Source organism: Delphinus delphis, chromosome 10 (genome assembly GCF_949987515.2).
Source record: "Delphinus delphis chromosome 10, mDelDel1.2, whole genome shotgun sequence".
Classification (NCBI taxonomy): Eukaryota; Metazoa; Chordata; class Mammalia; order Artiodactyla; family Delphinidae; genus Delphinus; species Delphinus delphis.
The window spans coordinates 63,902,957-64,150,184 of record NC_082692.2 but is presented as its reverse complement, the minus strand read 5'-3'; the positions used below and the strand labels follow the sequence as shown (position 1 = coordinate 64,150,184).

Below are 247,228 nucleotides of genomic sequence, written 5' to 3'. Positions count from 1 at the left end.
TAGAGCACAGGCTCAGTAGTTGTGGCACACGGGCTTAGTTGTTCCGCGTCATGTGGGATCTTCCTGGGCCAGGGATGGAACCTGTGTCCCCTGCATTGGCAGGCGGATTCTTTTTTTTTTTTTTTTTTTTTGTGGTACGCGGGCCTCTCACCATCGCGGCCTCTCCCGTTGTGGAGCACAGGCTCCGGACGCACAGGCCCAGCGGCCATGGCCCATGGGCCTAGCCGCTCCGCGGCACGTGAGGTCCCCGGACCGGGGCACGAACCCGCGTCCCCTGCATCGGCAGGCGGACCCTCAACCACTGCGCCACCAGGGAAGCCCTGGCAGGCGGATTCTTAACCACTGTGCCACCAGGGAAGCCCCCTCCATAGATTTTAGATATTCTTCTGCTATTAATTTATTACAGGAGAAGAAAGTCCGACCTACTATGGCTAATCCATAAAGCAGACAGTTGAAGCTACAGTTGAGAGTGATGAGCAGCTTTGAACTCAGCATCTTCAACACTTGTCATCAGTGCACGTTATTTCCTCTTCGTCCATCTATGTTGAGCAGAGCACTTTTCAAAAAGCCATGTAGGGGGAAGTCCCTGGAGGTCCAGTGGTTAGGACTCCATGTGTCTATTGCATGTCACGTGGGTTTGATCCCTGGTTAGGGAACTAAGATCCTGCAAGCTGTACAGTGTGGCCAGAAAAAAAAAAAAAAAGCCATGTAGGAATGGCAACCTCAGGACACTTGTAAGGGTCACTTCCTGCACTTATTGGAGGAATGAACTTCATAAGTGTGCAGTAGGATATATCATGAATGTCATGCCTCTTTAGTGCATTGCCAAAAGTCCTGGTTGTTGGCAGGAAGGTTGGAGGGTGATCATTTCCATGTGGATTACAGTTCCTAAACATTTTGTGTATAGAAGATAATGTCATGGAATCACCTCAGAAGAAATGGAGTGACCTATGGTTTCACTATGATGTATTTAGGTATGGCTTTTTTTTTCCTTGTTGGGGTACTTGGTCTCCTTGATTCTGAGGATTATTGTTGGAAATAAAGCAAAAATTATCAGGCATTATTTCTTCATATATTACTTCTGCTACATTCTCTTTCTTCTCTCCTTCTGGAAATCTAATTAAATACATGCTGGACCTTTACAGGCTTTATGTGCCTTACCCTGTACTCTTTATCTTTTCTTTTCTTCTTATTTCTCCATGCTTCTTTCTAGATATTTCTTTTGATTTTCCAGTTTACCTAGCTGTGTCTAATTTGCTATTAAAACTACCCATCAACTTATCAATTTCAATTACCCGTAATGTGTTTTTCTTTTTTCTTTGTATTTTATTTACTTATTTTTTAAACATCTTTATTGGAGTATAATTGCTTTACAAGGGTGTGTTAGTTTCTGCTTTATAACAAAGTGAATCAGTTATACATATACATATGTCCCCATATCTCTTCCCTCTTGCATCTCCCTCCCACCGTCCCTATCCCACCCCTCTAGGTGGACACAAAGCACCAAACTGATCTCCCTGTGCTATGCAGCTGCTTGCCACTAGCTACCTATTTTATGTTTGGTAGTGTATATATGGCCATGCCACTCTCTCACTTTGTCCCAGCTTACCCTTCCCCCTCCCTGTGTCTTCAAGTGCATTCTCTATGTCTGTGTCTTTATTCCTGTCCTGCTCCTAGGTTCTTCAGAACCATTTTTTCTTTTTCTTAGATTCTGTATATATGTGTTAGCATACGGTATTTGTTTTTCGCTTTCTGACTTACTTCACTCTGTAAGACAGTCTCTAGGTCCATCCACCTCACTACAAATAACTCCATTTCATTTCTTTTTATGGCTGAGTAATATTCCATTGTATATATGTGCCACATCTTCTTTGTCCACTCATCTGTCGATGGACACTTAGGTTGCTTCCATGTCCTGGCTATTGTAAATAGAGCTGTGATGAACATTGTGGTACATGTGTTTTTCAATTTTAGAATTTCTATGTGCTTCTTTTCAAATCTGTTATGCTCTTTTTTGCTTAATAATTTCTAGTTCTTTCCTGAAATTTTATTTTATTTTTATTTATTTTTTTTGCCATGCCACATGGCATGCAGGATCTTAGTTCCCCAACGAGGGATGTAACCTGTGCCCCCTGCAGTGGAAGCATGGAGTCTTAACCACTGGACCGCCAGGGAAGTCCCTCTTTCCTGAAATTTTTTTTTTTTTTTTTTTTTTTGCGGTACGCGGGCCTCTCACTGCCGTGGCCTCTCCCGTCGTGGAGCACAGGCTCCAGACGCGCAAGCTCAGGGGCCATGGCTCACGGGCCCAGCTGCTCCGCGGCATGCGGGGTCCTCCCAGACCAGGGCACGAACCCGCGTCCCCCGCATCGGCAGGCGGACTCTCAACCACTGCGCCACCAGGGAAGCCCATTTCCTGAAATTTTAAATCTTGTCTCTCATGTCTTTAAATGAGTTAGATAGTTAATTTTAGGCTATATTTGATATCACATTATCTACAGCCCCTGAAGGTCTGTTAAAAAACACCTCATGGGCTTCCCTGATGGCGCAGTGGTTAAGAATACTCCTGCCAATGCAGGGGACACAGGTTCAAGCCCTGGTCTGGGAAGATCCCACATGCCGTGGCGCAACTAAGCCCGTGCGCCACAACTACTGAGCCTGTGCTCTAGAGCCCATGAGCCACAACTACCGAGCCCGTGTGCCACAACTACTGAAGCCAGCACACCTAGAGCCCGTGCTCCGCAACAAGAGAAGCCACCTCAATGAGAAGCGCACGCACCGCAATGAAGAGTAGCCCCTGCTCGCCGCAACCAGAGAAAAGCCTGCACGCAGCAATGAAGACCCAACGCAGCCAAAAATAAAAAAATGAATGACATAAAATAAATAAATTTATTTAAAAAAAGAAAAGAAAAAAATCCCTCAGGCTCTGACACCTCATGCCAGGCTGCTCTCTCCGTGGAGAGGCTTTCCTCACCTGTCTCAGGCTCTGATCAAACATGCCAGGCAGCTCTCCCATGTGAAATCCCTTCTCACTCCACCTAGGCTCTGATACCTCATGCCACGTTGCTCCTTTGTGTCCTGAGCACTCTCCTTACCACATTTGGGACCTGACATCCTGTGATGGGTTGCTGCCACATGGATGCCCTCCTAACTATTCTTGGATTGCGACATCTCAGAAGGGACAGCCCCTCAATCACCATGTGGATGCCCTTCTCACCAGGCTCAGACTGTGACACCCCAATCTGGGCTGCCATAGCCTCCTTCCCTGTGCAAACAGATGCTCACCTAATAGCTTTTGGAATAAATTGTTCAGGATAGGAAGGGAAGAGGAGGGAGAGAAAGAGAAATATTTAGTTTTTAAAAATCCAATCTGAAATTTTTGCATTTTAAGTGAAGCCTTTTTTTTTTTTTTAAGTGAAGCCTTTTTGGTTCTAAGAATTTTAATGCAATTACTGATAAATTTTGGGCGGGAGCTACCATTCCGTTTTCTATTTTTCATTTGTCCCTATACTCTTCCACTATTTTATTGCCTATTATTTTCTAACTCTACTATTATGGATGACATACAAGTCTCTACTCTTCTACTGGTTCAGTAGAAATTAAACGTGCATCATTAATTTTCAAATATTAATGTTAATCAGTATCTTTACCTTCCTTCTTAGAATACTACCATTTCTCCACTCACAACTTATGTACTATTTTTGTTAAATATTTAAATTCTACATTTTAAAACCCCACAAGACACACTTTGTTTTATGCAGTAAATATTGAGTTACCCACTGTTTACCACTTCCTTTGCCCTTCATTCCTTTTTGCAAATCAGGAATCATTTTTCTTCTGATGTACATCTTTTAGAATTTCTGCGGTTTTACTAAAATAAATCTAATAGAGAATCTCTTTTTATTTATCATGCTTGGGATTTGTTAGGCTTCTTGAATCTATGAATATCTGTAGTCATTTTTAGGTAACTCTCAATCATTATTTGGTTATTGCCTCTACTCTCTCTCTCTCATCCTCTGTGACTCCAGTTCCCTGTATATTAGAACTTCTCACTGTATCTTCTTTCTTACCCTGTCCCCCTTGCCCCCTGCCTCCCATTTTTTGGTCTTTCTGAACTTCAAGACTTATTTTATCTGACTTATCTCCTTAGTTCGCTGATTCTTTTGCTATGTCCAATCTACTGCTCAATATGTCCAGTGAGCTTATAATTTCATTTATTATATTTTCTCATTGGCTCTTTTTCAAACCTATCACTTCTAACAATTTTCAAATTTTTGGATGAAGGTTTCAAACTTATATTTTATTTCTTAAAAATAAGCATAGTGGGCTTCCCTGGTGGCGCAGTGGTTGAGAGTCCGCCTGCCGATGCAGGGGACACGGGTTCGTGCCCCGGTCCGGGAAGATCCCACATGCCGCGGAGCGGCTGGGCCCGTGAGCCATGGCTGCTGAGCCTGCGCGTCCGGAGCCTGTGCTCCGCAACGGGAGAGGCCACAGCAGTGAGAGGCCCGCGTACTGCAAAAAAAAAAAAAAAAGCATAGTACACCTTAAATTAATATATTTTATACGTCAATTATATCTCAATAAAGCTGAGAGAAAAAAGAGAAAAAAAGCATAGTGGTTTTATGGATTATATCTAATAAATTCAATATTTGAAGTCCCTGTTGGTCTCTTATCTCTTTTTTTCTAAATTTTTAATTGTGGTAAAATACACATAAAATTTACCATGTTAACCATTTTTAAAATTTTTAATTGAGATATAATTGACATATAACATATTAATTTCAGGTGTACAACTTGATTCAATATTTGTATAACTGCAAAATGATCACCACAATAAGTCCAATTAATATTCATCAACTTACATAGTTACAAAAATTTTTTTCTTATTATGAGAAATTTTAAGGTCTACTCTCTTAGCAACTTTCAAATATGCAATACAGTATTATTAACTATAGTCACCATGCTGTACAGTACATCCCCATGACTTATTTATTTTATAACTCAAAGTTTGTGCCTTTTGACCCTCTCCACCCATTTCTCCAACCCCTCACCCTCCACCTCTAGCAACCACCAATCTCTGTCCTCTGTATCTGTGAGCTTGTATTTGTTTTTGTTTTTAGACTCTGCATGTAAGGGCGATCCTGCGGTATTTGTCTTTCTCTGACTTATTTCACTTCACTATCTTAATCATTTTTTTTTAATTTTTAAAATATTTAATATATTTATTTTTGGCTGTGTTGGGTCTTCGTTGCTGTGCATGGGCTTTCTCTAGTTGCAGCAAGTGGGGGCTACTCTTCGTTGCAGTGCATAGGCTTCTCACTGCAGTGGCTTCTCTTGTTGTGGAGCATAGGCTCCAGGAGCGCAGACTTCAGTTGTTGTGGTGCGTGGGCCCAGTAGTTGTGGCTCGTGGGCTCTAGACTGCAGGCTCAGTAGTTGTGGCACACGGGCTTAGTTGCTCCGTGGCATGTGGGATCTTCCCAGACGAGGGCCCGAACCCGTGTCCCGTGCATTGACAGGCAGATTCTTTTTTTTGTTTGTTTTGCGGTACGTGGGCCTCTCACTGTTGCGGCCTCTCCCGTTGCGGAGCACAGGCTCCGGACGCGCAGGCTCAGCAGCCATGGCTCACGGGCCCAGCCGCTCCGCGGCATGTGGGATCTTCCCGGACCAGGGCACGAACCCATGTCCCCTGCATCGGCGGACTCTCAACCACTGCGCCACCAGGGAAGCCCCAGGCAGATTCTTAATCACTGCACCGCCAGGGAAGTCCCATCTTAATCACTTTTAAGTGTACAGTTCAGTGATATTAAATACATTCATCATGTTGTACAACCATTACCCCATCCATCTTCATATCTCTTTTCATCTTGTAAAATTGAAACTCTATACTCACTAAGCAATAACTCCTCATTTTCTCCTCTCCCTAGTCACTGGCAATCACCATTCTACTGTCTGTGTTTAAGATTTGACTACTCGGGCTTCCCTGGTGGCGCAGTGGTTGACAGTCTGCCTGCCGATGCAGGCAACGCAGGTTCGTGCCCGGGTCCGGGAAGATCCCACATGCCGCGGAGCGGCTGGGCCCGTGAGCCGTGGCCGCTGAGCCTGCGCGTCCGGAGCCTGTGTTCCGCAATGGGAGAGGCCACAACAGTGAGAGGCCCGCGTACAAAAAAAGAAAGATTTGCCTACTCTAAGTGCCTCGCATAAGTGGAATCGTACACTATTTGTCTTTTTGTTACTGTCATTTTATTTAGTATAATATCTTCAAAGTTTATCCATGTTGTAGCATATGTCAGAATCACCTTCCTTTTTAAAGCTGAATAATATTACATTGTATGTATCATATTTTGCTTATTCATCCATCTGTGGATGGATATTTGGCTTTTGGCTACTGTGAATAATGCTATTATGAACGTGGTTGTACAAATATTTCTTCAAGACCCTGCTTTTATTTTATTTTATTTTTAATTTTTTAAGACCGTGCTTTTAATTTTTTGGGTATATATCGAGAAGTAAAATTGCTGGATCACATGGTAATTCTATTCTTAATTTTCTGAAGAATCATCCACAGTGAGTGTAATATTTTACATTCTCACCAACAGTGCACAAGCATTCCAATTTCTCCACATCCTTGTCCATACTTATGATTTTCTGGGGTTTTTTAATAGTGGCCATCTTAATGAATGTTAAGGTGGTACATCATTATTCTTTTGTTTTGCATTTCTCTGATCACTAAAGATGTTGAGCGCCTTTTCTTGTGCTTATTGTCCATTTGCATATCTCCCTTGGAGAACTGTCTAATCAAATCCTTTGCCAATTTTTGAATTTTTTTGTTCTTGCTGAGTTTTAGGAGTTCACGATGTATTCTGGATATAAATCCTTCATTATATGATTTGCAAATATTTCTCCCTCTCTCTGGGTTGCCTTTTTACTCTGTTGATATTCTTTTCTTAAAAAATATTTATTTATTTACTTATTTATTTATTTGGGTGCACTGTGTCTTTAGTTGTGGCACGTGGGATCTTTGGTTGGGGCATGAGGGATCTATTAGTTGTAGCACGCGGGCTCTTAGATGCAGCATGCGAGATCTAGTTCCCCGACCAGGGATTGAACCCAGGCCTCCTGCACTGGGAGCCCAGAATCTTAACCTCTGGACCACCAGGGAAGTCCCTGTTGATATTCTTTTGATGCAAAATTTTTTTTTTTTTTTTTTTTTTTTGCGGTACGCGGGCCTCTCACTGTTGTGACCTCTCCCGTTGCGGAGCACAGGCTCCGGATGCGCAGGCTCAGCAGCCATGGCTCACGGGCCCAGCCGCTCCGCGGCATGTGGGATCTTCCCAGACCGGGGCACAAACCCGTGTCCCCTGCATCGGCAGGCGGACTCTCAACCACTGCGCCACCAGGGATGCCCCTGATGCAAAATTTTTAAAATTTTCATTAAGTCCAATTTGTCTACTTTTTCTTTTGTTGCCTGCACCTCTGATATCACATCCAATAAATCATTGTCTTTGGTGTCATATCCGAGAAATAATTGTCAAATCCAATGTCATGAAGCTTTTGCCCTATGTTTTCTCCTAAGAATTTTATAGTTTCATCTCTTATATTGAGGTTTTTGATCCATTGTGAATTAATTTTTGTATACAGTGTGAGGTAAGGGTCCAACTTCATTCTTTTGCATGTAGTTATCTAGTTTAACCAGCATCAGTTGTTGAAAAGATTGTCCTTTCCCCATTGCACGGTCTTGGCATCCTTGTCAAAAAAATCGTTTGACCATACACACAAAAGTTTGTTCCTGGGCTCTCTATCCTTTCCATTGATCTTTATGTCTGTCTTTATGCCAGTACCACACTGTTTTGATGAGTTTTGAAGTCAGGAAGTTGAGTTCACCAAAATTATTCTTTTTTTTAAACTTTTGTTTTGTTTTGTTTGTTTATTTTAGATTCTACATGAAGTTTAGGATGGGTTTTTCTATTTCTGCAAAAGACATCCCTGGGATTTTGATAGAGTTTGCATTGAATCTGTAGATTTCTTTTCATATTGTAGACATTTTAAAGTTATTAGGTTTTCCATCCATGAACAGGGATATGTTTCCATTCATTTATGTCTTGTTTAACTTCTTTCATTGATGTTCTATAGTTTTCATTGTACAATTATTTTACCTCCTTGGTTACTTCCTAAGTGTTTTATTGTTTTTGATGCTATTGTAAATGAAATTGTTGTAATTTCCTTTTCAGATTGCTCATTATTAATATGTAGAAATGCAACTGATTTTTGTGTGTTGGCTTTACATCCTGCTACTTTGCTGAAATCATGTATTAGTCATACAAGTTTTGTTGTAGAATTTTTAGGGCTTTCTATGTATAAGATCATATCATCTGCAAACAGATATCTTACTTCTTCCTTCAATTTGGATGCTTTTTATTTTTTGTCCTTGCCTAATTGTTCTGGCTAGAACTTCCAGTACTATGTTGAACAGAAGTGGTGAAAGCACGCATCTCTGCCTTGCTCTTGATCTTAGAGGAAAACTTTGTCATTCACCATTGAGTATGATGTTCGTTGTGGGTTTTTCTGTTATTATAGTGAGATAGTTTCCTTCTATTCCTAGTTTTGAGGTTTTTTTTAGATCATGGAAATGTGTTCAATTATGTCAAATTATTCTTCTGCATCAATTGAGATATCATGTGTTTTTTCCCTTTATTTTCTTAATGTCTTGTACTACACTGATTTCTGTATGCTGAACCACCTTGCATTCCAGGAATAAATCTCTTTTGGTGTAAAATCCTTGTAATATACTGCTGAATTTGGTTTGCTAGTATTTTGTTGAGGATTTTTTATCAGTATTCATAAGTGATATTTCTTGTAGTGACTTTGTCTGGTTTCGGGATCAGGGTAATGCTGGATTCATGGAAAGAGTCTAGAGGTGTTCCCTCCCTTCAGTTTTTTGGGAAAAGTTTGAGAACTGTTGATGTTAGTTCTTCTTTAAATATTTGGTAGAATTCACCATTGAAGCCGTCAAGTCTAGGCTTTTCTTTGTTGGGAAGTTTGTTTTTTTTTGAATTTTATTTTATTTATTTTTTTATACAGTGGGTTCTTATTAGTTATCTATTTTATACATATTAGTGTATATATATCAATCCCAATCTCTGTTGGGAGGTTTTTGATAACTGATTTAATAAGTGTATTACCTTGTTTTTTATAATTTATAAAAATGGATACATTGTTTTAGATCTAAATCATTTCAGTCTTGACCAGACTGCTCTTAATAATCATCTAATAAAATGTTATGGAATCTATTCCTCAGCAGCTTTGATATTATTCCTTGACTTAAATATTAACACTTTTATATGAATTGAAAAATGAAGTAAGACTTTTTCTGACAAAAACAATTTTTTTGCTGATTTGACAATAATGACTGGCTTTGTCAATTAGGTTATATGACAGACATTTTCCATAAATTGAATAAGCTAAATGTTTGGCTCTAAGGTCTAGCTGAAAATAAACCTAATCCTTGTGATAAAAGTATTTTACCAAAAATATTGTAAAAGTTCAATGAAATAAGCAATATTGTGATTTTCTCAAGCAGATCTGAGTAAATTGATTTAAACAAGATGCTTCTAAGTTAAAGGTAATAGGTATAATAGTCTTTGTCAGGAGTCAACAAACTATGGCACAGGCCCAATCTGGCCTGCCACATATGCTTTTTTTTGTGTGGTAAAAAATATATAATAATATTTACCATTTTAACCACTTTTAAGTGCACAATTCAGTGACATTAAGTACAGTCACAATCTTGTGCAATCATTACTACTATCCATCTGTTAAACATTTTCATCATCCCAAACAGAAACTGCCTCCTGTTTTTTTTTTTTTTTTTTTGGCTGTGTTGGATCTTCATTGCTGAGCGGGGGCTACTCTTCGTTGCAGTGCGCAGGATTCTCATTGCACTGACTTCTCTTGTTGTGGAGCATGGGCTCTAGGTGTGTGCGCTTCAGTAGTTGTGGCGCATGGGCTCAGTTGTGGCTCGTGGGCTCTAGACTGCAGGCTCAGTAGTTGTGGCACACGGGCTTAGTTGCTCCGCGGCATGTGGGATCTTCCCCGACCAGGGCTCGAACCCGTGTCCCCTGCATTGGCAGGCGGATTCTTAAGCACTGTGCTACCGGGAAGCCCCTGCTACCTGTTTTTGTAAATAAAATTTTACTGGGAACACAGCCATGCTCACTCATTTATGTATTGTCTAGAGCTGCTTTTGCGCTACAATGGTAGGGCTGAGTAGTTGTGACATAGAACATATGGCCTGAAAGCCTAAAACATTTGCTATCTGACACTTTATAGAAAATATTTGCTAAACCCTAGTCTTTGATACATTTTAGAGAAGCCTTTTGGTATCCTTCCCAGAAACCAAGAAAGCTAATGACTGTAACAACTGGCATCAATCATACAGTTTCCAATTCTTTTCTTTGCCTCAAAATTGAAGAAACCTAATCAACTCTTCACCTGTTGAGCAATAAAAATACTTTTTGATAGATTGCTATGTGAATTTAGCTTGTAGTTTGGAGAACTGTGTGAAAGGTACAGTTCACCGCTAACCACTTTAGCATGCATATTTTGAATAAGTGTTCAGTATTTGTTTACTGTTCTTTTCTTTTGAGGGGAAATTTATAGTAAAATGCATAAATTTTCTTTACTATTCCATAATTGGTATACATCTGTGTAATGCAAATCTATTTCAAAGTACAACTTATTATCACCCCAGGAAACACCCTCATGTCCCTCCTTCCCCTCCACTCCCCAGAGGGAACCATACTTCGGAGTTTAGCCTGTTCTATAACTTCATATATATTGAATCGTACTATGTATATCCCTTTGGGTAAGATTTATTTCACTCAGTATAATATCTGTGAGATTCATCCATAATTTTGCTGTATCAAGTTTATTCCATTTGGTTATTAGTTAATTTGTGAAATGGGTTCTTGCTCTTTTCATTATTGAGTTGTAGGAGTTCTTTCTATATTCTGGATATGTCTCTTATCAGGTATATAATTTGCAAATATTTTCTCTCATTCAGTGGGTTTTTTCATTTTCTTGTCGGTATACTTTGAAGCACAAAAGATTTTAATTTTGATGAAGTCCAATTTATTTTTTCTTTCGTTGTCCATGCATTTTTCTCCAGCCTTTCTTCCTCTACTCCATCATCCACACTGCTGCAGTAGCTACTTCCTAATCGATAATTCTGGTCATGTCATTCTCTCTGTTCAAGCTGGTTTTCTAATGCTTACAGGATATTCCAAATTCACTGCCACCCCAAATAACATCTCTGCTTCAACTCCATGGGCTTAAGGAATTTCACCAAGTATGCTTTCACACTTTAAAGACTTTGTTCCAGTTTTTTCACGCGTTTGAAATCTCCTATCCTCCCTGATCACAGTGTCTTCGTTCTTAAAAACTCACAAGCAAGTAGTCACTTGCTGTTCAGGGGTTAGATAGCATTAAGTTCAAAACCCCATAATGGCCAATCATATTTCGTTAATAATTTAAAATTATTTGCCTTCTGCCTCCCTGTAGGTCATTCACTCATTCATCAAATATTTATTGAACATCTGTTAGACAACAGGTACTGTTCTCAGCACTGAGGGTACACCTGCGAACAAGTCAAGACTAGGCTCTCATGCAATTTATGTGGAAAGTATTCAATAAGAAAAATACCAGGTCATGGTGAGTGTTACGCCAACAATGTCGAGTGAGTATGATTGTTCAAGATTGCATGGTCAGGGATCACTTTTCTGAAGTACATTTAAGTTATGATTTGAAAGCGCCTGAGTGACAGAGGGGATCAGCTGTTGCAAGGGGTGGTGGTCCCAAATGGTTGTTTACAAAGTACGACAGGGTCACTAGGTCTGAGGGCAAGCGAGGCAGGCGCAGATTCCCACCCGGCGTGTGGGTTCCTCCGCCAGCAGGCGACACCCTAAACGGGTTCTCCTCTCGGAACATCTCACGCCAGCCCTTTTCTCCCCGGCGGTGGCCGACGATAACACAGAACCTCCGTGCAGTAGAAGATTGCATAACGATTCGACGCAGGTATCCGGGAAACAGCCACACACTAACAAGCCGAAGCTGGGGGGCGGAGACTGTGAACTGTCCTACAGCCTGGCGGAAGAGGCGGGGGGATGAGCTCGTCCTAGGCCCGCCCAGAGAGAGTGTTGCGCATGCGTATGGGCGTGCTCTCGTCACTTAGGCGCCGGTCCCGAGAAGGGGCGGGGCCGGCTCTCCGCGCCGGAAGGGGGCTGACTGGGCGGTGCCGGGAGGCGGAGGTGGCGGCTGCGCGCGCGCGTGCGAACGAGGAACGCCGCGAGGGCCGGGGCGGGGCGGGCGGGCAGGGCTGTGGGGACGACGTACGGCGACGATGGCCGCGGCGGCGGGCAGCGGCGGGCTGGGGGCGACGGCGGGCGCTGCGGGTCTGGGAGGCGCGGCGGCGGCCGCGGGCCTGGCAGTTTATCGACGGAAGGACGGGGGCCCGACCAGCAAGTTTTGGGAGAGCCCGGAGACGGTGTCCCAGCTGGATTCCGTGCGGGTCTGGCTGGGCAAGCACTACAAGAAGGTGTGTTCGCGCGCTCGTAGGGGCCGGAAGGCCACGAGACGGGGGCCGGGGGCGGCGACTGGCCTCGCGGGCTTCTGGCCGCCCCTCCCCCCGCGCGCCACGAGGGACAACAAAGGCAGGCGCAGGGCCCGCCACGCCCCCGCGGTGCGCTCTCGGCGTCCGCGCGCACGGTACTCCACTGGTCCTCCGAGCTCCGCTCTTGGGAGCCCACGCACCCCGGGCAAAAGCCCCCGCTTGCTCCTGCAGGAGCAGGTCGAGCTCAGCGACCCGGAGGGTGTGAATCTTCCTCTTTTGTTGGCTGCTTGAGGTGTGTGAGCTATGATTGTTAAAACTGTCGGAGCCAGAGGGGTAAAAGCGGCAAGTTTTGTTTAGAGACTAGTCTTCAAAGTCAAGTGAGGTGACGAAGGTTTTACTATCTGCTGTTGATATGCTAAAGACGGACTATGGACGATTGTACTCGGACGTTGGTTACAGCAGGTTAAATATAATGAATTACAGTATTCATGAGAACTAATATTAAAAAATGACGGCTTTGGGCTTCCCTGGTGGCGCAGTGGTTGAGAGTCCGCCTGCCGATGCAGGGGACACGGGTTCGTGTCCCGGTCCGGGAAGATCCCACGTGCCGCGGAGCGGCTAGGCCCGTGAGCCATGGCCGCTGAGCCTGCGCGTCCGGAGCCTGTGCTCCGCAACGGGAGAGGCCACGGCAGTGAGAGGCCCGCGTACCGCAAAAAAAAAAAAAAAAAATGACGGCTTTTACTTCACTACTTCTGGTTATGTATAGTGGGAGTGCAAGAGTTAATGTTCACTTGTGGCTAATGTGAGGCCTTCCCTGAGAACCCCATTCATGTTAGATCACCCCGCTTCATATCACCTTTGTTTTCATACCACTTTTTTTTTTTTTTTGCGGTACGCGGGCCTCTCACTGCTGTGGCCTCTCCCGTTGCGGAGCACAGGCTCCGGACGCGCAGGCTCAGCGGCCATGGCTCACGGGCCTAGCCGCTCCGCGGCATATGGTATCTTCCCGGACCGGGACACGAACCCGTGTCCCCTGCATCGGCAGGCGGACTCTCAACCACTGCGCCACCAGGGAAGCCCCATACCACTTTTTGAGATTATTTTTATTTACCTGTTTGCTCTACCTTTGGAATGTAAGTTCCGCTGAGTCAGTGGTATTAAAAGTTGTAAGTTAGCCTCTTGTTTATAACAAATGTTTTTTTAGCGTCCCCTTTATGTAACTATTTAGGAATGACTCCCTTAGAAGGTGTAAGGACGCAGACTGCCAAAAATACTCTGCCCCCAAATTTCCGGAACACCCTTTTCAGTTCTCTACTTCCCCCGTTGTGGACCATAACCCTGGGGCAAGGACCTTGTTAGGCCTGTTCACTACAACGTGTCCCGGAACGTGTTTGATCCTCATTGCCTTGCTCTTAGTAGTTGCTTAGTAAATATTTGTTGGAATGAATGAAAAGATAGTCTAGGAACCTACTCATTTGGGGTGTACAGCGCAGTGGAGCCTATCAGCTTTTGGAAGTTGTTAGGCATGGACAGGGATCTTGGGTGCTTTTGCGTTCCATTGTGGTACTCTCAGAAATGACCATTCCTTATCTGAGGTTTTAGGAAGTGAGAAGCGATTAATATTTTTATTTACAATATATTTTTTGATTCTTTGACTTTTCCCCCCCCTGAAATTTTGCAGTCACATTTGGGATTGTAGCTTTTTCTCATTTACATGTAGGTAAACAAGAATATTGTTTTCCCTTGTACAATGGGAAATTGGTCACTTTTTTGGTGTTGGCAGTAGAGCTTCTGGTAGTAGCTAAGGGAGTTGAATATATTTATATTATTAAAGTATTGTTTATCATGTGCTCTTCAGCCAGTACTTTGGGTCTTAAATTAATATACCTTAATGTATTTTTCCCCCCAGTCTGGATTTTATACCCCAGTTTTATTGAGATATAATTGACATATAATATTGTATGACTTTATCAGTGTAGCTTTAACAAAGAGAAATAGGAGGAATATTCCTTTGGATAGCAAGGAAGGGAAAAGAAAAAGGGAAATACAGTAGTAGTAATTTCTACCTCTCCAAACTCTGTGCATCTATTTGTGCCCAATTTTAAGAGGGCAGCTTTAGGCTTGGATAATCTTTAAGAGGTTTGTTTGGGTGGGTGAGGAACTGGCTGTGAGGCTGATTGCAGGATTTGTCCCAAAGTGTTGAAGACAGTAGGCTAATGTTGGCTCAGTGTGCCTGAGGCCTTAAAGACAAAATTAAAGTTAGGTTTGACCTCTCAGAGTTTCATAAAGCTAGAGTGTGTTTCTTGGGCCTACTCAGATTAAGAATTGTATATCCCTTGGGCCTGACAGTCAGAATCCTATCAGCCTCTGCGAGTGGTGTTGGTGTGGTGAAAATATTTACCAGAAGGTTCTTTGCTTCCTCTGTACAGGATATATCTCTACCTGGTATACACATTGATAAGATTTAACTAAACTTTTCTGTTGCATTTAATAGTGTGTTTTCAAATTCATAAATCTCAGCAAATAAATGAAATAAACATGACATTGATAGTAGCATTTTTATTGATGGGTTTATGTATGCACTCAGTGAACAACTGAACATCCACCTTACCCAGGCATTTAAAACATAAGTCACTTAAATCCTCACAGCAGTCCTGAATGATAGATATTATTTACTTCATTTTCCACATGAGAGACACCTGAGGGTGGAGATTTAAGTAACTTCTCTAAGAATTACAGTTAGGAGTGGCAAATTTGGAATTCAAAGGTCTGCCTGTCTCCACCCCCCCCTGCCTTTTTTTTTTTTTGGCTGCACATAATCCCTCTCTTGAAGGAACTCACAGTGTTGTGGAAAAGATAGACATAGGCACCTACTTATAAAACCCAGGTGATTTCAAATTAAAAATGAACTTCTTTGTATTGTTTTTGTCTTCAGAATGCCTATAGGAGGTGCTCAGTAAATATTTGTTCCATGAATGAATAGATTAACTAGTATAGAAACCTGTTTTTTTAGGCTTTGTTGATCCATTTGGCTTAGCAGTACAGAAAGGAGAGTGAATACTTTTTGACTGGGATGAGCTTCAACTAGCCAAAGGAGTCCAGAGGAGGTGACCACTTTAGGTACGTGGAAGCTGAAGCACAGAGAGATTAACTGTTTGCCTGAGGTTGCGTTTTCAGTCCACTAGCAGTGTGGAAGCTTGTTTATCTACCTAAGCTGCCTGCTTTGTATTACTGGGTGCATATCTTTCATCCTAACTTTGAAAGATATATTGCTATCCATAGTTCAGAGTGATTTTCAGATGATAAAACCTTGTGAAGGTGAAGTATATCTATAAGCCATTGAGTTCCCAGGTAAGTTTCTTCCCGAAGTTTGGCTTACCCCTGAAATAAGATTTAAGATTTTAGGATGATTTAAATAAAGATGCTTTGGATTTAACAAAGATTACTAAAATAGAGTAGATTGCCCAAGGAAGGCATTTCAGTGCCCTTTATATAAAGTATTTAACAGTTTAAGACTTTTCTTTTTTCCAGATGGGACATCTGCTACAATAGAATTGTTTACGGATAAGTTAAACTTTTGATACTATATTAATGTCACAGGGAATATAAAGCAGATTTATTGATAACAACTTTCCAAACATATCCTCCTAACTTTCTTAATCAAAATACTTTGAGACTAAAAAAATTTTTGTTGTCTTAAGTAAAACATTCCGTTGAACTTTTTTTTGATCAAAAGATAAAATTTTTATGACTGAAGTAGTCTATATAATTATTAAATTTTTTTCCCTTTAATCAGGATTCATTATTTTGAAAGCTATTAAGAACTTTTTATGTTTAGGTGAGATTTTTGGAAGCAGTTGAAATGAATTTATGTCTGTATGGGATAGTGGAATGAGCATTACGTTAGTTTGGAAGACGTTAGTTCAGTACTCTTGGCTGCTAATTGGTGTCATTGAGCAGATGACTTGATTTCCATGTTTTAATTTTTCATTTGTAAGTTGGGAGTAAGACTGTGACTCCCACAGACAGTTGTTCGAATCAAATGAGATAGTCCTTGAAGGTAGGATTATATAAATTTGAGGTGGTAGTGATACTTTTGCCATGTATCATTTGGTCCCCCTGCTTCATTCTTACTGGTTAAACAGAATGTTACTCTTAGAAATTTTTAAAAGTCGATTTAAAATTTTATAGTCGTACATTGACTGCCTTTTGAGACGGTATGAATCTGACATTAATTAATGTCAGATTCAATTTATTAGTTAAAAATGTCATCTCTTGCATACATTTTAATGTTTGATCATTTTTGTGGGTGATTTGGAGAAAGTAAATGGAGTTAAAAATGTTCTGTAGTTTAAAAATTGGATCTTAAAATACCTAAGATAATCATTTTGATTGGGCTTTGAACCTGGCCATCTTTATTCTGAAACTGTAGGGCTGTCCACATGAAATCTTTCTCATTCTTAATGACAATAAATGAAGCGTGTAGATAGTAGTGAAGTTTAGAATATATACAAAGCTATGTATATAAGTCATTAAAAATTACTTTTTGCTTGGAAGGTTGGTTTGTTTTTTGCTGAACAACCTTCCTCCAAATGGTGTCTTTCAGGTTTAGGATTTGGCGCTGTTCAGTTGTCTGCAGGTATATGAAAAATAAAAAGTTACGGTTATTAATTTTTCACGTTGCTTTACCATGTGTGGAAAAACTTGCAGTACTTTATGTGATTCCTTTGAGAAGCTTGTACTTATTAAAGATTATAAAGTTATCTTGTGGGTATGTACAACGTACTGTGCCAGTTCTGTGGGTTAGACTTGAAGAGTTTATTCTTTATTAAAGGTTATACTATGTTGAGTATTACTGATTACTTTCAAAATTGAGTATTACTTATTAAAGATTTACTATGTTGAGTAAATTGGAAAAAAAATCTGATGTTAAATTTTCACTTGAAAGTTCATAGTCCTCAGAGAAGTAAACTTGGTTTTTATGGGAATTGGCATTGTAGGAAAGGGGAATTGTGAGAAGTTTTTAACATTTAAAAATTGCTTACCTGGGGGCTTCCCTGGTGGCGCAGTGGTTGAGAGTCCGCCTGCCAATGCAGGGGACGTGGGTTTGTGCCCCGGTCCGGGAAGATCCCACATGCCGCGGAGCGGCTGGGCCCGGGAGCCATGGCCACTGAGCCTGCACGTCTGGAGCCTGTGCTCCGCAACGGGAGAGGCTACAACAATGAGAGGCCTGCATACCGCAAAAAAAAAAAAGAAAAGAAAAAATTGCTTACCTGGTTTTTAACTTCTAAATTATAATAAAATGTGTTCTTTAACTGAGGTATATGATAATATTTGAAGTGGATTTTTTTTTTTTAAAGTCCAGTGGTTCTTAAAGTGTAGTTCCCAGTCACATAGTGTCACGTGGGAACTTGTTAGAAATGCAGATTCTTGGGCCTGACTTATTGAATTAAGAGAACCATTATTTTAGACTAACAGAATTGACATCTTATGTGCTTAATTGTATGAAACTTGTTTCCAGTTTTTGGCTCATGTCTGACATATTTGTTTCACTTTGTGGCCTTAAGGAAATGTGTTTTTACAGGACACCTTTAAATTAAATAAAAGGAAACTATCTGTAAGGATAAAAAGGAGTAGTGTACAACAGGGATAGACAGACTTTTTCTATAAAGATCAAGAGTAAATATTGAGGCTTTGCGGGCCATGCAGTCTCAGCTGCACTGCTCAACTCTGCTCTTGCAGGAAAGCAGCCATAGACAATGTGCAAATGAATGAGTGTGCTGTGTTGATAAAACTTTATTTATGGACACGGACATTTGAATTTTATGTTATATTCATGTGTCATGAAATATTATTTTTCTTTTAATTTTTTCCAAACCATTTAAAAAATGTAAAAACCATTCTTAGCTTGTGGGCCACACAGAAACAGGCAGTAGACTGGATTTTACCAACCTTTGGTCTCGGGGATTTCATGTAAAATAAAGCATTCCGGACTCCCTGGTGGTGCAGTGGTTAAGAATCCGCCTGCCAGTGCAGGGGACACGGGTTTGTGCCCTGGTCCGGGAAGATTCCACATGCCGCAGAGCAACTAAGTCTGTGTGCCACAACTACTGAGCCTGTGCTCTAGAGCCCTCCAGCCACAACTGCTGAGCCCGCGTGCTGCAACTGCTGAGCCCGCATGCAGCAACTACTGAAGCCCGTGTGCCTAGAGCCTATGCTCCGCAACAAGAGAAACCTCGACAATGAGAAACCCCACTCACCCCAACTAGAGAAAGCCTGGACACAGCAACGAAGACCCAGTGCAGCCAAAAATAAATAAAATTAAAAAAAATAAAAATAAAGCATTCCAACAAAATACTATTCTTCAGCAAAGTAACTGCATGCTGGCTGCTCTGTTTAGAGTGGAAAGCTAACATACCTGAACAAATAAAAATTTGCGAGGATACTAAGCTTTAAGAATTGTCCTTTTATATTATGCTCTGTCTTTGATTGACAGTAGCACATCTTGAGAGCCAGTCAACTTAAGGCATAGTAATTAATGGTGGACTCTGTAGCTGATATTTTGCTGTATATGTATCACTGAGACATTATTTATTGCAAGAGAAACATTATCTTGAAATGTTGGGTGGTACTGGGAAAGAGGTTCTTTCCAGGAAGAAAACTTTAGTTTTTTTATGGAAGGAAGTATAGATGTTTTTTCCTGATCAAAATTGGAGGTTAAAAAAAAAAATTAATGATGGCTTTTCAAAGTGATAGTGAATGCTTAATACTAAGTTAAGTTTTTACATTTAATTGAACTCAGTAATTTATGCTTTCCCTGTCATGTACCCTTTATCTTTCCTTGCTGTAATGCTCGCTTGCTGTCTGTCTACCACGAATTTGGCCTTCTTGACATTATTCACATTAGCATGGATAACTATTCGTGTACATTTGTTTTAAAAAAGATTTTATTGTGGTAAAAATCTTATAAAATTTACCATCCTAACCATTTTTAAGTGCCCACACATGTATTTTTTTTAATGCATAAAAACAGTCATGTTATTATGCTTAGAGTTCCTGTGTGTCTGGAATTTGGATGGGCACAGTAGGGCCAATTATTTCTGCTCAGTGGTGTCTGGGGCCTTGACTGGGGATGTTTGATGATTGGCGGTGACCTGACAGCTGGGGGCCACAATCACCTGGAATCATCTTTACTCATGTGTCTGGTGGTTGTGCTGTCAGTCTTCTGAACAGCAGCTGGGGACTCTCCATGTGGCCTCTCAGTGTAGCCTGGGCTTCCTCAGTATGGTGATGTCAGGGTGGTTGGACTTCATTGTTCAGGGCTCCAGAGGTGGGTGTCCCAAAAGAACTATATGGAAGCTGCATGATCTTTTTTGATTTATCTTCAGAAGTCACACAGCATCACTTCTGTTGCATTCTAATGGTTTTAAGCGAGTCACTGAGGATGGTCCTGATTCAACATAGGAGGGCCATAGATCCCCACCTCTTGTTGAGAGGAGTATCAAAGAATTTGTGGACTTGTTTGAAAAACTGTACACAGTTGGCTCTCTGGCCACATGCGAAATATAGTGGCCAGTATGTCTCATTCCATTATATTAGGTTGGCCAGAAAGTTCGTTCGGGTTTTTCTGTTACATCTTATGGAAAAACCCGAACAAACTTTTAGGCCAATTCAGTAGCATCAGGCTCAAGTTTGAGGTCCAGGATCTCACCATCTAATTTAGGTCCGGGTGCAGATGAGAATGACACTTGGGCTTGGTTTCTTGGGCATAGTATTTCTCATTCTTAAGATCTGTTAACTGAAAGGACATGTTATCTATCCCTCCCCACGGCTCCCAGTATTTGTTTATGTAAGTGTCTCAGACACTTAAAAATCTGCCACCAGGCCAGTACTTAGGTACTGGGAAGTAAGCTAACATTGTCTTCCATTGTCTTCTGAACAGTTGCCCCAGTTTTTGAGTCTCTGTCTTTATCTTGCAGTATGTTCATGCGGATGCTCCTACCAATAAAACACTGGCTGGGCTGGTGGTACAGCTTCTCCAGTTCCAGGAAGATGCCTTTGGGAAACATGTCACCAACCCGGCCTTCACCAAACTCCCTGTAAGTACATCAGCTTATCACACTGGGACATCTTCAGTTTCTGTACTCTTGGGTGCAGCCTACAGCTCTTTATTTTGCTGCTGCTATCCTATAGAATAGGAAAAAGGAGGAATCGCTACAGAATTTTAGCTATAGAACACTTGCTTTTGAACTGTAGGAAGCATCTCTTACAGGAGTCATTTAAAATTTGCATTAAACATCACAACAATTATTACCTAGACTTAACTGTTAACATTTTACTGTTGTAGTTTCCTTATTGTCTTTACTGTACTAAGTCTTTTCCGTTTTTTTCTCCTGTTTCAGTTCTTGTGGTTAGAATGTTGTTTCTTGGAATCTTATTATATTTTGTAGGTGGGATTCTTCTGAGCTTATGTGAGAATATGATTCTGTTCTCCTTGCAGTTGGTATTTTGACTGAAAGTTTGGCTTGGTATAGAAATATTGGGTTATGCCTTATTTCCACATTTGATTTTGTACAGAAAAATCTGATGTTACTTGTTGATATCCCCCTTTTTTTTAATTTTTGAAATTTATTTAGTTATTTATTTATGGCTGTGTTGGGTCTTCGTTGCTATGCGTGGGCTTTCTCTAGTTGCGGCGAGTGGGGGCCACTCTTCATCGTGATGCGCAGGCTTCTCGTTGCAGTGGCTTCTCGTTGCGGAGCATGGGCTCTAGGTGTGTGGACCTCAGTAGTCGTGGCATGCAGGCTCAGTAGTTATGGCTCGCCAGCTCTAGAACGCAGGCTCAGTAGTTGTGGCGCATGGGCTTAGGTGCTCCGCGGCATGTGGAATCTTCCCGGACTGGGGCTCGAACCCATGTCCCCTGCACTGGCAGGCGGATTCTTAACCACTGCGCCACCAGGGAAGTCCCTGATTTCCCCCTTTTTAATACTGATCTTTAAAATTCATAAATAAGTCTAGTTATCGTAAATCACGATCTGAAGACTCAATTATGTTTCTTTAGCTCAGGGAACATTCAGTCTGTTAGTCTTCTCTGCCATCCTGTATTTCTTTATATTTTTGAACTCTGATTGTACAAATACTAGATTTCCGGGAACTATCTGTCCTATATTTTCCCATAATTTTTGTCTTCCATTTCTCTGATTCGGGTTTTTGTAGTTTCCAGTCTGCTGGTTGTTGCCTCTACTGAATTTGTTATTGGTAGACCTTTTTATAAATCTCAAAAGCTTCCGATTTGTGTGTTCTTATTTCATCACTAAACTTTTAGTTTTAATAACTCACTGATTTCTCAGATATAATTGAGAATAAAAAATATTGTTTTACTGATATTGCAGTAAATCTGTTCGTTTCACTTACGGTATTTTTGCTATCCAGACATTTATTTTCATTAAGTCAAATATATGGATTTTTTTTTTTAATCACGTTGGGAAGCTTTCTCCACTTGTAGGTGATAAAGGATTTCAGCCATGTGTTCTTCTAGTATTTGTAGAAGAACAAATTTCTACACTATTTGTAGGTGTCATTTTTTACATGTAACTCTGTTATCCATTTAGAATTTATCTTGGTATTCATTGTGAGCAGTGGATCCAGTGCTCACAAAAAAAAAAAAGCAGTTTTTCCATATGATCATCTGGTTAACCCAACAACATTTATTAAAGGATGCTGCTTTTCTGCACGATTTTTTTTTTAAGATTTTTTTTTGATGTGGATCTTTTTTTGTTAAATTTATTTTATTTTTGGCTGTGTTGGGTCTTCATTGCTGTGTGTGAGCTTTTCTCTAGTTGGGGTGAGCAGGGGCTACTCTTCGTTGCAGAGCATGGGCTCTAGGCGTGTGGGCTTCAGTAGTTGTGGCACGGGCTCAGTATTTGTGGTGTGTAGGCTTAGTTGCTCCGCGGCATGTGGGAACTTCCCAGACCAGGGCTTGAACCTGTGTCCCCTGCATTGGCAGGCAGATTCTTAACCACTTTGCCACCAGGGAAGCCCTGATGTGGACCATTTTTAAAGTCTTTGTTGAATTTGTTACAGTATTACTTCTGTTTTATATTTTGTTTTTTTTGGCCATGAGGCATGTGGGATCTTAGCTCCCTGACCAGGGATTGAACTCACACCCTCTGCATTGGAACGTGAAGGTTTTTTTTTTTTTTTTTTTTTAAATAATGTTTGTTTTTATACTGCTTTTATTTTATTTTATTTTTAAAAATATTTATTTATTTATTTATTTTTGACTTAGTTGCGTCTTAGTTGCAGCACGCGGGCTCTTCCTTGCGGTGCGGGGGCTTCTCTCTAGTTGTGGCATGTGGGCTCAGTAGTTGCAGCACACGGGCTTGGTTGCCCTGTGGCATGTGGGATCTTAGTTCCCCAACCAGGGGTCGAACCCACGTCCCCTGCATTGGAAGGTGGATTCTTAACCACTGGACTGCCAGGGAAGTCCCTTCCTCACTGATTTGAGTTCAGCAAATATTTAGCATTTGATTATGTGCCAAGTTCTGAGAATTCAAGGAGTAATGCAGTGTATTGTTTGTCTTCAGGGAGCTTACTTACCCTCTAATGACCTATATGAATAGAGCCTTTGACTTTCCTCATCTCAGGAAATGTTTTCCAAGGGAAAGGACATTTGAACTGAGTCCTGAAAGTAGAGTATGGGTTCTTTAGGGACATGCTGGAAGATTGAATTTTCAGGCAGTGATAGCAACATATAAAAGCCTAAAGGCTTTTAATGTAGTTGCAAATAGTTCAACAGGGCTAGAACTGAGGGACAGTAGGCAGAAATATGGGCCAGAATCAGTCATAAAATGACAGGTTTACTGTGTTAGAAGTGTGGCTTTTATCTTGAAAGTGATTAGGAAGCACAGCAAGGGGGTAGAACTCTGTGATTTTTTTTTTGTGTGTGTGGGAAGGGTGGGTTGTGGGGCTGAAATAAGAAAGAATTGACTGGGATGACTCCACTGAGCAGATTGCTTTCTCACTAAGGTGGAAGCTAGAGTATAAAAGCAGGTTTCTGGAGAAAGGTACTCAGTTTAGTCTGTGTTGAGGTTGGCTCTCCTGTAGGTACCTCAGGTTTAGAAATCCCTATAGGTAGTTGGAAATGAGATCTGGAGTTCAAGAGAACAGATTGAATTAGAGGAAGAGATTTGGGAATTACTGGGTACTGGTTGAATTCACATTTGCAGAGCAAGATCATTCCTTTTATTTTAATTATTTTTTAGCTAATGCTTTCAAAATACCTATTTCTTAATATGTGATTTAAGTTATATATATTTGTAGTATATTGGTATTATAGTAAGTACATACATATAATTTATAAATACATTGTTAGATATTGGAGGTACTTGCTCATTTTTTAATAAATGGGAACTACTCTACTGGATAATCGGCATATTTCATTTTCTGAACTATGTGACCAATTGAGGTTTTTGGGTAACTTAAAATTAATTGAAAGTAAAAATTTGCAAGAATAGTATAAAGAACTTTCACTTTCATTTAGAATCTCCAATTTTTAGCATTTAACCACTTTTGCTTTATCATTGTCTTTTTCTCTACATGTTTGGGCATATTATTCTGAATCATTTGAAAGCTCCATGTTCCTTTACCTCCAAATACTTGAGTGTTTATTTCCTGTTCTCTTATATTATCAACTGGATTAGAGTTATCAAATCAGGAACTGGTTGAAGTTTTCATCATTTAAAACACTGTAATATAATACAGATTATATTTTATCAAGTATAAAATCATTTAGAATAAAATTTACATGTAGCTTTATATGAAGTATTATATGTAAGGTGATTCACATTGTGTTTTTGGTATTTCTAATTAGGATTGTATGAGTGTCTTAAAAAATAGTATTTACCAGGGACTTTATTTGTGGAATATTTAACTCCAGGGAAGTAAACCATTATTGTTTTTCCAGATTTTAAAGATTAGAGAAGAATATTTTTAGGAATAAACCAGAATTAAAAATAATTCATGACTTAGTGCCAGTGGTACCAGATGTACTTCTTTTTCTCAGAATAGTGTTTAGCTTTTTTCAAAATGAAAGGGATTGATATAACGTGTAATGGTGTAAAACAAAAACGGAGGAGAGAGACAATAAAGCAGAGAATGTTTTAGTGAAACATGTAAGCTATTTACCTTAAAAAGCTTTTTTTCCTGAATAAACTGGACTGGTGTAGGAGTTCACTGTTTGGGCTGTTTGTTTTTTGATTTTTTAAAAATCAAAATGGAACTTTATGTACTAACTTACTAAGTCATATTGGATATTAAACAGCTGGCTCAACATAGAGTAGGTTCTATCTAGTGCTAATTGAGAAGTTAGAAAGATTTAGGGGAAAAAAGTACTTTGTAAGGCTAAAAATATATTGCATAGGCAAACATAATATGAATTGAAATATTTTTTACCTCCACAAGTAAAAATTGTTGTTATTCCATAATCCCTTGAAGACTTAGTACATTTGCATGCATAACACAAACATAATTGTAACTACAGGCATATAGACTATAGACAATTTTGTATTCTACTTTTTAATTTATATTTTATTTATTTATTAAAAAAATTTTATTACGGTATAGTTGATTTACAATGTTGTGTTAGTTTCAGTTGTACAGCATAGTGATTCAGTTATATATATGTGTGTGTGTGTGTATATATATATATATATATATATATACATATATATATTCATTCTTTTTCAGATTCTTTTCCCATGTAGGTTATTATAGAAAATTGAGTGGAGTTCCCACTGCTATACAGTAGGTCCTTGCTGGTTATCTATTTTAAGTTCATTTATATCATTTTTAAATTTTATTTTATTTTATTTATTTATTTATTCATTTTGGTTGCCCCAGGTCTTAGCTGCGGCACGCAGGATCTTCATTGTGGCATGTGGGATCTTTAGTTGTGGCATGCGGACTTCTTAGTTGCAGCATGAGAACTCTTAGTTGTGGCATGCATGTGGGATCTTTTTCCCCAGCCAGGTATCGAACCTGGGCCCCATGCACTGGGAGCGCAGGGTCTTAGTCACTGGACCACCAGGGAAGTCCCTATATCATTTTTTTTTTTGCGGTTCGCGGGCCTCTCACTGTTGTGGCCTCTCCCGTTGCGGAGCACAGGCTCAGCAGCCATGGCTCACGGGCCCAGCCGCTCCGCGGCATGTGGGATCTTCTCGGACCGGGGCACGAACCCGTGTCCCCTGCATCGGCAGGTGGACTCTCAACCACTGCACCACCAGGGAAGCCCCCTATATCATTTTTTTAAATTAGATTGCACATATGAGTGATATCATATGATATTTGTCTTTCTCTGACTTCACTCAGTATGAAAATCTCTAGGTCCATCCACATTGCTGCAAATGGCATGATTTCGTTCTTTTTTTATAGGTAAGTAATATTCCGTTGTATATATATACTATATTTTATTTATCCATCCACCTGTCCATGGATATTAAGTTGCTTCCATGTCTTGGTTATTGTAAATAGTGCTGCAGTGAACATTGGAGTTCATATATCTTTTTTTTTTTTAATAAATTTATTTATTTATTTTTGGCTGTGTTGGGTCTTCGTTTCTGTGCGAGGGCTTTCTCCAGTTGCGGCGAGCGGGGGCCACTCTTCATCGCGGTGCGCGGGCCTCTCACTTTTGCGGCCTTTCCCGTTGCGGAGCACAGGCTCCAGATGTGCAGGCTCAGTAGTTGTGGTTCACGGGCTTAGTTGCTCCGCGGCATGTGGGATCTTCCCAGACCAGGGCTCGAACCTGTGTCCTCTGCATTGGCAGGCAGATTCCCAACCACTGTGCCACCAGGGAAGCCCCATATATCTTTTTGAATTATGGTTTTCTTTGGATATATACACAGGAGTGGGATTGCTGTATCATGTGGTAGTTCTAATTTTAGTTTTTTAAGGAACCTCCACGCTGTTCTCTGTAGTGGCTGTACCAATTTACATTCCCACCAACAGTGTAGGAGGGCTCTGTTTTCTCCACATCCTCTCCGGTATTTATTGTTTGTAGACTTTTTTTTTTCTTTTGCCTATGCAGGCCTCTCACTGTTGTGGCCTCTCCCGTTGCGGAGCACAGGCTCCGGACGCACAGGCCCAGCAGCCGTGGCTCACGGGCCTAGCCACTCCACGGCATGTGGGATCCTCCCGGACCAGGGCACGAACCCATGTCCCCTGCATCGGCAGGCGGACTCTCAACCACTGCGCCACCAGGGAAGCCCTGTTTGTAGATTTTTTGATGATGGCCGTTCTGACTGGGGTTAGGTAATACGTCATTGCAGTTTTGATCTGCATATCTCTGATAATTAGTGTGTATCCTTGCCTCTTTCGTCATGTCTTAATTGACCATAGGTGCATGGGTTGTATTCTGCCTTTTAAAATAGATCATAAGGGGACTTCACTGGTGGCGCAGTGGTTAAGTGTCCGCCTGCCAATGCAGGGGACACGGGTTTGAGCCCTGGTCCGGGAGGATCCCAAATGCCGTGGAGCAACTAAGCCCGTGCGCCACAAGTACTGAGCCCGCGTGCTACAACTACTGAAGCCTGCGTGCCTAGAGCCTGTGCTCCACAACAAGAGAAGCCACTGCAATGAGAAGCCTGCGCATCGCAACAAAGAGTAGCCCCCGCTCACCGCAACTAGAGAAAGCCTGTGCGCAGCAACAAAGACCCAGCACAGCCAAAATAAATACTTTAAAAAAAAGAATAAAATTTCATTTTACTTTATTTTTTTTATTGAGGTATAGTTGATTTACAATTTGTTAATTACTGTTGTACAACAAAGTGATTCAGTTATGCACACATATATTTTTTTTTTATATTTTCTGTTATGACTTATCCTGGGATATTGAATATAGTTCTCTGTGCTACTAAATATAGTTCTCTGATCTTGTTGTTTATCCATTCTATATATAAAAGCTTACATCTGCTAACCCCCCCAAAATATGGAACACTTCACAAATTGCGAGTCATCCTTGTGCAGGGGCCATGCTAATCTTCTCTGTATTGTTGCGATTTTAGTATGTGCTGCCGCAGCAAGCACTCCTGTAACTTTATTTTTAAGCATTATTATGGGTTTTGGAGATCAGCACTAAAATATGGTTGTCTTTAATACGACTTCAGTCAGAAGTCTTGATAGACTTTAAAACCAGTTGATTTTGCCTAAAATAAAGCTCATTCATTTCTTTTTTTTAAAAATTAACTTTATTTTTTGGGCTGTGCCGGGTTTTAGTTGCGGCACGTGGGATGTCTCCTTGAGGCATGGGCTCAATAGTTGTGGCGCACGGGCTTAGTTGCCCTGTGGCATGTGGGATCTTAGTTCCCCCAGCAGGGATTGAACCTGCGTCCTCTGCATTGGAAGGTGGATTTTTAACTACTGGACCACCAGGGAGGTCCCTCATTCATTTTTTTTTTAATTTAATTTAATTTATTTAGTTTTGGTTGCATTGGGTCTTTGTTGCTGCATGTGGGCTTTCTCTAGTTGTGGCGAGTGGGGGCTACTCTTCATTGCGGTGCGCGGGCTTCTCATTGCGGTGGCTTCTTTTTGTTGCAGAGCATGGGCTCTAGGTGCGTGGGCTTCAGTAGTTGTGGCGTGTGGGCTCAGTAGTTGTGGCTTGTGGGCTCTAGAGTGCACACTTAATAGTTGTGGCGCATGGGCTGAGTTACTCCGCGGCATGTGGGATCTTCCCGGACCAGGACTCGAACCTGCGTCCCCTGCATAGGCAGGTGGATTCTTAACCACTGTGCCACCACGGAAGCCCTCTTATTCATTTCTTTTCTTTTTTCTTTTTAATACATTTATTTATTTTATTTGTCTTTAGCTATGTTGGGTCTTCATTGCTGCGCATGGGCTTTCTCTAGTTGTGGCAAGCAGGGGCTACTCTTCGTTGAGGCGCTCAAGCTTCTCATTGCGGTGGCTTCTCTTGTTGCGGAGCACAGGCTCTAGGATTGTGGACTTAAGTATTTGTGGCACATGGACTCAGTAGTTGTGGCTTGCAGGCTCAGTAGTTGTGGCACGTGGGCTTAGTTGCTCCATGGCATGTGGGATCTTCCCAGACCATGGATTGAACCTGTGTCCCCTGCATTGGCAGGCAGATTCTTAACCACTGCACCACCAGGGAAGCCCTCATTCATTTCTTAAATTGAAATAATGTAAGATACCGAATCTCTACCAAATAGTTTCTTGAGCCAGGTGTTATGGGAAGAGCCCTGAGCTTAGGAATTAAATAGCCATATCCTACCACTCTGCAACCTTGTGTGAAGGCACTTCGACCTGTAGTACCATTTCTGGGAACGTGTTCCTTGCCCTACTGATCCCATGGCATAGTTGTTAGAATCACATGATGTGTGATAATGAAAGCTCTTTGAGAAATTAGAAGTAGTATGTAGTACTTTAAGACATAAAAAGTAGTTTGCTGACTTGTGTAGCAAAAGTGGTTTTGGTAAAAGTAAAAATGTACATGTAAGGCATACATATTATTTAAACATTTATTATACTTCTTTGCGGTGCGCGGGCCTGTCACTGCTGTGGCCTCTCCCGTTGCGGAGCACAGGCTCCAGACGCACAGGCTCAGCAGCCGTGGCTCACGGACCCACCCGCTCCACGGCATGTGGGATTCTCCTGGACCGGGGCACGAGCCCGTGTCCCCTGCATCGGCAGGCGGACTCTCAACCACTGCGCCACCAGGGAAGCACTCAAATCCAGTTCTTAAGGAAGGTCCCAAAGAGCGATGTCTTCTTGTTTCTCTTCAACTTATGTTCCAGACATAGTGTATTTTGTGTAAATGAGCTGTGAACCTGAGAACTAACAGAATGCTGTAGTGCCCTTTGAATTAAAGCCAGAGTTTTCAGTTGAACATTGATAAGACTTGCTTTACCTTCTTACTCACTGCAAGTGTTTAGTATATATTTATTGGTTGATGTACCTTTGCTGTGATGTTAGTAACTGTCTCAAAGACAGGGAGAGTGGAAGGCTCTTTAAAAAAAATAAGCTAGAGAACCGAACCGTATTTACTTTCTGAAATTAAGCTTTTCTTAAAATATCTACAAAAATGTAAAGCGCAGTACTGACTGATTTTAAAGCAACTATCAGAACTCAGTGAAATGATTATTACTCTTCAAAAGGAAATATGTTGTGGAGATTGATACACATAGTTTCAAGGGACTATCATTAAAATTTTTGGAATTGATTTTCAAATTGTCATAGGAACGTATATAGGGTTTTTATATCTATCTTTGGTGGAATGTAATGAATACTTCAGGGTAAAATTTGTTGTCAAAGCCAGTTCTAATAATAAGGTCATGTGATTGAACTGGGTAGTACAATTTTGGGACATTTTAAACAAGTCACAGTCTGTAGGCTCTCTCTCACTGATACTTTGGAATTGCTACCCATTAAGCGTGACTGACTTCATGGCAGGAATTCTCATGAACTTGGTCAGTCTGGTGTAGAGGAAAGGATGGGAGTTTGAGGACTGTCACTTCAATGATCTGTTTCCTTTATTTGAGTCAATAAACCATGCTTTGTGCTAAATAAATTTTAGGGAAAAGAAAGTTAATAAGAAAGGGCTTAGAGTTGTTAGAAAAAGGAGTTGGATCTGATCCTTGGTTTTATAATTGTTCCCTTCAGAGTACCTGAGTGGCAGGAATAAATGGGCAGGTCTAAGAGGAATCTGTTGTCTTCAAATTTTTCACTTTGAACAGTTTTTCCTGATAGACTTCTTTTTGAGCTTTCTACTCCTGAAAGTGTTCTGTGGCAAAGAAGCATTAGAAAACTAGGAATCAGTGAACATTATGGTCCCTACAGGTTTAAGTATTTTATTATCTGTATCTGAGAATGGTATTGTTTTGCCAAGATCATGCTAAATTCTAGGACTTTCTGGAAAGGGGGAGGAAAAGACCAAGATTAGCATGTAAGTCTGAGAAGCAAGAACAAAAGTACTTCTGGAGACAAATCACTCATCTTAGTCACCACAGGAGTGATACTACACTCTTGGAGTGACTGGAGAAGTTCCTGATGTCCATGGGGTCCAATCTAGCAGGGAGGGCAAAACTGTAGAGACTTCAGACTGCAGCCTGGATCTCCTTAGAACAAGGATATTGTCTTACAAATACAGTTATCAAATTTAGGAAGTTTAACATTGACACAATACCATTATCTACTATATAATCTGTCTTCACATTTCACTAATTATCTCAGAAATGTATCTTATAAGATCTAAACCAAGATCCCACATTTTAGTTATATCTCTTTAGTCTTGATTAATTTAAAATAGTTCAGCCTGTCTTTGTCATTCATGACTTAAATTTTTAACCACTGGACCGCCTGTTCTTCATGACTTAAATTTTTGAAGCATATAGAATATGTTAGATTTGGAAAATTCTTCCATGTTATTACTTGTAGTTGCAGTTTGTTCATTCTGGTTACTGTTTAAGGGTTTGGCAAATTTTTTCTTAAAGGGACAGATGGTAAATATTTTAGGCTTGCAGGTATATGGACTCTGTCACAGCTACCCAACTCTGTTGTAGCATAAAAAGCAGCCAAAGACAATTACCTACATGAGTAGGTGTGACTGTGTTCAAATGAAAATTTAAAAACTGGGCAGCTTGGTCATAATTTAGTATCCCTTGCTGCATAGTATTTCACTATGGGCATACTGTACAATTTATTTATCCATTCTACCATTGATGGGTTTTTGGGGTTATTTCCAGTTTAGGGCTATTGCAAATAGTGCTGCTGTGAATATTTTTGCATATATCTTCTGGTAAACATAGGTATTTATGTCAGTTACACTCCCACATGTGGAATTGCTGGGTCACAGGGGGTGCATGTTCAGCTTTAGCAGATATGGCCAGTTTTCCTGAACCCTTGTGCCAATTTATACTCCCACATGCAGTGTACAGTGTACAAGGGTTCTAATACTCTACTTTCTCACCAATGTTTGTAAGTTGTCTGTCTTTTTAATTTTAGTTTTTTGGTGGATTTGTGGTGATACACATTGTTTTGTAGTTGCTGATAACTAATGAAGTTGAGCACCCTTTTATATTTTGCACCATTGGGCTGTTCTTTTCTGTGTTTTACCAGTTTTTTTAAAAAATTAATTATTTTTGGCTGCATTGGGTGTTCATTGCTGTGCGCGGGCTTTCTCTAGTTGCGGCGAGCAGGGCCTACTCTTCGTTGTAGTGTGCGGGCTTCTCATTGCAGCGGCTTCTCTTGTTGCGGAGCACGGGCTCTAGGTGCATGGGCTCCAGTAGTTGTGGCACGCAGGCTCGGTAGTTGTGGCTCGTGGGCTCTAGAGTGCAGGCTCAGTAGTTGTGGTGCACAGGCTTAGTTGCTTCGCGGCATGTGGGATCTTCTCGGATCAGGGCTTGAACCTGTGTCCCCTGCATTGACAAGCAGATTCTTAACTACTGCACCACCAGGGAAGCCCCTGATGTGTTTCTCGAAGCTGAGGATTTATATACTTTAAAATTTCTAAGAAACTTTAGCTTTTATTCTCCTGTGTCTAGTTGTCTAATTTTCTGTCAGCTGTGCTTTTACTTTCATTGGATGTTATTTGTTCTACGGGTTACATATATATATTTCTCAAGTCTTTCTCTCTTTTTAGTGTCCTTAATCGCTTTATGTATTCTAATTTTACAAGCCCTGTCATGTTGTTTCTATTATCTGAAAATGTTAGGATTCTAATCTTGCTGTTAGCTTTGTCTGTTGACTTAAAAACACTTAAATTATGTTTGAATTGTGGCCTTTCAGTTCTCTTTCAGTGGAAGTTTATTTGGGAATCCTGTTGACCTGGGTTGAGAATTTGCTCAGTAAGGCACTTCAGAAGACCCGCCAATTTTAGGACCAATTCTTTTTTTTTTTTTTTTTTTTTTTTTTAGCTGCACCGTTCAGTATGCGGGATCTTAGTTACCTGATCAGGGATGCAACCTGTGCCCCCTGCATTGGAAGTGTGCAGGCTTAACCACTGGACGACCAGAGAAGTCCCTAGGACCAATTCTTATGTTAATTTGGCATGGGGTTCCTAGACTAAGTATTGATAGTGTACGTCTCCAACTCAAATTATCTTGAGGCGGAAGCTTGTTTTCCTCCTTAGTTTTTAGCTGGCAGATATTTTTTCTAGCTTATCCTTTCCCTAATGGTGTAACCTGTTTATACCCCTGGTGTTATGTGTGTATGTGTGTGGTAGGTGATTGTCTTAGTTCTAATGTCCTCACTTCCATAGGTCTGTAGTCTTACTTCCTGACCCTGTAGAGAAACTCAAACTCTAGCATTTAGGTTATCAAGGTTGATATTACTTACCTATTTAATCCCATTATCCCCAGCCTCCTGTCACCCTAGAATTTTAGTTTTTAACTCAATAAAATTGCCACTTTGACTTTTTTTTTTTTTTTTGCGGTATGCGGGCCTCTCACTGTTGTGGCCTCTCCCGTTGCGGAGCACAGGCTCCGGACGTGCAGGCTCAGCGGCCACGGCTCATGGGCCCAGCTGCTCCGCGGCATGTAGTATCTTCCCGGACCGGGGCACGAACCCGTGTCCGCTGCATCGGCAGGCGGACTCTCAACCACTGCGCCACCAGGGAAGCCCCACTTTGACTTTGAATTTTTTTTTTTTCTTATTTTTGTCCCTGGGGATTTGTTCTCCTTCTAATTCAGCTACACATTTAAAATAATGTCTGTATTTTTTATCCAGCATATATTTTTAGTGGTAGGGTTTTCTGGTTATTTAGTCTGCCATATTGCTAGAGCCATTAACACCTTTTCATCTGTAAAATGGGGTGAAGACAGTGAACTTGTGAGGAGTAAATGAGGTAATATATATAAAGTGCCTCTTGGTAAATTCTCAGTAACTGGTAGTAATTATAATACTTTTCTCCTCAAGAATAAGAATACTACACCAGTGATTACCTATGATTAGAGGTGATAATTATAACACTATTATCATTTCTTTTATTAATAAGCTTGGGAAATGTTTCTAGAAAGCATTATTTTAACTCAAAGCCGTTAAAATACATAAAGAAACTTATGGAATGTTTAGTGTCATTGTACTTTGTGAGGTAAAATGATTCTGGACTCTTAAGTGATAGGTTTTTTCCCCCGTAACTGTTTTCAATTTATGAAGATGACTGTGATTTTCTGTGAACATTCTTGGTTTCTGGCTCATGTTCAGTTTCTGCTCCTTTATTCACTTCCTCACATCCGCTTTCTGGCACAGTCATTCATTGATTAATAGACCCAAACATGGCATATAAATGTGTATATTCTCCTCACACAAATGTATACCATTGTTGTCCTTTTTACTGCACGTTGGCACTACCTTGTCTTTAATGAAAAAGTCAAAAAATAAAGAAATAAGGACACTACGGCACAAGTTTAAAGCACTTTTAAGTATTGCAGTTAGGTTTATCTTTTTTAAGGTTTACTCAGCTCAGCAGAATTTTAAGTGGGCTGTATAAATAGGTAGGATGAGACCACTTTATATACATCCAGAATAAGATTAGATTAAATTTCCAATTTAGTCAGAGATGTAGCAGCTTATCAAAAGCAGTGTGGTCACACAACTGGGAATAGAAGCAGCCTGTTAGAGCTGTCCCTGACCCCCACAGTCTCTAATTGGGGTAAGCAGCTGCTTAGATAACTCACCAAAGGCAGGCTGCCTTTGCTGGCTCTGGAAGGCTCAAGTTTCGGTACCCTATTATTCTTTAGGTTTTTCAGTACTAATGAAGAGGAATTTACTCTTAACAATCTGGCTTCTTTAGAGAATGTTTAAGAACTTGAGCTCTAATATTTGAACCACATCCAGCGGCAGCTTGAGCAGGCCCTCTTCAGGGTGAGTGTAGTTGGGATGAGGATTGAATGAGGAAGTACACTCAGGGGCCAGTGGGTGTCCCTGAGAGGTCTCTCGTCTCTGCCTCCAGCTTTCCATCCCCTGACTCTGGTCTACTACACTTTTATGTGGGTGATACTGATACTGAGCTTGTCAGGAGGACCGGAATCCCAAATCCATTTCCATGAAAGCTCTAAGAATCCTTGATGTATGACGAAGTCCCTATTTGTTCTTTTGTTTCTTTTGCCACATTTTTAAGAATGTTTTTCTTATTGCACTTTATTACTGGAACTAGTACTCTTGACAGGTTTGTGAGTCTCCTCCCTCTTCCTGTTTATTCAGATCTTACCATTAGAAAATTGAAGGTCTGTTTTCTACCTCTTCATTCATCACTTGTCCCTATAGTTTTTTTTTTTTTTAACATCTTTATTGGGGTATAACTGCTTTACATCCCTATAGTTTTTGATAGAAGTTATTTTGTCTGTCTTGAGCATATATCTGATAATATTTTAATTTCTCAAATTAATCTGTCTAGAAATTGACTATAACCTTAAATTACATGTAGAGATGTTTTATTGTGATCTGCTCAACATATATTTTTCAGTAGCTTGGATCTGAATTTTTAAATGATTTTAGTACAGTAGAACTGTTGAGAAAATTTTTATGGATTACCTACATTGTCGGGTACTCCGCTGAATATTGATGTTAAAATTTGAATAAGACACTATTCCTGTCCTCAAGGAGTTTGAATAACAGATAAATCTATAAACCAGTTATTTCTGTATTACGCTGCGAGTGCTGTGAATGTGTGCAATAGTGATATGCCCATGTGGTTGGCGAGAACATTTTATCTCAATCTCTGGGCAGTTCAGAGAAGGATTAGTAGGAGAACTAAGTCTCATTCTACTTTAGTAGGTACCTTAGCACATTATTCTAGTTCAAGTGCCAACATTACAAAATTGTAATGTCTTACACATTTTCTCAGATAAATAAGTTGTCAGTGATAAGACTTGCACCCAGATGCTTCTGTTTAGAATATGTAATGCAGCTTTTGAGATGTACCAGGAATAGTGTAGGGCAAAAAATTAGGAACTCAGAAACCCATGTAATGTTTAAAAAGCAACGAGATAACCAGACTGATCTGTGAGGCTTACTTGTCTGTTTAATTTGGAAGAGCTCATCTTAGTGATTCTTAATATTTCTTATTTTAAAACATGCTATTTATTTATTTTTAACTGTAGTAAAATAAACATAACAAAATTTACCATTTTAGTCATTTTTAAATGTATAGTTCAGTGGCATTAAGTACATTTACGTTGTTGTGTAACTGTTACTACTATCCATCACCAGAACTTTGTCATTTTTGTAAATTGAAAACTCTGTACCCGTGAAACAATAACTTCCATTCCTGTCTCTCCAGACCCTACCAACCACCATTTCTGTTTTTTGTCTCTCTTAATATTTGATATCATATGTTTTTTACATTATATTATTTTGTAATAATAGTTTTCAAAGGAAAAAATGAATGGTATATATATATATATTTTTTTTTTTTTTTTTTTTTTTTTTTTTTTTTTTTGCCGTACGCGGGCCTCTCACTGTTGTGGCCTCTCCCGTTGCGGAGCACAGGCTCAGCGGCCATGGCTCACGGGCCTAGCCACTCCGCGGCATGTGGGATCTTCTGGACCGGGGCACGAACCCGTGTCCCCTGCATCGGCAGGCGTACTCTCAACCACTGCGCCACCAGGAAAGCCCTGAATGGTATATTTTTAACACTTCACCTTTTTTTTTTTTTTTTTACTGTTTTATATTTATTTTATTTATTTTCTTTATCTTTTTGGCTGTCGGGTCTTAGTTGCGGCATGCGGGGTCTTCGTTGCAGCATGCAGGATCTTTCATTGCGGTGTGGGCTCTTTGTGGCGTGTGGGCTTCTCTCTAGTTGTGGTGCGTGGTTTTTAGAGTGCGTGGGCTCTGTAGTTTGTGGCACGTGGGCTCTCTCGTTGAGGCACATGCGCTCAGTAGTTGTGCCATGTGGGCTTAGTTGCCCCATGGCACGTGGGATCTTAGTTCCCCGACGAGGGACTGAACCCACGTCCCCTGCATTGGAAAGTGGATTCTTAACCACTGGACCACCAGGGAAGTCCCTAACACTTTATCTTATTAGCCTATTTGATGATCACATTTATATTAAATTTTTAGTTCCAAAATATGGAAGTCATTCAGCATTTGATTTATTTGAGCTCTGCTTTTATAATCCATAAAGTGCAAATCTTTTTCAAATTGTTGCACAGATTTTAGCTATAACTTAAATGCATAGTTAAATATAGTTATACCATGTTTCAGTGGTCATTAAAATATAAGAGTTCAGTTATAATTTTTCTAAAATTTAATGTCAAGAACCTAAATTGGAAAAAAAAACTAATGTATACTAATATTTCTTATTCAGCAGGAGAACCATATTGTAAATTGTGTGTTACTGGAATTTTCCACATGTTAAAAATCAAATTTTAAATTTACCAGTAGAGTTTTGTAGTATATCAATATTTTGTCCATTAGAGTTTTTTCTTTTTTTCTTTTATTCAAGTATAGTTGATTACAGTGTTTCAGGTGTACAGTGAAGTGATTCAGTTATACATACATACATATATATTTTTTTTTCAGATTCTTTTCCATTATAGGTTATTACAAGGTATTGAATATGATTCCCTGTGCTATACAGTAGGTCCTTGTTGTTTACCTATTTTACACATCATACTGTGTAGCTGTTAATCCTAAATTTTCAATTCATCCTTCCCCCCTCCCCCTTTGGTAACCATATGTTTATTTTCTATGTCTGTGAGTCTGTTTCTGTTTTGTGAATAAGTTCATTTGTATCGTTTTTAAAAATGCTTTTTATTTTTAAAATATTTTTCTTTAATTTTTTGGCTGCACCACGTGGCACGCAGGATTTTAATTCCCCGACCAGGGATTGAACCCATGCCCCCTGCAGTGGAAGCGCAGAGTCCTAACCACTGGACCACTAGGGAATTCCCCATTTGTATCATTTTTAAGATTCCACCTATGTGATATCATACGACATTTGTCTTTCTCAGTGTGACTTACTTCACTTAGTATGATAATCTCTAAGTCCATCCATGTAGCTCCAAAAGGCATTATTTGGTTCTTCTTTCTGGCTGAGTATTATCCAGTTTTGTGTGTGTTTGTGTGTGTATACACCACATCTTTATCCATTCAACTGTTGATGGACATTTAGGTTGCTTCCATGTCTTGGCTATTGTAAATAGTGCCGCTGTGAACATTGGGATGCATGTATCTTTTCAAATTAGAGTTTTCTCTGGCTATATGCCCAGTAGTGGGATTGTTAGATCATATGGTAGTTCTATTTTTAATTTTTTAACGAACCTCCTTACTATTCTCAATAGTGGCTGCCCCGATTTATATTCCCACGAACAGAATAGGAAGGTTCCCTTTTCTCCACACCCTCTCCAGCATTTATTGTTTGTAGACTTGTTTTTTCTTTTCTTGTTAAAATAAATTTATTTATTTATTATTTATTTTTGGCTGCATTGGGTGTTTGTTGCTGCGCATGGGCTTTCTCTAGTTGTGGCGAACCAGGAGCTACTCTTCGTTGTGGTGTGTGGGCTTCTCATTGCAGTGACTTCTCTTCACAGGCTCTAGGTACACGGGCTTCAGTATTTGCAGCAGGCGGGCTCAGTACTTGCGGCTCGCGGGCTCTAGAGCACAGACAGGCTCAGTAATTGTGGCACATGGGCTTAGTTGCTCCGCGGCATGTAGGATCTTCCCGGACCAGGGATTGAACCCGTGTCCCCTGCATTGGCAGGCTGATTCTTAACCACCACGCCACCGGGGAATTCCCTCTTTGTAGACTTTTTGATGATGGCCATTCAGACTGGTGTGAGGTGATAGCCCATTTTAGTTTTGATTTGCATTTCTCGAATAATTTGTGATGTTGAGCATCTTTTCATATGCCTGTTGGCCATGTGTATGTCTTCAAAGAAATATCTATTGAGATTCTCTACCCATTTTTTGATTGGGTTGTTTGAGCTGCATAAGCTGTTTTATATTCTGGAAATTAATCCCTTGGTTGAGTCACATTGTTTGCAAATATTTTCTCCCATTCCATAGGTTGTGTTTTCATTTTGTTTATGGTTTCCTTTGCTGTGCAGAAGCTTTTAAGTTTAATTAGGTCCCATTTGTTTATTTTTGCTTTTGTTTCCATTACTGTAGGAGATGGATCCAAAAAAATATTGTTGTGATTTAAGTCAAAGAGTGTTCTGCCTATGTTTTCCTTTAGGCATTGTATAGCATCCGGTGTTACATTTAGGTCTTTAATCCATTTTGAGTTTATTTTTGCATGTGGTGTTATAGAATGTTCTAATTTCATTCTTTTACATGTAGCTATCCAGTTTTCCCAGCACCACTTATTGAAGAGACTGTCTTTTCTCTATTGTATATTCCTGCCTCCTTTGTCATAGATTAATTGACCATAAGTGCATGAGTTTGTTTCTGGGCTTTCTGTCCTGTTCCATTGATCTGTGTGTCTGTTTTTGTGTCAGTACCATACTGTTTTGATTATTGTAGCATTGTAGTATAATCTGAAGTCAGGAAGCGTGATTCTTCCAGCTCCATTCTTCTTTCTCAAGATTGTTTTGGCTATTTAGGGTCTTTTGTGTTTCCATGCAAATAAAAAAGTTTTTTTTTCAGTTCTGTGAAAAATGTCATTGGTAATTTGATAGGGATTGCATTGAAACTGTAGATTGCCTTGTATGGTCATTTTGACAATATTGATTTTTCCAATCTAGGAACATTGTATATCTTTCCATCTGCTTGTGTCATCTTCAGTTTCTTTCATTACCATCTTACAATTTTCAGAGTACGGATCTTTTGCCTCTTTAGGTAGGTTTATTCTTAGGTATTTTACTCTTTTTGATGCGATACTAAATACGGTTGTTCCCTTAATTTCTCTTTCTGATCTTTTGTTGTTAATGTATAGAAATGCAACAGATTTCTGTATATTAATTTTGTGTTCTGCAACTTTACCGAAGTCATTGATTAGCTCTAATAGTTTTCTGGTAGTGTCTTTAGGATTTCTTATGTATAGTATTATGTCATCGGCAAACAGTGACAGTTTTACTTCTCCTTTCCAGTTTGGATTCCTTTTATTTCTTTTACTTCTCTGATTGCTGTGTCTAGGACTTCCAAAACTATGTTGCAGAAAAGTGGTGAGAGTGGGCATCCTTGTCTCGTTCCTGATCTTAGAGGGAATGCTTTCAGCTTTTCACCATTGAGTATGATGTTAGCTATGGGTCTGTCATATATGGCCTTTGTTATGTTGAGATATATTACCTCTGTGCCCACTTTCTGGAGGGTTTTTATCAGAAATGGATGTTGAATTTAATCAAAAGCTTTTTCTTCATCTGTTGTGATCATATGGTCTTTATCCTTCAGTTTGTTATTGTGTATCACGTTGATTGATTTGCAGATATTGAAAAATCCTTGTGTTTCTGGGATAAATCCACTTGATCATGGCGTATGATCCTTTTAATGTACTGTTGGATTTGGTTTGCTAGTATTTTGTTGAGGATTTTTACATCTATGTTCATCAGTTACGTTGGCCTAATTTTTTTTTTTATTTATTTTATTTTTGGCTGTGTTGGGTCCCCGTTACTGTGCGCAGGCTTTCTCTAGTTGCGGCAAACGGGGAGCTACTCTTCGTTGCAGTGTGCAGGCTTCTCATTGCAGTGGCTTCTCTTGTTGCAGAGCATGGGCTCTAGGCTCGTGGGCTTGGTGGTTGTGGCTTGCGGGCTTAGTTGCTCCGTGGCATGTGGGATCTTCCCAGACCAGGGCTCAAACCCATGTCCCCTTCATTGGCAGGCAGATTCTTAACCACTGCGCCACCAGGGAAGCCCGGACTAATATTTCTTATTGTACATTTTAAAAGTCAGATCTTAAATTTACCAGTGGAGTTGGTGGTATATCACTATTTTGTCCATTTAATGTTTTCTGCTGAAACAGTTTGGTGTATATTTTGTAAATCTTGTTTTTCATTTCATTCATGTAAATCTGTTTACTTAAAGAAAATTTTCTAAAGAAAATTAGAAAAACTTCTTTGTACCTCAGTTTGTTTCAGAAGTATTTAAGGAGGTTATCAAATTAGAAGTTGTGGGCTTCCCTGGTGGCGCAGTGGTTGAGAGTCCGCCTGCCGATGCAGGGGACACGGGTTCGTGCCCCGGTCCGGGAAGATCCCACATGCCGCGGAGCGGCTGGTCCTGTGAGCCATGGCCGCTGAGCCTGCGCGTCCGGAGGCTGTGCTCCACAATGGGAGAGGCCACAACAGTGAGAGGTCCGCATACCGCAAAAAAAAAAAAAAAAAAATTAGAAGTTGTTTATAACTTTGAGTTTATTAAGCTTAGAATTCAGACATGAGTAATTTTGTCAGAACTTTGATTTTTCTCATGTGTAACTTGTATCATTTTTTAGGCAAAATGTTTCATGGATTTCAAAGCTGGAGGCACCTTGTGTCACATTCTTGGGGCTGCTTACAAATATAAAAATGAACAGGGATGGTAAGTTTTTGTATTTATTTGCATGTTTTGCTGTGATATTGAAGTTTTTCAATGTTAAACCTGTTCCTCCTTTGTATGGTGTTAGAGAATTCTATAAGCACGTTATGATTAATATCCAAAGTATGTTGTCTTTTATCCAAAGTATGTTGTCTCTTATCCAAAGTATGTTGTCTTTTATCTAGAGCCCTAATTTACTTTTTGCCTACATCCAAGAAAAATATCAAACAAATGTTGCAGTTATTATGCAAGTTATTTTTCATATATGGTTGTATGTAGATAATAGATGGATGTGCATTATTAGCAAATTGGAAGGTAGGCTCACTGTGAAATACATAAATGTGTATTATAATGTGCTGAAAGACACATTATATATTGTTTTATTGATTAAACGAGCATGAGAGTTTGTTGTTATCAGAGGGTAGCCTTCTGTTTTTCAGTTCTGTTTTCAACTCTGCTGTTGCAGCTCTTGCCAGAGTATTCTCTGATCTAGGATTGACAGCATGTCTGGGTACTCATATATGGTTTGTACCCTCGCTCTTGTTTCCCACTTGGAACTCTTTACTGGTTTTCTTGTTCAGCTTGTATCTCTTCCAAGTCCGACCTGGACTCTTGAGGACAGAGTGTCAAAGTGAAATGTCTTTTCCTAAGTCATTGTGTAACTCGCTTTGTGTGCCAGTACAGTGAAATATTTTTATCTGAAAAGATTTAAGATGGTTTAGAAGAATATGTAAAATAAATCGTCTTTAAATTAAAAATGGGGCCAAAAAAGAAGTAAAGGATAGAGTTAAAGACTTTAAGAGGAATGAGGAGTAAAAGTTTTCTTCTCAGATTGTACCAGAATTATCCTCTTTCCAGTATAATTATAAACCAATTGCAGTACACACCTTCCCCCATCTCCTATGACTTACACACTTGCAGTGAGTGGATCACTTATGTTCCAACAGTGCATGTTTTAGTAACTGCCCACCCATTTGGACATCTGAACAGTGGGCTATCATCTTGATACTGCTTCTGACTTGCCCCACGCCCAACATACTGTTCTGAACCTTTGTTCTCCAGTCGAACCTCACAGTGTAGCTCCAAAGTTTGTTGGTTTCCTCATTATGGCCATTCTCTTTTCCTGTTGTTTCTTTTTGTTTCTGCTTTCTTTCTTACTTCCTGCTTCCTTTTAGGTTCCAGTGATGTCAGGATGGAGTGTCATGTATATGAGGTTGAGTGGGAACACCTGGTAATTATTGGTATATTTGTGAATAGACTGTACAGATTAAGAGTCCAGAATTAGAGGGACTCCCCTGGTGGCACAGTGCCAGTGCAGGGGACACAGGTTCAAGCCCTGGCCTGGGAAGGTCCCACATGCCGTGGAGCAACCAAACCCATGTGCTGCAACTACTGAGCCTGCGCTCTAGAGCCCGCGAGCCACAAGTACTGAGCCCACATGCCACAGCTACTGAAGCCTGCACGCCTAGAGCCCGTACGCTGCAACAAGAGAAGCCACTGTAGTGAGAAGTCCGTGTACTGCAACGAAGAGTTAGCCCCCTCTCGCCGTGATGAGAGAAAGCCCTGGTGCAGGAACAAAGACCCAATGCAGCCAAAAGTAAATAAAATAAATAAATTTATTAAAAAAAAAGATTCCAGAATTAGTGTGTTTGATCTTTCTGGATGTTTCTAAATAGTGTTAAAAAAAAAAAAAAAAGGCTTCCCTGGTGGCACAGTGGTTGAGAGTCCGCCTGCTAATGCAGGGGACATGGGTTCGTGCCGCGGTCCGGGGCCCGTGAGCCGTGGCCGCTGAGCCTGCGCGTCCGGAGCCTGTGCTCTGCAACGGGAGAGGCCACAACAGTGAGAGGCCCGTGTACCGCAAAAAAACAAAAACAAACAAACAAACAAAAAAAGGAACGACTTATTTGTAGTGTTTTTTCTTTTCTTTTTTAATAAATTTATTTTATTTATTTATTTATTTTTGGCTGTGTCAGGTCTTCGTTGTTGCCCGCACGCTTTTCTCTAGTTGAGGTGAGTGGGGGCTACTCTTCGTTGCGGTGTGCAGGCTTCTCATTTGGGTGGCTTCTCTTGTTGCAGAGCATGGGCTTCAGGCGCGCAGGCTTCAGTAGTTGTGGCTCACAGGCTCTAGAGTGCAGGCTCAGTAGTCGTGGCGCACCGGCTTAGTTGCTCTGTGGCATGTGGGATCTTCCCAAATCAGGGCTCGAGCCCGTGTCCACTGCATTGGCAGGTGGATTCTTAACCACTGCGCCACCAGGGAAGCTCTTATTTGTAGTTTTTCAAGTGTAGTTATATATAACTGAGGGACACCAAGAAGGATGGTTTTGACATACTGTGGAAATCCAAAAACATTTCCTGAAGGAGAGATTAAATGCAACCAGGTTCAACCCAGTAACAGAAAAGTAAATGTCAGTGCCCTCTTGTAGAGTGATTAGGACCTTGTTTATTTTCTTACAGTTCTAAACAGGTTGCTATATGCTGTAATCATAGTTAATGCCTTTCAAAGAGATTATTGAATGAAAATATTTTGTATTTTATTAGTTTTGCTTGGCAGTGGTAAACTAGGTTCAATGAACATAAAGTTTAGGATTAGTCTTTTTAAAAAAAAATATTTATTTATTTATTTTGGCTGCGCTGGGTCTTAGTTGTGGCATGTGGGATCTTCGTTGTGGTATGTGGGATCTTTAGTTGTGACCTGCGGACTTCTTAGTTGCAGCACGTGGCCTTCATAGTTGCGGCATGCGTGTGGGATCTAGTTACCTGACCAGGGATCGAACCCAAGCCCCCTGCATTGGGAGCATGAAGTCTTACCCACTGGACCACCAGGGAAGTCCCTAGGATTTGTCTTAATATGAGAAGTAACCTTTTATTTTTCCCTGCGACATTATTTGCTACTGACATTTATTCCTTACAGACAAGGTCAGACCTTTTTGTTTAAGTTAGAATGATAATACTTTACTTTCTACCTTAAGACTTGATTGTTCAACTTTTATTTCCTTCTTCAAAGTCTCCTTCAGATTAAAATTTTTTTTTTTTTTTTTTTTTTTTTTTTTTTGCGGTACGCGGGCCTCTCACTGTTGTGGCCTCTCCCGTTGCGGAGCACAGGCTCCGGACGCGCAGGCCCAGCGGCCATGGCTCACGGGCTTAGCCGCTCCGCGGCATGTGGGATCTTCCTGGACCGGGGCACGAACCCGTGTCCCCTGCATTGACAGGCAGACTCTCAACCACTGTGCCACCAGGGAAGCCCTTTGTTTCAGTTTTTACCACAGAAAGTCTGTGGCAGTGGCTTTCAACTTTTAGGCATCACTTGGAGTCCTTGTTAAAAATATAAATTACTGGGCTTTATGAACATAGAGTGTCATCTACTGAGCTTGGCATGAAAACAGAATCTGCATTTTCAACAAGCACTGTAGATGATCCTAAGACCACACGTTGAGAAATGCTGGTTAGTTAGGTTGTCATTTAAATGAAAATGTGGTTTAGATCTTTTAACTTGTGAAGAATTATCCATTTTGATAGCATAGTTTAAAACACTGTTTTCTGTTAGTCATCTAGCTTTTTAATTAAAAATATATATATATATTTACACACACACACATATATATATAGAGAGAGAGAGAGAGGGAGGGAGAGAGAACGCGTGTGTGCACTCCGCGCAAGGGTTCAAACCAATTTCCTTATCCTCAAAGTCACATAACTAGTGGGATATAATTTTTTAGTCTACTTTTGTATAGTAGACCTCCCTCTTCTTCCCATATGGGACTACTTATTTCCAGTGTCTTATATCTAGGCTGTGTGCCATTCTTTTGGGATACTGCATACTGGACCTCTTGCTGGTGATGGTCTTCAGACTTTTATAGCTTAACCTCATTAAACAAAGCCCCTTACATTCGAGGCTAACTTTGGTCACCTCCCATACAACTGTTTGCTGTACTGTTGCTATTTGCCTTGCCCCCAGCTCAGTGCATTTTTGTTTTGCCTTTTAGAAGTTTGCTTCTGAGGCCCTTTACACCGCTTTCCCAGGTGTTAAACTCATTCGCTAGGATTCATTATTGATTAGTTTTTTTTTTTTTTTTTTGCGGTACGTGGGCCTCTCACTGCTGTGGCCTCTCCCGCTGTGGAGCACACGCTCCGGACGTGCAGGCTCAGCGGCCATGGGTCACGGGCCCAGCTGCTCCGCGGCATGTGGGATCCTCCCATACCGGGGCACGAACCCGTGTACCCTGCATCGGCAGGCGGACTATTGATTAGTTTTATTCAGACTTTTTTATGCATGTCTGAGGATGAGGAGAGAACATCTCTAACTCTATTAGCAAGAGGTATCGAATTTAGAGCAATACAGCTAATAAGGCCTTTTTGACAGACAGTAGGTATTGTCTTAGATTGAAAGGCTGCTGCAAGACATTGCCCAGCAGATTACCAGAGGAAAATAAAGCAAAAGACTTATTAATTAATTAATAAACCCTCAATGGAGAGCTTATATTTACAGCCTAGATGGCCCAAAGTTTTAAGTCAGAAAGAAAGAAAATGTGTTCATATGTAGTCTCTCTATATAGGTCTTAGAGTAATAATATCTCTTTCAATTTTTTCCCCCCTTTTCTAGAGCCCTCCTATGAGGCCTGCCCAGTGCTAGCTTCATTCTGAAATTGTCAGGTGGAATCATAATTGTATTATTTCTTGTTATTTCAACTCAAGTTGAAATAACAAGAAACATAATACGATTGCCAAATCATCTTCAAACAGAATTGTACTAATTTATTGTCCTACCAAAATGTATTGAGAGTGTACTTCTTCCCTGGCCAATAGTTGTATTTATTTGTATTACCTCACCTTTTGATCTTGGCAGTCTGTGATAGAGTCAAAAAAAAGGTTTTACAGTTTTAGTTTAATTTGCATTTCCCTTTTGGGCAGGTTTGAGCATCTTTCTGTATTATAAAAAGTAAACTTTATTTGAATACCCTTGGTAATTTCAGAATAAGGCAAATAAAATCTTTCAACTAAAGGTTATACTGTATTTACCTGATTTCTTTATTTCAAGTTTTCTTAATATTCATATATGTACTTTTGCTTACCTAGCATACTGCAGATTGAGGAAAACTTCAATGTGTCATGTTATCAAATCATTGTTTGGGAAACCATTTCAGTTTATTATTATGGAAAATATAAACTATACATAAAAGAAGAGAGAATAATATAATGAGCTGCCATGTCTAATCATGCATCTTCAGCTTTATAGAATTTCATCCTTCTCTGTGTATTTATTTCTAAAATTAGATTTTATAAAAGCATAATAACAGTACCATTATCATAACCAAGAAAATTATCAGTAAGTTTTCAATGTTATTAAATATCTACTGTGTTCGTTTCCCTGATTATCTCATGAACATTTTTTATATTTTGTTTGAATCAGTATCCAAACAAGATTCATACGTTGCAGTTGGTTCATATGACTCTTAAATCTCTGTTTAAAAATTTCTGATTTTCCTTCTCACTCTTTGTTTTCCTCAAAAATAATTATTATTTTTTACAAAAACAGGTTGTCTTGTAGAATTGTATTATGTCCTAGATTTTGCTGATACATCCCCAAGAAGATCATTTACCATAGTCTTCTTAATTTCTAGTAAAATGATAATTAGATCTGGAGGTGTGGTCTGATTCAGTTTCATTTTTTTTTAGCAACAATACTTCATAGGCAGTGTTGTGTTTCTCCATCTGGAGGCATATAATGTCTGGTTGTTTCTCTTTTTGTAATGGACAGTTGATGTTCAATGCCTAGAGTCATCTTATCTTTAAAGTTGTAAAACTTACCAGGTGGCAGTATTCTAATTTTGAAAAAGATTAGAATGTAGATATTCTAATGTGAAGGTATAGATCCTTACTGTTATTCAGATTATTCCTTGTTAGAGACTGTTTTTCTCTCATTCCTTCTTTATTTATTAGCTGGAATACTTTTCTAAAGAGAAACTTTACTCTTCAGCAATTGGAAAGGCAGAATGAATTCTTGATTCTTTCTCTGTTAACAGATTCATTTAGTTTTTAATCTCCTTTTGCAGACAAATCCACGCAGCCCTATTTTAATTTGTTTAATGGTTGCTTTCAAACTATTTCTCAGATTTCTAATAGAGATCATTCTCTTCAGCTCCAGTATCTGAATCATTTGTTAAGGAAGCAGTTTCTCTGTGAATAATAAGTAAACTCTTTAAGTAAGCAGTTCTGTAAGTGATGCATTCTTGGATCTAGTCCTGTATTATCAGAAGCCCATGAAAGAGCGACCCCTTCTTTAGAAAGGGGAGACACTTAAATGTCTCTACTTTTATTGTGCTGAAAGAACCAATGGAAGGCTGTCAGCTGTAATAGCATTGTCCTGGTCAGTTGATTGCTAATCTTTTGTCTTGCCAGTTAATGCAGATTGTTTGGAATTTCTGACCTACCCCTTCCTCAAAAGAGGTTAGGGAAGAAGGATACTCAAAAACATAAAAAAAAAAAGGGGGGGGGAGGTGAGATTTAAGGAAAAGTTCTGTGTATCAAGGATAAATCAAGATACAGTTATTGGGCTTCCCTGGTGGCACAGTGGTTGAGAGTCCGCCTGCTGATGCAGGGGACACGGGTTCGTGCCCCGGTCCGGGAAGATCCCACATGCCGTGGAGCGGCTGGGCCCGTGAGCCATGGCTGCTGAGCCTGTGCATCCGGAGCCTGTGCTCCGCAACTGGAGAGGCCACAACAGTGAGAGGCCCGTGTATCACAAAAAAAAAAAAGAAGATAGTTATCTGGGATGGAGGTCGCTCTTATCTATAAATGTTATTTTAAAATCTAACTAGTTCTATTCTGAATTACCTGTATCTGTGCTTTAGTGGACACTTTGCTTAATTTCTTAATTGGCATTACTTTAGGAAATGTTTCAGTCTTAGCACAGTAATGAAAAAGTCATAATAAATAAATATTAGACCTTGGTCAGAATAAAGCCACACATTCCATTATCCACAGGGCTGTATAGGTCAGAAAATCTGGTCCTTGTCCTCAAGGCATCTAATGCAATGTCTTACCAGCAAAATGACTGGGGCTGTAACAGCAGGCGCACATGATGTATTAGTAACATGAAGGAAGACAGCAATAGCTTCATAGAGGAAGAGACTGGAGGATTGATTCTGGAAGTGATAGTATCAAGCCCTTGAGTGGGTGGTGACATTCTAGAAAGGCTGCAGAGTTAGAAATGTTGGAGGTGTGGGGAGCATCTGCAGGATAAAACAGGATGACCTGAGGATTAAGAGCATGAGCTCTGGACTCAAACTGCTTAATCCTAGTTAGTGCATGCTAGTAATGATTTAAAAAAAAATTATAACCATGATGAACATTTATTGATCACTTGCTAATAGATTAAGCATAAGCACTCTGCTAAGTTCTTAACATGTATACTTCATGTAACCTTCACAAAAGCCCTTAGGGCCCATTGTATTCATGAAGAAATTGATCCTTGTATCAGTAAATCACTCAAGACTACATAAAGATGGGATCAGGATTAGAACCCATAGCAGTTTGACTTCACAGCCAACACTCATTCACTAAGCTATACTCCTCTCCCTGGAATTAAAATGGAACAAAAGCAAAGTAAATGTTGAATAAAAAATAATGAGGAAAGGAGCATTCAGATTTGTAAAGATTTAACCCTATGGAAATGACTAAGAATAGGCAAAAACAACACCCCCATGTTATGCTTGGGTACTTAGATAAAGAGACATTGGGGAAGGGTTTCAAATAAAGGTAAATAGACGAATTTTACCACATTTGGGACAATAGTAGGCTCTAAGAGAATTACAGGCATTGTTGAATTTGAACAGATGACTTTTAAGCATATGTAAAGTAGATAGACTTTCCATATACTTGAAGAGTGGTATAGTAGTTCACTGTCTTTGGATCTGTGGATTACTGTATGATGTAAAATATCTTAGGTTTAAGGAAAACAGGGGATACTTCTTGGAATTGGTAGATCATTTTGACTGGAGTAGATCTTAATGTCATAAAATTTAATGTTTTATGAAGGTGTTGACACTGTGATTTCTTATACTGCTGAGAATATCATACTTTTTTTTTTTTTTTTTTTAACGGTATGCGGGCCTCTCACCGCTGCGGCATCTCCCGCCGCGGGGCACAGACTCCGGACGCGCAGGCTCAGTGGCCATGGCTCACGGGCCCAGCCGCTCCGCGGCACGCAGGATCCTCCCGGAACGGGGCACAAACCCGTGTCCCCTGCATTGGCAGGTGGACTCTCAACCACTGCGCCACCAGAGAAGCCCTATCATACATTTTGTAGAGTGCTATTTTAATTTCCAGATCTTTCCAACTCATTTGCATTGGATACTAAAACCAAGTTTTCACTTTTGTTTAAGGTGGGAGACAAATTACCTGATGATTTTCTTCTCTTACAGGCGGAGGTTTGATCTACAGAATCCATCCCGAATGGATCGTAATGTTGAAATGTTTATGAACATTGAAAAAACATTGGTGCAGGTAACTCAAAGTTAGATTATTAAAATTTTTTTCCTTTAGTATACTTTCATTTCTAAGATTGGCTTTATTAGATTGCCAAAAGATCAAAGGAAGAAAAGTTTTCTGAAATCTATTATTTTTACGGGTTTTTGGGGATTAGAGCTACAAAGAATGACTAAAGCTTGTCATTTATAGAATATTTTTTCTTAAACTTTTGGTAAAATAATCTATGATATTTTTCTTTATTAATTTCATCTAATCCATTATTTGAATCTTTCATATTTAATATAAGTATTCTCTCATTCTACTAGTCCCTTGTGTATACAGTCATTTTCTTTGTTTTGTTTTGGATTTGTTTCATGGTTGTACCATAAATATAAATCTTATTTCCCCAACTAGATTATAACGTGGAGAAGAGAACACTTAATTTTCTTCTTTTCTTTCTTAGTGTTTTTATTGATAGGTAATTTTTAGTGATCACTGAATAACCTTCCTGGGGAGAGGCAGCTGGCAATTCTGCTAGGTATTATCATTAACTTAATGCCTGAAACTTGTCTCACAGACTATTAACTTGGAGAAATAACTGAGTGGTTTTTGTTTTTTGGTTGATTTTTGGTGATAGTTTGGGGAGTTAATATGCATGTTTTAATCATTGCTATTTATAAGATTAGAAATGGGGGAAAAGAGCTATAATCCACAGTTTTGATATTTTAAGTAACTTAGATGATGAGCCAAAATGGGCATCCCTCCCCACGTATTCTCCCCCAACCTCCACCTCCTAGGTTAGGTGAAAATGCTACATTAGACTTAGACTGTTAAGGTAAGTTCTTACTTACCTTAGACTGTTAAGTAAGACTACGAGGATTAATTTATCAGGATGGTACCTTAATGAAAAAGATAATGGATTTCTCTAGGTCACGAGTCTCAGCAGTGTTTTGTGCAGGTGTACCTAGCTGCAGAGAAGGGATCTGGGAATGGCATTAAGTGGCCTGCTGAACACCTAGGTTTTATATTGAAATAAGACTTGTACATTCTCTACCAAAGTACGTCTTCCTATTTTAAGCAGTATGGCTTTGAGTGCCAACTTTTGCCATTAGGGTAAATGCATAAATAATGTGACATTATTTCAAAACCAAAAGAATTTCAAAATCTGTTCTTTTATCCTCAGAGCAATTGTCTGACCAGACCCAACATCTACCTCATTCCAGACATTGATCTGAAGTTGGCTAATAAATTGAAAGATATAATCAAACGACATCAGGTAATATACACGATCACTTCAGAAGCATTGTGTAGTATAAAATTCTTGTGAATCTCAGCTATAATACCTTTTGATATCTGTACATATATGCATTAAGTGAAAGTTTTCTCTCTTTTTGTTCTTATAGTACCAAGTTTTCTTCTCTCTCCACTCACCTCCAGTTCTTAGCCTAGAATAGCATTTTCCCGCTACCATTATTGAGATATAATTGACATATAACACTGTGTAAATTTAAGGTGTAGAGTGTGATGATTTGATACATGTATGTATCCTAGAGTAGCATTTAATAAAGTCATTGGTATGGATTCATCATAGTCTTACTATGAAATATGTTTATGTAGAGTTAAAGAGACCAGCATACTGTGCATCACCATAAAGTCAAACAGAGTGAGAGCTGGTGACACAGTTGTTGGTAGGAGGAGATCAAATATTACCTCAAGTAAACCTGCCTCCCCCCATTATATGTATTGTATTTATATTTGTAGCTTTGAAAAACTGACTGGAAAATTCTGTTTTCCCCATAAGCTTACCTTGTCTTGGTTTACATGTACCAGTGCTATATCCTGTCATCTTCACCTCCTTTCTCTAACTTCATTTTAGGCGAAGACCTTGCATATTTATGCATGTGTAGGTCTGTGACTACGTATGTGGTTAAACTGTAAGCAAACTTTTGTCATGGTAAAGTAGCTGAGGATACTCAGAAGATAATTCTTTGAAATATCATTTTGAATGACAGTTTTACCAATTCTTAGAATTAGTTGAGAAGCCTCATGAAATATCTGTCTTTTTTCTGCTGCAAGAGAAATTGCTGGTTGAATTATGTTTTAGCATTTAGTAAAATATCTTCCAAGTTCTCAAAGCAAATATTTCTAATATTGGGTTGGCCAATAAGTTCATTCGGGTTTTTGGTAAGATGGTATGGAAAAACCCGAACGAACTTTTTGGCCAACCCAGTACTTCTTAAAATTGGAGCTTGAGTACAGTCTTTTTCCTACGTATAACATCTGTACCAAAGAGAAGGGTAATAGGATTGTGCCTTCAGTTCAAGCAGTCTGAAGTCTACTTCTTTTTTTTTTTTTTTACTAGCATATGACTTTGAACAAATCACTTAACCTTTTCTCTTTTAGACTATCTCTTTATTGGAGTGACTGTCAAGTATAGCTTAATTACAGGTGGAATGTTAGAGGGCATACGTGGAACAGGTTAACCAGCTGATTGTTGATTTCAAGCTGAAATTATATACTGTTATTGCTACCAAATCATCCTGGGAAAAGTTTATGTATTTTCCTACAATTTATACTGAACATTTATTGCTGTCATATTTCTTAAGAAATCTGACTTAGTGATTACTTTCTAGGGATAACCTCCAGTGAGATATAAAGATCTTCCCAGTTTCATAGAATGTTAGGGAAGAGATCCTAAAAGCTAATAATAATACCATTATTGAATACTGATGATCAGGTGTTTGCTCAAGCATTTAAAATGCATTAATAACTCCATTGATTGAGCACTTACAGTGTGCCTGTCACTGTTGTTAGCTCATTGTGTCTATTAACTTAGTCCTAACAAAATTCTTGTGAAATAGGTTTTATTGTTACCAGTCTATTTTACAGAAGACACTGAAGCACAAAAAAACTAGATACTTGCCCATGTCATGTTAAGTAGTATATGGTGGAGCTAAGGTGCAAACCCAGGCCTCTCTGATGGACTCCAGAGGCCAAAGTCCTCAACAGTGTGCTCTTCTGACTGTTGCCTCGCACATTAGATGTTGACATTCCCTTTTCAGCCTCTCCTCTGACTGTTAAAAGTGTGCTCAAACACTTCTAGTGATTAAAAATTCCTTTCCTTATTCGGTAGCTACTTCATCTTTATTTATTTATTTATTTTCTTAATCTTTAGATAGCCCTAAATATAAGAAGCTTAGAGTTTTCCTGCAGCTGAAAATAACATTATTATGTTTTTCTAATTGTCGTATTTAGTAAATATTCATTGTCAAAAACAAAAATTAGGTAATATGTTAATGTGCTACTTACACCTGATTTTAAGACTTCTCATCATTCTTCTGGTCTCTAGAATGAGCACTTTTGTGTCTGAATGACTTCCAAGTCATGTTCTAGACTGTATGTAGTATTATAGCTGTGGCCTAGCTAGAACTTGACTTTAGCATTCTAACATTGACTTAAAACAATGGACACATACATGCTAGAGTGAAGTCAAATGTCCATCCTGTATGTATGTAGCCCTAGGTTATGTCTCATGGCTATAAACTTGCATTGATTTACTTCAAGTAATATTGATAATTTGTGATGACTTTGGAGGAACTTTCAGAATTAGTTGGAGGTATTCAAATTACTGATAAGGTTAGCCAGAGAAAGAGAGAGAGATACAAAGAGAATTAGCTGGGGACTTCCCTGGCGGTCCAGTGGTTGAGACCTTGCCTTCTGTGCAGGGGGTATGGGTTCCATGACTGGTTCCAGGAGCTAAGATCCCACATGCCTCGCGGCCAAAAAACCAAAACAAAAAACAGAAGCAATATTGTAAAAAATTCAATAAAGATTTAAAAAAAAGGTCCACATCAAAAAAAGTCTTTAAAAAAAAAGCAACAAAGAAAATTAGCAAAGAGGTATTTATATTATTTTCCTATTCAACGATGTAAACTGTGTCTATGGATAATTTATTTTTGTTTTTTCTTGTTAATCACCATCTCTTTCCTTGACTAAAATAATGAAAATATTATAGTTTTAAAATACTGCTCTCAAAAAAATATAAAAAGTAGAATAATGCCTTTATAATTCTTAGGCAGTTTGCATCTGGCAAGACGTCTCATAGTTTGTTTGCCATATGTTTTATTTTTACATTACTTCTTCATTTGCTTTCCAGGGGACATTTACTGATGAGAAGTCAAAAGCTTCCCACCACATTTATCCATATCCTTCCTCACAAGAGGATGGTAAGTTAGTTTTTGGTTATGAACTGATAAACTGATACTTTACTAGATTTTAAATTATATTAGCAGAGGTTTAAATAATATAACCAGCTTTAAAAAAATAAGAGACTTTCAAATATTAAATAAATATCATAGATGATTTAAATTTGTAGTTTTTTATTTTTTTGCTGAGTTAGGCTTAGCAAACTAATTCTGTGATGTCCAGTTTTCTGATCATTAGACTTATTTCTTTGTTGGTAATCATTATCTGGGTGTTAAGTCTAGGCAAGCCTTATACATTATATGTTAACTATGTTTATGTTTGCCATATCTCTTGTGTTCTGAAAATTAAGAGAAATTGCAAGACAGAAGAACATCTCTTGGGAAGATTGGCTTACTGACTGTCTAAACAGGGCCCCTCAGCAATATTTTTTTAATTAATTAATTAATTAATATTTATTTTTTATTGGTCTCAGGCAACCAGCTCTTGGTTTCATTGAATTTCTCTAATGCTTTGCTCTTTTCTATTTGATCGATTGCCACTCTGATCTTTTATTTCCTTTCTGCTGCCTACTTTGGATTGAATTGTTGTTCGTTTTTTTTTTTTAATTAATTTATTTTTGGCTGTGTTGGGTCTTCGTTGCTGTACGTGGGCTTTCTCTAGTTGCGGGGAGGGAGAGCTACTCTTCGTTGAGGTGTGTGGGCTTCTCATTGCGGTGGCTACTCTTGTTGTGGAGCACAGGCTCTAGATGCGTGGGCTTCAGTAGTTGTGGCTCGTGGGCTCTAGAGCACAGGCTTAGCAGTTGTGATGCATGGGCTTAGTTGCTCCGTGGCATGTGGGATCTTCCCGGACCAGGGTTTGAGCCCATGTCCACTGCATTGGCAGGCAGATTCCTTATTTATTTATTTATTTTTTTCTGTATGCGGGCCTCTCACTTTTGTGGCCTCTCCCGTTGCGGAGCACAGGCTCCGGACGCGCAGGCCTAGCGGCCATGGCTCACAGGCCCAGCTGCTCCGCGGCATGTGGGATCTTCCCGGACCAGGACACGAACCCGCGTCCCCTGCATCGGCAGGCAGACTCTCAACCACTGCGCCACCAGGGAAAGCCGGGCAGGCGGATTCTTAACCACTGCGCCACTAGGGAAGCCCTCAGCAATATTTTAGTTTGGTGAATTTATAATGGTTCAGATCAGAATCTCCAACTGTGCTATCATAAAAGTTGATTTTGTCATTGGCCAGAGTTCATTAGATCTATGGAAACTGATTTGTGCTAACGGTTCTTTCAAGGGTTTGAAAGTTGGGAAACAAACTATGAATTAACTAACAAGGTTAATTAATTTAGATGGAGAAATAGATCTCTTATAGGGATCAAGTCTTCTTGTAAACACAGCATATCCGTGTAGGACATCTATATAAGAAGCCAAATAACATCAGATTTGAATGGCTAATTACCTGATGCTGAGTGTTTTTTCCTGACCAGTGCAGTTTTGCTAGAAGTCAGTAACAAAAAGATTACGAGATAATCCCTGATGCTTGAAAATTAAGAAATATATTGCCATATAATCCTTAGGTCAAAGAAGAAATTACAATAGAAATAGAATATCTTTGGAGCTGAATAATTATGAAGTGAATAATAAAGTGCGAGAACATTAAATTTTGTAGGATGCAGCTGAAGCTGTGCCCAGAGGGAAATTTATATCTTTAAACGCATATAGTAGGAAAAAAGAAAGACTGAAAAATCAATGGTCCATAAGAAATTTATCTCAATAAATTAGAAAACAACAGCAAGTTAAACCTAAAGGAAGAAGGAAATAAATAGTAAAGATAAGTGCAAAAGTTTATGGAGTAGAAAATATACAATAGCAAGGTGATCAGCAATCTCAGAAATGGTTCTTAGAAAAAACTAATAAGGCTGTTAAAGTCGTGCTGCAAATAAACGAGAAAAAGAGAAAGAATAATGTCAGGAATGGAAGGGGGACATCACTACAGATCCAACAGATATTACAAACAGTTGTAAGAGGTTAGGTTGGTTGGTTGCTTGCTTGCTTGCTTGTGTGTTTGGTGTCAAACCTAAGAAACTATTGGCTAATCCAGTGTCATAAAGTTTTATAACTGTCTTTTCTTCTAAGAGTTGTATAGTTTTATCTGTGACATTTAAGTCATTTCATCATCAGTTTTGATGCTGAAAGCTTGATTTTATTTGTAACAGTCATAATTTTAGCTCTATGATTATGATGCTTTTACAAAGTGTGAAACTTCACTCTGCCTTCAGTGTTTAATTGATGGTTTCTCAGATTTTATCCTGTTAGGTAATAGCAATCGGTTTCCACTAGATGGAGGTGGTGAATAGCTGTTTATGATAGCCTTCTGTTGCTGGCTGACTCTTTTTCACTAATAAGGCTGGTATAAAACATGTAGGTTGTGAACTTTTTGGAAAAAAAAATTGCCTTTTAACAAAAGATGTGAACTGTAATTGTTACATCTAGATACTTAATGATTCCTTATTCATGCTGGTTTTGTTTTTCTCCTTTGTTTAGTACAGCCTCGATTACTATATACTAATGCTTGCTTGGTATTGCTATCAGTAGTAGAGTTATTAGGAGATAGAATTTAAATTTTAATTTTAATACATTGGAAGTTATTTTTTAATGCAAAATGTGATTCTTCACACTATAGGATTTACCTTAGAATAACTGGCTGTCAGGTAAATGTTGACTCTCGATGAAGCTCTCTGTTGGGCTCCGTACAGGTACTGTTTTAGATAAGTGTGCGGATGATAACAATACCAGCCACAACACATTACAAACCATGTTGTAAAACCCTTGCAAATGCAGTATACCTTTTATGAAGATTAGTTAAGTTTAAAATAAAAGGTGACATTTAAAATATTAGTAATATTTTGAGTATGGCATGCTAGAAGGGGGTATAAATTAAGCAAAAGCATAGAGGCAATAAATTATGAAATTTGAGGAAAAGCAAATGGCAAAGTTTGGCTGTGTGTCTTAGATAGTGGGAAATAAGTGGGTAGGTGAGAGGACCTGTGTCTGGTTTAAAGAGGCTTGTTTTTATTTGGTGAATGAGGGAGAGGGTAGACAAATTTTGATGATTTTGGTGAAGAGAAGCTTGCAACTATGGCTGTAGTAGGAAAATTTTCCTGGGAGCTGATTTCTGGGATATCAGATACTTGGAGACTGGTTAGAGAACAGGACCCATTGGGAAGCTCTGAATTAAATTGCTGAGTGAGGGGGTACGTTAATCATTGGATGGGATAAATTCATATATCAGGAGAGTAAAGGAGATAGGTGGCAAACCAGGATGGTCCATATCTTAACAGTCAAGGGAAAATAAGGAAAGGAAAGCATTTCCGAACAAATGAGGTGGGCAGTGGAATTTTTCTACAAAGAAATCAAAGTGAAGCCTAAGACAGGGCATTTGGTCAGTCAGGAAATAATTTGGGAATGAAATTTCAGTAACTTGGAAATGAGAGCAAGTTGTAGAGTTGGTGGAATATCTCTGGTTTCCCAGGATTTATGGCAGAGAAAAGAAAGTGGAGGATGGCACCCACCAGACGGTTTGGGTTTTGTCTTTCAGTGGTGGCTTTACAGTGTATTTCTGGGCAGAGCAAAAGTAAATTGAAGCACATAGTTGAGTTGAGACCTGGTAGGGATAAAGGGCTTGGTTTAAGAACATAGGTTGAATTACTGGTTTTAGCAGAAGGAATATGTAGTTCCTCAGAGAAGAAAATAAATGAAGAGAATTCTTAAAAATTGACATACTGTTTAGAAGAGGAAAACAGACTAAATTTTGTTCAAAATAAATTATTTAGATGGACAGATAAGTCCCTTCGGTTTTCTTATCTGTTTGCAATTCTTTTTTCTTGTTCATCTGACTTGATAGTTTTAAATGGCCAGGTTTTAAAAATTTTTCCTTTATATTGGAGTATAGGTGATTAACAATGTTGTGTTAGTTTCAGGTATACAGAAAAGTGATTAAGTTATACATATACTTGTATCTTCAAATGGCCAGTGTTTGAGTTTGCTGTTTATTTCTTCTGATTGGCCAGGTCTGATGTTGAACCCCTCTAGAGAATTTTTCAGTTTTGTTATTATATTCTTCAACTCCAGAATTTCTGTTTGGTTCTTTTTTATAGTTTCAGTCTCTTTGTTGATGTTCTTAATATTGTTCATATATTGTTTTCCTAATTTTGTTTAGTTGTTTAACTGTGTTCTCTTGTAGTACCTTGAGCCTCTTTAAAACGGTTATTTTGAATTTGTCAGGTAATCCATAGATCTTTGTTTTTTTAGGGTTGGCTTTTGAGATTCATTTTATTCCTTGGATTGGGCCATTTTCCCTTTCTCTTTCTGTGTCTTGTTATTTTCTGCTGTGTTTATTTATATATTTGTTTGTTGGCTGCATTGGGTCTTCGTTGCAGTGCATGGGCTTCTCGTTGTGGTGGCTTCTCTTGTTGCGGAGCACGGCTGTAGGTGCACGAGCTTCAGTGTTTGTGGCACGCGGGCTCAGTAGTTGTGGCTCGAGGGCTCTAGAGCGCAGCCTCAATAGTTGTAGCACACGGGCTTAGCTACTCCATGGCATGTGGGATCTTCCCGGACCAGGGCTCGAACCCATGTTCCCTGCATTGGCAGGTGGATTCTTAACCACTGCACCACCATGGAAGTCCCTTCTGCTTTGTTTGTTTTGTGCGTTTGAAAAAACAGCCACATCTCCCAGTTTTTATGGTCTGGCTTTGTACAGGGGAAGACCTTAACCAGTCAGCTCAACTTGAGATCCTGGCATCCCTCAAACAGTTTCTGGGCTTGAGTATGTAATTTCTCAGTTAGAGAGGTTTGCTGGCTCCTCTTTCAGGATCTTATAATCTCTTGCTCTCTCTAGCGTCTGTCTGCTGTACCACAAGTTTGCTGTTGCTGCAGCAAGCCACTGAGTGAACCCTCTTTGATCTCTGGGGTGCCCAGGCTTCCAGAGTATGCTGGTTCCCCATCAGCACTCTGAGTTAGTTAAGACAGAAACCTGTCCCTTGGGCAGCCCACCTAAAAGCCAGAACACTGGATGTTTATTCCCTCTAATTTTTCCCTGCCAAGGAAGAAGTTGGGTTCCGTGTGCTTTCTCCTCATCACAGCAAGCTGAGCCAGCCATCTGTGGCACTGTGTTTCTCTGGTGCTACAGTAAACCTCTGAGCTCTTTTTTCTTCTCTGTGACCACCGCACATCCAAAATATGCCAATTCCATTAGTGTTCCAAGTCAGGTGAGACAAATTAGTCCCTTGGCAGCCCCCTGAAAAGTAGGAACGTTGAACACACATCCGTTCTTCTCTTCAGCCCAAGGGAGAAGCTGAGAGCTGAGCTTTTCCTCGTGATCCTTCTGAGCTCTGCTGGCTTGGGGGAATTGTAATTGTGGTTGATATGAAATGACTTTTCTTACTGTTTCAATGCAGCTGTTCTCGACTTTGAGCTTCCCTGGGGTAGTGCGACTTCTTAATTGGTTTCCGGGCTTTCTGGATAGCATATTGTTAAGTCGTCTCTGGTGGAACAAAGTCTGAGCCTTCCTGTTTGCCACTTTGGTGACATCACTTCCTGTGTGTTATTTCCTTTTATGGTCAAATAACATTCCATTGTATGAATATACTACCTTTTGTTTAGCCAATGGAAAGTTGATGGACATTTATTTATAATAATAATGACATTATGTTTATGTACAAGTTATTGTGTGGACTTATGTTTCCAATTCTCTTATGTTTATACCTAGACAATGAATTGCTGAGTCATACTGGCAACTCTATGTTAAACATTTTGAGATACTGCCAGCCTGTTTCCCAAAGTGGTTGTACCATTTTACAGTCCCATCAGCATTGTATGAAGATACCAATTTTGCTACATCCTCATCAACACTTTTTATTTCCTGGTTTTTAATATTAGCCTTTCTAGTGAGTGTCAGTATCTCTTTGTGATTTTGATTTGCATTTCTCTAATTGTTAATGAATTCCAAGTATCTTTGCATGTGCTTTTTGGACATTTGTATATCTTCTTTGGAGAAATGTCTATTCAGGTCCTTTGCCTATTTTTTGTTGGATTATTTGTCTTTTTATTGTTAGTTGCAAGAGCTGTTTATATATTCTGAGTTTGGACTAAATTTTACTTGTAAAATTGAGTTTTTTTATACTGATTCTGTGTAACTTATTGTCATTTCCGGGAATAGTGTGAATTCACATCTCTAACTTTTAGTTATTTCTGCTACTGGGAAAATTTTCAAAGACAGTCAATGTCACAATCTTTATAAAAGTCAGCTGTAGAAAGGATAGATATTCTTTTTTCTTTACCTCCTAAAGCTGCACAACCTTTGAGATAGATTTTGTATTCTATGTAAAAGACAGCTCTTACTAGAGAGTCTCAGTATATTTTATTTATACAGAGCGAGTTCTGAAAGGCCCACTGGCCTTTTCACTTTTTCCTTGGCCATCTTGGGATATCAGGTTAAGGAACAGGGCCTGATTTCTTTCAAGATAGTAAGGTGAGCAGTTGGATACTTAAAAAAGGGCATAGGCATGTGGCCTTCATGGCTTTAGCCAGTGAAGGTGGGGCTATTTCATGTTGAAATTGGCAATGAGAAGCCAATTTTACTTGGCTGATTTCACTTAGTTTTTCTATTTTGCTATTATGTGAGGTTCAAGGGGCTTACCTCATCATTTCCCTTTTAGTACTAGAAACAAGTTTTCTAAGCTAAATTTAGACTACCAAAGGAATCATCCCAAGTACTGAAATGGAGATGTGATTCAACTGTGATTAAATCAACAAGAATCATGTGATTATATAAATTTGCACCTATCTTTGGTAAGGAAACTTGAAATCAAAATATCTACATTATGTGATCATATTGTTTACACTCTTGTTGGGAGGACTATATTAACAGATAGGAAGTCATTAAAGAATAATAAAAATAGTATTACTGTTAAAACCTTTGATGTAGCACTATAAAGTGCTATAGGACACCAGAAAAAGTGGATCTGGAGGAAAAAGAATAGTTGGTAAAACTTTCATCAAGGAGATGAAGCATGACTTACACCTTGAACGATGTGTAGTAATTGCAGAGCTTCACAGAAAAAGGGAGGAGAGGTTCTGTATGGGAAATGAGGCAGTAAAGAATATAGTGATACTGATTTGGATGGATCTGGAGACAAATAGGCAGGTGGATGGGAGGGGAGAATATTTTAAATACTGAAGTAGACAGTTGGCTTTGTCAAGAGCGGTGGATAATAGGCCTAGAATCTAGTAAGTCTGAATACACAGCTGAAAAACTTCCCCTTAGTATGGCAGATAACATTCAATTAGGAGGAAGGATTTTGGGGAGGAGCTTACTAGCAAACCAAAAACTCTAGGTAAAAGTTAAGTCTAAGTAATAGTTTATGCATTTGTTTTGTTAGATTGACTAAAGTTTTTTCTTTTTCCCTTTCAGAAGAGTGGTTGAGACCTGTGATGAGAAAAGACAAGCAGGTGTTAGTGCATTGGGGGTTTTACCCAGACAGGTAATGTTGATATGTCCTTACATCTGGTATAAAGAGTTTTGTCAGTGCAAGCCAGAGTTATTTATATATAGTTTCGCTTTCTGAATAGCGACAATTGTGTTGATTTGTTTCAGTCATTGAACTCACTTCTTTTGAGTATTCTCTTACTGACTTCCTTATTTATTAAGTTATGGAGTTCAGTGAAGTCACAGGCTTTATTTATCTTAAACTGATATGTTTGCTGTGTTTGCCAAAACAGTCCTTCAGTATGGTATTAGACTGCTAATTTAGATTTGTTTCCTTTAAGAAATGAATTTTTCTTCTGGGTATTTTATGACTGGTTAGTTTTATTTTATTTATTTATTTTAAAATACCTATGCCATTCTATTATGGATGAAGTTATGTTATGTCTAAAATGAAGTATATATCATAACTCATACAGTGTTTCAGTATCTAAATATGCATAAAGAATATTATAAACAAGAACAAACGTCAGTGAGAATGGTGGTTATTGTTTAATGAAAATTATGCCTGCATAGGGGGCATTTAGGAATAAGGATAACCTTTCATGTACTTCATCTTCTTAAACCTATGGTAGAGCTGTTTAAGTGTTCATTTCACTATTTTCAAGTGGAGAGACTCTCGGTTGTGGGTTTTTCATGTCAGACCAGTCTTCTTTCATCTGTATCCACATCCACTTCTAGCCCTACCATATTTTTGGAAGCAAATCCCAAACATATCATTTCAATATTTCAATAATAAATATTTCAGTATGTATTTCTGAAAGATAAGGACTCATTAAAAAAAAATAAGCACAATACCACTGTCAAACCTAAAAAAATTAACAGAATTCCTTAATGTCAAATATCAAGTCATTGTTGTCATATGATATATTTGATTGATTGATAAGATTGGTATTTGTTGGAATTAGAATTTAAACACATCTTGTGATTAATTGATATGTTTCTTAAGTATTTTTCAGTTTATAGGTTCTCCCTGTGGGGAAGCCCACCCCGCCTTACAGTGTATTACTTAAGAAACCAGGTTGTTTGTCCTGCAGAGTTTACCACAGTGTGGAATTTTTTATGGCATCACTGTGGTGTATTTGAACATGTTTCTCCATTCTCTGGAGTTGATCAGAATCTATTTCAGTTTAGGGAAGGAACAAGACTTGCATAGGTGTGTGTTCTTCATCAGGAGACATATAATGTCTGGTTATGTGTTGTTTTGAAGTTAATCTATTTGACTTTATTTTACTTATAAATATATTTTTTGAGGAAGAAATATGTCTTTAGATATCTTCAAATTTTTAAGAATATATTCACAGTTTTCATACAAGTTGAGTTAATTAGAACCAAATCAAGTCAGCTTGCTTATCAACCTTTTTTGAACCATAATTGACCACTTTACATGAACTAACATTTTTTTTTAATTAGTAATATTTAAGTAAATACTTTCTAGAGAACATTTCTTATTTCGAGGCTTTAGGTATTCATGGCACTATTAAAACAAACTTTTCAGTATCATAGGAACTATTACAGGAACTCAGCTTGCCTTTGAAACACTTCGGTGGAAACTCAAATTTATGACAAACTACATAAAGTATAGGATTGAGATGAATTTTATAGTAACACGTTATAAGACATGTTAGCTTGTTTGCTAGCCTTTTGTTTATGTATCAAATAAACTATAATGGCTGGCTCATGTGCTGCCTTCTCAAGGGGCCTTGTTAGTTCACTTTCTTAACTATAGTTTGTGCCCTTACTTCTTATTGTAACATTTTCTTGTCAAGACTTAAAGAATATAAGGTTTTTAATTTTTTTTACTCACCATTGCAGTCTTTACCTGGAATAGTTAATTAATTGGCAAAGGAACTTTTTTTCTCCAACTCATGTTTAAATGTTCCTAGAAAACTTACCAGAGTGCTGTTAATAGGTCTGTTGAGCTGTACTTGTTCCAAATGCTTTTCAGCTGACTTCTGAGAAGTGGCTAAAGGAAGCCAATGCTTGTTACTATACTTATATTTCATTTAGATATCACTTAGCTTTATAATAATTTATTGGCCAGTATAGGAGCATTGATAAAATTTTAATTTGGTAGGTAATTTTATGCTTATTTCAAAATTGTGGAGTAGGGGGAGTGATTTATATCAGTGAGCTGGATTTCACTGATAAGAGAACCATTGAGCAAAGACATGTGAAGATAGGAGGGAGTGAGCTAGATGGATATCTGGGTAATGAGGAGCAAATGTAAAGGGCATGATGTGGCCACCATCTGATAGTCAAAGCGTACCACTAAAGCCCAGGTGGGTCGAATAAAACATGAGTGAGGGGAGAGTACTAGGAGATGAGGTCATAGGACCAGATCATGAAGCCTTGGCAAACCACTGTACGGATTTTGACTTTTAACTCTGAGTTCGGTGGGAGCTGGAAGGTTTTGAACAGTTGGACTTAGTTTTTTAAAGGATTGCTCTGGTTGCTATGTGAAAAATGGACTCCCAGGGCCTTTGGGTCAACATGGAAGTTATATAGATCCTAAACATATTTTGAAGGTGGAAGTGGTAGAAGTTGTTGATAGTTTGATTATAGGATGTAATTCAGAGTGAAGTCAAGGATATCTTGCAAGTATTTTGGCCAGAACAACTGGAAAAGTGGAATTGGCATTTCCTGAGAGGAGGATGATTGGCTAGATCATATTGTTTGAGTTGGGATGGCATTATATGTTGAATTTTGAGTGTATCAATATTGGGTTTGAAAGCTTTATTAGACATGTAATGAGAGATGTGGAATTGGCAGTTGAATTTATGAGTGCAGAATTCAGAGAATAGGGCAGGTATGAGATTTCAAGTCATCAGTATATGTTTGAAGGCATAGAACTGCATGAGATGATCATCAAGAGGATGAATAGGTCAGAGGATTGTTCCAAAAACTGAAACTTGGGGCCTTCCAGTGTTGAAGAGGTTTGGTAGGAGAGGAGAAACTGGCAGTGGAGACTGAAGAGAGAGGCTTGTGACTAGAAGGAATGCCAGATGATAGTACTGTCTTAGAGGACAAATAAGGGAAATGCTTTGAGGAGTGATCAACATGTTGAAATTCTGTGGACTGAGGCTTTTAAACTTTGGGTTTTACGACGTGAAGGTTACTGTAGACCTCTGCAGAAGAGATTTCTTGTCAGAGTGTTAGAGACAAAAGTATGTGATAATTTGTTATTACTGGATCCTAATAGCATTTTTAAAATGTATTTTTACCTCTTGATCAAAGTTTTTTCCGTGAATGAATTTGGGTTCTAATTTGTTTTTCCTTTTTTCATTTTCTTTACAGCTATGATACTTGGGTCCATAGTAATGATGTTGATGTGGAAATTGAAGATCCACCAATTCCAGAAAAGCCATGGAAGGTGAAAGATGCTTTTTAAAACAAAATTTATTCTTACATAACTTAATAGCCCTTCTTAGCTGTTCTCAACAGCAATGTTTTAAAGAGATACAGAACGATGATTCTTCCTTTCTTGTCATACTATTAAGAGATACCTATGGTCGAAGACCTCATTATCCAGGTCTTAGATCAGATATCTGCAGTGATGTTTGAGGAGACCCCAAAGGAAAGTTAGATTGTGGTTTGAGAAAGTTGAGAGTGTTAGGAGTGGAGTTGAACATCGTTGATGATGTCATTTAGGAAGGCTGGAAGCAGTGCCTTCGTGGCTTTTATTATGATACAGACTTCTCTTACGAATCATTTCTATTATAATGGTTTCAACTTTTAACGTGGAAATAATTTTGAAGGTGCAGGAATAATACAAAACAAAGTACTGTTTTATACTCTTATTCCAGATTCCCGTTGTTATTATCTTTAAAAAATATTTATATATTCATGTTTATTTGGTTGCACCAGGTCTTAGTTGTGGCTCGTGGGCTCCTTAGTTGCAGCACTCGGGGTCCTTAGTTGCAGCAGGTGGGCTCCTCAGTTGTGGCCTGTGGGCTCCTTAGTTGAGGCATGTGAGCTTCTTAGTTGTGGAATGCAAACTCTTAGTTAGCAGCATGTGTGTGGGATCTAGTTCCCTGACCAGGCATTGAAACTGGGCCCCCTGCATTGGGAGTGCAGAGTCTTAACCACTGTACCACCAGAGAAGTCCCCCCTGTTGTTAATTATTTAAATAATTTATTACCTGATACAGGGCCCATATTACATCTTCACCAGTTGTCCCACTGATATAATAAGCTTTATACTTAGTTTTTCCCCTGATCCAGGATCCAGTTCAGGATCACACACTGCATTTAGTTGTCACATTTCTTTAGTCTACTTTAATCTGGAACTTTCAGCCGCCCTTTTTTCTTCTATGACACTGGCATTTTAGAAGTATATAGGTCAGTTGTTGTTTTAGAATGTCCCTGAATTTTAGTTCATGTATTTCCTTATATTCAGGCTATGTATTTTTGGCTGCAGTACTCCATAACTAATATTGTGTCCTTCTCAGTGCATCATATTGGCAGCCTCATATTATCCATTTTTCCCATTATGGCTCATACTTTGATAATTTGTGAAGGTACTGTCTGCCTGGTTTTCCCACTGTAACATTACCATTTTTCTCATTGACATTTAAAATATTTTATAGGGAAATACTTTGAGACTACACAAATATACTTTTCTTCATTGAATTTGTGTCTGAAGGTTTGCTCATCCATTAATAATTTCTGTGACTGAATTAAGTTATTACTGGTGCTTTTCTAATTCTATCCATTCCATCTGTGCTTGCAGTTGGCATTTTGCAGCAGGGACAAGCTTTCCCTTCTCCCTTTATGTGTGTCTGTGGTCTATGCATTCACACAGCAGTGACATTACTACCATTCTTCATTTTGATGAATTATCTAAATTTGGCCAGTGGGAACGACTTTAAGCCGCCTCCTGTGACCTTTTGGCATTATTTGATGCATTTTTGCATATCTCCTACTTCCTGACACACAAAGATGTTCCAAACTCCTTTTTTTTTTTTAAATTAATTTATTTAATTTTTGTTTATATTTGGCTGCGTTGGGTCTTCGTTGCTGCGCGCGGGCTTTGTCTAGTTGCGGTGAGCGGGGGCTACTTTTTGTTGCAGTGTGTGGGCTTCTCCTCGGGCTCCAGGTGCACGGGCTTCAGCAGTTGTGGCTCGCGGGCTCTAGAGCGCAGGCTCAGTAGTTGTGTTGCACAGGCTTAGTTGCTCCACGGCATGTGGGATCTTCCCAGACCACGGCTTGAACCCGTGTCCCCTGCATTAGTAGGCAGATTCTTAACCACTGCGCCACCAGGGAAGCCCCCCAAACTCCTTTGTAATTTTCCCATCCCAGTCCCGGAATCAGTATTTTTACAGGGAGCTCTGCTCCTTTCCATGGGTGATTTTACATGATCTTTATTGACTTCTGTATCATGTAAGGAGCACTTAAATTGGATCAAAATGTTAGATTTTAGACCTGGTTCAACCTATTTCTAATTTGTGTGACTTTCAGAAAGACAGCCTTTGAGCTTTAGATTCCATATGAGGAAAATGGGATTAACCAAAATTAGTCTTTTTTTTTTTAAACACTTTATTTGGAAATAACTTCAAACTTACAGAAAAGTTGCAAGAAAAAGAATAGTACATGGCATACCTATATACCCTTTATCTAGATTTGCCTGTTACCATTTCACTCCCATTTTGATTTATCATTTATAGTCTATATCTGTTTATAAATATGTTTTTTCTGAATCATTTGAGATAAAGATGCATATATAATGGGCCTTTACTCCAATAAGTGTGTGTTTACTAGGATAAGAAATTCTCATACATAAGCACAGTAATCAAGTTCATTAAATTTAACATTGACACAATATTTTAGTCTACTAAAGTCCATATTGCAGTGTTGCCACTTGACCCAGTAATTTTTAATTTTTATTGGAGTATTGTTGATTTACAATGTTGTGTTAGTTTCTGCTGTACAGCAAAGTGAATCAGTTATACATAGACATATATCTACTCTTTTTAGACTCCGTTCCCATATAGGCCATTACGGAGTATTGAGTAAAGTTCCCTGTGCTATACAGTAGGTTCTTATTAGTTTTCTGTTTTATATATAGTAGTGTGTATATGTCAATAGCAATCTCCCAATTTATCCCCTCACTTTCCCCTTGGTAACCATAAGTTTGTTTTCTGTATCTGTGACTCTATTTCTGAATAGGTTCATTTGTACCATTTTTTTAGATTCCACATATAAGTGATATCATATGATATGTTTGTCTTTCTCACTGACTTACTTCACTCAGTATGAAAATCTCTAGATCCATCCATGTTGCTGCGAATGGCATTATTTCATTCTTTTTTATGGCTGAGTAGTATTCCATTGTATGTATGTACCACATCTTCTTTATCCATTTCTCCGTCAATGAACATTTCATTGCTTCCATGTCCTGGCTGTTGTGAATAGTGCTGCAATGAATATTGGGGTACATACATCTTTTCGAATTATGGTTTTCTCTGGATATATGCCCAGGAGTGGGATTGCTAGATCATATGGTAGTTCTATTTCTGGTTTTTTAAGGAACCTCCATACTGTTCTGTACTGTGGCTGTACCAATTTACATTCCTACCCACCGTGTAGGAGGGTTCCCTTTTCTCCACATCCTCTCCAGCATTTATTGTTTGTAGTTTTTTTTTTTTTTTTTTGCAGTATGTGGGCCTCCCACTGCTGTGGCCTCTCCCGTTGTGGAGCACAGGCTCCGGACGCCCAGGCCCAGCGGCCAAGGCTCACGGGCCCAGCCGCTCTGCGGCATGTGGGATCTTCCCTGACCGGGGCACAAACCCGTGTCCCCTGCATCGGCAGGCGGACTCTCAACCACTGCACCACCAGGGAAGCCCGTGATCTTTTTTTTTTTTAAAAAAAATATATTTATTTATTTGGCTGTGCCAGGCCTTAGTTGCAGCACGTGGGATCTTCGTTGTGTCATGTGGGACCTTTAGTTGTGGCATGTGAACTCTTAGTTGCGGCATGTGGTATTTAGTTCCCAGACCAGGGATCGAACCCAGGCCCTGTACATTGGGAGCATGGAGTCTTAACCACTGGACCACCAGGGAAGTCCCTCCTCACTGGTGATCTTAATCACCCAGTTAAGGTGTTCTGTGATGGCTCCACTGTATGGTTACTTTTCCCCTCCATTTGCAACTTATAAACAATTTGTGAAAGATTCTTTAGACCATGGAGATATCCTCCTTCTCATCAAAATCCTCTCTCTGTCACCCAGGTTTAGCATCCACTTAGAATTCTTGCCTGAACCAGTCTTTTCTTTGATGATTACACAGCAATACTTTTCCACTCCAGCCCTTCCCTCCACATTTACCAGTTGGCTTTCAGAGTTCTGTAAGCAAGAGCCCTTCCTTTTCCCTCTTTTACTTATTTATTTGTCTGTTGTCAGTGTGAATTCATGGAATTGTAATTTTTCAGTGCTCAATAATTCATTACTTCAGTATTTTGTGCTGAAGTTGTTTCATATTTGGCCACTGGGAGCCCCTTCAGGCTGGCTTGTCATCCTTGTTGGTTTTTTTTTTTAAGATTTTTTTGATGTGGACCATTTTTAAAGTCTTTATTGAATTTGTTACAGTATTGCTTCTGTTTTATGTTTTGGTTTTTTTGGCCATGAGGCATGTGGGATCTTAGCTCCCCGACCAGGGATTGAACCCGCACCCCCTGCATTGTAAGGCGAAGTTTTAACCGCTTGACCACCAGGGAAGTCCTTGGCTTGTGATCCTTGTGACAAGCACTTGTCATTTTTGAGCACCTCCTTTAGGGCATAGTAGGATGTTCCAGGTTCATTTAGTACCTTCCATTCCTCATGCCTAGAATCAGGTGTTTCTCTGAGGTGCTCTCATTTCTTTCAGTAGGAGAAGGTATTAGAGACCAAGATCTGGGTACAGGTATGCTCAGTGCTACTGAAGTATCTTTGCTTCTAGGTCCTTTCTATTCAGAGCTATTATGTATCTGTAAATTCAAATGCAGACAGTAGTTGAGTACACATATACGTGCATATACACATAATATATATATTTTAGAAATAATGAGGCCATAATGATACCTCCAGTTCTAATCTGTCCCCACAGTGTTCCTTTTTGCCCTCCTCTACTCCATATTTATATGTCTCTTCTTCTGAGAGTAAGAATCTTGGCTCCCAGCATCAACACGTTTATGAATACGTTCAAATTAGTTTCAGAATTGCTTTGCCCCTGCCACTATCATAAACAAAAGTACTAAAAGAGTTCAAGATATGTTTGTGGTTCTCCTGCTCCCCTAGCCCTGACCAAGACTGAGGGTGTATTATATATTGGCAAATAGTGTGTTCGTGAGTTACCTGGATGAACGTTTTTTCCCCTCCCTTCAGTGTGGTTTTTACTTATTTGAAGTATTGTTAAAGGTTTATTTCTTTCAGTTTGTTTTCAGTTTTGGTGTTTCCTCTCCCTCTTCCCATCCAAGCTGATTTAATTTTATATATATTTATTTTTTAAGATTTATTTATTATTTATTTGCCTGAGTCAGGTCTTAGTTGCCACACGCAGGGTCACCATTGCGGAGCGCAGGCTCTTCGTTGTGTGCGGGCTTCTCTCTAGTGGCGTGCGGGTTTTCTCTTCTCTAGTTGTGGCACACAGGCACGTGGGCCCTGTAGTTGTGGCGTGTGGGTTCCAGAGCGCATGGACTCTGTAATTTGTGGCACGCGGGCTCTAGTTGAGGTGCATGAGCTCAGTAGTTGTGGCATACGGGCTTAGTTGCCCCGCGACATGTGGGATCTTAGTTTCCTGACCAGTGATCAAACCCGCGTCACCTGCATTGTAAGTCAGATTCTTTGCCACTGGACCACCAGGGATCTCCCCAGTTTTATATTTTGAATACGTAGAATTCTAATGTGCTTTCAAAAAATGTATGCTTCCAAAAAATGTATACTTCCTCATGAGTTCATTCTATTCCCATCTCCCCATTCCTTGTAGAATAAACTTACTGTTTTCTGGCTTATCCTTCCTGTGTTTCTTTTTGCCAAAACATGTAGGTGTTTGCATATTTTTTTATTTCCCTCTTTTATACTTTGCCTTTTCTGCTTAATCTTTCCTGGAAACTCTTGGTGGTCATACCTTCACAGTGCTCCATTATACTTGGAAATGTGAATAGTTGCCATTACTTTAGAATTACAGACAAAGCTGCGATAAATAACCTTGTGCCGTATGTATTGTCTTATTTCTTTAAGGTGGATGCTCAAGGTAAATTTCTAAAATTAGAGTTGCTGTGTTGAGGAGTAAATTAAAATACATAGTTTTGTTAGATTCATGCCTCTACCATGGGAGTCTGCACGGTTTTGAATTCTTGTAAACAGTGAAGCCAGAGTGCCTCTTCCCTCATGGCCTCACCAAGAGAGTGGCGTCAAGCGTTTGAATTTTTGCAAATCCTGATATGTGAGAAATGGTATCCATGTTAATTTTAATTTGGTATCTCTTTTTGTGAGTGAAGTGAAGTTGAACATCTTTTTATATTTTCAAGGGTCTTTTTTAATGGTTTTTTTTTTTTTTTTTGCGGTACGCGGGCCTCTCACTGTTGTGGCCTCTCCCGTTGCGGAGCACAGGCTCCGGACGCGCAGGCTCAGCGGCCATGGCTCACGGGCCCAGCCGCTCTGTGGCATGTGGGATCTTCCCGGACCGGGGCATGAACCCGTGTCCCCTGCATCGGCAGGCGGACTCTCAACCACTGCGCCACTAGGGAAGCCCTTTAATGGTTTTTTTAAAAAATTTTTTTCTCATTTTTCAGTTAGTTTTTTCCGTTGTCTCCTAGAGTAATAAAAGTTATTTAAATGTTTAGAGTATATTGCAAATATTTAGTTGTATTTTTTACTTTAGTTATGGTGGGGTTTTTTTTGTAGTTTTGAATTGAAGTATAGTTGATTTACAGTGTTGTGCCAATCTCTACAGCAAAGGGACCCAGTTATACACGTAGAGACATTGTTTTCTTTTTTTTTAAAATTAATTAATTTTTTTGGCTATGTTGGGTTTCCATTGCTGCATGCGGGCTTTCTCTAGTTGAAGCGAGCAGGGGCTACTCTTCGTTGCGGTGCGCGGGCTTCTTATTGAGATGGCTTCTCTTGTTGCAGAGCATGGGCTCTAGGCACACAGCCTCAGTATTTGTGGCTTGCGGGCTCAGTAGTTGTGGCACGCGGGCTCAGTAGTCGTGGCGCACGGGCTTAGTTGCTCCGCGGCATGTGGGATCTTCCCAGACCAGGCCTCGAACCCGTGTCCCCTGCATTGGCAGGTGGGTTCTTAACCGCCATGCCACCGGGGAAGTCCGGAAAATGTTAACTTTTAAAATCCGGCCTTTCTTTGTTAGAAATAAACTTTTTACTTGACGTGTAGACTACAGAAAAATTTTTAACCATTCTTTTTGTGTCTCCATGTATGGGTTACAAATAAGTGCTGAATCCTCATTTAGAGTGCCAGTGCAACAATTGTTCCCTTGTGTGATGTTTCTGTGATTTTCACACACACTCTCCCCCTGATTCCTGGGTATAGTTTATTGGAATGACAAATTCTTATAAGGAATGAGGAAACTGGTAGCATTTCTTTGTCTTGTTTTTAGGAAAATAGAATGACTTTTTTAAAAAAATTATTTGTTTATTTATTTGGCTGCCTTGGGTCTTTGTTGCTGCGTGCGGGCTTTCTCTAGTTGAGGCAAGCGGAGGCCACTCTTCGTTGCAGGTGCATGCTTCTCATTGCAGTGGCTTCTCTTGTTGCGGAGCACGGGCTCCAGGCGAGCAGGCTTCAGTAGTTGTGGCACATGGGCTCAGTAGTTGTGGCTCGTGGGCTCTAGGGCACAGGCTCAGTAGTTGTGGTGCACGGGCTTAGCTGCTCCGCGGCATGTGGGATCTTCCCAGGCCAGGGCTAGAACCCATGTCCCCTGCATTGGCAGGCGGATTCTTAACCATGTGTCACCAGGGAAGTCCCTAGAATGACTTTTAAAGGAAAATACATTAGCTAAAGAATGCCCACCCTGCAATAAAAGCAATTACAAATACTTTAAATCAGTGGTTTTCAAACTTTGTTGATCATGTATGTCCAAGAAAGCAAAATTAGGAACTATTTACTTTTAAAAACAATATATTTATCTTATTTTTGGCTGTGTCGGGTCTTAGTTGTGGCATGTGACATCTGTATTGCAACATGTGGGATCTTTTGTTGCGACATGTGGGCTTCTCTCTAGTTGTGGCTCGCAAGCTCCAGAGAGCATGGGTTCTGTAGTTGCAGCCTGCTGGCTATCTAGTTGTGGCTCACGTGCTCAGTAGTTGCAGTGCATGGGGTTAGTTGCCCCGCAGCATGTAGGATCTTAGTTCCCTGACCAGGGATTGAACCCACGTTCCCTGCATTGGAAGGTGGATTTTTAACCACTGGACCACCAGGGAAGTCCCCTACTTCCTTTTATGTTTAGTTAACATATAAAATTATTCACTAGATATTTAAATAGTTACTGAGTATGTGGAATCTTTCATGTTTGTTTATTTTTTTGCTTTTATGTTTGTATTTACAAACTAAATTAAAAAAAATTTTTTTTAACTTTTTAGTTTATATTGGAATATAGCCGATTAACAATGTTGTGATAGTTTCAGGTGCACAGCAAAGAGACTTAACCATACATATATACATGTATCCATTCTCCCCCAGACTCCCCTCCCATCCAGGCTGCCACATAATATTGAGCAGAGTTCCCTGTGCTATACAGTAGGTCCTTGTTGGTTATCTTTTTAAAATTAATTTATTATATTTAAATACTTTTTCTTAATGTATCCTATGAAATCTAAATTGCAATTTGTGCTCACTGTTATCCATTTTAAGAATAAATGGATATGCTTTTCGTTAAAAGTCAAGTGTGTTATATACTTTATTTTTCTTCTTGAACTTGCATTTTTATTTTACCTTCAAGAGAATATAATCCTAGTATAATACTTTTTAATGCTTGAAGATCTTATCCCTGAAACCTAGAGAAAAGGAGCTAACTAAGCATGTCTTTAGTCAGAAAATTTGAACTGGGATTTTAGTTTCTCTATTATTGTATAAAACAATGCTTATGTATTGTTTTGTTGTTCTAGAGGAAATGTGATTGCTATGAGAAAGTTAGCACTTAATTTAAAATGTTAAATTGTGGATATTAACATTTATTAAATATGAATAATAAAAACAGATCACAGTTTTAAAAAACACCTGTGTACTTGCCACTCTCAAAAAAGAACATTACCATTACCATTGAAGCATTCCATGTTCATCCTTTGGCCTGCCCACTCAGAGCTAACTGTTATTCTGAATGTTTGGCTTGTCTTTTTTATGCAGTTTTACCACACACGCACACACACACACAAAACTACACAAATCCTGTTTTAGTTTTTACATTTAAAAAGCTTTAATATCAGTGTAATCATATTGTATTTTTTCGTGACTTGCCTTTTTGTTCAGCATCATTCATCTATAGTATATAGCAGTACAAGTAATCTCGTGTATGCATATGTCACAATATATCCATTGTAATGTGGGTGGGTGTGGTAGTTTCTACTTTAATGTACTATGAAAAATGCTACTATGAATTTTCCTGAACATACATCTTTTGTGTTTGTTCATAATGGAATTACTGGATCTTAGGGAATGCAAACATTCACTTTTTCTAAACAATGCCATGTTGTTTCCAGATGGTTGTAAAAATTTATTTTGCTAAGGGTGTATAAGTTTTCTGGATGCTCTGTATCATGGACAGTGCTTGGTGTATTCTTTTTTTTTTTTCCAATTTATTTTATTTATTTATTTTTGGCTGTGTTCGGTCTTCGTTGCTGTGTGCGGGCTTTCTCTAGTTGCAGCGAGCGGGGGCTACTCTTCATTGCAGTGCACAGGCTTCTCATTGTGGTGGCTTCTCTCGTTGTGGAGCATGGGCTCTAGGCGTGCGGGCTTCAGTAGTTGCGGCACACAGGCTCAGTAGTTGTGGCTCATGAGCTCTAGAGCACAGGCTCAGTAGTTGTGGTGCACGGGCTTAGTTGCTCCACAACATGTGGGATCTTCCCAGACCAGGGATCGAACCTGTGTCCCCTGCACTGGCGGGTGGATTCTCAACCACTGCGCCACCAGGGAAGGCCTGCTTGGTGTATTCTGACTTAGTGATATTTACTTATCTACTGGATGTGAAGTGGTGTTTCTTTAGGGTTTTAACTTGTATTTCTCTTATTACCAAATAGCTTTGCCATCTTTTCATGAATTCTTTGACCTTTGGTGTTTCTTCCTCTATGAAGTGCTCGTTTCCACCTTTTGCTTTCTTTTTTCCATTGCGTTGTCTTTTTCTTTGTGGGTGTTCTTTAGATATTCTGCATACTAACAGGCGTGGTTACATCATCAGTTACCTGTGTTAAAAATAGGTTTTCTGGGCTTCCCTGGTGGTGCAGTGGTTAAGAATCCGCCTGCCAGTGGAGGGGACACAGGTTCGAGCCCTGGTCTGGGAAGATCCGACATACTGCGGAGCAGCTAACCCCGTGTGCCACAACTACTGAGCCTGCTCTCTAGAGCCTGCCAGCGACAACTACTGAGCCCACGTGCCACAACTACTGAAGCTCACGTGCCTAGAGCCCGTGCTCCGCAACAAGAGAAGCCACTGTAATGAGAAACCAGCGCACCGCAACTAAGAGTAGCCCCCGCTTGTCGCTACTAGAGAAAGCCCCCATGTGCAGCAACGAAGACCCAATGCAGCCAAAAATAAAAAATCAAATCAAATAAATAAATTTATTACAAAATAAAAATTAAAAACATAGTTTTCCTAGTAGCTTATCTTTTTGTTTTCTATCCCAAGGTCATCACGACATTTTCTTAAATCATCTTTAAAAATTCTTTAGTTTTGCCTTTAATATATAAAGATCTTTAATCTACCTGGAATTAATTTTTAAACATGTTATAATGTAGGGGAAAAAAAAATTTCCCCATATGGTGTGAGATCAGCTATAGTTTCAAGGTGGAAAAATATTAAAGCTGGATTTCTCTCCCCACTGATCCAAGCCATTTCTGTTAAAAGTAAATTTTTATGTATGTTGTGATTTGTTTCTTGACTCTATTATAAAGTTTTATTAGTTATTTGTTTTGACTTGAGTACTCCCACTTTTTTCTTCAGGAGTCTTTTGGGTCTTTGCTGTTTTGTGTAAAGTTTAGAATCAGCTTGTTAAGGTCCATATTAAACAAACTCATTGGGATTTTGATTCGAATTAAATTTAATCTGTAGAACAACTTGGAGAAAACTGACGTCTTTACAATACTGAGCCTCTCAATTTGTGGAGGCAATTTATCTCCCAGTTTATTTAGGTCTTTTATATCTCTTTCAGTTAAGTTGTATAATTTTCTTCACATTTCATTGATCGTCTCAGAATGATCATATAGTAATTAATGTATATTTTTGGAAAATTTTTTCTCTATTAAACCTCATATATGGAGTGTCAGTGGATAAAACTACTTTTCCTTTTACAAGGGTTGGCAAATTATAGCCACCTGTTTTTGTATATAAAATTGTATTAGATCACCACCAAACCCATTCATTTATGTATTTTCTGTGGCTGATTGCACACTATAGCAGCAGAGTTGAGTAGAGACAGAGAACATATGGCTTGCAAGCCTAAAATATTTAGTATCTGACCCTTCCCCCGCCCCCCCCAAAAAAGCATACCAATTCTTGCTATATTTGTGTTGTCCCGTTATCTTCAGGGAAGATGTTTTTTTTTTTTAACATCTTTATTGGGGTATAATTGCTTTACAATGGTGTGTTAGTTTCTGCTTTATAACAAAGTGAATCAGTTATACATATGTTCCCATATCAGGGGAGATGATTTTAAACAACAAAAACTACCTTTAAATGTAATCTGAGAGGTTACTTGTTCAATCTGTTCTCATTGAAAACTTGAAAAAAATGTGAACTGTGCTCTCTGATGTTAGAACTACTGAGCCTCCAGCATTGTCTAACAGTTTCAAACATATATCTTTGTGTGTAGTCAAATCTAGACATCTGTCTAGTCAAACAGTTAAGTTGTTACTTGGAAAAAAATGTTGATTAAAGGGATAAACTATATGACTTGTGAGCCATATAACATTGTCAAGTATTACGAAAGGATTTTTAGAAACATACTATGTTGAAGATTATAGTTGTCAGAAGTTTAGGACTGGGCTTGATAGCAGAGTTTACCATCGTATCATTTCATAGGTAAGGAAACTGAGTTATAGAAGTTAGATAATTTTGCTGAAGGTTGCACAACCTATTATATTATTCTGACCCTAAGGTGTTTTTGTGAGACAGGTAATAGAGCATAGTGGCATAAGAGCTTAGGCAGAACTCCGTGCAAAGCTTTGCCTCTTGGTAGGTAAGTAACTGGGCAGCTTGCTGACACTCTGTGCCCCAGTTTGCTGATTTGGAAAACTGGAGAGACTAACCTGCCTTGCTTAGCGGGATTAAACAAGATCATATTATATGTAAGGTGTTCAGCAGAGTGCCTGGCACAAATGATTATTAGTTGTCCATACTGTCCTAACATACTTTCTCAAGAGAATTCTCTCAAGGTCTTCTGGATAGTAAAGAATGTACAATGTGAATATTCAGCTCTACTTTTAAAATATATACATACTTATGAACAATTTGGAAAAGACTATTATGTTTTCAAATGCTGTGACATAAATTTTTCTGAATTAATCACTGAATTAAATTTTTCTGCAATTAATTACATCACTGAATTAATTTACCCTTTTCTTGAACATAGTCATGCCTTTAAATAGATTTTTTTCTCTAATTAGCTTAAGGTTTCTCATGCTCTATTTATATATCCCATTCTCATAATTTATACATATAGGAGTCTTTTCGAGTTACATTATTTAAGGTCTTATATTCTCCTTGACGGGTATTAATTTTGTGTTTGTTACTGTGTAGCTCTAGTTTTGGGAGGAAAAGAGGCATGTAGTCAGGTCGATGTCATTCTTAAAGCAGTATATCATTCAGGCAATATCCTTAACAACCAATGTAGTAATGTTTCCTTTTTTTAAAAAAATGCAAGGGGGGAGCAGTGGGGAGCTTAGATTGACAAAATATTTTTATTGGCAAGTCCATATAGTCTCAGTGATTGCTATGTTGTAGGTTTTTAGTTCCTGAAGGCTTCATAGCTGTAGTTGCTGCTCTCTTTTTCTCTCTTTGCTCTCATGTTAGTATTTTAATGATTCTTGACTGGGCATGTTAATTGCAACACACACACACACACACACCCCCCACAGGAAAGCAGTCCCACACAGGAAAGACGTCTAGTCCCCAATTCCAATTGTGCTCACTTTGAGAAATACTGTTGAATAAATAGAAGTATTATAGAGGCTAGGGCTGTGGTTTAAATATCTATATATATCCGTATCTACATGTGTATCTATATGACATCCAGAGAACCCTTCCTTTTATTCTTAGAAATGTTAACAAAAAAAAAAAAAAAAAGTGGCCATGTAAAGGACTGGGAAGAACCCCAAATCTGACTCTCACTTCTCCACCCTGTCCCAACCTTGGCTGTCCCTGAAAGGCCTCTTTAGAGCACCATGTGTACTTGACAGGGCTGGGCAACATGTCAGTAAATGTCCTCTTTCATCATTTCTTAGAATGTTATCGAATGTATAAACCTAGAGACATTCTTTATGCCTAAAGCAATGATTTACTTTGGCCTTTTGCCTTTGAATGTTTCTGTCACTGATTTTTGTGAAGATGAAGATGCCACGGATTAGTGAAATAAGCCAGGTAGAGAAATACAAGTACTGCATGGTGTCACTTATATGTGGAATCTTTAAAGAAAAAAAAAAAGTCAAACTCCTAGAAACTGTAGAAAAGTGGTTGCCAGGGATTGGGGGGTAGGAGAAATAGGAAACGGTTGGTAAAAGGGTACCAGTTTTCAGCTATAAGATAAATTAGGTCTGAGGAGCTAATGTCAAATGTGACAAAAGTTGATAACACTGTACTGTAAAGTTGAAATTTGCTAAGAGAGTAGACCTAAGTGTTCTCGTGTGCACACGCGTGCACACGCACACAAGATAAATATGTGAGGGGATGGATGTATTAATTTGCTGGGGGGGGTGAATCCTTTCACAATGTGTATGTATATCAAATCACAACGTACACCTTAAATAAAAATCTTAAAATCAGTTTTATTTTTCATTTACACCTAAATAAAACTGAAATAAAAAAGATGACATGATTATCCAATTTCAGGGTCTTGGTTATCAAAGCCTACACAAAACCAGTCATGCTTTTTTACTGTTTACTCAGTAAAAGACATGGAATGAAAATTGAAGTGGTAAAGTTGCCACTCATATGTCACTAATAGTCGTATTTTTAAACTGTTCTATGCAGTTGAGGCTTTGAGTGTAATAAATCAGCTACTTTCATTTTGAATACTTTAAAAACTGTAGTGATTTATTATTTATGTAGATATTCATGCTTTGATGTGACTTTAGGTTCATGCAAAATGGATTTTGGACACTGATGTTTTCAATGAATGGATGAATGAGGAGGATTATGAGGTGGATGAGAACAGGAAGCCCGTGAGTTTTCGTCAGCGAATTTCAACAAAGAATGAAGAGGTATTTGGTTTGGCACCATTTTTCTCACTTGGTGTTTTCTTCTTTCTTGGCCTGAATGTTATCAAATCTTCATTAATAAACTGTCAGCCATCAAGTATATATAAAAGTTACTAAATGGCCATAACAACCATCTCAGGAGCTGGCATCCCCCAAAAAGGGGCATGAGAATCTCAGAGGGTCATTAAGATTTAAAGTGGCCCATGCAGTGTGCAAGGTAGTACAACTGATTTTGTTCTCTAGATCTGAGTATTAATTTTGTGAGCCAAATGTCATCATGGGGTAATTTAACTTAGCTCTTCATTTTCCAAGGGAAAACTGATTTAGTTTTAATATTTTTTAATAGCTTTGTTAAGGAACATATAGTAGTTAGTATAAAGTATAGGCCTTAAAGGTCTCATAGTTACAGTTCAGTCCTTTTTTCAGGTAGGGGGACTTGACATTTAATACTCTTTAATCCTTTAAGAAGCCCAATCATTTAAATATTTATCCATGTTTTGTTTTAAGTCACAAGTTGGGAGGTAGGTGTGTCACTAGAGGAAGACTTGAGACTGAGAAGGCTTAGATGTGTTAGTGTTGGGTTATGACAGCTTCAGGTAGATACCTGTGATTCCGGAAGTCTTTTTTCATTGGGGACACTTAAGATTTTTGCTTTTGGTTTTGTTTTTTAGTTTTTTGAAAAAAATCTTTGAGGCATATACTTTTAACCAATAATTTAGAAAGTGTAGTTCTTTCATACCTATTTTCAGCCCCAAGACTTTCTTACTAAAAGTCTGTCACACACCATATATTCTTTATCTTTAAGAAAAATATTTAAAAACTGAGTCTTTTTCATATCTTTTTATTTTTAGTTCATCCCTATTTGCTTTGGATATTTTTTTTTTTTGCCTGCGTTGGGTCTTCGTTGCTGCGTGTGGGCTTTCTCTCATTGCGGCGAGTGGGGGCTATGCTTCGTTGTGGCGCACAGGCTTCTCATTGTGGTGGCTTCTCTTGTTGTGGAGCACAGGCTCTAGGTGCGCTGGCTTCAGTAGTTGGAGTACACGGGCTCAGTAGTTGTGGCACACGGGCTTAATTGTTCCGTGGCATGTGGGATCTTCCTGGACCAGAGCTCAAACCCGTGTTCCCTGCATTGGCAGGCGGATTCTTAACCACGGCGCCACCAGAGAAGTCCCAATCATTAATGTCTAATTGATGTTTTAATCTCTGATTCGTTTTTCAACCTCAGATGCAATACTGTGGATCATTTTAGGTGTATTTTCTTTATTATGGTCTGTTTTATTAAATTGGTATTAAATTTATCATCTACAGGCTGACTTTTGTATATTGATGTATGGCCTGCAACTATGCTGAACTTGTTTATTAGCTCTAATAGTTTTTTTGTGGATTCCTTGGGGTTATCCATATATAAGATCATGTCATCTGCAGATAGGGATAGTTTTACACGTGTGGGTTGACTTTTTTTTGTTTTGTTTTGTTTTTGCGGTACGCGGGCCTCACTGTTGTGGCCTCTCCCGTTGCGGAACACAGGCTCCGGACGCACAGGCTCAGCGGCCATGGCTCACGGGCCCAGCCGCTCCACGGCATGTGGGATCTTCCCGGACCGGGGCACGAACCCGTGTCCCCTGCATCGGCAGGCAGACTCCCAACCACTGCGCCACCAGGGAAGCCCCTGTGGGTTGACTTTTAAATCATAAGGTGCAGTCTTGTAAAATTTTACCTCTTTTGAGTCATTTTCTCTTATATTCCTTTTAATGATGAACTAGGAGTAGTTTCTGGTACATTTTCACAAGATCATTCAGCCAGTCTTTGTATTTCATTAATTTAATAGCATGTGTTTCATATTTTTCCAGTGGTTATTGAAAATGCTTTTCCCACCTGGGAACACAGAATTTGAGCAGGAACAGTTTTTAGTTGTGAGGGGTTTGGGCATGTCTGTTTTGTAGCATAGTTTGAATACCTGTGGGATGGTTCTAATATATCCATTGATGGTGCATCACCTGGAAGGTCAGGGAAAGTCTCCTGACTGCTTATGGTCGAGGATGCTTAATGTTGTGCCTTTCATTTCCTCTGCGCACTTGTGTTTGGTATTATCTTTGTGAAAACTCACCTTTGGACAAGGGTTTGTAGAAACTGAGGAGTCAGCAAAGCTAGCCGATATTTACTTCCATTTACTTCTTCCTAGCCAGTCAGAAGTCCAGAGAGAAGAGATAGAAAAGCATCAGCTAATGCTCGAAAGAGGAAACATTCACCTTCCCCTCCACCTCCCACACCCACAGAATCCCGGAAGAAGAGCGGGAAGAAAGGGTAAGAACTGCAGCATGATTCAGAAGGCACTGAAACAGACTAAAGAACTTTGCAGATTTTTACATTTACCTTGGACGTTTGTCTTACTTTGACTTGGTTGGAAGTCTTTGCTTTGATAGCTCATCTTGTTATGGAATGTTATCTTATGGGCATCTTATGTCAATTTTATACATTTCTATCTCTGAATAGAACGTTTTTTCTGTATCAATGTTTGTATTGAGAAGTGTGGTTGGTAAGGAATTTAAGAAATTATATTCACGAGTTACTGTCTTTCTCCAGTTTTACCACCTGTCCCCTACATGATCCAAATGACTTATAGAGGAGTTGAACCTCTGTCTGCTCCATATTCTGCAAATTGCAGCAGTGTAGTGCCTTATTCAGTAAGTCACGTTTGTACTTAGTGAATCTTGCTTGAGTAGAGATTTTGGTTTCTATTGAATAGGTTGTTGTGAGGATTAAGTGAGACTTTAAAGACCTTGCACAGTGCCTGGCCTGAAGTAGATGCCTATAAATGGTAGACAGTAAATAATAATTTTATGATTATGTACTAAGTAGATAGTTAATAATTTCAGGGTTGTCTAGCTCAAAACATATTTTAGACTTTTTTTTTGATGTGGACCATTTTTAAAGTCTTCATTGGATTTGTTACAATATTGCTTCTGTTTTGTCTTTGTTTTTTTTGGTGGGGAGGCACGTGGGATCCTAGCTCCCCTACTAAGGATCGACCCCACACCCCCTGCATTGGAAGGCGAAATCTTAACCACTGGGCCACCAGGGAAGTCCCTCAAAATATATTTTGAGCATTTTTTCAGAGATTATAGTTTAGTTTTAGAAAATGACAGTTTGCAAAATTTATTCTTTTCATGTGGTAGTAAATTTGTCGACTTTCTGGCTGTTGTCAAGTAGATATTTACAGTGCAGTCATCTTCTCTCCATCAGCTTCCTTTTGTGACATTCTTCTCTAGCCAAATTTGCCTTTTGTTGCCCAGAACATGCCTTGAATCACGTTATTTCTTGAAGGGTAAGGTTACTTAAGCGTTCTTAACCATGCGTAGAAGCTTTTAGGGAAGTTAAGAAACTCTTATTTAGTTTTATAAATAATATTAATGAGTCAGTTACAGTTATAAAAAGATTTTTGTTATTTTATCGAGTCACATGTACTGTGACATAAAAATTAAAAGAACAAAATAGGTTTTTCTTGGGGATTATTGAGGGTAACCTTATCTCTTAAACTTGCATTCTGAAACTTATTGTTGATGTTCAGAGATTTCAGAGCTACCTGAGATCCTTGTAAAGAATATCATAACAACTTTTCCAAATGTTTCCCGGCCTGAAATCGATGTGCTACTCTCCCCTTTATGGGCTAAGATGGGCTGCCAGGACATGAGTGGTCACAGAATCAAAATGTGTTGTCTGGGATGCTCACAGTGGTGGCATTTAGCCTCTACTCTGAGTATAATACCCACCAAATTTAGTTTCCCAAAATAAATGTATGCGCGTCCTTTAATTGAATGCATCTGCCTTCTAATGAGCAGGACTTTGCTCATTTAAGTCTCCCCTTAGAATAGTCTATTTAACTAAAACATCTTGAAACCTGTTTTCCTAACATTTGTTTTATTCATCTTCCCTGCATCTTTTCTTCATTTTGAAGTATTTTACCTCCTTGCCACCTTTAGTTTCATAGGCTTAAAAAAAAATTGTCATGTAATTTTTATTAAACAAATTTTTTTACTCTGTATACCTTATTCTAACCTATGCCAACATGTTATCCCTCTAAAAAGAGAACTTGGAGCGTTCTCTCAGCAGTGTGAGGACTCAGCAAGCTCTTTCTCCATTCTGCCTCCCTTGTCGGTGTATTCTAGATTACTACCCCAAAACGGGGAATTTTTTTCTTAAGCTTTTATGCTTTTACTCATCATCCTGAAACATTGCCAACCTTTTAGTAAATTGTTACAGTTCTCTTTGTCTGAGTTGTATTTTTGTGGTCCTTGTATTCATTTCTTTGTATTGGTACACATCACATTATATGAGGTAGTTAATGATTTCTGTCCTGAATTCCCTGTAATTCCTCAAGGTAAGGAATCATTCCATTCTTGTTTGAACTTTAATATGCTTTCTGGCATGTGTTAGTTTTTTTTTTGTTTTTGTTTTTGTTTTTTGCGGTACGCGGGCCTCTCACTGTTGTGGCCTCTCCCGTTGTGGAGCACAGGCTCCGGATGCGCAGGCTCAGTGGCCATGGCTCATGGGCCTAGCCGCTCTGCGGCATGTGGGATCTTCCCGGACCGGGGCACAAACCCGTGTCCCCTGCATTGGCAGGCGAACTCTCAACCACTGCGCCACCAGGGAAGCCCTGGCATATGTTAGTTTTAAAAATAAATGTTGATTTGATTGAATTCAGGTGGTTAAAGAACAATGACAATTTTTACAAAATACAAAAGTTAGTACTGTCCTAAGTGATTTTACTTTGCAGTTCCTGATGTTTGGATGTTACAAAGAGCCAGGAAAATACAGAAAACCAAAGAAATCCAAAAAGCAGTTATTTGTATATATCTTTGAGAAAATTTCTTATGTAAGTGATTCTTTATGATCTGAGATAAAATATGTGCTGTATTTCTGTAGCAGATGTTTTTTTATTACACTAAGCACCTTTTAGGGTACTGTCTGTAAATTTGTATTGCAGAATTTCTGTGGTCATTTCTTGTGCCCTAAAAGTTTTCTTTTCCTTTTGACTGGTTAGATGTAATTTAGGGAATGTATCTAACTTTTTTGATTTCTGTTTGTCTTTTAAAGTGATTCTGAACATAGATTCTCTAACAGTGTAGTTAAAGCCTCTGAAATTGTTTGCTGTAACTAGCTATCGTCAGTCTTGTTTGTGATTTTGTATCTTTTATGTTGTAGCCAAGCTAGTCTTTATGGGAAGCGGAGAAGTCAGAAAGAGGAAGATGAGCAAGAAGATCTTACCAAGGACATGGAAGACCCAACACCTGTACCCAACATAGAGGAGGTGGTTCTTCCAAAAAATGGTTTGTGTCCTTTTGCCTAGACTGTGAGAGTGTTAGACGTGATTTAATTATTCTCAGCGGTGCCATGGGATGATTCACTTCTTGCTCTGTGTCTCCAGTTCTTAACTTTCAAATATTAATAGATTACCCCTTGAAGGTTAACGTATGTGAAATTCCCTCTTTTCCTGTCTTTTGGTGTACTTTTGCTATTTATCGGGAAAACACACTGTGATCAAAAAGTTCTCAAAATTTAGTAATGCTTTAAAGTTAATGGTTTTAAAATCCCAACAGAATCAATATACGTATGGAAAAATGGAGTATGTATCTATGCACAATTCAACCTATTTAAATCAGTTATTGGGAGGCAGATGTTAGACCTTTTTAACTGTGATTGTGGATTTGTCTGTCCCTTTATTCCTGTTAAATTTTTTTCTTCCTGTATTTTCTTGTACTTTGAAGCTCTGCTGTTTAAGGGCATATACATCTAGATCATCGTTGTTCTTCTGATGAATTGAGGCTTGTATCATGTCTCTAGGTGCCATGTTAGTGCTTGTCTTGAAATCTAAGTTCTCTGATAATAATAAAACCTCATCTCACCACATCCTTTTCATTAAATTTCTATGTTTTATTAGTCCCCACTGAACTTAAGACTTCAGCAGTCCTATAAATTTTTTCTTACATTTTATGTTTTCAATTTGTACCTCTCTGGCATTCTTTTACTTTCACTCTAATTATGTAAAGCATTGCTTTTAAACATCAATTTGTGGAGACTTTGTTCTTTCCCCCAATATACACATTTTCTGTTTTTAATTGGAGTATGTAGTCTACTTAAATGTAACATAATTATCTATATGGTTGGGTTTAAGTCTACAATCATGCTGTTTTTTTCCCATTTGTCCCTCTCATTTCCTCTTTAGCTTTTAGTGTTCTATTCTAGCCCCTCGCTATTTTCTTTTCTTTTCGAACTTACATGGTTTCTTTTATATATAGCCTGGTTTTGTTTTGTTGTGGTTTTTTTGGCCATGCAGCGCGGCATGTGGGATCCCAGTTTCCCAACCAGGGATCGAACCCATGCCCCCTGCATTGGAAGAGCAGTCTTAACCACTGGACCGCCAGGGAAATCCCTATATATAGCATAGTTTTAAACTTCACAGAGCATAAAAGTCACCGTTTTAAAGTGTATTTTAATCACTCCAGTGGTTTTTAGTAAACTCACTATGTTGTGCAGTCATCACCACTGTCTTAATTCCAGATGTTTTCATCCCTATGAAAAGAAACCCTGTACTTATTAGGAGTTAGTCCAAATTATTCCCTTTCCCCATGTGTTGGCAACCACTATACTACTTCCTGTCTATGGATTTTCTTGTTCTCTATTTGCTTTTTAGCTATATTTTTCTTAGTGGTTGCTCTAGGGATTACAGTATATAATATATCCTTAATTTATCAAATCGATTTAGAATCACTGTTGTCTAGTTGAGATAAAAATGTATGAAATTTACCATAATATAATCTAACCTATGCCCTCTCCTGTCTTGTAATGTTTTCATGTATTTTACTTTGATGTGTGTTGTAATCCCTACATTTTTCTTTTTTGTTCTTTTTTAAGTAGTCATTTGTATTTTTAAGAAATGAAAAATATAGTCATCTATAATGTTATATGAGTTTCTAAAAATCACTGTGTTATACAAAATTGGGCAGTAAAAACCACACAAATATATTTTAAAGGTCATATAGAAGAGAACATTCACAAAGGCAATCAAAAGAATAATTTTAAATAAAAACTATGAAGGTGGTGATAGTCCTAAGAGATAACCATCTAAAACTGGGAAGCTATAATAATTAATGTAGTATGGTTTAGACGCAAGAATGGCTGCATTCATCAGTGGAATAGAATGGCCAGTTCAGGGACTTCTCTGGTCGTCCAGTGGTAAAGAATCCGCCTTCCAATGCGGGGACACGGGTTCTATCCCTGGTTGGGGAACTAAGGTCCCACGTGCTGTGGGGCAACTGAGCCCGTGCACCTCAACTAGAGAGCCCCAGTGCTGCAAACTACAGAGCCCATGCGTCCTGGAGCTCAAGCACAACTACAGAGCCCACGCACCCTGGAGCCGGCACGCCACAACTAAGAGAGAAGCCCTCGTGCTGCAACGAAGAGCCTTTGCACCCTCAATGAAAGATCCTGCATGCTGCAACAAAGACCCAACGCAGCCAAAAAAAGAAAAAATAGAATGGGAAATTCAAATGTAGATCTATATTTGTGAATAAATTTAAATTATTATGAATTTAGCAACACAAATAAATGGGAAAAGATCAGACTGTTCCACAAGTCCTGTAAATTTTAGTATTTTTCTTTGTATCGTATATAAGAATTTAAACTTCAGGTGGATTAAAGTGCTCAATTTAAGAACAAAACTGTAGGGACTTCCCTGGTTATGCAGTGGTTAAGAATCCGCCTGCCAATGCAGGCGACACGGGTTCAAGCCCTGGTCCAGGAAGATCCCACATGCCGTGGAGCAGCTAAGCCCACATGCCACAACTACTGAGCCTGCACTCTAGAGCCTGCGAGCCACAACTACTGAGCCTGCATGCCACAATGGCTGAAGCCTGCGTGCCTAGAGGCTGTGCTCCGCAACAAGAGAAGCCACCGCAATGAGAAACCTGCACACTGCAACGAAGAGTAGCCCCCACTCACCGCAACTAGAGAAAGCCCACACGCAGCAACGAAGACCCAGTGTGGCCCCCGACACAGCCAAAAAATAAATAATTAGTTTAAAAAAATAAAATAAAAACAAAACTATAAAAGTAAATTTCCAAATACTAATGTACTTTAAACAAGTGTTAGTCTTAGAGAAAATATTCATTACCCATTTAAAAAACAAAGAATTAAAACCCTAAATATGTATAAAGATTCTTAAACTTTATGGAATAAAGGACAAAGTATTATGTACTAGTAATTTTATTAAAAAACCTGGGACCAATAAATGTATGAAAAGATGCTTAATCTCATATAACCAAGGATATGTAAATCATTAAAGTAACTTTTCATCCGTGTGATTTCCAAAACTTAGAAAGTAGATGATCCCCAAAGTACAACTGTTCTGAGGAAGTGAGTACTCTCAGATGCTATTGATGGAAGTATAAATTGATGAAGGCACTTAACACAATTTGGCTATATCTATTAAATTTAAAAAACTGTACAATAACAGTTTTAATTTCATAATCCATATTAAGTAATTACATGCATGCATAAATATAAAAGAATGTTGATTACACAGTAATGAAAAATTGAAAATAAAGTTTCCATTGATATAGGGCTAGTTACCTCATGATCCACTCATGGACACAGAGTGTCTATTAAAAACGAAAGAGACGTAACTAAAAATACATGGAAAGATCACACAGGCGCACTGTTACAAAAGTAGAAACCTAAGTACAAAAGTAGAGTACTAAGGAAATAAGCACAGTTTTGAATTCTACATATATGTATAAAAGGTATTGGTTCTCCCTCAATTTGTCTGTCTTAATGAATGGCACAGAAATGGGAACCCACAAGTGCACAAAAAAACACAAAAAATACTTTTGGTAAAGTGGTTGAAAGGTTCTTTTCAGAGTTTTCTCTCTGTATTGTTATTTCTGTATTGTTTGCTTTTATGATGAAAAAGATGGCTGCTTGTTTAATTAATTACAGAATATTGTCTGTTACGTTAAGTGTTAATGTTTCTCAGCTGGGCTTGCGGTTTTTACATGAAGGTGAGTAGGTTTTACACAAGGGTAAGTACTGAATGATGGTGGAGATGCAGTGAGAGTCGTGTATTTTTTAATCTTCTATTCTGTTTTCTTAAAAACAAGTTGAACTTTCCCCCTAAAACATAATTCTTTTTTTTTTCTTTCTAGTAAACCCAAAGAAAGATAGTGAAAATACACCTGTTAAAGGAGGAACTGTAGCAGATCTAGGTAAAAATCAGAAAATCTATACAGTTTTGTCTCTTGAATATGTCAGCTCCCTTGATAATCCTTTCTTTACTGAGAGATTTCAGTTGCTATGCTTTCTAGCACAGATATTATCTATGGCTATGTTAGTACCATTGTTATTTAGTTTGCTACCATATTAGGAAATTTAATTTCTTTTTTTTTTTAATTTATTTATTTTTGGCTGTGTTGGGTCTTCGTTTCTGTGCGAGGGCTTTCTCTAGTTGTGGAAGGTGGGGGGCCACTCTTCATCGGTGCGCGGGCCTCTCACTGTCGCGGCCTCTCTTGTTGCGGAGCACAGGCTCCAGACGCGCAGGCTCAGTAGTTGTGGCTCACGGGCCCAGTTGCTCCGCGGCATGTGGGATCTTCCCAGACCAGAGCTCGAACCCATGTCCCCTGCATTGGCAGGCAGATTCTCAACCACTGTGCCCCCAGGGAAGCCCAGAAAATTTAATTTCTTATGATCCACTCTCTCCATTCTTACTGATCTGCCTCTCTCAAAGCGTAGTTTTCCTGCAAACTAGCAAAGGTGGTAATATTATATCTAAATCAGAATATCTGAGTTTTAAAGAAACAGTTATAATTAGAGCACTTTTAATAATCTGCCTGAAGTATTTGTTTCACAACATGTGCAAATTGATTTTGTGTCTTCAGAACAAGAATCTGTTGACTGTTAATACTTTGTAAGCCAACAGAAACTTTCCTTGGGACTTCCCTGATGGTCCAGTGGTTAAGACTCCTCTGTGCTCCCAATGCAGGAGGCCTGGGTTTGATTCCTGGTCAGGGAACTAGTTCCCACATGCATGCCACAGCTAAGAGCTCGCATGCTGCAGCTAAGAGCCCGCATGCTGCAGCTAAGACCCGGTGCAGCCAAATAAGTAAATATTTTAAAAAAGAGAAAATTTCCTTAACAGGATAAAATGAGAGTCACATCATCCTTTTACTGTATTTTCCAGTTATGGAGTACACTTTCACAAGTAAGGTCTAATTCTTGGATGTGCTTTGAGGGTAGTCACTTGTTCCAGTTTTTAGAAGTAAGGATAGTTTTAAACATCTTTGTTCCTGAAAGTTATATATATAATGATCTCATTTACTTTCTTCATTTGTAAAAATCAAAGGGGATCCTCGTGTTTTCAGTATATATTAAATTTATGAATTGATGGGATTTTAGACCTAATAGGAATTTTCAAGATCTCCTTATGTGGAAAATGAGACTTGTATTTCACTGTGTCCTAGTCAAGTGAATTCTGTATTTCAAATAAACTGCTGTGATTCTTGATGGCAGACATGAGTGGGTGTTTGGGAGAGTTTTTCTACTTCATTTCACTAAATACATCTTGCTTTTTCTGGCATAAAGCCTGTCATTGTACATCAGTGGATGATTCTATTTTTGGTTAAGTTAAAAGTAAAGCAGAAAATTGTCTTGATGACAGTTTATATAAAGGTGGTGTTAGGTCAACAAAATAAACAAAAAAATGAGATACTGTCAAAATCCTTCTATCGTAATTGTTTTTAACATTATGAACAGAATATGGATCTTTAGTAACTAGTAGTAATTTTCATTTTCCATAAGTTTATGTCACCTATTCTACAGCCATCACTTATCCACTGAATCAAAGGCCAAGAAAGCAAAAACTAACTATAAATAGTCTTTTGTTTTATATTCTTAATAATGTGAAAGGGTAAAATATTGTTAAGACTTGAATACTCTTCACTGGGACAATTTGTTAAATAGAATGATAGTTTATATTTTTAAAGTTATATCCCGAAAAAGAATAATTCTGTAGTTTTAAGGGAGTGGACAATTGTCTTTTTAAAAGTGATGTGACTATTAGGATATTTTTGTCATAGATTTTATCAGAGGAGTCAAATTGAAGCCAATTATAGGAAAAGGATGGGGTTCCAACTGGATTAAAAGTTTTAGTGCTGGGTATAGGAGATCTTCCCATTGTATTTGTGAACAAATTGAGGTCTCAATCAGGAGTGCTGTGGCTGTGGATGCTGCTGACCATAGCTGGAGAGTTTGGCTCTTTGTCCTGGCCTTTCATCCAGGGACCAACAGGCTTCCCATGTATCATTTAAGCATCTGACTTTCTGCATTGGCTATAACCTGAACCATGCCAAGGGTGACCTGATCCGTCAACTGAGAATTATTTTTCAGAGTTGTTTGTTTTTTAACTGATCTATATTTTGCCTTATATGCCACTGAGCCAAGTATACCCAGTCATTTCTTTCTTTTGTGAAATCGCTGGAAGGTCAAGATTCAGGGGCTGAGGTGAGAGTGTATTTGCCCACATCTAGAAGGAGGAAGAGAACATTTATTGAGTATTACCATCTAGGAGTCAGAGTGAAGGGTGCTCCTCCTACTTTTGTATTATCAGAAGTCTATTTCCATTGGGTACCAAACTCCTTCAGGGATGAAAATCTGTTAAACTAAAATGAAATAGTATAAGTTGACCAGAGAGAGTGCAATCATTATATTGTACTACCCCCATTTAGTGAGAAGTTGATTATCCTTTGGTTTACTAAGACCCAAAGGACAAAAAGTTCATTTTTGACGGCCTTACCCAGAATTCTTTGTTAGTCACTTCCTAAGAAAAAAATAGTCCCTCTGCAGAGTTGGATGACTCAATGTTGGTAGTGCTGTAACTTAACCTCCCGTCTGCTTTTAGCGGATGTTTGTCTCTAATTTACAAATCAAGGAACAGGGTCCATCTTTATGTTAACGTGAGTACCTGTCAGGTGTCATGCTACATATGTTTGCGTTTCTCCATAAAACCATGTTAGCCCCGATTCATTGATTAGGAAATAGAGACTGGAGGGGTTCAGTAACGTTCCTAAGTGTACAGCTGTTAAGTGAGAGAGCACAGATTCAGATCCAGGACTGTCTATCTGTGGTGCTAGTGCTTTGTATCATTGCACTCTGCTCTTGTGTCCCGCTCATTTTTCTCAACTTCTATTCATGCTCACAGTTTTGTGAAGTCATGGGGTACATCCGTGCCTGAGGTTCTTTGATTTGGCTTCTTCCTCTCTGTGGAATGCTTGCTTTATCCTTCTCTCAGGTTGCAGCTTAAATGTCACCTTCTCAGAGAGGATTTTCCTCTATATTTGCTCTGAAGGATCCACCCACCCAATTCCTCTCTAAAATGTATTATTTTGTTTTTAGTCTCTGTATAGCAGTTTTCTTTTTTTAACATCATTATTGGAGTATAATTGCTTTACAGTGGTGTGTTAGCTTCTGCCTTGTGACAAAGTGAATCAGCTATACATACACACACATCCCCATATCTCTTCCCTCTTGCCTCTCCCACCCTCCCCATCCCACCATTCTAGGCGGTCACAAAGCACCGAGCTGATCTTCCTGTGCCATGTGGCCGCCCCCCACCAGCTATCTGTTTTACATTTGGTAGTGTATATATGTCCACGCCACTCTCCCACCTCGTCCAAGCTGACCCCTCCCCCTCCCCATATCCCCAAGTCCACTCTCTAGTACATCTGCATCTCCATTCCCGTCCCCCAGGCTCTTCATGACCACCGTTTTTCCCTTTCTTAGATTTCATACATATGTGTTAGCACACGCCATTTGTTTTTCTCTCTCTGACTTACTTCACTCTGTATGACAGACTGCAGGCCCATCCATCTCACCACAAACAACTCAATTTTGTTTCTTTTTATGGCCGAGCAGTACTCTACTGTATATATGTGCTACATCCCCTCCATCCATTCATCTATCGATGGACACCTAGGTTGCCTCCATGTCCTGGCTACCGTAAATAGAGCTGCAGTGAACACTGTGGTACACGACTCCCTTCAAACCGTGGTTTTCTCAGGGTATATGCCCAGTAGTGGGACCGCTGGGTCGTATGGTAGCTTTATTTTTAGTTTTTTAAGGAACCGCCATACTGTTCTGCATAGTGGCTGCATCAGTTTACATTCCCACCAACAGTGCAAGAGGGTTCCCTTTTCTCCACACCCTCTCTAGCATTCATTGTTTGTAGAATTTTTGATGATAGCCACTCTGACAGGTGTGAGATGGTATCTCATTGTAGTTTTGGTTTGCATTTCTCTAATGATTAATGATGTTAAGCATTCTTTCATGTGTTTGTTGGCAATCTGCGTATCTTCTTTGGAGAAATGTCTACCCAGGTCTTCTGCCCATTTTTGGATTGGGTTGTTTGCCTTTTTGATATTGAGCTGCATGAGCTGCTTTTAAATTTCAGAGATTAATCCTTTGTCAGTTGCTTCATTTGCAAATATTTTCTCCCGTTCTGAGGGTTGTCTTTTTGTCCTGTCTATGGTTTCCTTTGCTGTGCAAAAGCTTCTAAGCTTCATTAGGTCCCATTTGTTTATTTTTGTTTTTATTTCCGTCTCTCTAGGAGGTGGGTCAAAAAGGATCCTGCTGTGATCCATGTCACGGAGTGTTCCGCCTATGCCTTCCTTTAAGTGTTTAACAGTGTCTGGCCTTACATTTGGGTCTTCAATCCATTCTGAGTTTATTTCTGTGTATGGTGTTAGGGAGTGTTCCAATTTCATTCCTCCATGTGAAGCTGTCCAGTTTTCCCAGCACCACTCACTGAAGAGGCTGTCTTTTCTCCACTGTACACTCCCACCTCCTTTATCAAAGATAAGGTGGCCATATGTGCGTGGCTTTACCTCTGGGCCCTCCATCCTGCTCCACCGATCTACACCTCTGTTTTTGTGCCACCACCACACTGCCTTGACCACCGTAGCTCTGCAGCACAGTCTGAAGTCAGGGAACCCAACTCCCCCAGCTCTGCCTTTCTTTCTCAAGATTGCTTTGGCTATTTGGGGTCTCCCGTGCCTCCATACAAACCATGAGATCTGTGAAAAGTGCCAGTGGTAGTTTGATAGGGACTGCACCGAATCTATAGATTGCCCTGGGCAGTGTATTCACCCTCACAATGTTGATTCTTCCAATCCAAGAACATGGCATACCTCTCCATCTACCTGCATCATCTCCAGTTTCTCTTATCAGTGTTCCATAATTTTCTGCATACAGGTCCTTCGTCTCCCAAGGTAGGCTTACTCCCAGATATTTCATTCTTTTTGTTGCAATAGTAAATGGGAGTGTTTTCTCAATATCACCTTCAGATTCCCCATTATTAGTGTATAGGAATGCAAGAGACTTTTGTGCATCAATTCTGCATCCTGCTACTTTACCAAATTCACCAATCAGCTCCAGTAGTCTTCTGGTAGCATCTCCAGGATTCTCTATGTATAGTATCATGTCATCTGTAAACAGTGACAGCTTCACTTCTTCTTTTCCAATTTGGATTCCTTTTACTTCTTTTTCTTCTCTGATTGCTGTGGCTAAAACCTCCAAAACTATGTTGAATAATAGTGGTGAGAGTGAGCAACCTTGTCTTGTTCCTGATCTTAGTGGAAGTGGTTTCAGTTTTTCACCATTGAGGACGTTGTTGGCTGTGGGTTTGTCACACATGGCCTTTATTATGTTGAGATAAGTTCCCTCTATGCCTACTTTCTGGAGGGTTTTTATCATAAATGGGTGTTGAATTTTGTTGAAAGCTTTCTCTGCATCTATTGAGATGATCATGTGGTTTTTCTCCTTCAATTTGTTAATATGGTGTATCACGTTGATTGATTTGTGTATATTGAAGAATCCTTGCATTCCTGGGATAAACCCCACCTAATCATGGTGTATGATCCTTCTAATGTGCTGTTGGATTCTGTTTGCCAGTATTTTGTTGAGGATTCTTGCATCTATGTTCATCAGAGATATTGGCCTGTAGTTTTCTTTCTTTGTGACATCCTTGTCTGGTTTTGGTATCAGGGTGATGGTGGCCTCATAGAATGAGCTCGGGAGTGTTCCTCCCACTGTGTATAGCAGTTTTCAACATTTGATATCTTACTGTTTGTTTATTTTGTCTTCCATCTCCTGCCACTCTTAACTGGAATATAAACTCCATAAAGACAGGGACTTTTTCTTGTTCATCATTGTGTCTTTAGCATTTTTTTAAAAAATAAATTTATTTATTTGTTTATTTTATTTTATTTATTTTTGGCTGCACTGGGTCTTTGTTGCTGCATGTGGGCTTTTCTCTAGTTGCAGCGAGCAGGGGCTACACTTTGTTGTGGTGTGTGGGCTTATTGCTGTGGCTTCTCTTGTTGCGGAGCATGGGCTATATAGGTGCATGGGCTTCAGTAGTCGTGGTACACGGGCTCAGAGTTGTGGCTCACAGGCTGTAGAGCGCAGGCTCAGTAGTTGTGACGCACGGGCTTAGTTGCTCCGCGACATGTGGGATCTTCCCGGACCAGGGCTCAAACCCATGTCTCCTGCATTGGCAGGCAGATGCTTAACCACTGGGCCACCAGGGAAGCCCGTGTCCTTAGCACTTGGACGGTGGCTGGTGCATAAAATTTAGTTAAGTGTTTGAAGGCTGGTTCTTTATAACCTGTTAAAATACTACTCATCTTCTTATATCCTCTAAAGTAGGGGTTGGCAAACTTTTCTAAAAAGGACCAGATAGTAAATATTTTTGGCATTTTGGGCTATAAGGTCTAATTTACAACTAGTCAGCTTTGCCATTGTAATGCAGATACAGCCATTCATAATATATAAACAAATGATCATGGCTTATTCCAATAAAACTTTTATTTATAGACACCAAAATTTGAATTTCAGTTAATTTTTGATATGTCATGATATATTTATTCTTCTATTGATTTTCTCTTTAACCATGTAAAAATAAAAAAAATCATTCTTCACTTGCAGGTATGATAGGAATCCCCAAGACCATCCCCAGGTTTGCAGATTCTCTAGAAGGACTGATAGAACTCAGCATATAGTTGTACTCACGGCTGACATATATCATAGCAACATAGGAAGCATAAACAGATCATAAGGGGAAATAACACAGGCAGAGTCTGGGTGCAGGCTTCCTTATTCTCTCTCCCTTACGTGAGGGATCACACAGAGTGCACTCTTCCCACAGCAACACACATGCAGTGTTTCCATCTAGGGAAGCTTGTTTGAGAGTCTAAGATCAGTGTTTTTACTGGCAATGTAGGGTACCCTCTGCCTAACACATACCAGAATTTCAGGCTGCAGAAGTTTATCATAAGCTGCGTTGTGCACAGTCCAGGCACAGCGAACCACCCTTCTTTTCAGTTAACTATTGACTAGGAACACACTGAGAGTCAATTTCCCAGATTCCATACAAAAACAGGCAGTGGGCCTGATTTAGCTTGTAGGCTATAGATCCTGACCCCTGTCTAAGCCGTTTGTTTATTTAATGCTTTTCAAATAGCAGATTCTTGGAAATATTTGTTTGAAGGAATAATGAAAAAAAATGGCTTCCTTGTGTTCTCTTTAAACTTTACAGTGCCTTAGTCACTGCCAAGGGTCATAATAATTATATAAAAAATAAAATGTTATAGAAACTTAATCATGTAATTATTTGTGCGGTAACCTCTTACCTTTTCCACCATGGCACTTTTACTTTTCACTGTGGAAATCAGCTGCTTAGTTTAGATTATACATGGATTTGCCTTTGTTCTTTTGCAACACTAGCATTTAGGTCCTGTAGTCCCCTATCCTCAGAAGGTATTAACACTCTTGCCAGGACTTTGTCTGTAGGGATTGATTATCACCTCCTTCTCTACTCCTCATTCTTTACTCATTTCCTCTGGGATCCGAAATGTCATTACTTTGTTTCACTAAACCTCTGGAGGCAAGAGCCCAAACCAAGTTCCTTACCTATTATTAAGTAAGATCATGACTAAGATTGTAGCCCAAGTAGTATTTAATTTTAAGTTCCCTGTTGTTGGAGAATTTTAATGATTTGTGCTTTGAATTTTTACTCACCTCTATGCTTCTGTGTACAATTCTAATTTACTGAATTATTCAAGGTAAATTAGCTTTAATAATGCTCTGTTTCTTTCCTTTTCTCTGGCGAGTATCAGTTCCTTAAATCTTAAGGTTTCCAGGTAATCGAGAGAACATTTACCTGTTAAATGAATTACGTGTTTTGATTTTGCAGATGAGCAGGATGAAGAAACAGTCACAACAGGAGGAAAGGTAATGATTTAGTTAGGCCTGGTGCAACAGTAACTGTAGGGGTCCTGTGTATCGAGCAGTAGAAACACTGATTTGGAAGTTTCCTTAGAAATATTCTGTTTTGAGGTCCTTTTGATATTTAATTTCTTTTTAACACACACCCAAAATAGTCTGTCTTTCTTGACCCACCCCCCAAATTTTATCAAGAGGAATTTGCCATTTTCCCAGGTAGTATTCCTCATATGCTATAGTTTCTGGTTCCATTTCTCTCCTGGTTGCAAATTAATAATCAGAGCTGCACAATATTCCAGGTGAGCAGGGACCGTGCCTTGCTTTGATTTTCCCACTCCTATTTCTATTAGTGCAGCCCCAGTCCACAACTGATGTAGCCTTTGATCATACTCTTCACCTTTTTTGAGCCTTAAAGTCAGCTACTTCCTGTTTCATCAATTTTGCTGTGGAGACATGTCAATAATTAGGCTGTAGGATGGTGTTGGATTTTAGGCAAGGTTTTATTTCTCTTTTTAAATAAATGGCACCTTGTTTATACAGGTTGTCATCTCTAACTGTGTTAAGATGTGTAACTAATCCTTAATCTCCTTGAAATAACTTCCTTAATGCCGAAAATGGTTAGTTCTTTTTTTTTCTTTTTCAGTGAGTCAGAGAACTTCCCCCATAGTGACACTTGTTGTTTTGTACACAGTCATGAAATGAAAATATTCATGACAGGATTTCAAGGAAAAGTATTTCAAGAAACTCTACTACAGATGGCTCTTTAGCTGAACTGTTCTTATGATCTTTTTCTTTAAAATCAAACTTCTTTATTCAAAGAGCTACTCATAAACATTTATGAATATTACATTTGTAAAAAGACATCATCTTTTAGAGTAGAAAGTATTGGGTGGCAATAAAGGAGACCAAAATAGAAAACCAAAGAATTACCCCCCCACTTTTTTTTATGCCAAGGGTGGGAGTACTTTTGAAACTATAGACAAGTCTGTTATGTAACTTAAGCCTAAGATGGTTAGAGGTGGTTACTCTAACACCAGTCCCATGATATCATCCTGCTTCTTTCCTCACTGAGATGATTAAACTGCAGACTGTCAGCCTTTATTCATTTCAGTACCAGCCTCTCCCTAGTTTTCCTGAATAAAGAAAATTTTCTGAATTGAATCACATTGAATTTGTAGAACTTATGCCACAAAAACAAATTAACGATGAGCATAGATTTTGCTAGCTTCCCTGGTTTGGGAAATAAAATTCCTTACCTTTGTCATCAATATTAACATATTTGTTTCAACATCATTTAAGTAACAACCAGCGTTTCCTTGATGATTTCATACATTAAAATTTTTTTTTTGATATTCATTGATCTTAAGGAAACTACTGTCTTAAGTTTCTAGCAGTAGCTAGATCCTCACCTAAAGTAATATAACACAGGAAATTTAGGTTGATTTAAGTTAAAGGTAGAAATTAAACTATGGAACCTTTGTAAAAGAATATGATGCAAAATTTGGTTTCTTAACAGAAAAGAATTTTATATGATTAAAAACAGTAAAAACACCACAGATAAAAGGTTGATAGATAGAACTCTACACAATTTGAAAATATCTAAATGTTAATAAGCTTATTTCCTGTAGTATTCTTTGTGAAAATGTTTAATCTGAAGTTAATTATGAAGAATCATTGTGATAGAGATTGGTAGATGCTCTACAAGCTGTCTGGTCTGGATTCTTCAAGAATTTTAATGTCATAAAATCTCCCCCAAAAAGGAGGCAGGGGTTAAAGGAGACTAAGGAGGCATGAATATCATATATAATATGGACTCCTTGATCAGGTTCTGTATTGAGGAGAAAAATCTGTAAAGGACATTTATGGGACACTTGGATCCCCTTGAATATAAAGCGTATGTTAGATAATATTATTTGAAAGTAATTATTACTGGGAGAATTCCCTGGTGGTCCAGTGGTTCGGACTCCGTGCTTTCACTGCTGTGGGCCTCGGTCGGGGAACTAATATCCCACATGCAGCCAAAAAAAAAAAAAGTAATTATTACTGTTTACAGGTAGCATAAAAAATGTTCTTGTGTTTTGACCTAAAGCAGTGCTTTTTGAAATTATTGTATTAGCAAAACCAGGTTTTTAGGTGGAATCATTTGCAAAACCTACATAAATGTGATAAAAGTCAGAACTAATTTTCAGCAGTAAGAGTGGTTAAGAGTGTAGGCCCTCTAGCTGCACTTTCTGGAGTTTTATCCTGTTTATGTCTTGTTAGCTCTGTGCATCATTTTCTCATCCACAAAAGAGATAATAAACAGTACCTGCTGTTATTGTGAGGAATAAGTGAGATATTGCACATATCGCTGTTGGCAGATACTTAGTACTCAATCTTTGGGATTGGGGAAACCTTACCATTATGTCTCAGTGTCCTTGTGTTACCTCCTTATAAATTGAGAACTAGTAATTTAGATTTGTGATTTGAGGATTAGGTAAAACTAGACAAATAAGGAGCAGGCTATTGTGGAAAAAGTTTTGGGCTTTCTATGAGTTGATTCCCTCATCTGTAAAAAGGAGGGAAAAAATATGCTATCTCATCTGGACATCTTGTGAAGGTACCTTAAAAACTGTGAAAGGCTATTTTTACTTGAAATTTGTTTTCCTGGTCCTTGAAATTGGATCAGCTAGCTGCATTTTCTGTAACCTATTAGAAATTTGAAAGCTATTCCATATCTCTCTGTAGTTCTCTTTCTCTGAACTTTGGCTTCTTTTCTACAGGAAGATGAAGATCCTGGCAAAGGTGATCAGAGTCGGTCAGTTGACCCTGGTGAAGATAATGTGACAGAGCAGACCAATCACATTATTATTCCTAGCTATGCATCGTGGTTTGATTATAACTGGTGAGTAGGTTGCTTACATCTGTGAACATGGTAATTAGGAGTGGGAAAACTTTCCTTGAAATTATATTGTGCTCAGGACTTCCCTGGTGGCGCAGTGGTTAAGAATCCGCCTGCCAATGCTGGGGACACGGGTTCGAGCCCTGGTCTGGGAAGATCCCACATGCCGTGGAGCAGCTAAGCCCGTGCGCCACAACTACTGAGCCTGTGCTCTAGAGCCCACGAGCCACAACTACTGAGCCCACGCGTTGCAACTACTGAAGCCCGCGTGCTTAGAGCCTGTGCTCCGCAACAAGAGAAGCCACCTCATTGAGAAGCCCGCGCACCGCAATGAAGAGTAGCCCCCGCTCGCCACAACTAGAGAAAGCCTGCGTGCAGCAACGAAGACCCAACACAGCCAAAACTAAATAAATAAATTTATTTTAAAAATTGTGCTCTTCTGCCCAGGTCCCCTCATCAGTAATCACTGTCACACTGGATGAAGGGGAATGGAAAGTTATTTTATTTTAACTTTGGACTGTGTTCTTTTGGTTGTTTTACTTGGGGATAGAAACTATTATGTTGTAATTTAGGATTATAAAATTTTGTAAACTTGAACCTGACTCATTTGGAGTCAGTTTTAGTTCAGACAGGCAAATGCTTGAGTATTTAATAATTATAAAATATTGATGTTCATTATATGATTTTTAAACATTATGGAAATTTTTAAAGAAAAATTCATCTTAGTACCCAATAATGGCTTCATGTTAATCGGAAACAGGAGCCCTTTCTTGTATAAACCCTGGCATGTAAAAGAGTTCAGGAAAACAACCTCTTCAGCACCCTCCCTGTCATTTATCACAGCCACCGTGGCACCCTTGGAACATGGCTGGAAATAAATGGAGATGTACCTATCTTACTAATTGATTACTTATGAAATGTAACTCTTTCACGTCAGGCTGATTTTTGTTGGACAGTTTTTTATTTTTAAATGTATGAACCAGAACTCCAAATAGATGTTAGTTTCTTTAAGGTACTTTGATTGGAAGGCTATATATTTAGTCTAGTGATGCTGCCCTTACAATCTCGTGGTCCTGTGCATATATATATATATATATATACACACATATATCTTTTAAAACCAACTTAAAAGAATAGGGTGGATGGTCCATTTGAGTCATAGCTTACTTTTGTCTAAAACCACAAGGTATGGCCTCTACTATTGAGACTTTTCAGCATACTTTTTTTTTTTTTGCGGTACGCGGGCCTCTCACTGTTGTGGCCTCTCCCGTTGCGGAGCACTCCGGACGCGCAGGCTCAGCTGCCGTGGCTCATGGGCCCAGCCGCTCCGCGGCATGTGGGATCTTCCCAGACCAAGGCACGAACTCATGTCCCCTGCATTGGCAGGCGGACTCTCAACCACTGCGCCAGCAGGGAAGCCCCCAGCATACTTTTTAAAACTAACTCTGAATGCTGTTCCTCATTGTTTTGAATAAGTAGAAGCTGAAACAGAATAAGTATATTGCTTTTCTTTGAAGGTCAGTCTTCATTACATTGATTATTATGTTAAATTACTTTGAAATTTGGAAGTTTCATTATTGTTATTTGTAGTTACAGAGTAAGATTCAGAATGGCTTGAGAAACTAGCATTTTCCCCTCAAAAAAGGGGAATGTCATAACAGTACATAGTGTTTTAGGTTTTTATAGTTTACAGAAACACTTCCATTTGCATGGTGATCTTTGCATGTCACAAAGTGTGCTGTTAGATGGACAGTAGAGGTATTAGTTATATCCCTATTTTATAGATAACTACAGCCTCAGTTGAAGTGGTGCAAAGTTGCAGAGTTGCTAATTGGAAGAACTCAGGTTTTCTGATTCCGAATATCCCACTCCTTCTACTACTTGACTCATTCTCAGAACCTAAGGAATCAGCTGCCAGTACTTCAAACATAGATTTTTGAAAAAGAAAGTGGTTGTGATTAAACATTCTTGTGTGTTTTGTTCTTGGTGAAATTGTCTTTGTGGCCTCTTCCTAACCTGTAACATAACAATGAGAGGTATATTAGGACCAGTTTATTAATTGCTTACAGTTATTCTCCTTATAATAAAACTTGGAAATTCATTATACATGTATCTATGGAACATAAATTCATCTTAGAAATCATCTTCCTGTAAGTTTCCAGGTGATTCATTTTATTTATAGTATTTGGTAGTATCCAATTCAAACAATTTAAATGTTACCGAATAATGAAAGAGTGAATGCTTTTATTTGTATTCACAGACTATTGATTTGCTCTTTCCCATGTAATCTCTGTACATGTTGCATATCTGAAAAGGCACTGAGAAACTAAAATGTGTCATCAGGAAAAGTACTGATTAGCATTAATGTCAAAACCTTTGTGCTAAATGTACAGTTGGTTTCATTTGTAGAGTGTTTTAGGCCTGATCATTTCACATGGTCTCTATAGTGCTTATCACCTGTAACATTTTATAAAATTATCAGTGCTTTTTATCTGAATGTTAAAAATTAGTTCTGTGATCTTTTTTAAAAGCAGTAAATCACTGAACTATTTTAAAAAATTCAGTTCACCACAAAGTTTCTGAGGGCTGGATGGATGAAAAAGTGCATTAATGTTGAGCCTGAGAAACCGATTACAGTCAATTTCGTTGTCTTTTGGTCGATCATTTATTTCACCAATTTGTTGCCATGCCAAGTACTGTGATTTTTGTCATCCAATTTCCAAAGAACTTTTCCTAATTTGTGGCTCATCATCTAGTTACAGTGTATTATGACAAGAACATAAAATCTGAAGCCTTCAGTGTGTTTTTTGTTGTTGTTTTTCTTCAGTGTTTATGTTTATAGAGTTTGGTTATGGGAATAGAAAAACTACAGTAAGTATTGGGGGTGAGAAAGGGAAAGCTTTCTTTAGCTCTATATATTATATATAAGTTTATAAATATATATTATATACTTTAATTTTATTATTACATACTGTTAATACATAGGAACTTGTGTAAGCCAGTTAAATTTTGCAAGTAGGGCTCAGTTTTTGGTTTTATCAGTTTCACTTTGAAAGTTAAACAAGCTTAGCTCAAATTTCAGGATTTTATTTTTCTAAGAGGATTCCTAATTGTCTTTTTCCCCTTCAGTATTCATGTGATTGAACGGCGTGCTCTTCCTGAGTTTTTCAATGGAAAAAACAAATCCAAGACTCCGGAGATGTGAGTGAAATGTAAAGATGTAATCCTGATGCTGTTACATATTTTAGTGGGACCAGTATTAAGAAAAATTAATATTTGGATGTGTTTGGCAGGGGGTTCTTAAAGCACCCCTTCTGAGTTAATCTTTGCTGTTGTCTGAAAGTTTACAAATATCTTACTCTGTTCAGAACAGTGTTCATATCTCAGCTACACAGTACTCCTTGCTTCAAAGGAAATTGTTTCAAATTTTTTCTTCCTCAATCTTGAACTGTTGATACATACACATCAGCTTTTGCAGCTAAAGATTGAATTCAGTAACAGATACTCACTAAACCGAGTCCAGTTTTCTCCCTAACTCACCTTGTGAGTACCTGTTTGTTATTGATTATATGTATTATATGTAATCTAGGAGAAAGTGAACCTTTATCTTATTTTCCTTATGAATGACTTCTAGTTAAAAGAATGCCAAGGGCTTCCATGGCAGTCCAGTGGTTAAGACTCTGTGCTTCTATGCAGAGGGCACGGGTTTGATCCCTACTCGGGGAACTAAGATCCCACATGCCATGGGCTGCGGCCAAAAAAATTTAAAATAAATAAATAAGAGAATGCCAAGTATGATGATAATAGCTACATATAAATTGATCTTAATTACATAAAGCATTGTTGTGCTTTGCATTGGAAGCAGAACAACTTTTATTAGAAGGAAGAAGTTCATTAGGAAGTATTTTTATCTTTGCCTGGTGACCCTTAATTATAGACTTCCAGAAATCCTTGCCCCCTAAAATAAATCCGTATCTATCACACTATAATTACCTTTCTGTGTCTTATCTTCATAGTGTTAATCTGTTGTCTGTTATACACATGTGACTGTGCAAATAGATGTCTCTTGTTTAAATTGTTTAGGGAAGGATGCTTTTACACACAAAGCACATGGGTGTAATACAGAAAATCAAATAATAAATATTTTCTCGTGGTAAATTATCCATGATAGTTTGAGATTCTACGTTTAGGTGTCACAGCAAATTTCAGCTTTTCATAACAAAGCTGTAAGGAGTCATTTAAAACCAAAATCAAAGATTTGGCATAAGAAGCCCAGTCAGGTTTTTTCACCTATTTAGACATGGTATATTCTTCTGGCTAATTTGCCTATTGCCACCGAATTGCAAATTGCCAGTATTTATAAATACTTACAGTTCTTGGCAGTCTGCTATTTAAAAGCACAACTTAGCCCATTTAAACGTAAATTCGCCTTTCAATCTTTGTTTATCCAGCTGTGCTTATACCAGACTCTTTGAATAGTATACCTTTTTTACTCTGATGTAGCTAACTTCAAGCTGCTGTTCTTTTGCTTTACTTTTGTGGTAAGAAGTTTTGCTAGGTCTCTACCTTCTTTACACACTTGTTTTAAGTATTTTATGGCAGAAATGCTTGGGTACACTGTGGATGTGGAATCTGCTATGACTCAGAATCTCAGTTTTTCTCTCCTTTTTTATATGGCTTGTCTTACCTCTGAGTTTGGCTTCATAGGTTCTACTTGTCGCATAGCTGGGATCTCTAAAAAACTGATAAAAAAAAAGTCAGGAAGTATATAACCATTGTCAGAGCCAGAGCCACCACACTTAGCCGAATTCTAGCTCCACCACTTAACCAGCCTTGTGGTCTGGGACAAATTCTAGTTGTGTGTGTGTGTGTGTGTGTGTGTGTTCTGTTTGTAATTTTCTTGGCCACTGTGCCTCACGAGATGTGGGATCTTAGCTCCCTGTTCTAGTTGTGTGTGAGTGTGTGTGTGTGCATTTTGTTTGTAATTTTCTTGGCCACTGTGCCTCATGGCATGTGGGATCTTAGCTCCCTGACCAGGGATCAAACCTGCGCCGCTTGTGTTGGAAGTACAGAGTCTTAACCACTTGACCGACCGGGAAGTCCCATAGAACAAATTCTTTAACCCTCATCTATAAATAGAATAATAATAGATCCTACCTTATACAGAGATTGTGAGGATTAAATGCATTACTACACAGAAAGTGCTTAGACCTATGGCTGACACACAGTAAATGCTAGGTATATAGTAGTGTAGTTAGGGAGACAGCCTGTGTAACCAAGTGTTACTTGCAAATTTTGCAGGCAACTAAGGATTATTGATTGACCTCTGTGACCAAGGTTGTACTTATTTTACTTCACACTATCTTCATCAGATTACTCTATTGTGCTTATTATATGTTAGTAGACAGTTGTTTTGCATTTTAGGGATTCTTACTCTGAGTTACACTTATGACTGTAAATACTCAGTACATTATCACTATTGTTTATTGGACTGTTGTCTTAACTTTTTGTTGTATTTGGTTGAGGAATATGGAACTGTTTGGCTCTATGAGTTACTGTTTTTGAAAGGATGTGTGTTCACCTTATGAATTTTGCCATTACTTTTTAGATACTTGGCATATCGAAATTTTATGATCGACACATACCGCCTAAATCCCCAGGAATATTTAACCAGCACTGCTTGTCGGAGGAACTTGACTGGAGATGTATGTGCTGTGATGAGGTAAGGATGTCTTGACTTTTTCTCAGATATTTCACTGCAGGTGGTTACTGATACATTGCTAATGTTAGGTTGACTAAACTGGATGTTTTCTTGGTTAATAAAATACCTAAAGCATCTTTTTGTTTTTTTAATTTTTACATTTTACATCTTTTATTGTATGGTCTAATCATAAACTGACCGTAGATGGAGAGTGGGTTAGGGTGGGGAATGGATAAGCTCTGTGCCCTAAATCTGTGTAAAGAAAAAAACAAAATGTAGGTCTCCTCCTGTGAGTTTGGTTTATGTGTGAGCTCTTTCACCATGGACCTACATGAGCATTTGTTCCCTCGTTTCTGTGATTGAAATGATTAGGCTTTATACTAGGTTTGGGGGTGCTATGTTCAACATTATTTTGAGTTTGTAGAAATTGTCCCTCAAACCAAAATTGTCAGTTACTTTGTGATGGTTCATAGCCTACAAGAGAACACGTTTACTTAGGGGTTTTTTTCGTTTGTTTTTTAATGAAATGTAATGATGCTTATGAAGATGATGAGGTACATTCTCTAGATTTTAACTTTAAGAGCTTTATTCTTCAGGGTTCATGCCTTTTTAGAGCAGTGGGGGCTTGTTAATTACCAAGTGGATCCAGAAAGTCGACCCATGGCAATGGGACCTCCTCCGACTCCTCATTTCAATGTATTAGCTGATACCCCCTCTGGGCTTGTACCTCTACATCTTCGATCACCTCAGGTAAATTAGTGCAGCCTTTTTTTCAGGTCTGGGTGGTAATAGACAACCACTTCTTGCATTTATATTCAGGAATTACTATTATAGTCATTATAATAGTGCTGTTTCTTAGCTGATAGGTTATGTTTGTTTGTTTTTGTATGTTGTAAATGTTTGAGTCCATAAGAATATTTAGTTGTTTAAGATAATGCTCTCCCATTAATGCCAAGAGTCTATGCTTTATCCTCTTAGAGATTTGCTTTCATAACTCATGGCTCCTTTATCACTTCTGCCATCGAAGACACTAATAAAGAAGCAGACTGTATAAATGTGTTAAATTGTTTAGAACTTCCCCTTCCTAACATTTGGAAAGTGGACATCTATGCACACGTTCTTTTTTTCTCTTTTAATCTCTTCTATATAATTTTTTTTAATTTATTTAATTTATTTATTTTTGGCCACGTTGGATCTTTTTTGCTGTGCTCTGGCTTTCTCTAGTTGCAGTGAGCAGGGGCTACTCTTTGTTGCGGTGCGTTGGCTTCCCTTGTTGCACAGCACAGGCTCTAGGCACGCAGGCTTCAGTAGTTGTGGCTAACGGGCTCTAGAGCACAGGCTCAGTAGTTGTGATGCACAGGCTTAGTTGCTCCGCGGCATGTGAGATCTTCCCAGACCAGGGCTCTAACCCGTGTCCTCTGCATTGGCAGGTGGATTCTTAACCAGTGCGCCACCAGGGAAGTCCCTTGAAAAGATTACTATGTCAATCGGATTATGTATACCATTCAGTTGGAATAACACGAATCTAACCTATAAATTGCCCTCCACTATGAAATATTAAAGAAGACTTGTCTATATTCTCTGTGACTTAGGCAAAAAAAAAAAAATGTTTCTTACATGTTGAATTTTTGTTAGAAGTGTAGTGTAAGGTGTAGGTATTTATTTTTTTGTAGAATCTCTAGTGGTTTAAGTGCCGATATTAAACATCCTTAAAAGCCTCTGTCCCGTTTACTTTGTAGAGGTTAATACAGCCATTTATCATTTATTTGACTCATAGGTTCCTGCTGCTCAGCAGATGTTAAATTTTCCTGAGAAGAACAAGGAAAAACCAATTGATTTGCAGAACTTTGGTCTTCGTACTGACGTTTACTCCAAGAAAACCTTAGCAAAGGTAAGGATTTTTCTATAGGGACATATGGACTACAAGCTAGCATGTGCTCTTTGTCCTTCTTCCTTCTAAGAAGCATCATTTTCCGTAAGAAACTTGTTTTACTTTCTGTAAGGTAAGGAGGTGCTTTCTACTTAAATCTGATGACATTTTATAAAAGTCACGTATCTTACCTTTTCTTAGTATGGTTAGAAGATAGGTATTTAAAAATAACTATGATTAATGTGTTAAAATGAGGGGGAAAATGGAGAATTTCAACAGAGAATGGGAATATATAAAAAGAATCAAATACCTGTTGAACAATTGAAAATATACTGAAATTAACCCATGGGGTTTAACAGCAGGCTGGACACAGCAGAAGACAGGATTAGTGAACTCAGGTTAATAGATACATTGAAACTGAAACAGCAAGAGGAAAAGAAATTGGTTGAAGTTGGGGGGACAGGACAAAGAGAAAAGAGTACAGAGACACATGAGATACAGTCAAAAGAATTAATATTTATCATTAGAGACCTATGAGAAGAGAAAGAATGGTACAGAAGCAATACTTGAAGATGTAAGGCCTAAAAATTTTCCATAACTAATGAAAAGTTATCAACTCACAGAATAAGAGAGACTGAACATATCCAAGTTTGGATATAGAGAAAACCATACTCAGGCAAATGGTGCTTAACCTCTTTTTTATTTATTTATTTATTTATTTTAATTTGGGTGCGTTGGGTCTTCATTGCTGCGGGCAGGCTTTCTCTAGTTGACGTGAGCGGGGGCTACTTTTTGCTGCGGTGCATGGGCTTCTCATTGTGGTAGCTTCTCTTGTTGCGGAGCACGGGCTGTAGGCACATGGGCTTCAGTAGTTGTGGCACATGGGCTCAGTAGTTGTGGCTCGCGGCTCTAGAGCAGAGGCTCAGTAGTTGTGGCACACGGACTTAGTTGCTCTGTGGCATGTGGGATCTTCCCGGACCAGGGCTCAAACCCGTGTCCCCTGCATTGGCAGGCGGATTCTTAACCACTGCACCACCAGGGAAGTCCTGGAGCTTAAACTCTTAAAGCTAACATCTTAAATCAGCCAAGGAGCAGGGGGGTTGGGGAAGGACACATTAGATTCAGAGGCACAATGATAAAACTGATGTCTGACTTTTCAACAGAAATGATAGAAACCAGTGGACAGTTTAATAATATTTTTAAATGCTGAAAGGAAAATTGTCACTGAAATTCTGTATCAAGTAGAAATACCTTTCAAAATAGAAAGTGCAATAAAGGCGTTCACAGACATTCAAAAGGTAGAGCAGTTATCACTAGTTCACAATGTAAGGACACTAAAGGAAGTTCTTCAGGATGAAGGGTAATGATTCCAAATGGAAGCACGTGATGCTAGAGAAGGAATAAAGAGCATGGAGAAGTGTAAATAAGTAGTTAAATATAAAGGAATGTAGACTTTTTAAACAACGAACATTTTAGGAGGTTTGTAACATGTAGAAATGACAAAAATAGCAGAAAGGCAGAAGAAGAATAAATTGAGTTAAACTGTTGTAAAGTTCTGAAATTGTTGAGAAGGATTGATTATAGGGTAAACTAATAATTTGATAAAGCATTTTGGGAGGGGACTGGATCTGCATGGAAGAATAAAGGGTGCCAGAAGAGGTCAACATATGGGTCAGTATTAAAGACATTTCCCTTTTATTTTTAATTGTTTAAAAGGATAATACTGTTTAAACCAAAAATAACAATATGTATTTAGGTTCACAGCATATTGATATTGAAGACCAAACATCACTAAAGGGACAGGAAAAGGAATTGGAAGTATACTGTATTAAAGTTCTTACACTATATGTGACAGTGCTAAAATATTATTTGAGAGTACACTGTGACAGTTTAGAGATGGATATTGTAAATCTTAGATTAACTATTTAAAGATGCATAACTAATAAGCCAATAATGGAATAAAAACAATAATACTTCACAAAAATGTTACTCCACAAGAGGGAAGGAAACAAGGAACAGATGGGAAGAATAGAAAATAGCAAGATGGAAGATTTACATCTGACCATAGGGATAGTAGTATAGAATTGAACATTAATGGTTTTAATATTCCAATTTAGCAGCAGAGATTGTCAAATTGGTTTAAAAAAATCAAGGACAAACATGTATTGTCTACAAGAAACCCACTTTAAATACAAAGACACAGACTAAAAGAAAATGAGTGGGAAAAGACATACCTTCTAAACAAAAGGAAGCCAGAATCACCATATTAATATTTATAAAAGTAGTAGACATCAGAACAGCTTATTTTACCAGAAGTAGAGGTGTTTCATAATGATAAGGGGATTGATTAATCAAGAGGACGCAATCATCCTAAATACATATGTACCTAATTAAAGACCTTCAAAGTACATATAAAGCAAAAACTGACAGAACAGAAAGGAGTAATAGGCAGACACTCAAGTATAGTTGGAGATTTCAACGATCCTTTCTCGGTAATTGATAGAACAAATAGAAAGTCAGCAAGAGTATAAAAGACCTACATCACCACTATCAACCAATAAGGTCTATTGGTATTCATAGAAGATTCTGCAAAATAGCAGAAACACATTGTTTTAAAGTTCTTGGGGGGACTTCCCTGGTGGTTCAGTGGTTAAGACTCCACGCTTCCACTGGAGGGGGCGTGGGTTCGATCCCTGGTCAGGGAACTAAGATCCCACATGCCACGCAGTGCAGCCAAAAAGTAAAAAAATAATAATAATAATAAAATTCACGGGGAATACTCAACAAAATGTACACAATTCTGAGCAATAAAATTAGTATCATAAGTTTTAAATGATTGAAATTATACAGTGTGGTTGTATGATTTTATACATATGGAATGAATGTGGTTGATTCACCACAGCAAAATTAAACTAGAAACCAAAAATAGGAAAACAATAGAGAAGATTAATAAAATAAGAAGATGGTTATTTGAAGAGATCGATAAATTTGATAAACCTCTAGCCAAGAGTGATCAAGAAGAAAAGAGAAAACACGAATCCCTGATCAGGAATGAAAGAGTACATCACTGTTGATTCTACTTATATATAAAGGCAATAAAGAATATGCTTAACAACTTCGTGGTAATATATTTGACACTTTGATGAAATGGGCAAATCCCTTGAAAGCAACAAAATATAAAAGTTGGGACTTCCCTGGTGGTGCAGTGGTTAAGACTCTGTGTTCCCAATGCAGGGGGCCCACCTTCAATCCCTGGTCAGGGAACTAGATCACACATGCATGCTGCAGCCAAGAGTTCGCATGCCACAACTAAGGAGCCTGCGTGCTGCAACTTAGGAGCCTGCAAGCCACTACTAAGGAGCCCACCTGCCACAACTAAGACCCAGTGTAACCAAATAAATAAATATATTTTTTTGAAAAACGAAGATATAAAAGTCTTCCCAGGATAGACATAACTTGACATATTAGGTTAAAAATAATGTCCTCCAAAGAAATCAGGTCCTCATATCTGTAACTTGTAAATATTACCTTATATGGAAAAAGATCCTTTGCAGGTGTGATTAAGTTAAGATTTTTAAGATGAGATAATCCCGTATTATTCTGGTGGGCTCTGAGTACCATCACGTTTGTCCTTATAAGAGAAAAGTATAGAGATTTTACATACAGGAGGAGGCTGTAAAATCTATGTGATCTTGGATGCAGATACTGGAATGAGGTGGCTACAAACCAAAGAATTCTGGGGCAGCCACCAGAAGAAGGAAAGACAAAGAATTTATTCTCCCCTAGAGCTTCCAGAGGGAGCATTGCCTTGCTAACACCTTGATTTTGGTTCAGTCATAATGATTTTGAACTTCTATCCTCCTGAGCTGTGAGAGGATAAATTTTTGTTATTTTAAGCCACCAAGTTTGTGATAATTTTTTAGATCAGCCACTAGAAATTATATACTTGAACCACCTTATTCAAGTGTATAATTTATACACTGTTATACAATATCTATATGTAGTTAAACGTCTTCCTAAAAACAAAACTCTATGCCCAGATGATTCTGCTGATGAATTTGTACCAGGCACATAAGGAAGAAATAATACCAATCTACATAAGTTCTTCCAGAAAGTAAAAGTGTAGAGAACACGATTATAGCTAAACATGTATGTACCCAATTATCCAACTTCTGGCTATATAGACCAGATAAATGGGTTTATAAAAGAGTGTGCGAGAACATCCATAGCAGCCTTATCCAGGATAGTCAAAAACTGTAAATAATATAATGGGTAAATTGTGGTTTATTCAAACAATATAATGCTATACAGAGATGAAATGTTTCACTTCTTCATATAACAGTGAGGTTGAATCTGCTTACCATAATATTGGACAAGAAACCAGACCCATAAACTACATACTGAATGGTTTTGTTATTATAAAATTCAGATCCACAGAAACTAGCCTACGATTGTAGAATTCAGAATAGTGTGTATCAATACTTTTGTGGTTTGTTAACAACTGGAGGTTAAGGGGGGGTGCTTTTCAGTATTGATTTGAGTGTTGTTACATGGGTATTATAAGTAGAATTGTAGTCACACTGTACACATAAGATTTGTGTATTTTGTTATACATATATTTTACCTCAATAAATACAAAAGAAAGAAATTCTAAAATCATGTAGAAACCCTGGCCCTGATGAAGTTACTCAAGTTGTAATCAAAGGAGAAACATTAACTGACTTAAGCCAGTAGGAATGGGGAAAATCCTTTCTATGCTTTGTGGATGAGAAGTGGGGAAATGGTTGCTGTGGACCTACCCAGTAAATGCCATTCATGTCTAGGTTATACAGATCTGCCCTATATTTGGGTCTTCTTTTTCAGAAATTAGATGAAATATTGATGAATGTTGTTCCACTCAGGGCTCCATATCTGATTGATGGTCACTTCTGATGTTTGTTCATTAAGAGTAGCCTTTGGGGGAATTCCCTGGCGGTCCAGTGGTTAGCTCTCACTGCCAAGGGCCTGGGTTCCTGGTCAGGGAACTAAGATCCCACATGCTGCCAAAAACAAAATAAAAAAGAGTAGCCTTTGGTTCTCTTAAAGTAATCCTCAAGGAGTCTGAGCAGTGTATTGGGAGTTAAAGCTACATACATCTTTTCTTCCTCACAAAGGCATACTTTAGACTTTTAATCCTGCAATTCTTAGATTCCTCTTCTTATTCTGTATTTAAAGACTAGTTATTTTTATTTATTTATTTATTTATTTATTTATTTTGCGGTACGCGGGCCTCTCACTGTTGTGGCCTCTCCCGTTGCGGAGCACAGGCTTTGGACGCACAGGCTCAGCGGCCATGGCTTATGGGCCCAGTCGCTCTGCGGCATGTGGGATCTTCCCGGACCAGGGCACGAACCCGTGTCCCCTGCATCGGCAGGCGGACTCTCAACCACTGCGCCACCAGGGAAGCCCAAGACTAGTTATTTTTAGTACATTTTTTGCAAATGAACAAATATTTCATAATGATATGGATTGAATATTATGGAGACCTAATAAATCATAATTTTTACCTGCAGTGTATAGCACAGTCGTGCAGAAAGGTTGAGTCAAATGAACTGAGAAACTTTATTGACACAAAGGAATCATGGACTATAGAAGTTTTCATTTCTTAAATTGTAATCTCCCAAAGTAGAATTTTCAGAGAAGGGATAATATGTTAGAATGTGTATTTTGAATTAGTAACATATGCGGCTAAAGAATAATATCAAGTATACTACACAGCCAGTCCTCTTCATGAATGGAGTAGAATCTGCAAATCAAGAAGTATGAGTCAGTTGATTTGGTTTTACACAACACAGACTTGGTTTTCTTATAAATAATAGAAATAAGGGGTCTAAGTAATCCATGTCTAATGTCTAAGTAGTCCATGACTCCTTGGTAGATAGCAAGAAATCTTTGAAATAAGCCAGCCTTTCTGTTGGGAGTTTTGGTTCCTTATGTGTTTTATTCTTGTTAATCAGGGACTTACTTTGGTGGATTGCAGAAAACGGTCTGCAGAACTTAGAAGGGAATTCTGATGAGCTCCATTCAACCTTTAGGAATGAGTAAATAATTTCTGAATTTTTATCTTTAGAGTAAAGGTGCTAGTGCTGGAAGAGAATGGACTGAACAGGAGACACTTCTACTGCTGGAGGTAAGCAGATTAGTGATGAAGCCCCTTTATTCATATGAGATGGGTGCTAACTTTCTGTGACTAGCATTTTAAATATACCTTTGGAATTTATCCTGAAAATTTTCAATCCATGTAATGAGTTTTAATAGCATTTTCTTGGGCTGTTGCAGTTTAAATATCACACTGGAGTTGATGTGCTAGCTGTCAGTAGGGGAGATCGAGCCTGGATATGTATTATTTTGGCTCAGGTTGGGTTCTTTTTGTTTTAAATCTGTTGCCAACAATTAAATATTGCAGATTTTCCAAAGCAATCTAGACATCTAACTCTTCCTCCAAAATTAGAAGATCTGGCAACTCCGGGCCCTTATTCTCAGATAGCAATAATTAGCTGGCTGGCCTTGGGTAGCAGATGTTCCTTTGAAATGGGGCATTTCTTCATAGTCCAAATTTTCTTAACTTAGCCCTCCTCAGTCATTGTAGATTAGTTCCCTAGTGCTTGTATGCAATTGAGTGTACAACCTCCGTATTTTCCAAAAGGATTTCTGAAAAGTGGATGAAGATACCTGCCATTGAAAAAATTATCTTGATTATGAAAGCAGAAGACTGTGATAAGCCCATGATTATGCATCGTGTCTCTGTCAGTCAGCATGTTGAATGCTTTTTTAATTTCGTTGTCTTTAGAGATTCTTGCAAATTCTTACAGAACTAGATCTCAGAATTATTTCTACTCTGAAGGGTAGGAAAAAGAGAGTATTTGGTTTCATATTTATCAACCAGTTCCGAAGAAGGACTATTTGTCTTTAGTTGTAGAACAACAATTGTTGGGGTAAAATGGAGACTTCATGACACTACTTAGTATTTGTGGATAGTATGTGTGGGAGCTGAATTAGGACCAAATGAGGAAGTTTATTGTTAAATATGTTAGGAATGCTTTTGCCTACATGGAACAGAAAATCTGACGAGCAATACATTAAACCAAAAGAACTTTGGTTTTTTGTTCAACTAGATTTCTTCAGATTGGCAATTCCAAGATTCTTTCCACTGTTCAATTATATCATCAGGTCCCTAGTTTTTCTGTTGTTTTGTTCTGCCTTCCGTAGCTGTCCACATTCTGTCTCTTTGTGTTCTGGTCACAGGAAGACTGGTAGTTCCAGACTTCTCATCCCTATTTAAAACAGAAAGAGAATTGGAAAAGGTACCTGGGGACTTCTCTTCCTGGGCTCTTGTGAGGAAAAGCTTTCCCAGAAGCCCCTCATCAGTGTTTCCTTTCTATCTCACTGATCAAATGGGTCTCATAAACACCTAGTACTGCGTGTGATCCTGGGAAAACAAATACATGGCTTTCTAGTTTCAATAGTGGGTTCAACCTGGAAGAAGTTGATGATTGCTCCTGGTAATTACTGGCAGCATCTACACCAATTATAACTGTAACATTAGAGCAGTGAATTTATGGAGGAAGAGCACTCCCTTTCACTGGAGTACTGCATCTGATCGAAACTTGTATATCGTATAAAATATGCAATTCAGAAATCAAGTATCAAATAAAAGATTAGGCTAGGGCAGCAGTTCTCAAACTTTCTGGGCTCAAGAAGCACTTGTACTCTCAAAATTTTTATTGAGGACTCCAGAGAGTTTTAATTTATGTGACTTTATCAGTATATATATATTTTTAATCAGTATTTTTTAAACTAAAAATTAAAACTGAGAATATTTAATTCACTTAAAATAACAGTGAACCCCTTTTGAGTTAACATAATTAACATTTTTATGAAAAATATCTTTTGAAAAAAGATATTAGTGAGAAGTGTAGCATTTATATATTTTAACAAATCTGTAATGTTTGGCTTACTAGAATACAGCTGGATTTTCATATTTGCTTTTCTACCAGGTATGTTGTTTTAGTTTAAGTATATTAGGAAAGTCTGGTATCACCTGGATATGTAGTTGGAAGCAGGAGAAGTATCTTAATGGCCTTTTCAGGTAATTATGAATATTCTTCTGTGATACAGACATGTCCCTCCTTTTTTTTTTTTTAAAAAAAGAAATTGAAGGTTTGTGGAAACCCTGCATTAAGCAAGTCGGTTGGTGCCATTTTTCCAACAGTATTTGCTCACCTTGTGTCTCTGTGTCACATTTTGGTAATCCTCACAATATTTCAAACTTTCTTATTGTTATTATATTTGTTACAGTGATCTGTGATCAGTGGTCTTGAATGTTACTCTTGCAAAAAGATTACACACTGAAGGCTCAGGTGATGGTTAGCATTTTTTAGCAACAAAGTATTTTAAAATTAAGGTACAGTGTTCTTTTTTTTTTTCTCGTTTGCGGTACGCGGGCCTCTCACTGTTGTGGCCTCTCCCGTTGTGGAGCACAGGCTCCGGACGCGCAGGCTCAGCAGCCATGGCTCACGGGCCCAGCCGCTCTGCGGCATGTGGCATCCTCCCGGACCGGGGCACGAACCCGTGTCCCCTGCATCGGCAGGCGTACTCTCAACCACTGTGCCACCAGGGAAGCCCTCAGTGTTCTTTTTAAGATATATAATACTATTGCACACTTAGTAGACAACAGTATAGTGTAAACATAACTTTTATATGTGCTGGAAAACCAAAATATCCATGTGACTTGCTTTATTGCAGTATTCGCTTTATCTCAGTGGTCCAGAACTGAACCCGCAGTATCTCTGAGTTATGCTTGTGTTACATTAAAACTTGACCACTGATAGTTTCTTAAAGTTTAGTTGCAGCATGGAATCCATTGGTCTCTCTTGCCCTAGTAATGGATCTTTTATCCATGTATGATTGCATAATGTCTTTCATTGATAAATTGGAAAATATTGGTTTACTGAATTATGCAGATCTTCCAAATGTTGATGCAGTTCATGATACAATCTGAAAAAAATCTAATTTGATAATACTGTGACCAATCTCATTAGAAAAGTCTTTTAAAAAGTAGAACAAGCGGGACTTCCCTAGTGGCGCAGTGGTTAAGAATCTGCCTGCCAATGCAGGAGACATGGGTTCGAGCCCTGGTCTGGGAAGATCCCACAATGCCGCGGAGCAACTAAGTCCGTGTGCCACAACTACTGAGCCTGTGCTCTAGAGCCCATGAGGCACAACTGCTGAAGCCTGCATGCCTAGAGCCTGTGCTCCACAACAAGAGAAGCCACCGCAATGAGAAGCTGCGCACCACAACGAAGAGTAGCCCCCGCTCGCCACAACCAGAGAAAAGCCCGCGTGCAGCAATGAAGACCCAACGCAGTCATAAATAAAAAAATAAAAAAAAAAAAGAACACGCTTTCATGGCAGATAAGTATTTTTCACAATTGTAATTTTCACTTAATCATTGGCAACAAACACCATCAGTTTTCCTTGGAGTGACTTTTTTTTTTTTTTTAAGTCTTTATTGAATTCGTTACAACACTGCCTTTGTTTTATGTTTTGGTTTTTTGGCTGCGAGGCATGTGGGATCTTAGCTCCCCGACCAGGGATCAAACCCATGCCCCCTGCATTGGAAGGCAAAGTCTTAACAACTGGGCTGCCAGGGAAGGGAAGTCCCTGGAGTGACATTTTTGAGAATCATTGTTTATTTTTGAGAAAATGTCTGCCAGATATCTGTGTCTGTAAAACCGTGGTATGGTAGCAATTCATTCTAGTGATGATGTTCAGTGAAAAGAGTGGCTACTTGAACTTGAAACTCAATCACAAGTGCTTTTCTTTTAGACAGCCGTCATGCTTTGAAAGTTGATATTTAGTCTTCTTGTGTACCTCCCATTTCATAATACTGAAGATTAAAAACACATGGGCTAAGATATTTAGATTCAATAAAATTAATTTTTACTGTTTCATCAAGGAAAAGTTTAAGTAAAGTTGGCTTATTTTGCTTCTGCAAGTGTGCAGCACTGAAGAATAAAATGACAGGACAGTATGGTGCCACTGCCTTGATTCATACTAAGGGGTCATACTAATTGCTTTTGCACCATTGAGCAAATGTCAACGTAATGAACAGACAGTAAGGTCCTAGTATTATTCTGAAAATGATTTTGATCTTTCAGTTCCTGTGAAAGGGTCTGGTGCTCCATGAGTATCCAGACTACACATTAGGATACTTTGGGCCTGGTGATGGCTCACGTTTCTGCATTGCTTTAATTTGATTTTGAGTTGTTCCCACAGTTGTGGTTCATTAAGAAGTTTTAGTGGTGTATTAACTCTTTCCTTTTCTTTTTTACACCCCTCTTCTACTTTTCCTTATTCTCTTAGTCTCTCTCTCTCTGTGTCTCTCTGGATCAAAATTCAAAAATATTTGTTCTTTTTGAGGTTTGTTTTTTTTTTTTTTTTGTGGTACGCAGGCCTCTCACTGTTGTGGCCTCTCCCATTGTGGAGCACAGGCTCTGGATGCGCAGGCCCAGTGGCCATGGCTCAGGGGCCCAGACGCTCTGCGACATGTGGGATCTTCCCGGACCGGGGCACGAACCCACATCCCCTGCATCGGCAGGCGGACTCTCAACCACTGCGCCACCAGGGAAGCCCTCTTTCTGAGTTTTTACCACTATTTTAATTTATTCTTATCTGTCCATTGAGTATCAGTGATATGCAAAGAGCTTATTTTCTGAGCTCCTTTTTATTTATTTCAACGCTGTCTTCTCTAGCCATATGTGCTATGGATGTTAATTTTAAAGTTCTCAGTATTTGTGGGGGAATGTATGGGATATGCATTTGTATTGCTTGTTTAGAATCTGTGGGCTCTAGGGAGAAATTAAATTGTGCAACACTACCTGAAACAGGCTCCTGTCAGTCAGCTCTTTTCCTTGCTGCATATTGATAGTCAAAATTTTCTCCTCCGCTACATTAAGATTCGTGGATAGTAAATACAGAGTGAGGTCAGAATGGTGAAGCTACTGTTTAACCTGAGCATATTCAAGAAAACCACAGTATCCCCACACAATAGTGCATTTTCTCTCCTGCAGGTGGAACCTGTGCAGTGGTTGATTTTTCTTTTAAACATGCTGTTGAATCAACAGGTGTTGTCTGTGCTTACACAAAGAGAAATAAAAGGCTTCCCAACAGCATTGTTTACCATTAACACCTTCTGTTTTTATAGTTTATTGGTAATTAATAGCTTAAGACTATGAAGTCAGAAGAAAAATTTTTAATCGATTTATAACCAAAAACATGGTCAATTTCTCCCTGATAAATCTGGAAGATTCATTAGGGTTTATTGTTGTCTGCCTACCCCTACCCTTGCCAAAATCATACCATTTTATCGGACAAGTATATCACACAGGCAGCTTCCCAAATATTTAGGATTATTCTTGAGACCACCACTTTTTTTTATTTTTAACCTATCCCATGCTTCGCTTTTTTTTTTTTTAACTTCTTTTTTGGAGTATAATTGCTTTACAATGGTGTGTTAGTTTCTGCTTTATAACAAAGTGAATCAGTTATACATATACGTATGTCCCCATATCTCTTCCCTCTTGTGTCTCCCTCCCTCCCACCCCTCTAGGTGGACACAAAGCACCGAGCTGATCTCCCTGTGCTATGCGGCTACTTCCCACTAGCTATCTATTTTACGTTTGGTAGTGTATATATGTCCATGCCACTCTCTCACTTTGTCCCAGCTTACCCTTCCCCTCCCCATATCCTCAAGTCCATTCTCTAGTAGGTCTGTGTCTTTATTCCCATCTTGCCCCTAGGTTCTTCATGACCCTTTTTTTTTTTTTAGATTCCATATATATGTGTTAGCATACGGTATTTGTTTTTCTCTTTCTGACTTACTTCACTCTGTATGACAGACTCTAGGTCCATCCATCTCACTACAAATAACTCAATTTCGTTTCTTTTTATGGCTGAGTAATATTCCATTGTATGGAATATTCCATTGTGTATTTGTGCCACACCTTTCTTTTTATGGCTGAGTAATATTCCATTGTATATATGTGCCACATCTTCTTTATCCTTTCATCTGTGGATGGACACTTAGGTTGCTTCCATGTCCTGGCTATTGTAAATAGAGCTGCAGTGAACATTATAGCACATGACTCTTTGAATTATGGTTTTCTCAGGGTATATGCCCAGTAGTGGGATTGTTGGGTCGTATGGTAGTTCTATTTTTAGTTTTTTAAGGAACTTCCATACTGTTCTCCATAGTGGCTGTATCAATTTACATTCCCACCAACAGTACAACAGTTCACTTTTATTTAAAAATACTTTATTTGATATGGTTTCTTATCAAAGCACAGTTATTGTATGGAATGCTGCAGGTTATTGTTTTTGGTTGTGTTCAGTTTATTGTGTTCCTACAAATATTGGGGGCATAATTTCAATTTTGCAAATAACTAAAGTGGAATCTATTCATTGGACAAATGAATGCAGTTTGAAAAAGATCTTTAATTGGTAGACATGCATAAGATCAAGAAGATGGAGTCATGTTTGAGTAAGATTTCATTTGTAAAATGTGTGAGGAATTTCAGGTATTTCACCTGAAAATGCATCATCAGTATAAGAAGCCACAAAATGCATCATCAGTATAAGAAGTCCTTACAGCAGTTTGAAATGGCATTGATAGAATCAGGGTGCCAGAAAGAAGAAATAGCACCATTCTATTCCATAGTGACTAAGGGGATTTTTAAAAAGAGGCTTTCACGATTTCTTTTAAGTCCACAACTGATTACAGTATTCTTCCTGGTCATTTATCATTGTCCCTGGCTTTGAAATTGAGAAAACTTGAATCTGTGAGCTTGTTGGTTCTACCTGGTTAACTTGTCTTTCTCATGCCTGCTTTGCTTTCTCATGCTTTGTATTAAATAATTAATGGCCATAAAATCTTGCACCTACAAAGAAAATCCATGATATGTATTAATATTTGTTTATCCGTAGATGGGTTTCTCATTTTATACTGGCCAGATTATAGAAACAATAGCATTAGAAGGTATTCAGTAAGCAGCCTCAAAGATTTTTCTCACAGTGTGCATGCACTTGACCTACTTTGCCTTGATATGCAACCCAGGAAATATTTTTTCCTGTGTAATTTTATTTATTTTTTATTGAAATACAGCTTATTTACAATATTGTGTTAGTTTCAGGTATACAGCAAAGTGATTGTGATTCAGTTACATATATAATTTTTCAGATTATTTTTATTACAAGACATTAAATATAGTTCCCTATTCTATACAGTAAATCTTTGTTGCTTATCTTCCTGTGTAATTTTGAATTACACTTTAGATGAGTATGTCTTCCAGTAAAAAAAAAAAAAAATTGTCTTGAAGAAAGCCTTTTTTTTAAAATACAGGGGGGTTTTGTTTGGTTGGTTGGTTGTTTGGTTGGTTGGTTTTTTGGCCCCGCCGCTTGGCTTGCAGGATCTTAGTTCCCTGATCAGGGATTGAACCTGGGTCCCTGGCAGTGGAAGTGAAGAGTCCTAACCACTGGACCGCCAGGGAATTCCCCAGGTTGTTTTTTTGATGCTTGGAGCCATGCAAAAGTCAGATTCCTTTCCTTCTTTAGTCCAGTTACCTGTGGTTAAATTGAGCACATTTTATTGGGTACTATGTTTCAGGCACTGTGGCAGATGCTGTAGATTGAGATGGCTAGGCCATAGTCTCTAGAGTTAAGGAATTCATAGTCTAGTCTGTGACAGAAACCGATTAAAACACAATTAGAGATATGACTGGAGCATGAGAGGTACAGAGGAGTGGCTGCGCATCTGGGCTGGGTGGATGAGATATAATGGACAGCTTCCTGGAGTGGGGTGCTGGTGTTGGTTCTAGTACATGATATTTCCAGTGCAGAACAAACTGTACATAGGCACAGTACTTAGGAACAGTGTTGTGAGATCTGGGTATTTTTGGAGCATTAAAGAGTACGGAGGTGAGGGGGAAGAAGTAGCTGATACCTGGTCATGTTTGGCCTTAATTCCGTAAGATAATGATGAACACTGAAATAGTTTCAGGCAGGAGAGAGATCGTGTCCTGTATCAAACATACTTCGCTCTAGCAACAGGAAGAAGGATGAATTTAAGGGTAGAGAGACAGGCAATTCTAAGAATCCAAGTAAGCAGCGGTGAAGACCCCAGTGATGACAGGAGGAATGAAAGTGTTTTGTAGTGTAAAATGTCTCCTAATAACTTTTCTCTATATGTCACCCTTCTCCTTCCTGGCCAGTTGGTCACCATGTCGTTTTGAAAACATCTCTTCAGTCTGCCCCTCTTATGTAATGCCAGTGACCAGGCTCAGAACTTGACTGTTGCTCAGCCTTGTGCTCTGGCTTGAATTTTGCATGACAGTTCCTTAGCTTTATTCTGGGAAAAAACCTTCCTGAACTTTCTTTTTTTCTCTGGCTGAAGGAAAATGAATAAAGAAAGAAACTTTTAAAAATAAGTTTGTTTGAAAAGGTTATGCTAGAACATGTCAAGAAAATCTTTACCCAGAATCAGAAACTTAGGAGTCTCAGTTGTATGTTTCGGGCCCCAGGGACCCTCATGAGCTAGATTGATATTTGTTTTTTGTTACAATCTGCGTCTTTTTTCTAAAGTAATTCCTTTTAGAACTACCCAAAGCCACAGACTGTCCAGAGGATACCCAGAATTAGCCTTGTTTTTCAAGGGATTTAATGAGTAAGGTGATTTGTTGGCTTGGGTTTTTGAGGAGTCCTGTACCACTCCAGTGAGAAAGAAAGCCTGGAGCAGCAGTTGGAGTCCAGATTTAAGAATTCACTGAGGTGGGACTTCCCTGGCAGTCCAGTTGTTAAGACTCCATACTTCCAGTGCAGGGGGTGTGGATTCGATCCCTGTTCAAGGAACCAAGATCCCGCATGCCTCATGGCATGGCCAAAAAATAAAATTAAAGTAAAAAATTAAAAAAGAATTCACTGAGGCAATAAACACGGAGAGAACCATCATCATGGTGAACTCATCTTAACACAGTATTAGCAAATCAGGCTCTACAGTAGGGTTTTTAACCACGCTACTATTAACATTTTGGACCAGATAGCTTTTTTGTTGTGGGGTCTCTTATGTGCATTGTAGAATTTTTAACAGCATCCACGGCCTCTACCCACTAGGTGCCAGTAGCACCTCTCCAATTGTGTCAACCCAGAATGTCTCCAGCCACTGCCAATTGTCCCTAAGGAGACACAGTTGCCCCTGGTGGAGAGTCATGGCTGTAGATAGAACCATGTGAGAGTAGTAACTTTGGTAGCTACAGTAGCTCCCCAAGAGATTCTTTTACCCAATTCATTCCTTGAATTTCTCAGCACCACCTATTTGTGGCTTCCTTCATACTGTTCTATCTCCCTCCCCCTTGGAGACTGCTTTTCTTGTTTTTGTTGGAGTTTTTCAGCATTTTCTCTGAAAAGTTAAAAATTTTTAAACTAGAAATGTGTGTGCTCTATGAATTTTAGCATCAGTTTCGTAATTTTTAACAAAAAAGTTTGAATGGGATTGCATTGAATCTGTAGTTCAATTTGGAGAGAATTGACATCTTAACAATATTGAGACTTCTAATGACTGAACACAGCATATCTCTTCATTTATTTAGGTCTTTGATTTCTCAGCATGTTTTATTTTTTCCAGCATATTGGTCTTACACATTCTTCATTATATTTTTTCCTAAGTATTTCATTTTTGTGCTATTTTAAATACTTTTTTCCAATTAAAAAATTTTCATTGCTAGTATATATGGAAATATAATTGAGTTTTTCTATTATCCTTTTAACTGATGACCTTGCTAAACTTTTTAGTTTAATACCTTTTTTTGTAGATTCTGTAGGATTTCCTATATAAGCAATCATGTGTGTATTAATAAAAACCAGTTGTTCTTCCTTTGTAATATGCATGCCTTTTATTTATTTTTCTTGACTGATTGAGAATTTAATATAATAATGAAAGCAATCATAGCTACCTATTTTCTTATGAACAGTATAACCATTTTCATTACTGTTTTTAAAGTCTGTCTAAAGAACAGTCACAGGCTTCTGATGTCATTAAATACTTCCTTGTTACCGGATATTAAAGCTCCTGTTTTTTTCCATTATAGGCTCTGGAGATGTATAAGGATGACTGGAACAAAGTGTCGGAACACGTTGGAAGTCGCACACAGGATGAATGCATCCTCCACTTTTTGAGGCTTCCCATTGAGGATCCATACCTTGAGAATTCTGATGCTTCCCTGGGGCCCCTGGCCTACCAGCCTGTCCCCTTCAGTCAGTCAGGAAACCCAGTCATGAGCACTGTTGCTTTTTTGGCATCTGTGGTGGATCCTCGTGTGGCATCTGCTGCAGCCAGAGCAGCTTTGGGTATGAACTTTCTTAAGCCATCTCACCAGAGTAACAATTTCAGATAATGGTTTAATACTTCCTTTCATGCTAATTTTATCTCAGATTTAAGTGTTATCGGCTGTTATATTCATTTCAGTTATGTAAATAACAAAAAAAAAATCGGATATTACCCCTTGAAGATACCATGTTGTATTTGAAGTATTATAACATTTTAAACTAAAACACTTAAAATATAATAATTTTCAAACTAAGAGCATTTATTAAGAATTCAGGGGTTCCCTGGTGGTGCAGTGATTGAGAATCTGCCTGCTAATGCAGGGGACACGGATTCGAGCCCTGGTCTGGGAGGATCCCACATGCCACGGAGCAACTAGGCCCGTGAGCCACAACTACTGATCCTGCGCGTCTGGAGCCTGTGCTCCGCAACAAGAGAGGCCGCGATAGTGAGAGGCCCACGCACTGTGATGAAGAGTGGCCCCCGCTTGCCGCAACTAGAGAAAGCCCTCGCACAGAAACAAAGACCCAACACAGCAAAAATAAATTAATTAATTAATAAACTCCTACCCCCAACATCTTCTAAAAAAAAAAAAAAAAGAATTTAGAGGGACAAAACAGGTTTTTAATGGTATGTTTTGTGATTCATTCAGAATTTTATATAATTGGCAAAAAGGAGTCATTTAACATTCTTGGATTACAATAATTCTTACTAGAATTTTCTCATACCATAGAACTCTTTCTTGATTTTCTGGTTGTTTTATCCTTATTGTTATCTTGATTAAAATCTAGCCAGCAGAGTTAGATGAAATTTGGGCAGCAATTTTTTATTTTTTTTTAAATATATTTAGTTTTGGCCGCACCTTGTGGCATGCGGGATCTTAGTTCCTCGACCAGGGATCGAACCAAGGCCCCCTGCAGTGGAAGCGTGGAGTCTTAACCACTGGACCACCAGGGAAGTCCCTGGATAGCAGTTTTGATTGTTACTAATAGAAATTTAAAGATCTCCTGTTTATATAGTAAGATGCTGTGACATGTAAGGTAAAACATAGAGTCACAGAATTTCGTTACTGTACATGTTTATCTCCTTTGGCCCTCTTGATTTGCTTTGGTAGATCAGATCGAGTCTCCAGAAAGGTCACTAGGTTACACACGATACACTAATGTGTCATATTATCTAGTTTACATTGAAGCAAATATTTATGCAAAGCCAGATCACTGTTCCATTTTTCTTCTTAAACAGAAGAGTTTTCTCGAGTCCGGGAGGAGGTACCACTGGAATTGGTGGAAGCTCACGTCAAAAAAGTACAAGAAGCAGCACGAGCCTCTGGGAAAGTGGATCCCTCCTATGGTTTGGAGAGCAGCTGCATTGCAGGCACAGGGCCAGATGAGCCAGAGAAGCTTGGTGAGTCACTGCTGCCCCCAAGAACAGGGATAATAGGTGTTGTATTTTCCTATCAGCTTGCTAGAATAATTGGGTCTGCTTGCACTTAAGAGTGAGTACAATGATCAAAAGAAACTTGCATCGTAAAAAATTAATGTATTTTTTTAATCTCTTCCTTTTATGATAGAATTTTTAAAATTGTCTGATAACCGTTTTTGTTTTCGTTTTATGTTTGGCTGTGTTGGGTCTTCGTTGCTGCGTGCAGGCTTTCTCTTGTTGTGGCGAGTGGAGGCTACTCTTCATTGTGGCATGCGGGCTTCTCATTGCGGTGGCTTCTCTTGTTGCGGAGCGTGGGCTCTAGGTGCGCAGGCTTCAGTAGTTGCAGCACGCGGGCCCTAGAGCATGCGGGCTTCAGTAGTTGTGTGTGGGCTCAGTAGTTGTGCCTTGCGGGCTCTAGAATGCAGGCTCAGTAGTTGTGGTGCACGGGCTTAGTTGCTCCACGACATGTGACCTTTTCCCGAACCAGGGATCGAACCCACGTTCCCTGCATTGGCAGACAGATTCTTAACCACTGTGCCACCAGGGAAGTCCCCTCATAACTGTTAATAATATCACAGTTGTGAGGTATCTGATGCCTGTTTTTAGATCTAGGTTTTGAGCATATAGACATAAGAATTCAGAAAGAGGACTTTTGTGGTTATTTTAATTTATATGTTGCTGAGTAGATTTAAGTTTATTGTTTTGGGTGATTTTTAAATTGAAATAAAATTCATATAAAATGCTTCATTTTAATCACTTAAATGTATATAATCCAGTGGCTTCTAGTAAATTCACAGTATTGTTCATTCATTACCACTATCTAATTCCAGAACATTTTTGTCACCCCAAAAGAAAAACCCCATACCAATTAAGCAGTCACTTCCCATTTTTTCTCTCCTTAGCTCTGTTGACCGTTACTCCGCTTTCTGTCTCTATGGATTTGCCTATTCTGGATATTTCCTATAAATGAAAATCATACTATGTGTGGCCTTTTGTGTCTGACTTCTTTCAGGTAGCATAGTGTTTTCAAAGTTCATCCATGGTATAGTGTAATTCAGTACTATGCTGAATAATATACTTGGGTGGATATACCACATTTTACTAATCTATTAATCAGTTTATGGATATTTGTATTGTTTCCACTTTTTCATACTTTTGAATAATGCTGTTATGAACATTCATGTACAGGTTACTTGGTGATTTTCTGCTTCTTGGGTATGTAGCAGTGGAACTACTGGATCATGTGGTAATTCTTTATTTAACTTTTTGAGGAACTATCCAGCTGTTTTCACAGTGGTTTTACCATTTTGTTTCCACTAGGAATGTATGAAGGTTCCGATTTCAACACATCCTTGCCAACACTTGTTTTCCCCTTCCCTTTTTAAAAAAAATACCCAGCCTGTGTGTGTGTGAAGTGGTATCTTATTGTGATTTTTTATTTGCATTCAGTTTGGGGAGTATTGCTATCTCAACAGTGTTAAGTCTTTCAAGCAATGAACATCAGATGTCATTCCATTTATTTTAGGCCTTTAATTTCTTTAAGCAATGTTTTGAAGTTTTTAGTCTTGTATTTCCTTTGTTAAATCTTTTCCTTTGTATTTTATTCTTTTGAATGTTGTAAATGAAATTGTTTTTCTGATCTTAGGGAGAAAGCTTTTAGCATTTTATCGTTAGTATGATGTTATATGTTCGATTTTCATAGACGCCTTTTATCAACTTTCGAAAGTTCCCTTCTGTTTCTATTTTGTTGAGTGTGTTTTTTTGGTTTTTTTTTTTTGCAGTACGCGGGCCTCTCACTGTTGTGGCCTCTCCCGTTGCGGAGCACAGGCTCCGGACGTGCAGGCTCAGCGGCCATGGCTCACGGGCCTAGCCACTCCGTGGCATGTGGGCTCTTCCCAGACCAGGGCACGAACCCGTGTCCCCTGCATCGGCAGGTGGACTCTCAACCACTGTGCTACCAGGGAAGCCCCTTGTTGAGTGTTTTTATCATGAAAGGATGTTGGATTTCATCAGCTGCTGGGTTTTTTTTGTTTGTTTTGTTTTGTTTGTTTTGTTTTTGCTGCACGCACGGTATGCAGAATCTTAGTTCCCTGACCAGGGATGGAACCCGTGCCCCTTGCAGTGGAAGCGCAGAGTCTTAACCAGTGAACCACCAGGGAAGTTCTCATCAGCAGCTTTTAATGTATCAATTGAGATGATTGTGTGGTATTTTTACTTTATTCCATAAGTAAATATTTATGTGTTTCATATTAATTGAGTCTCACCTGTTAAACCACCTTTGCATTTCTGCGATAAATCCCACTTGATCAATGTGACTAATCCATTTAATATTCTATTAGATTAGGTTTGCTAGTATTATATTAAAGATTTTTGCATCTATAGTCATAAGGGATATTGGTTAGTACTTTTTATTTCTTGTGATATCTTTGTCTGGTTTTGGTATCAGGGTAATACTAACTTCTAAGAATGCTTTAGAAATTGTTCTAACTTTTGGAAGAGTTAAAGAAGTATTGGTGTTTGTTCTTTAAATGTTTGATAGAACTTGTATGTGAATCCTTCAAGTCCTGTGCTCTTTTTTAATGTTTTTTTTAATTGAAGTATAGTTGATTTACAATGTTGTGTTATTTTCTGCTGTACAGCAAAGTGATTCCATTATACATATATTATTTTTTTAATATTATTTTCCATTATGGTGTATCACAGGATATTGAACGTAGTTCTCTGTGCCATACAGTAGGACCCTGTTGTTTATCCATTCTGTATATAATAACTTACACCTGCTAACCCCAACCTCCCACTCCATCCCTCCCCCAATTCCCTCCCCCTTGGCAACCACAGGTGTGTTCCCTGTGTCCATGAATCTGTTGGTTTCATAGATAAAGTTCATTTGTTCATATTTTAGATTCCACATTATAAGTGATATCATATGGTATTTGTCTTTTTCTGACTTACTTCACTTAGTGTGATAATCTCTAGGTCCATCCATGTTGTTGCAAACGGCATTACTTCTTTTTTTTTTTACAGCTGAGTAGTATTTCATTGTATATATGTATCACATCTTCTTTATCCACTCAACTGTCAGTGGACATTTAAGTTGTTTTCATGTCTTGGCTATTGTAAATAGTGATGCAATGAACGTTGGGGTGCACGTGTCTTTTCGAATTACGGTTTTCTCTGGATATATGCCCAGGAGTGAGATTGCTGGATCATATGGTAATTCTGTTTTTAGTTTTCTGAGGAACCGCCATACTGTTTAGTGGCTGTATTTAAAATGTTTTTTGACTACTGATAGAAAATCTGTTTACTTGCTATAGAAAGTCTATTTTTCTTTTCTTTTTTTTTTTTTTGCGGTACGTGGGCCTATCACTGCTGTGGCCTCTCCCGTTGCGGACCACAGGCTCAGTGGCCATGGCTCACGGGCCTAGCCACTCCGTGGCACGTGGAATCCTCCCAGACCGGGGCACGAACCCGTGTCCCCTGCATCGGCAGGCGGACTCTCAACCACTGCGCCACCAGGGAAGCCCTATTCTTTTTCTTCTTGAAACAGTTTTGGTAGTTTGCGTTTTTCTAGGAATTTGTAGATTATCAAATTTGTTCACCGCACACACAAGAATAAATCATAAAACCCTAAGTAGAAACAACTCAGGTATCCATCAACTGTATGGATAAGCAAAATGTGGTATACAATGGAATATTATTTGACCATAAAATGGAATGAAGTGTTAACATATGCCACATCATGGAGCAGCCTTGTAAACATTATGATAGGTGAAAGAAGCCAGTAAAAAGGACAATATAGTATGTAATTCCAATTATATCAAGTGTCCTGAATAGGTAAATCTATAGAGACAGAAAGTATATTAATGATTGCTTAGGGTTGGGAGGAACAGGGGTAAAGGGGGATGATAGCTAAAGGGTATAGCTTTCCCTTTGAGGTGATGAAAATGTTCTGAAATTTACTGTGGTGATTGTTGTACATATCTGGAAAGATACTAAAATTCATTGAATTGTACTCATTTTGATGGGTTGATCATATGGTGAATTATATCTTGGTAAAGCTGTTTTTTTAAAAGTTCATAATGTTCTTTTATATTCCTTTAAAAAAATTATTTATTTTTGGTTGTGTTGGGTTTTCGTTGCAGCACGTGGGCTTTCTCTAGTTGTGGTGAGCGGGGGCTACTTTTCGTTGCAGTGCACGGGCTTCTCATTGCGGTGGCTTCTCTTGCTACAGAGCACGGGCTCTAGGCATGCAGGCTTCAGTAGTTGTGGTGTGCGGGCTCAGTAGTTGTGGCTCGCAGGCTCTAGAGCACAGGGTCAGCAGTTGTGGCGCACAGGCTTAGTTGCTCTGCGGCATGTGGGATCTTCCTGAACCAGGGCTCGAACCAGTGTCCCCTGCATTGGCGGGTGGATTCTTAATCACTGCGCTACCAGGGAAGGCCCTATATTCCTTTTTATTTCTGTGAGGTTGGTAGTGTTTCCATTTTCATTCCTGATAATAGTAATTTGGTCCAGTTTTTTTTTCCTTCATCAGTCTAGAAAAAGGCTTGTCAATTTAATCTTCTCAGAGAACCCACTTTTGATTTCAGTGGTTCTCTATTGTTTTTCTATTCTCTTAATTTATCATCACTCTGATCTTTTCCTTCCTTCTCTTGCTTTTGGTTAAGTTTGCTCTTCTTTTAATAGTGCCTTAAGTTGGAAATTGGGATATTGATTTGAGATCTTTCGTCCTTATTAATGTAGATAATGTAGACTTTCATAGCTATATAAATATCCCTCTTTTTGCTGCATTCCGTAAGTCTTCATATGTTTTGTTTTTGTTTTCGTTCTTCTCAAAATATTTTGCAGTTTCCCTGGTGATTTCTTCTTTGACCCATTGGTTGTTTAAGAGTATGTTTTTTAAACCACTCAGTGGTCTTAAGCTATTCTAACACAAACTCTTAAAATGGAGAGGTTGATAGAAAATAGTTTCTTAAAAAAATAAAACAGCATGTTGTTTACTTGTACCAATTTGTGAATTTTTAAGATTTCCTTCTGTTATTAATTTCTAGTTTTATTCCATTTTATTCACAGAAGATAATTTGTGTGATTTCTATTTTTTAAATTTTATTAAGACTTGTTTTGTTGCTTAACATATTGTCTGTCCTGGTGAAAATATTCATGTTGTATTTTGCTATCATTGAATGGTGTCTTCTGTGTATGTTTGGTGTGGCTGGTCTATAGTGTTGTTCAAGTTGTCTGCTTCTTTATCTTTTTTCCTAGTTGTTCCATCCTTTTTGAAATGTCTTGGAATCTCCAACTATTGTGGGTGGACTGTGTTCCTTTCTTCAATTCTGTCTGGTTTTGCTTCATATATTTTGAGACTGTGTTGTTCGTTGCATGTATGTTTATAATTGTTATATCTTTTTAATGGGTTGACCCTTTCATCATTATATAATACCTTTTTCTCTTGTAACATTTTTTGTTTAAAAGTTTGTTTTATCTGATGTCAACATACCACTCCAGCTGTCTTTTGGTTGCTGTGTTTTCATGGAAAAGCTCTGAGTTCATTACCTCTGAGTTTTCTCATCTGTAATAAGAGATGGTTAGATACTCTCTATAATATGTCATTTAGCTATGCCAGTCTGTGATATTGGACAAATGATATTTTTGCTAATAAGGACTTCTATCTGTTTTTGTTTAATTGATCTTGAAGAGGAGTAGAATTTTAATAAAGTAGCTTCATAAACAGTACTTGACTTCTCAAACGGGAAGTGTTCGTATATAAGAGGGTAATTTTCACACTAAAATACAGTAAAAATACTGTTTTATATATAATTATCAGTAGTGTATTTCCAACGTTTCTTACGTTGTTCATTAATTTTTTTCATTCATCATGAAACAATTTCTGAAGAATAATTCAAGCTAAAGATGTATTGCTGTCATCTTGCCTAATAGTTACGACTTTGTATCAGTTGTATGAAATTTATACAACCTATGCTTCAGCTGCAGTGATTTTGTCTTTTTCATTTATTCTTATAGGATAAAGATAATATGAAGTAAAAATTTAAATTGTCAGCCAGTATGCCACAGATGATACCATCTGAACTCCTGGTGCTCTATTCTAGGTGGTTTGAGTAGGTACCAGTAAGGTCTCTTCTAGCCTAAAATGTTAGAGTTTCCATGAGTTTGCATAGGGCCTACCCCTGTTGTTTTCTCTACTTTCTTGAAAGTGTCAATCTAGCAGTTTCATTTTGCAGATAATGGAAACAGATTTTCAGATTAATCAAAGTTCTCACTCTAGTCTTCAGAACAAATTATTGACCTAACTGTTCTTGATATTGGTTACTAATCCAGAGTACCAAGGCTTTGAGTTAAAAAGTAATTTACAGTATCCACAGTATTTCTTAGTTTGAAAACTCACTTATTTTCCTTTCTTTAGATGGAGACTGAAATTAGCAAACCAAGCCACATTTCTGTTGCTCTTTGTTGATTCTGCACCATGAGGCAGTGCCCAGCTCACGCCAGGAAAACCTGGGTCTATTGAATGCCTGGGAAAGGTCTTACTTTCCTCAACTTTTTTTGTGTGTTTTTGGTTCATTTGTAGGGTCTTTTGGTTCCCTGTGGTCATGGAATTGAAAAGGGTTGGCAAAGCCTTCTTATTTCATTCAAAGAAGTTTCTGTACTCTTCAAAATCCGGGACATGGTTTTACATGTAAATCTGTTTTAAAAATTTTGGTAGATGATACCATAAAGGATTAGTGGTTAAGAAACAGGTTGAGAAGTTGGCCATTTCTAGTTTAGTGGGATTTAAAAGAGGACCAAAAAAAAAAAAAAAAATCTAGCAACCTTAGTCCTGTGGGGCTAGATTTTCCTGATTCATTAGTGAATGTATGATTTGTAAAGCTTGGATCAGACTGCTGCAGGAAGCACTGGAGACTACAAAGGGTGATTCTTTGAATGGCATGAACAGTAAACTTCATTCGTAGGACCTGGAGGTGGCCTATCAGGTAAACCTTTCTGAAGTGCAGTGTATACTCACTAGTTGCAGCAATAGAATTTGGGTCCTTTTACCATTTAATAAGGGTTAAGGAAAATACCAGGCTAATATGAATATTTCTAAATGAGTTGTAGACAGAATTCTATAACTAATGCTGGCCTATTACAGTTAAAGTGATTTATATTGGGCTGTGACTAATAGAATAAATTAGGAAACAACAAATGGTGCTCCCTGTAGAACTGGCTCAGCAAAGTTGTAGTGGGGAGTCAATAGTATATCTCCTATCTTTCTGAACCACATTACAAGTTCAGAGTTCAAAGAAAGGAAGTATCAAATTTACATTTAAACTTACACTTTATATAACAAAATAGTGCCTTATTACATAGCACACAGATTTGAGATAGAATGATGTAGGTTTCCTTATCAAGGTAATATTCTGCCTGGGTGGTAGATTAATCATACTTTTTATTGTGATACTTAATTTACGGTTACACTAGTAACTTTTATGTATTAATGATGGTAAAATGATAATATGGGAAAAAATAAATAAGTTTCCTTACGAAATACAAGACTGGATTTCTCTCATTAGCCTATCTAACTTTTTATTGTGGATTTGGGGGGAAGTATTTGGTGAAATAAAAGTTAGTTAAGATAGGTGAACACTAGGTCTGAAACACCTTATTTTTCATTTATTAGGAGACTTCTCATGGGAATTATTTAGGGAAGTAAGTGTTACCAAAAGGAGTTTCTTTTTTTTTTAATGAATTGTTTTCTAATGCTGGTGCTGCTTTTTTTTTTTTTTTAAATCTTTGGCCGCATTGGGTCTTCATTGCTGCGCATGGGCTTTCTCTAGTTGCGGCAAGCAGGGGCTACTCTTCGTTGCGGTGTGCGGGCTTCTCATTGCAGTGGCTTCTCTTGTTGTGGAGCATGGGCTCTAGGTGCGCGGGCTTCAGTAGTTGCAACATGTGGGCTCAGTAGTTGTGGCTCACAGGCTCTAGAGTGCAGGCTCCATAGTTAATGGTGCTCAGCTTAGTTGCTCCACGGCATGTGGGATCTTCCCGGACAAGGGCTCGAACCCATGTCCCCTGCATTGGCAGGCAGATTCTTAACCACTGCACCACCAGGGAAGTCCCAGGAGTTTCTTTAGTTTAAGCGTCTTTTAACACTGTAATCATTGATTAGTATCTACTGATTTCTCTAAGTTTGTATTGTTTTTTGTTTGACCAGAGACCATTCTAGGAATCGAAAAAATAATACTGCTATTTGAGACCTTTTTTGTTTAACCTAAAAATATTATGAGATTTTATTTGCTTTCAGTTATAGGGGAAGGTGAGAGAAGTTAAGACCAAAGAAATGAAGAGAAGTTTTAAACATTGCTTAGAAGTCATCGGAAACCAACATTTCTTTCTCAATCCCCATGTTTGTCACACATTATATAGGAGTTTTCTGTTTCGTCATTTAAGGTTCTTTTCAGGACAACCCTTTGGAGAAAGTGGCATTGTTATTAAGTAGAAGCAAGGAAACTAAGGTGTTGGCAGGTTACATTGGCATGCTTGTTAAGAATGGGGTAAAATTTGAACCTAAATGTCTCTGACCCCAAAGCTCAACCTCTCTTCCCTGTAGCATGCTGACAAAAGTAAAATATGTAGGAATGTTTGTGTATTTTTCATTCATTGAACAAGGATCATTAAAGGTCTAATAGCTCCATTGTATGTATTACGTTATATACTATGACAAATGCAATAGGAAAAGACCCGGCCCTCCTGAAAACCTAGGCTCTGCGTAAAGAGACAGGCAAGAGTGACTGTGGCTGTTTCATCTATACAAGATTAAGTGCTGAGAAACTCACAGCAAAATTCAGTGTATGAGCCCATACCACATAACCATTCTTAGACAGGATATCAGTTGTTTTTTGTTTTTTGTGTTTTTTTTTTGCGGTACGCGGGCCTCTCACTGTTGTGGCCTCTCCCATTGCGGAGCACAGGCTCCGGACGCACAGGCTCAGCGGCCATGGCTCATGGGCCCAGCCTCTCCACGGCATGTCGGCATGTGGGATCTTCCCGGACCGGGGCACAAACCCATGGGATATCAGTTTTAAGCTAAACTTTTTTCCCCTTTTTTCCCCTTTTAACTGAGAGATAAATAAGACTGTAAATATATTGTGTTATCATGGCGTCTCATTGTGTTCTAGGTGCTAGGGTACTGGTAAACAAAGCCAACCAAAATTACTGCCCTTGTGGACTTTATATTTTATAGGTGGAAGATGGACAGGCGTCTAATATGTAAAACTTAGAATGTATAAATTAAATGTAAATATGTAGAAAGAGTGTGTTGGCTGGTAAGTGGCATGGTGAAAATAGAGCAGGGACCTGTCAATAAGAGTGAAGTGTGGGGAATTGCAGTTTTAAATGGTCAGGGAATGCATGTCTCACCAAGAAAGTGGCATTTGAGCAAAGATGTAAGTGGAAGGCAAGGAAGGGGGAACTGTGTAGACATCTAAGGTCAGAGGGTTCCAAGCATTGGGAGCAGCCAGTATACAGGCCGCTGGACAGGAGCTGCCTGGCATAGTTGAGGAATAGCAAGGAGAATCATGGCCAGGTAGCTGAATTGCAGGGTAGAGGAGGTCAAGGGAGATTATGAGGGGCCTTGTGGGCCATTGTAACATTTTAATGTTTACTCTGAGGTGGAGCCAAATGAGGGGTTTGAGCAGAAGAGTGTCAGGGTCTGACCTATGTTTTTAAGTTTCATTCTACTAGGTTGAGAATAGACCCCATCTAGGAATTGTTAAATTTGATTTATTTTTCAGATAATGTACGTAATATATTTGAATATTAAAGATTTTTAAAAATTTTATCACTAAGCCTTTTATTAAAGAGCTTCATTAATTTTTTTTTTTAATTTGACCTGGAGACTAAACAAAATAGCCTTTCTGATAACCTGTTTACTTGTAGCCAAACATACTGAAATGTTGATAGGATAGCACAGTGAAATCTTGTATGCCTACCAGTTAGGTTCAATTTTGCCATTTTTACCTATCTAGGAATCTAATAAATAATTTTTATTTTATTATGATTTTGGTGAATTATTTCAAAGTAAGTTGTAGACATCATGATTCTTTGTACCCCCTAAATAATTCAGCATGTGTCTCCTAAGAATAAGAACATTTTCCTAAATAAAAATCATAACAGAATGACTCTCAGCCCCTTTTAGGTCATCAGCCCTTCCCCCAGAGAGTTGGAATGTATATGTATATTTAAGAACCTGTCAAGAGTCTGTCAGATACTTATTATTGTACCCTCCATTTGTATTTCCTAGCCTCAAGTATTGGTTTTATTTTATTTATTTATTTTTGCTACTGAGTAGATTTACTGTCTGTATCTTAATTCTGGTTTAGAGGAATTTGAAAGATTAAGTTCATTGATGCTTTTTCCTTATAATTGACTATGCTTTTAGGGAAATTGAATCACAAATAGAACGTTCAGAGAAGATTCTTCTATATCAGTGAGTGGATTAACACCTTATCGAATACAGGACTCCAAGGAGTGTATCTTGAATAATTTGTCACAGCTCTGTGTAGAAGAACCCAACTCATTACTCCTAGTTTTCAAGAAGGTTGAGAACTAGTCTGGAGTCCATCAGGAGATTAAGAAGAGCATCCTGATAATAATAATGTTGAAAAGGTCACTTTCTAGGAACATAAAGCCCAGAAGTGACTGTTACAATTCTTGCCTCAGATACTATTCACAGCATATAAATAGCCTCATTCTTCTCACCCTGAGGATTCCCGTGACATCTTGAAAATCTGGCAGTTCTAAAACACCAGTGTGTGAAAACATGCTAGGCTAGTGAACCTCAGGAAAAAGTGGATCAGTATTTGATCTTTGACTACGTCATGTGGAGTGGGCGTCTCTCTTCTCTTTGTCACTGTTTTATTTGAAGGGCTCTTTCAGATCTATTTCAAGAAGCATTGAAATAGAAATTCAGACTTCTGAGCAGCTCACAATAGGACATTTAACCTCTAAGGACTAGCTAGGATTGAAGTGACTTGCCTAATGAATCATATTTATTAGATGGTAGGATAAGAATTTTTAGGAAGAAATTGGCTTCCCTTATGTAATACAATTGTCTACCTTTGGTGACTTTTTTTTTTTTTTTTTGGTCAAATCAGGTATAACTATATCAGTTATTTGATGTAGCTCTCTTGCTGTGGGGCAGTTATGTAAGACACACGAAATACCCTCTAATAATTGGGGCTATTTTTTGTGATGAGTTACATATACATGGAAAAATAATTCAGTGTTGGAGGATTGGAGATAGAATGAAGTATATAGTATTAATTGTTCAAGGAGGACTGTAGATAGGAAGTGCTGTAAGAATGAACACAATGGGACTTGTAATTTTAGGCTAAAGAAGACTTCACAAAGAAAGTAGGATTTGAGCTGAATGTTAAAAAAAGAGGTTTAGAATGTCACTGATTGGAACAAGTACAGTATCCAATTCTGTAGAATGATGTGAACAAAGGCACAGAGATGGAAATGGAAGGTTGTTCAAATGGCAGGAAGTTAACCAGGTTGGCCACAATACATAGTTCAAATAAGGATGTAGAAAGAGAGCAGCTTACAGAGGTAGGTTGGAGCTAGGTTATAGAGAGTTTGATACAAGGCTCACGAGCCTGGTTAGACTGTATATTGCCAGCTTTATGGAACGTTTGAACTTTAATACAGTGAATGACATGATTAGTCTCCCAGAAGTGTTGAATGAGTTCCTATCATTCCCTCCTTCCCTAGGAAGACAAAAATTATTGGACTCACATTTCTAAAATGTTTTGGTCTCGGGACTTCTTTGACTTTTTAAAAATATTAAGGAACCCAAAATGCTTCTTCAGTTTATTTGGATTATATCTGTTGACATTTACTATATTAAAAATTGATAGTGGGCGGGCTTCCCAGGTGGCACACTGGTTAAGAATCTGCCTGCCAGTGCAGGGCACATGGGTTCCATCCCTGGCCCGGGAAGATCCCACATGCCGCGAAGGAGCCAAGCCTGTGTGCCACAACTACTGAGGCTGCGCTCTAGAGCCTGTGAGCCACAGCTACTGAAGCCCACGCGCCTAGAACCCATGCTCTGCAACAGGAGAGGCCACCGCAGTGAGAAGCATGCGCACTGCAACGAAGAGTAGCCCCCGCTCACTGCAACTAGGGAAAGCCTGTGTGCACAGCAATGAAGACCTAACACAGCCAAATATAAAAAAACCAAACAAATAAATAAATAATTTTAAAAAAAGTTAAAAAATTGGTACTGGGAAACTTTTAAAAAATAATACATAGGTGCACGTTTCTATAGCGGACTTCATCATGCAGCCTCTGGAAAGCCATACGCCACACTTGTGCGAGATGAGAGTGAAAAGGCAAGTATCTTTGTGTTGCTATGAAAATAGTTTTGACCTTGGGAACCCTCAGGGTACCTAGACCACACTTTGTGAATCACTGAATTAAATAATCACCCTGTCCTTGAAGAATATTTATGGTGGGGGAGGGGATATCATTATAAAAAAGAAATACAGCTATAGGTAGAGGCATATGTGGAGGAAACACGATTATTTATGCTTGTGTCAGTTAGGGAAGGCTGCACCAAGGACATGACCTTTTAAACAATAATGAAAAAGGAAGAAGGAATGAACATAGGTGGCGTATTCTGAAAATAGTACAAAGAAGTCTGTGGGGAGCAGGTACTGTGGCCAAGGGCAGCTTTGTAGGTTTGCAGCTGATTTTGAAGGGCTTTTACCTTGTAGACTTTGAGAAGATTCCAGAGAGTAGAAGTAACGTGGTTCTGTCTGTTTTAGGAAGTAACTGCTGGCAGTTTACAGATGATGTGTAGGAAATGGAGAGTATTCTCACCAAATAATCATAATTCTTTCTAAAAAGCATCATTACTTATTCATAACATACTTTATTAAAGGCAGGTATTTTGCAAGCATTTAATTCTCTCCTCAAAGCTAACTTTTCCAGTTCCCTCAACTCTTTAGGGAATGGTTTCTCTCTCTCGCTCCTCATTTTGGTTTTGGTAACCATATTATTACTAGACTGAAAAGCACACTGCATTGCAGAAGCTAGGAGAAAGGGGTGGTGACTAGAAACCAACCAGTCTGGTGGATGAGACCATTTTCTATTTGTAGTCTCTGAAGACATTGTTATCATGGATGCTAGATAATTTGCTTCTCACCCTTGGTTGAGGTTCATTCAAAAGTTTAGGAGGTATAGTAGTTATCTATTGCTGCATAACAAATTACCACAAAATTAGTGGCTTAAAACAAGATATATTTATTATCTCATAGTTTCTGTGAGTCAGAAGTCTATGCACAGCCTAACTTGTCCTCTGCTTAGGATCTCAAAAGGCTACAATCAAGGTGGCTGGACTACATTCTCATCTGTTGAAGAATCCACCTCCAAGGTCACTCCTGTTCTCAGAATTCATTTACTTCCAGTTGTAGAACGGAAAGCCTCAATTTCTTGCTGGCTGTCAGCTGGAAGCTTCCCTCAGCTCCTAGGGCCACCCAGGGTTCTTTGCCATTTAGGCTCCCCCAGCATGGCAGCTTACTTCATCAAGCCAGCAAGGAGAGTCTCCAGAGCAAGTAACAGCACGGGGTCTTATATAAACTAACATCCTGTCACCTTTGCTGTATTCTGTTGTGGCTAGAAACAAATCACAGATGCTACTCACACTCAAGAGAAGGGGTTCATACAAGGACATGAAAACCTTGAGGCAGGGATCATATGAGGCCACCTTCGTGTCTCACCACCAGTGTCCCTCAATTTCCAACATTAAAGTTGAGACCTTGAGAGTCCGACAGTATCTCCAGAGTATCTTTGTTCATAAGCAGGACTATCATATTAGCATGAATTTTCTATCACAGAGGTTAGCAAACTTTTTCTATAAAGGGCCAAATGGTAAAAACTTTAGGCTTTTGCAGACCACACGGCCTCTGTCACAGCTACTCAGTTCTGCCTTTGTGGTGCAAAAGCATCCATAGACAATACTTAAATAAATGAGCTCGGCTGTGTTGTGATAAAATTTTATTTACAAAAGCAGCCATCGTTTGCTGACCCCTTGTCGATCAGATTGGTCAGGTATCGCTGACCCATTAGTAACATTTTAAGAGAACGGGACATGGGCAGGTCATTTTATAAAACTAACTGGTCCTTTACAGAAAAGATCACATAGGGAGGGTAAGTCAGATAACAAACCGGATTGGGAAGGATCTTTGACAGTCCAGGGAAGAATGAGAGCCCTTTGTTTTCCCTGAAGCAGTGCCAAAGGCCACGAAAAGGGCTCATGTTAATAGAGAGATAGGGCCTGGGTCCAGCCAACTGAACTTTCTGATAATATTAATAATTGTCATTGAGCACTCACTATGAGCCAGACAGTTATTGCATTTTACATGAAATAATTAATTTAATCCTTAGCACTACCCTTGTGAAGGAAATAATAATTATTCTCCTTTTGTACATAAGCAAACTGAAGCCGCTGTCAACTAAGGAGCTTGCCCAGGGTCACTTGAGCTGGTAAATTGTGGGGACAGGATTCGTACTTAGTCTGTATCCCGAACTCATCCTATTTTTCTAGAGCAGGGGTTAGCAAATTTTGGTTCTTGGGCCAAATCCAAGTTGCCGACTATTTTTATTTAGCCCACAATATATGAGAATGGATTTTACATTTTTAAATGTTTGGATAAAACCAAAAGAATAGTATTTTGTGAAATGCAAAAATATATAACATTTAGATTTCAGTGTCCATGAAGTTTTTTTTTTTTTCATGAAGTTTTATTGGAACACAGCCACACCCATTCATTTCCAAGCGGCTTTTGTGGCTGATTTTGTGCTACTACGGCAGAGTTGAGTAGATGCAACTAGGACTGTGGGGCCTGCAAAGCTGAAAAGAGTTACTATCTCACCCTTTACAGAAAATGTTTACCAACCCGTTTTACAGCCTAAAGAGCTAATTGTAAACTGTGATGTTGGTATTTTCCCCTGGCTGACAAGGCATTAATTACCTGGTAAGAGGATTTTTTTTTGTTTTGCTTTCTCTTTCTTTTTGTCTTTGGCATGTGGCTCACTAGTTTATGTTATGTGTTTCTTATTTAAATTGTGAATTTCATTTATTGGCACCAACAAGGTGACATTAAGGGAGGGGACTTCCCTGGTGGCACAGTGGTTAAGACTCCACGCTCCCATTGCAGGGGTCCCGGGTTCGATCCATGGTCAGGGAACTAGATGCCGTATGCCACAGTTAAGGAGCCCACCTGCCGCAACTAAGACCCGGTGCAACCATATAAATAATAAATAAATATTAAAAAAATATGACATTAAGGGATATGTGAGCGGCTGCAACCTCTTCAGGGTTTACAGTTCTAATCAGAATTCACACCAAAGACAAGCACGCGTGCGCACGCCCTCTCTCCTTCCCTCCCTCTCTTTCTCTCTCTGTCTCTCCCCAAGAATATGTCTGATAGCAGCTTTAAAAAAATGTTGATAGAAGACACTTTACATACTCTTCCATGTAGCATCTTGAGAAATACACAACTCATAATTAAACTGTTAATAGACATCTCCTTAAAAGTCTGAGATTTTCCCCCTTACAGAGGGTCTGTCTCTAACTGCACCATCATTATATGAATAGATATTAATATTATGTAACTCTTCATCTTGGAATCATAGCTAATTAAAGAGTTGATATCAAATTTGGCTTGCCTTACAATAGAGAGTGTTATCTTTTTAGAATGCAGAGCTGTAGATTGTGGTTAGTTATTTCAAATGTAGATTATTTTTATTAAAAAAAATACTGCATTTCTCCCACATAATACTTATTCAGTGTGTAATTGTTGACTCAGCAAAGGTGGCCTAATGCACATTCAATTAAGAGTAACTTGTGAGGGGAGATCAGTTCAGTGCTTTGTGACCACTTAGAGGGGTGGGATAGGGAGGGTGGGAGGGAGGAGATATGGGGATATATGTATATGTATAGCTGATTCACTTTGTTATAAAGCAGAAACTAACACACCATTGTAAAGCAATGATTTATGATTGCTGTATGATTCTCAAAAAAAAAGAATAACTTGTGAGGTTTGGGAGCTTAAAAAAACTCCATCTGCATTTGGGTTTTTTGTTCAAGTCATTTTATTGTTATATTTTAATGTGTCTTAAGGCATGTTACATATTTCATCTGAACTAATTAGAATATTACCAGTAATTTCTCTCTGTTTCCCTCTTACCTCATCTTTGTACCTTCCCACTCCCAGCCCTAAGAATCCTGAATTTTTTAATATTGTTCAACTATGTTTTAAGCAATTTTTAAAAAACATTTATTTTATTTATTTATTTTTTGGCTGTGTTGGGTCTTTGTTGCTGCGTGCGGGCTTTCTTTAGTTGCTGCGAGCAGGGGCTACTCTTCGTTGCAGTGCGCGGGCTTCTCATTGCGGTGGCTTCTCTTGTTGCGGAGCACGGGCTCTAGGCACATGAGCTCAGTAGTTGTGGCACGTGGACTCAGTAGTTGTGGCATGTGGGCTCAGTAGTTGTGGCTCACGGGCTCAGTAGTTGTGGCTCGCAGGCTTTAGAACGCAGGCTAAGTAGCTGTGGTGCGCGGGCTTAGTTGCTCTGCGGCATGTGGGATCTTCCTGGACCAGGGCTCGAACCCGTGTCCCCTGCATTGGCAGGTGGATTCTTAACCACTGTGCCACCAGGGAAGCCCATAAGCAATTTTTAATCACAAAGATGTACTTAATATATGTTGGTTATAATTTTGTTTGTTTTTAAGCTTTAGAAAGTATGATAGATTTATACTTCTAAAACTTTTATTTTTAACTCAGTATTATATTTTTAGTATTTTTTCGTGAAGTTGCATTATCCATGTAACCATAGTTAATTTATTTCCACTGCTGTAAGATATTCTGGTATGTGATTATAACTCATTTTAATTATCCCTTCTCTTATTGTTGAACAGACAGTTTGGGTTGTTTCCTGTTTTTCTGTTTCAAACATGCATGTACATACAATCTTGTACATGCCTCACAGTGTACACATATAGGGTTTTGCTTAGATGCAGTGCTACTTGAAGTGTGGACCAGTTGCCACACTGAGTTAAGAAATATGCATCACTAAGCTCTCTTTAATTCGGTTGTCAATTTTTCATGAAGTAAATTTATTAATAAAGGAAAGGAGAAAAGAGCATTGAACACTTTGGAACGTTGAACCTTGAACATGAGCAGCACTGTTTTAGGAAACTCCAAGTTTTTTCCCAAAGTTGACCAGTAACACTTGATCCAACACCTTCCTAGTGTTAGACTCTGCTGATGTAGCAGGTGTAAAATGATGTTCTTTTATAGTTTTAAATTACATTTCTCTTACAACTAATTTGAGTATCTTAAATTTACTGGTCATATGTCATTCTGTAAAATAACTGTTCTTGTCTTTTACTTACTTTTCTATAGTATTTATGTTTTTCTTTATAAATCTGATGTACTAGTCTTCTAGTTGCTGTGCTGCATGTGTTTTCTCTTATTACTTGTTCTTTTTGTCATCTCAATGAAAAGTCGTCCTTGATTTTAATAGAGTTTTGTCTTCTGTTTTATGGTTGGCACTTTTTGTGTTGTGATTAGGAGATGATTCAAGTTTTTTTTTAATGTGTCTTTATCTAGAATTGATTTTTGTTAGCATATCGAAACGCAGTTGATTTTGCATGTTAATTTTATAGGTAACTGCCTTGTAACGCTGTCATTACTTCTAATAACTTTTCTGCAGATTCTTCTAGGTATATAGTTTTATTCTCTGCAAATCATAAGTATTTTCTTCTTTCCTTTCCAGTCCTCTTTTAATTTCTTTTTCTTTATTGACTACCTAGACCAAGACTTCTGTGGCAGTATCAAAGGAAAGTAGTAATACTGGTATCCATGTCTTGCTCTTGATTTTAAAGGGGATACTACAGGCATCTCTCCATGAAGAATGACATTTATTGTAGGATTATCAGTAACAATCTTTGGAGGGCACAGGAACTTTCCTTTTAGCCCTTGTAATGAAAGCTAGCTTGTCATGAAAGATACTGAGTTTTATTACTTTTTATGTGTGTGAGCAAATACGTTGATAGACATATTAATGTTATATCACTCTTCTGTTACTGTCATATTATTTTGTCATAATGTATTGCCTTTTTTATATACTACTGTTTTCTGTCTTTAGATATTTTGTTTAGGAGTTTTTCATTTGTGATTATGAATGAGATTTAGTCTAGTGTCCTCTAATATTCCTTATCTGTTGTCCGTATCTGATTTGTGAATCAAGGTTATACTCACCTCATAGAATGAGTTAGAAGGTATTCCCTTTTCTCTGTTCTCTGGAAAAGTTTATGAAGATTATAATCATCTTTTCCCTAAAAGTTTGGTAGAGGGCTTCCCTGGTGGCACAGTGGTTAAGAACCTGCCTGCCAACGCAGGGAACATGGGTTTGAGCCCTGGTCCAGGAAGATCCCACATGCCGCGGAGTAACGAAGCCCGTGAGCCACAACTACTGAGCCTGTGCTCTAGAGCCTGTGAGCCACAACTGCTGAAGCCCGCACGCCTAGAGCCCGTGCACAGCAACGAAGAGTAGCCCCTGCTCACTGTAACTAGAGAAAGCTGCGCGCAGCAACGAAGACCCAATGCAGCCAAAAATAAATAACTAAATTTATTTTTTAAAAAAATAGAATTCCCCAGTAAAAACATCTGAACCTGTGGTGTTTTTGTTTTTTTAAAACTATTTCAGTTTTTCTGTTAGTATACTTCTTTTTCTTCCCAAATCTGTTTAGTAAATAAATTTTCTAATAATTTGTTCATTTAATCTAATTTTTCTATTTTATTTGGCCTAAAGTTTTTCAGAAGTTTGTCACTTACACTTTTTTATTAAATATAGTTGATTTACAATATTATATTAGTTTCAGATGTACAACATAGTGATTCAATATTTTTATAGCTTACACTACATTTATTATAAAATATTGGCTGTATTCCCTGTACTATAAAATATGTCCTTGTTGCTTATTTATTTTATACCTAATAGTTTGTACCTCTTAATCCCCTACCCTTGTCTTGCCGCTCTCCCCTTCCCTCTCCTCACTGGTAACCACTAATTTATTCTCTATATCTGTGAGTCTTTCTGTTTTGTTATGTTAGTTTGTTTTATTTTTTATATTCCTCATATAAGTGATAACATAGAGTAGTTGTCTTTCTCTGTCTGATTTATTTCACTAAGCATAGTACCCTCCAAGTCCATCCATGTTGTTGCACGTGGCAAAATTTCATTGTTTTTTATGGCTGAGTAATATTCCTGTGTGTGTGTGTGTGTATTCCACATCTTCTTTATCCATTCATCCTTTGGTGTATACTTAGGTTGTGTCCATATCTTGGCCACTGTTAAGTAACTGCTGCTACAAACATCGGGTTGTTTATATCTTTTTGAATTAGTGTCTTCATTTCTTTGAATATATACCCAGGAGTGGAATTGCTAGATCATATGGAAGTTTTATTTTTAGTTTTTTGAGGAACCTCCATACTGTTTTTCCATAATGGCTGCACTGATTTACATTCCCGCCAACTGTGTACTACGGTTCTCTTTTCTCCACATTCTTGCCAGCATGTGTTGTTTGTGGTCTTTTTGTCGAGAGCCATTTTGAAAGGTGTGAGGTGATACCTCATTAGGGTTTTGATTTGCATTTCTCTGATGATTAGCAACTTTGAGCATCTTTTCGTGTGCCTATTGGACATCTGTGTGTCTTCTTTGGGAAATGTTTATTCAGGTTTTCTGCCCATTTTCTAATTGGATTTTTTTTTATATTGAGTAGTATGAGCTGTTTATATATTTTGGATATTAACCCTTTATCAGTCATATTATTTGCAAATATTTTTGCCTCTTCAGTAGGTTGTTGTCAACTTCTTTTTTGACCTTTGCTTTTTTTTTTTTTTTTTTTTTTTTGCGGTACGCGGGCCTCTCACCGCTGCGGCCTCTCGCTCCGGACGCGCAGGCTCAGCGACCATGGCTCACGGGCCCAGCCGCTCCGCGGCACGCGGGATCCTCCCGGACCGGGGCACGAACCCGTGTCCCCTACATCAGCAGGCGGACTCTCAACCACTGCGCCACCAGGGAAGCCCAGACCTTTGCTTTTTTATCAATAGTTATGGCCTTTCTTCCATTCCTAATATTATTAATTTGTGCCTTTCATCTCTTTTCTTGATCTGTCACGCAAGAGATATAGGATTCTGTTATATATTTAAACTCTTATTTTTTAAATTTCTTTAATTTTTTTTTTACTCTTGTAATTTTTTTCTCCCTACCTCCTATATTGTTTTTCTTTTCTATTTTCTTAAAAAAGATGTACAGCTTGTAGACTTTGAACCTTTATTTCTTTTCTAATGTAAAAATAAGAAGGCTTATTTCACATTTACATTTCCTCCTAAGTGCTATTTTTACTGATTCTCAAAATTATATTTCCAAGCACAGAGAAATTTTTTTTTTTTTTTTTTTTTTCTCCGGTACGCGGGCCTCTCACTGCTGTGGCCTCTCCCGTTACGGAGCACAGGCTCCGGACGCGCAGGCCCAGCGGCCGTGGCTCATGGGCCCAGCCGCTGCGCGGCATGTGGGATCTTCCCAGACCGGGGCGCGAACCCGCGTCCCCTGCATCGGCAGGCGGACTCTCAACCACTGCGCCACCAGGGAAGCCCGAGAAATTTATATTTTAAACTTCTAATTTCATTGCATTGTGGTGAGAGAACTTAGTTTGTATACCATTGACTTTTTGAAATTTGTGAAAACTAGCTTTATGGCTTAATATGTGATCAGTTTTCTTTGTTTTAGAATGGATTAAACTTTTTATTGATTTGTGTGTGTGTGTGTGTGTGTGTGTGTGTGTGTGTGCGCGCTGGAAGATGTGATCAGTATTTTTTAATGTTCCATGTAAGCTTGAAATTAATGTGTATATATTCTCTGATTGTTAGGTGTAGAATTCTACATGTATATGTTAGAACCATCCACTGTATGTCTTAAATTGAGACAAGTCTGTTCACATTCCCTACTATGATGTACATTTTCATTTTGCCATTCGGTCAGTTTTTGCTTTATATAGTTTGACACTCTTATTAGGTTCCTAAAAGTATAAAAAATTAACAATTTTTTGGTGAATTAAACCTTTTTCATCATTATGTTTTACCGTCTACTTCTAATAATACTCTATTCTTAATGCCTTTATTGACTTACAGTACCACAAAAAGGCTACCGCCATTCCTTGGATTCGGTTTTGCCTGGCATATCTTTTTCCATGTTTCCATATTCCCCATTGTCCCGTTCTATATATGGATCATTTCTTTAGATATGTTTTACAGTTTCGTAATTCTCTCTTCACCTGGTTTAATCTGTTTACCCTGACTTCATTTCTAGGAAATATTTTTATCTTTTGGGGTTTTGTTTTTTTAAATTTCTGATCATCTGTAATACTCTCATGTTGATGGGAGATCTTTATGATTCTCTACATATTACATCCATGGCTACACTAGATTGAGGGTCTGACAGATCTCATATTGGCGGTCCTCAGGTTCTGAATCTGTTGATTAATGTTTCTGTTCAGTCTTAGTGGCTTTCTTTCTTGATGTTTGCTCTTTGTTGAGATTATTACTCTGATGTCTTTTTGGCTAAAATTGGAATTGGAAAAACTGTCTGCAGAGGATGCTTCTGCTGCTTTTTCAGGTAGCCAGGGGTTGCCACTGGCTTGAGATCACATTGGCCATCCTTGTGGCTGGCTCTCTGTGCAGGAATCCTAGTCTTCCTTTCCTGCCCTGCAGCTGGCTAGTCCATGGGCTCAACTTCCTGATGGTGAGGTATTAGAAGCAAATATGTCTAGGCAACCATTCCCTTTCAAATTCCCAAATAATCAGAACCTGGTCCCACTACTTCCACACTCTGGTCCCACTTCTGGTTCTGTAGGCCTTGGGCATTTTGGGGAAGGTGGTGATCTTTAAAAGCTCTTCTACCTGATATGAGATTCATGATGTCTTAAAATATCATGTCCTTTGGAGCTCCTATTCAGCCGTAATTCTGGAAGCAAGAAGATCCTATTATATTCTTAAGAATTGGAAAAATAGAGATTTTTCTATTTAGTAACTTTAACACTGTTAGTTTTAAACATCATTGTTTAATATGTTTAAATATTCTCATTGAGTATAAATGCTATTAGCCTTATAATTTATGAGGACAATATAAAAATTTAAGCTATAGGATATTTGAATGTTTTTATTTAAAACCACAGCAAACCCTCATTATGTTTGAAACATTTGTTTATGTATAAAGTTCTAAAACCAGAAGTATTTATCTGATTGTATCATGTTTTTGTTTTTAAGTCTTTGTTAACTTTTTATCTACAGGATGTATTTAAGGCCTCCTTAGCACAACATTCAGTTCTCTTCATTATACAGCCCCTGTCGGCATTATCTCCCTCTTTTTGATCTCTGTCTCTTTTCTAGTCTCACCACAACTTAAATTTCCCCTACTCCCTTGAGTTTTTTGCCTCCTTTCCTTGAAATGTCCTTCTCTATACAAGTACTACCACTGCCCCCGCCCCCCACCCCCCAGCCATGTCTGCCTCAAAAATTCTCACGCAATTATCCTTCCCTGACTGAGATAGCCATACCCTCTGTGCTTCCCACAGCGTCTCATCTGTACGCAAACACAGTGGGCTTGTTGGCTTATGTCCTCCCCAGCCAGAGTGTGATGCTCTTGAGGTTCAGTGAATCTCTAGCTCTGCACTGTTTCTCTAGTATCTGACTGACTCAAAATATATAACTTGTTAAGTATCTTTAAAAATAAATTATTTTTATTTTTGCCTTTTTTTACTTAAAAGGTGTTTTTTTTTTTTTTTTTTTTTTTTTGCGGTATGCAGGCCTCTCACTGTTGTGGCCTCTCCCATTGCGGAGCACAGGCTCCGGACGCGCAGGCTCAGCGGCCATGGCTCACGGGCCCAGCCGCTTCGCGGCATGTGGGATCTTCCCGGACCAGGGCACGAACCCGTGTCCCCTGCATCGGCAGGCGGACTCTCAACCACTGCGCCACCAGGGAAGCCCTAAAAGGTGTTTTTGAACTTTAATTTTTATGCATACAGAAAAATGAAAACCCTCAGTGGGCAGTTCAGTGCATTTTCACAAATTAAACACAGTCATGTAGGCGGCCCCAAGATCAAGAAACAGATCATTACCAGCACCCAAAGCCACTCTTGAACCCACCCCTTTCCTGGTTAACCACTGTCCTGATTTCTAACACCGCGGATTACATTCATCTATTTTTGAACTTTAAATTAGTACAATCATAAAGTATGTGTTATTTTATGTCAACCTTATGGTTGTGAGATTTGTCCGTATTACTGTGTGTAGTGGTATTTCAGACACTTTCACAGCTTTATAATAGCTTTTACTTTTCCCCCACATTGTACTACTACTTGTTTTTATTGCTTTGCTTGTAGAAGGAGCTGAAGAGGAAAAAATGGAAACAGATACTGATGGTCAGCAGCCTGAAAAGGTAAAAAATCAGTCTGTCTGAATTCTCTCACAACAGGCAAGCCAGAGAGCACTACCTTTCTCAGCATAACAGTTTGGGTTTATTTTGATCTTTTGGGTCCCTCTCAGAGGACTATAAGTGATTCTATCAGCCATTTGGGCTTTGCTGGTTTAAGTTTTTGCTGAATATAGTTCTTTGTTCTTTGCTGAATATAGTTCTATAGTTTCTATAGTTCTATAGTTTCTATATAGTTTTGTATAGTTCTATATAGTTTTCTATAGTTTCTATAGTTCTTTGCTGAATATAGTTCTCTGTGCTATACAATAGGACCTTGTTTAAACAGTACTGTGCATTTTAAATGCTCTTAGTCCTTCTAGCCAGCTAACCATTTATTTATTTGTTTGTTTAGTTATCTAGTATTTAACCAGTAAATAATGAAAATGAGTCCCACTGACATTCCTTTGGACACTGTATCCCTAGCCTTATAGCAGAGAGGGTGGGGAATTTGTGCTTTGGAGACTTAAAGTCTCGTGAGCACTCAGGAGTTGAGAGTAGTGAAAGGTATTTCTCTGAATTTATTTATTTCTTTTCCAGTTTTTCTCTCCAAGACCTTTCTGAACCTAGTCCATTTCTTACCAAAAATAGTGGAACCTTTTGTTATTCTAAGATAATATCACTTGTAAAAGGATAATTTTTTTTCTCATTCTCTGTCCTCTTCTTTTGTAACCCTTTCAGGCAGAAAACAAAGGGGAGAATGAAATGGATGAAGGTGATACAGCTCAAGATGGAGAAAATGAAAAAAATAGTGAGAAAGAACAGGATAGTGAAGTTAGTGAAGATACCAAATCAGGTAATTTGAGGAAACTCTTTGGACTTTATTATGTAAACCAGTAAAAGCACTGGAGAAGTGTAGGCAGTTAAATTGTGTAGAAATATTCCCTCATTTATTATGTGTTTCTTAACATAACAGTAAATATGCATTTGAGTTTTATTTTGCACTTAGGTACCAGTGCTGATGCTAGTGGCTACATTGTTTTCAGTGATATATAGACAAACAAGTTGTTCAGCTGTGACTGAAATCACCACACACACCTGCCATTTTATTTCCAGTCCATTGCTGGTGTGTCCCATCCTGCCTGACTTGAAAGACTTGCAGAAGTACTCTGGTCTCAGCTTCTGATTTTCTCCAGACCCTCGGGTTTCCCAGAGCATTTCATTGACTGATGAGCAAACATATGGTCTTAGGACTTAGTTCCCCTGAATTTTCCTTTATATTCAAGGGAACTACACAGAGAGCTTAGAGAAATAAAGAGAAGACAAAGTATACTATTTAGAACATCCATCTCAAATAGAAGCAGACTTACATGCATGGAATGGTTTAGTAGAAATCTTAAGAAGCAAAAGGCACTGAGATCTCTTTGTAGCATCAGTCTTAGTTCATCATGTGGCAGAGGTGAGAAGTAAGATGGCCTATTGAGACTGGGCACACTGGTAATAAAGCTTTCTGGTTTGTTTTTTTTTCCCCCAGAAGAAAAGGAGACTGAAGAGAACAAGGAACTCACTGATACTTGTAAAGAAAGAGAAAGTGATATTGGGAAGAAGAAAGTAGAACATGAAATTTCTGAAGGAAATGTAGCCACAGCCGCAGCAGCTGCTCTTGCCTCAGCTGCAACCAAAGCCAAGGTTTGCCCCTGACAGCTCTTTTCCTAGTGCTCTCTTAAGCCGTGAATGGCTGTATTGTTTTGAGGTTCTTGGGAACATTTAGTATAAAGAGCCTTGCACCCCATAGGAGATGACTATTTGCTTGAGTGACATTTCTCGGTTAGGAATTCCACAGGCAGGAGAATGATGGAAATAGCAGACTTGATCCTAAAAGGTGGCTGCCTTCAATTTATTCATTGTGTCCTTCAGTCTTGTGAAGACCGCAGTGATTGAAGGCAGAATTTAAAGCCCCTCCAGTGTGCCTGCAGAACGTGTCTTGGACTATAGTTCCAATAATTTCTACCAGATTGAAGTATTTGTAATTTTTAAGACAAAAATCTGTTTCCCTGTATAAATACTTTACCCTCCTCTTACAGACAGAAAGAGAGGGAACCTAAATAGCTCTTTTTCTTCTTGAATTTGCCAGCTTTCCTGGGGGTGGTTTTCTCTATTTATAACATAGTATTGGCTTCCCAACATATTTAAGAAGAAAAGAGAATGTCATTTTCCCTGCTTTGTTTTAATTTAGCACTTCAAAGCATTCCAGGCATGAATATGTCAAGTTTTAAAAAATCTATTTACCCCTTTTCTATTTTACCCTCAAAAGTAGTTTCCTGTCATTATAGGTCACCACATTTCAAGCAGTGGTTACTAGAATATAGCTAATCGTTTTATCTTGAGCTGTTCTTGATCCATTGGTAAAGATGTTTCTCATGGTCTTTAATTCCCCTAGACTGTTTAGCCGCTGTGAACTACTTCTCCAGGAGTTTAATCTGTGTAGCATGATTTATAACAGATCCATAGATGACCCAGTTCAAACCATAAGACTACTGTTTTGAGAGCCTACCCGTCTGACGTAGGTGCAGACGGTGTGGGGGAGGATGTTTACAGGTCACAGTCTTGCTGAGTCAGTTCAGACAGATACCCCAGCTGAGTGTTACTTCACAGTAGATCGAGGTTCTGCATATTCATACTAGCCAGTCTTTTCTAAAGATGCCTCCTGATCTTCATGGTTCTTAAGTACAATTTTAGGTATTCTGTATCTTCTACCACCCCCAACCTCTAGGAATTTATGAGATGTACTCTTGTTTAAATGAATACTGATGTAGACACCAGTTTAACTGTTGTTTCACATTTTGGTTTTGTTCTTCCTTTGTTGGAAGCATTTTTTTTAGTCTCTGTCTTCTGCCAGGTTGGACTCCTGGCTATCTCATTGTCTCTAAGCTGTCCAGGTTCTTACTGTTCATACTGTCATCAAGGATCTCAGAGACCTTAAGGATTGTCTTGGGTATGTTTTCTCATTTTATAAATGAGGAGCTGGAAGCCAGGAGGGCCTCCTTCCTGTATGCCTTTTATCAGGGCATAGCACAGCCATCCACCCAGTCTTCACTCAAGTCACTTTTGACTCCTCTTATTCTTTCATTTTCCATAGCTGTTCAGCTACCAGATGCTTCCTGGTGCTCTAGTTCATCCGATAATGCCCAGGCCCTCCCACCCCACCCCCCATCATATATTGCCTGTTTCCTTCATCCCATTCTCTGTCCATCAGCCAGAGTAATCTTTTTTTGTTATTCAGTTGTTCATTGAAGTATAACTTATATACAAATAAGTAGATATATATGTCTAAAACTAGTGAATGTTTTCACAGGCTGAACCCACCTATAGACTCACAAACAGCTACTGCCCATATCAAGCAACATAACCTTACCAGCTCACCAGAAGCTTCCTCACGTCCCTTCCAGTTACTGTGATTCCCTTCAGGAGTAGATGCTAGCCTGTCTCCTAACACCATGACTTCATATGAAAGGAATCATATGCAGAAGAATCTTTAAACAAACAAATATGAGCATGATACCTTCTTAAATAACCTCCCTGTCTCTCTCAGGCTCGAACTCCTTAGGGAATTTGGGAGTTTTTCATGATCGGGACCCTTCTCACTTCTCAAGTGTCATTTCTTGCCTGTCTGTCCTGAACTGTTTCTTGCAGTTCTACCAGACAAACTGCCCCCTTCTCCCATCTCCAGCTGGGCTTTTTTGGATACCCTCCCCTCTCACAGAGCACGCCTCTCTCACTGTTGCTTCCCATTATTTCTCTTCTCTATATCACTATGTGTGCTTCACTGTAAGTTGCCAAAGAAGGAACTAAAATGGTAGATTACCATAAAAAGTTTTACGAATGCTTCATGATGTTTTCATAGCTGTTAATATGTGCAGCTTTGGGCACAAAAGTTTGTATACTGTGTACCACTGACCACTTTGCCACAGCTGTTTGACTCCTTCACTGCAGAGAAACTGCTTTTATGGATCAATTGCCCTGGCCCTTGGATAGTCCATACAAGGTTTAGAAGAGTGTCCAAAGAACATTTTCTTTTCAGGTCACTGAATTTATACTCCCTCATCATCACTCACTCTTACTTCTAATAACTGGGAACTTGGGTCTTCATTCTCAGAACACCTATGTCTTCCACTGATTTGTGAAAGTGTTCACATGCTCATGCTACATGACTTGGCACACATGAATTGTTCAGTGCCACTTAGAGCTGTATCTGATACATTTCACAGCACACATAATCATTTTTGTACTACATGGTAATTAAGGGGTAAGGAATTCACTTAAATTACTGTAATTAGTACAACTTATCTAGCCTATCCAAGTTATCTCTTATTCTCTTTTTGTTCTTCTCAGTCTATAAACAGCTTTGTTATTAAGAGTTTTCCTTGATACATTTTAATTGTTTGTCACACTCTGACATGGAGTAGTAATTAGAGGTTCTAGATCTAGCTCCAAAACAGATAGGGTGGGCATGCTTTCTGGCTTTCCCCACCCTTGCCATATGAGGAGCTCTTGGGTATCACATCCACTTTTTCATTCCAGCTACTGACAAGCTATGGACTAACCCACCTGAAGAGTGGTATGTGGGTGTGAAAAGGAGCACTGTTGGCTGGGTGCTCTCCATCCCTTCCATCTATGTTTAGCTGGAAGTAAGAATACAGAACTACTGCTGGAATAAACTTAGAAACTCCAGAAAGTAGAGTAGGTCCTCTTTTATCAGCAGCAGTAGGATTCAATTCTTTTAAAATAGCAGAAATCACATTTTTTTAAGAACACACAGACATCTCCTTCAGATTTTTTCTACTACCACCCCATGCCCACATACTTTAAAAACGAGGTTTGTCTTTATGGTAACTGGGTGTTAGTTCTGGAGCAACAGGAAGATTTTTTCTTAACTCTCAGAAATACCCCATAACTTGCTCCCTTATGCCTAAACTTCTTTCTTGAGATAGGAAAATTTTCATTGTACATTTTAGTCACAATGGTTTACCAGATAAACATTGATTGAATTGATTTGCATTATACGCATTGATCATTGATGCCATCTCTCTTTATTTGATGATACTGTGGAGAGGAGACAGAAGGAAAAATTGACCTATTTGATCATTTTGCCTACAGTTAGCCCTGTTCACTTCCATCCTTACATGACTAAATAGAAACTACTTCTGTTCTACCGGCTAGAAGCCGTGATTTTTTATGTAAAGTTCACATAGCTGTCCCGATCGAGTTACTTTTTACCATTAATCGTTTTTTAGGTTGTTTCTCCCACATTCCATACGTCATCTGTGTCACACTCCCAGACCATCTTATTCTTCTTAGGTTCTATAAAGCCATTATGAGAAAAGTTGGGGCTCTCTCTGTAGCCCTGTTTTTGGAAGGCCTTGGTCATCACTGTTGCCAGATCTGTTAAGAATCCATAGCATGAGCATTAGCAGTATTCCTGCTCCAGTTATCCATTGCTGTGTAACTACCATGAAGCTTAGTGGCTTAAAATCATAATCATTTTATGATTTCACATGATTTTTATGAGTGAGAAATTCTGGTAGACTCAGCTAGAAAAATTCTGCTCTGTGTGGCGTTGGCTAGTTTACTGGGTATTCATCTCATGCCTGGGCTATTATGGAGAGCCTGAGATGGCTTCACTCACACGCCTGATGCCTAGGCTGGGGTGGCTGTACCACCTGGAGGCTGGCTGGCATCACTGTCTACACACAGCCTCTCTAAGAACTTATCCTGGGCTTCTTCATACTAGGGTGTTATCAATGTGTTGGACTTTTTTATGTGGCAGCTTGAAACTTTAAGAGAAAAGTGTCCCAGATGATAAGAAGGGAAACCTGCCAATGTCTTGTGGCTTGGGCCCATACCTGACACTGTGTAACTTCTACCTAGGTCTACCGGTCAGACATTCTGTCCACATTCAGGGTGATGAGGGGATATAGAGGCCAACATAGAAAACAAGTTTACAAGAAACATTTCAGGGCACTGGTATCAACCAGGCAGACAACAAAAGGAGAATCAGTTGTTCTTGAGAAGTGGTAGAGCTTCAGCTCAGAAATTGCAGAAAAAGTTAGGTGTTCCAACATACATGTAACGAGAGTCCCAGAAGGAAATGAAAAAGATGCAGGGAAATTTAAAAAAAAAGAAAGAAAAGAAATTGTGGCTGATTGAAAACTTGTCAAATTTGATGGAAGACATTAACTTATAGATCCAAGAAGCTCAATGAAAAAATATAGGAGACCTGCTGTTAAAGATACTTAGAGGCCCTCCTCTCTAGCAGAGGCATACCCTTAAGATTCTTAGAAACCCTGCTATGCACTCCCTTCAAAAGGTCTAACAGCCAGGCACACCTGGAGGTATTTACTCTGAGTTCAAATTTTACTGTAGTGCTCTGGATTTGATCTTTGTCCTAAAGCCATTTCTAAGTTTCAAATTCTTGCTGGGAGTAACCAGTGATGAGAAGCAGTTTTATTTTCAAACCCTGCTCTGTTTCGTCTAAATTGTACCTGAAAACTGAATTCTTCCTTCTTTGGTTCCTCTCTTTTCTTATATAAAATACAAAAAGAATGTTTACATTTTGCCTGGAAATCACTCCAGCCAGATCCACAAATTTATTAATTACCCTATTTTCCACATCACTAGTGTGACAATGTTTCCAAACTTTGTGCTTCTGTATAGCAAAGATCTACTTCTGTCCAATCTACAGTAATATTTCCCTCTCTTTTAAGCTCTCACCAGGGGTTTTCTTGAGAATGCACTCACCACATGATCCCACAGCCAAAGTCACACTTTAGGTTTTTGTTCAAATAGCGCCCTATTTCCAGGTACCACATTTTTTTTCCAATAGCAAAACTTAGTGGTTTAAAAGGCAGGCCATTTTATTATATCTCATGATTTTGTGAAATTTGAGCACTGAACAGCTGGGTGATTCTGCTCCATGCTTTATCTGTTGAGTCATTTAGTGGTATTCACCTTACAGGTATGTTCATCTGGAAAGGTCCAAGGTAGCTTCCTTAAGTCCTAGTCCTTGGCAGGGGTAGCTGGGTCCAATTTCCTCTCTGTGTAGTCTCTAGGTCTCTCCCTGTAGTCGCTTCAACAGAATGATCATATACTTCTCACATGGAAGCTTGGGACTCCCAGAAAGAACATTGCAAGAGACAAGACATGGGAGTTCCCAAGCTGGGACCCAGAAAATATCACCACTATTTTCTGTAGGGCAAGGCAGTTAGAGAGGAGGGGTCGTAGTCCCTCTCTCTCCAGTGGAAGAAAGGCCGATGAGTTTATGGCCGTCTTTAATCTACCACAAGTCCCTTCTAAGAATTCTGCAGGAAAGTAGCCACTAAAATATCAATTGTTAATTGTTAATAATAGACATTGGGTGATAACTAAAATCCTTCGGATTTAGAATTTTAAATTTTAGTTCGAGCTTTGCCGTTTACTAATCTCTTGGGCAGCTAACATAACTTTTCTGAACCTACATCTTTTTTTTTAAATCAGAAGTCCCTTCTGATCTGCCTTTCTGACCAGATTATCGATGAGAATCAGTCAAATTTATGTATAAAAAAGCATTCTGGGGAATTCCCTGGCGGTCCAATGGTTAGGACTCTGCACTTCCACTGCAGGGGGCCCGGGTTCGATCCCTGTTCAGGGAACTAAGATCCTGCTACGAGCCATATGGCACTGGTGTGGCTCCCCAAAAAAAGCATTCTGTAAGATGGAAAGTGCCATACTTTGATTATTCAGTATTTGAGTGCCCATTATGTGCCAAACACTGTACTACAATACTAGGTTTATTTTGATGCCTAAAATAGATACGAATAGTCCCTGCCTCTTAGGAGCTTAAAATCAGTCATTAACCTTGAACTTCACATTCATTTGAGTGGAGACATTAGACTAGACATTTTAGTGTGAAGGATAAGAAAAAAACTAAAGAATAAAATGTTGGAAATGTAACCTTGAGGAGTGACTCTATTAGGTGAAATCTAATTAGGGATTATATACTATTCAAAATTTCTTGGAATGAAACTCTTTTCCTCTCTCACACATAGACACAACACATAAATTTATTCTACTTTTGCACAGTGATTTTCACACAGGTCTTGTTTATAAATGGATTACTGTCTGATAGATACTTATAAGCCCTAACAACGAATGTTTCATGTGTGTTATCACACAATGATTTTAGAATTTATTGAACTTTTTCATCTCATTGATGTAGAAACAGATCCATAGAAATGAATGATAGGGGCTTCCCTGGTGGCTCAGTGGTTAGGAATCCGCTTGCCAACGCTGGGGACACAGGTTCAAGCCCTGGTCCGGGAAGATCCCACATGCCGTGGAGCAGCTAAGCCTGTGCACCACAACTACTGAAGCCCGTGCTCATAGAGCCCGTGCTCCACAACAAGACAAGCCACCGCAATGAGAAGCCTGCGCACCGCAATGAAGAGTAGCCCCTGCTTGCCACAGCTAGAGAAAGCCTGCGTGCAGCAACGAAGACCCAATGCAGCCAAAAATAAATAAATAAAATAAATAATTTTTTTAAGTGAATGATGGGCCTAAAATTATGTAACTAGTGTAACTAGTTATGGACCGAACTAGTACCAAAACCCAGATCTCCAGACTTAGAGTCTTGTGATCCCAACCAACCCAGAAACATAATCTGATAAAAATTCTTCATCCCAAGGAAAATGTTTTCAAACATTTTACAATTAAAAACCCAACAGCTAGCTTAAAAAAGTGTCCATCTTTTTTTTCTTTGTTTAGCATCTCTGCTATACTAATTATGATTTGAGTTCTAATTTTTAGGGACTCCACCCCAAAAAAAACAGGGAAAGATGGAAACATTTATACAGTACTGTTAGTTCCTCCCTGTCTCTCTGTGTCACCTTTCTTACTGCCCCGCTTTGCTTCTAGGCTCTCATCAGAACTGAATTCAATTCCCAGTGGATTTAACTGCAACCTTTGGCAAGATATTTAACTTCTCTAAGCTTCAGTTTCATTCTATATAAAATGGAGATAACATGTTTCTTGGTAGGTTATTATTAGAAGTAGTGTGAAAATACCTACCAGGGTGTGTAGTATGACATATTTCACCCTATTCCCATAATGCATTCCAACAGTTAACTCTCACTTTTACCATCTTTTTTTCTTCTTAAAGCAGACAGAAGTGGTATTTGGATCCGATCCGTTAGCAGCTTTGGTCCAGTGCTTAGTAACATTTGTCTAATCACTTCAAGCCCCTGTGAAGTCTTTTTAATTCCCTTCAGAATCTACTTCTTAAGCCTTTCTGACTTCTGCTGACTTCTTGGATGGTACATATATATCACCAAATCCATAAATTAGCAGAATTTCTTAGAATCTTTAATAGCAGGAAGCATGCTGTTTCATGAAGGAAATTTCTTGTCTTCTTCCAGATCAGAATCTCTTACCAGTAAAAATATGAATAGTCATGGAGGTTAAATCAACAAAAAGAATCTAGTAATGTAGGCGATCTAGAAATGTAGGAGATAGAGAAATGGCACGTTAGTAAGTTCATTAGGGTTCAGTCAGTAAAATTCAGATAGTGAGATTACATAGGAACAGGCCAGTTCTTTCAGAGAAATCTGTTGTATCTCTCCTCTTATAAATAGGGGTTGCAAGATGGAAGAAGTTGAGAAGATGCAGTGATTTGTTTTAAATAATTCTATACAGAAAATCAGGGTTTATATTAATTTTTATTTTTTGGCTGCGTTGGGTCTTTGTTGCTGCACACGGGCTTTCTCTAGTTGCGGCCAGTGAGCTTCTCATTGCAGTGGCTTCACTTGTTGTGGAGCATGGGCTCTAGGCGTGTGAACTTAAGTAGTTGTGACTTACGGGCTCTAGAGCACAGGCTCAAGTAGTTGTGGCACGTGGGCTTAGTTGCTCTGTGGCATGTGGGATCTTCCCAGACCAGGGATCGAACCCATGTCCTCTGCATTGGCAGGCAGATTCTTATCCACTGTGCCACCAGGGAAGCCCTATATTAATATTTAAATAAATGTTATTAAGGCTTGAAATATGAAAATGCCAAATTTAGTGTGCAACATTAGTTCTTCTGTTTTCACTCAAAACCCAGATGTGATTAACCACGCCGATGAATAGTTCTTAAATTTGAGGTGGGTTAATTTTGATACATATTAAAAATTTTTATTTATTTATTTATTTTTTGCGGTACGCGGGCCTCTCACTGTTGTGGCCTCTCCCGTTGCGGAGCACAGGCTCTGGACGCGCAGGCTCCGCGGCCATGGCTCACGGGCCCAGCCACTCCACGGCATGTGGGATCTTCCCGGACCGGGGCACAAACCCGTGTCCCCTGCATCGGCAGGCGGACTCCCAACCACCACGCCACCAGGGAAGCCCTAAAAAATTTTTTTAAACTAGAAATCAGACTGAATAATCCTATAAGTCTTTAGTAATGCAACTGCCATAGAGTTTACAGGTTCAAGTTTTGATTTGTTTTTTTCTTTTCTTGAGTTTTTTACTCAAATTTGTTTCTTTAGATTGAAGGCCATGCTTTGCTGGTTATATTCTCATCCTGCATTCAAAATGCCCAGGTTTACTTCTAGAGATTTCTAGTGGTTTTTTAACCTTAGTCACAGGTGAATTCTAGGCTTTGGATAAAGGCTGCCTCTTCTCCGTGTCCTCTCTACTCCCCACCTCATCTCCTTATTTCTTGCATCTTTAAAATTGCGAAGCAGTCATAAATATGGGGCTTCCTCGGGCCTTGACCCTGGGGAGTAAAAGTCAAGTGAATAGATAAAATACAGTGCAGTAAGAATCGTCATGGAGGCTGTGGGAGCCGTGATGTAAGGGAGCTACCCAGAGGAAGTGATGCCTAAGGCCAAGTCTTAAAAGACATGTTAGAAGCGGTCCAGTGCAGGCAGAGGAGGGTCTTCCAACAAAATGGGCTTTTAGGGTACAGCTCGCAGGTATCAGGCGCCTACCATGTTCCAGGCACTGTTCTAAGTACATCCATCCATGAATTAAATGTATTATAATTCATGGACCAGAATGGCAAGAAACTCTTAGCATAAAAGGAGACAAGGTGAGTACATATAAAGCAAAGAACATTTAAAAACATCTGGGGACTTCCCTGGCAGTACAGTGGTTGGCACTTCACGCTCCCAATGCATGGGGCCCAGGTTTGATCCCTGGTCGGGGAACTAGATCCCACATGCCGCAACTAAAGATCTCACACGCGGCGACAACAAAGCCCCACACAGCCAAATGAAGGGAGGGAGGGAGGGAGGAAGGCAGGCAGGCTAAAGCTGGTCCAGTTTAAATTCTCAGCATAATCAAATCACCCTTAATGCTTGAGGCAGTAAAATTATCATTTGCCTAGACAGCTACTTATTCAATATCTCTTCTACATCACACCTTATATATCATGTTTTATAGTCTTCAAACCAGGATTTTAACCCCTTTCCCCCCACATGATAGTTATGTAGCCTTAGACAGGCCTTTTTTTTTTTTCTTTTCACTTTTTAGATTCATAGAAGTTGCAAAAATATTTTAGAGCAATTTTCTGTGCTGTTCATCAGTTTCCTCTGATTGTAACATCTTATTTTTAATTCAATAATTTTTATTCTAGTATTTTTTTTCCAGTGACCTTGTTCATTACATACACTTTTGTTCTTTTAGTGTTTTTTCTAATGATTACACAATTCATTCTTGAGTTATTGCAATTTAATCCAAATTATTTTTATAACTTCTTCAGTAATGCTAGAACCTAAGTTCAGTTTTCCCTGTCCGGTGCTTCTCAGTTCCTATCTCCATTTCAATTTTTTCTTTTAATGGAAGAGGTTTTTTCCTTCTGTTCAAAGAACTCTCTAGAATTTCTTTTTTTTTTTAATATAAATTTATTTATTTGTTTTTGGCTGCGTTGGGTCTTTGTTGCTGCGCGCGGGCTTTCTCTAGTTGTGGCGAGCAGGGGCTACTCGTCATTGTGGTGTGCAGGCTTCTCATTGTGGTGGCTTCTCTTTTAGTGGAGCGCGGGCTCTAGAGCGCAGGCTCAGTAGCTGTGGCACACTGGCTTAGTTGCTCCATGGCATGTGGGATCTTCCTGGACCAGAGCTCGAACCCATGTCCCCTGCATTGGCAGCTGGATTCTTAACCACTGCACCACCTCTTCTAAGAATGTTTTAGTGTTAGCTCTTACATATAGATCTATGATCTACTGAGTTAATTTTTGTGTATTATGTGAGGTAGGGGTCCAAATTTATCATTTTGTTTCTGGATATCCAGTTGTCCCAGCACCATCTGTTGACCCACCTTCTGCCCTTTTTAAAAATTTATTATGCAACTATTGGAATATATACAGAAATAGACAAAATAGTGTAATGACTCTGTACCCCTCACCCAGCTTTGGTTATCATTATATTGCCAGTCTTCTTTCATTTGTCCCTATTTGCTTTTGGCCTGTTTGTGCCACCCTGTTAACTTAGGACTTCTTTCTTAGGTTGAGTCTGTGATGTCCGGATCTCATGTCTTTTTCTCAGTTTACACGAAGTTAACTGGAGCACGTCCTTCAAAAGCATGTGTAGGATTTTGAGTCCTTGATTTTGGAAATTTGTCTTTATTCTGCACCTAATTGGTTTAAGTTGTTGTACTTGAAGTTCTAGACTGAAATTTATTAGCCCTCACAATTTGGAAGGCATTTTTACCTTTGTTTTCAAAAACCTAGTTTTTGCTTTTGAGAAGTCTGTGACAGTCTGAATTTTTTTTTGTAACCTGTTTTTTTATATCTCATTAGAAATATAAAATTGCATAACACGATCAGTGATAACAGGCTTAGAATCATGTAATCTTTATTTAAACTTTTGGTGTTATTGATGCAGCTTAATGTAGTTAGGGAGGCAAACATGACCATTAATAGCTGTAGATTCTTTCATAAAATCTTTTGCTTACACTTCTGAATCTTCCTGCAGATGGGTCTCTATAGGTATAAAACTATATTTTTCTTTATCAACTGTAAAAGAGTGAAAAATAAAGCTCTTATTTAAGTGTTCTCTACCAGTTTAGTTCCCAAAAGCCTATATTAAACTCCTTCTGTATGTTCACTCCTTCTAGATTCTATAAGAAACACAGATCAATAAGTCAGCCACTCCGTGTTACTTCTCAAAACCTTGTGTAGAAGCAAGATAAGCACATAAATTCAGTAGATGTAATAGTGCAAAATAGTGTTGGGAGTTTGTTGGTATAAGCTCTTGGATGGTGTCTGGAGAAGGTGGTATTCATCCTTTGCACGTAGTCAGGACGTTGGCCAAATGTGGGATCCTCATCCTCTCTGAGTAATGTGGCATCTTCCTCTGTGTGCTGCTGATTTGACAGGAAGCATGAGTGGGACTCATCAGTCCTGTACAGGGGAGTGAGTGGTACATTCTTCCAGAATAACCTCCTGTCTTATACCCTATCCCCAAACTAGGGGTGGAATATTGTTCACCCCCTCCTCTCTATTCATAGTAGACACTCAGTAGGGGCTTTGCATCTGAGGGTTGATTGCTGAGGGAGAGCACTGCTTGCCTGCTCCTGGACAGTTCATAAGGAGGGAAAAACAGAGTTACAGAGTGAGGGTGGGAGGTAAGTGGGTGGTAGATGGGGAAGTGCCTTCCAGGCCATGGGGTCCTCCTTTGCCTTTCAAGGCCCTGATTCAACCTTTTCTCCTTAGTGGGCTCTTTGAAGAGAGTAGATTAGCATGGAAGAAGTTTCCTTTTAATCCTTAATTTCTGGTATTTATAGATTCATATCTATATATAGATTTATATTTGTAAGTACCAGAAATTCAGGCATGGATAGTTGTTTTATTTTTTGTTTTATTTTTTTTTAATTAATTAATTTATTTGTTTATTTTTGGCTGCGTCGGGTCTTCGTTGCTGTGCAAGGGCTTTCTCTAGTTGCGGTGAACGGGGGCTACTCTTTGTTGCGGTATGCGGGCTTCTCATTGCGGGGCTCGTCTTTGTTGCAGAGCACGGGCTCTGGGTGCAAGGGCTTCTGTAGTTGTGGCATGCGGGCTCAGTAGTTATGGCACATGGGCTTAGTTGCTCCATAGCACGTGGGATCTTCACGGACTAGGGATCGAACCCTTGTCCCTGCATTGGCAGGTGGATTCTTAAACGCTGTGCCACCAGGGAAGTCCCTGTTATTTTAAGTTGAAATAAATAGTACAAACATGCAAAGGGGGCATCCAGGGCGCCATTCTTAATTCCATAATTCCCACTTATAATAGTAATTTCAGCATTTTCTTACTGTTTATTAAGCAAACATTTACCTAAATACTTTGAATGATTTTTTTGCCCTTAGCACTTGGCTGCCGTGGAAGAGAGAAAGATCAAGTCTCTGGTAGCTCTCCTGGTTGAGACACAAATGAAGAAACTGGAGATCAAACTTAGACATTTTGAGGAACTGGAAACCATCATGGACAGAGAGAAAGAAGCTGTAAGTAAGGGGAATTTTATAGTGGCTTTTTCACAATTAAACTCTGACCACCTTTCATGAAATACGAGAAATAGAAATAGAGAAAATACAGTAACGTAATTTGTTGGTCTCCGTGGCTATCGTCTAACCTTTTTTCTAACCTTTTGCCCTTTCAAAAGGATTATCAGCCAGTGATGATAAATAAAAGGAACTCTGAAAATAATTATCTAAACCTCAGCTTCTTATACCTCTTGGCTTTCCAGATACATGATGGTATCAAATTCTCCCTTCTATAATAGTCGGATCTTAGACTTACTTTATTACCTATTTGTTACCTTCCCTCTCCTGTATAGGGAAGGGCAGGTGGAACCAGGCCTAGCAGAGTACTGGTAAGGAGCATTTTCTCTGGCATACACTTGATATAAGGACGTGGCCCAAACAGGACAAAAAGAATTATGAAAAAGGCCAAGAATGAGGAAGGAAGCCACAAAAAGTAAGAAATATACAATCAGGGGAACATTTGGTTATTTCAGGGGATTTTTTGGAGAGACAGAGATGAAGTTCTCTGGAGAAATTTTTTGGGTTTGTTTGTTTGTTTTGAGAAGTTTGTTTTTTAATGAGTTGACCAGGAAAGGAATTAATGCCTTTCTAAACAGTGGGCTAAATTTGAGGATTTAGTTAGGACTTTTTCTGATTTTCTGATTGTTTTGACTTTTTTATCAGCATACCAGATACTGGTATCTCTAAATGGGAGAACCTTAAGTTTAACCATTCCAGAAGAGTTTTAATTTTAAGGATCCATTTGCATTTGTTAAACTCTTTCTTAGTGGTTAATCCAAGCAAGTCCTCTGGCAGATTCTTCATGATGAGTAGCTTAGTAACTATCACAATAGCCCGTTTTCATTTTGTCCTAAGACCTGTTCTTCCACTTACATTCTGGCCCCATGAGGAAGAGGCTGCTTCAGTAACTATCCTACCCACACCCTATGCTACCTCATCCCCACTTCCCTAATCCTGTAAGTATCTCTCACATCACCAGCCCTCTCCTGTCCCAGGAGCAACAGGCCACCGCAGTCTCATCTCCATTGCTCTCTGTGCACCAGTCATGTCATAGCACGCCACATGCAGGCTTCCCTCATGGCCGTGTGTGTTCTCTGCCACCTGAGTGCATCCTGCTCTTCCACCAGCAAGGCCTTTTTTCCTACTCTTTGCCAACCTCCTGCATCCCTCAGCCCTGAACCTGTGAGTGACATGCCCTCCCCATTTGCTTTTGTAGCAGCCTAACAGAGCACTTACTATATTGTAAATGCTAGTTCATGCGTCCACGTCCCATACCAGAGTGTATTCTCTTTGAGGGCAAAATTTGTTAAGTGTCTTTGTTCACACACAGCTGGCACATCATAGGCCCTTGTTTACGTGTCTGTTGAATGGATGTATGCCAGCATCAGTGTCAGAAGCTGGGAAAGTGGAAAGGAAAGTTTACGCTAGGGGACCTTACTTTAGTTTAACAGGGAAGACAGTCAAGAAGACAAATGACAGTATCGTGTGTTCAGTTCTTAAGGGAACATACATGGAAGATGCGGAGAAGGAGAGGGTATTAGAGAAAACTTCCTAGAGGTGAGCTGGAGCTTTGAAGAGTGAGTGTTTGTGTTTATCTTATCCTAATAAGCTGCCCTTTTGTCATTTGATAGCATTTTTTGGGGTACTCGGCATAACAGGGGCTGCATAATGGATTATTGGCACATGCAGAATTCAAGTGATCATTGCGTAGTTCCCACTGGCAACCAGACGCCTTGCTGTCATTCATGAAGCAGAACTGATGTTGTTAGCCTGGAAGATTGGGCACTTAATGCAACTATGTCTAGATTGTCAAGGGGCTCTTTTCTCAGCTCTAAATTGCTTTATCTTCGGAGGGTGAACTTGTGGATTCCTCACTCTTTTAAACCCCCCTAGTGGAACTGTCCCCTGGAATAGCAGAGTACTCAGGCCCTTCCCAGTTCTCTCCACTGATTCTCAGACATCCTTGTGCTCTGGATTTCTCATAGTTATTTATCTCAAATTAATCTGAGTCCACTGGGTTTTTCTTACTTGAATCTATTTTTTTTATCTTAAATTCTAATTGAGCACATAAAACATTTTACAGAATGGTCTCTGAATAAAACAGCACAACCAAAAATGTGGGAAAACATTCTACTGAATCTTTTTCACCACACTAGGTTGATATTCTCAAGTCCTTTGGTGGTCGGCCTGTTTTTTCTTAATCAGCATTTGGGGCAGTAAAATTCATTATATAAGACAGTCCCTAGCCCTAGCCACTGAATGTCAGTACCATACCTGTATTAGTTATTGCTATGTAAAAAATTAACCCAAAGTAGTGACTGAAAACAGTATCTCACACATTTCCTGAGGATTAGGAATCTGAGAGCAGCTTTCCTGAGTGGATCAGGCTCAGGGTCTCTGGTTAGGATGCAGTCTTCATAAGGTTCAGCTGGGGCTGGAGGATACCCCTCGAAGCTTATTCATGTGGCTGTTGGCAGGAGTCTTCAGTTCCTTGCCATGTGGGCCTTTCCATAGTACTCCTCATGAAGTGGCTTCCCCCAGAGCAAGTGACTGAAAAGAGCAAGAACGTGAAAGAGCACCCAAAGTGGAAGCCACAGTATCTTTTATAACCTAAACTTGGCAGGCACATTCCTGCACTCCTGCTATATTCTCTCAGTCCCACAGCCCAACCTTGATTCTGGGTTTGGGTGGGGCTGTGGGCTGGCAGGGCTCAGTGGAGAAGGCCTAAATGTTAGGAAGCGGGATCACTGGGGGCAACCTTGGAGGCTCACTATCACAAGAACCAAAAAATCTTACAAACTTTAAAATGGCTTCCATTCATTTCATGCACAGTAAGACATAATCTATTTTTCTCCTTCCCAGCACTAGTTATCCTGTCCTTCCCTGTGAGCGAGCAAAGCCGTGGCTATTTTCCTACTGATGATTTCCTCTCCTCACAGGACTGTTGTGGGGATTAAATGAGAGAACTATGGCATGTGCCTGGCACACTGCCTAGAACACAGAGTAAGTGTTCAGTAAATATTTCTATGCCTCCCTTTATGCAAACCAATAATCAACAATTATACATTAAATTCTTAATATTTATAAGTCTTTGTTGGCTTTATGAACATTTAGAATCCAGCAGTGATGCTGGGTGGGAACATGAGGCCATTTCTTTGTTAACCATTCTCGTAGATGAAGAGTCTAGAGCTTAAAAAAGGTACACTTCATGTATCTCAGATCACACAGTTCATAAATAACAGAGCTGGGTCTCAAACCTGTGTTTGTTCACCTCTGCGTTTTTATCTAGTACTTCAAAATTTATAAAGAAATTAGCCATTCTTACCGCATTTTAACCTAGAGACTCTGAGATATGCAGGGTTTTGATACCCTTTGTTATATGACTCATGAAAGTTGAAATTGTGGAAAGGGGTCAGGTCAGCCAGGAGCGGCGCGTTCTAACCCACTGCCTAGTGCTCTGCCTACCACACTCCTCAGTTCACTGTAGGTGAGGTCCTGCTCATCTTCACCTAGGAACCAGTAGCTTCAGGACATGCTTTTTTGAATTAAACATTTGGTTTTGTTTATATAGCAACAGATTTCAAGAATCTTTTCATATACTTTCAGAATCAGATATGAAGTTTCTTTCTCTCTCTAATGACGTAAAATCAGATGTTCTCTTGAGTCTTAATTATTTAGAAATTAAGAATAAGGATATAACAATTTAATATCTTTTATAGATATTATGTATACAGCTATAATTAGAGCTCAGTAGCTTTTGTTACAGTCCTCTCATAAAGTACTAATATTGGAGGAAGTCAGTTATGGAGTATACAGAGTCTGTCCAGGAATTGACATGATAAAGACTTTTTTTTTTAATTTATTTATTTTTATTTATTTATTTTTGGCTGCCTTGGGTCTTTGTTGCTGTGCTCAGGCTTTCTCTAGTTGCGGTGAGCGGGGGCTGCTCTTTGTTGTGGTGCGCGGGCTTCTCATTGGGGTGGCTTCTCTTGTTGTGGAGCACGGGCTCTAGGCGTGCGGGCTTCAGTAGTTGTAGCACGTGGGTTCAGTAGTTGTGGCTTGCGGGCTCTAGAGTGCAGGCTCAGTAATTGTGGCACACAGACTTAGTTGCTCCGCGGCATGTGGGATCTTCCCGGACCAGGGCTCAAACCCATGTTCCCTGCGTTGGCAGGCAGATTCTTAAGCACTGTGCCACCAGGGAAGCCCGACGAAGACTACTGACCCCAGTTGAGGTGAGGATGCTGAGCTGGCCCTGGGTTTGAAACTGAGAGGGTCTGCCCAAGTGTGCAGCCTTCCATGCCAAGCAGATAGCAGACATCACTCAAGAGAACAGGTGTCAGACATGGGCTGTGTTGGGGACTGAAGAGAACTGGAGGGCCTGGGTCCTACCTAAAGCATTCTTATTTGGATTAAAGGGGGAAAAAAAAATACTTTGAGACCAGTGAGAATCTCTGTGTTGATCTCATTTATAGCTTCTGTACTTAATGCTCTCGTTTGACTAGGTATAGAAATTGTATACCTTTGAAAAGAGAGACATTGTAGGAAACTCAAAGCTGTGAGAAACCTGGACCCTGTCCTTAAGGAGGTGAGAGGGTAGATGAGAAACTGACACAAAGATACCATGAGGTAGTGAGGCTATGGAAAGTCGGAGGAGAGGAGGCCGTGATTGGCTCAGATTATCAAGGAAAGCTTCCTGGTAGAGGAAGGACTGATGTGAGTTGTAGAAAAGGTCCAAATCCAAAACTGTGAAGAGAAGGGTATGATTGCTGAGGAGACTGAAGAGTCAGCTTGCCCAGAGCTGATGGCTTTCACATCATAGATGATGGATTAAGTTCATTTTTTCATTTGGCAAATGTTTATTGAGCACCTACTTTGTTCTAGGTGTATTAAGTACTGGAGATAACACTGGTGAATAGAACCCAACAAAACTCTTTGCCTTGGTAGAACTTAAATAATTAATGAAGGATGTTAGATGTTATGTGCTTTGTATGTATATGCATGCATATATACTGTGTATGTATACATACCTGTATGTTTCAGGCTGTGTAAGTGAGATTGGGCGGAGCAAGGGAAAGATTTCAGTTCTAAGTGGTGTCCATCGGTGTAAGCCCTGTTGAGAAACTGACAGTTGGGCGAATGTCTCTAAGCCCTAGAAACAGCCAGCATTAGAGAGAGACTCTGAGGCAAGAGCGTGACTGACATGTTTGGGAACTAAGGAGTAGGTGGGGTGGGCTGGGACATGAGTGAGTAGGGAGAGGTAAGATGGTGAAGGCAGAGATGATGGTGCCCTAATCACAGAAGTCCCTGTAAACCGTCCAGAGGCCTTTCATTTTACTGTGATTAAAATGTGGAATAATTGCAGGGCCTATTTTATTTATTCCATGAAAATGTGGAATACATGCAGAAAACTGGCATCATCTTCCTTACAGTTAAGTGGCGATCAGTCTCTCCACTGTCTAGAGAATATAAAGTGACAAGTTTAGAAAAGGGGAGACTGGTGAGGAGGCTGTTGGGAAGTCCACGTGAGGTGGTGATGGGCCGTGGAAGTGAGGAGAAACGGTCAAGTTCTGGATGGATTTAAAGTTATTACTAATGGGACGTCCTCACACACAGGGTGTAGGGTTAGAAAAGTTTGTGGTACTCTGTGATAAATTAAGGAAAAAAGAACAAAAAGTTAATTTTATACTGCCCCGGGAGAATTGTATTTAACTTTGTTTTCTGCATATTTGTAGTAATTCATCGCTGTACTGCCTGTCATATAATTGAAACTGTTATTAGACATGCACCGTGACATTATGGATAGTTTTATTTGAGATTAAGAAAGCTGTACTTAGGACTGAGCAGGTTTACTTCTGATTCAAAAAAAGACGTAGGGCCTCAGGCAGCAAGCACTTTACAAGGACAGAATGACAGTCACAACAGTGGTGCTGTGTCCCCCTTTGGATTTCTGCCTCCAGTGGAGCAGAAAGATGCAGTTGTGTTGTTTTGTTTTGCCAGAGGTGTAAGAAGGAATGAGTATGTCTGGTTTTTCTCTTAAGTGGATGTCCGGTTACTGATACCAAACCTTTCAAAGGAAGGTGTGTTTACTTCAGTTCTGAGGCCGAGTAGTCAGAGGCTTCAAGTCTTGGCTGGTATTTCGACCCTTAGCAGTGTAGATGGATTTTTGAGGCCCCCACCTTCTTTTACTCTTTCCCACCCCGCCTCCCTGTTCTATGCAAATGAAGTTGGGAGAAGAGCTCTGTGTGAACTTCAGCTGCACTTGCAGCTGTGTGTGTGTTTGGGGTCTTGGTGTAGAAAAGTGCTCTGTTATGTTCCGGTTCCACTTGGATTCGGCTGCTTTATACATACACAGTGTAGGAATGAAGGGGGAGAGGAAGGCAGGGTTTGAATGCAGTGGGGGTGGGGATGTCTTCAGATCAGGGCCACAGGCATCTTTGTATGAAACTGGGTTCCCTAGAGCCAGATCAGAGTCTTGAAAGAAAGTGGACAGATTCATTAGCGCCCTATTTACGTGAGTAATTTACACTGTCTGGTTTAGCTGTTTGGACTTTATCTATAGTCCTTGGAAATAGAAAAGGGAGAGAAGAAAATCGAGTTATCTGAAGCATATAACTTGGGTAATTTTAGTATTTTGTTTTGTAATTACAAAAATAGGTGTGATGAAAATTTTTCAAATAATAAAGAAATGGATAAATTAAAAAGTGTCTTCTACCCTCAGTTTCATTCCTAGGAATAATCACTGTTAATAGTTTAGTGTCTTCAGAACATTTTCAGTGTATATGTAATGTTTATACATGGGCACAAAGGTTGTTTTTTTTTTAAAATATAATAGACATAAATATTGTTGCAACTTGCTTTTTTTTTACTCAGTGCATCTCAGACATAAATGTACATCAAAAATAGTACTTTAATGACTAGCCTTATACAAATATACATACAGTTTTCTAGGACAGATTTCCAGATGTGGAATCACTGGGTCATTGGTTATGTGAATTTAAAATTTGCTCAGTACTGTCAAACTCTCCTCAAAGATTCCCACATTTCATTGCCACAGAAGTGAATGCAGTCTTCAGTTGGATTCAGTAACAGTAAGATATCTATAACAAGAGAGGTATTTCTTCTGGATGGTGGGGCCAGTATGTGTCCATAAGCTCTGTTGCATGTGCCCTAGAACAGAGGTGGCCCTCTGGAGCCAACTGGTAGCCTGCTGTCTGGACGTTGCTCTCACTTCAGAGGGCCTATTCATTCCACATTGGATCTAAAGCTTAAACTGGGTTCTTTTCAGGGATGTGTGTGTTTAATCACATCCTTTTTAATTCTTCTAATTACCTTCTATGTTTTGAAATGACAGATGAAGCTCAGGAAAAAATCGTATAATTGACGTTAATTCATTTGTAAACTAGGAAGATTGGGCAAATTTTTCTTTCCAAGATTAATACTTCGATACTAAGGTCAGTTCCCAAAGAAAGGCTGGTTCAGTTAAAAAAAAAAAAAAAAACACTGAGATAGGTAAGGCAGAGACTAAAATTTCCCTTCAGAGACACAAAGTCTTCCTCCAGTAACAGTTCAGGTTTTTATAAAGCAGATCTTGACCTATATTCTGGAGTTCTTATGTAACTGCTGGACTTCAGCTGACCTGTCCAGACCAATAGTGGCTGAACAAAAACATAGGTTGAGGTCCTTTTCTGACAACCTCTTAAGTCTAACCTCAGCAAAGTGCTAAATTTCCTGGAAAGAATGGTTAGAAGAAAGCAAAACCTTTCTGACCATAGCACTTATGGTCAGAATCTTTAAATTCTGTTTTTTCAGAATCTTTAAATTCTGTTTTTTCAGTCTGCCTTTTACTTACATTATCTCACTGATTAGTCATCTTGCAGAGCTGGACTTCCAGAGGATTCTCTTGCTGTTTACACCTTGCAACTCCCTTCTGATTACGAAAAGAAGGATATGTCAAACTGAGCCAGGGTTTAGCCTCTTCGGGTCACCCTTAGAAAATGAAGAGCCCGCACCAGCCTGTTAGACCATGGTAACACCATGTTTCCTCCCTCCTGTGATAACCCTCAACCACTCACAAAATCGTTCGTTTCAGATCTTCTCCCAAGGGAGACTCTGCAAGCCAGCGAACCAACACCGGGGATATAAGCGTTACCATCTGTTCTTTCCTTTTCTTCTCCTCATCTGGCCATGCCGCTTGTCTTCATGCTGTGTCCACGGCCTGTCTTCCAGCACCCCATCTGTCTATGGACATTCCCTGCTTGCTACTCCTGATAGCCAGTGAGGCTTCTCACTAGGTTCCACGGGGACTTCTCCCCAAGCTGCTCTCTGCTAAGAGCCCAGATTCATAAGCTAATTCTCATGGGTATTCCACTTAGATTTTGCTAATGATAGTATGTAGTATTTATCTATAAAACTGACTATTCCTGAAAGCTAAAATGTTACATTTCCTTAACTTATCAAATGCCTTGGAGTAGTGCTCTCCAACAGAAATACATGAGCCATATATGTAATTAAAAATTTTCTAGTAGCCACGTTAAAAAAAAAAATTATAATTTTTGTTTTGTTTTGTTTTGTTTTTGGCTGCATCGGGTCTTCGTTGCTGTGCGCGGGCTTTCTCTAGTTGTATCGAGCGGGGGCTACTCTTCGCTGCGCTGCACAGGCTTCTCATTGAAGTGGCTTTTCTTGTTGCAGAGCACGGGCTCTAGGTGTGGGGGCTTCAGTAGTTGTGTCACTCGGGCTCAGTAGCGGTGGTTCGCGAGCTCCAGAGCGCAGGCTCAGTAGTTGTGGTGCACGGGCCTAGTTGCTCTGCGGCATATGGGATCTTCCCAGACCAGGGCTCGAACCTGTAACTCCTGCATTGGCAGGTGGTTTCTCAACCACTGCACCACCAAGGAAGTCCCTATAATGATGTTTTATTTAATCCAGTATATGTATATAATGGTATTTTAACATGTAATCAATATGAAAATTTTATTTTTTTCATTCTGAGTCTTCAAAATTCAGTGACTATTTTACATTTATAGTACATCTCATTTCAGATTAGCCACATCTCAAGTGCCCAAGAGCTGTTGTGGCTGCTGTAGAAATGCCTCCCAGTGAATAAAATCTTGCTGTCAAAAATGGTGAGATAGAACATTATAGAAAAGCAGTAGTGCTATTAACCCTCCGTATGATCTTTATACTACTAGAAATCTGGATTTTTATTTCCATTCCTGTTAAAGGTGATTTTCTCTGTCAACCCTGGGTTAAGTTAGTTTTCATAGCTTTTAAGGTGGGCTCCGTTTTCTGCACTAGTGTCAGGCATATGGCTTCTGAATTTCCTAACTTCTCTGTATTTTAATTTGGGTCCCAGAAAGATTATCTTTTTTTTAAAATAAATTTATTTGTTTTTATTTATTTATTTTTTGGCTCTGTTGGGTCTTCGTTGCTGCACACAGGCTTTCTCTAGTTGCAGCGCACGGGCTTCTCATTGCAGTGGCTTCTCTTGTTGTGGAGCACAGGCTCTAGGCACGCGGACTTCAGTAGTTGTGGCACTTGGGCTCAGTAGTTGTGGCTCGCGGGCTCTAGAGGGCAGGCTCAGTAGATGTGGCACACGGGCTCAGTAGTTGTGGCTCGCAGGCTCTAGAGCACAGGCTCAGTAGTTGTGGCACACAGGCTTAGCTGCTCCGTGGCATGTGGGATCTTCCCAGGCCAGGGATAGAACCCGTGTCTCCTTCATCGGCAGGCGTTTTCTTAACCACTGCGCCACCAGGGAAGCCCCCAGAAAGATTATCTTGAGTATTGAAATGCTTATATTCTTCAAACCACGATTCATGTAAATTTTTATTTAAGCTTCTAAAATATGCTGTGAAAGTGTCACCCAGTATAATTTTGGGTACTTGGAAGCTAAGATTTACAATGGTACTGCCAAAGTTCCATATAGAAAATGTGTATCTTTGCAGCTAAGGCCACGTCCACTCATCCAGAGGATTTAACTCTGGTGTCACATTCTAAAATAGTAACCAAAAGGATCACATGCAGAAGAGAGCACCTGGAAATGTTGGTTTGACTTGAAATACTAGTATCTAAGGAACTATTAAGAGGACAGGAGAGGCTTGTTTCACCTGGGGAAGAGTAAGGCAGTCATGGAAACAGTTTTTTAAATATCTGAAGACCCGCCAAACAGAGGGAATTACAAGTGTCCTGAGTATAATAGCCCCCCACTGGGTGAAGGTTCCAAGGAAAGGCAGGCCTTATACTTAACATAGAGAAGAACTTGACTTCATTCTACTCAGGAAATAATGCCTTTTCTCTCACTGTGGTTGTTTCAGGAGAGGAGGTGACTATGTAACTGTGATGAGCTATGTGGAACTTAGGCATCATGTAGATATCCTGTGTTGGCATCCAATCGTGAAAGACTCTCCGGATTTCATTTCTCTTCCCCTTCCTTTTCTTAATAGTTAGAACAACAGAGGCAGCAGTTGCTTACTGAACGCCAGAACTTCCACATGGAACAGCTGAAATACGCTGAGTTGCGAGCCCGACAGCAAATGGAACAGCAGCAGCATGGGCAGAACCCTCAACAGGCACACCAGCACTCAGGGGGACCTGGCCTGGCACCACTGGGAGCAGCAGGGCACCCTGGCATGATGCCTCATCAGCAGCCCCCTCCCTACCCTCTGATGCACCACCAGATGCCGCCGCCTCATCCACCTCAGCCAGGTGAGAGGAATGCTCTGCTCACCACTCAGTCTGGGGTCATCCCTGTGGCACAGAGCATCAGAGGGGGCAAACCACACTGTTGGTGATTTCTGACTAAAACTGTTCAGAATGTCCATTGTCATCTAGGATATTACACACAAGTGAATCTGCTTTTATAGCCATCACCACATAATGCCTGCCATGTTCTCTTTCCAGGGTCCTCATGGCATTATGCCTTTTTCTTGGGTGGGTCGACAATATATCCCAGAGATCCTTAAAAATTCATCCTTGGATTGTCTACATTTTTTTTTTTAATTTATAGACATTCTCGAAGATAGACACACACAAAAAGAATAGTACAATGAACTCTTATGATAACGATCATCACCTTTCTGGCATTCTTAACTTTTTGTTATAGAAATCTTCTACTATAGACAGTAGTAGAGAGAATAGCATAATAATCCCCCAAATACCTATTGCACAGCTTCAGAATTATCAACATTTTATCTCTTCCTCCTCGCTTTGGTGTGGGAGACTTCAAAACGTATCTCTAACCAATGGAAATCTTATTCTTTAACATAACCTACTATATTACACCCAACAAAAGTAACCATAATTCCTAATAACATTAATTAAATGTCTTTGAATGCTTCATTTGTTTGAATTCGCTAATAGTTCTCTTAAATCTATTTTAACATTTTAACAATTCACCCTCCCTTTTTTTCTTCTTTTTTAAAATGCCATTCATGTGTTTGTCTGTACCCGATCATGCACTCAAAGTGCATGGTGTCATTTCACATATCCTTCCCCCTCCTTTCCTCCCTCCCACACGTCTCCCATAAATAAACCACAGGATGGTGCTGGATATTTTAGTAGGTTCAAGTTCACTTTGGCGGTGCAGGCATTTTTCCTGTAATGTTGGTTCTTTCTTGGTGGCGTTCAGATTGGTCAGTGGTTCTGGTGTTCCAGAGTTCCCCATTAGACTCACTTAAGATTTTACCTGCCATTGAGAGTTGCTTCCTAGATCATTTATTTTACCAAGTGTTACAAAATGATAAGATTTCTAAATTTATTATTCTGTCTGCATTTATTTATTTATGCATTTATTTATGTAAATGTGCGTTTATTATTTATTTATGTAAATAAATGTATTTATTATATATTTATAAATATATTTACATTTATTAGCAGTGATTCTTTTATTTAAAAAGCTTTTCTTCACCAATCATTTAGTTACCCTGAAAATCAATCCTTACAGGAAAGGCTGGATAAATGCTTCATCCTTTCCCTTTATGTATCAGGGATAAATAAATTCCCTTTATTTATTTCCCTTAATTATTTATTATTTAATAATGAGTTCAACCCCTCTGCCAAGTCACCCACACACACACACAGTCTCCAAAGGTTACCAATAAGGGTTTTTTTTCTGTTGTGTGTGTATGTGTTTAGTATTGTGAATTTATTTTTTTATTTATTTATTTTTTTTTTTTTTTTTTGCGGTACACGGGCCTCTCACTGTTGTGGCCTTTCCCGTTGCGGAGCACAGGCTCCGGACGCGCAGGCTCAGCGGCCAAGGCTCACGGGCCCAGCTGCTCCGCGGCATGTGGGATCTTCCCAGACCGGGGCACAAACCCGTGTCCCCTGCATCAGCAGGCGGACTCTCAACCACTGCGCCACCAGGGAAGCCCTGAATTTATATTTTTATGTGTTTCAATCTATTATGGATCTTACCCATTTTCATGCTCAAATTGTCCCATCTTTTAGCTCACGGGTTCCCCTTCAGGTTGGCAACTATTCACCACATTTTAACAACCTTGAAAGTCAAGCTCACGATTCTTTCAAACTTAACTACTGACATCATTAAACCTAAAATATACCTTTAATTTCAGCATTCCCCCCACCCCCCGCAATATTCCTTCCCTTCCTAGAGGGTAATATGTATGGCTGTGTGCTGTGTATTGTATTGCTTTAGTAACAGTCTTCGTGTAAGATTTTTTTTTTTTTTTCCCGGTACGCGGGCCTCTCACTGTTGTGGCCTCTCCCGTTGCGGAGCACAGGCTCCAGACGCACAGGCTCAGCGGCCATGGCTCACAGGCCCAGCTGCTCCGCGGTGTGTGGGATCTTCCCGGACCGAGGCACGAACGTGTGTCCCCCTGCATCGGCAGGCGGACTCTCAACCACTGCGCCACCAGGGAAGCCCCCTGTAAGATTTTTATAGGTACTTTATAACCATGTGTCAAGTGCTTGCCAGAGCCAAAATTTGTGCTTTCTGGGGAGGTATGCATGTTCTCTGGCCAGGCGTGTAGAGGTGAGCTGAAATAAAAATAGAAAGACCTGGGCTTCCCTGGTGGCGCAGTGGTTGAGAGTCCGCCTGCCGATGCAGGGGACGTGGGTTCGTGCCCCGGTCCGGGAGGATCCCACATGTCGCGGAGTGGCTGGGCCCGTGAGCCATGGCTGCTGAGCCTGCGCGTCCGGAGCCTGTGCTCCACAGCGGGAGAGGCCACAGCAGTGAGAGGCCCACGCAAAAAATAAATAAATAAATAAAAATTTAAAAAAATAAAAAATAGAAAGACCCTTGGAGCCCTGAGAAGATTCCCGACATGACTAATGTCAGTTGCCCTGACTTCCTCAAATGACAGAATTTCTAAATCTCATGGAAATAACCAGGCATGTTTGCCTGAGGAAGCCATGACGGAAAAAACTATGATCTGACAACTTGTGTTACCAACATGAATTTTTAATTTACAACCCCAAACATGTTTAGATATTAGTTCTTATTGCCTTGACCCAAAAATGGCACTAGGTTCACTTTGGGAATCATTCATTTTCATACGCATGCATGCACACACACACACACTCACACACACTATTAAATTGCAGTTGTGGAATTTGCTACCATCGTCCCACTTGCCACTTGATCTAAATGACATTTGTGGAGATAGTTTTAGAAGTCTGCCAGGCTCATGACACAGGATACTTTATTTCTCAGTTTTCCTGTCTGTCTGCTTGAGTGGATTTTAAAACCTCCTTGTGAGATCTAATTTTCTTCCAAGTTAAAAGCTATGAATGCATAACAGAGTGATGATCACAAAGTGATTTTTCAGAAACAGTTATTTTAAATTTTTAATTCCTAAAACTCTTGGGATAAATGTTTAGGAGGGGGTTCGCTGTGGCTCCTTGGTATTTGGTTCTTAATGGTGCTAAAGCATCATCATCCACAGTAACTGTTCACAGAAAACTTCTCAGGAGCTCCACCATCTGCATTTAGAAAAGATACCCTTCTCCCTTTTTTTTCTAAATTACATCCTGGTGAGAACAGATGTTTGTATGCCAGGCCCTTCACCCCCAGTATTTTTGCTTACTTCTCATTGTCCTGCCTTTACAGTTGAAGAGCTGGTGCATGCCAAGGCCATGTCACCTTGCTGCATGGTGGAGCCAGGATTCATACTGGGCTCCTTCTATTCCAAAATGATGTCACAATGCCACCTTCCATGATGGAGAACCAAGAGGGTTTAGAGCAGACTCAGATACATCTCTTCTTTTAGGGAGACAGTGGTAAAAAACTAGGGTTCATAAAATAGCCTTTAGAATAAAAATAGGTTATGTTTCTCTTTTTACTTTCTCACAGAAATAGGCTTTTCTTAAGTGAATTTTAAAGAAAATGATCATTGTGTGTATGATGAGAGTGTTTTTTAAAATCTATTTTAAAAAACTATTCTTCCTTCCTCCCTCCCTCCCTCCCTTCCTCCTTCCCTCCCTCCCTTTTTTTTTGGCCACGCCATGCTGTGTGTGGGATTTTAGTCCCCCCAACCAGGGATCGAACCCGCGCCCCTGCAGTGGAAGCGTGGAGTCTTAATCACTGGACCTCCAGAGAAGTCCCTCTTTTCTTAAACATTTTTTATTGAAATGTAGTGTACATATGGAAAAATACACAAGCCATAAATATTTTGCTTGATGATTTTTAACAAAGAGAATATACCTGTGTAACCGGTACCCAGAAGCCCCCTCATACCCATCTCAGTCTCCTCCCTGCCCTTGGGTAACAACTGTCCCGAGGTCTAACATCATAGACTAGTTGGGCTGGGTTTTTTGGGGGGTTTCTGGCGGGGGGTTGCATTGGGTCTTCGTTGCTGCGTGTGGGCTTTCTCTAGTTGCGGCAAGTGGGAACTACTCTTCATTGCAGTGCGCGGGCTTCTCATTGCAGTGGCTTCCCTTGTTGCAGAGCACACGCTCTAGGTGCGTGGGCTTCAGTAGTCGTGGCTTGTGGGCTCAGTAGTTGCGGCGCGCGGGCTGTAGGGCGTGAGGGCTTCAGTAGTTGTGGCACGCAGGGTCTAGAGTGCAGGCTCAGTAGTTGTGGTGCACGGGCTTAGTTGCTCCTCAGCATGTGGGATCTTCCTGGACCAGGGATCGAACCCGTGTCCCCTGCATTGGCAGGCAGATTCTTAACCACTGCACCACCAGGGAAGTCCCTGGGCTGGTTTTGAATGTTATCTGGATGGAATCACGTACAGATTTTTGTTTGTTTGCCTTCTTTCACTCTTGCTGTACGTGTCTTTCGCTCTTGCTGTTCTTTCTTCTTGTTGTACGTGTCTACTGTGGGGCTCTACCATGATTTATTAATCCATTCTCCTGTTGATGGACATTTGATTCATTTCCATTTTAGTTATTATGAATAGTAACTCCTGCTGTGAACATGCATGTGCACATGTCTTTCGAAGACATAGGTATACATTTCTGTTATGTGCGCCCCTAAGTGGTGGAATTTGTTATGTCCCTAGAGTGGGTCTTAGGATATCCATGTATTCACATTAGTTGATGCTGCCAAAATTTTGCCAAAATGATAATGCCAGTTTACGTTCTCTCTAGCAGTGTATGAGAATTCCAGCAGCTCAAGGTAATCATTTTTCATAGTTGCCCCTTTTGTGAGATTGTTTTGGAGTTTGAATGTAAAAATCAGGTGTGTTGGAAAGTAAAATGAAGAAAAATAAATTGAACCCAATAATTAAAAGCTTTCTTAATATTGACAGTTCAGAAAAGGCTGATTGTATTGTAACAGCTGAGTCTCGTACACCATATTCTAGAAATTGGCTAAAGAGGCCTTATATATCAAAGCAAGTGAGGGAGTCTGTAGTGTTTTAGGTGGAGAAGAGCTTTAGTCTCTTATTTGCCACAGGTGTAAGTTAATAAATGGGAGCATGGTCCTTCCAACTAATATTTCCTAGGTTCTAGAAAAGTTAGTGGGCCACAACGTTTATGTTAGGAGCTGAGGGTAATTATCCAGGTCAGTTTGCTAGGTTTTGGTGTTTGGTCGGAATTTATGGTGTGTGAAGGAAGGAGAAAAATCAGCCTCTGAAAGCCAGCAAGGTTGGGGAAGTGGTGAGAAGAAAGTCAAGACAAATATATTACTGAGTGGTGAATTTGTCCAGCTCTCTGACTTCTTAGAATTTAAATAATTTTGTAGATAAATCACATGTAATCTTTCTCCACTTAACTGGCCATCAGTTAGTGGTAGAGCCCATTAAAATATGGCTCATTGTTGTGAATCTGCCAGACTGTCAAACACGTATGGTCCCAGGCACCAGCAGGGCTAGTATAAACTGACACCTGTACATATTCCATTTAGTTTGTACCTCTGCAGTCCTCCCCTCCACCCCTTTAATTCATTCAAATGCTTAGAATTTTTGTATAGAGAGTACCATCTGTATGCTGCTGTCTCTCCTCCTTGGCTTTTATTATTTGGTCCTACTCCTAACTCACCTGGGAGCTCCAGCTTTTTGTAGGTTTTGTTCTTATCTGTGATAAAGTGTCCCAAGTTGATTTGTTTCCACCAAACAGATAGTCAAAGGAAGAATCTATAGTATAAAGTTGGCAAATGGAAACTGGAGGTGGCCATAGCCATCCTTATACCACCCTTAGGTTTTGTTGCTCTTCATAAAATACACAGCACTACATGTCGTCTTTTCATTTAAATTGAAAAACAGTGATTTCATGAAGTGGTTCCTAAATTAAAGGCTTACTGGTTCTTCCTGTAAGGCCGCCATTCTAAATGGCACAAGGTGAATAGTCATGACAGCCATCAGTTCTTGAGCACATGCATGGTATCCCTTGCCCACACCCTGGACCATTGTATTCATGACAGCACATGGGGAACCAAGGAGAGTGGCCTGGGTAGTGGCTGCTGTGTCCTGAGATGTTCTTGATTGTGAGCAAGGAGGACACTTCTGACTGCAGGGGGTACCCTCCAGGGGCCTTGGCACCTACAGTCATCTCTCAGTATCCACCAGGGATTGGTTCCAGGAGCCCCAATGGGGGATGCATGAGTATCCATGGATTCTCAAGTCTCTTATATAAAATGGCACTGTACAGTGAATTCAGTCATCCCTCTATATCCATGGATGCAGATCCCATGGATACGGAGGAACAGAGGGCCAGGTGTATTTACAGGAAGATTACCTAAAAATCTAGTATGTAAGTGCAGTGTAAGCTCTGCCCTCCCCTTGGGCTTTTGAACCTAGTTGCAGGGCAGGAATAAAGAGGTAGATAAAGAGAATGGACTTGATGACGTGGGGTGGAAGGGCGAAGCTGGGGCGAAGTGAGAGTAGCATCGACATATATACACTACCGAATGTACAATAGTTGTCTGGTGGGAAGCAACAGTGTAGCACAGTGAGATCAGCTTGGTGCTTTGCGATGACCTAGAGCGGTGGTTGAGGGAGGCTCAAGAGGGAGGGGGTATGGGGACACATGTATGCATATGGCTGATTCGCTTTGTTGTACAACAGAAACTAACACAGTATTGTGAAGCAATTATACTCCAATAAAGTTCCATTAAAAATAAATAGTAAATGAGGCACTCTTGAGTATTAGTGCCTCATGGATCTGGAGTGAGCCACCTGCATTGGGGAAGCCTTTGTTATGTGTCTCTGTGTGTGAAAAGCAGAGAGAAAAGAACATGTTGGTTTAAATATCTTTATGGTTTCCTCATTAATAACATAAGAATTTTTAGAAGTGCCTAAGAAAAATCAGAGTAGGAATTGATCTGGTTTGATGAGAACTCAGGGATGTTAGACGTTTTAATAATAAAACTAGAATATTTTGCATCAGTTAGTAAAATATTGGTTGTTCAAGGAAATTTCAAGCAAGGCATTAGGCACTTGACTTTTAAGCCCCCAAGTTAGACCCACTTACAGAACCCTCCCCATGGGAAATACTACTTAGGAAAGGATTACAACTACTCATCACTTCCCAGCCTCCCCTCTCCACCCAACTCGGAGCCCCACACTGAAGAGGGAAAAGGACTAGCTCGTCACATCAGCCAAGTCTTTATTATCTGCGGTGCCTTTGGTCCTGCTTGCATGATGTGATAACAAGGCTGCTGTGCCACTTTCCGGAGTAGCAGGTTATCCTTACAGAGAGAACAGTGAGGGCACAGTCTTCAACAAAGAGCGTCTGTGCCCCCCGGAAGCTGCTGCGGGAGGAGCAATCTCCGAGGAGCCTGGGCTTCCCCCTCGCTTGGCCCCGATTGTTATTTCTGTTCTCTGGGATACTCAGCCAGAGAGTGTGTCATGGATGGTTAGAAACAGCAATGAAGTATGCTTAAGCTTGGAAATTCATAGGTTCCCTCTCCTAGTTTTGTGTTCCTTACCCACCTGCCTCTCCCATCCCAAAGAATAAAAATAAAATCCTTAATATTCTTTTAGGCATGGTGGCCGTTAACGCTTTAGTATAAGATCTAATAAACCTGAGAGTGTGAGGGATTTTTCCACTAGGCAAAGCCTAATTTTAGCAAACCTTTCCATTTTTCAGGCTTCAGATGCCTGCTGTTTTAAAAAAAAAAAAAAAAAAAGCTTGTATGTAGGTCAGACTCCCACCAGTACATGCTTTGATACTGCTGTTCTGAAGCCACATCTCTCTTATCTCTCACCTTCCTCTCTACTGGAAAAGGAAACACCTGAATTTTTTTTCAATGGAAACTACATATACACACCCTTTATTTTGTTTGGTAAGGCCTGCTCCGCTTCATTTTAGGTATCTGTAGGTCAGACTTCTTCATGTTTATTAAGAGTTAATGGAAATGCCTTCAGACATTGTCATCCATTTAAAAGTGGTGAGGGGCTTCCCTGGTGGTACAGTGGTTAAGAATCTGCCTGCCAATGCAGGGGACATGGGTTCAAGCCCTGGTCCAGGAAGATCCCACATGCCGCGGAGCAACTAAGCACGTGCACCACAACTACTGAGCCCACGTGCCACAACTGTTGAAGCCCGCGCGCCTAGAGCCCGTGCTCCTCAACAAGAGAAGCCACCCCAATGAGAAGCCCGCGCACCGCAATGAAGAGTAGCCCCCGCTTGCCGCAACTAGAGGAAGCCTGCGTGCAGCAACAAAGACCCAACACAGCCAAAAATAAAAAAAAAAGTGGTGAGACCTATATCAGAAACCAGAAAACCCAAGGACATTTAGATTTCAAAAGGACAGGGGTTGGGTTTCCCTGGTGGCGCAGTGGTTAAGAATCCACCTGCCAGTGCAGGGGACACGGGTTCGAGCCCTGGTCCAGGAAGATCCCACATGCCGTGGAGCACCTGAGCCCATGCACCACAACTGCTGAGCCTGCGCTCTAGAGCCCGCGAGCCACAACTACTGAGCCCGTGCACAGCAACAAGAGAAACCACCACAATGAGAAGCCCAAGCACCAAACAAAGAGTAGCCCCCGCTCGCCACAACTAGAGGAAGCCCATGCACAGCAACGAAGACCCAACACAGTCAAAAACAAAATAAATAAATTTATTTTTTAAAAAAAGAGAAATCGGCTTTCCCACGGAAAGAAATACCCTTTTAAGGCAGGGTGGTGTAAAGGAAAGGAGAATGAGCCTCAGGGTCAGACAGCTCAGTCTCTTGTTCCTTGTGACTTTCAAACAAATTCCATAGCCTCTCTAAGATTTTGTTTCCTTATCTTGAAACTGGGCCCTTACTTCAGCCTTCCTAACAACCTGAAGGATTCCATGAGACAACTGTCTTTGCCTGGGAAGTGACAGGCCCCAACTCAGAGCAACATTCTGTCCCCTCCTTGTCCTCTAAATCCACTGCCATAGGCACACCAGCACCTTTGGATGGCACAGGGGCATTGCCTCACTCTTGGTGCTTCTTGCTTTCCTGAGAAATGTTTGTCTGTGCAAGGTCCCACAGTGGAAGTAAATGGTTTTTCTTCTAGTTCTTCCTTTTTGCTGCCACCTTTCCCAAGGAGCCATTGTCCTCTCATACCTTAAATACCCATACCCCAGTGGCTTTATGGCTCTGTTTGTGACAGGAGGATAGAAGAACTTTGTTTTACAGAAAGCTTCAGGATTTACAGCAAGAGAAAGGAAAAGTTTTTTCCAGCTGTTGGGCAAATAGCCTTGGAAAACCCTAAAGCTATTCTATCCCAGCTTGTTGCCATAAAGATATAGGGAAATAGGTAAATGGGCCACTGCCGCTGAGCAGGTAGCTTTGGAAACAGCACTGATGGGCCTGACAGCCGAGCCTGCAAGGCTTATCCCAGTGTGTTTTGGTAGTTATCACCTTGTGTCCATGTGCCAGTGATTCCTCTTTGCCAGATTGTTTCTGGAGCTAGGTGTGGGTTGAATACCTGACCCATCACTTTATTGGCAGCAGGGTTTGTATCACATAGTCTGCTGGAAGACAGATGGGCCCCCTTCCTCCAGACCTTCATCCTCAGAGTGCACTGTATTGCAAACACCAGATCTGAAGCCAGAGTACCCAGGTCAGAGCTGGGCTCCCTTATTTATACACTTTATGACATTGGGTGAGCTACTCAGTCTTTGTTTTCCCCTTTCATAAACGTGGTAACTTACAACAACAGAAATGTAGGTCTCACAATTCTGGGAGCTGCTAGAGCAAGGTCATGTTCCCTCCAGGGGCTCTAGGGGAGAGTCTGTTCATTGCATCTTCCAGCTTCTGGTGTCTGGTAGCATTCCTTGGCTTGTGGCCACATCTCTCTTTACTCCATCTTTACCTTCTTTCTCCTCTGTGTCTTTTCCTCCATGTGTCCCATATAAGAACACTTGTCATTGGATTTAGGGCCCACCAGAATAATCTAGGATGATCTTAAGGTCCTTAACTTAAATCTGCAAAGATGCTTTTTCCAAATATGGTTACATTTGCAGGTTCCAGGTATTAGAACGTGTGCATTATCTGTTTGGGGGCCACCATCCAACCCACTGCAAGGTGCTGGAAAGTATATTTGATAAAATTATGTATTGCAGGAAGCAGAGCAGTTTCCTTATTGTTGATATAGTGAAGAAGAAAACATGGTGTTTGGAATTAAAGTTTACATCTCAGATTTTTTTTTTAAATGCTGACTGTTATATTAAGTCCTTTCACAGGAACTGTTTCATTTGAGCACAGAATAGTGTGGTAGAAAGAGAATTGGATTTAGAATCGGAAGACTTGGATCTCATTCCTCTTACAAGTTCTGTGACCGTAAAGAAGTCTCTTAACTTTTCTGAGCTTCTGTTTACTGTCTATAAAATGAGAATATTTGCCCTGCCTCTCATAAGGCAGAGCCAGTGACATAATAAGGCACCATAAGAAATAAACAGTTTCCCTGATCATACAGAGAGAGTACAGCAGATATTTAGCATCACTCTTTATAATAATCTCAGGAAACTGAGGCTCCGGGCATCCTAAATGACTTGTCCAAGACCACTCATCTGGGTTGGCGTGAAGTAGAAGTGAGATCGCACTGTTCAGCTTCCAGGCACGTTCATCTTCACTTTCCCTGTCGAGAATGGTATTGGGTGGCTTTCTGACTGGGATGCTCACTGGTCAGCCAGGAGTTTGGACAACCCACACCTTGCTCTAGACATCAAAGTATAAAAACTCTGTCAGACTGTTGTGGACGACATTGGTTAGGACTGAACAGTTGCGTGTCTTATTACTTAGCACACACCTGGTCTATGCTCTTCCTTCTTTCTTTCTTTCTCCCTTACTCAGTACTCTTTCTGGCCTTTTTGTAAAGGCATTCTTCAGTGTTCTGCTGTTGGTTTTCTGGAGAGAGAGACCTGAGATGGGCTGGCAAAATGTTCTTCCTGACTTGCTCAAGGCCTCTTGTCCAGGTTGAACTGGGTAGAAGGAGGGAATCTGCACCCATTGATAAACACGGGCCGTATTATCTGTTCTAGTGAATGGCTTCCATTCATCACAGCAAGTCCATTGAAAGTGTTCTTTCATCTCCAGGTTGGGATTCTGTAGGTCTGGACTTCATACTAGGCCTCCTGTCCCCAACAACAGCAAAAGTATCTCCTCTTGCCCTGTCTCACCACCTGGAATACCATCAAAAAATCATTAGTAGAGACTCAGAGAGTGGGGGAAAAAAAGCATTGTGTTTAGTAATGGCCTCACAGGTGTTTGGTAGGAAGGAAACTGGGAGAGTTACAGAGGACAGACCCTGATTCTTAGAATAATAAGGCTCTGTGTGTGCTACTTATTGCCCATTGGAAACTTTTGAGAGTTCTGTATCTTCCCTTCACCCCATCTCTGTGTTCCACTGGAATGACAGCCAATTCCACACCTCCTGTTCCCAAAGCAAAATTCCTTCCCCATTCTCTACACTCCACATGCCAGTTAGGTGCCAAACCCGAATTCTTTCTCCTTCTCAGCTTCATACTCACCCCTCCTCCTCATTCTCTTACCCATCCCCAGGAAGCCTGTAGGGTGCTGTTCTCAACTCTTATCTACTTATCCTGCCCTCATGCAGCCCCTACTTCTCTGCAAAAGCTCTCTTCCTCTGCTCTAGGCTCAGACTCCTCTGCATCCCTTCTTAAAGCTTTCCATCACACAGAAAATCAGGCCCATGTTCCTCATTTCTCCAGAACCTTTCACCCAGTCCCCTGTAGCCTTACCGGGCGAAGTCCCTCACCCCATTCTGTGTGTGTGACTCATCCGGTCCCCTTTGCTTTGATTCATGTCAGACAAACCAACCGTGGACAACTTGGCTCTGTAGCCTGGGCACTTTTTTTAATAACCTTTTGAGCTTGTTACTCCTCGGTGAAATGCAAGTGATAGATAATAAGGTGATGCAGTTACCTCAGAGGGGATGGCGAGTATGAAGATGCTACGTATAAATGGAACAATATTCATATTATGTTCTGATTGTGTAACTCAGGCTAGGCCTTGTGCTTAGGATAGTCTGCTGTTATCCTGTTCCTAATTCCCCTCCTTCACTTTATATACACATTATCCAAAGTCTCAAGTCATTCACAAGTTGCTCTTGGTTAACCAGAAGGTATTATTTTCTTTTACTTGCTTCTTCCATAGTTTTCCCTTGATTTGCCTGCCACACCTTCATGTGTACTCATCCTTTGTATGGCTTGTAATATACTTGGCATTTGTTTTTTTATCTCTTGTGTCATTCCCTACGTGGATAGACTCCTCAGCACAGCCTAAATCTGTCCTAGCACTGTGGCACAGGCACCCAGCTTTAATTACTGAAGTTCAGTGGTGTAGTAGTAGTGGTAGTCTCAGCCCAGCACCTGCTCTTGCTTTCTCTGAGGTGATTTGATCAAGTTGTCCTCCAGCAGATGGGCCTCTGGGGCTCCTCTGCTGTACTTTTGCATGATTGCATTATAGAGCACAGGAAGGTGGGCCAGAGGACCCAAAATTTGCTGTTCTTTTCATTCTGAGGCATAAGGTTGATGCCTCCCTATGCTTTTAAAAAATAGTCCCCCAAAGACAGTGGACCACTTCTCTTCCTGAATCTTGTATCTCACTGGGGTTCTCTTCATTGACACCCTGTAGTGAAAAGCTCTGCTCTTTGAGTCCTGGCTCATGGAACAGACACTGGAAATGGATGGTGTGAGGCTTGAAGCTTTGTGTGTCTGTCTTAAGACAGGCCTTTTTCTAAGCACTGACAGAGAATTCTTCACTTGAGTTATCTCCAGTACTGCTCTATATATTTTAGTTGCCAGTTAGCTGTCTGGTAGTCCCATCTTCCAAGCTTGAACCTCAAGCGTTCTTATTTCCAGCTGTCTCAGGACTATGCCTAGAAGCCTGTGTTCAGTTTCATATAGTTGACCTTACATAGGTGTGCTAATGTCCCTAGATTAAAAAACGAAAGAAAGAAAAAACTACAATAGATTCTCTTTCCTTATTCTGTAGAGATTATGATTTGTCCTTATATATAGCTTCAGCCTTGGTTTGTGCCCATTAAACAATTCTCCTTTGTTTGTGGCTCTTTAAAGCCAAGCCCAGGAGCCAGACCGCTGAGTTGAAGAATTAATACATATCCACCACCATATCTAAGGGAGGTTTGGCTAACTGCAACCAAATCTGGCCTATCTCCTGTTTTTGTAGGGGCCATAGGCTAAGAATGGTTTTTACAGTTTAAGTGGTTGGGGAAAACTTGAAAGAATGTTTATGTCACATGAAAATTATGTGAAATTCACATTTCAGAGTCCATAAACAAAGATGTTTCGGTAACCTATTTGTTACACATTGTCTGACTGCCTTCATACTACAGTAGCAAAGTTAAATAGTTGTGACAGAGGCCATATGGCCTGCCAAGTCCAAATACTTACTGTCTGGCTCTACAGAAAAAGTTTGCTGAAAGTTCTAAAGACTCAGTGTGAAACTGAATGCAGGAGGTGTTTCATGGTCCTTATGTCTAGCGTCTCCCATTGTGCACATCAAAGCAAGAGGAAGAGGTGAAGGAGTTGCCTGTTTCCCGTATGTCTCCCCCACCATGGTTCTCCAGAGCCAGTGCTTCCTGGTTGGGGAGAGAGGGAGAGATTTTTTTGTGAACAGGACTTGAGGATTCCAATTAGAATCCCTTTTTAATTGTGATTTCACAGTATTGATCAATACCCTTTCAGGCATACACATTCCCACATAGCCTGTGCATGAAGCTCAATCTGGACTGAGCTTCAGTCCTTGGACTGTGCGCTGACTTGCTGTTAAAGTCCTTCTTTCCACTCCCTGTGGTCTTTGCTTGGCATTTTGTGTCCTCAGGAAGATACTGTACAATCCATTGTTCACCCAAACTAACCAGAATTAATGCTTTCTTTTAAGGATGTTTGGTAACTGTTTCTTACAGCTACTGTCTACCTATAGCAGGGTTTGGGGTAATCATTCACTTCACAGATCTGCCCCATTATCCCTCTGTCCCCCCACCCCACCCCAAATTAAAAGCTGGACAGAGAGATTATTACAGATTATTGCTCTGTTGATCTTTCTGATTGTTTTGGAGGGTTAGGCATTTGTCTGTATTTAGCAGTCTCGGGCAGTGAGTTGATTCCTTTTTTTCCTAGTACATTTACCTCAGTACTTTAAATCTCCCTCCACAGGTCAGATACCAGGTCCAGGTTCCATGATGTCTGGGCAGCCCATGCCAGGCCGCATGATGTCCACCGTTGCAGCCAACATCCACCCCCCTGGGAGTGGCCCTACCCCTCCTGGTATGCCTCCAATCCCAGGAAACATCTTAGGACCCCGGGTACCCCTCACGGCACCTAACGGCATGTGTAAGTAGCAAGGTGGGAGATGTATTACCCCCGGGTCTTTTAGGGAGGGCTATACACAGGGAGGCAGGCTTTTTGTTCTCTCTGGGGTTTGACAGGTCCATGGACAGTATGACCTGTGAGAGTGGTTTCCAAAAGACTGTTTTTTTAGTCATTCCTCTTCAGTACCCCTGGTGGACAGGTACCCAGGTGATGAGTGCAAAGTGCTCCCAGTTAGTCGGGCTCTTATGCCATACATAGCCTTCGTGACATGCACTCGTGACTCCAGGGTCTGTTAGGAGGCCAGGGGCATGCCTTGCCCACTCCTGATTAAGCCTATGTAATTTGAATCTTGGAAGACATACAGAGCTACTGGTAGTTGTTTTCCCTATAGGAGCCTTTTATGGATTCAGGGTTTAAAAGTGGCAGGTGTAAAGAAAAGAATAGGGGCTTCCCTGGTGGCGCAGTGGTTGAGAGTCCGCCTGCCAATGCAGGGGACATGGGTTCGTGCCCCGGTCTGGGAAGATCCCACATGCCGCGGAGCGGCTGGGCCCGTGAGCCATGGCCGCTGAGCCTGCGCGTCCGGAGCCTGTGCTCCACAACGGGAGAGGCCACAACAGTGAGAGGCCCGCGTACCGCAAAAAAAAAAAAAAAAAAGAATAGGATCTGGTTTAGGGCAGGAATAACAAGTAAGTTTCTTGTAGCCATTTTGATACATTTGTAGTGGCTGCTTAGACTAAGGAAGGAGTATTCAGGGCTGTGTTGAGAAGGAATTTGAGGTCTTAGCAGGCTCCATGGAGAAGGCACAGATGCTGCTGAACGATGTCTGCCTGGTGGTATGTGCAAAGCCAGCTAGCTCATTTCTGCCATGGGGCCCTTGTTCTACTCCAACCCTGGCCTCCAGAGGACTGCATCAGAGCTTGGCCTGCTCTTTACTCCTGTAGAGCAGGAGTAATGATCCCAAAATGCAGCCGATAGTGGCCATGTTCCCAGCCACATCTGTGATCCCAGGTCCATTTAGAAGTCACGTATGTGAGGAGGAGTTAGCTTCTGTTCACAATACAGAGCTAGGATGTATAGGAATTCCTGGCCTCCAGGAGCTTTAGTTGGGAAAATACGAAATGAACAAGTGGATAGTAGTATAGGGTTTACCATAAGTTACGCGAGGCTGTGAAGTGACTTGAGTTCACTGTAGTTCTCTGGGAGACTTCCTAGGGCCAGGAGGCAGGGACTATCGACAGAGGTACATCTCCTTTCTCATTGGACCCACAGGGTCCAAGGACAAAGTAGCTGCACAGAAGAAAGACAGCAATTGAGCTGGGTCAGTATAGGATCACAACAATAGAAAAAGGTATCTCTGAGTCAGTGATCAGAGGCTGTAGTCTAGTGGGTACCTCTTTTCCTTGGCAAGAAAATCCTTGCCTTGCCGCCTTACAGGCAGTATACAAATGTGCTGGCTGATAAGGAGGTTTGACCAGTTTGCCCATCCCCTTTGCAGAGATAATGTCATTGGTCTTTACCACGGTCATGTCCTGCTGGTAACCCGCGATTTGTGTACAGGATTCCATCCTAAAGGGCCCTCAGTGGAGCACCTTGAGAATGTGGAAGGTTTGCTCCCGATCACTTCCTGCCACAAATGAATTTCAGGGATTCTGAACCGCTGACTTGGCTCCAGGGCACTGGGCAGGCCTCATCAGGCGAGTCGCTTCCCGTCTCCAGGCCCTGGTTTCCTCCACTGCAAGATGACACAAGGGATTAGATCAGTGGGCTTCAAAATGCTTTGAAGAGCCTTAGCAGTTTGGTGGAGATCTCCTAGGGGGAAAGTTGGGTGAATTGACTGGTAAGGAAGGCTGCAGTTTAATTATTTGTTTCATATGTTTTCATTTCCGGCAAAATCTAGTTTAAAAAATCCCTGGATTAAATTATATCCGGGGTTCCTTTGAAAAGCAGCTAAAATTGAAACAGGAAAGAGCCCCAGACACTCATACTAATTGTTCCCTTCAGGACCTGACCTAGTTTTGGCCAAAAATCCAAGGACTGCAGTTCAGGAGCTGTGGGGCCTCCCAGGACTGTCCAACTTGTCAGCAGCTGTCTCAAGTGAAGCTGTCTGGCCCTGCTGGAGATAGTTAATATCAGCAAGAAGTTTCTGATAATCTATTTTGTGCCCAGCTAGGCTAGGCACTATGAGAAAGAAAAGAAGACACAGAACTTGCCCAGGAAGGAGCTTATCATTTAACTGAAGAAATAAAATTAGCAGTGAGAACCATTAAAATACAATAAAATCAAAATATAATTAAGTTTTGAAAAGGTCTGGAGTGATTCTTGGAAGGGGTGGGCCTTGAAGGAGATTGGGGCAGGTTCAGACACCTCCCCACTCCCCCAACCTCATGGGTCAGGGGAAGCAACATGAGCAGTGACCTGGAGGTCCAGATGGACCTGCGCCACGTAGATCGCAGTGGCAGCAGTGCCTCACAGGCGATAAAGAAACCTTCTTAAGTCACTTTTCTCTAAATGGGCTCTTCCCTGAGCCCCTGTGTTTCCAGCAATGATGAGTTAACTTCTGGATGTGTTTGCAGATCCCCCTCCGCCGCAGCAGCAGCCACCTCCTCCACCACCTACAGATGGAGTCCCTCCGCCTCCCGCTCCAGGCCCACCAGCCTCGGCTGCGCCCTAGCCTGGAAGATGCAGGGGACGTCCACGCCCAGCGCCACCAGCTGGAGTGGGGATGACAGGACTTGTGTTACTCAGCTTCCTTGGGTTTCTTTCAGGATTTTTATTCTTGCAGCCCCAAGCACACATCCCTTATTTCCCCATTTCTCTTGCCACCCCTGTCCGTGCTCTGACACGTCTTGTGTTAGGTCCTCCTCCAACACTCAGGGGGAAGCCTGTGGTGACAGTGTGCCCTGGTCATCCTAAAAATACCCAGTGTCTCCCTGTCCTGGTATGGGGTATGCTGACAGTTTATCTGCAGGTCCTATCAACAGTAGTGTTTCTATGTCTGTCATTTTTGCTCTCCTGCAGTTTTTTTGCTTTGTCTTATGCTTTTATGGATAATGCTTTATAATCATTATCTTTTTCTTTCTTTGGGGGGGATGGGTCATTATTGCTTTAAAGGAGAGCATCCTAAGTTAATAGGAACCAAAAAATAATGATGGGCAGAGGGGATAGCCAGAAGGGATAAACCTTAAGGCATTATAAGTGACCTTATTTCTGCTTATCTGAGCTAAGAATGGTGCTGATGGTGAAGGTTCATGAGACTTTTGCCACACATGGACGCACCAGAATTAAAAGAGATGGGCAAAGGGATCCCACTGACTTCATCCCTAGTGAGGACTGTGAGCACCTCCAGCCTGCCTGGCAGAACATCCCCCTTTAGTCCCTGGTAGGGGAGAGCACAAGCATTAGAACAGATCCACTTCTTCCCCAGGCCCACTGGTTCTGGTTTTCTATGCAGATGGTTTGTTAGATTCCGGGGGCGGGGTGGGGGGCTTGTTCTTCTGAGGGCAGTGTGAGCTTTGAGGGCTGCATTTGGGAGGCATTCCTTAGTTTCCTAGACTAGCCAGGGAAATTTTGGGCGTCTAGGGCAACGGCCACCCAATGAATGTAGCCCACTATTCACTGCTTTGTATGCATTCTTTTTTTCTCCCTCTTTAAAAAAAAAAACCTTAAAAAAAAAAAGAGTAAGTAGATAGTGCTGATAAGCATTTTAGCTCATGGAACTTGATTAGGTTGGCTGGGGGTACAAGTCCCCAAACTACCTCTTGCAGTAGCCAGGGTGAAGGATTTAGTGAAGCGGTACTTTAGGTTTGGGGTGGGATTGGAGAAGTGGGGCAGGATCAACAGCCTCTCATCCCTTCTCCCTTCCCTGTCTGAGATCTCACATTCCATCTATCACAGGGTTGTCAAGGAGATGCTGTGGGTACCAAGGAGCTCACTTGGCAATCAGAGCATCATGCTTTGAGGGTGAGGTTCTCGGGCTAGGAGAGTGGAATACCATTCCAGAGGAAGAGCCACAAAAATGCCTTAATATGAGCCCATTTCTACCCCTGCTGATGAGTGACTTAAAGAGTTCTTGGTGTTCTCTTCTTGTCCTTCTTCCCTCCCCTCTGTCTTTCCATGGGTGGGGAAAGGGTGTTTTGAGTAGAGCTTGATTTCCAAAGCACCTGGCTTCTTCACAGTTTCAAGTGGCAGTTTCATTTAGAATGCAAAGTGGAACATCTTTTGGATACCTTTTCTATATATTCTATAAAGCTTTACATATGTGAGGGTGTGGGAAGGTGTTTATAAAACACCCTAGAACTTTCTTCCTTAATGTCAGAAAGCAAAAAAAAAAAGGAAAAAATTAAACCACAGTTAAGATTTGCCTTTCAAACCCTCAGGTGTTACCTCTAACCAGGTGGCCCTGGTCACCATCAGAGTACTGGAACCAAGGAGACCTTGTTCCTTTTTTGAGTTTATTCTGGACTCTTGGAGTGGAAATGAGCTTGTTCCTACTGGAGTTTAATTCCATTGCTTTTGACTCCAGAAAGACCCCCGTGCCTTTTGACAATGGCCAGGGTTTTATTTTCACACCAGTCTTTCCCAAAGGAAATTCATTCCAAATACTTACCTTTTCCACTGAGGTCTTAGAAAGAAAATGGAATTCTGGTTCATACTGTGGTCTCTTGTAACCTCAGGTCTTTAATGTGATCACTTTCAAATTTAAAAGATCCAGGTGGAAGTATTTTTACTATGCTGGTAATCTACAGAATACCTGAATTCTTACACTGTTATGTTTCAGTATAAGTGGTGACTTTTTATGTCTGATCTGGTTTCATTCCTGTAATACAGCCACCCGATTTTGTGAGGGGGGAATAATATGTGGTTTTTGTACAAACATGTTTCTCAATGTGTTATTTTGGAAAAGTGAAGAGAGGGAGTTTTGGGAGATTGGAAGAAGTTCATCAAGAAGGCTTAATCTCCCTCTTTTTCAGTGAATAAATGGAACATCATTTCTGGATTCTAGTCCCATTCTCTGCGTTCATGTACCAGTTTCTTCATGTGTCCCAAGAAGAGTCTAAATACTCAGCCTCACCTGGTCTTGGTCATCAATTAATGTTCAGTGGTGCGGGTTTCCTGACCGACTGACCACCTTCTCACCTTCATGAGGCTTAAGGAACATATGGTTGATGTGCCTTGCCCACTTTTTATTTCCATGGTCTAAGTGGAGAAAGATGAGTAGAAGTTATCCAGGAAGGGTGGCCAACATCCTGGCACCTCCAAGAGAGGAGTAGTTCTGCTTGGTGCAGTAGAGAATGTTTGTCAGGTTGCAGTTTAGACAGCCTCAAGTTGGAGGCCGGCATTGAGGGCAGATGATTCTGTGAACTTTGATACGCTCTCATGGACAGCCTTTGAGCACCCACAGGTGCACGCCCTGTGCAGAAAACGGAAACCAGTGCTTTCAAGATGCTTGTGAACCCAGTGGAGCAAAAGAAGCGGATTCTGTGTCTACCAGGAGGTGAACACTTGGCTCTGCACGGAAGTGTGTCACCCGATTGTGCTGTGCTTTCTGACCTGTTCGACTCTTCCCTCTAGAAGAGAGTGCTAGAGCCAGCTGGGTCTCACAGGACTCCTACATTTCCCTCAGGGTTGAGGAAAGTTAATCCTTGATTCAGTCTGAAGACTGGTTTATAAACCTGAGTGTGAATTCTTTTTAGAGCAAACCAAGACGTGTACAATTAACCAGGTTTCCACAGGTTCCTCAGATCCTTCCTGTGGAATGATTCCCCCAAATGCGATTAAGGACAGCAGTTTTCCAACTTCAGTGCAGGTCAGGATCACCTGCGAGTTTAACATACAGCTTCTGGGCCCTATCCTCAAAGCTTCTGATTCAGCAGGTTTGGGGTATGTTCTGAAATTCTGCCTTTTTAACAGATGCCCAGGAGATCCTGATGCAGCTAGTCATGGGACCACTCTTTGAGAACTACTGGTTAAGAAGATTGTATGGTAAAGCAAGCTCTCTGCAGTTCCTGACAGGCATTCTGTGAGCCCGTTAGTCTAGTAAACATTTGAGAGCCTACTGTGTGGCAGGCACTAAAACTTGGATGCAGTCATTATTATGAATAAGGTAAGGCAAGGCCCCTGTACTCCAGACCGCTTACATTTTTGTAGAAAAATGGGGGATAGGGTGTATGGTCTGGAGGATACCAGACCATAAATAGTTTAGATAGTGCCAAGTGTTCATGAAGTAAAAGGAACAGCCTAATCAGTTGTTTTCTGGGGGACAGTGTATATTAGTCTGTGAATTGGATGTTCTTCCATGATTTCTGTCCTGCAAGGTTTGGTAACCTGAGGGTTGACTTTCATTCCTGAAAACCTCCATCTGAATAATCAGAGAACTCTTTCATCTGGATACCCAATGTATCCAATGCCAACTAACCCCTGTTCTTTCTGCAAACCTCTGCCTGTGATTTTTATTATAAAGCTCCTGCTTTCTACAGTTCCAAGAGCATAGCTGTTATTCAGTTGCTCCACTATTGTTGAAGGGGGACTTCTTCCTGGGAATAACGTGAAAGCACCTTGATCCCCTGTTAATGGATTATCTCCACTGAAGTCATCTTTCAGAAGGCGATGGAAAGATACATTCTTGAAGGAAATGCTGCCTGCCTTCAAGCCCAGGACGCTTGATGTTGGACCTCCTTGTGAACAACTCCCCTGAACTTCATTTCCCTGTGGCTCGCTTTAGCCCTGCCACTACTCTTGTCATTAGGAAGCATCTTTGATCCTGAACTCCTTAATACAGAGCTGAGACAGGACTGCCATACCCAAAGGGTGACTAAAAGGGTAGAAGGAGAGAGTTCTATAAATCAACCTAGACAAAGTTTCCAAAATTAATTATAGCTACTTCTCTCTTGGACCACCCATCCCTATTCCAGCTCTCATGGGACCCCAGCAGAAGAGAGCCTTGTCTTGTCCCCTGTCTTGCTCCTGGCGTGCCCTGTAGAACTGGAGCCATCTTTACTCCTTACTGCCCCCAGAGGCCTTTCCAGGCCCCTCCAAATGCATAGGGAGCAGCCAGGTGACTGATTTCTGGCAGCCACCTTACACCACCACCTACCCCTAGGGTACAGCCTTTGCAGGCCTCAGCAAAATCACTATGCCTGAATACAGTACAGTCACCACTACTGTCAGACAGCTGTGACACGAAGGAAAACACCTCCCACTCTGGTTCTGCGGCTGTCTTCCCTCACTATCAGGTGGTCCTGAAGGGTTTAGGAAGTGGGCGGGGCTCTTGATTTCTTTGGCTGGTTTGGCCCTGACACTAATGGATTTCCCACGGCCATCCAAATTGACTGTGGCATTCCTTGTTCCAGTCTGCCTATTCTGTGTTAACTGTGGGGTTCCCGAGAAGCACTTAGGTTGCCTGCTGAGGCAGCAGGACTTTTCTGCAAGAAGACAAGCCTGGTTGCTCCATGTCTGAGGCTGTGTGGCTTTCTCCCAGCTGACTTGGCTTTGGGGTAATGAAGTTCAGGGGACTTGCCAATTTTGTAGCAGACCCACTCCCCAAACAAGATGACCGCCTCCAGGTTGTAATGTCTTTTTCTAAGATGAGAGCACTTGTGCAAGTTGAGAATCCAGAACTTGCAGAGAGAGGAGGTGGTGGTCAGCACAAAGAACTCAGGCCCCCACCCCTTGGCTCTTCCCTTCTTCTGGTAAAGGTGCAAGAAGGACCATTCCCAGCAGCCCATCACCAAAAATGTCGCAGAGCTGACTGCCCTGCAGCCCAGAACCAGGTGTCTATGCAGCACACTGGCAGGAGAGAAGCCATGCTAGATGTCCCTTTCTGACTGATACAGAATGTAAGTCTGGACTGCTGTGTTGTACTCTGTTAAGAGAACACAGCATTAACTTTTAAACACCCAGGTGGAAGTGGTGGGCAGGGCGAGAGGCTGGGCTTCCATTCAGCCAAGTGAGGCCCTACCTCTGCATCCTGATTCCTCTTCTGAAATCAAGAAGCAAGAATGAAAAGCCTCCATATTAAAATGAAAAGATTTGAAATTAAGATCTTAGTTCAAATCCTAGCCTTACCACTTCATTAGCATGATCTCAGCGTCCATTTGCAAGTGTGTAAAATGACCAGTAAAACATTAATAGTATGGTTGTGCAGAATAAGACAAATTAGAGCACTAAGAAAACTAAAAACTCAGGCAAATGGGGCTTCCCTGGTGGCGCAGTGGTTGAGAGTCTGCCTGCCGATGCAGGGGACATGGGTTCATGCCCCGGTCCGGGAAGATCCCACGTGCCGTGGAGCGGCTGGGCCCGTGAGCCATGGCTGCTGAGCCAGTGCGTCCGCAATGGGAGAGGCCACAACAGTGAGAGGCTCGCATACCCCCCAAAAAAAAGAAAACAGGAAAATGGTAGTGGTTACTACTGAGGACTTAAAGCCAGGAACTGTGCTACTTCCTGTTCAGACTGAAGTATGCCCCCAGCGACGGCAACAGGAGCAGCTATGCCCTGGACAGCAGCCCCCTGGCAAAGTTGGTGGCTTTCTATGCACAGGGCGGCAGGCTGTAGCCATGGCAATGGGCCTTGTGCCTGCCTTGGTACTGCCAAACCCAGTGGGAACTTCAGAGGCATGCAGAAGCCATTGCCTCAAAGCATCCCTGATGCCCAAATGCATGAGACTTGAATGTGGGGACATGGGTGTAAGCTCTAGAGAGAGGTCAATTTCCCTTTCACTCCAGTTTCTATGCCTACCCTAGTAGCCCTTGTGCTCAGAAAAAAATATATATATCACATTCATTTGACACTGTATGGTTATTACCACTTTCACACATGAGACAGGATACTGACTCTCCCAACATCACACAGATCTGATGCCAAATCCTGCTGTTGCAGTCACACTCCACTTCCTTGATGAGCTTCTGCTGTCTGTCTTGTGGAGGTGTCACCTAACCAGGTGTGCTGTGCTCGGTTCTGAAACTGCTGGTGAGATCTGCTAGGGAGGATCAGAATGAAACTGAATGGCAACAGTTGAGTTTAAAATCCCCAAATGAAGAAAGTAGTAACAGAATCTGTCTCCAGGGAAGGGAAGATGGTCATTGAGGAAGGAGATAGTTCATATTTTAACTTTATTTTATACCATGTGCTTGTTTTACTTAATTCAAAAATTGAATTTAAAAGGATATACTTAAATATTTCACAAAGTATATTAAAATGAGCTAATAAACTGGGGTAAGTAGAGCTTTAACAGAGGGATGGGAAAAGGGCCCCCATCCAGACCTTTCTTGTGAAAAACACAGGAGTGGTTGTCATGCTCTAGGCACCAAAGGACCCATCTGTGAGGCTTCCTTCCCACAAAGACTGGCCTCAGGAAGGAGGAGGTAGGCATGTACACCAAGATCCTCCACTCTCTGACAGCCATCACCCAAGAGTCAAGGAGACACAGAGAAGAGCAACACAGAGAATTGTACATAAGGCCAAAAGAAAAAAAGCTACAGGAAAGCAGAGATGGTGTTGGAGGGTGCATTAGTGCCTCTGGCAACAGGCAAGTGCAAAGTCCTGCCTGGCCCTCTGCTTAGAAAAGGTTGTATTTCAAACTGGTATTTACTCTCCCAGTGGCAACATGAAGCCATGGAAAGAGCCTCAGCAAGTCAGCCACTTTGCAGGAAGCTCCAGACCCACGGTTCTGGGGTGGGAGTACGATGGTTGCCATTCATTCATTTATGCCTCCTCCCCACCTTAGGGAGCCTCCCTCTGCACGAGGAGCTGTACACTCAAGTGTCTTGTGGTCCAATAGAGAATTGCTGTAGACAATGACATCAGGGCCAACGTGTCTAACTACTTGGGTCAGGCTAAGAAGGCGTCAGGGATGATGGACAGGTGATAGGAACTGAGCTTTCTGGGTTGAGTTTGCCCAGCAGACCTGGAGAGGAGGGAACAACCAGGACAAGCAAGTAGACTGCAGCAGATCTAGTTCCAGTGAGAGAAACGAACTTTGAATCAAGGCAACCCCATCCAGAGACATGTACTAGAAAGAGATTAGGAGAATCTCTATCTTGGTCACTTAAGTGATTCCCTAGTGACAGAAATGAGAGTTTCTCAAATACCAGGGTTGCCACATCTCGAGCAGTAACCCCAGATATCATTTGGGTTACTAGATCAAGAGGCAGACAGTCGGTTTGGTGGACAAATTAGGTGACTAGGCCGTGACTCCCCAGCAAGCAGGGATCCAGAGATGAGTGGTTTTGGACGGCAGAGTGAGCTTTGGACAGGGCACACAGACGGTGGCCTGGCGTCCGCGTGTCCCCAGGCTGTGATCTAAGCCGCTAGCGACTACCCACCAACCTGAGCTTTGGTGGCCCGGGACACATGGGCGGGGTGGGGGGGATGTATCCTGGAGAGGGAGGAAGGAACCGGCATTAAAGGCCGCTCCCCAGGCTGCCCTGCGGAGGCGAGAGGGAAGGCATTGTAGCCACAGTTCCAGGAAGGTCTTGCCCCCTGCCCCCGGGATGCGTTCCGGCCAGCCTGGCTGTGCAAGGTCGGGGGCTTTGGCTGCAGACGGATTAGGTCTGATCCGATTAGGACCTGGGAGGTCCACTTCGCCCCCTTGCCTGGCGCTGTCAGCGACCGTCCCTCCCTCGTGGGGACTCGGAGACCTCCCGGAGACCCTTCTCCGCCCCGAACACAGGGTTGGCGCAGAAATCCGAGAGGCTCCGTGCCCCCCGGGTTTGGCTCACTGCCACACCGCGGGCTCGGGCTTCCGCCCCCTGCGGCCCTTCCGAGCCCCGCCCGGAGCCTGCGGGTGTCTGCGTCCCCGCCTCCTTGCTTGTCGCTTGGCGGGTGGGTTCCTCGCGGGTGGGGGCCCCGTGCCAGCCCTCCACTGGTGGCGCCGCCCCGCAGGTCTCCCGCCAGTGCACCTGGCAGCTAACGCCACCCGCGGCGCTGTGCGCCTGCACCCGCGCTACCCAACGTCCGTTTGTCTCCGCATCCGGAGCCGGGGGTCTGCCTGTCCCCCTGGCAGGCGGACTGAGCAGGGCAAGCGTCAGAGCTACGTGCGGCGGGGCGGGCGGGGTGGGGGCGGCGCAGAGCGCGGCGGCCGCGGCGAGGGAGGCGGGGAGGCGCGGCGCGCCGGGGACAGCGGCGGACGGCGGCGGCGGCATGCGGCTTCTCCCGTTGCCCATCGTGGGCTGATACGCCCGCAGCACCGGCGGGAGGCGCGGCGGCCGGCGAGCCGAGGGCGCAGCCAGCCGGGCAGACCGCGGACAGCGGTCGGGACGCCGCGCCATGGGTCGAGCCGAGGGCGGGGTCCCGGGTCGGGGGCCGCCGCCGCTGCTGCTGCTTCTGGGGGCCACGCTGGTCCTCGCCACTGGGGCCGCACCGGGTAGGTACCGACGGCGACCGGGACCCCAGCAGCTCTCGCGCCCCACCCTGAGTCAGGGTCCCAGTGGCTTCGGGTACAGGCGGAGTCCGCGAGCTGTGGCAAGGGGGCGGGGCAGCGCCTTGCCTGCAGCCCGGGCGGGGGAAGGGGCGCACGACGAGATGGGAGACTTGGGGGAGGCCGAGTGGTGGGTGGCGGCCCCTACTCTGGTGTGCGGACCCAGGTGTTGGCTGGGGAAGGGGTCTGGTGGGCGGAGCCTGAGGGTGAGACTTCGGGGCGGGACCTGGAGGTGATGGGGGGGCGAGAGGATGAGAGTTCGGGGCGGGGCCCTAAGGGTGCGACTCCTGGGCGGGGCCTAGAGGTGGAATGGAGCCCCGAGGGTAAGATTTATGCCAGGAGCTGGAGTCGGGGGCCTCCCTGGTTAGACTGCGGGTGGTGTAGGGGGCGGGGCCTTACGCTTGGGGGCGGGGACTGAGCGAGGAAACGTTTGGCTGGGTGTGTTCCCTGGCTTATGGGGCGGGCTCGGGGCGGGACTTAACGATGGGGCGTGGCCTTGGGAAATCTTGAAGCTGAGGCTTAGGGCTGGCGGGGGTCTGGGAGAGCAGCCGCGGCGGGGCGGGGCGCAGCCCAAGGCCCTACCACGGCCGCTGCCCTGACGCCAGGCCCCTCTCCCTCCCTCCCACAGTGCGTGAGGCGGGCAGAGCCGTCGAGGCAGACAGGCAGGTGAAGAGAGTCCTGGCATGGGAGCCGCGTGCTAACGACACGCGGGAGAAGGCCGGCCCACCAGCAGCTGGGGAAGATGAGACCTCTCGGACTGCGCCCGGCGGCGAGCATGCGGTGGTGGGCCCTGGGGTCGGGCCAGAGGAGGCTCTGGAGGCATCGGCGGCGGTGACAGACACAACCTGGCTGGAGGCGGACAACCCAGGCCTGGGCGGAGTGACGGCAGAGGCGGGCAGCGGCGACACCCAGGCCCTTCCAGCCACGCTCCCGGCTCCCGACGAGGCCCTCGGGCAGTCATCGACGCCCCCCGCCACCCCCGAGGCTACAGAGGCCAACGGGCCACTCTCCCCCACTCCTGGCGACAAGCTGAGCCCAGACCCTGAACTCCCCAAGGAGAGCCCCTTGGAGGTTTGGCTGAACCTGGGAGGCAGCACACCTGACCCTCATGGGCCAGAGCCCACGTACCCCTTTCAGGGCACACTAGAGCCCCACACGGCGTCAGATATAATTGACATCGACTACTTCGAAGGATTGGATGGTGAGGGCCGTGGCGCCGACCTGGGGAGCTTCCCTGGGTCTCCAGGTACCTCAGAGCACCACCCTGATCCTGGGGAAGAGACCCCTTCCTGGAGCCTGCTTGACTTATACGATGACTTCACCCCCTTTGATGAATCTGATTTCTACCCTACCACATCCTTCTATGATGACTTGGATGAAGAAGAGGAGGAAGAGGAGGATGACAAGGACGCAGCAGGAGGCAGAAACCTGGAAGATGAAAATGAAAATGACCTTCTAGTGCCCACTGAGAAACCTGGTCTGGGGCCCGGGACAGGCCAGCCCACCGGTCGGTGGCATGCTGTCCCTCCACAGCATACTTTGGGGATGGTCCCCGGCAGCAGCATCGCCCTCAGGCCCCGCCCAAGAGAGCCAGGCAGGGACCTGGCCCCAAGCGAGAATGTCACTGAGTGCCGCAGTGGCTTTGTGCGACATAACGGCTCCTGCCGGTCAGTGTGCGACCTCTTCCCAAGCTACTGTCACAATGGCGGCCAGTGCTACCTGGTGGAGAACATAGGGGCCTTCTGCAGGTAAGGGTGTGGCAGGCAGGTTCCCGGGGGCTTGTCAGAGAACTCCTGGAGAGGGCATGGGAGGCTGTCTCAGCAGAGAGGGGAATGTGACAGGCACAGCTTCCCAGAGGTTGTGCATTCACAGAAGTCCCAGGTCAAGTGATAGTCACAGCAAATATTCTATAGAATTACATCTTATGTGCACTTCCTGTGATCTCATCACTAGGAGAGTTTCCTCAGAAATAAGATTGTGTATTTCCTCTAAGTGTTGTGTCCTTTACCAAACCAGTAAACTATAGAGGCAAAACGAAGGGACTCGGCTAAAGATTTTGGAAAAGGCCTTTGCTGGCTTGAGGGCAAGTTCTTGTTGGCGAGTTCTGACTAAACTAGTAGAAGGAGTAGGCCCATAAACGTACTGAGAGGAGAGAGAACTGCTGACCACTTCCTCTGAGCCATGTGTGTGGCAGGAGGAAGGCCCTGTGACCCTGTGGGGCACATGCCTGGGGTGGCACATAAAGTCACAGTGAAGACCTTCTCGTTGGGAGCAGACCCAGAGAGCAGCCATTCGAACAGGTCAAGTCAAGCAGAGTGTCTTTCCTGGCATAGCAGTTGTGGTGGGGTTTCTTGACTTTGGGTCGTGGCTTTGTCCCTCCTACCTTGATTGTTGTCTTCCTGGGGATACCCAATCCAGCATATTTTAAAGACCCAGAGAGTTTAGTGTCAGAGTAAGGATATTGTCTGCAACCACCATCCCATGCCTCATCAGTAATTACCCCATACACCTGCCGTCACAGCAAGGTAGTTAACCTGCTGGAGAGCTCACTGGCTTATTCTGGAAGAAGCACAAGTCCGGGGTGACCTGGGTGGTGTGCTTGTCTCCATCCTTTACAGGCTCTAGAAGTGGCATGGAGGCCTCAGATTCTTCCTGGGACTTGTTTCCACTGGTCCTAGGAGGAGCAAATCTGGGTGTCTCTTTTTAAAGTGTCATTCCTGATGTTTCTTTTTCTTGGTCTCTTTGGAGGTATGTGAAGAATTCAAATTTCTGTAGGTCTTAATGTTCTGGTAGAAGAATAACATACAGAATGCATGAATGCTGCGCCTTTGGCGCCTTTGTCATTAAAGCTTAAGTTCCAGTTCCTTCCCATGAAGTTCTTCTTCCCTGTAAATGATCATGACGTTAGCGTCACTCATATCGGATGTGTCCACACAGTTCTGATTGGAGTTGTCCAGCCATTGCCAAAAAGAGGGACTGTGATCAAGAAATTATGGCAACGAGACCTTGCTGGTTGGTTAAGGGCTACCAGAAATGAGGAAACCCTGTGATTTTGCTCCTCAGCCTCTAGTTGGGGGGACTACAGTAATGATTATAGCCTGGGAACTATGGAATCTGCAAAATTGTAATCTTTCAACCTATTGGGGGCCTGAGTTTTCACCTTCAAAGTAAGCTCCCCATCAGAGTATGAAATTTGGAGCCCTTGCTGCCTCTAGAGAGCTAGACAGTTCCCAGAACCTCCTGGAGCTATCAGAGGACTCCCAAATGGAAGAGTAAGCATGTCCTCACTGAGCAGCATGCCTGTACTGACCATGGATCCTCCAGTGGCTCCTGCCTCAGAAGGGCTTCACACAAGTCCACTCCAGCTCCCCTTGCACAACTTCCGTCCCAGGATCACACTGGGCCTCCCTACCAGAGCAGAGATTCCTCCTCTGGTGGGTACACCCAGGCCCAGCCCTGGCTTGGAAACTGTTTTGCATTCCACTCACAGGAGGCTGCTGAGCCCCTGGTTGCATACTGCAGCATGCCTTTGTCTCTGTCACACCGACCACTGCAGAGAAATGAGCAGAGCTATGGCTGAACTTCTCTAGAATGGTCGGTTAGAGGGATCTTCTTTCCCTGCCATCCTCCAACAGCCCCCCGCGACTGCAAAGCGGCAGTTGGAAAAGAGAAAATTCCCTGCTAGCCTCGTATCCCTGCCCTATTCTAGGTGTGGAGTACCTAATTCTTCCATGCAAAATTTCCCCGTTTCTGGACCCCTTTCTCTTGTCTGTCATTCACCCTGAGGTTCATGTCCTCCCTCCTTTGCCTGCCTCTGTATCCTTCCACATTTTTCCTCTTTGAAGCAGCCTGGTTTCCATGGAAACAGCAATGTCACTGGAAGAGTTGGAGCCTGGGAATGTCCCAAGGGCAAGAGAAAGTCACTCAACGAAAGGACTGAAACCCACCCAGAGGGTTGATTCTCACTCTGCTTTCATGACAGTTCTCATGGTAATAGGACTGGAAGCTTTAGGGGCAGCACTTTGGGGGCTGCAGAGATAAGGGAGAGTATACATCTGTCTTTATGTTTGTTCTTGTCTGTCGCTTCCTTATTTTTCAGTGTCTGGTTAGCCACGTGAACTAGATGGGACTGCAATGCCACAAGATAGGTTTTTCACGTTGTGTAGGGTGGATCCTACTACTTTGTAGCTGTAGCTCCTGTTAGTCTTGTTTTCCATCTTTTTTTTTTTCACCAGAGCCCAGGGGGGTTGGGGCGGTCTGGGGGGATCTGGGAGAATCCTGTGATTATTCTCACGGAGGTGGAAAACGAGGGTTCCCTTCCCTCCTGGAAACTGAGTTTGCTCAGTTTCTCAGCTCCCCGGTTACCTCATTTGTGTCATGAACCTCTTCATGGAATGGTTGTAAGGACAAGGCAACAATAGCAACCATAAGGTCTGCACAGATGGGGGCCCCAAAGTCCCACTAGGAGCAGGCGGTTGAGGGAAGTCCTGGGGTCAGGGGTCAGGCCCTCACTGCGGCCACGGCTGCCAGCCCATCGCCTCAGTCTCACCCTGTCACCGCTGCAGGTGCAACACACAGGACTACATCTGGCACAAGGGGATGCGCTGCGAGTCCATCATCACTGACTTCCAGGTGATGTGTGTGGCCGTAGGCTCGGCCGCCCTTGTGCTGCTCCTGCTCTTCATGATGACGGTGTTCTTCGCCAAGAAGCTCTATCTGCTCAAGACAGAGAACACCAAGCTGCGCAGGACCAAGTGAGTCTGTGACAGCCAACCCCACCCCATCTGACCCAGGGATGTAGTCCTGAGGGTTTCTGGCACCTGCTCTCCATCCCTGGTTGTGTTTTTCATACCAAAAATTCACCCAAGCGTAACCATTCCTACACAGAATGTGCTGGAATTGCAGCCGAGGTTAAGCCCCTGTGGCACACTGCAGCTGCCCAGCACCATTACACACACACACACACACACACACACACACACACACACACACACACACACACACACACACACACACACACACACACACACACACACACACACACACACACACACACACCCTGCCATATAGAAGGTGCTTAGAAAAGGTAACCTGAGTATAGCAGCTCCCAACTCTGGTCAAGTACGTTACTGTGCTCGGTCCCCCACCCCCACCTGACTGCACCTGCTTCCTGGGTCTCTGACAGCCAGTGGCCAGCGTGAGGATTTTGCTCACAAATCAGCATGAAGTGACTCCAGCTCCCTCAGATCTGCTGTCACTCAATACCAGCTCCTCCTCAGTGAGAGGGTCTAGCACTGCAGTGCGTTGCTTTCCAAACTTGTCAATCCTTGGTCCAGGCAGAAGGGCAGAGGACTCAAGGAAGCCCTCCTAAGTAGAATGTGGGGGGTGGTGAGACCCCGGCCCTCACTTTCTCCACTGTGGATTCTAAGGGCCGTGTGGGGATATGGAGTCTCATTTCAGCTCTTAGAAGAGGAGTGACTACTGTGCACATGTGAGAATCAGCATGCATTTACCCTTTAAGTCCATGCTTGAACACTCGAATGTGACCTTACACACTATGAGAGAATCACTGTGGTCACTAAGCAAAGTAAAGAACCTTCTGAAATGTCACAGGAGTCACAGAAGGAGGAGACTGGAGTTCAGCTTCCTCGGGACCCAAGAGACAATTTATGCAGACCTGCCGCCCACCCCCCATTTCAACCTGTTGTCCAAGTAATCCCCTCCCCCTGACCCGAGACTCCCTCCAGAGAACGTGACCAAAGGACTTGCCCCGGGTCCTGGGAAAAGGACAAAACGCCATCTGTTGCTCCTTTGCTGGGTGAACTCGTGAGATGTGCAGATGCCAGCAGCTCTCTGCAGCCTTTCAGCTAACCGTTGTGGGCCTGCAATGGCCTCTGCATTGTGCCTGTGCATTGAGGCGGGCTGCATCTGTGCCTGTGATCACAAGCCAAGACCCTTGGCTCCTCACGCTGACACCAGAGGGTTGGAGTGGCGGGGAGGGTCAGGGTGGGGACGGGACCACCGATCAGGGCTGCTGCAGATAGGAGAGAAGAAGCAGCTGCCAGGCGAGTGGAGAAGCAAGAGCTGAGGCCCAGGGAAGGGCCTCCTAGGTCGTCCTCCTGTAGTTGGTTATGTGTTTTGTGCAAAACATGGCTTCCGCAGCCCTTCAGCTCAGATGCCGCCTCCCTTTTTTCCTTCTGCATACCTTCTTTCTTTCCCAAGCCTGGTTACTGCTCTGAAAATGCTGCATGTACCCAGTGCACTACAGATACTGCTACAGCTTATTGATTCTAAGATACACGTTTTTTTTCACATATTAACATCTCTGAAACTGGATTGTGTCTTACAGTCGCTGGCGTCTTATACCCACTGTTGGCCTGATGGCAGTCATGATGTAGTTGTAATTGTCTGGCATGCACAAACGTGGTCATAGCTGTTCATATCATTGTCAGTTCTTTATCTAAAGTCTAAATGAGCTCCTTAAAGTGTGTAATAAAAACTCTAGGTGATAAGAAAGCATTGGATCATGGTTTAAATGGTAGAAGATTTTTCTTAGTGGTACATCAAATAGTGGTGCATCTGTGGCATTTGATGAAATACAGTCCCTGACCCATGAAGCTTCTATCAGATTTTGCTGTGATCGTTTCACTTACATTTTTCCCTTCTCTCTTCTGTCCTAACCAGCAAATTCCGGACCCCATCTGAGCTCCACAATGATAACTTCTCCCTCTCCACCATTGCTGAGGGCTCTCACCCAAACGTAAGGAAACTTTGCAACGCTCCCCATACCTGCTCCCCCCCATGCCTGTGCCTTGGCTCTCTATGATAATGTTATCTGTCAGGTAACTTGTCTTCTTCACATCTGTCCTTGTGCAGGCTCCAGCCCCTGGCCACATCTCTGGTCCACTTCAGAGTGTGGAGCCACTCTTCAGAGCTCTGAGGATCAGGATAGGGCAGGCAGTTGGGGCCGTGAAAGTGAGAATAAGGGCGTGATGGTGTACCACTTCCCGGACAAACAAAGTTATACAAAGTACAGAAGATCTGTTTCTAGGATGACACATGATTTTTAGCTTCACCTAGGCTTTAGAAGTCTGATTTTTGTCTTTCTATTTTCTATATCAAGGAGAAAGGCTCCGCTTTCATTGCTAGGGAATTTCCTGCTGGTCATTGAAGCAAATGGTGGTTGCTCTTTAGGATGAGTGGGAAAACCTCTGGGATGGCTGGAAAAACAGTGTCTTTGACACTGTTTTGAGGACCCTAAAAATGAGCAGGCTTATATACATTGGTTACGGCTGAGGTAAGCACAAAACACTTATGGTAGGGTGGAAGCTTAAGTCTAGGGGTGAATCTGTCCTTAGGAGTATAGGCTCATAAATACAAGTTGAAACCCAATAAAAGGTCCCAATAGACCATTTTCTAAAGACACTGGCCCAGTGTGTTATCTGGACCAGACTAACCAGTCAAATACTGGGTACTGTCAGAATTTCAGAAATAAAACAGAAACCACCCAAACCCCAAATCATATCAGATCCAAACGCAAGAATTCTGCACATGACACAGGCTCCATACCTCCAGGTAAATGCATCATTACGCAGATAACGGAGTGAAACTAAGACTTTTCAGATGGAAACAGTGGAGTTTAAGAGGAAATTTTGAAGAAGTTCTTTGAAATAATGGGCCATAGAGTATAAGAGCTCACAGGGGCCTTCACAGTCTAGGCCAGTGCTGTCCAGAGGGACTTTCTGTGAGATAGAAAGGTTGTGTGTCTGTACTGTCCACTACAGCAGCCATCAGCTACCTGTGGCTTCAGAACTCTCGGAATGTGGCTAGTACCACCATATTGGACAGCACAGATCTAGACCATTGTCTTCTTTTTATAGGTGGGGAAAGTGTAGCCCCAGAAGGAGAAAGAGAGAATAATAGTACATGAGACCTTGATCACCAGATCCCAGAAAAGAAAAGCTTGGCCTGGTGGAGTAGGAGCAAAGGGGTCTATTTAAAATAAGAAACGAAAGAGGCCAATTTAGGATAATTTTTTTAAAGTCTTTGATATAAAGGGTAGAGAAAGAACATACTTGTTATGCACCAAGATATTAATAAGTTCAAGATGGACATAATAACCAAGAGAACAACATGTCCTGTAATCGCTGAGATTGGTAACCACTTTAATCAACCCACAAGGATATAGGATGAGCCTTATCTTGGGACACCCTATCCCTACCTTACCAGGCCTCTTGCAGTGACGTGCATTTAGTTGTCATTTATGGACTACTAGTGAATGATGGCCTGCCATGGGGTCTCTCAGGTCCACTGTCTGATCTGCCATCTCGTACATGTGGGACAGCAGGCCTGACCCATACAGTGGTGCCTGCAGTCAGGGTGTTTATTGTCCATGGAGTGTGAGGGTCCTTAGCAAAGTTTCCGACTCATGCATTTCGGGCACCCTTGTTATGTCCACCTTTCCTCTTCACCAAGATGGAGGGGAAAGAAATAGCTCCTCTTGGAGGCCTTGGTTGCATGAGCCAATACAAAGGTTTCCAGTTCTTCTTGGCCTGAGCCAGCTTTGTGAAAGCAAGGCATTTGTCCATGAAAGCTGCCACTGACCTTGAGTTCAGAATATGGCAAAACAGAGGGGCTTTCCTGGTGGCGCAGTGATTAAGAACCAGCCTGCCAACAACGCAGGAGACACGGGTTTGAGCCCTGATCCGGGAAGATCCCCCATGCCACGAAGCAACAAAGCCCATGCGCCACAACTACTGAGCCTGCGCTCTAGAGCCCGCGAGCCACAGCTACTAGCCCGTGTGCCACAGCTACTGAAGCCAGCCCGCCTAGAGCCCGTGCTCCCAACAAAAGAATCCACCACAATGAGAAGCCCACGCACCGCAACAAAGAGTAGCCCCCACACACCGCAACTAGAGAAAAAAGCACGTACGAAGACCCAATGCAGCCAAAAATAAATAGATAAATGAATAAATTTTAAAAAAAAAGAATATGTCAAAACAAAAATGGAATGGAGCAGGGTGGTCAGCCATGGTAGACTCTGCCTGAGAAGGGCCATGGGGTTGTCTGGGCAGCATTCGGGGCATCCCTCAGCGAAGTCGTGCTCTCTAGCTCCTCTTGGATCTTGAGGGCCATTTCCACCCGGCATCCTTCCCTCAGCTTGTGCCCCAGGACACATCCTGTCCTTTCTGCCAAAACTCTGAGCATGTGAGGGGGTGACTCTCCTGTCCAGCAGGTGGATTTTCTACAAACTTCATCTCTAATTCCCTCCACCCAGCCCAGAAGTCAGACTCGGTCATAGTCAAGATCTTGTGGGCATTGACAGTTAAGACAGTTGCCGCTTTATGATGAAGTGGAGCCCTAGCCCTTGCTTCAGCCACCACAGTGATTGCTTACAAGCGATGCTAGCAGCAGGATGAAAGTGAGAAAACCTCCAGGTGAGCTAGGAGCTGAAACGAGGGCACCTGAGTCAAGCCTGCTCATTTAGTCTCCCCATCCCTCTCCCTTCACCCCTCAAATTTCCTTGTTGGTTTTGGCATCTCCTAAAATTTTGGAGAGTTTTATTTATCTTAGTAGAGGGGTTCTTTCTTTTACATAAGTCAAGGAGATTGAATGGGTCATTTTCCTACCCAGTTTCAGTGATCTCTGTAAGCCACACTCTGAAAAGATTTCAAACAAACAAAAAAAACCATGCTGCTTTGGGTCTGGTGGGGGAAGGGTCTGTGGCTGGTGTCTGTGTAGAGGGCACGTCCCTTTCCTTTGCTACACGCATCGCTCTGTGCTGCTCCTCGCCTGGGCCCTCTGGACTGACCTGGGGCCCTGTGGCTGGTGAGCCAGCGGCCGAGTGCGTGTGAGTCTTCTGGAGCTGAGCAGCCAGCCTAGGAAAGGAACTTCGGAGGAAAAGGAAAAGCCCAAAGCTCCTCAGCCCCTGCTGTGGAGGTTTGCCGTTTTCCAGGAGGAATGGCGAGTGTGTAGGAAGCCGGGCGCTCTCCGGCTGCACAGCATGAGTGAAGTCACCTGAACTCCATGGGCAAACTGCCCAAGCGCTGAGAGCCACCCTGTTGGTTCTCACAGCTGTGCTGTTAGAGCAGTGCATGGCTGTAACTTGGTCCTCCTGCGATTTGACAGACCTTCCAAGATGTCCCTTAGTGTTTCCCACCGCCATCCCACCCCCCAATTTAAACCTTTCTTACTTCCCAGTCTCTGTTTCTTCCATGTATTTGGTAAAACACTGACTGCCCACCCCATTCTGATAGAGGCTTGTGTCTGGACAAGCAGGCGTCCAGGCCTGAACCCCTGGCTGAAGGATGCCCATGCCGCTGGGGCAGAATGCCAGAAACAGTTCCCAGGACTTAGACCAGAGGGAAGTCCAGTTCCCTCTTGATGAGGGACTTCCACCAAATCAAAGGCTCATAATCTTTCTGCTGAGGGATTCAGCAACCCTAGGCTTAAGAGGATGGAGCTCTGAGGGAAACACTTGGACTGGGATAGCTCCATCTTGGTCCAGACACACCCTCACCCGTTCTACATGTTGAAGGTACTTAGCTCATCTCATAGCATTGTCTGGATACGTGTGTTCCTTATTTTTAGGATCTACTATTTCCTCCTATTGACCCAGAAGGCAGCTTTCTCATCTGTCCAAATCCCATAAGCCCTCACGGTGCCAGTTTTAATTTGGGTCCCCACCCTCATGGCATCACAGTTTTGATGCCCAGGTCTATAAGACTCACCAAATCCACTTTTTTCACATTATGAGAATATCCCTGTGCCCCTGCATCCCCCCAAGGTGTGTGTGATGGGGTGGGAGTGGGGGCAGTTATCTTGAAAAACATGAAAGTGATTTCCACACTTGTAAGAGGAGAGGCGAGTACAGGCCATCTTGTTTTGCTTTTAGTTTTGCTGTGATCCAAAGTCCATTCTACTCAGGGTCTCAAGCGATCATGCCCAATGTCTTCCCCCACACAATACAGAAGTTCTGCCTCATTCTGCTTCCCTCTCTATAAAAAACCTGTGTGTGTGTGTGTGTGTGTGTGTGTGCACAAAATACACTTAATATATCAGGGCAATCTTTCCATCTCAGCACATATACATTTATGCCATTGAACAGTTTTTTCTAAACCTCTGCAAGCAGTGGTAGAAAATATCAAGTGCCTATGCGTGCTGTGCGCAGCTGCCTTGCCTGAAACCTGCCTCAGCACAGAATGAAGTTCATTTCCTCTTGTGCTTGTCTCACTGGAAATGGGGAACATGTGTTCCGCTGTTGTCTGTAAATTACTCCTGAGGTCTTTGAAACTCTATCAAATTGTTCTGTTCAAGCTGGTCTTCTGGGAAAGTGCTAAGTGAGGCTGGAGCAAGGGGCAGGTAACAGTGATTTCTACATGCACAGTACGTTTAAACACCCGTAGCAACCGATGTAGGCCTGGAGCCTTTCCCTACTTTCCAACTAGTCACTTGCCTGACCTAGTGCCATTATGGGTCAAATTCAGTAGCAGGGAGCATGGACAAGAGCTCAGTTTTTTGTGTTTTTTTTAATTTATTTATTTGTTTATTTTTGGCTGCGTTGGGTCTTCTTTGCTGTGCGCGGGCTTTCTCTGGTTGCGGTGAGCAGGGGCTTGTCTTTGTTGCGGTGCACGGGCTTCTCATTGTGGTGGCTTCTCTTGTTGCAGAGCCCGGGCTCTGGGTGCACAGGCTCAGTAGTTGTAACTCATGGGCTCTAGAGCGCAGGCTCAGTAGTTCTGGCGCACGGGCTTAGTTGCTCCGCGGCATGTGGGATCTTCCCAGACCAAGGCTCGAACCCGTGTACCATGCATTGGCAGGCGGATTCTTAACCACTGCGCCACCAGGGAGACCCAAGCTCACAGTTTTGTGGAGAATGCCTTGGTCCTTAAGCATGATGAGTACCTTGAATTTTGGTTAAAGCAAGAAAGGTCTGAGCTAGCTGATCAGATAGGGACGTTACCCTTCTTGCCATCCATGAACCTGCCTGGGTAGCTACACGACCTCTTTGATCAGCACAGTTCCAAGCACTTGAGAAAGAACTGAGGCCCATTGAGTTGCACAGGGTAAAATCCCCTCAGGCGGTCCTAAAGGAAAAGAGTAGTGGGAAGGCAGGCATTGCTGTAAGAGTTCTCTGAGTGCAGTGTGGGTTTCCTGAAAACCTTTAACAAATTCAGTTCAGGTTCAGGAGCTTGTCACAGGGCTGCAGGCAGCACACGTGGATAGGCAGGAGGGCACGAGTACCAGTCAGAGATGGGTCATGAACCAGCAGCACAGGGCTTGGATTGAGGAAACACCTTGTAAGTTAGCATCTTTTGGTAGATAAATTCTGATAGGCAGAGGCTCACACATCTCCAGCCTCTAGTCAGAGAACATATATTTGCTGTGGGGAGAGAGGCCCTAATTTTGCCAGGAACAGCTCTGCACCTGACCACAGTCCAGTTTGTGCCCCACTGAATACACCGACAAGTCATGTTCCTGAACAAGACCTTTTTGTGAGAGCAGAACTCAACAAGATGGAGGGCCGTGTGAAGAGGGGCCAGGCAGAGCTCACCAACAGGTGAGGCTTTAGAGGGGCCAGGCCAAGTATTAAAAGGGACTGTTTCTCCCCAGTCTCTGCCAAAGAGAAAACCTCACACTGGCCTAAGTTAAAGGTATTTGTAATGCAATTACCTGTCAAGTTTTCATCTATATCTGGCCAGTGTTTTTGAGGATGATGTTCCTAAAAAGTAGCTGCTAATGAGTCTCTTTGGTTCAGTCACGTCTCAGAGCTTTCTTCCTTTTTCCAGTTATGATTCTTTCAGCCAAATTGAAAAGTCTGAGATGTTATTTGATCCCTCTACCCACTGTCTCCTTCCCACCCCTCCCTCACCTTTTTTTTCCTCTTTCAGGATGATTCTAGTGCTCCCCATAAAATCCAGGAAGCTCTCAAGTCCTGCCTGAAAGAGGAGGAGCCATTTAACATTCAGAACTCCATGTCGCCCAAACTCGAGGGTGGCAAAGGTGACCAGGCCGACTTGGAGGTGAATTGTCTTCAGAACAACTTAACCTAAAGCAGAGCAAAAAGAGAGGAAATGGGGGTGGGGGGGGTGGGGAGGGGAGAAGAATTATCTCCTCTTGTACAGAGTATTTCTTGTAACCATTTGTTAAACTCCTTTCTTTTTTCTGATCTCATGGCATGCTTTGGTGTATTTTGTACAGGAGGGAAAAAACACAAAATATGCAAAGAACCTAAAGAGAATTGCATACATTGGATTGTTTTGTCTGTGCTGTCTGTACATTGCTTCTGCTGCTGTGATTTCTAAACCTATGCTGTTATTCAACTGACTTTTTTTTTGTACTTTGACCCACCTTTTTTTGAAATACCAGTAAAAAACAAAGTTCTTGAAATAAAACTTTTTAAAAAGGCATTTTCCTGATGTAATTTTTTCTACTCCCTACCCTTTCTTGTCAGTTTGAGTTGAATTCTTCCCTTCATTGTGTATTCATGTGTATTTATACATGTTTGAAATCCCAGAAATGGTCTATGTATTAGTCTGCTTGAGCCGCCATAACAAAATACTACAGACTGGGAGTCTTAAACAACAGACATTTATTTTCTGAGAGTTCTGGAGACTGGAAGTCCAAGATCAAAGTGCCAACAGAGTTGGTTTCTGGTGAGGCCTCTCTTTCTGGCTTGCAAACAGCCACCTTCTTGCTGTGTCCACACATGGCCTTTTCTCTGTGTGCATATGGAGAGAGAGAGAGCTCTCTGGTGTCTGTTCCTTTTTTTATAAGGACACCAGTCCTATTGGATTAGGGCCCTACTCTGATGACCTCATTTAACCTTAATTACCTTATCTCCAAATACAGTCACATTAGGGGTTAGGACTTCAACATGTGATATTTGGGGGGACACAATTCGATCCATAACAGTCTGTAGCACCTGTTAAGAATACTCTTTTTTTTATTTTTAATTTTTTAAAAAATTATTTATTTATTTTATTTTTGGCTGCGTTGGTCTTCATTGCTGTGCACAGGCTTTTTCTAGTTGCAGTGAATGCGGGCTACTCTTCGTTGTGGTGCGCAGGCTTCTCACTGGTGGCTTCTTTTGTTGCGGAGCACGGGTTCTAGGCACGTGGGCTTCAGTAATTGTGGCACGCAGGCTCAGTAGTTGTGGCTTGTGGGCTCTAGAGTGCAGGCTCAGTAGTTGTGGTGCATGGGCTTAGCTGCCCCGCGGCATGTGGAATCTTCCTGGACCAGGGCTCGAACCCGTGAACCCTGCATTGGCAGGTGGATTCTTAACCACTGCGCCACCAGGGAAGCCCTATCTTTCCTTCTTTCATAAATATTTATTCAGCACATACTCAGCCAGGCGTTATGCTAGATGCCAGGAACTCTAGATGAATAAGATAGATCCTAACCTCAAGAAGTTAACGGTGTACTTGAGAAACAGTCTTATAAACAAATAATTATAATACAATGTGTCAATACTTAATAGATGTATATACAGAGCTGTGAGAGCTGGAGTTATGAATTCAGAAAGGCTTCAAGGAGAGAGATTTAAATTGGACTTTGAAGGTTGAGGGGGCATTTTTCAGGAAGATGCAGGAGAAGACATTCAAGGCAGAGGGAGAATACTCACAGGAAAGTTGTGCTATGTGACTAGAGATTGTGAGACAGAGAGGTCCTATGTGATGAGGTTGGAAAGGGCAATTTAGGACAGATTGCCAAGGTAGACAATGGTAAAGGCAGAGAGAATGGGGATTGTAGCAATCCAGGCAACAAATGAGGATGGATTAGAGAGAGTGTTAAGAGTTCAAATATCCAGAATTACTACTGGTGGTGAGAGTTTTCTAGAACTTTGCCTGTGTTCAATCTGTGATAATTCCAATAACTGGAATCCCCATGAGTATGTTTCTTTTGCCTAATTTCTGCTGATTCCCCCTGATTTGTCTCCTCTTGTGCCTCATTATTTTTTATTTTGTGCTGGACATTGTATTTGAAAAATTGTTTATTGAGATTTTCAGATCTAGGATGACTCTTCCTTTAGAGGGGGTTTTTGTTTGCTTCTGTCACATGGCCGGGGCACTAGAATTCTGAGATCACATTATTCCAGATTCAAAGTTGGAGATTTCCTGGCCACTGAAGGCAGACTGCGGACCTATCAGATTGTGCAAGGGCTGGTTTGCTTTCGGTTCATCCTTACCCCTTAGGGCACAACCATCTGGGGTCTCAGCCCAAAACAGGCAGTGGTTTATCAGTGTCCCACCTTTGGTGGACCCTGACCCCCAGCACCCCCTGACCCCCAACCTTGCAAGACTTCCAGAAACACACAGCTCATTCTCTTAGTCACCTCTTCCAAATGGGCAAGTGCCTCCAGGGAAAAGTGGCCCTGAATGCTGGGCCTACCTGTCTGGATTCCTGTCCTCTCTGGGATGTCAGCCTAACAATTCTTTAGAATCTTGTTTGCTTGTTGATGCTTTTAAGATGTTTGTACAGCCTTTTGATTGTCCTTAGTGGAAGGGTTGGTCCAATTCACCTAGTCTCCCATTTATTGACAACAGAAGTCCTCTGTTTTCATCTTGGGACTCTTGCCCAGATGGCATTCCACTGGTGCCATGAGCTCAGTCTGCTCCTTGCTATTGGATAAGGCCGCATATTGGGATTGTTGGCCTGTGTGTATTATGGTTTCCTAACCTGACCCGTATCCACTTTGGGAGGTTGGCATGGTTCTGCTTAGGACTTCCTGTAATCTCTGATTTAGGGGACAGACCTGTGTTTCATGGATAAGCACCTCTGGATCGTTCACAAGGAGGCCCAATCAAGAGGGATTGTATGTGAAAGCACTTTGTAAATTCTAAATCCCATCCAGACACAAAGGTTTATTAGTATTGTGTTTGTTTTGTTTTTCCCACAAGAATATTATGAAATGCAGATGAAAGCCCCAGCCCTATCCTACCTTCATAGCACATGCAAGAGGGATAGGAAAACCCAGATCAGAAGGCAACAGGAGATAGTGCAGGCCTAATGAATAGACTTACCTCGTGTTGCCAAGAGTCTTTGACCCAAAGGAGGGGCTGACATGTTGGAATAGGATATATTGATGTGTATCTGCGCCGACCCTCTTTCCTGCCTTGTGCTTGTGCTTCTCGGTGCTTACGCTCCATGGGGCTGGCCAGCATCCTCTCTGGGGACCTCCAGCTCTGCTGTTCCCTCCCTCATCTGCGCCCACAGTAATTGCCTAGCACTGAGACATCCCCCTTCATCGTCCCCCTTGGTGCTTTTTTTTTTAGAGGATAGTCCCTGGAGACCTTCTTTGTGCTTTTTCCACCCCACTGCACAGCTTGTCCTGTGTCCTTCTCGCTAAAGAAAGGACAAACTGAAAATGTGGGTAACTTAGGCAGCAAGGAAGGAAAATCATTAGTCTGGGGAGCATTTCAGCACCGATGGGTCGTTTCACTTGGGAGAAGTGTACATGCGATGCTGAACCATCCGTTGATACAAGGCGTATCCTTTACACACATGGCACACCTGTGTTAGTTTCCTGGGGCTGCCATAACAAATTACCACAAACTGAATGGCTTCAAACAGCAGAAACGTATTATTCTCTCACTGTTCTGAAGGCTAGAAGTCTGAAATCAAGGTGTCAGCAGGACTGTGCTCCCTCAGCTCCAGGGAAGAATCCTTCGTTGCCTCTTCCTAGCTTCTGGTGGTTGCCAGTAATCCTTGGCATTCTTTGGCCTGTAGTTACTCCAGTTTCTGCCTCTGCCTTCACATGGTTGTCTTCCCTCTGTGTGTGTCCTTGTCTCTGTGTCTTCACAAGGCCTTCTTATAAGGACACAAGTCATTAGATTTAAGGCCCACCCTAATCCAGTATGACCTTGTCTTAACTTGATTACAACTGCAGAGTCCCTATTTCCAAATAAGGTTACACTCACAGGTACTGGGAGTTAGACCTTCAACATACCTTTTTGCGGGGGACACCCGCAAAAGTTCAACCCACAAATACACCTTACTATGTACAGAACACTTTCAGATTCATGTTCTCATCACATCCTCACCAGAGCCTGGAGACCAGGCCTTAGGACCGGAAAGCAGCAGTGACAGTATTAGACACCAGACCTTGAACTTTTTCAGTGTCCTTTCCTCTGTATGACATCACACTGTAGACACTATATTTACAGTTCCTTGTCCTTTCTCATATCATTTATAGAAATAAAAAAGTTATCCTGTACTCCAAAAAGCAACACTACACACCAAACTCAGGGCTAGAAGGTCTCTCCATTTAGGAGTCAAGTGACCTCTCTGAGCCTCAGGTTCTTCACCTGTAAAATTCCTATCTTTTAACAGGACTACCTGCGCATCAGGGATAGAGCAATGACCAAAACGGACAAAAAGCCCCGCCTGGTGGAGATTACTTCCCATGTCACGGGGTCATACGAGGTAAAGTACGTGGAGGGATTCTGAGACACAGAAGGGGCTATACAAAACCACCTTCAGGCCCAAGGGAAAGGGTGAGTTCCTGCAGGGGGATGAAGGCGGCTTTACTGAGATGTGTAAGTACCGCCACTGCTGAGAACTGCAGCAGAGGCTCTTCCCTCAGCACAGGTAGCGGAGAGGCTTGGGGGAAGAATGCGGGGCTCCGCTAAAGCAAACTTGGAAGTAATTTTGTCTCCTGAGTGTGTTACAATGAGATTCTGCAAAGTACATGGGAGCAAAGATATGCATAGGTACGCGAAGAGATCAGATGGCCAGCCAGACTCTGCAGTACTCTGGCCGAAGGTTTATCAAAGCCAAGGAAGAATGTGTCCATCAGAGGGCTTAGCCTCCTGGTACACGTGTCCTGCAATTCTGAGGTGTATAGCTAGGAGCAGAATTGCTAGAATGGAATTTAGCCTGTCTTTACCTTTACAAGATAATGTCGAAAGTGCTTGTTATCAACTAATAACTCCCACCAGCAGTGGAGGAGAGTTGCTTTGCTCCATATCCTTGCCAAAACTTGATATTGTCACACATTTTCAACTTTAGCCACTTTTATAGGCTCCCTCATGGTGTGTAATTGTGATTTTAATTTGCATTCCCTAATTATTAATGAAATGGCACCCCTTTTCATATGTTTATTCATCATCTATATTTCTGCTTTTGTGAAGCACCTGTTTAACTCTTTAGCCAGTTTATCTATTAGATTATCTTTTCCTTACTGATTCCCGGGTATTCTTTTTTCTTAATTTTATTGAAGTATAGATGATTTACAATGTTGTGTTAATTTCTTCTGTACAGCAACATGACTCAGTTATACATATATATTCTTTTTCATATTCTTTTCCGTTATGGTTTGTCACATGATATTGAATACAGTTCCCTGTGCTATACAGTAGGACCTTATATCCATTCTATATATAACAGTTGACAGGCATTCTTTATATATCCCATTTATGAGCTTTTTATTTGTCCTATGTGTTGCAAATATCTTTTCCCACTCCGTGTCTTGCAGTTTCATACTCTTCATGTTAACTAAGTTAATATTAAAGTAAATTTTTTTTTTTTTTTTGGCCACGCTGCATGGCTGGCAGGATCTTAGTTCCCCAACCAGGGATTGAACCCATGCCCCCTGCAGTGGAAGTGCAGAGTCCTAACCATCGGACCACCAGGCAATTCCCTTAAAGTTAATTTTTATGAAGTCAAATTTACCAATCATCCTTTCTGGTTACAAAATCATTCATAAAGAGTTGCTTCCACCTAGGATACTGAAAGTCACATGAGAACATCACTCACACCCTAACAGCAAGAAAAAGTCAGATAACCTACAGTCACAACTTCGTGAGCCCAATCAGAGAGCTAAGGTCACAAAGCAGCTAGATAATTTGAATTACAAAGGGTGATAAACCCCTTCAAAGAGACACAGAGCACATGTACTTCATCCATGGCAGAGCCCAGGAGGAAGAGGTAGTACCACAAAAGTAGGAAAGAAGACAGCTAAAATGTCAATGAATTCATAAAGGCAGAGTGTGAGCTAGCCTGACAGTTCAGAATCCCAGCTCCAGAGCTCCAGACATAAGGGTTGTCTACAGCCATTCACAAGCTCTTTTCCACAAACCTCAATTGGGTGCTCACAAGAAAAACAGGAGGGAAGTGGCAGAAGACCTGAGAGCACCCTAGTTACCGGTGCACAGGAACAAAACATCACCCGCTTCCTAGACGTCTATCAATCAAAGCAAAAGCCTTAAGCTGCTAGAAATCTTCATGTTCCCATGACCAGGAAAAATGAAAGGGGTAAAAACAAAGCTGTCTGCCTCTGAGAAGGGACAGGAAGCCTCTCTCCCCACTATAAGCCTTGCTTCAAAAACTCTCCGGGGGACTTCCCTGGTGGCCTGGTGGTAAAGAATCACCTTCCAATGCAGGGGATGCGGGTTTGATCCCCTTAGTTCCCGGTCAGGGAACTAAGATCCCACACGCTGCAGGGCAACTAAACCCATGTGCCACAACTACTGAGCTCACGCGCCTCAACTAAAGAGCCTGCGTGCTACAAACTACAGAGCCCATGCGCCCTGGAGCCTGCGCACTGCAACAAAAGATCCCACATGCCTCAACGATGATCCCATGTGCTGCAACTAAGACCTAACGCAGCCAATAAATAAATAAAAATTTTAAGGAATTTTAAACTCTCGGGTGTGGGGGAGAGCAAGAATCCTTTTGCCATCAGTTCCAAGCAAAAGTATGGGGGAGGGTAAAAGTAAACCCATACAACCCTGGGGGAGAGGTGGGGCCAGACCCTGCACTGATGCAAAGGTCTGCTACCACTGCAGGAGGATCTGAAATCTTGCTCCCACCTAAGACTCCTCTCAGATACAAATCTGTTTGGCTGACAAGGAAGGGAAGGGCAAGAAAGTTAAAAAACCCCACATTGAGACTCAGGTGCACAAGGCCTACCTCAGACTGAAGCTAGACCAGGAAAGCTGATAAAAGCTGCCCTCACCACAGACCTCACCCTGATTAACAAGCAACAACAGTTTACTGCTGGGGAGTGGAAAAAGCATGAAGAAATTTCCTTCTCTGAGGTTCAAGAATACAGGGCCTGCTGAAACTGGAATGCAGAAACAGAAAAACACTTCAGCGTCCCAGGCCTCCCATTAATCCAAAGACAGCAGTAACCCACCATTGGAGGAACTCCAGCAACAAAAAACTCACACTCAACCCTACTACCAACTTGACTGACTCAATCTCTATACTGAGAACCTAACAGAAAAAGAGGCATGCCCAACTCTGGACATAAATACTATTTACCTGTCTCTACTGTTCTTTTACACACAACATTTAGCATTCATGAAAAACTCAGAGACAAACAAAAAAGAAAAGAAAAACAAACCACTGTCAAATGATAAAATGGTCAAAACAACCAGACCCAGAGATGACCCAGATAATGAACCTATCAGACAGAGACTGATCCGTATGTTAAAGGGTCTAGTAGAAAAAATAACAACATGCATAAACAGATGGGGAATTTGAGTAGAAACATAGAAATTACAAGAAAAGTAATGAAAATGCTAGAAATAACACCAAAAAGATCAACACAAAATGGGAAATTAAAAAATCCTTCAACTACATTAATAACATACAAAAGACTTCAAAACAAGGAATATTACAGGGATAAAGAGGATTATTACATAATGATAAACAAGTTCATCAAGAATACATGATAATTCTAAAAAGGTATATACCTAATGACAGCTTCAAAATATATATATTGAAAATTATATCCTTTTATTGAAATAAAAGGATAAATAGCTAAACTACACTTATAGTTGGTGTTTTCAACACTCCTCCCTCCGTATATGGAAACCAAAAACCATTAAAGATATGGAAGACATGAATAACACCATCATCCAACATAATCTAATTGACCTTTCTAGAACATTCCTCCCTACAACAGCAAAGTACAAACTATTTTCAAGTGCACATAGAACTTTTGTCAAGATAGATGATATTCTGGACAATAAAATAAATCTCAAAATTTTAAACTATTGAAATCATACAAAGCATGTTCTCCAATTACAATATAATTAAATTAGAAATCAATAACAAAGATATCTAAAAACCCCCACCTCCAAGCATTTGGCAATTAAACAACACATTTTTGACCCATGGTTCAAAGACTAAATCACAAGAGAAATAAGAAAATATTTTGATCTGACTGAAAATGAAAGCACATCAAAATTTGGGGAGTACAGCTAGAGCAGTGCTTGGATAGAGATTATAGCATTAAATGCTCTTATTAGAAAAGAAGATTTCAAATTAATGATTTAAGATTCCACCTTAATAAACTAGAAAAGAATGAACCCAAAGCAAGCAGAATGAAGGAAATAATAAAGATCAGTGCTGACATCAATGATACAGAAAACCAGAAAACAACAGAGAACATAAATGAAACAAAAACTAAATCTTTGAAACAATAAAATTTATGATCTCTAGCCAAGACTGATCAAGAAAAACAAAGAGAGAAGACACCAAGTACATAATAACCAAGAATGAAGAATGGAAAAAAAAAAAAGAATGAAGAAAGGGTCATGCAGCACTACAAGTCCTACAAACATTAAAATAATAACGAAGGAACTCTGTGAACAATTTAATTGCCAATACCTTTGTTAATCTCAATTAAAGAGACAAATTCCAAGAGATATGGGAACATGTGTGTATATATGGCTGATTCACTTTGTTATAAAGCAGAAACTAGCACACCATTGTAAAGCAATTATACTCCAATAAAGATGTTAAAAAAAAAAAAGAGAGACAAATTCCTTCAAAGAGAAATAGTACTAAAGCTCAATCAAAAAAAAAAATACATAGCGATAATAACCCTATATTTATTAAAGTAATTTGTAGTTAAATTGAACTTGATAAAATTTTTATAGCATTTTTAATTTTGATAAAAATTGAGAATTTCTGTCCTTAAAACATTGTTAAGAAAATGAAATGAAAAGAAAAAGAAGATGAGCCAGAGAGGGGAGAAAATATTTGCAAAACGCATATCTGATAAAGGACTTGCACTCAAAATATATAAAGAATTCTTACAGTTCACTTATAAGAAGACAACTTAATATTTTAAATGAGCAAGGATTTGCACAGACATGTCAACATAAAAGATGTGGGTAGCAAATAAGCTACCAAAGATACATGTATATCATGGAAAGATATACAACATTGTTTAGTCTTTAGGGAAAAGCAAATTAGAACTATAATAAGATACCATTACATACCTAGTAGAATTGTTAAAATTAAAAAGACTGACAATACCAAGTGCTGGTGAGGATGTGGAGCCACTGGAACTCTCAAACATTGTTTCTGGGAAAGCAAATTGGTATAGCCACTCTGGAAAATACTTTGGTATTTTCTTATAAGGATAAACATACACCAACACAGTAATCACACTCCTAGATATTTACTCAGAAGTAAACTATGTGTTTATACAAAGATCTGTATATGTATGTATATAGCAACTTTATTCATAATCACCAAAAAAAGAAAACAACCCAAATGTACATAAACTGTGAACGGATAAATAAACCATGGTACAGCTGTATGATGGAATACTATTCAGCAACAAAACGGAATGAATTACTCATACACAAAGCAACATGGATGAATGTCAAAAACATGAGGCTGGGGCTTCCCTGGTGGTGCAGTGGTTGAGAGTCCGCCTGCCGATGCAGGGGACACGGGTTCGTGCCCCGGTCCGGGAAGATCCCACATGCTGCGGAGCGGCTAGGCCCGTGAGCCATGGCCGCTGAGCCTGCGCGTCCGGAGCCTGTGCTCCTCAACGGGAGAGGCCACAACAGTGAGAGGCCCGCGTACCGCAAAAAAAACCCAAAAAAACCCATGAGGCTGAGTGAAAGAAGCCAGAATCACAAAGCTTCATCCTGTATGAATCCATTTATTTTGCATCCTGGGAAAGGCAACACTATAGTGACAGAGAATAGATCAGTGGTTGCCAGGGTCTGAAGGTGGATGGAGAGAATTGATTGCAAAGATGCATAAGGAAACTTGTAGTGATGGAAATGTTCTATAACTTGCTTGCGATGATGGCTACACAAATATACATATTTGTCAAAATTCATGAAACTGTACACTTTAAAAAGATGAATTTTATTTTATTTTATTTTTTTCAATAGAGGTTGCCCATTCTTTTTTTTTTAATTAATGAATTAATTTATTTATTTTTGGCTGTGTTGGGTCTTCGTTTCTGTGCGTGGCCTTTCTCTAGTTGTGGCAAGCGGGGGCCACTCTTCATCGCGGTGCGCAGGCCTCTCACTATCGCGGCCTCTCTTGTTACGGAGCACAGGCTCCAGACGCTCAGGCTCAGTAGTTGTGGCGCACAGGTTCTAGTTGCTCTGCGGCATGTGGGATCCTCCCAGACCAGGGCTCGAACCCGTATCTCCTGCATTGGCAGGTAGATTCTCAACCACTGCGCCACCAGGGAAGCCCAAAAAGATGAATTTTATACCTTGTGTCAGGACTCCCCAAGATCATTCCTTCCCAGCTTTAATGATTCACTAGTAGGATTTATACAATTGGGCATGTGGCCAGACTCACAGCTAAGATTTATTATAGTGAAAGGATACAAAGCAAAATCAGCAAATCTAAAAGGCACACAGGGAAGAGTCCAGAGAAAACCAGGAGCTTCCGGCAGATTCAACACAGCATACGCTTAATTCCTCCAGCAATGAATTGTGACAACACATTTGAAATGGTCTCTATCAGGGAAGCTCGTAGGAGACTCAGAGTTTTTACTGGCGAGTGGTTATGTAGGCACCCACTGCTTAGCATGTACCAAAATTCCAGTCTCCCAGAAAGAAGGCGAGTGTTCAGCATAAACTGCATTGTTTGCAGAACAGTTTAGGCACAGTGTCTAAACTCTTACCACTTAGGGAACAGTGAGAACCCTTCCAAAATCTTAAGTTCCCAGATGCTAGCCAAGGGCCAATCTTGTAAGCAGGTCTTTCTAAGGACAGAATGCTCAGGCCTGCTATGTTAAGTCTTTTCTCCATATACCTCAAGAAACCTACGCATAAAAGGAAGGAAATGGTTCCCTATCTTGAGATCATGAAAGTATTTTCCTAAATAATCTTTTTTTCATAATAAACTTTCAAAAATTGAAGAATAATTCCATATTAAAAAAAAAAAACTTTGTTTGCCTTTCACATTCAGGTCTAAAGTCAGTGGTGCATTAGAGGTGACTCATACTGGCTCATGAGAAAGTTGTTAACTTTTCATGCATTTTGTGAGGCAGTTGTTAAACATAGCAATTATCAAAAATTAACCTGTATAAACTTACAATAAACAAAAATATTAAAAACAAAGGTAAGGGGAGACTTACGTGGTGGTCCAGTGGGTAAGACTCCACACTCCCAAAGCAGGGAGCTCGGGTTTGATCCCTGGTCAGGGAACTAGATCCCGCGTGCTGCAGCTAAGACCAGGCGCAGCCAATAAATAAATATTAAAAAACAAAACAACAACAACAAAAAAACAAAGGTAAGGGAATTCCCTAGTGGTCCAGGGGTTAGGACTCTGCGCTTCCACTGCAGGGGGCATGGGTTGTATCCCTGGTCAGGGAACTAGGATCCCACAAGCAGCGGGGCACAAACAAAAACAAACAAACAAACAAACAAACCCAAAGGTAATAAATAGTCAAAATTCATCACTTCCTTCTCTTCATGCCAGTTGAATGTGTATGTTGAAAATGCCATCTATGTAGTGCTTCTGTGGATTTTTTCCCCTACTCTGTTTTCTATGACCTTACGCTGATTACTTGGAATAAGCCATGGTAGGAGTATTTATAATGTGGAACTCAGTAAACACTGAAAGTCAGGGATTGTTTCCTTTGGGGAATTAGTGGTTAAACATTCATCAGCACACTGCTGTCTGTAATCCACCTGCAACTGATTTTTATAAATGATATTAGGTAGGGATCCCATTTCTGTCTTTCTTTTTTTTCTTCTGCAAGTAGATATCCTGTTGGCCCAGCATCATTTATTGAAAAGCCTACCATTTCTCATTTTCCCACTTCTCTGAAGTGCCACTTTTGCATTATTCAAATGTGTGCATATGAATGGGTCTGTCTCTGAGTTCTTTACTTTATTCCTTTGGTCTACTTATCTACCTCTGCACCACAATCACACTGTGTTTCTAGGTTCGTAGTAAGCCTTGATATCCAGTAGTCCAAGTCCTCCCACTTTCTTTTTCAACGTGTCTTGGCAATGTTGAGTCCTTTGCATTTCTACATACATTTTAGTACCAGCTTGTCAGTTTCCACCAAAACAAACAAAAACATAGATAAAAATCTTTGACATTTTAATTGGAACTGGATAGAATCTATAGGCCAATCTGGAGAGAATGGATCTTTACAATATTGTTGTCCAATCAATGAACATGGTCCATCTCTCCATTTATTTGGGTCTTCTAGAATTTCTCTAAAGATTGTTCTATGGTTTTCTGCATGAAACATGTCTGCTGGATTTCTTTCTAGGTACTTTTTTTTTTTATGGTATTGTAAGTGATGTCTTTTCAGAGTTTTTCATTTTCTGGTTTCTATTATATTTTATACAGAAACAATTATTTTTAACATTGATTTGATATTCAGCAACCTTGATAAACACTCATAAGAATTTATATGTAGATTCTTTTAGATTTTCTATGTATGTGTATAATCATATAATCTGCAAAGAAAAATAGTTCTAATTCTTCCTTTACAATTCTTACACATTTTAATTCTCTTTTTTGGTTTATTGCACTAGCTAGGACATGTCAGTACATTACGAATAGATAGGGTGAGAGCAGGCATCCTTGTGTCATTGCCAGTCTCAAAAGGAAAGCCTTCAAACTTTTATCATTAAAAATAATGTTTGCTGTAGGTTTTTTTGCAGATACCATTCATCAAATTAGTTTCCTTCTATTCATAGTTTGCTAAATGTTTTTACTTTGAATAGATGTTAAATTCTATCAAAAGCTTTTTTGCATCTATTGAGATAATCATGTAATTTTCCTCTTTTATCCTCTTAACACATAAAATTACATTGATTTTTCAAATGTTAAACCAATCTTGCAATTTTGGAATAAATGTAACTTGGTTGGATGCATTAACCTTTCACTTTATTGCTATGCTAAATTAGATAGCATGTATTTTTAGAAATTTTGCATAGACATTCCTGAGTGAGGTTGGCCTGTAACTTTCCTTTCTTGTTAGGTGTTTGGTATCAAGGTTATGATAACCTTATAAAATGTATTGGGTAGTATACTTTTTTTTTATACTCTCTGGAAGAGAGCCTAATATTGGCACCATTTCTTCCGGTGAAGCCATCTGGGCCTGGAGTTTTCTTTGTGGAATGTTTTCTTAGCAGTGGATTTGACTTCCTAAACAGTTACAAGATTGTTAAAATTTTCTACTTTTGTGTCGCTTTAAAAAAATATATTTGTTTATTTACTTATTTATTTGGCTGCGCCGGGTCTTAGTTGAGGCGTGCAGGATCTTGGCTGCCGTGTGCGAGATCTTCGTTGCAGGATGTGGGATCTTTTTTTTAGTTGCGACATGCGGGCTCTTAGTTGCGGCATGCATGTGGGATCTAGTTCCCTGACCAGGGAGGGATCGAACCCGGACCCCCTGCATTGGTAGTGCGGAGTCTTAACCGCTGGAGCACGAGGGAAGTCCCTTGTGCACATTTGATGACATATTTTTCTAGAAATTTGTCCATTTCATCTAGAATGTCAAAATTTTTTAGCATAATATCCTCTTGTAATTTTTTTTTTTTTTTCTCTGTACGCGGGCCTCTCACTGTTGTGGCCTCTCCCGTTGCGGAGCACAGGCTCCGGACGCACAGGCTCAGCGACCACGGCTCACAGGCCCAGCCGCTCCGCAGCATGTGGGATCTTCCCGGACCGGGGCATGAACCCATGTCCTCTGCATCGGCAGGCGGACTCTCAACCACTGCGCCACCAGGGAAGCCCCCTCCTCTTGTAATTTTAATGTCTGCAGGATCTATAGTTGTGTCCCATCTATATTCCAGATATTGGTTATTTGTGCCTTCTCTCTTTCTTGATTAGACACAGGAGGCTTATCCGTTGTGTCCTTTCAAAAAACCAACTTCTTGGGTTTTTGTTGTTCATCTCTGTTGTACATTTGTTTTCTATTTCCGTATTTCCTGATTTTATTTTCATTATTGCCATTCTTTAACTTTCTTTGAGTTTATTTTGCTGTTCTTTTTCTAACCTCTTTATGGATGCTTGGCTCATTATTTTTCAGTCCCTCTTCTAGTATACCCATATTAAGACTATGAATTTTACTCTAAGTTTTGCTTTACTCAGTAGTCTTTTTTTTTAAGACTATTTTTTAAAGAGAAGTTTTAGGTTTACAACAAAATTTAGAGGAAGGTACAGAGATTTCACATATACCCACTGCCCCGACACATACACAGCCTCCCTAACCATCAGCATCGCTCACCAGAATGGTACATTTCTTTACCAGGACACGTTGGTAACCTACACTGACACATCAGAATCACCCAAAGTCTATAATTTACATTAGGGCTCACTCTTGGTATTGTACAGTCTATGGGTTTGGACAAATATTTAATGACCATTATAATATCATACAGAGTAGTTTCACTGCCCTAAAAATCCTGTGTTCTGCCTATTTATCTCTCCCCTCCAAAAAAACCACTGATCTTTTTATTGTCTCCAAGATTTTGCTTTTTCCAGAATGTCACATAGTTGCAGCCTTTTCAGTATGTAGCCTTTTCAAGTTGGTTTCCTCTTAGTGAGTAACATGCAGTTAAGTTTCCTCCATGTCTTTTCTTATTTATTTATTTATTTATCTATTTGTTTATTTATTTATGGCTGCACTGGGTCTTTTCGTTGCACGCTTCCCGGACCAGGGCTCAAACCCGTGTCTCCTGCATCGGCAGGCAGATTCTTAACCACTGCACCACCAGGGAAGTCCCTCCATGTCTTTTCTATGGCTCGGTAGCTCATTTCTTTTTAGTGTTGAGCAATTTTCCATTGTCTGGATGGACAGCTTATTTATTGATTCACCTGTTGAAAAACATCTTGGTTGCTTCCAAGTTTTGGCAATTATGAATAAAGCTGCTATGAACATCCTTGTGCAGATTTTTGTGTGCGTATAGTCTTCGACTCCTTTGGGTAAATATCAAGGAGCATGATTGCTGGGTCATATGGTAAGAGTATGTTTAGTCTGGTAAGAAACCGTCAAACTATCTTCAAAGTGACTGTGCTATTTTACGTTCCCACCATCCCACCAGCAATGTATCAGAGTTCTTGTTGCTCCACATCCTTGTCAGCATGTGAGGTCGTCAGTGCTCTGGATTTTGGCTATTCTAACAGATGTGTAGTGGTATCTCATTGCTGTTTTAATTTGCATTTCCCTGATGACGTGTTATGGACCGTCTTTTCATATGCTTATTTGTCTTTGGTGAGGTCTCTGTTAAGGTTTTTGGCTTATTTTTTAATCAGGTTGGTTTTTTTAATTGTTGAGTTTTTAAGAGTTCCTTGTATATTTTGGATAATAGTCCTTTATCAGATGTGTCTTTTGCAAATAATTTCTCCCGGTCTGTGGCTTGTCTCCTAATTCTCTTGATATTGTCTACTGTAGAGCAAAAGTTTTCATTGTAGTGAAACCCAGCTTATCAATTATTTCTTTCATAGATAATGTTTTTAGTATTGTATCTAAATGGGCATCACCATAGCCAAGGCCATCTAAGTTTTCACTTATGTTCTCCTCTAGGAGTTTTATAGTTTTGCGTTTTACATTTACATCTATGATTCATTTTGAGTTAAATTTTGTGAAGCATGTAAGATCCATATCTAGATTCATTTTTTTGCAGGTGGATGTCCAGTTGTTCCAGCACCATTTGTTAGAGAGATTATCTTTGCTCTCTTGTATTGTCTTTGCACCTTTGTCAAAGATCAGTTGACTGTATTTATATGGGTCTATTTCTGGTTTTCTGTTCTGTTCCATTGATTTATTTATCTGTTCTTTTGTTTATAGTATTTCTTTATTATCTATTTAATTTCCATGGGATCTGTAGTGATGTCCTCACTTTAATTTCTGATATTAGTAATTTATCTTCTTTTTGTCATAGTTAGCCTGACTAGAGGCTTATTGGTTTTATTGATCTTTTTAAAAAAAACAGCTTTTGGTTTCATTGATTTTCTCTATTGTTTTCCTGTTTCCAATTTCAATTATTTCTGCTCTAATTCCTATTTCTTTTCTTCTGCTTATTTTGGATTTAATTTGCATTTCTTTTTCTAGTTTCCTAAGGTAGAAATTTAGATGATTGATTTTACATCATTTATGTTATCATTTTACACCACCTCCCCCTTGTTCAGTCCATTTTACAGCCACTTTGGACTTCCTTCTGTTCCTTGAAAAGCAAGCTCATAGTTGTATGGATGGCTCCTTCTCATCCCTGGTCATCCCCTGGATATCCTTAATGAGGCCTTGCCTTACACTCTGCTGCAGAATTTGTTAATTGCCTACACCACTACCATATGCTGTCCCAGTCCTAAGAACCTTGTTCTTGTTTCATTATTATGCCTCCTCTGAAAGACCCCATGTTCAAAGTAGATCCTGATTGGTAACCCAGTCAAGGTGATCCCTGCTACCTTGCCAGTGATTGGTTTTAATCTTGAGCATGTGATGCTGCTCTGGTACATGAGGTGGGAAGGAAAGTTTGCTAGAGGAATTCTGGGGAAATTTTCCTATCACCAGAAAGAGCCAATCTCTTCAGTGAATATGTCATGCATGAATGCAATGCCTGGCACTTCAGCAGCCGTCTTGAGACTCTGAGGGGCGCTAGCCTGAGGGCAAGGCTAAGGAGAGCAAAACAGAGAGATAAAAAGTGACTGGTTCTTCAGAGACATTTAGCACCAGAACTGGCTAGTTCTGGAGCTGCCCAGCCTCCAGGTTTCTTATTACTTGAAACCAAAAGCATTTCAACTTTCCCCTTCTCTAATGTGCTTCCCCGCACCCAACACACACATCTTCCCCAGTAGGGTCCTCATAATATTTATTGTTACCTGACACTTTTTATTTTTTATTTGACAAATATTTACTGGTATTTACTATATGCCAGACACAGTTTGAAGTACTTTACAATTATTAACTCATTTCATCTTTATAACTACCCTGTGCAATGGATACTTTTATTATCCCCACTTTCCAGAGAAGGAAGCTGAGGCACAGAGGTGAAGTAGTTTCCTCCTGGTCAGAAGCTAGAGTTGGAGCTGGGATTTGAACCCAGGCCTTCTGACTCCAGAGTCAGTGTTCACGACCACTCTGTTGCCTCTCTGGTTTTTCATTACTGGGTTATTGTTTTCTGTCTGACTTCCATATCGCTTATTGAGAGCGGAGATCCTGACTGTCTTGTTCACCACCATGGCCCCAGGGTTCGGTAGGTAGGCAGCAGTTTTGTTGAAAGGATGAATGAATGAATGAATGAACGGTAGACTCTGGTTCCTTGAGAACAGGGCAGTTTCTTGCTTGCATCCATGGTCCCCAGGGCTAGAATAGGGCTGAGCTTTCCTCAGGGGGTACTGACTGGGGCCTGTGGAGTGAACCCATCTCTGGATCCACATGATACCCATCTTTGGGGCCCCCAGGGGAGGCCTGTGCAGAGGTCCCAGGAGGCCTCAAAAGAGTGGCCCTTTGCTTGGCTTTGCCCTCTTGTAGCTGGGTGCTCTCACACCGGCTCCCTTTCACCCCTTCCCTGCAGAAGAAAGGGAGCTGGCCTGCTTCCCCCTTGGCGCTAATGTGCTCATTTGAAGTTCCTGAGGGCACTTCAGTGGGCCGGGGCTGCCACCGTTAATCCCACTGCCTGCTACTGCCTGCCCACGCGGCCGGCTTTGAGGGCTGGCCAGAGCCTCTGGTGGGAACTGCTCATTGGCCTAATTGGGCCTCTCTTGGGAGGCGGCAGGCCCTACTTCTCACTTGTCTTTCCTCTGGCTGCTGCTTTGCCCTCTCAAGGAGGACAGCATGCTTCCTGATCCGGCCGGCTCTGTGGCCAGCCAGGGCAGGAGTTCACCCTTGTTTTACAGATGGAGAAACAGAAACCCTGGGGTAGACTGGGTCCCTGCCCCAGGCCACAGCAAGGCCAGGCAAGGTTGCCAGGAGTAACCACTAGAAAGCCAAGTGACATGGCTCTGTTCCTCACTCTGCTGGCAACTGGAATGAGTTCCCACAGGAAAAAAGACCTCCTTTTGGCTCCTATGGCCACCCGGGTACTGCCAAGTACCAGGCACAGGACTCTGGCTTCTGGCATTCATGAAGATGTGTCCATGTGAGAATTGTCACACACCCCCAGAGACCCTGCCAAACCCACAAAAAGGCAGACGAGAACATGGCCAATAAAAGTAGAGGGCAGGGCTTCCCTGGCGGCACAGTGGTTGAGAGTCTGCCTGCCGATGCAGGGGACACGGGTTTGTGCCCCGGTCCGGGAAGATCCTACGTGCCGCGGAGCGGCTGGGCCCGTGAGCCATGGCCGCTGAGCCTGCGCATCCGGAACCTGTGCTCCGCAACGGGAGAGGCCACAACAGTGAGAGGCCCACGTACCGAAAAAAAAAAAAAAAAAAAATAGAGGGCAGATCCCCTCTGAAGCATCACGGGGGAAGCTGGGCAGGCAGGCACTCCTGTGACTTCTCTGCTCTGTGCCTCCGTTTACCCTTCCTGGAAACCGGAAAGAGTTTTCAGGTGCGTGATGGCAGGACCGGGGGGACCTTGTCTGTGAGAGCCTTGCAACATGACTTACACTAGTCACACTCACAGAGCCTCTCAGGTAGGGAAGAGCTTAATTATCAGCTGGTCCTGGTCCTCTAGCTGTGGCTTAAATCAACTCAGGAAATCCCCAAAGATCCTGAGCCAGCACAGCTAGCCTTCCTCCAGCAAGAAGGTGCTCACTTCCTCCCACCATTGTCCATTCTTCTTTTTCTTTTTTTTCCTTCTGCCACCTTCCCTGCCTTCTTGTTAAACGAGTCATTTTTCTCCTCTGAGTCACCGCCAGCTCCTAGTTCTACTCTGGGTGCACTTAGAATGCATCAGTCTCTTTTTTCCTTTGATAATCTTTTCAGGACCAAGACAACCAGAATGCTGTGCCTGAACCCTCTCTCCTCCTGGCTGAAGGTCTTCAGTCCCTTCAGCCATCTTCATGCGACAGCTCTATTGGCTGACGCCCGGGTGCTCTTCTCAGAGCATCCCGGTGGGTCCAAAAGAGGTCTCTGTACCCCAGGTGTGAACCCAGAGGCGCCACTTGCCCCAGGTCCACCCAGACATTCACAGGGCTAGGGCAGATCCATGTCTGAAAATTCCCAAGTTATGATTCAAGCTAACCCTTCAATGAGCAAACCTCAGCTTTGACCTTCATACTTCCCAATGACTTGGAAGGCTAAGCTTGAACTTAGGGTTTTCGGACTCAGGAGTTCTGCCCCAGAATGTGGTGGGGCGGTGAGAGCAGCCCTGCTGTCCCCAGCCTGGTCCCCTTCCCTCTTACCCCTGGCTCCACATTCCACGTGAGATATTTCAGGAACACACATGGGGACACCTCAGTTAACATGTCCCATCTTTGTTCACACCACTTGGCCTCTCAGACACCATCCTAGGGAAGAGGGCCAGGAAAGTAGGCTTGGAGCCATTTGGGCAAGAGATTCTGGGGTCCCAGGTAACAAGTGTGGTCTGGAGGGGAGAGTATGTACCCTGAGCAGGCATGTCCCTTGGCCCTGTTGACCCCTTGCCCCATGAGGACAGTCAGGGCCCTCCTTACCTGGGTTTGAGGGCCTCACTGACTGGCCCTGTTCCCACAACGAGCATCACACATCCCTCTGTTGAGTCATTCTGAGCTGATACCCATACCATCGCTGATGTCATTTTCCTGAGGGAGGGGATGACTCTATTTGTTCAACTGGGTTTGGGGGCCCATGTGCTGGATGGGGCCTTATGAAAACTCAATTTCCTATTTCTAACCTGTTAGGACTGTTTCAAGCCCCAGTTCTGTCCTCCGGGAACCACAGAGGAGCTAACTACTCGTGTCTCTGCCATCTGTACATTTGCGGGATGTGCCATTCACACCCCAGCCAAGCCCATCATAAGTCATCACCCAGCCCCAAACCTGGCTCTTTCACCTGGTGTCCCTTCGCCTCTGGCTACGCTGGTCCCAGGATGCAGGCTTAGTGATGCTGAAAGCCAGCTCATGATGCAGGGGAGGGTGAGCAGCTCTGTGTAAACTGTAAAGCTCCTGCTGTGCGGCTGCTTCCTGGGTGGCTAGTTGACTTTCTGGGCCCATCAGCTGGGCTCTAGGTGGCAGACTGCCCAACGCGGCACTTCAGGCTGTGATGGCTCACAGGCCCCACCTCCCATGCACTGCTCCAGACCCCCAGGGTCCAGCCCCAGGCCAAGCTTCCCTGTCAGTCATCCCCCACGACCCAGTTCCTGTCATCTCTGCCCTCCCCTCCACATGGCCTGGTTCTGTCCCTCCAGCCCATCTCTGCTATGTGCCCACCCAGATCCCCCCAAGAGTGTGGTCAGCAAGCCAGTCCCTTGGGCACTGTCCCAGCTGCACAGAACCACCTTTCCTGAGGTCACCCCCTTCCCAGGATGGCCCACATCCAATGACCGATCCAAGTGGGGGTAAAAAGCTGGCCATCTTGACCCAATGCCAGACAACCCTGATGGCCCATTTTGGCTCCAGACCTCCCTGTGTGGTCGGCCGAGGCCGCCGCTGGCCTGCATCATATCTTAACTTCTCTCGCATATTTGCAGACAGGAGTGTGTCAGTGACAGCAGCTTGATGACAAAACTTGAAAGGTTTCTGCCTAGCCCTTGGATGACCAGCATATTCCTTCACAGAAACCCTCAGTTATTCAAGCTTTATTGAACTGTGATTGGTAAACTTCATAATAGCTACCAGGTATCATGCAGCATACTCCACAGCATAATTTCATTTCATTCTCATCACAACCCTCAGATGTATGTAGGCATTGCTTTTTCTGTTAGTTTGTTTTTTTTAAATTTTAGTTGATATACAATATTATGTTAGTTTCAGGTGTACCACGTAATGATTTGATGTTCAGATACATTACAAAATCCTCACCACGATAAAGTCTAGTAACCATCTGTCACCATACAAAGTTATTACAGTATTATTGACTACATTCTTTACACTGTACATTACATCCCTGTGACTTATTTATTCCCTCACCTATTTCCCCATCCCCCTCTCCTCTTAAAACCACCAGTTTCTTCTCTGTATCTATGAATCTGTTTTGTTTGTTTTGTTTTTTAGATTCTATATATAAGTAAGATATATGGTATTTGTCTTTCTCTATCTGACTTATTTCACTTTAGTATAATACCCTCTAGGTCCATCCACGTTGTAACAAATGGCAGGATTTCCTTCTTTTTTTAATTTAATTTAATTTTTTTTTTTTTTTGGCCGCTCCGCACGGCATGCAGGATCCCAGTTCCCTGACCAGGGATTGAACCCGTGCCCCCTAGAGTGGAAGCTCGAAGTCTTAATCACTGGACTGCCAGGGAAGTCCCAGGATTTCCTTCTTTTTTATGCTGAGTAGGAACCTGAAGGTCAGTGAAATTAATCGAGGGTGCACTGCTGGGAAGTGACTATTTCACTCAAGATGTCACACGTCAGACCAGCATTTCATATTTTCCACTGCTTTGGATGTTTATTAGGTTTACACAAACTGTACATTTTTTCTTAAGAAAAAACCATGAACTTAGTCACGTTATTCCCAAGTACACAGTTACAATAATGTCACATATCCCTATATGATTTTCTTATTTATTTTACTTTTTTTAACAAAGTGTACAGAGAGAGGGACCTATGATATTTAGTAGGGTATTTCTATAGGGTTTTTTCTCCCCCCAGACTGGTATTTCTTTTTTTTTTTTTTTTTTGCGGTACGCGGGCCTCTCACTGTTGTGGCCTCTCCCGTTGCGGAGCACAGGCTCCGGATGCGCAGGCTCAGCGGCCATGGCTCACGGGCCCAGCCGCTCCACGTCATGTGGGGTCTTCCCGGACCGGGGCACGAACCCGTGTCCCCTGCATTGGCAGGCGGACTCTCAACCACTGCGCCACCAGGGAAGCCCCAGACTGGTATTTCTTATCTCTTAACCTTCCTATCTGTTTGTTCAAATATCTTTACCCAGGCAGAATCTTTATGCTTTTATTAATCCTTTAGGGAAAAATATTTTGAAATTTCTTTTTAAAAAAATCTATCCTTTGGGCACAGTGCTTATTTTCTGGTTTCTCAGTGAAGTCTTCCTCGGTGCATTTCCCATGGGGCTCGGGAGAAGTAAATCCATGTGGGTCGAATGAGTGACGATGAATGAATGAATGGTTGGATCCACAGGGGTGTGAAGTGCTGTGATGGTGTGCGATGAGTTTCAAGTACAGTGAGAAATCTTTGGAGAGCTATTTTAACCTTCCTGCTGTAAGCCACACCGTGGTTACTGTGTAAGACCCAGGTACACCACGTGGCAGCTGTGTTTGGAGCACAGGATGTGTGTTGAGCAGGGTCCCAGCAGCGCATCAGGGCTGTGAGGGTAGGAGGAAGGAGGGGGCGCTGTTCTTTTTCTGATGCCAAACAGAGAGCGCTCCACACTGGCTGTAATTATTTTAAAAGCAGAAGCCACTGCGGGCTCCAAGCCTGTGCCCTGGGGTCCACCATGGTGAGGAGGTCTGGGGAAAGAGGAGGAACCCGCACAGGGAGTGGAAAAGGAGCAGTCAGGGAGGTAGGAGGATCACCAGGCGAGGGAGCCAAAGAACCGTGTCGAGGAGTGATGGTCTGTGTGATGTGTTGCTGCTGCTGAACTGAGATGATGGCAGTGGGACCTGATGGTGTGTCAGCAACGTGGAGGTCGCTGGTGACTTTGAACGAGCAGGTCCACGGGGTTGGTGAGGTTGGAAGCATGATTAGAGCAGGCTCAGGAGGGAGTGGGAGGAGAGGCAGCCCACAGTGTGCCGGGAGCCCATTGCCTGGGGCTCTTTGTATGGAGGCTGTGAGGCCCCATGTTTTGGGCCCCATGGGTCTCCAGCACAGACATTTTGCAGTGTCTTGTGTGACCATGGCCAGCTGTTCTCTCCAAACCCTTGGAAAGCCATTCTCAGGGCTGCGGCTCCTTCCTCCTGAGAGGGGCTGTCTTCACCTCTTCTCCCAGCCCGATTCCAGCCACCTGCCCAGCTCCTGTTTGCTCATCAAAGTCCGCACAGCCTTGCCCAGCCTCCCTGGGGGTCGGGCAGGTTGGGTGCACCCTCCCATGGCCACACTGGTCCTGTGGTGCTTCTGGCTTCATGGGAAGTGTCTGTCCCTTCACTCCTCGGAGACCCCGGGTGGGTGTCCCATCGCCCACGTCTTCAGGGCCCTGTCAGCCTCAGCTGAGAGCTGGGCTCCGTCTATGCTTCCTGAAGCAATGGGTGAGCCCAGAGAGACCCCGTGACTACCCAGTCGAGGCCCCCCTTATTGCTTGAGGAAAAGTCTGGGCTCCCAGGGGAGGGAGGCAGACCCCTGCGCCAGTTCACACTGGGCAGACCTGGGTCTCTGAACTGGCCTGTAGATCTTGGGCAGGCAGGTGTTCAGACTTTCCTGGGCCGTCCAGCCCCGATAGATCCCTTCATCAAGTCTGATCCCTTCATCATCAGAGGCCCAAGTGGCGGTTACATTCAGCTGTGCAGTGAGTTGGCCGGGGCGCCGGCCCTTCGTGATGGGACTGGGCTGGCACAACCGTGTGGGGAGAGGGACGGCTGGCAGGGAAATCAGAGCAGCCCTCTGCCACCAGCTCCGGCTTTCCGCTGGCGATACGATGCATAAGAGGATTAGGGCTCAGAACTCAGGACAAGGGGCTCTTATTCTCAGCACTGCATTTTCATTGGCTTGCAAAGCCTTAGAAACAGGAAAAAAAGTTGAAGAGGGACTGCCAGATCTCTCACCCTCCAAGCCCTGTGCTTTAGGGGAGCACTGGGAGCCCCAGCCCCACAAGTGGGATGGTTGACACCCAGCCCAGTCCAGGTCTGCCTGAGGTCGGATCTCCAGGGCCTGTGGACACATCCTCCCCTGCTGCAGAGGCCTGAGCCACCTGCGGGCTGCACAGGAATCCCAGGATCCTGGAGTGTCAGGATGGAAGGAAGCGTACAGCCACATGTTCCAACCTCCGCCGTTGAAATTCCCGTGGGGGAAACTGAGCCCCACAGAGAGGCCATGACTTGCCCAGGGTCACTCATTGAGGGAGGGCCTGGGCTGGGCCTGGAGGGAGGAATGTGAAGGACAGGGGCTGCTGGGCCGGCCTGGGAGCCAGGCCTGGTCCTCCAGGACCGCACTGAGGCTGATTTCTTTCCACCATTGGTTGGGTTTGCCTGCTTTAGAATTTCTTAAAAACATAACCATAAAGTACGTACTCCTTTGGATAAGACTTCTTTCTCTCAGTATAATGGTTTTGGATGGCAAATGGATCAGTACTTTGTTCCTTTTTATTGCTGAATATATGCCACAGCTTATCTATTCACCAACTGACGGACATTTGATTTATTCCCACTTTTTTGTCTATTACAAAGGAAGCTGTTATGAACATTCATGCACAAATCGTATTTTTATCAAAAAAATTTTATGATGGGGAGTATCATAAAATTTTTTTTATGCGAAGTATAGAGAATAATGTAGCAAACACACTCTTTAATCAAGTATAAACATCTTACCATATTTGTTTTTTTCTTTTAAGAAGAAAACACATATAGTTAAAGCCTCTGATATATGCTTCCTCTTCCTCCCTCCCCAGAGATAACCCCGTTCAGACTCCAGTGTTTATTATTCTCATGTATGCAGTTGGCAGTTTTACTGGGTAGAGTCACTCATTCCATTCAACAAATACTGAGCACCTACTATGTGCAAAGCACTGGTCTAGGCACTGGAGGTACAGCAATGAACCTGATAGGAAAAAATCCCTGTTCTTGGAGGGATGACATACTAGTATGGTGATATTAAATAATTAAATCTATACTGTGTCAGGCAGTGGTATATGCTGAGGAGAAAAATAAAGCAGAAAAGGGAGACAAGGAATGATAAGGTGGGGGAGTGGCTTGAAATTTTAAATAGGGTAGTCAGAGAAGGCCTCACGGAGAAAGTGTTCCAGTTTCTATGGCTGTGTAAGAAATAATTCAAAACAAGTGGCTTCAACACAAGAATCATTCATTACCTCCCATGGTTTCTGTGGGTCAGGAATTTGGGAGCATCTCAGCTGGGTGGTTCTGACTCGGGGTGTCTCATGAGGTTGCAGTCAGAGGGGGGATGGGCTGGGATCACCACCTCAAAGGCTCCTTCACTCACATGTCTGGTGTCTGGCCTGGGTGAAGACCAAAAACCTGGAGGCTAGCCCAGCTGGGGCTCCCTGGGCATCTCCCTCTGTCTCTCTGTGGTCTTTCCACTTGTACTCTCCAGCAGAGCAACTCCAAGGCAGCCAGACTTTTTTTTTCTTTTAATTTACTTTTGGCTGCGTTGAGTCTTTGTTGCTGTGCGCAGGGCTTTCTCTAGTTGTGGTGAACGGGGGCTACTCTTCATTGTGGTGCGCGGGCTTCTCATTGCGGTGGCTTCCCTTGTTGCGGAGCACAGGCTCTACGTGCGCAGGCTTCGGTAGTTGTGGCGCACCCCCTCAGCCAGGTCTGCCTGAGGTACACCCACAGTCATTCTGGGATATCAGTAGTTTTGGCAGGATTCTCTTTCACTATCTCTTTCCCTGACCACACCTGGCTGTTAAGCTCCACTAATTGCAAGCTGATTGCTCCACTATTTTCAATACTCCCCTGGGGTATAAATTGTTCCACAGTCTAATCCAACTAAATTCGGGCTCCTTTGAAGGGATATCTCTTAAGGTCAGTGTTTGAGATTTGTTCCGACCCCAAGGTAGCTCTTCTTAGCTATATCTTTCCCTGGTTCTTTCTGGTAAACCAACCAACCTACCTACAGTTTTGCTTATATCTCTAGTGAATATACCAATCCCTTAATTGCTTTTCACTTACAACCTCCATTGTTTTTGAAAGCACCTCTAGGCTTGAACTTCTGTTGCAAATGAAGTCAATCCTTTTGGGAAGAATTTTGGGACTCCCTGCCTTCTCCTCACCAGGGGCAAAATCTCTGAGCTGTGGCTCTGGACAATGGCTGGGACAAGGCACATCTCCAGGAGCTGGTCACTCTGTGGAGGTGGGGAAGTAACTTCAATTCTTCTTGGCTTATCTTCACCTTATGAGCCAGGTTGAGGATAATCAGGACCCTGGTATTCTCAGTGGCACTGCACCCAAGCTAGAGCCTGCGTCTCACCAGTGGAACCTGGGTGGGCTAAGGGAACCACCACCTGAGTCGCACTCACCCAGAACTTAGCCTCAGCAACAGGTAACAGGATGAAAAATGCTGGCATCCTGTCCCTTGGGTGAAGATGGTTCTCCAACTGGGAGCTGCGGGGAGAGGAAGCCCTAGTGTTCTTGGCTACACAGTCTGGAGTGGAGTTTCCGTCTTGCTGAACTAGGACGGGAGGGGGTGGGAATGGGACTGGTTCAAATGCCATAGCTTTCATTTTTCTTACCCAGTAGATATTTTGAATAAATGTTTCTTCATTTGCTGAATGCCCTTAGAACAATTTCCAGGGACTTTAAATGGCTGGGTTTCTTTTTATAATTGTCACCAGTTTGACTGGGGAGTGGGAATGCAGGGCTTCTCACACCGTTATGCCAGAGGTGGAAAACCGATGGACAATTAAGAGTACCAGGATTTTGGTTTGGATATTGCAAGATGTCAAATCACCAGGTGACTGTCATAGGCAATGAAGTAACATTTATATTTTCTGCATCTCTGTAGTTCTTTCCTGTAAAAAGACTTTGAGGGTATGCAGAACAGAACGCGTAAGACAATCCCCTGCCCCCGTTTTCACCCTTTTTTTTTTTTTTTTTTTTTGCGGTACGTGGGCCTCTCACTGTTGTGGCCTCTCCCGTTGCGGAGCACAAGCTCCGCACGCGCAGGCTCAGTGTCCATGGCTCACAGGCCCAGCCGCTCCGTGGCATGTGGGATCTTCCCGGACCGGGGCACGAACCCGTGTCCCCTGCATCGGCAGGTGGACTCTCAACCACTGCGCCACCAGGGAAGCCCTTCACCCATTTTTTTGGTCTTCTCGCCCATCTTGGCACACAGTGCACTGTGTAAGACAATGGAGCAGCAGCAGGTAGAATGCAGGGCCCAAGACTGGTGAGCGCATGTGGCCAGGTGTCCCCCTCAAGCATCTCATCTGAGAGCAACTAGACTTTGAGAAGGAAAAAATGTTGATGGGCATATGAAGATGGTCTGGCTGAAAAAGCACAGGAACTGGGGCCCCGAACACCTCAGGTTTAAACTCATCCTGACCCCCTCCTCCTCCTCTTGTGTTGCCGGTGGTGCCTCCCTCCCCCTCTTAGCCCTTCACCCCCTGCCCCAGGGTCTTCTCACTTCTCCAGCCTGAACAGGTTTTGTTTTGTTTTGTTTTAATTAATTTATTTATTTTTGGCTGCATTGGGTCTTTGTTGCTGCACGCAAGCTTTCTCCAGTTGTGGTGAGCGGGGGCTACTCTTCATTGTGGGGCGCGGGCTTCTCCTTGCAGTGGCTTCTCTTATTGCAGAGCACGGGCTCTAGATGCATGGGCTCAGTAGCTGCGGCTCATGGCTGTAGAGTGCAGGCTCAGTAGTTGTGGAGCACGGGCTTAGTTGCTCAGCGGCATATGGGATCTTCCCGGCCCAGGGCTCGAACCCATGTCCCCTGCATTGGCAGGCAGAATCCCAACCACTGCGCCACCAGGGAAGTCCCCTGCACCGGTTTTTAAGATTTCTCCCCTCCCCACGACACAGCTAGGCCCGGTTCAGCCCCTCCTGGCCTCCTGCCCCACCCCTCCTAATGCAGCCGGTGCTGTGGCTTCCGTGCCCTGTCTAAGCTCCCACCTCCTCGTCAGCATGGCACCAACGCCCCGCCTTCCTCCCTCCGTGGTTGCAGCCCCTCACAGACTCTCCGCTGACATCAGCTCTGACTCCCCCTGTGTGCTCTCCCTCTCACCCCATGCACAGTCTCATGTGCCCTGAAGCTCCTCCCACAAGAAGGGCAGGCTCAGCAGACCACTTAGGGCACTGGCAACCCAAACTCCCGGGCAGACCCTCGATCAGCAGGGAGGAAGCTGAAAGAAAAGTAAGTGTTCCAGTCACCTGTCCTGCAGGGGCACCATTCTGGGGGGCTCTCTGCATGCTCTTCCCAGACCCCAGCTTGACAACACACCTCCACCCAGGCCTCTCCAACTTCTGTCTCCCTCTCTGCTCTGGGGTTCCCTTCCCAGTAAGTGACGTCATCTCAGCTCAGCCTTTTGGGGAAGCCAGGCTAAGAACTCTCCTCTCTCATCTTCTGCAACCTTCTCAAAAGCACACATCCTCCCACTTCACCAGAACAACCACAGGTCCATGTCCCCTTCATTCATTCATTCATCACACTTATTTAGCACCTACTGTGTCACAGGCCCTCTTTTAGGTGCTTCGTTAATAAAGAGACAGAATCCCTGCCCTCACCCAGCTTACATTCTAGTGAGGAGAGGCACTGGGTAGCAAACTGAATTGTGAGTTAGACGATAAGTTCTACAGAGAAAAATAATGCAGGGTGGGAGGTGGGGAGTGCTAGGGGTCACACTAGCTGAAGCACATGCTCAGGTGGATTTCAGGGTCAATGCCTGTGAAAGGAAGGGGGAGGAAACAGGACTGGGAAGAGGGAGAACCTGAACAGTGACACAAGTCCAACAAGACCCCGCTAGGGCATTCTGGAGCAAGTATCCTCTGCGGGAGCGCGGCTCCCCAGTGCTGGGGCGGAAACCACCAGGCCTCAGGCCTCAGGCCCCGCGCTTCCCTCGGTCAGCAGACAAGGGTGCTCTGTGAAGCCGAGGTGGACTCTGGCAGAACTGGCAGCTGTAGGTTGTATGGCCATGGCTCCTGCCTGCAGATCCTTCTGGAAAGGGGGTCTGCGTGGTGTGACTCCATATCTACTACATGGAACGTGCTCAGGGAAGGCCTCAGGGAGCAAAGCCTTGAAGGAGTTCGGGGAAGGAGCCCCGCAGACCCGTGAAGGAAGAGTCTCACAGGCAGAGGGAACAGAAGCGCGAGGCTCTTGAGTGTGGTTGCGTCTGAGGCCTCGAGAAGCAGCACGGAGGCCGGTGGGCCTGGAGCGCGTGAGCAGCGGGCAAGGAGTCCAGAGCAGGAGCGGGCCAGCCCTGGGAGGCCAGGTGAGGACTCCAGCCTTTGAGCGGGAGTGAGCCATGGGGGGGTGAGGGGTCAGGGCGGTGGGGACACTACTGAGGAACAGGAGAGCCCATGAAAAGTCCACTGCTGGGCTTCCGGATTGGGGAGGTAAGGACGCCAGTGATCCGGGGCCCAGGTCAAAAGGCCTGCGAATCAACTGTGCAAGGAACGCTCGGGGTTTGTTAGCCCGGCAGCTTTAGCCTGTGTCTGCTGCCCTCTAGTGGACATGCTTGGGATTACCCAAGCCTGCTTTCAGCTTTGCTTCTCTACTTTCGCCTGCAGTCTGTGGGTTTTGCAGGTTCACCTACAGCTTGGGGATATAAAAACTGTTTTGTCACAGACGGTGGAGGTGTCAGGCACTTGGAGGAAACAGTTCATCAGCTTAGAGACAGGACGGCAAGGGGAAGCTGTGATGTAGATGCAGCAGTGGCTGGAGCAGGGCTGGGGCAGGGCCATGTGGTGTTCTCTAGCAGCAATGGTCAGCGGCAACCAGAAGCAGGGAGGTGGGGCTGGAGGATGCACCCGGGTCGAGGAGCTGTACAGCAGGTGCTGTAGAGAGGAGAGCAAGGTGAAGACACTGAGGGTGATTGACAGAGAGCTCTGAAGTCCAGGGCACAGTCCCTGATGGGGAGGGAAGGGAATGCCGCTGGGAAGGCCCAGCTAATGGAAAGAAAATGGACACGTTGAAGACCCGTAGGTCAAAACGGATCTGGAGATCTGGTGGAGTGAGGGTGTGAGAAGACTGGACAAAGAGGGAGTGGTGTGAGCCATGGAGCCACTGGAAGCACTGATGTTGGAACCCAGGGGCCTGCACTCCGGCTGCTGCTGCAACTCTTTACCACCGCCGCAGCCCACAGTCACCTGCTGCTGCTGCTGTCATAAGAGTCACCAGCAGCAGGAAAAAATGGCTTCTTCCAGTTGGCAAAACAGTCTGGAGGATGTAGGTTTCAGGCTTCCAGCCCCTTCCATATAGAGGAGGGCGCTGCAGCCCAGGGGCAGTACCAGCTTCTTAACTGCTATGTAAAACCCCCTTCTTCCTTTTGTTCCTCCAGTTCCTTCCAACACCCTTTGACCCAATTTCCTGCAACAGATCCTTCTGTCTCAGAATTTTCTATATTTGCATTGCTCTGTCCAACACGTGCATACACTATGACTAAGGGCAAATCCAGGTATTTGAGGACCTGAGGCTTATTCAATGGGGGAAAGTAATTCTCTTTAAGAAAAGGAATACAGGGACTTCCCTGGTGGTCCAGTTGTTAAGAATCCACCTTCCAATGCAGGTGACATGGGTTCGAGCCCTGGTCAGGGAACTAAGATCCCACATGCCACGGGGCAGCTAAGCCCGTGCATCACAGCTACTGAGCCTGCGAGCCCACGCGCCACAACTAGAGAGAAGCCCGTGTGCCGCAACGAAAGATCCCACGTGCCGCAACTAGGACCTGACACAGCCAAAAATAAATAAATAAATATTAAAAAAAAAAAAAAAGAATATCACCAATTTGCAAACCCCTAAAAAAAAAAAGAAAGAAAAAGAATACAACATTATGAATGAAAAATGAGCTTATTAGCTTTATGGTAAATTCACTGTACATCCCCAACATACCCTAGGTAAACTTGCACATGTGTACCAAGAGACATGGTTGAGTATGTTCACAAGGGTCTTCATTGTAATAGAAAAAGCTGTAACTAACCCGTCACTATTGATAGGAAAATGGATAAATACATGAAGAGCTAATATTTTACATTAAAATGATACCGATTCTCCTCAAACTCGATCTAAAGATTCAATACAATATGGATCAAATTACAGCAAGGTTAAACGAAACATGCTACTTCTAAAAGTGATCTGGGGAATTTCCTGGCGGTCCAGTGGTTAGGACTCTGAGCTTCCACTGCCAGCGTTCCTGGTTCGATCCCTGATTGGGGAACTAAGATCCCTGCAAGCTGCACAGCCAAAACTAAATGAAATGAAATGAAGAAAAATAGGTGATCTGTGTCCCTTACTTCACCACAAACACAAAAATCAATTAAAGATGGATTAAAGGCTTAAATGTGAAAAGAAAAACTTCACAACTTTTAGAGAAAATCTTCTATATCCTTACGACCTTTGGGGTAAGGAACACTTTCTTAAAGAGCTCATACAATAAAAGACAATTTTGCTAAATTTTGGGTCATCAAAAGATAATCCACAGACTTCCATTTCCATCCAAGTTAGAGTAAAAAAGACTAGATTTACCTTCTTGCTTAAAACAACGACCCCCCCCCCACCAAAAAGATGAAATATACAAATATATGAAACAACAACTTTAAAGACATTGGACATCAGGTAACAAAGGACAGTGATCCATGGGAAAAGGGAAAATAACAAGATGAGCCCTCTGATTGTCCAAGCCCACTGCCTTGAGTTTCCACACAGGGAGGAGGAACTGAGGTGTAATTATCCCGGAGCTGAAAAGATGGAGTGGAGGGTCTGGAGAGACCAAGGCTGCCAGAGTTCATAGACATCAGAAGAGTACCAGAGAGGAGAGAGTTTCACAGAGAGAGAACCTAGAGATCTGCAGAGGGTAATCCTTCAGTATTCAGCATGTGAGGAAACTACCAGGGCTGGGGAAAGAAGCATCAAAAAGAATAAGAGGACTGCACAAACTAGGAATAGAAGGGAACTTCCTCAATCCAAACAAGGGCATCAATGATAAACCCACAATTGGCATCAAACTCAGTGGTGAAAGATTGGATGCTTTTCCACTAAGAGCAGGAACAAAACAAGGATGTCTGCCCTCGCCACTCCTATTCCACATTGAATTGGAAGCTCTACTTAGGGCAATTTGGCAATAAAATAAATATGAGGCATGCAGATTGGAAAGAAAGAAGTAAAATTATCTCTATTTGCAGATGACAAGATCTTATATGTAGACAATCCTAAGGAATCTACTAAAAAACTACCAGAACATATAAGTTCAGCAAGGTTTCAGAATACAAGATGAATATACACAATAAACTGTATTTTTATACACTTGCAAGGAACAACCTGAAAAATAAAATTAAGAAAAAGTTTCTATTTGCAATTGCATAAAAAAGAATAAAATACGTAGGAATAAATTAAACAAAAGTGCAAACCTTATACTCTGAAATCTGCAACACATTGTTGAAGGAAATGAAAGAAGATCTAAATAAATGTAAAAATATCCAATGTTCATGAATTGAAAAACTTAACATTGTTAAGATGGAAGTACTCTTCACATTCATCTACAGATTCAGTATAATCTCTATCAGAATCCCAGGTGACAGGGATTCTTACCTCACATCATATACAAAAATTAAGTCAAAATGGATCAATGACTTAACTGTAAGAGCTAAAACTACAGAATTCTTAGAAGACAACATAAGGGTAAATCTTTATGACCTTGGATTTGGCAATGGATTCTTAGAAATGACACCAAAAGCACAAGCAAACAAACAAAACAGTGAATAAATTGGACTTCATCAAAACTATTGGGTTGGCCAAAAAGTTACTTCCGTTTTTAAGTAAAAATAAAAGACATTTTTCATTTTCACCAAGAACTTTATTGAACAACGTTTTGTTCCACTACCTTCTGCCATTTTTCAGGCAACTTCATAATTCATCTTCCCAAAACTTTTTATCTTTTTAAGCAAAGGACTGTTCCAGGTGTCTTTTACAGTCTTCCAGGGAATTGAAATTTTTTCTATTAAGAGAATTTTGTAAAGACAGAAATAAATGGAAACCCAAAGGTGCAATGTCTGGTGAATACGGCAGATGAATCAGAACTTCCCTGCCGAGCTGTAACAGTTTTTGCCTGGTCATCAGAGAAACATGCGGTCTTGTGTTATCCTGATAGAAGATCATGCGTTTTCTGTTGACTAATTCCGGATGCTTTTCATCAAGTGCTGCTTTCAGTTGGTCTAACTGGGAGCAGTGCTTGTTGGAATTAATCGTTTGGTTTTCTGGAAGGAGCTCATAATAGAGGACTCCCTTCCATCCCACCACATACACAGCATCACCTTCTTTGGATAAAGACCGACCTTTGGTGTGTTGGTGGTGGTTCATTTTGCTTGCCCCACGATCTCTTCCATTCCACACGATTGTACAGTATCCACTTTTCATCACCCATCACAATTTGTTTTAAAAATGGAACGTTTTTATTACCTTTAAGCAGAGAATCACATGTGGAAATACGGTCAAGAAGGTTTTTTTCACTTGACTTATGTGGAACCACAACATCAAAGTGATGAACATAACCAAGCTGGTGCACATGATTTTCAGCGCTTGACTTGGACATATTGAGTATGTCGGCTATCTCCCACTTGGTGTAATGTTTTGTGTGTGTGTGTGTGTGTGTGTGTGTGAGATACGCAGGCCTCTCACTGTTGTGGCCTCTCCCGTTGCAGAGCACAGGCTCCGGACACGCAGGCTCAGCGGCCATGGCTCACGGGCCCAGCCGCTCCGCGGCATGTGGGATCATCCCGGAGCGGGGCACGAATCCGTGCCCCTTGTACCGGCAGGCGGACTCTCAACCACTGCACCACCAGGGAAGCCCGCATGTGGTTTTGTTTTAAACGGTGTGAGTACAGTTTCCCTGTTGAAATTGACTGCTTGAAGGTCCGCCCTGTCTTGAATTCTTTTGATTACCTCCCCGAGGATCTTTCTTGGAGGCAGGTGTCATTTACAGCCCTGCAGGCTTTGTGAATATTAAGTGCCCATAAGCAACGGGGTTAAAGTTGTTGTTATGGGAAACCGCCACAAGGCAGCAGCATTTCCTCCTGCCCAACTCTGGTTACTAAGGTACGGGGGCCTTAGGGCTAGTCCTGTTCCTGGCTTGTGAATTAGAGTGGAATGTGCCAGAAGAAACACCCAAGAACTTGTGTTCCTTTTCTCATTCCCCCTTACCCTCCCACCCCCTCCCAGACAAATCCCAATCTCTGTGAAACCGCTATGCTGAGGGTGCTGTCGTATATAGGTGGGGCGCCTCTAAAGAAAGAGGCTGCACGTGGGAACCCCACCACCAGGAGACGTGCAGACCGGGTGACATTTCAAAGTTCTTCCAGCCCAGAGGTCCATCATTCTTTGGGTGCACTAGGCTTGGTTGAGGTGTAGGAGGGCCCACCAGAATCCAGAGGCTGTGGTCCATCCAGAGGGGACCTGTCACTACAAGTCCAACAGGGGCTGCTTTGCTACCACATCCTTCCCAGCTCCCTCAGCCCCAGGACAGTCCAGCCTTTTGACCCAAGTCTGTTCAAGCTTTAGGGATGTGACACCAGCCCCAGTCGCCGAGCTCTGATTGGAATAGAATAGGCATTTCTTTCTTTTCTTTAAAAATAATTTTTATTTTCTGTTGACATATAGTTGATTTACAATTGTCATGTTGTTGTAGGTCTATGGCAATGTGATTCAGTTGTATATATTCATGTATCTGTTATTTTTCGGATTCTCTTTTTATGTAGGTTATTACTGAGTGTTGAGTAGAGCTCCCTCTGGTGTACAGTAGGTCATCTTTGCTTATCTGTTTTGTATGTATTAGTGTGTATGTTAATCCTAACCTCCTTATTTAATCCTCTCACTGCGCTTTTTCCGTTTGGTAACCCTAAGTTTTTCTCCTTGTGTGATTCTGCTTCTGTTTTATAAATTAGTTCATTTGCATCAATTTTTCACTTCTACCTATAAGTGATATCATATGATATTTTTCTTATTTTACTTTGTATGGTCATCTCTATGTTTGTCTATGTTCCTACCAATGGCATTATTTCATTCTTTTTATGGCTGAGCAATAGGATTAA

The 247,228-nt window shown here is 41.3% G+C and overlaps 2 protein-coding genes and 1 pseudogene across 5 annotated transcripts; 2 read left to right on the top strand and 1 right to left on the bottom strand.

Annotated features, from left to right (window-relative positions):
* The first annotated feature begins 12,385 nt into the window (after positions 1–12,385).
* Positions 12,386–192,695, top strand: SMARCC1 (SWI/SNF related BAF chromatin remodeling complex subunit C1). Of its 4 annotated transcripts, XM_060022374.1 has the most exons (29): positions 12,831–12,893; positions 15,615–15,721; positions 20,581–20,700; positions 40,967–41,052; positions 49,470–49,551; positions 50,699–50,791; positions 53,672–53,741; positions 61,182–61,251; positions 64,551–64,626; positions 78,742–78,867; positions 81,047–81,168; positions 84,067–84,191; positions 88,065–88,124; positions 96,161–96,198; positions 98,952–99,073; positions 102,200–102,271; positions 104,679–104,792; positions 105,368–105,521; positions 106,549–106,662; positions 112,751–112,810; positions 122,820–123,078; positions 124,298–124,459; positions 147,978–148,033; positions 148,748–148,862; positions 149,541–149,695; positions 162,359–162,493; positions 172,969–173,230; positions 187,544–187,720; positions 190,273–192,695. In XM_060022374.1, the coding sequence occupies exons 4-29, from the start codon at positions 40,979–40,981 to the stop codon at positions 190,368–190,370; spliced, it is 2,991 nt and encodes a 996-aa protein (XP_059878357.1). In that variant the 5' UTR covers positions 12,831–12,893; positions 15,615–15,721; positions 20,581–20,700; positions 40,967–40,978; the 3' UTR covers positions 190,371–192,695. The 4 variants fall into 4 exon arrangements, with proteins under 4 accessions (XP_059878355.1, XP_059878356.1, XP_059878358.1 ...); XM_060022372.1 differs by lacking the exons at positions 12,831–12,893; positions 15,615–15,721 and adding an exon at positions 12,386–12,586; XM_060022373.1 differs by lacking the exons at positions 12,831–12,893; positions 15,615–15,721; positions 190,273–192,695 and adding exons at positions 12,386–12,586; positions 189,701–190,230.
* On the bottom strand, positions 27,579–27,676 carry LOC132433044 (U6 spliceosomal RNA; annotated as a pseudogene).
* A 6,088-nt stretch (positions 192,696–198,783) lies between the features above and the next one.
* Positions 198,784–212,512, top strand: CSPG5 (chondroitin sulfate proteoglycan 5). The gene is made up of 5 exons (XM_060021429.1): positions 198,784–199,058; positions 199,741–200,860; positions 203,678–203,866; positions 205,797–205,872; positions 212,000–212,512. The coding sequence occupies exons 1-5, from the start codon at positions 198,962–198,964 to the stop codon at positions 212,159–212,161; spliced, it is 1,644 nt and encodes a 547-aa protein (XP_059877412.1). The 5' UTR covers positions 198,784–198,961; the 3' UTR covers positions 212,162–212,512.
* The last annotated feature ends 34,716 nt before the right edge of the window (positions 212,513–247,228 follow it).

What these genes read in the sequence shown, in the direction of transcription:
- SMARCC1 (XM_060022372.1), top strand. Translation starts at nt 12,392, where the DNA reads ATGGCCGCGGCGGCGGGCAGCGGCGGGCTGGGGGCGACGGCGGGCGCT. An exon ending in GGTGGTTCTTCCAAAAAATG is followed by an intron (nt 84,192 to 88,064) that starts GTTTGTGTCCTT and finishes TTTTCTTTCTAG; the next exon opens with TAAACCCAAAGAAAGATAGT. An exon ending in CAGCTGCAACCAAAGCCAAG is followed by an intron (nt 149,696 to 162,358) that starts GTTTGCCCCTGA and finishes TTTTGCCCTTAG; the next exon opens with CACTTGGCTGCCGTGGAAGA.
- CSPG5 (XM_060021429.1), top strand. Translation starts at nt 198,962, where the DNA reads ATGGGTCGAGCCGAGGGCGGGGTCCCGGGTCGGGGGCCGCCGCCGCTG. An exon ending in AACATAGGGGCCTTCTGCAG is followed by an intron (nt 200,861 to 203,677) that starts GTAAGGGTGTGG and finishes TCACCGCTGCAG; the next exon opens with GTGCAACACACAGGACTACA. An exon ending in CTGAGGGCTCTCACCCAAAC is followed by an intron (nt 205,873 to 211,999) that starts GTAAGGAAACTT and finishes TTCCTCTTTCAG; the next exon opens with GATGATTCTAGTGCTCCCCA.